This window comes from Bubalus kerabau, chromosome 2 (assembly GCF_029407905.1).
Source record: "Bubalus kerabau isolate K-KA32 ecotype Philippines breed swamp buffalo chromosome 2, PCC_UOA_SB_1v2, whole genome shotgun sequence".
Classification (NCBI taxonomy): domain Eukaryota; kingdom Metazoa; phylum Chordata; class Mammalia; order Artiodactyla; family Bovidae; genus Bubalus; species Bubalus kerabau.
The window spans coordinates 13,229,487-13,517,844 of record NC_073625.1 but is presented as its reverse complement, the minus strand read 5'-3'; the positions used below and the strand labels follow the sequence as shown (position 1 = coordinate 13,517,844).

General features: G+C 41.8%; 1 protein-coding gene, 1 long non-coding RNA gene and 2 pseudogenes across 3 annotated transcripts; 3 read left to right on the top strand and 1 right to left on the bottom strand.

The window, feature by feature from the left end:
- The first annotated feature begins 80,503 nt into the window (after window positions 1-80,503).
- Window positions 80,504-233,516, top strand: KCNU1 (potassium calcium-activated channel subfamily U member 1). Its single transcript, XM_055567104.1, has 27 exons — window positions 80,504-80,692; window positions 84,315-84,431; window positions 97,455-97,516; window positions 98,625-98,715; window positions 99,959-100,070; window positions 101,203-101,278; window positions 103,161-103,236; window positions 115,516-115,686; window positions 116,794-116,885; window positions 119,801-119,911; window positions 132,172-132,277; window positions 133,676-133,758; window positions 134,800-134,869; window positions 136,050-136,202; window positions 144,180-144,292; window positions 144,684-144,752; window positions 148,296-148,385; window positions 148,525-148,619; window positions 159,978-160,086; window positions 205,763-205,859; window positions 209,403-209,627; window positions 210,958-211,144; window positions 218,537-218,608; window positions 221,662-221,801; window positions 228,096-228,290; window positions 230,698-230,822; window positions 232,700-233,516. The coding sequence occupies exons 1-27, from the start codon at window positions 80,504-80,506 to the stop codon at window positions 233,109-233,111; spliced, it is 3,438 nt and encodes a 1,145-aa protein (XP_055423079.1). The 3' UTR covers window positions 233,112-233,516.
- Window positions 225,309-238,267, bottom strand: LOC129643026 (uncharacterized). Of its 2 annotated transcripts, XR_008709985.1 has the most exons (4): window positions 238,023-238,267; window positions 236,996-237,156; window positions 228,037-228,173; window positions 225,309-225,600 (listed from the first exon to the last, which is right to left on the bottom strand). It is a non-coding gene; the product is annotated as an uncharacterized LOC129643026 (long non-coding RNA). The 2 variants fall into 2 exon arrangements; XR_008709984.1 differs by lacking the exon at window positions 238,023-238,267 and having other exon boundaries at window positions 236,996-237,240.
- Window positions 238,268-239,339: 1,072 nt separating this feature from the next.
- On the top strand, window positions 239,340-242,690 carry LOC129644381 (exocyst complex component 3-like; annotated as a pseudogene).
- A 5,798-nt stretch (window positions 242,691-248,488) lies between these two features.
- On the top strand, window positions 248,489-262,556 carry LOC129644380 (40S ribosomal protein S25-like; annotated as a pseudogene).
- Window positions 262,557-288,358: the final 25,802 nt, after the last annotated feature.

Sequence of the window (288,358 nt, the reverse complement as noted above, 5' to 3'; positions counted from 1 at the left end):
TGCATTGTAGGCAGATTCGTTACCATTTGAGCCACGAGGGAAGCCCAGATTCAATGGTAGGCAATTGCAATAAAGCTTCAATGTGATAGAAAGCCTTGCTAGGAATTTAGCTGAGATAAACCTGTAATAGCTCTGATATGTAGTCACAGACACGTGGTCTTAGATCTTCTGTGAACTAACTATGGCTTCAAAAACAGCACACCTGCCTTTTCTTAGTTTCAGTTCATTTGCTTGTAAAATAAAAAGATTCAGATCAGATCAGATCAGTCACTCAGTCGTGTCCGACTCTTTGTGACCCCATGATTGAACTAGATTATTTCCAGGGTCTTTGCTGCTAACAAATCCCATGTATTTTTTATGCCTTATGAATATTTTACAGATCTTGATATGAAATAAGGATATGAATTGACTCTTGATATCATAACTATATCCAGTAAAAATCTGCTATGACATTAAGCATCCATAAGGTACATATGAGGAATGCCATTCCCCACTGAGTATTGGCATTTAATCCTTGTCACATTGTCACGCCTCTGTAAGAAAGGCATGGGTGCCTTTACTTCAAATGGTGTACTAAAAGGTGTCACACAATCTACTGAGCACTGGAGTTCCTTAGAATCCAGGTCTCACTCTAAATTTTGTACTTTATATATCACACCAGGATTAGTGTTAAGCAACAATTTAGAGTCTGGTCCTGTATTTCCAATTTCCACTTTTTCATTCCAGATAGGCACTGAGGCGTAGTAATGATACCTAATATGCGTGAGCCTTTCCACTGTACCAAATACTGTTCAAAGAAATTTTATCTGTTATGTCACTTAAATTTACAATAATCCCAAAGGGAAACAGAGGAGAACAAACAGATAGAGAGGTCAAAGTCCCAGAAGTAAGGAGAGTTAAGATTCGAATCCCTTTGTCTGATGTCAGAGCACACCACCTTATACTGTCTCTACACAAGACGCCTCTGGACTTGAAACTGAAGTTCTCTTTAAGGAAGTAGAGAAAATGCTTACAAAACTGGGTCACTGCATCGTTATCTGCAAGAAAACCGTTTCTGAGTTTAAGTCTCACTGGGTCTTACTTTCAGGTATCTCCAAAAACAAGACTGCTCTCATGCTTCAGGTGCTCAAAAGCATTTCCATCTGCCCGTCGCCGGGCTCCACTCTCTGTTTTGACTTCAGAACTTATGCCTAACCTGTCCCCATTCTGAATAGAACCCGCAAAGGGTCCCTGAAAATTCTAATAGGTTTGTGTGTACCATTTCAGTGGTGAAGACAGCTTCAGTATCTTCAACAGCTGAGTATTTAATAAGCAATGGGGAAACTGGATATATGTAAACTGAATCATACTTTAGTTCATTGTAACATACAGAAACCAAGGAGTGTCTATATATATATATATATATATATATACTGAATCATACTTTAGTTCATTGTAACATACAGAAACCAAGGGGTGTCTATATATATGTGTGTGTGTGTATATATATATATACAGAAGAGACTCTTTTTAAAAAGTCTTTATTTGGCTGCACGGGGTCTTAGTTGCGGCATGTGCTATCTTTAGTTCTAGCATGCAAACTCTAAGTTGTGGCATGTGGGATCTAGTTCCCTGAAGAGGGATCAAACCCAGGCCCCCTGCTTTGAGAATACAGAGTCTTAACCACTGGACCACCAGGGTGTCAAGAAGAGACTCTTTTTGTTTTCTTTTCATATGTATCTGCAGTGGGTTCTCAATTTTTTTTCACATATCAAGTCATTGTAAAGGTTAACAGCAGAAAAATTGAATGTTTAGGAAAGATCACTTCTTAGGTTTGCTTTCTAAGGAAAAGAATCATTTCAAACCCTGCTGACATGCCACTCTTTGGTAAGATTTGCATTTATACTAAAGAGGTCTGAAGTATCATCTTCAGAGGGTAGAATTCAGAGTCCTGTGACCTAGAAGTGCTCAACTGTTCATTTCTGCAGAAGGGTTATACTTCTGGCTAGGGCACAGTGAATAAATCCACCATACTTTTGTCAGAAAGTAGTATCCCAATTTATATTTCTTAACCCAAACAATTATACCACATCCAAAGATTAAAAGCTGACATGAAAGACAACTAGTCATTGACCGAATTCAGCAACGGCGCCCTTTCACCATCTTCAACCAGCCAATTCATGAAATGTATCCACTTGGCCAAGCCAGACTGTATATGTCAGGAGAATCTGAAAGACCATTTGGCCCCTGAGAGTATTTTCACCTTACACAGTGAAAAGGACAAGTGGCATTTACCCTTATTTCCTCCTTATTGTAATTAATACTAGCCACCTGTCTTGATCTTCCGAAATGATTAAAATCTGGGAAGACCTAACTCCATGGCTCCACAGAACTGCTCCCTTTAGTAGAAAGGCTCATACTTCGTCTTCTCTTTCAAACCTTTGCACACCATTACTTTCTCTGTGAGGCTTGCTCTGATTGGATCCTTTTAACCCACCCCTGAACTCTCTCTCTTCCCAATTCAGTCTTGTCAACAACAGTGCTGTTAACATCTGACGTTCTGTATATTGTCTTCTTTTTCTTGTCTCCCCAATGAACATATGAATTCCCTAAGGGCAGACGTTTGCTCACTGCTGTCCCTATAGTTTGTAGGACAGTGCTTTATCCATAGTATGTGTGTGCGTTAGTCATTCAGTCGTGTCTGAATCTTTGCGACCCCATGAACTGTAGCCTGCCAGGCTCCTCTGCCCATGGGATTCTCCAGTTAGGAATACTGGAGTGGGTTGCCTTTTCCTTCTCCAAGATTCATAATAGATGCTCAGTAAGGATTTGCTGAACAAGTGAGGAAATGATAGCCCCAAATAAAGACTTGTAACACTTTTGGTATATCCTGTAATGTCCCAGATTTATATCTAAACATATTTTCTTATCAGGGAAACAGTCTAAAAGAGATTATTTTCTTTTCAAAACAGTTACAAAAATGCTGATTGAAACATTTAGCTTCTTTTTGCTAAGATCTCAAACGTCCAGAAATCTGGGAGTTGCACAATTTGTCTCCTGGTTTTGATCCACCGTTGTCTCCAGCACTGACTTAGTTCAAACCACTAATATCTCAGAACTTCAGTTTCATGGGAATGCAAAGGAAAATGCCTAAACTACATGACACCTGATTTTGTTCCACACTCTGGTATTCTGTGATTCTTAGGATAATTTCTTCTGTCTACCCCATGTTCTCAGCATTTCATGTGTATAGAACATGTACCAGTTGATATAGATAAAATATAAAACCTAAGTGTTCACTCAGTAGATATAGAAAATAAGAAATCTGGCACATCTATTATCCAGGTTTTTATATGTAAATTTATGTGAAAGTTATTCAAAAAGTCAAATGCTTCCTCACCATTACCTCCACCATTGACAGTTCTGAACTTGTGAATTACACCCTACATAAGCACAGCTCCACGATTCTTTTTTTATCCAGATTACAAAGCCACTGAAGTGTCTTCTCATCTTGGATGCTCTAGTGAACATACTATACAATTTTTCAACACCATAATTTGATCTGAGAACATCTGCAAAAAATCTGTAACACATTTTTTCCCTTCTCAGCACTTGACTTATAAGCCTCTCCATATCAGGCATTATTCCATAGTTTCTGTGACATATTATTGGGCAAACCACTAGAAACACTTTTGAAGGACCAGAAAATAGACCAGAAAATGAGCCCAATTAATGACGTCATTAACACAAGTCTTAATTACCTGCTCAATTTTTGTATCAATCGGTTCTTTCAGAAATAAAGAGTCATGATAGTTCCCCTTTGTTATTTGAAATCCTTCTTATATGAGGACTTCCCAGGCAGCTCAGACAGTAAAGAATCTGCCTGCAATGTAGCAGACCCGGATTTGATCCTTGGGTCAGGAAGATCCCCTGGAGCTGAGAATGATTACCAACTCTGCCTGGAGAATTCCATGAACAGAGGAGCCTGGCAAGCTTCAGTCCATGGGGTCACAAAGAGTTGGACACAACTTAGCAACTCCACAACAGCAACAATATATAATCAAGATTATCTCATGAGTCTATTATTTCCTCAAGCAATCTAAGTTTCCTGGCAAGAACTAACAACAAGGCTTTCCTGGAGTTGGTGTTTCACAAAGTGAGGAAGTTCAGCTAAACGTTCAACGTTATTGCAATCATGCACTCATGAAGCCCTCTGTGTGCTTTCTCTGGCTGCATTCATTTATTCTGTGCCTGCTAGTCTTCCAGGTTTCCTTCCCTCCTTTCCCTAGAAATTCAGCAAAAAATGCCGCCGTACCCTTTCACTTGCCCTCCCCACTCTCTTCCCATCCTTATTACGTGCATCCTATTATTTGTTTATCTTATTTTCTTGAGGATTTCTAGCTATCTGCAACTTTTCTCTATTCTTTCTATTCATCCTTGGAGGATTTTATTTTCTGCGTCTGACAATCTGGGTGGCTTCAACAACAGAAATTTATTTTCTCTCAATCCTGGAGGCTAGAAATTTGAGACTAAGGTGTCAGCAAAAATGGTTGCTTCTGAGGCCTCTTTTTTTGGCTGTAGATGGCTGCCTTCTCCCTGTATCTTCAAAAGGTCTTCCCATTTTGTGAGTCTGTGTCTTAATCTAACATTCTTATAAAAATTTAAGGTATATTGGATTAGGGCCCATCCATACGACCTCATTTTACATTAATCATCACTCTAAGTACCCTATCTCCAAATACAGTTACATTCTGATGTATAAAGGATTAAGATTTCCACATATGAATTTTAGGGGAAAGAATTCAGCCAATAACTGGTTCTCTTCTTTTTCTTTCTCTTTTATTATTCTGCTACTATTTTTCTGTATTTTCATAGTTCATATTTTATCATTTGTATTTTTACTCTGCTCTCATCTTCACATCCTTTTCATGCCTCATGGGCAGTCTTATCCCCATTCATCTCCAGGGCCTCTAACCCCCTGGAATCCCAGCAAAAATGAACCATTGTAACTTTTGGTCTTGAGACTAAAGAAAGGAATTAGAAATGTATGCTGACTCTACCCTGAACCAGGTGCTGGGATGTCTTTTCCAGCCAAGCCTGCTGCCGCAGTCAGGAACACCAAGGGAGGCAAAAGACCAGGCGGCCAGATTTGATCTTGATATTTGTTTCCATGAAGGACTCGATGTATATTATCATTTGTGTTCATTTCAGACTTGCTGATTCTTCACACTTAATAGCTGAGCAGACATACATCTGTTCTTTCATTGCCAACATCTTTGCAGAAGGAAACGCTGCGGAGCTCACCAGTTACCTGTTGAGGCACACTGCTCAGTGATAGAGTAGCCACAGAACCCTGGAGAAGCTCTCCCTGGTTTTCTTACTCAGAGGTACAGGGAGACCAACACTCAGTCCCTGGTTAACCTTTTCCTCTCTGGGTGTCAAAATCCATGCTCTTGCCCCGCAGTGACTGTTGAATCTGAGCCTCCATTCTTTTCTCCCCCCATGAGTACAAGAGAGGAGACTTTTCTGGTGGTTCAGTGGTTAAGACTTCGCATTCCAGTGCGGGAATGAGGGTGAGTTTGATCCCTGGTCCGAGAGTTAAGATCCCACATGCCTTATGGCCAAGAACCAAGACATAAAAGAGAAGCAATACTGCAACAAATTCAATAAAAAATACTTTAAATTGGTCACCAAAAAATAATAAAGAGTACAAGAGGGATGCTACCACTCTTGGCAGGTATCCTGCTGTGTTCAGTCATAGCTTCCCGCCTGGCAGATGAAACACGTGTGTAGGGCCCTCTGCAAAGATGCTTGAAAAATGTTAAATTTAACAAGGTTATTTCCTAATCAAAGCATTAAATGAGAACTCTTTGGAGGGGAAAAGTGAGATTTTTTTAAAAATTAAACTTAGTTTTATTTTAAATCTTGGTATTGTTGTTTTGTAATTTTTAATCACATATCTGGAAAGAATAGGCACCACACAAGATGTGCAGTGCCGTTCTTTCTAACTGTCTTAGCCCAGCTTGTTTTCTATTTAAAGTACAATCGGAACTGATTGCTTCTTCCTTTTAAGAAGACAGGACATGGAAGCAACCTAAGTGTCCATCGACAGATGAATGGATAAAGAAGATGTGGTCCATATATACAATAGAATATTACTCATCCACAAGGAGGGATGCAGCTGGGTCATTTGTAGAGATGTGGATGGACCTAGAGTCAGTCATACAGAGTGGAGCAAATCAGATAGAGGAAAACGAATATTGTGTATTAACACACATATGTGGAATCTAGAAAAGTGGTACAAATGAACCTATTTTCAGGAAAGGAATAGAGACACAGATGTAAAGAACAGATGTGTAGACATGGGGCGATGGGGAGGGTAGGAAGAACTGCAAGATTGGGATTGATGTATGTACATTTTGTTGTTGTTTAGTTGCTAAGTCGTGTCCTACTCTTTTGTGACTCTGTGGACTTTAGCCTGCCAGACTTCTTTGTCCATGGATACTGGAGCACCCCAGGCTCCCTAGTGGAGAAGAGGAAGCTCGTCCTGGCTTCTACTTGTGACCTCTCACCCCACTCTCATCCTTATTACATCACTTACAAAAGCCCAGTGTAATGAGAGCCTAATGCTGATTCTGGCCCATGCAAACTGAAGGTGACTTTAGTTTAACTTCTCTTACTTAGCAATTTATACCTCGATTTTTGTGTTCGAGCTACAAAAATCGGAAAGTAAATACTAGAATAATTTAAGAATCAGTGTTGCATTTACCAGGATTCCACTTTAAGTTTATCTAAATATTTTCCACCCAAATGAACTTTAAATGACTTGTATACTGTGTGTGTCCCCATCTCTACAAGAACCACTTGAATAATGTTGTCATTAATATGCGCAGTCACAGAAACATGTCCCATGAATGTAAATACACTCTCCACATTGTGTACCTACATTTATACTTATTCTCTAAAATAAGCATCAATTGACTTAACTGAAGGGATGGGGACAATCTGTAGCAGAATACTGAGTGTGAAAAATGTGCCAAAAAGGATGCCTAGGTGATGGAGCCAGTGTTGAGTATGTAGCAACCTGAGTGATGGGCATTCTGTGGAGTAAAGCCCACAGGATGGAGAGCATCTTGCTGTCTGAAGAGCTTGCAATGTGTGAAAGTGAATGTGTAACAGATGTAGAAGCACATGATTTGAACGAGTCTCCATTAGAACCTCCCGAGGTCTATAACTGATTCTTAGTTTTAGTTTTAAATCAGAGCAAAGCATGAACAATTTAATTAACTGTTTAAGGCAGAGCTTCCTTTTTGCCACTGGACCTGTCACTTGCTGGAAAAAGGGCTGAGTGGCCAGAGCACCAGCTTGCTAACTTTCCTAGCAGAAAATGAGGAAGAAGGCAGATGTATGAGTGGCCTCGGGGTCCAGTCTGCTGTAGGATGATGCCTTTGGCAAGTGGTGGGGGGTTGGGGGGGCTGATGCCTGTCCTCACAATGTGGTAGGAAATAGGAACAGGGCACTGGGGTCATTTTTCTCAATTATGTTTATTTTGCATATGTATATTTTGAGATCCAAAAAAGCAGTGTATCTGACTTGCGTGTGTGTGTGTGTGCTAAGTCACTTTAGTTGTGTCTGACTCTTTGCGACCCTATGGACCATAGCCCACAAGGCTCTTCTGTCCATGGGATTCTCTAGACAAGAATACTGGAGTGGGTCGCCATGCCCTCCTCCAGGAGATTGCACAGTAAGTGAATGGCATATCTGGGACTTTAATCCGGATCTCTGAATTCTCTGCCTCTGTATGTTTGATATTAGGAGACAAAGTAGGGGATGAAGATAGTCAACTGAAAGCTGACAATATGAGGCTACAAAATAATTCAGATATGAAAAATCTCTCTCCTTTTATACTGATGTACTGACCTCCAAAAATGAGGTGGAAAGTAAGCCCTGATATCCAAGGGACCAATTACCATTAAGAAATCTGTTCTTCCCATCTGCTCCAAGCACTGTTCACACCCAGCTTCACATACTCACAGACCTTCAATCAATGGGAACAGGCTGCTCATCTGTTAACAGTTATAAGCACAGGCAGAATTTCTAGGTCAGGAGGATCTGAGAGACCATCTATACCATCACAAAACCTTCCCTGCTATGGTTACTAAGCGTTGATGATGATTTAAAGTCTGTTCTAGAACCTGCAGTGGCAGAGCTAGCTATATCCTGTAATAGCGTGATTTATCAAATTATGCTGTTTATATGGAAATTGGAGCTCAGGACCACAAAAATGCAATTACAGCCTCACCTTGAAATCTGGGGGGACTATGTCATGCCGAGCAAAGAGAGTTGTAATCCAATATGGTAGCCTTGTGCCCTGCAAGTGATGGCATCCACCTGGATGAAGGGGGATTCCTGGTACAATAGCACCATTGAATCCCAAACCAGGTATTAGTGGGGCTGTCAGTGGTAACAGGAGGGAAGCAGGGCAGGTGTGGGAGGGAGGAAGTTCAGTTTTTTCCAAAGTACACAGACACAGTGTAGACTACTGGTGGCCCTAGTGGCAATATATATATGCTCCTAGACATCAAGCGAGAACTGAGAAGATAAAGCTGTAAGAGGGAACACTAACCAGTGTCCTGAAGCCCAGAAGTGATTTCTCCAGTGTGGGAAGTAGGTCAACCCATCCTTCGGTCTTACACCATCAGTGAGCTTCTGTCCTCAACAGAAGCAAAGGTTTGTGGACCCACTTCAGAATGAAAGGAAGACTCTGGTTGGATAACCTCGGAGGTGAAAGGGAAGATTGCGTTGCTAAAGACGAACACACACACACACACACACACACACACATATATACTGCCATGTGTAAAACAGATAGCTAATGGAAAGCTTCTATATAGCACAGGGAGCTCAGCTCAGTGCTCCTTGATGACCAGGAGGGGTGGGATTGAGGGTGGGAGGGAAGGCTAAGAGGGAGGAGATATATGTGTATATATATAGCTGATTCACTCTGTTGTACAGCAGAAACTAACATAGCATTGTAAAGCAACTATACCCCAGTAAAAAATAATGTTAAAAAAAGAATAAATAAAGGCATGCTCTTCTAGGGGGATTGGGAGCAATGTAGCTGCATACTAGACTGCTTCAGTTCAGTTCAGTTATGAATCGCAGCATGCCAGGCCTCCCTGTCCATCACCAACACCCAGAGTTCACTCAGACTCACATCCATCGAGTCAGTGATGCCATCCAGCCATCTCATCCTCTGTCATCCCCTTCTCCTCCTGCTCCCAATCCCTCCCAGCATCAGAGTCTTTTCCAATGAGTCAACTCTTCGCATGAGGTGGCCAAAGTACTGGAGTTTCAGCTTTAGCATCATTCCTTCCAAAGAAATCCTAGGGCTGATCTCCTTCAGAATGGACTGGTTGGATCTCCTTGCAGTCCAAGGGACTCTCAAGAGTCTTCTCCAACACCACAGTTCAAAAGCATCAATTCTTCGGCGCTCAGCTTTCTTCACTAGACTGCTTAAGCATCTCTAACCTTACTTCTCAACCCCACTTCTTGCCATTTAGACCCCTATCTTGCCTTACTCAGCACTCCTCTTCATCAAATTGATGTCGTCTGTGTTCCAGCCACACTGTGCTTCTCACCATTGCACAAATATCAGGCTGTCTTCCTTCCCTCTGGGCTAAGCTCTTCCTTCCCATCAGTGTAGCTTCTCCCCTGGAATTGACGTGATGGCCTCCCATCCACAATCCTGACCTAGTGCTACACGACGGTTACCCAACTGGGGACAGACCCTCCCCCAAGCTGTTCCATTGTACTCAAGTCTTAATGATAGGGACCATTTCTTCTTTTTTTTTTCCTTTATCTTTCATTTTTATTTTTTTGATTATGAAAAAATGATAACATATTTACAGGAGACTTGGAAAGTATGAAACAAAGTTACATATAGTTCTACTATATATTATAGTTGTTTGTTTTAAGTAAATAAATTAAGAATTTTAGAGTTTCAATATCAGTTCAGTTCAGTTGCTCAGTCGTGTCTGACTCAGAGACCCCATGAACTGCAGCACACCAGGCATCCCTGTCTATCACCAACTGCCCGAGTCTACCCAAACCCATGTCCATTGAGTCGGTGATGCCATCCAACCATCTCGTCCCCTTCTCCTCCTGCCCTCAATCTTTCCCAGCATCAGGATCTTTTCAAATGAGTCAGCTCTTTGCATCAGGTGGCCAAATACTGGAGCTTCAGCATCAACATCAGTCCTTCCAATGAACACCCAGGACTGATCTCTTTTAGGATGGACTGATTGGATCTCCTTGTAGTCTAAGGGACTCTCAAGAGTCTTCTCCAACACCACAGTTCAAAAGCATCAATTCTTTGGCACTCAGCTTTCTTTATAGTCCAACTCTCACATCCATACATGACTACTGCAAAAACCATAGCCTTGACTAGATGGACATTTGTTGGCAAAGTAATATCTCTGCTTTTTAATATGCTATATAGGTTGGTCATAACTTTCCTTCCAAGGAGTAAGTGTCTTTTAATTTCATGGCTTCAATTATCAAACTCTCAGAAATTAATAGAAGGCATGTACATTCTAAAGGAGATCAGTCCTGGGTGTTCATTGGAAGGACTGATGCTGAAGCTGAAACTCCAGTACTCTGGCCACCTCATGCAAAGAGTTGACTCATTGGAAAAGACTCTGATGCTGGGAGGGATTGGGGGCAGGAGGAGAAGGGGACAACAGAGGATGAGCTGGCTAGATGGCATCACCGACTCGATGGACATGGGTTTGGGTGAACTCCGGGAGTTGGTGACAGACAGGGAGGCCTGGTGTGCTGCAATTCATGGGGTCGCAAAGAGTCGGACACAACTGAGCGACTGAACTGAACTGAACAGAGAAGTAGAAGAATATAGTAGACCTGAAAAGCATTATGAGCCAATTTGACATAATTAAGATTTATGCAATTTTCACACAACAGTAGGATACAAACTCTATTCAAGTTCCCATAGACTATAAACTAGGAGACACTGGAACATATCCAGAGATATAAGACCAGGTGGGGAAATTTCATGGTCTAAAGGTATTGAAACCATACAGAGTCTGTTCTCTTATTACTGTGAAGTTATGTTAGAGATCAATATTGAAAGATATTTGAAAGCAACCCACATATTTTCAAGTGCAGTGTGACATTTGCCAAGAGAGATCTTTGACTTAGCCATTAAAAGTCTCAACAAAGTTAGAAGACTGAAAATACATAGAGGGTGGTTGCAGAAAAGAAAGCATTTAAATGAGAAATTAATATCAAAGATACTTTAAAAAGTGATGGGGACAATTTCTTATTTCTCTGGGTGTCCTTGATATTTAGAATGAACAATGAGTACCTTGTATCCATCTCCACATCAGGGCTGTCCCACATGATCTTTCACCAGACTCTACTTTTATGTGGCTACAATTTTCCTACATGATCTTCTACTTGTTTTATTATCAAGTTATTGAAATACCAAATCTAGAACTTCACTTTCCTTATCTAAAATTGAAGCAAAGATACAAATATCTCATGGGTTTAGAAGATCAAATGAAATCTGTATGCACAAGACTAATCATGGTACCTGGTAAATTAGCAGGGGGTAGATGATTATTGCCATATGTATTCCATTCCCATGGCGCACATGCTTTTGAAAGTCCACACTTCTAAAACTAAATGAAGAAACTACTGACATTAAATAAAAGAACAATAAGAATAAACCCACAGAACATGAATTTTGCTTTAAATGTGACCCACATCTATCACAGCAGATAGTTGTTTCTCTGACGTTTTGGGGAACTCACTTTCAGTTCTCAAAGGCCATGAATGGCTTTCAAAGACTCAGCACCATTCATTCTAACTAGAAGTGAGGCATGTAGTGGGGGGTAAACAGCTAGTTTACTCCTGATCCAGTTTCCACTGTAGCTTCCTTCTATAAGCTAAATATCCGCATCATAGAGGAAGCCTTCCCAATGTGGAGTCTAAATATTTCATGTCATACTTAAAATCCATAGCTCTGAATTTGGTTGGCATTGGGATCAGGTGATCATCATCCACATAAAATTCACTTTAATTTTAGATCATAGGTCATGATTAAGCTTTTCTTTCATGAGGCACACTCATCTCCATTCCTGAGAGATCCCATTTGCATCATTTCTTTCAAGATCTTTTTAAAATAATGTTATTGGTTTATTTTTGGCTTTGTTGGGTCTTGTTGCTGCTCAGGCTTTTCTCTGATTCTGGTAGCTTCTCTGATTGCAGTCTTCAGTCGTTGTGACACGTGGGCTCAGTAGGTGCAGCCCCCAGGCTCTAGAGCACAGGCTCAGTATTGTGCCTCATGGACTTAGCTGCTCTGCTGCATGTGGGATCTTCCCAGACCAGAGATCAAACCCACATCTCCTGCACTGGCAGGCAGAATCTTTACTACTGAGCCACCCAGGAAGCCCCTGCATCGTGTTTTTTAAACTCGACTTTACTTAATTTAAAATCACTCTAAAGTTTATTAAAAGGGACCCCAACTACGTTTTCTAATTCATGAAAACCAGTATGATTGCCACATCCACATGTTTAAACCTATCCAGATCTGCTGCAATTATTTGCACTATTGATTATCCACGGCAATTACTGGCTTAAGAACTCCCTCCCCAGGTTCCCAATTTGAAATCACAGCACCTCCAGCTGGCTGGCAGAGGCTGTTTCTGGAACCGAAGAAAGAAGGAGGGAGCAATAGCAGCCGGTCTTTCCTCTGGGAGGCCTCCGAGGAGATGGATGAAAGCACAGATAGTCTTTAACCAAATACCAGGCCTACCCGACAGACAACGCATAGCAACTCAGAGGGTCCAGGAGCAAGAGCGATGCATTTTAAACATACTCCCAGCCGACTTTGTGTCAGTAACAAATGAGACTTGTCACTTTCTCCAAGCAGATTTAGTGAGGACATTACCAATGTTAATGATCTACACTTGCCACAAGAGGAAAAAGCCGGAAGCGGAGTTTGGTAGCGCCCAGGGACTGCTCAGTTTCTTTTCATCTCTTCTCTTTTGGCTGCGTGGTAGCAAAGGAGTCACTTTTCCACAATCATTCGTCTCTCGAGTTTGGAAAATGTCAGATGGTATGAAAATCTGTTAATATATTCTGCTCCTCTGAAGACAGGCCAACACTTACCCATGGTTTACACCTATGCCTGAGTTTGATTTAGGAAGTTTAAGGGAAATAACCTCTAAGAAGAGTGCATGTAAACGAAGGGCCTACTTTACAGGGTGCTGGTTCTCCTACCTCCATGGACAGGTCATGTTTAAGAGGAGTGTGCTTTCAGCAAGATCCACATTCTCCTGGACTCTGCTTCCAGTAAATCCCATTTCTAAAGGAAGAAACTTGAAACTGAAGGACAAGCAGGATCCCAGGGTTACGGTGATGAACTGTCTACACATAGAGTCTCCACCTTTAAGAAGGAAAACTCCTTTCATTTATGCCGAATAATTAAAGACTTTTCTCTAATGCATAGATGCAATACCAATGATAAGAACTCTTAGCTCTCTTGAAGCATTTTTAAAAACGTGTTCAGAAAGACAAACGGCAGCAAAACAGGATGTCTCTCCACCCCAATCACAACTCTGTAACTTGTAGTAGATGCATAATAGATCATGAAAGTCAATCCATCTTAACCTGCTAAGTTTCAGCAATTATTTCAGTCACCCAACCAAAATTGGGGGAAAAAATTAATATTGACGGCTCAGGTTAAAACTGGTTGAAAATTTAAATTTGCCATATGCCCACAGAGACAACTAAGTATACAATAGGCTAAAATATTGCATTATATTAAAGGACATAATGAGTTTCAAAGAGAAGACTCTAAGGCTGAGTATATTGATATTGGGCTGTTTTGTCAACCAACATCTTCTGAGTTTATCAATAGCTTCACACTTAGTTTTGAAAGTAAGCAGCCTCTCCCACAACAGGAAGGTCTGGACCCATCGATCCACAAATGAGTTTGCAGAAACCAAAATCAAAAATGATTCAGAAGGGAAATTTATTCTGTATTCTTGATAGTATGGGCTGTTCATTAACGGTTATGAGTCTTCGGGTTGTAGGACAAAACAGATCCATGGTGAACAGAGTATGAATCAAAGGGGTAAATATTGCTGCATGCTTTTTCCTGTAGACTTACAGAGTCAGATTTGCTTTCAAGACCTGAGTTTGCAGCAGCCTGGTAACTGGAAAAACACCAAGAACACAGAGAAATCAAACTCACAAAAGCCCAAACAGGCAACACCAAGGAAGGCTTTCAGAAGGAGCTCTAGTTAATTCTCACTCCTTCTTTAGTCCAATGCAGTGCCTGCCTAGCACCAAGGCAGTGCGGGCTATGCGTTCCTCTCTCACTGTAGGCTAACACCTTCTCTGCTTTGATTCTTTAGGCTTTGAAGTGTTTTACAGCACACATGCACACAAAGTTGAGTTTCTACAGGGCAGATTTTAGTGTTTGTTTGTTTTTTTTTCAGGGTTTTTTTTTCTCTTTTTCCCCTCCTTTTTCTTCTTGCCTTTTTCTCATCTGTATTTGTTCAGCATGCATTTCAACCCCGAACACATTTTCCTTCTTAGAGCTGTCATTCCTAACTAGCCTTTCTTAGTCAAGAGATAACTCAGTTCTGCGAGGCATCTCCCACTGGGAACCTTGCCTCTGTGCGAGCAGGTTTGAATTGCAGACTGGCTGCATTTTTGATAAGTCCTGAACATAATGTACTATCAGCTGGGGATGGAAGAAGCCAGTGGCATTTGGACTGAGAGACTCAAGGAATATATTTTTCAGACACTGGAGTTTTCAACACTTGCATTGGATTTTGCCCCACAGGTAACCTATTTATTTATTCCGTTAATTTCCAGGTCTTTGTGGATTTAAGAAAGCCTGAATCCATAGGAGCAAGTGACAATGAAACCTTATAAAGTTCAGCTTAAATCCCAAAATGCAAAGAAAAATCTAAATGGATGGCAGTCCTGAATTCAATGAAACATGATTTATTTCAAACATGTACAACTGTGTTTAAAATCCAACAGTAAGTGAAGGATAAACACGAAGTAATGCATGTTGATGTATACATTTGTCAACTTTTGCTGTGGCAGCAAGCAAACTCCAGGTCTCAGCAGTTTATAACACAAACAAGTCTTTCTTACTCATGGCCTGGTAATTGAGTATTGTTCTGCTGGGTCTAACTGGACTTGGAGTGACTTGGCTCCACATTACAGTCTGGGTTCAGGTCCACTCTACTTGTCCTTTTTCTGGGAACCAGGCTCAAGGGGCACCATCTAGGGTGCACTGTTCTGTGACCGAGGGCAGAAATTCAAGAGGATGAGCAAAACCATGGAATTCCTCTTAAATCCTTCACTTGGAACTGGCACGCTGTCATAGCCGCCCACATTTCATTGTTCCAGGCAAGTCAGATAACACAACCCAAAGTCAATGGAGCCTGGAGAGTATGCCCACATATGTATATATGTGGTCCTTGTCCCTGGTTCCAGGCACACAACTCCCCAGGCTCTTGGATTTTATTGGGGTTTTCAGTTTTCATGTGCTAATGAAGTGAATCATAGGGAAGGAGGTCCTAGGTAGCTTTAGGAGGAGGATGGGTCACTGGGAAAACCAGCCATGTGAATGTAGCATAAGAACTTTCAGCCCACCCTGCCCCCAGGGAGGGAGAAGAAAGGGAGGGCAGTTGAGTTCAGTCAAAGATGTCAGAAGGTTTAATCTCTTGTAAAACCTCCATAAAAACCCCTCTGATGGATTCAAGGAGCTTCAGGTTTGATGTAATGTTGATATGCTGGGGTAGTGTGCCTGGAGAAGGCACAAAAGCCCTGCACTTAACCCTCCAGCCTTGCCCTACCCATCTCTGCCATTTGGCTGCTCTTGAATTGCATCCTTTATTTATTTATTTTTTACTTCGTAGGTCAATCTTTTAAAAAATATTTTATTGGAGTATAGTTGATTTACTGTGTTGTGTTTGTTTCAGATGGACAGCAAAATAAATCGAGGTACACAGATACATAGATCCACTCTTTTGTGTTTTTAAGATTCTTTTCCCATATAGGCCATTACAGGGTATTGAGTAGAGTTCCCTGTGCTATACAGCAGGTTCTTATTAGTTATCTCTTTTGCATATGGTAGTGTGTCTATGTCAATCCCAGTCTTGCAATTTATCCCTCCCCTGTCTTATCCCCTGGTAATCGTGTTTGTTTTCTATATCTTTGACTCTACTTTTTATTTTATAAATAAGTTCTTTTGTACCCTTTTTTCCCCCTTAGGTTCTACATATAAGGGATACAATGTGATATGTGTCTTTCTGTGTCTGACTTCACTCAGTATGACACTCTCTAGGTCCATCCATGTTGCTGTAAATGTCATTATGCTAAGTCACTTCAGTCGAGTCCGACTCTGTGCGACCCCATAAACGGCAGCCCACCAGGCTCCCCATCCCTGGGATTCTCCAGGCAAGAACACTGGAGTGGGTTGCCATTTCCTTCCCCAATGCATGAAAGTGAAAAGTGAAAGTGAAGGCGCTCAGTCATGTCTGACTTCTAGCGACCCCATGGACTGCAGCCTACCAGGCTCCTCCGTCCATGAGATTTTCCAGGCAAGAGTACTGGAGTAGGGTGCCATTGCCTTCTCCATAAATGTCATTAGTTTGTTCTTTTTATGGCTGAGTAATATTCCATTGTATATATGTACCATATCTTCTTTACCATCCATCTGTTGATGGACACTTAGATTGTTTGCATATCTTGGCTATTATAAATAGTCTTGCAATGAACATTGGGGTGCATGTGTCTTTTCAAATTATGGTTTTCTCTGGGGATATGCCCAGATTGCTGGGTAACATGGTAGTTCTATCTTTAGTTTTTTAAGGAATTTCTGTACTGTTTTCCATAGTGGCTGCACCAATTTACATTCCTGCCAACAGTGTAGGAGGGTTCCCTTTTCTCCACACCCCTACCAGCATTTACTGTTTATAGGTTTTTTTGATCATGGCTGTTCTGACTGGTACGAGGTCGGAATGCAGTTTTGATTTACATTTCTCTAATAATTAGTGATGTTGAGCATCTTTTCGTGTGCTTTTTGGCCAGCTGTATGTCTTCTTTGGAGAAATATATATTGATATCCACATAACATTGAGCAGAGTCCCCTGTCCTTGTTGGTTATCCATTTTAGATATAGCAGCATATACATGTCTATCCCAAACTCCCTAACTATCCCTTCCCCCATCCTTCCACCCAGCAACCATAAGTTTGTTCTCTAAGGCTGTGAGTCTGTTTCTGTTTTGTAAATAAGCTTATTTGTATAATGTCTTTTTAGATTCCACATACAAGGATATATGCTTTTTATCCTTCTCTGTCTAACTTACTTCACTCAGTATGACAGTCTCTAAGTCCATCCATGTTACTGCAAATGGCATTATTTCATTCTTTTAATGGTTGAGTAATATTCCATCCTATATATGTACCACATCTTCTTTATCCATTCCTCTATCAATGGACACTTAGGTTGCTTCCATGTCTTGGTTATTGTAAGCAATACTTCAATGAGCATTGGGGTGCATTTATCATTTCCAGTCACATGTTTTTTTCTGAATATATGCCCAAGAGGGGGATTGCAGGGTCATATAGTATCTTTTTTGATGGGGTTAGGACTCCGCACTGTGTATCCTTTCTAATAGGCCAGTAACATGAGTGAAGTGGTTTTCTGAGTTCTGTGAATCATTCTAATGAATTATTGAACCAGATCAAGGGGATTGTTGGAGCCCCTGCTGAATTGGTAGTCAGCAGGCAGAAGTGTGGGTCACCCAGGGGCCCCATTTACAGCTGACCCTGAAGTGGGGGCAGTTTTGTGGGACTGAGCCCTTAACCCATGGGACCTACACTAACTATTGGGTTATTAGTGTCAGAACTGAATTGAATTGTTGTTCACTCAGGCAGCATTGAAGTATTGGAGACTTAAAATGACATATTTACCATTAGAAACTACTATGCAGAAGGGTATTCTAATCAGGGGAAGCCAAGCTTAAGAAATGTATAATTACTTATGAACAAATAATACAATTGACCACAGGGACTTTGGATCAGGTTTAAATGTATTAAAAATACTTAGTACTATTGAAGATCCTCAAATCCCAATTTCCCAGTCTACCACCCACCTAGCTGTAGCAAGCAATATCATCTCTTTTTTTCATAAAAACGTCAACATCACTCAGCATTAGCCAGAGGAGGTCTTCTGTTTCCAAGTAAACATTTCATATAAGTTGAAATAATAAAAGAGAAGAATTATGGGGATATATTCTGTGTCCCTAGTGAGGCTTCAGACACTTGAAATAAAATTCTTCATCTTATGTATTCCCTGGGCTGATTTATACAGTCTGGTGCATAGTGCAACATACCTTTCGTTCACTGGCATCTATAGTTCTAGGTGACAGAAATTTTTTCACTCTTCTAATTATAAAGGCATCTACTTAAAAGTATTTAAAAGAATTCCCTGATGTATATCATGTATTTCTTTTCTCAGGCCCTGTACACATCTCTGCTTGTCTCCCACTGAAATTACGGGGCGGGGGGTGGGGAGGGCGGGGAAGACAAGGAAATTGAAAACAACACAAGTTTAATACAGTCCTGGATGCTTCTCTTTCCTTAGCTCCTTTTGATACTCATGGCAGCTCTGTAAAGGGAGAGCCATCACCCCACACCGACCCCCGAGTTGTCCAGATAGAAACAACTAAGACTCAGACATAAGGGATTTGTCCACAGTGACTCAACTAGCCTGGAATAGAACCAGCATTCAAACTTAAAAGTGAAAGTGAAAGTCACTCAGTCGTGTCCGACTCTTTGTGACCCCATGGACTATACAGTCTATGGAATTCTCCAGGCCAGAATACTGGAGTGGGTAGCCTTTCCCTTTTCCAGGGGATCTTCTCAACTGAGGGATCAAACCCAGGTGTCCAGCATTGCAGGTGGATTCTTTACCAGCTGAGCCACCATGAAAGTCCAAGAATACTGAAGTGGGTAGCCTATCCCTTCTCCAGAGGATCTTCCCAACCCAAGAATCAACCCGGGGTCTCCTGCATTGCAGGAGGATTCTTTACCAGTTGAACTATCAGGGAAGCCAGTCCTGTTCAACAGAAGGTTTTCTCTCTATTCAACTTTTTTCACAGTTAAGGTCCCAGACTTAAACTCATCTCAAGAAAAGACCAAATTAATACTGTGACATATACCATGAAGTCTATCAAATGCATCTGGAGAAGAAAGAGGTAAAGTAGCATTACGTTAACTGAATAAAGGAAGCTGGCACTCAATATCACTGATACTGTTCACAACTAAGTATGTTTGCTTCTTTTCCAGAACTTTCTTTGTATGTTACTATGCACTCTACAAATACACAAGTAACCACCAAAAGTGGGTCAAAGATCTGAGCAGACAGTTCACTGAAGGTAAACAGATGGCAAATAAGCACATAAAAAGACACCTGACATCACTAATCATTAGGGAAATGCAAATTAAACCAACAAGGAACTACTATAACACACATATCAGAGTGGTTGAAATGAAAAAAGAACAGACAGTAACAAGCATTGACAGATTTGTAGAGTAACTGGAACTCTTATGCATGGTTTCAAGGCAAAATTCTATCACTGAAATTGTACGACCACTTTGTAAAAGAGTTTAGCAGTTTTTTTAAATGGTAAGCAAGCCACAGGACTCATATATTTGACTACTAGCTATTACACCATAAAAATAAAAATAAATGTATAAAAATATTTGTATACAAATGTTTATAGCAGCTGCATTTGTAACAACCAATAATTGTACAGCTCAAATATCCATCAACAGTTGCATGTATAAAATTTGTTTATACATACAATGAAGTACTACTCAGTGATAAAAATGAATGGGCTCCACACAGACCACATGGATGAATCTCAGAATATTTATGCTGAGTGAAATAAGCCAGATTCCCCCAGACAACTATATGATTGAATGTATGTGAAATTCTGGAAACTTCAAGTTGACCTATGGGGATAGAAACAGGTAAGTGGTTGGAAAGAGATATGAATGTGGAAATATAGGAAGGAGGAATTGCCAAAGAGCATGAAAGAACTTTTGGAGTGATCCATGTTCTTTCATCTTGATCGTGATAATGGTTTCATCTTGATCATGATGATGGTTTCAGGGGTGTATACATATGTCAAAACTTATTAAATTGTATCCTTGAAGTATGTGAAGTGTATTATATATGTCAATTATACCATAAGAAAGCTTTTTTTTAAAAAAAAAAGATTTTTAGGGGGGAGCCTTTTTAAAAGTTGTTATTGAATTGGTTACAATATTGCTTCTGGTTTACGTTTTGGACTTTTGGCCGCAAGGCATGTGGAATCTTAGCCCAGGGATTGAAACCAAACCCCCTGCATTGGAAGGCAATGGACTACTGGACTACCAGGGTAGTTCCAAGCTTTTTTGGAAAGTATATAACATAGGCATATTGTGAAGAATAAGTGATTTCAGACTTGAAAACTTAGAACAGCATCTGACACATCATGGGCATTCAATGCATGCTAAAATCTTACTCTTATTACTTTCATTGTTTCAAGAAGGGTGTTGCACAGTCTTCACTGGCTTTAAGTAAAATCTGCAGTGATCTACTTTCCACTTTCTGTAGCAATTGCCTTTTTATGTTACTGCTCAACCACGGCAGCATCGACAAAGTCTAGGGTAAAGCCTTAACACTAACCCTGACCAAAAGACACTTTCTCATGTGTGCATTTAACCAATGTGAGAGTTGTTTTAGAAAAAAACAATCTCTTCAGTGTAAATTGTTTCTGCTGAGAAAGGCTTTTGATTATTCCTAATGAGCCACAATAATTTAGAACAATTGAGCTCAATGACTTATCTCTGCCAAACCCCTTCCCTTTCACCCACCCTGAATGCTGACTGGGACTCAGAAGTTTCTGAATATTTCACTGTTTCTTGGGGAACTGGAAGAGAAGCTAGCCCAACTCTCAGGATAAAGAGAATCCACATGCTTCGTCAGTGGTGTCAATTGTCCAGGTATTAAAGAAGCGATTATTTTCTTTTCACTTCTCTATGCATGCACCATGGGGCTCTAATAACATTGCTGGGCAGTTCACATCATAGAGATTCCTGTTGAGATCTTCCAAACCCTGTAAGAGATGGCCTTGGAAATTTAATAATTTACCAGTTTGTCTTCAGGTTCAAGCTAAAGGTTGAAGCGTTTTTAGGTTCAAGCCATGGTCAAGTAAAGGCATTTGTTGAAAATGCTGGGAACTGGCCAGGAAAGTCACAAGCCAGGTGGCTGTAAGCTTAAGTGAGTATGTGCAGGTGACTGCGTTTGAGAGTTAGATTCAAGCTGAACAGTGAACTAAAACACAGAGAGGAAACTAAAATTCTACACAGGTTTTGCTTGAAGAACACCAGGGCCATCAACATCATCAAGCTTTTTAAATACACTACCCTGATAACTTTCATCTTCATTATTTAACCACAAGATCTCTTGCTTTCAGCTTTTCCCCAGTTACCTTATGCATACTGTCTGTATCACAGCAAGGGGACAAAGCAGGGGAAAAGGTGAAATTTATATCATTTTTTTCTTTATCAAATATGAATTGTATTGCTTTTTGCCACTTTCTTAGCAATTCTTTGTGTGGAAGTTAAAAGAGAAGGTTGAGTTCAGGTTGGATCAAATGTGATCCTTGTCCTCATATCTACACATAATGAAGCAAAATGCAAGTTTATTGCAGGCGGGGGAACTGTCTGGTTCATCATTGCACCCACAGAACCTGAAACACGTTGACTAATCGGCCATGGTGTGCTTTAAAGAGAAAAAGAGACAGAATTCTATTTTACATGCTGTGAAATAGTTATTCATTCATGTCTATTTTAGAGATAGGAGAAATAAGATATAGACTATAACTGATCTTCCAAAGAACAAAAAGCTGGAAAGTCACAGAGCCAGTATTTTTATAAGTAAACCTTTTATTGAAATATTATAAGCATATGAAAATATCCACCCATCATAAGGATCCATCTGGGTGAATTTCACAAACGGAATATTTTATGTGACTGTCACACAGATCCAAAAATTAAAAAAATACCTTCACCCAAGAACCTTCCTCAGAAAATACTTTCCTACCAATTAACCATTATTCTGACAACTAGTATCATAGATTACTTTTACCTCCTTTTGAACTTCATATAAACAGAATGATATAGTATGTTTTTTTTGTTGTTGTAACTAGCTTCCTTCGCTCAACATCACATGTATGAGATTCATACATGTTGTATGTGTGACAGTTGTTCACTCTGCTTGTTGTCTCATAGTCAAAATACACCACCATTTATTTATCTGCTGATAGACATGTAGATTTTTTGCAGTTTGAGGCTATTTCAGATAGTGCTACTATGGCTACGTGTGGTGTGAATCTCCTGGGTATGGAACTAGAGGTGGAGATGTGGGGTCCTACAGTACACATATACTCGGCTTTAGTAGGCATTGCTAAACAGATGCCTAAAACAATTGTTCCAGTTTACAGTTCCCCCAGAAGTGAGAGTGTTAATTGTTCCACATTCTTGCCAACACTTACAATGTTAATTTTAGCAATTATGGTAAGTATGCTATGGTACTTCTCTAGTTTAATTTGCGTATACATAATGACTTATGAAGTTGAGTGTCCTTTGTTGTTGTCATTGAGTCCCTGAATTGTGTCTGACCCTTTGTGACCCCATGGACTGCAGCATGCCAGGCTTCCCTGTCCTTCACCATCTCCCAGAGTTTGCTCAGACTCATGTCCATTGAGTTGGTGATGCCATCCAATCATCTCATCCTCTGTCACCCCCTTCTCCTCTTGCCGTCAATCTTTCCCAGCATCTGGGTCTTTTCCAATGAGTTGGCTCTTGGCATCAGGTGGCCAAAGTATTGGAGATTCAGCTTCAGCTTCAGCATCAGTCCTTCCAATGAATATTCAGGATTGATTTCCTTTAGGATGGACTGGTTTGATCACTTTGCTATCCAAGGGACTCTCAAGAGTCTTCTTCAGCACCACAATTTGAAAGCATCAATTCTTCAATGCTCAGCCTGCTTTATGGTCCAACTCTCTCATCCTTAAATGACTACTGGAAAAACCGTAGGTTTGACTGTATGGGCCCTTTGTCAGCAAAGTGTTGTCTCTGCTTTTTATTATGCTACTATGCTGTCTGGGTTTGTCACAGCTTTCCTTCCAAGGAGCAAGGGTCTTTTAATTCTGTGGCTGCAGTCACAGTCCACAGTGATTTTGACACCCAAGAAAATACAATCTGTCACTATTTCCCCCTTTTCCCCATCTATTTGCCATGAAGTGATGGGACTGGATGCCGTGATTTTAGTTTTTTTGAATTTGAGTTTTCAGCTAGCTTTATCACTCTCCTCTTTTACTCTCATCAAAGGGCTCTTTATTTCCTCTTCTCTTTTTGCCATTCGAGTGGTATCATCTATTTATCTGAGGTTGTTGATATTTCTCCCAGCTTTATTCCAGCTTGTGATTCATCCAGCCTGGCATTTCACATGATGTACTCTGCGCATAAGTTAAATAAGCAGGGTGACAATATACAACCTTGATGCATTCCTTTCCCAATTTTGAACCAGTCCAAGTGTTTTTAGATACATTTGTTGTCCAAATGGATAACTCTTTTGTGAGTCATCTCTTCAAGACTATTGCCTGTTTTCTTCTATTGAACTTTCTTATTTATTTGTCTAGCATCTTTTACGACTGAAGCGACTTAGCAGCAGCAGCATCTTTATATATCCTGGATGTTTATCTTTTGATGAAATTATGTATTTCAAATGTCTTATTATTTTTAAATATATATTTGACAAATAAAGTCTTAATTTTAATAGGTTTTCTTTTATAAATCAATTATTTTATGAATAATACATTTTGGTCCTATTTAAGAAAACTTTGCCTACTCTATTATATATTTGTTTCCTCATTCATTAATTTCTACTCTTACATTGACTGTTTCATTTTTTCTACTTTCTTTAGGTTTATCAAACTATCTGTTTCTTAACATTTTTTATTTTAAGTTTCATGCAATTAATTTTAGCCTGTTTAAAAACATAATTATAATATATACTATGAATTACACTCTAAAGAACATCTTTTCCTTCCACAAGTTTTGGTATATTGTATTTTTTATTGTCATCCACACAGCAGGATTTAAGCCCAGAATTTATCATTTTAATCCCAGGATTCTTTTGTCATACATAAATGAATGGTTCTCAAATTTGTATGTGAAAAACAGATACCAAAAGCAATAAAATTGCCATTTTTAGTCTACATATTCTGTGCCAGTAAATGGTCAAGGCTTTTCCTTAGTTATGTTTTATATTCAATACTAACAATACCTTGGGGTATGCATTGTTATTTACTCTCTACAAATGAAAAAGTGTGTTCAGGGAGGTTAAGGTGTTGCATCCACCTCACTAACATGAAGTGCAACCAGGATTTGAAGGTGACTGAGGTAGGCTTCACTGCCTCTTAGGTCTGTGTTCCTATTCTTTAATGCTTTCCTATTCTGTGCTACTTCTGAAACAGGAGGGAAGGGCTGTCTTCAGCTCCTCAGTCGCGTCTGACTCTTTGCAACCCCATGACTGTAGCTGGCCAGGAACCTCCGTCCATGGGGATTCTCCAAGCGAGAATACTGGAGTGGGTTGCCTTTTCCTCCTCCAGGGGATCTTTCCAATGCCAGAGATCAAACCCAGGTCTCCTGCAGTGCAGGCGCAGGGAAGGGGGAAGGACACTAACTTGGAAAGAATGACAAATCCTGAGGACATGACTTAAACTAATTAGAACCAAACAGGTCAAGATGGTGGATAAGTTGATTTCTACTACACCATGAGCTCAATCTAAGCTCTTCATAACATCATAACACAGCAGAGATAAATGCCACACCCACCAGCACCATGACAGTTTCAGGCCAACCATCAAAGGCCAAAAAGTGAGTGGCGGCCCAATTCCTGGAAATCCCCACCCCTTCCCTGAAATGACTGGAATAATCTTCCCACTCATTAGCCTATGAAATTGTACCCAGCCCATAAATCCTAACCATGCCATATTGCAAGCCTGCTCTCTCCTAAGCTGGCTGGTCCACTGTCTGCGGAGTGTATCCACTTCTAACCTATCACTTTGTCTCTCACTGAATTTCTTCTGTGATGAGACATCAAGAATTTGAACCTCATTAAGTCCAGAGACCAAGTGTGATCTTGGTTGGAAGACTGAAGGTTTGGCCTGGCTTGAGTCCTGGCCATGTGGGTTTGAGTCACAGCCTGAGGTTCAGTTTCACTTCTACATATATCCCATGCATTTAAGTCACAGAATCTACAAATTATAGCTCAAATGAGCAAAGTATTCTAGACCCTTATATTTTGCAGGTAAGAAAACAAGATTCCAGAGAAGCTGTATGGCTTATCCAAGGCCATTTTGCCCAAGCTCCTCTATCCATGGAATTCTCCAGGTAAGAATACTGGAGTGGGTAGCCATTCCCTTCTCCAGGGAATCTTTCCAAGCAGGGATCAAACCTTGGTCTCCTGCATTGCAGACAGATTCTTTACCATCTGAGACACCAGGGAAACCCGTGAATGGTTGAGGCAGAACCAAATATAAGATTCCAGATTTCTAGCTCAATTATCTTTGTGTCCTTCCAAAGTGCTTGGCAGTTCACATTTCAGGAACAGGCACGAGTGCCACACCATCAGCGATACATACATAGCCAGACAGTTCACCTGACTGCAAGACTTGGGAGGTGAATTTGTCAATATTACTACAAAAATGAAGAACTCAGCAGTGGCCACAGGACAGGAAAAGGTCAGTTTTCATTCTAATCCCAAAGAAAGGCAATGACAGAGGATGTTCAAACGACCACACATTTGCACTCATCTCACTCACTAGCCAAGTAATGCTCAAATTCTCCAAGCCAGGCTTCAGCAGTACAGGAACCATGAACTTCCAGGTGTTCAAGCTAGATTTAGAAAAGACAGAGGAACAAGAGATCAAATTGCCAACATCTGCTGGATCATTGAAAAAGCAAGAGAATTCCAGAAAAACATCTACTTTTGCTTTATTGACTAAGCCAAAGCCTTTGACTGTGTAGATCACAACACAATTCTGAAAGAGATGGAAATACCAGACCACCTTACCTGCCTCCTGAGAAATCTGTTTGCAGGTCAAGAAGCAACAATTAGAACGGGACATGGAACAACAGACTGGTTCCATATACGGAAAGGGGTACATCAAGGCTGTATACTGTTACCCTGCTTATTTAACTTATATGCAGAATACATCATGCGAAATGCCAGGCTGGATGAAGCACAAGATGGAGTCAAGATTGCTGGGAGAAATATCAATAACCTCAGATACTCAGATGATACCGCCACCGTTATGGCAGAAAGCGAAGAAGAACTAAAGAACTTCTTGATGAAAATGAAAGAAAGTGAAAAAAGTTGGTTTAAAACTAAACATTCAGAAAACTAAGATCATGGCATCTGGTCCCATCACTTCATGGCCAATAGATGGGGAAACAGTGGAAACAGTGACAGACTTTATTTTGGGGGTCTTCAAAATCACTGCAGATGGTGACTGCAGCCACGAAATTAAAAGACACTTGCTCCTTGGAAGAAAAGCTATGACAAGCCTAGGCAGCATATTAAAAAGCAGAGACATTACTTTGCCCACAAAGGTCCATCTAGTCAAAGCTATATTTTTTCCAGTAGCTATGTATGGATGTGAGAGTTGGACTATAAAGAAAGCTGAGCACCGAAAAATTGATGCTTTTGAACTGTGGTGTTGGAGAAGACTCTTGAGAGTCCCTTGGACTGCAAGGAGATCCAACCGGTCCATCCTAATGGAAATCAGTCCTGAATATTCATTGGAATGACTGATGCTGAAGCTTAAACTTCAACACTCTGGCCACCTGATGTGAAGAACTGAATTATTGGAAAAGACCCTCTGATGCTGTGCAAAATTGATGATGGAAGAAGGGGATGACAGAGGATGAGATGGTTGGATGGCATCACTGACTCTATAGACACGAGTTTGAGCAATCTCCGAGAGTTAGTGATGGATAGGGAAGCTTGGCATGCTGCAGTCCATGGGGTGGCAAAGATTCGGACACAACTGAGAGACTTAACTGACTGACTGACTGAGACGTAAATTTGTCAATATTGCTACAAAAAAAATGCTGAACTGTGATACTTGTCCCCATTACCTTCTTAAAATATATTTTAGTAACTTCTTCAAAAGCTTTCTTGTCTCTCACTGGTAGTCACTGAGGTGAATTAACATGGAGAGTATAGAAGGAGAGCTCCCAGTTGTCAGCAGGAATACTTCCTGGATATGTTCAAAACTGTTATCTGGGTTTAAACGTGACTTTGAGAAACAGAATTCAAGTATGTGGATTTTACTAAGGTTGACTGATAAAATTCCATCTGCCAGTGTTGTGTGTGTGTGTGTGTGTGTGTGTTGTGTCTCTTGGCCTCTGGCAGGATTAGCAGCTTATTCCCCCTGCTCGCCAGGGAATTCTATTAAGGGTACCCAGCGTTTTGATATGGGGTCTCTGTGGTCTGTGACAGGAAAGAGGAGATTGTGGCTGCATGATCTAACCTCTCTTCACTGTCCAGACTCCTTTCCAGAGAGAATCTATGTCAAATATTCTAAAGGCAGAGAGAAAGTCAGTGAGAGAAGCTATAAGCTGTAAAACTCTATTCTGAGAAGAGACATCATTCCAGTGAATGCCTTGTAGTTTTTGCTGAGAGACAATAAATGTTACTGCTCTATGGTTAGGAGAAATGAGAAATCCTATTCCCATGGGAGAGAAAACTACATCTCCATGTATGACAAGTAGTTAACATTATGGATAGCATCTGCCTGAGCTCTTATCATCATGTAAATTTGTTTTCTATTCACTGGCTTGAATAGTAACAAAATAATACTGAAATGTGAATGAAACACCAGCTACAAATTTTATTACAACTTTCATAGTAATCTGACTATGGGGGAAAAGTTTAGGTGAGAAGAGAAGCAGGTAGCAGTTAATCAACTCTCATACTTGTACCCTATATTGGAAAGCCAATCTGTTTATTAGTAACAAGCCAAATGCTTCTTGGAATGAACACTTTTTTTTAAAGCTTTGCAATATTATATAATCAGAGTTTACATAAAGTTCCTAAGTGCTAACAAGTACTAACTTGTTGACAAGATTGTTTATCATCTCTTTTGGATGAAACATAAAATGAATTTTTGGCCACAAGGCTCATAAAAACTAACTTATGCCTGTTTGTTTTTTTTCCCCCTAGATGTAGACGTACTAGTGGTGAGGTTCTGGATAAATCTACTTCAGATTTATTCTTTATATTAAACTGCTCAAAGACAGGACTCATATTTCTTACAAACCTAGTATAGCACATAAGTTTAGGTGAGTTTGAAGGTATGCATTGGCAGTAATATATGTACTGGGAACTTTCAAGACTTATGGGATAATAACAGAACCCCTTGAGGTGAACTCTAGCATTTCAAGTAGACATGGGAGACTTTATTAATTATCTTTTAATACTTTATATACATGATTTCCTCACGGGTATGGCCTGACTTTTACAGAGTTGCTCATTTGTATCATTTGCAGCCCTATGAACTGTAGCCCACCAGGCTCCTGTTCATGGGATTCTCCAAGCAAGAGTACTGGAGTGGGTTGTCATTCACTTCTCCAGAGGATCTTCCCAACCCAAGGATTGAACCTGAGTCTCCTGCAGATCTTGCATTGCAGGTAGATTCATTACTACTGAGTCACCAGGAAAGCCCCAATTCCTTCATATACGTCCACATGTATAAATGAAAGGATTAAATAATACATGAGGAAATTGCATATATATTAGGGAATTATATCAAATATTGTGTTTTTTTTTTGTCTCTCTGGATGACAGTGTTATATGAGAGTTTCATTTCTATCTTCATCCATTATTTTCTTTTCCAAATTTTCTATAATAAATATTTATTATTATAAAATATGGGCTTCCCTGGTAGCTCAGCTGGTAAAGAATCCACCTACAATGCAGGAGACCACAGTTCGATTCCTGGGTCAGGAAGATACCCTGGAGAAGGGATAAGCTACCCACTCCAGTATTCTTGGGCTTCTGTGGTGACTCAGCTGGTAAAGAATCCACCTGCAATGCAGGAGACCTGGGTTTGATCCCTGGGTTGGGAAGATCCCCTGAAGGAGGGAATGGCAACCCACTCCAGTATTCCTCTTCAGAGAATCCCCATGGAAGAGGAGCCTGGTGGGCTATAGTCCATAGGGTCACAAAGAGACACGACTGAGCAATTAACTATATATTTCTTAACAAAGTCTTAAATTATTGATTACCTGTATCTAACTTCTGATGGAGAAGGAAATGGAAACCCACTCCAGTATTCTTGCCTGGAGAATCCCATGGACAGAGGAACCTGCCAGGCTATAGTCCATGGGGTAACAAAGCCTTGGACATGACTGAGTAACTAACAACAACTAACTTCTGAAAGGGAAGAACTTGAACACAGTCTAATTACATTTTAATCAAGTCTCTCTACATAATCTCCTTAGAACTACCTCTCAGTTAGCTTATTTTATGCCTGTGTTCAGTCTAGGGTTTAAACTTTTTTTTTTTTTTAAACTTTACAATATTGTGTTAGTTTTGCCAAATATCGAAATGAATCTGCCACAGGTATACATGTGTTCCCCATCCTGAACCCTCCTCCCTCCTCCCTCCCCATACCATCCCTCTGGGTCGTCCCAGTGCACCAGCCCCAAGCATCCAGTATCGTGCATCGAACCTGGACTGGCGACTCGTTTCATACATGATATTATACATGCTTCAATGCCATTCTCCCAAATCTTCCCACCCTCTCCCTCTTTCACAGAGTCCATAAGACTGTTCTATACATCAGTGTCTCTTTTGCTGTCTCGTACACAGGGTTATTGTTACCATCTTCCTAAATTCCATATATATGCGTTAGTATACTGTATTGGTGTTTTTCTTTCTGGCTTACTTCACTCTGTATAATAGGCTCCAGTTTCATCCACCTCATTAGAACTGATTCAAATGTGTTCTTTTTAATGGCTGAGTAGTACTCCATTGTGTATATGTACCACAGCTTTCTTATCCATTCATCTGCTGATGGGCATCTAGGTTGCTTCCATGTCCTGGCTATTATAAACAGTGCTGCGATGAACATTGGGGTACACGTGTCTCTTTCCCTTCTGGTTTCCTCAGTGTGTATGGCCAGCAGTGGGACTGGTGGATCATAAAGTAGTTTTATTTCCAGTTTGTTTTTTTTTTTACTTTTTTTTAAATTTAATTTTATTTTAAAACCTGAAACACTGTATTAGTTTTGCCAAACATCAAAATGAATCCGCCACAGGTATACATATGCTTCCCATCCTGAACCCTCCTCCCTCCTCCCTCCCCACACCATCCCTCTGGGTCGTCCCAGTGCACCAGCCCCAAGCATCCAGTATTGTGCATCGAACCTGAACTGGCAACTCGTTTCATACATGATATTACACATGTTTCAATGCCATTCTCCCAAATCTTCCCACCCTCTCCCTCTCCCACAGAGTCCATAAGACTGTTCTATACATCAGTGTCTCTTTTGCTGTCTCGTACACAGGGTTATTGTTACCATCTTTCTAAATTCCATATATATGTGTTAGTATACTGTATTGGTGTTTTTCTTTCTGGCTTACTTCACTCTGTATAATAGGCTCCAGTTTCATCCACCTCATTAGAACTGATTCAAATGTGTTCTTTTTAATGGCTGAGTAGTACTCCATTGTGTATATGTACCACAGCTTTCTTATCCATTCATCTGCTGATGGACATCTAGGTTGCTTCCATGTCCTGGCTATTATTAACAGTGCTGCGATGAACATTGGGGTACACGTGTCTCTTTCCCTTCTGGTTTCCTCAGTGTGTATGACCAGCAGTGGGATTGCTGGATCATAAGGCAGGTCTATTTCCAGTTTTTTAAGGAATCTCCACAATGTTCTCCATAGTGGCTGTACTAGTTTGCATTCCCACCAACAGTGTAAGAGGGTTCCTTTTTCTCCACACCCTCTCCAGCATTTATTGCTTGTAGACTTTTGGATCGCAGCCATTCTGACTGGTGTGAAATGGTACCTCATAGTGGTTTTGATTTGCATTTCTCTGATAATGAGTGATGTTGAGCATCTTTTCATGTGTTTGTTAGCCATCTGTATGTCTTCTTTGGAGAAATGTCTATTTAGTTCTTTGGCCCATTTTTGATTGGGTCATTTATTTTTCTGGAATGGAGCTGTAGGAGTTGCTTGTATATTTTTGAGATTAGTTGTTTGTCAGTTGCTTCATTTGCTATTATTTTCTCCCATTCTGAAGGCTGCCTTTTCACTTTGCTAATAGTTTCCTTTGATGTGCAGAAGCTTTTAAGGTTAATTAGGACCCATTTGTTTATTTTTGCTTTTATTTCCAGTATTCTGGGAGGTGGGTCATAGAGGATCCTGCTGTGATGTATGTCGGAGAGTGTTTTGCCTATGTTCTCCTCTAGGAGTTTTATAGTTTCTGGTCTTACGTTGAGATCTTTAATCCATTTTGAGTTTATTTTTGTGTATGGTGTTAGAAAGTGTTCTAGTTTCATTCTTTTACAAGTGGTTGACCAGATTTCCCAGCACCACTTGTTAAAGAGATTGTCTTTAATCCATTGTATATTCTTGCCTCCTTTGTCAAAGATAAGGTGTCCATATGTGCGTGGATTTATCTCTGGGCTTTCTATTTTGTTCCATTGATCTATATTTCTGTCTTTGTGCCAGTACCATACTGTCTTAATAACTGTGGCTTTGTAGTAGAGCCTGAAGTCAGGTAGGTTGATTCCTCCAGTTCCATTCTTCTTTCTCAAGATAGCTTTGGCTATTCGAGGTTTTTTGTATTTCCATACAAATTGGGAAATTATTTGTTCTAGCTCTGTGAAGAATACCGTTGGTAGCTTGATAGGGATTGAATTGAATCTATAAATTGCTTTGGGTAGTATACTCATTTTCACTATATTGATTCTTCCAATCCATGAACATGGTCTATTTCTCCATCTATTAGTGTCCTCTTGATTTCTTTCACCAGTGTTTTATAGTTTTCTATATATAGGTCTTTAGTTTCTTTAGGTAGATATATTCCTAAGTATTTTATTCTTTCTGTTGCAATGGTGAATGGAATTGTTTCCTTAATTTCTCTTTCTGTTTTCTCATTATTAGTGTATAGGAATGCAAGGGATTTCTGTGTGTTGATTTATCTCCACACTGTTCTCCATAGTGGCTGTATTAGTTTGCATTCCCACCAACAGTGTAAGCTTACATTTCTAATTTTCTACTTTTTCTTGTTTTATGCCTGTTTTTTTCCCTCCCATTAATAGTTGCTATGCATTTAACTCTTAGATTATATGATTATTTTATAGCAGTTTTTCAGAATGTTTTATTTATTTAATATTATCTAAAGAACATTTATGTTCTGGTTATTGTAATTTTGCATTTTTTCCTAGTGTGAGTTGTGTGTTTGGAATTGTGGTTTGTGGCTTTCTGCCTTTTACTTTTCACCTATGCCCACTCCCTAGCTGACAGTATCTATCTTTGCTCAGTTTCTTCCAAGCTTCCAGCTCAGAACTTAGTCTTTCACTGGTGATCTCAAGACATCATAGGTCTCGTACTGAACCCATGGGTGACTGTCTTCAGATTTGGTCTTAAATCTATATCCATGTCCTTTCATCCTCTCTCTAGAGATGTCACCTCATGGAACTGTCAGCAGCAGCATTTTCCAGTTTCCTTTCGCAAATGAGTTTGGGGAAAGGAACTTTACTTCCCTTGTTCCCAGTTTCAATTGGTAATTTTGTGTTTTAACTGTTACTTTTAAGTGTTTGGCTTCAGAGAGAGGCTTACTCCTGAAAATCATGTATTACTTTTATAAAATAATAATAATAATATGATTTTGTTTCAAATACCATTGAATATGGTATGCATTGGCCAACAGGAGTGAAAATTGATTTTCAGGTAGTCTCAGTACAGAAAGATGATCTCAGGACCTCAGAAACAATTTCAGAGATGGAAGTGTACACAATTATCATGGGTTCAACTTCCTCATTTAAAAATAGTGAAACTGAGACCTAGGGGAAATGAGTTGCTTCTCCAACATTTAAATCCCAAGCATGTGGGGAAAATGGGCAAAGTAAAACTTTATTCTTTATTCACCAAGGCAAAGTCTATCATAAGATTTAAGATGAGCTGTTCTCCCTCTTAGAAATGTCCCCCAAGGGCCAAAGGAAATTGTCTGCACTACAGAAGGCAGAAACAAAGAAATCAAATTGTTCTCATCTACAAACTGCAAGGCTAGAGGAGCAAGGTCAATCAATATGTGTATTATTGCATTTAGTCCTGGCTGGAACACTATCACAGACAAGCCTTAATTTAGGTTTCTGCTTCTTCTACCTACAAAAGTCGGCCAGGTCCTCTGTGTGGAATTCTCGTTGGTAATAGTCTTCTCCCCTGCTGGAAAGTGTCAGCATTCCGTGTATGGACAAGGCTACTCACATCCATATATTGATTCCGATCCAAGTGAGAACCCTCTTCAAGTGACAGGGTCAAATTAACTTAAAATACACACACTGAGAGTGTAAAGCAACTGGAAACAATATGAAGAAGGTCTTGCTAAACACTCTGCATTTCTGATCCATTTCACTAAGGAAAAATTACTGATAGAAACAACAGAACTTTCCAAAAAATCAGTTTTACTTCATAGATTTAGATTTCTTCTCCAATCCAGCAACTAAATGTAATATTAAAATCTTAATAGTGCTTTCTGGGTTTTACATAACTTACATAAGTTATTCTCCCTTAGACTGTGGGGATTAGTTACTGTTATAGCTACAGTGGGCTTCCCTGGTAGCTCAGCAGGTAAAGAATCACCTGTAATGCAAGAGACCCTGATTTGATTCCTGGGTCAGGAAGGTCCCCTGGAGAAGGGATAGGCTACCCACTCCAGTATTCTTGGGCTTCCATGGTGGCTCAGTCAGTAAAGAATCCACCTGCAATGCAGGCGACCTTGATTCGATCCCTGGGTTGGGAAGATTCCCTGGAGGAGGGCATGGCAACCCACCCCAGTATCCTTGCCTGGAGAATCCGCATGGACAGAGGAGCCTGGCGGGCTACAGCCCAAGGAGTCGCAAAGAGTCGGACACGACTGAGTGACTAAGTACACACAGCATAGCTACAGTGTCCCCACTCGGATCTCCTCGTCAGGACCATCACCCAATCAGCAGCTGCGGGAGAGCACTAGCCCTGGTTGCTCACAGATGCCCACCTCTTGGGGCATTGCCCTTGACCTCAGGTCACTTCCACTCCTAAGAATTTGCTTCCTTCCCAGATATGGCCAGTGGTCACCTCCAGAGAGCATCCATGCTATTAATCTGGAAAATGCATTATTTTTCCTATTAGAAAGGAGGTTCAGAAGTAGGCCTGGCTCAACTGGTGCTGACTGGCCACAGAATACACTTACATTGTCACATGTCATCCCTTCCACCCTCATTCCAAAAGGCCCTGGACTATCCAGGCTTTTCACAGAATATTATATTGGTCCATCTTATTGACACAATGTTAATTGACCAAAGTGAGCCAAAACATGGCAATGACATTAAAAGTCTTGGTAGAACGTGCTTCAGAAGATGGAAGATAAACCCTATGAACACTACTGCTGCTGCTGCTAAGTCGCTTCAGTCGTGTCCGACTCTGTACGACCCCATAGACGGCAGCCCACTAGGCTCCTCTGTCCCTGGGATTCTCCAGGCAAGAATACTGAAGTGGTTTGCCATTTCCTTCTCCAATGCATGAAAGTGAAAAGTGAGGTCGCTCAGTTGTTCCCGACTCTTAGTGACCCCATGGACTGCAGCATACCAGGCTCCTCCATCCAAGGGATTTTCCAGGCAAGAGTACTGGAGTGGGGTGCCATTGCCTTCTCCATATGAACACTAAGGCCTCCTCTATTAGTCATGTTATTAGGGATCTAGTGGTCTGGGTTATGGTAGGAAATTCTCTCCAAAATAGAAAACAGTTTGCCTCTAGGACCTCTGTCACTAAAAGGGAAGCTCGGTGCCTATTCAAGCTCTTCAGGATCTGAAGCCAGCATATCCCCGCTTGGGAATACTGCTCTTAACCACGATGAGAACCTTGTGGATCCACTATGAGGCAGGCCTGGATCAAGATTCCCTGTATTATGAGAACCCCATATATCCCACTTTAATGGGGGACAGGATAACTTTGTATCTCAGAATATCACTGTCAGAATGAACCTGGTATCTAACAGTTCTTGAAAGGCCTATGTACTATCTGTCCTTAGCATACATTTACCCAAGAAAATGATGGTAGATCCTTCTAGGGAGGTTTGGAAAATTTCTACATATGTTCTTGCCCGAGTGTTGCAGAATCCTTCTTCATTTTGACTGACCTCTTCTTTGTTAAATGAATTCTGGGCCCAAGAACTGGCTCATGTCTGGAAACTAAGCAAGAATGCTGAACATTTGGTATCATATGGGGTAGCTTTCCTCAGCCTCCTGGTCCTTTATTCTTGACTTATTGTTGTATGAAGTAAGTCTTTTTCTTGGTGGCTGCCTGTCTCTCTTGCCCCCAAGAATACTGTATCCTGGTAACCGTTTCATAGCTGCCTGCAGACCAGACTCTCAGCTACTGCTCATATCTTGACACTCGTTACAATAACTGTGCCCACTTGACTTTACTCTGTTAAGTGCAGCCACCTTATGTATCAGATCTTATATATAAGATCAGATCTTAACCCACTGATATCAAGGGGCCCAATTGTGTAACTTTCCCTGGCCTTCAGAAGGCAGGTACCACTCAGCATCCCCATGATACGTTTGCTCAGTTCTCCAGTGGATTCCTCATCTCATTGGCAACTGTAGTGTCCTTCAGACCCTCTAGAATGCAACTGGGCTTTCTCTAGCTTGCTCATCTCCCTGGGTGTTTTGATCATGCCCTCCACTGTGTGCCGTGGAAGTTCTGGCATTTCATCTTCACCTAGTGTGGCCTTAGCTTTCTCCAAGCTTTTGGAAGCATCCCATCGGGACATCCCCTGTCAGGCACTGGCTTGGCCTGGTGTGTGTGCTGTGCGTCTCCACTGTGCCAGGTTGCACACGGGTGTGGGAGTAATCCTGCCGGCTGGTGACTCAAAGGGGGCGTCCTGTCTCAGACGAGCCTCCCCCCAGAGTGGGGCAGGAGGATTTGAGCACACTCGGCCCCTGTGCTCACCGTTCCCTCCTCCTCTCCAGCCCAGCCCAGAACTACTTCGGACAGTATGTATTTTTTTAATACCACATATTCTGAGAACTATTGGGAACATGAATACAATGTGAACCTAATGTTAGATGATATGAAGGAGCTGTTTCAATATTTTGGTGCTGTAGTGGTATTGTGAATGATTGTTTCAGCAACGATGCTTATTTTCTTGAGAGGATACTAAAGAATTTAAGGTAAACTGTCAGAATATCTCTAGTTTTAAAAACCTGGAACAAAACAGATAAAGGAAAAACATTGACAAAGTATTAAATCTAGGTGATAGGTACATGGATGTTCGCTACACTAAACTGTTATTTTACATATTGAAATTTTTTTCATTATAAAATTTTTAAATGAATTTAAAACACAATAAAATTTATAAAATTAAAAAAAATCTACCTTGCCATGTTAATGAGTATAAAATTATACATATGAGAGAACAAGCAAAGTAGAATGTAAGGTACATAGAAGGTGCTCAGTAAATGCTACATAGTATTATTCTCCTACTGGGAATTCTTTGTTCTTGAGTAAGGACTCTTGTGTTCTCTTAGAATAAATAGTGTGATCCTCTGAAACTAGCTTCACTTAACATTCATCTTTTTAGGGTAATGAAGGATAAATCCATGTTGCTTGCCCAACAAATACTATTAGCATAAATATAGAATATGTTAATACTATTTTAGTTTGAAGACAAACGATCAATAAGTAAAACAGACACCTACAGTACTATCCCAGCTGTAATTTCCTGATGTTTGTTAAGCATCCATTAAGTGATGGTTAGTAAAGGCTGACAGAGCAGCACATTTCTTGATTTTCTGTGCTTCAAAGAGTGTTCCAGTCCATGAAGATATGATTTCAGGAGGTGAATGTGCGTTTAGCATATAAATAGCTTACAAGCAGAATGTTGCGTGTTTTCTTACCACCCCATTAGGCTATTTTATAATTTTATATTCTGTGAGCTATGAATTGATTTAAAAATTAATGAGAATATAGAATTTATTTGAAACCATTCTCTCACTTCAAAGGTGAGAAACTAAAATTCAGGGAAACCTAAGGACTGTCCAGACCAGAAAATAGGACCCTCAGTTGTCAGTTCTGTGTCCTGATACACAAAATACACACAAAGCATGCTTTAAAAAAAAGAAAGAAAGAAAGAAAGAAACTTTGGATGGGACTTTAACATAATCTGGACATTACTGTCTATTATATTTTTAAATAATTTTGGTTCCATCAAATACATATTTATTAATTATTTGCCAAGTAGCAAGTGATCAGGATACTGCCAGAAATGAACCATGTTTCTTGCCCTCAGTGAGTTCCTAACCCAGGGGGTGAAATTAAATGGACAACTGTATATAAGTCAGCTGAGAGCTGTGGCAACATCGGATAGAGAGGCATGGATGATGCCAGAGCTGGCCATGAGAGCAGAGTAGATGTCATGGAGCAAATGGATCTAATCTGAGTCACAAAGACAATAAACAGTATTCCTCGGATGAAGTAAGAATGACAAGGGGCCGTGTGAGTAATGGCACAGAAACGTGAAAGGGCTTGGTGACTTTAGAGGGAAATGAAGCATGGGGTGCAGTTGGTGGGAGAGATAAAGTTAGCAGGGGGTGGTCCTCTATAATGTCTGCATAGCAGGATCACTAATAACTTTCAAAAAATACTAATGTCCAAGCCCCTGCTTCCAGACCAAGTGATACCTGGATATCCGAGGGCAGCTGCAGAGAAGTTCCCAGATGGTGCTGCGTGCAAGGCTGAATACAGTGAACTTGGGTGAGCGTTCTATGAAAGGAAAAGGTTTTAGGTCAGTAGTTATCTGGATCTTGCTGGTCTGATCTTGGGGTCAGATCCTGACTATTAAATGACTTTTATTTCTGAGCAAGTTCTCTCAGTTTGAAAACAATAACTTTATCTGATGACTCACAAACCTAGCTTTTGCTGAAAGTATTCGTTTTAGTTGCTGAAACACTTCCAAACTCTCTGTAATGAAATAAAACCTCAGAATCAGGGTAAGAAACTCAACTTAAAAATTAAAAGACTCTATTTTCTCAAATTTAGGTCCCCACTCGAATATCTGCGGACACAAGTATCAAAGAAAACCCAGTACAGGATAATGTAAACGTCCTTGATTTGCCAAATTCTCATATTACAAGCCCAACCCAGAAGTTCTCTAGTGTTGTTTTAATTCAATTATTTAACTTTCATTTGTTTTAAAACTATTTATTGCATATTTATGGTGTGCCAGGCGCTGACCCAGGCTCTGTCTGCAGAATAACTCACCCAGCTCTGTATCACAGAGTTCACATTCCATCAGAGGACTTCTTTCAGTTCGCTTTAGCAGTTCTAATTCCATCCTCTAATTCTTTGACAGATATAAGCAACTCAGAACAAATTTTGGATTTGATTAAAATATGCAATCAGTTTTTGTCATCCCTCTTTCTTTTGCCCTCTGCTCCTTTTCTTACTAATCTCATAAAACACCACTGCCGTTATGTGTCATTCCAGGTTCAAAGGTATCCAGCAGATCCTCATGGCTTATAGCAGTGAGTCTGTGGTCAATTTTTAACCTCCTCTCCCATTTCATAGGACTTCCTTTCATAGGACTTCCCTGGTGGCTCAGATGGTAAAGCATCTGCCTACAATGCGGGAGACCCAGGTTTGATCCCTGGGTTGGGAAGATCCCCTGGAGAAGGAAATGGCAACCCACTCCAGTACTCTTGCCTGGAGAATCCCATGGATGGAGGAGCCTGGTGGGCTATATAGTCCATGGGATCGCAAAGAGATGGACATGGCTAAGCAACTTCAATTTCTTCCCATTTCATCCCTTTTTGAAGGACCACTGTTGTGTCATCTTGTATTATTGAGATAAATAGGGCACATTCCCCTGGTGGATCAGATTGGAGAATGAAATACAAATTCCTAGTGCTAACTTCAGCCACACCTGACCCTACAACTTCCTGTTCAGCTTGATTAGCTTCTGATACAGGAGCATTAGTGATCTCGGTGTTACTTTCGTATTTTCTACATTCCTGCCTAGAGTCTTTCTTCATTCTGCTTCTCCTCCCTTCAAGTCCCCAGTGCTTTTGGTATCTTCCACGCTTTAGCAATTGCATTTTTTTGCTTTCTTGAAATATTTTTCATGTTATTATTTTCACCTCTATTTACTTCAACAGATCAAGGGCCTCTTGTGGGGTCAGGGCTGGATTTCTTAAATGTGTGCCTTATGCATATTCCATGGAAGTGGTGGGCACTCAGGCAGTACAGGATGAATATAAGAGCTTTGGGCTCAGAATCTGCAGACCTTGGTTTATCCAGTTACCAAAGAAGGGAAGGAAAATAAATTTATCTTTTTTCTAAGTTGCAAATCAGAGTTTATTAACTTGCCAACAAGGGAACATACAGCAATGAAGAAATTCATTTATTTGTTGGTTAGAAAAAGAAATCAAGGGATTTTAAGTGTTGGAAAGTCAGAGTTAATGGTGGTTCTGCTAGTTAATTGTTAACTGAAGACTAGCTTTATAGATAGAATAGAATGAGTCCATGGATCCAGCATGATTAGTTGAAATAAGCCTCATTGTTCACTTTTTTGGACAATGTCTTCAGTTAGGTCCGGTAATGTTAGTTGCTCAGTCGTGTCCAACTTTTTGTGACCCCATAGACTGTAGCCTGCCAGGCTCCTCTGTCCATGGAATTCTCCAGGCAAGAATACTGAAATGGGTAGACATTCCCTTCTCCAGGGGATCTTTCCGACCCAGAGATCAAACCCAGGTCCCCTGGATTGCACCCAGATTCTTTGCCATCTGAGCCACCAGGGAAGCCCAGTAAGGTCCAGTAAGGGTCTAGGATATTGAGATCATTCAAAGGTCACATCTTCTATCTGCGTCAGCTGTTTAGAGTCAGTTATTGTGACACACAATAGTGAATGTACTAACTAGGAACATAATACCTTAAGTGGAAATTTTCCTCTGTGATGATTTGTTTAATTAAATTAATTAAAAAATGTTTAATGTTTAACATGTATACATTGCCTAGCACATCGTGCACACAATAAAATTAATGCAACATTTTTCTTAAATAATATTTGCTAACTGATTAATTTTTGCATTGGTCCTAAATGACATGTCCCAGAGAAGGCACTGGCAACCCACTCCAGCACTCTTGCCTGGAAAATCCCATGGACGGAGGAGCCTGGTGGGCTGCAGTCCAGGGGTTGCTAAGAGTCAGGCACGACTGAGCGACTTCACTTTCACTTTTCACTTTCATGCATTGGAGAAGGAAATGGCAACCCACTCCAGTGTTCTTGCCTGGAGAATCCCAGGGACGGGAGCCTGGTGGGCTGCCATCTATGGGGTCTCACAGAGTCGGACACAACTGAAGCGACTTAGCAGCAGCAGCAGCAGCAGCAGCAGCAAAAGACATGTCCTTGATTTTTTTTTATCTTTGGAAAGAATTTGGAGAGTGAGGAGAACTAAATATACTGATTTTAATAAATATTACTAAGAGGTAATATATAAGTCATTTGTAGTCAGTCAACACACTCAATCTGAATTAAATTTTCTTTAAATTTATTGAGGTTGGATGTATGGCCCCAATGTGGTTTCTTTTCTATGAAAATGGATTATATCCTGATCATTGATCATATTGAGTTTTTCTGTACTCATGCTAATTTTCTGTCCAATCATTTTATTAGGACAAGGGTCTTGATTTTTCCACATACAATTTGGTCTTTTGCCTATTTCTCCTTTCACTTCTATTAAATTCTTTTAAAATTGACTATTTTTTTAGGGCAGTTTTCAGTTCACAGCAAAATTAAATAGAAAATACAGAGATTTCCCATGTATTCCTTGTCCTGACACACGTATGGCTTCCCTCCTCATCCGTATCCCCCACCAGAGTGGTACATTTTTTACAGTTGATGAACTTGCATTAAACCATCAGTATAATCCAAAGTCCATGGTTTACATATATATAATGCAAAAGTTTTAGTTGTACTTAGGAGGAATAGGGGAAAATGTCTAATTTATCTTCCAAGAAGCAGCAATCCCAATGAAGTATTTAAACAAATCAAAGTGTATGCCAACAAATCCATGTAAACAAAAGGTCAGAACTTTTAAATTAAAGACAGGATCAGTTTTACTGAATTTCCTCTTCTTTCAGGCTCCAACATGACCCTCCACAGCATTGTTATTGATATACTTTATATTTAAAATTTAAGATTTACCTTCATAGAGCAGACAAAGCAACCCGTGGCTTCCATAAGAGAAACGTCTGACTTGAATAGAGAAGGTCCTGAGTCAGCTGCTTAGGGCTGGGGAAGAGCTCCATACGTAAGCAGGACTTGGGGCTCCTGACTTTTTATCTTACCATCTTTAGTCTGTATTTCCCCCCTCCCCCAGGGTCACCTTGTGATGAGCATGACTGTGTCAAGTGAGGAGGAGAAATGACAGAGGAGCATAAAGGGGTCCTCTCTCCACTGAGACAGCTCTTTTCAAACAGCCTTTCCACAATTCTACACATTTCCACATCCATCTTCCTGGCAAAGATTCATCCCTTTGCCATGGCTAGCTGGTAAAGAAGGTTGGGAAGAGAGTCTTTTAGTCTGGGCTGTAATGTGCTCAACTAAAAGTCAGAGGTCCCCATTTAAAGAAGAGGAGACCAGATATTGGGGGGAACGGAATTAGCCATGTCTAACAAGCATTACTACCATGTTAGATCCCAAAGTGTGAAGGAGGCTGACCTAATTCTTATTTTATAACGCCATACATATTGATAAATAGTGATAATTTTCTTAGGAGGAAAATGCAAAGTCAAATGCATTAAGTGTACTTCAAGAATTATAAGATACATGCATGCTGAGAATTATTGGAAATTATCAACACTGATAGTTTTGCTCAGCATCTCCCTAGGGCTGGTTGGGAAGTTCTGCTTTATCACTCTGGTTCATATGAATGGGTGTTATTTTAGATCCAAGGGGTAATTTGTTCCATTCCCTGAGAAAATATCTGTGTTTATTTTTTTTTTTTATTCCCTTTACATCCAGCCCATTGCTCTGAATATTTAAGAGACAAATTCTCATCAGCTTCAGGATACTGTGGTTGATGTCAATATGGTCTCATTCCCTGAGCCGAAATCTCATAACTTCTCACTGCTGAGAGCTCTAGGGCAGTGGCTAGAAAGTTTTCTTGGACAACTGATCAACCAGCAGTGTATCTATTTGAAGAAGAAACTTATATTGTAACAATCTTGAAGAAGGTTAATAGGTTTTGTTTTGCTTTCTTTGCATCACCCACACCAGTGCAATATCAGGATGGAAGCTCTAAAACAAATGCTGAAAGGCACGATTTTATTAAATCTTCGAGGCAAAGCACAATAAAGCCAGGGGTCTGCAATAGGAAAAGTTGTGTTTATTTGAAAGCAAAAATGAATCAATCAATCCATCAATCACAAAAAAAATATAAAGCACCAGTGGAGTAAAATATACAATTTTAGTTCCATTGCTTGCATTTACCTGACTCATAGATTTTAATGTTACAGAGCTTTTGTGAAAGATAAATTCAGAGAACATTTCATTATACCTCAATTTGGGGGAACAAGGGAAGAAAGGGAAGAAATAACCTTTGAAAAGACTTTGTCAATGAGAAAACCCTATTCAGGTGATAGGATCCTAATGTCTCCAACAATGAGTGGTAATCATGTGGTGTCACCTCTCAAGAGAGAAAGATATTCCCTTAAGGTTACACATGAGGAATCCATCACAGTCAGGGCTTGAAGAGACCTACACCTTCTAACTACAGAAAATCGTGCTACTATCCAGGTCAGGGATGCAGCAGGCACAAAATGAAGTGAGTGTCATACAGAGAGAAGTCAGTCAGAAAGAGAAAAACAAATATCGTGTATTGACACTTATACATGGAATCTAGAAAAAGGGTCTAGACGATCATGTTTGCAAAGCAGAAATAGAGACACAGACATAGGAAACTTGTGTATAGACACCAGTGGGGAGAAAGCAGGTGTGATGAATTGAGAGATTGCGCTTGACACATATACAATATTGATACTATGTATACAACAGACTGGTTCCAAATAGGAAAAGGAGTACGTCAAGGCTGTATATTGTCACCCTGCTTATTTAACTTATGTGCAGAGTACCTCATGAGAAACGCTGGACTGGAAGAAACAGAAGCTGGAATCAAGATTGCCAGGAGAAATACCAATAGCCTCAGATATGCAGATGACACCACCCTTATGGCAGAAAGTGAAGAGGAACTAAAAAGCCTCTTGATGAAGGTGAAAGTGGAGAGTGAAAAAGTTGGCTTAAAGCTCAACTTTCAGAAAACGAAGATCATGGCATCTGGTCCCATCACTTCATGGGAAATAGATGGGGAAACAGTGGAAACAGTGTCAGACTTTATTTTTGGGGGCTCCAAAATCACTGCAGATTGTGACTGAAGCCATGAAATTAAAAGACGCTTACTCCTTGGAAGGAAAGTTATGACCAACCTAGATAGCATATTCAAAAGCAGAGACATTACTTTGCCAACAAAGGTCTGTCTAGTTAAGGCTATGGTTTTTCCTGTGGTCATGTATGGATGTGAGAGTTGGACTGTGAAGAAGGCTGAGTGCTGAAGAATTGATGCTTTTGAACTGTGGTGTTGGAGAAGACTCTTGAGAGTCCCTTGGACTGCAAGGAGATCCAACCAGTCCATTCTGAAGGAGATCAGCCCTGGGATTTCTTTAGAAGGAATGATGCTAAAGCTGAAAATCCAGTACTTTGGCCACCTCATGTGAAGAGTTGACTTATTGGAAAAGACTCTGATGCTGGGAGGGATTGGGGGCAGGAGGAGAAGGGGATGAGAGAGGATGAGATGGCTGGATGGCATCACTGACACGATGGACATGGGTCTGAGTGAACTCTGGGAGTTGGTGATGGACAGGGAGGCCTGGCGTGCTGTGATTCATGGGGTCACAAAGAGTCGGACACGACTGAGCGACTGATCTGATCTGATCTGATCTGATTAAGTAGATAACTAATGAGAACACACTTTATAGCCCAGGGAACTCTACTTCATGCACTGTTGTGACCTGAATGGGAAGGAAACCCAAAAGAGAGGGGGGATATTTTTATGTGTAGCTGATTCACGTTGCTGAACGGTAGAAACTAACAGAGCACTGTAAAGCAACTATGCTCCAATAAAAAATAATTTTTAAAAAAGTGAGGCAAAGGTGCAGCCAGCCCAGTGCTCAAGCAGAGCAGAGACACAGGAGGGGCAGCTCCAGGGTCCCCCGGTGTCATCATACCACTGACACACACCCTGTTGTCCACCTGAGTGGCCAGTCCCCGTGTTTCTTTCATCTCTTACCACGATTTTCTGAAATGTGATGTTCCTCTCATCACTGTTCATGGCTTTTCAATTCAAGCCACCGAAAATGCCCACAGTGGTGAAATAGGAGAAATTTATCCGTGGGATTTTTTAAACAAAAATGGCAATATTCTCTTAACCTCGGAGGAAAACTAAGTTAAAGGGCCCTTCTTCTCCTAGGCTGATGGCTTCTCACCCTGATTTTTGGGGTGATAGGAAAAAGCCATCCTGCACCCTGCTCTATGTGTACATCCCATGACTGCTGTGCACAATCCCATGGAGGGTGAAGCAACTGCCCTATTTGTCTTTGGAAAATTTCCATTTCTCCCTCTTCTGATTGCCTCATCTCTGATTGCTGATACTCTCAGCAAGGTGAGTGGGTCACCTGTGCCAAGGCACTTCCGACATGGTAAAGCAGATTCCTCCAATCAGAGTCCATCACTCTAATTTTCCCTTTTTCTCTGTTCTATAATTTCCCAGAAAATAGTTTTATAAGTCATTAGCTCAGTTCAGCTCAGTCATGTCCAAATTTGCGAGCCCATGGACTGCAGCATGCCAGGCCTCCCTGTCCATCATCAACTCCCAGAGCATGTCAAAACTCAGGTCCATTGAGTTGGTGATGCCATCCAACCACCTCATCCTCTGTCGTCTCCTTTTCCTCCTGCCTTCAATCTTTCCCACCATCAGGGTCTTTTCCAGTGACTCACTTCTTTGTGTCAGGTGGCCAAAGTAATTCATTAGTCACTTGCTAGTATTGAGTCGCTATAATTAATTCTTATGAGAGATGTTAAATTTATCAAGAGAAACCAAGAAAGGAGTCTCTTCATCCAAAAGCACTTGCTGGTGAATCAAATGTCTTGGAGAAAAGAGATAGGGCTGTTAGCACTTTGTCACTCTCCAGAGACTTCTGCCCGGATGAAGCTGCTTCCCCAGGGGGAAGGAGTTAGGAGTTCCCTGGCTGCCAACAGTTCCCCAGTTGTCCTTCTGACTTGAAGGAAAGCATGGACCGTGGTCATATTTTTCCCTTGGAAGCTCTGCTAGATTCTCTAGGCACATGAAAGGTCAGGGGCTGAAGATGGGAAGAGGATGCTTTTATAATTAGGAGAAATATCTTTAGCTGAGATGCTTCCCTGGTGGCTCAGTGGTAAAGAAACTTGCTGCCAGTGCGGGAGATGCAGGTTTGATCCCTGGGTCAGGAAGATCCCCTGGAGAAGAAGAGGCAACCTGCTCTAGTATTCTTGCCTGGAAAATCCCATGGACAGAGGACTCTGGCGGGCTACAGTCCCTGGGGTCACAAAAGAGTCAGACACAGCTTAGGGACTAAATAAGAACAGCAACAATCTATAGATGTAACTTCAGCCTCCTGGATTCCAGGAGATGTGTTCTGTGTTCCACGTTGTAATTCAAGACTGTGTGAGTGGGAAGAAAATTTATGTGGTACAGAAGATGCATGAAGTAAATTTTGAAATAGTAAAATAATATATATTCAATCACAACACTATAGATAATCCTGTTTAAGAAGTGGTTCTTTCCTTTGTTTAATTTGGTCTAAGATTTCATCAGATATCTGTGACCTCATCATAAGATTTTAAACCAAAGAGACGAGTTCTCTATGTTAAAAGGGAAAAATTCTTTCTCTTCAGATATGTTAGCAAAAATGGGTTGGAATGTTGAATATCATTCTCTCAAATAAAGCTTGACAGAATATAAATCTCTCTTAATAGGTCTTATCCTCTTTTGAAAAATGCAGCAGGGGAAAATGAAAATAGTCTCTGCACAAGCTTTGAATGGATTTAATCCTCCACATTGGTCTCCTGACTCAGCTGTGAAACAAAGGACCTGGAAGACCAAGGTAGGAGCTTAGATTCTTGCATAAAATGGGATTTGGGGTTTATCCAGAATATTGCCCAGTCCGGAAGAAATCATAATCCAGAACATATGCCAAACTAGAAGCCAGTTCTGAGTTTTCCTGTCACCTGACATTTAAAATAAAATTTTTAAAAAATGTATTTGGCTGCACCAGGTCTTAGTTGCAGGATCTTTCATCTTTGTTGCGGCATGTGGAAGCTTTTAGCTGTGGCATGCCTTTTGTCCAGACTCAGAATTCATTTGGATTTTGATCAGATGTGTAGGGTAACCGAGCAGGCAGGACCAACACATCCAGTGTGTACAGATTTTCTGTTCTTCAGAGCATGGGCAGCTCCTGTGCATGTGTGCTAAGTTGCTTCAGATGGGTCTGACCCTTTGTGATCCCCTGGACTGTAGCCCACAGGCTCCTCTGCCAGTGGGATTCTCCAGGCAAGAATACTGGAGTGGGTTGCCATGCCCTCCTCCAGGGGGTCTTCCTGACCCAGGGTTCGAACCTGGGTCTCTTATGTCTCTTGCATTGGCAGGTAGGTTCTTTACCACTAGCACCTCCTGGGAAGTCCAAAGTGTTAATTGCTCAGTCTTGTCTAACTCTTTGTGACCCCATGGACTGTAGCGCATCAGGCTCCTCTGTTCTTGGAATTCTCCAGGCAAGAATACTGGAGTGGGTTGCCATTCTCTTCTCTAGGGGATTTTTTCCTACCCTACCCCGAGTGAATTCTTCTATTTTCTTGGTAGTGGGTTGAGTTCAGGGACTGAACTGAATGATTGTTTTTTTTTTTAATTGAAGAAATTATACTCAGAACTTGGAGATCACACTGTCTTTACGTTATAAGCATTTATCATACAGTGTCCCTTAATAATGACCAAATTAATTATTGTGTTTACATCTTCCTGAAGTTTCCTTAATTCGTTTTTCTAGCTTTACTGAGATATACTTGACATAATGACATTGTGTGCATTTAAGTTATACAAGGTGATGATTTGATACATGTATATATTGCCAAATGCTTACAACAATGAAGTTAGTTAACAAGGTTAGTTCATGTAATTACCATTTTCTTCTTGTTTCCGTTATGTTGCAGTGAGAACATTGAAGCTCTACTCTCATAGCAACAGTCTGTGAAGCAGTATTGTTATTGTATCGGTAGACAGAGCACTGTTGCTAGCGGTGGTCACCACACTGCACCGTAGATCCCTGGGTATTTTCATCTTGTATCTGAAAGTTTGCACCCTTTGACCCATATCTCCCCATTCCTCCAACACCTCAAGCTGTGGGGGTCACTATTCTACTCTGTTTTTGTAAGTTCAATGTTTTTAAGTTCCACATATAATTGAGATTGCAACTTGATAGAAGAGTTAGGGGCCTCCATTCATGGCAGAAAAATGAACTCTTAGTTTAAAATATCAATACATACCACCTTTTCCCAGAAAAAAAAAGAAGAATTTGCTTTAGGATATTCTTCACTTAAAGTTTAAAGTGAAGTAAATATTAAAAAGAACAAAATTCGTGTATCCTAAAATACAGAGTTTAACAAGTCAAGGATTCCATGGTATTGAATCATAGAAGTCATTGGAATAATCCAAACGCAATTCCTTTTTCAAATTTGAAACACTATTTCAGCAAATTAGGCAATGTTTGAATCATTGTTTGGTTGAGACCTGTGCCTGTGTGCTCGAGTGTTACTGAACCAGTATGATCCAATCACTTTAAATATTTCTTCTCTTCCCAGAACTAGGCAGTTTGGGCTCAGTGAGGATTCACGAGAATTGCTCTGCCCATTAACCGTAGAAAAACAGATGAGAGTTTGATAACCTGAAGCTCAGAAAATCTTTAGGATTCACAACGGTGAGATATTTTAAGGTAGAAATCAATCATGTAGATTCCAGTTCCAGATTCCTAAGAACAGAAGCAACAGAGGATGTCAGGTGTGAACCGATGAGCACTTCCTCCCATGGGTTACCCAGCAGATCAGGTTGTTGAAAAGCAAGGGCTGCCCTGAGTCAGAGAGGAATGATGTCCTACAGTTCATAAGTATGTGTTTAACGACCAGCACTCTAAGTAACATAAGAAAGGCTGGAGATTTCTGGAGAAGACTTGGAATACTTTAGGGCTAAACTGAGTCTGTGTGAGGTTACTAACAGGTGTCACAGCAGATCATTATAACATCGTGTCTATAATGAACAATACTACATTACACACTTAAAAATTTGCCAAGAGGATAGAGCTCATATTAAATGTTCTTACAATTTAAAAGACATTGATAAATTTATTTTAAAAAGAAGTACAAGGAAATCTTAAAGTTTATTCAGTAGTTTTATTTCAGTAGTAATATTTATTTTATTTTGAAACTTTCTTGTGGATATTGTATTATGCTACAAATAAATAGTCATTTCCATATCATGTTTTATGTATCATGATTTCACTGTATGGGAAAAGAGACACATATCTAAAGTTCAGGAAATTAAGTAATTCTTTTTTTATGTTATCCTTGAAATGAAAATTGTTTAGATAGATGCAAGATTTTTTTTAAAAATTATGGCATTCATGAAAGGGCTGATGATCAGTGATATCCAAGTAAAATTGAGTACCACTTGTATCCAAAGTTTGTTTTCTCAATACCATTCTCCACTAAAGGGGACGGTGTTCTTTTCTAAAAATGACTGTCTCCAGATCTGCTAGGGCAATGAAAAGGTATTGGGACATCTTTTTTGTACCAGAAAACAAAAAGGCATTCAAAGACTACTGGTATTCTGTCAAAAGGACCTAGGACCTAGTTGAAAGAGATTCTACTGCTCAAACTTGAAACAATATGAGCAAAATAATAATAATAATAAATGTATTTCATTATAGCATGCTGTGAACATACAATTTCAGCCCACTGAAATACAGGTGTGTGTGCTTAGTCGCTCAGTTGTGTCCGACTCTGCGACCCAATGGACTGCAGCCCTCCAGGCTCCTCTGTCCATGGGGATTCTCCAGCTGAGAATACTGGAGTGGGTTGCCATGCCCTTCTCCAGGGGATCTTCCCAAACCAGGGATCAAACCCAGATCACCCGCATTGCAGGCGGATTCTATACCATCTGAGCCATCAGGAAAGGCCATATATGTGTATGTGTATGTATGAAAAAGTGAAAGTTAGTCATTTAGTTGTGTCTGACTCTTTGTGACCCCATGGACTGTAGCCCACCAGGCTCGTCCATGGAATTCTCTAGGCAAGAATACTGGAGTGGGTTGCCATTTCTTTCTCCAGGGGATCTTCCCAACACAGAGATCAAACCCAGGTCTCCTGCACTGCAGGTGGACTCTTTACCAGCTGAGCCACCAGGGAAGTGTGTATATGTATATACATATATATATGCTGCTACTGCTGCTGCTAAGTCGCTTCAGTCGTGTCCGACTCTGTGCGACCGCATAGACAGCAGCCCACCAGGCTCCCCCGTCCCTGGGATTCTCCAGGCAAGAACACTGGAGTGGGTTGCCATTTCCTTCTCCAATGCATGAAAGTGAAAAGTGAAAGTGAAGTTGCTCAGTCGTATCCGACTCTTAGCGACCCCATGGACTGCAGCCCACCAGGCTCCTCCGTCCATGGGATTTTCCAGGCAAGAGTGCTGGAGTGGGGTGCCATCGCCTTCTCCAACATATGTATATATGTATATATAAAACACTGTGGATTGAAATTTAAAATTGAAATTACATACATGAAAAAGGCTTTCATTAGAAATGACAGTTATACTAATTTATTACTTTAAAAGTGAATTAATAAGAAATAATTAGGCATTTATACTTTTGTTTTTCTGACTGTGACATGTCACCAAATGGCCCTAGTTGATGAGAAAACTATATCTCATTATAAAAGAGAATCAGCTAATGATTGTAGATGAAACGACAGGGAGAAAAAACCGCCACTGACTAGCTCGAGTCAGGCAAGGATCATTGATGAACACTAAAATCACTAAGTGAAAAGTGACTGTGCTGAGAATGCTGCCACTCAGGTTAAGTCCCACTTGTACAGGGGAAAATATCCCCTCACAATGGAGGAATGGTTTGTCTCCACCATGAATAATGGGTCAGCTAGTCATTTTGTGCTGCTTGATGTGATGCAACATAAAATACTCAACATCAGCAACAACTTATTTTGTTAAAATTGTTATAAAATATACAAAACATAAAACTGTTTTAACCGTTTCTAAGCACACAATTCAGCAGCCTTAAGCATAGTCAATATTATTCTACAAGCTTTACCACTATCCATCTCTAGAACTTGTTTTCATTGTCCCACACCGAAATTTGGTACTCACCAAACACGGACTTCCCAGTCCTCTCCTCTGCAAGACCATGGGAACAACCATACCGCCCACTGTCTTTAGTGAAGTTAAGTCAGACAGAGAAAGAAAAATATCATATGATGTCACTAATATATGGAATCTAAAAAAGTTGATACAAAATAGCATATTTGTATAATAGAAACAGATTCACAGACTTCAAAAACAAACCTGTGATTACCAAAGGGGAAACATGGAGGTTGGTATGGAAAAATTAGGAGTTTGGGATTAACATATTCTGCAGCTGCTGCTAAGTCGCTTCAGTCGTATCTGACTCTGTGCGACCCCATAGACGGCAGCCCACCAGGCTCCACCATCCCTGGGATTCTCCAGGCAAGAACTACTATATATAAACTAATCAACAAAGCCTACCATATAGCTGGAGAAGGAAATGGCAGCCCACTCTAGTATTCTTGCCTGGAGAATCCCAGGGACAGAGGAGCCTGGTGGGCTACAGTCCATGGGGCTGCAAGAGTCGGACACGACTGAGCGACTAAACCACCACCACCACCACCACTTAGCACAGGAAACTCTACTCAGTATTCTGTAATAACCTATATGGGAGAAGAATCCGAAAAAGAATGTAGTGTTTTATATCAGTCAATTTTTGTATATTGAACCAATCATGCCTTCCAGGTATAAGTGTTTGTTAATCATGGGTTTTTGTGTTTTTTTTTTTTTAACATGGATTCAGTTTGCTTGTATTTTAGGGGGAATATTTCCACCAGTATTCATTAGCAATATTGGTATGTATTACAGTTTTCTTTGCTTTGGATTCAGGATAATTCTGGCTTCATAGAATGAATTAGGAAGTGTCCCTTCCCCTTCAACTTTTTGGAAGAATCTGAGATTCTGTTGTTTTAAACGTTTGATAAAATTCACTAATGAAGTCATCTGACCCAGAACTATTTTTGTTGTTGTAGGGTTTTTTTTTTTAATTACCAATAAAATCTCCATATTCCTTATTGATCTGTTGAGATTTTCTAATTCTTGATGATTTAGACTTAGTAGGTTGCATGCATCTAGGAACTTGTGCTTTTCTTGCAAGTTATCAAATTTGTTGGCATGCAGTTCTTCATAGTAGTCCCTTATGATTATTTTTATATCTGTAAAGTCAGTAGTAATGTTCCCACTTTTGTTTCTGATTTTACTTCTTGGAGGCGTTTCTCTATTTTTGCTAAGTTAATCTAGCTAAAGATGATCAATTCTGTGATCTTTTTGAAGGAGAAACAAGGATCTTAGTTTCATTGATTTTCTCTATTGCCTTGCTGTTCTCTATTTTATTTGCCTCTGCTCTAATCTTTATTATGTTCTTCCCTCTAGCTTTTAGTTTTTTTTTTTCCTCCCTCTTTAAGATATAAAGTTAGGCTGTTCATTTGTGACACTTGTTCTTTTTTAATATTAGCACTTAGAACTATAAATTTCTCTCAGCTGAAAATGATTTTTAAAATGTATATATGAATTTTGTTTTTAAATATTATACATATATCTGTGTATGTATGGTTGTGCGGCATGTGTATATGATAGAATATGGCAAAATATTGACAGCTGTTTGATTTATGTGGTGAGTATGTGGAGGGTGGTTCTACTGTTCTCCTTGCTTTTAAATATGTTTAAAATTTGAGAAGAACAGGATTAAAGAGGGTTTTGGCCTGGAGAATCCCAGGGACGGGGGAGCCTGGTGGGCTGCCGTCTATGGGGTCGCACAGAGTCGGACACGACTGAAGTGACTTAGCAGCCGCAGAAGAGCTTACACTATGGTGGAGATAGACAGGGAGCTGAAGTAGCTAAACAAATTTGACTGTGGTTCAAATATTCCCTACTTCCAATAGCCTCTCATTCATGTCTCCCTAGCACACATGTGTTTGGTGGTTATAAGCTAGGGATGCATGAATCTGTAGACCTTAGATGAGGCAGATGTTTATCTCCCCAGTAGATTATTAGGAACTTGAATACAGCAACAATAGTTTTTCTTCCTTTTGTCACTCCTTATAACACCTACACAGACTTCCCAGGTGGCTCAGTGGTAAAGAATCTGCCTAGGCTACAGTAAATGGGATCACAAAGACTTGGACATGACTGAGTGCACACATGCACACACACACACACACACACACACACACACACAACACCTATACACACAGATACTGCAGTAATTGTAAGTCACCAAGAGACTCATGAGACCTGCAACAGGGAGATGATAGATTACAAAAAGTGCTGTAATCCTTCACTCTGACTTTTATCCATGCCTCTTTGCAATGTGACTTTACAGGACTTCCTGCAAGAGGCAGAACCTCTTCCTCAGTCTTTGCATCTGGGTTGTTCTTGCTTTGATTCGAGGACGTGGCAGGAATGTTGCTGTATTGGGTCTGAGCCTCCTTCTCCACATGCCCTGCATGCCTCTTTTCCCTCTCAAGATCCTCACAACCCCTGTTGTGCCTCTCACGGGCTAGCCTGCTGTGTGTTAACAGGTACTTGCTGTTGTCCCCAAAACCTCAGATCTGAGCTCCTCATTGATTGGAAGCTGACCACAGATGCATTACCTAAACAAGCTGAAAACAGAAGTGCTGATGCACAGAACTATTAGCTAAATAAATGTTCATTGTTTTAAATTACTCTATTTGGGGAAAAAAAAGAAAAAAAATAAATTACTCTATTTGGGGTGGTGTTTGGCAGAGAGAAAGATAAGTGATGCAAGGAACAAGGGGGAGGAATAAGAAAAAGAAGAGGGAGAACTAGGCAGGAAGGAAGAAGAGAGGACCTGAACATACGGACACTTTTTTCATGGCAGTCCTGCATCCTGTATTATATTTAACTAGGGTTGCTGCTGCATTGATAGCATTCAGCACAGCCCCAAAAGTTATGTTGCATTCCTTCTGTTTTATCAAGCTCTAGATTTGAAATGAGATGTGTGTATGTGTGTGTGTTAATCACTCAGTCGTGTGTGTTAGTTGCTCAGTTGTGTCCAACTCTTTGCCACCCCATGGACTGTAGCCCTCCAGGCTCCTCTGCCCATAGAATTATCCAGGCAAGAATACTGGAGTGGGTAGCCATTCCCTTCTCCAGGGGATCTTCTTGACCCAGGGATCGAACCCAGGTCTCCCACATTGCAGGTAGATTCTTTACCATCTGAGCCCCATTCATACAGATAAAAGAACACATTACAATTCAGGAGAAAGTCCTTCATTTGCCATTAGCTCATATGCACAGAAGCAGCATCTGGCTTCTATCAAAGGGTAGGTACTCAGTCTCACTGATCAACTTTTCATTTGACTAAGCCCTCATATCCAAACACTATTGCTCCCCTGTGTCTGTTAGGACACTGATGCTTTACTTTTTAAGACTGTTGGAGGTGTGAGTGAGGTGATTTTTTTTTTTTTTTTGGTAAAGACTTTGATCAGGTTTCTGAAACCATGGAAATCCTGGACTCTAATTGGAAGCTTCTAATTTCTTTTTCTCCATTCTCCTTACGTCTTTCCTCTGAGTATAAAAAATATGTATATCAGGAATACATGTGGAATATTATCCAGTGAAAAAATACTTAGAAAAACCTGAAAAAAAATGACTAATATCAAAATTTAGGCTACCCTGATAGCTCAGTTGTTAAAGAATCTGCCTGCAATGCAGAAGACCCCGGTTCGATTCCTGAGTTGGGAAGATCCGCTGGAGAAGGGATAGGCTACCCATTCCAGCATTCTTAGACTTCCCTTGTGGCTCAGCTGGTAATATTTAGAAAAAATACTTAGAAAAACCTGAAAAAAAATAGATCAATATCAACATTTAGATATGAAATGTTTACTTGACCTACCATCAGAATGTCAGTGTTCCATCTTGATACTGTGCAAAGACCTCAAAAAATACTCAAAAAATGTCCTATGGACAGAGGAGCTTAAAGGAAAAATAGAAGAGGTAAAATTAGAGAAATTTTAAACCCAGTAATCACTCAATTGCTTATCACCCTGCTGAGGGTTTTGAAATGTACAATTTTTGTACATTTTGTACATTTTGAAAATGTACAAGAAGTCTGGGGAAACCAAGAGGCCAAAGTACTCTTGAAAACAGAGAGATCTAGAACACAGACCTCTGAGCTGCTACTGCTTCTGTAATTTTGACTTCAGCCATGTTTCTTTTAGATCTTGATCTTTTCATTCAATGGACTCATCTAACAGATCAAAATAAAATTACTAATAAAGGAAATCAGTCCTGAATATTCATTGGAAGGACTGATGTGGAAGTTGAAACTCCAACACTTTGGCCACCTGATGTGAAGAGCTGACTCGTTTGAAAAGACCCTGATGCTGAGAAAGATTGAAGGCAGGAGGAGAAGGGACGACAGAGGATTAGATGGTTGGATGGCATCACCCACTCAATGGACATGAGTTTGAATAAACTCTGGGAGTTGGTGATGGACAGGGAGGCCTGGCGTACTGCAGTCCATTGGGTGGCAAAGAGTCGGACACGACTGAGCTACTGAACTGAACTGAATTGAATGCCAGTAAATTTAATTCAATGTATGAGTATTCCTGGACCTGCCAGGCAATCAAGCTGCAATAATCAATGGGCTCCCATGCCCCTCCCATCTCACCCTCCCTCCCTCCAGGGTCAGAACCACTGGAGGAAACCAATTGTTCCCAACACATGTGTGCAACAGAATTACTCTAGATGTTTTAAACAAGATGGACATCTCTGATGGCAGGAGCCTGATCATCTAAATTCAGAAAACTCCTCCAGTTTGTTTCCCTGCAGCCATCAAGGTGCTGCTCCATGACCAGATTTTTGGAACCCACTGGACAATATGAAATTATAGTCAAGAGTCATAGGGTATTTGTAGAGCTTTTGGTAAATTGATTTCTATAAAATTTGTCTGGGTTCTTCCACATAAATGCACCACATGAATGAGATTCTGAAGAACAGAATACAAACAAAAACCTACAGAATTAAGTGGGAAGGTATACCTGGCGGATTCATTTTGATATTTGGCAAAACTAATACATACAATATTGTAAAGTTTAAAAATAAAATAAAAAGAAAAGAAAAATAAGTGGGAAGGTGGAAAGTATTAAAAAAAACTGGAGACCAATGCCCTTTCTAAAAGTCATAGCCTATTCCTGCCATCTGGGAATGAGGGTGCAGGATTTGTTTTTCAAGTATATCTAGAAATCCAGATATTTTAAAGTGAAATTTAACTATTTAAAACGGTTAACAACTTATTTTTTAAAGCTTAAAAACACTGACCTTGGACCCTTCTGGATATTTTTCTGGGCTTGAACAAGACAACCCTATGAGCTACCTTAGGGTATCTGCAGATGCGATGTTGCCTCTGCAGGAGTTGACTTTGCAATAAGTGTTCTGGGATCTCCCAGCCAGCACAATGGTCAGGACACCCCCTTTCACTGCCAAGTACCTGGCTTTAATCCCTGGTCAGGGAACTAAGATCCTGCAAGCTGTTTAGCGTGGCAAAAAAATAAAATAAAAAATAAGGTATGATAAATGTCCTGAAGTATTGCAAGTATCAAAAGACTTAGACACAACAAGGAAATCACACTAGATTGAATAATGACTAATCTTCACAAAATATAATTTTTCACCTTGGTATGCATTACTGTAATATGACCTCATCCTAAAGACAGGCTGATATGGGATTCCACAACACTGCTCTCCCCACATATAACCTCAAGCATGAGCACTTATTTCCTTTCAGTATCTATTTGCATGAGTTTATATACACAGAATGTTTGTTTGCCTTGAGGAAGTCATGTTATGCAGAGACATTGGGTATAAAACGGTCTTGGAACAATGGCTCCCACGCTGTGTTTCCTGAGCTGCGGGTTTTCAGTTCCATGGAGAAGGATGTTAAAAACCACAGGATAAAAGAGTTCTTTCCTTGAGAGATCTTGTGAGACTCTCAGCCCAAAGAGTGCTCAGATGAGAACGTTAACACAGAGTCAGGAAGATTGTCATTCTTTCTGTTGCTCCTCAAGTTATGCCATGGTTCCAGCCCTTGAAGGACTCAAAGACAATGCAGTTTCATTTGGCATCTCAAGGATGTGGTGGCTCTTAGTAGATTGGGTCAAGCATTCAGCATCTTTCGGAGGATGGCACTGGGTGACAAATGACCTATTTTGAGACACTTGGCAGCAGCCACTATCCACAAGGAGGCCAGGGTTGACCTAAGCCAACTCATTCCTGTGTATCAGTGAGACGACCCAGGGAATAGCCAGAAAATGTTGATCCATGGCCACCATATTCCTACCACTATCAGCACTAAGGCCCTACTCACCCTAATGGTACCTTTATTAAGGCTGACCTAGGTTAATCAGCTCTTCAGAGTTGTTAGGTTCTTTGGGGTGGATATTGGTTGCCTCCAGTGATCACTGATGGTTGGAGCCATTTTCTTTCTCTGCAATATCATTGTCAGCTATTGTGCTTTAAAGAAAGCAAAAACCGTACCTAAGTGCCAATGTTGATGCTACCAAAAGTACCATTGATATTGCTGCAAATATTGCCACAAGTACCAATATTGATTGGCAAGCAGGTTTTAAGATATCTGAATAATGTGGTCTTGCAACTCAAGTGAAGCCCCACTCTCCACCCTTTCCACACTCTCCTCTCTACGTACTCTGCAAGTCACTTGCACTAAAGGCTCATCCAGCCCCAACAAGTATTCTGATGGCAGAAACAGCTATGTTCCTAGTTTTATTAGAGCAAAGAATTCTCTATAAAGTGGGGAACTTGGGAATGCATAGAGTTCAAAATCTAGGGTACTGCTCAAAAACTATTAGCCTGCTGGGATTGTCAGAGTGTTAATCAAACTAACATAGATTTTTTTTCTGTTCAAATCTTTCTGCCTGACATATATTGACACTATTCATTTTTCCAATGACATAATTTAATATTCTTTATGTTAATTAATAAACCCTCTGGTGCCAAATCAGACTGATATGTGAGGTACTTACTGTAGTGGAGTGTGAACTATACAGTAAGGTTTTCAGATTCTAACCAACCCGTTCTGATATATTCTGAAATGTAAGTTAGCAACTAACATACTTCACATGCTATGCGACCATTCCTGCACTCTAGATCAATGTTAATTTAGATATGTACACACGCCCCATACTGTGAAGTTGAAGCACTTCAAATAAATTTTAGAAAAGAGAGTAATATTCCAAGAAACTCAGAAATTTCAGTGAATTCAGTTTACAGCGAAAGAATCCCTTAGGATTTACTGATCTTATCCTCCAATCCATCATCTAGGAACAGCTAACTCCATTAAAGTCAGTTGAGTGCTTCGTGAAGACTCGGTGTTAACTAAGGGAAAACACCCAACAAAACAGAGGTGTTGTGCATAGAATTGGAATTCACTCCACACCAACAACCAGAAATGGAGCTCTTCCTTCCTGATGCCACAGGTGCAGGCTGCAAGAGATCAGAGTGAAAGGATCCCCTCTTAGTTTTACACACATAATAACCATCTCACAAATTTCATCTTATGCAGTAGCACAATGAATTAATCAACAACCATGTTCTTGATCAGTATTCCTATATCACAGACATTTCTTTTGGTTTAGTCAGTTGCTAGAAAAGCTCAGGGTAGCCAGGTGTGTTACAGCTTCAGATTCAATGGGACCATTCCTGAGTCTCTTCATGGAAGCACTATTCTGAAATAGTGAAATCTGGAAACCGTAGGAGCCTGCGATCTCGGTATTGGACAACAAAAAAGTGATAATTAACAGTAACAACACTTTCTTCCTGATGATAATTTGAATCTCATTTCACTATTGGGGGATTTCTTACATTATGAGTGGAAGAGAAGCAGAGCCTAATTCCACCCCAAAAGCTCAGGCACTCCCTTCCAAACCCTCCCTGTAGTCAGCACATGGGCACATGATTGCACACCCAATACTGAGCAACCACTGGACCTTGAAGAAGGAACTGGTAAAGCAAAAAATCGAGGCAGGAGGAACTTCTCTGAAAGTAGATGTGGGGTGCATCCATTTTCCAAGAACACCAACACCCGAAATGCCAGCAACAGCGTTCAGTTCAGTCCCTGACTGTCCTGGTGAATAGAGCTCATATGTGTTCTGAGAGAGTGAAAGTCGCTCAGTTGTGTCCAACTCTTTGTGTCCTCATGAACTATATGGTCCATGGAATTCTCCAGGCCAGAATACTGGAGTGGGTAGCCTTTCCCTTCTCCAGGGGATCTTCCCAACCCAGGGATGGAAACCAGGTCTCCCACATTGCAGGCAGATTCTTTACCAGCTGAGCCACAAGGGAAGCCCGTATGTGTTCCAATGCTGTGTAACAGATGACAGCCGTCTTAGCACCTTGGAACCTTCTCTGGTGGTTCAGCTGGTAAAGAAACTGCCTGAAATACAGGAGACCCAAGTTTGATCCCTGGGTAGGGAAGATCCCCTGGAAAAGGAAATGGCAACCCACTCCAGTATTCTTGCCTGGAGAATTCCATGGACAGAGGAGCCTGGCGGGCTATAGTCCATGGGATCGCAAAGAGTCAGACGTGACTGAGAGACTAACATTTAGCACCTTAAAACAATGCAAATGTATTCTCTTTGCAGTTCTGTAGGTCAGAAGTTTGGGATGACATGACTGATTTCCCCACTCTGGGTCTCATAAGAAAAAAACAATCAAGGTGGTGACCTGCCTGAGTTCTTATCTGGAGACTCTGAGAGAGAATCCATGTACAGGAATGGCTCTGCCATGCACTCTGCTGACCCGGCAGGTTTCCGCATAGACCAAGCAGATGAAGGTCTGAAGCTCAGCTCTTCTGAGCCTGGGCAGGGTGCCTGTGATCTTCTCAGAGCAAGAGAGCATGGGGGCATCATGGGAAACTTCTGTGAGATCATCTTCCCCTGCACTTAATCTTCCTGTAAGACATTTCCGAGGTGATGATGAGGTATGGGACTTTCTTCCCTGCTCCTTCCCCCCATCAGAATAGAGTTAGAGGATATCAAACTGCTAAGCTGTAGTCTTGAACTGGCGCCTTAGCGATGAGGTAGTCCACAGTTTGCATTATAGTCACCTGGATGCTTTTGCTTAGTGTCATCCTTTCTGGAATGGAGAGATGTCACCCTTTCTGGGAATCTGAGAGGTTCCCACTCTGGTGTGTGGGACCAGAACCTCTGACTGCTCTTCCATCTTGCTGTTTGTGTAAGTAATAAACTGAGGCCCAGTGTTTGCTGAAATTCAAGTTGAAGCAGTTCAGTCTTGGTCTTGCCCTTGCCTTGTCTTGGGTGTCATTGTTGATCCACTTCTAAGGCTCATTCGAAGTGCTGGCAGAATTCAGTTCTTTGCAGTAGCAGGTTGAGCTCCCCGCATTCTGGCTAGCTCTCATACAGGACCCTCTCTCAGCTCCTTAAGGCCACCTACACTTCTCATCATGTTTCTGGCTCCATCGTCAAACCATCAGTGATGCAGAGTCTTAACTCATGCTTGAAATTTGACTTCTCCCCTGCCACACCTCTCACGCCTTGGGTCAGAAAAGTTCTCTATTTTAAGGCTTACATGATGAGACTGGATGAACATGTATAAAACAGGGTAGCCTCTTTATTTTAGGGCCCATTATCTGAACTGCATCTGCAAAGCCCCTTTTGCCACACAAAGTATTCTATTTATAGTTTCTGGGTATTGGGACATGGACTTCGTTGGGGCTCCATTTTGCCAATTACAATTGGCCATGATGTTGGTTTCCCAACAGACCAGATTTGTGTGTTGTTTTTGTTTTCTATTGCTTTGGCTCCATGGTCCACACGTTTACTGGTCCAGCATTCTCAGATATTCAAGCTACTGTGAGTAGCTAATAGTCTAATATAAATTCATTTTCTTTTTGTAAGGGTCATTTTCTGTTTCTTGCAACTAAAGCTGACTGATACACATGATTTTCAGCAGTATTGACAAATACCCAATGACATTTCCTAGGGTATAAAATTCTTTTCCAAATTATTATAGCTCATAGTCTGGCACTGTTTAGTAGAATTAACAACTTATGCATTTTTTTTCTTTGTTGGACAGTTTCACCTCTGACTTCTTGTATCAGTGAGTATAACTCTAGCTTATGAAATAATCTCTATATTCATGACTGACCATTATAAAAGAAAATGATTGAGGAAATAAGCACCCAAAGACTGACACCTTGCTTCTCACTCTCAGTGAGACCCTTCCAACCTGCTCCTCATGCCTCAGTCTGAGCCCCAGTCAAGATTGTTACACAAATTATACAAACATCATCTGGAGTTACAGAGAACCGTCACTCCACTTCATTCAGTTAATTTCTTGGGACTATAAGTAGAAATAAGCATTCCCCTATCTCTCCCTGGTGGATCAGATGGTGAAGACTCTGCTGCAATGTAGAGACCTGGCTTCAATCCCTGGGTTGGGAAGAGTCCCTGGAGAAGGGAATGGCTACCCACTCCAGTATTCTTGTCTAGAGAATTCCATGGACAGAGGAGCCTGGCAGGCTACAGACCATGGAGTCTCAAAGACATGACTGAGTTACTATCACTTTCACTTTTCTTCTAGGAGAGGATAAGAGATAATCCCACAATGCCCTGCTTCCCTACTTACTTAAGTACCATCTGTGCTCTCATCTCTTTACTGCTATCTCCACTGTCATCCTCTTCCTGTTTGGAACATCCCATCATCCAGTATGTTCCCCACACCTTCCCGCTCCTACAAAGCTTCTACTGTGCACCTTGGATTTCCTTTTCTGGAAAAAGTAAATCTTCTAACTGTTCATGGATTTCAGTTCAGTTCAGCTCAGTTCAGTCACTCAGTCATGTCTGACTCTTTGCGACCCCATGGACCGCAGCAAGCAAGGCTTCCCTGACCATCACCAACTCCCGGAGTTTACCCAAACCCATGTCCATTGAGTCTGTGATGCCATCCAACCATCTCATCCTCTGTCGTCCCCTTCTCCTCCTGCCTTCAATCTTTCCCAGCTTCATGGCTTTACCTTTATTGAAAACCATTTTTCTCCACACAACTCCATTTCTGCCAAGGTTTTCTTCAAGGGGAGGCCTTTTATCTCCCTCTCCTCCCCAACACTGCTCTGAGGTGGTGTGTTCTCCTTCTCACTGCCGCTTCCACATCTCTCCTTGCTTTTCTCACACCATCCCCACCCCTCTGATACTCAGACCATCAGCGCAGACTAGAGGGGCCACCCCTCCAGTTGCCATGACCTGCAGACTTCTTGCTGTTTCTTATTGCTTCACTGAAGATGTGCTTCCCGTGGCCTCTGCTCAGACTCCATCTTTAGAGATGCTTTCCAGGACCACCTCATCACAAGTCATTCTGCCTCCTCCCCACTTCTCTAACTCGTCACCACATTCATTTCCTTTGTAGCATTTATATTGTAAAACAGTTTATTAACTTATTTTTTCATTCACTTGAAGTATATTTCTCTGGCTAGAATAAATCAGAGTTTTTGTCTATTTATTTCACAATTGTGTCCTCAATACCCAAAGCAGTATCTGACACCTTAAGTAAAACTGCCTACCTGAAATTGAGTTAAAATAGCTATACATGTACTTCATAGTTCTACCTTGGTGTTTTATCTAAGTAGCCAATTTTCCATACTATTCACAGAATAATAGGATTCCTTCTCACTCACCTGCAGTGTTTCCTCTATTACTCATTACATCCTTACATATGGTCTATTTTATGATTTTTTTCCTCTGTCACTTGGATGCATATGCCTGATAGTTCTGGCAAATTGATCAATTTTAATCACTATGAATTGATAAATTTTGCAATAAATGATGTGCTACATGCCTAGTCACTTCAGTCATGCCCAATTCTTTGCTACCCCATAGACTGTATCTTGCAAGGCTCCTCTATCCATGGGATTCTTCAGGCAAGGATAATGGAGTGGGTTGCCATGCCCTCATCCAGGGGATTTTCCTGACCCAGGAATCAAACCAGCCCCCACTGCCTTGCAGGCTGATTCTTTACCACTGAACCCCCAAAGAAGCCTGCAGTAAACGATGGGGGCAAGTTATTGCTTTTCCTTTTTTAAGCTTTTCATTGAAAATCTTTTCCAGATGAACAACAGAGTTCAGACTTGCGGGCATTTTCAATGTAGAATAAAAGTGGAACAGATCATGAAGGGAGAAAGATCCTAAATTTGTTTATATAAAAATATGAACTTCTGTACTTGGAAAGCATCAGTATTGGGACTTGACTGGTGGTCCAGTGGTTAAGACTTCCTCTTCCAGTGCAGGGGGTGCCTGGTGGGAAAGCTAAGATCTCACATACCTTGAGGCCCAAAATGCAAAATGGAAAACAGAAACAACATTGTAACACATTCAATAAAGATTTTAAAAATGGTCCACATCACACACAAAAAAATTTTTTTAAATCAGTAACAAACTTGGGAGAAGCGTTGGCATGCCACATAGCAGTATTTGGGGAGGGAGCGTCTAACGGACACTATGAGTCCTCCTGACATCAGGACGTAGCACTTCCTTCACTGCTCTGGGAGGGAACAGCCCTACCTGCGGACAAGCTACCCAACTGCCGGGGGATGCTTTGAGAGGAAAGGGATGCTGCAACCTGCCTTGCATTGGAGGGCTCTGGGAGCCAGTCTGCAAGAGAGAACATGACTATTGGACACATTCCAATGTGTCTGCAGATCTGACAGGTAGACTGGACAGAAAGGGGGAAATTGTGTGAGTATGTCTGCTGAAAGAAAGTGTCAGAACCTCGAGATCAGTAGGAAGATGGCTTCTAAGAAAAATCTGAATTTGGCCTGGCCCCCACAGCACCACCTCCACCCTTGGCACACTTGTGCTGTCTGAGAAGGGGGACACCAGCCTGCTGGATAGCTGGGGAATCTCACTACCCTGGGGTGGGAAACCTCTTCCAAGGAGCAGGGTAAAAATATAGAGGAACCTATCAGACTGACCAGAGAGAAGAGTCCCCAGGTTGCTTCAGGAATATGGTGAAAAGCATTGGGCTGATTGTCTGGGACTTAGAGATAGAAGGAGCGGCCATCAAGAAAAGGTATGGATATCTGATCCCTATGTGAGTTCCTCCCCTTCCCTAACCAGGTTCCTAAAGAATAATGTGGCAAGGGGGACCCCAGAACTGCTTGAGACTCTGAACATTAAGATTGGCAGAAAATTTGTCATCAGTGATAGGTGAGACCAAGACACCTATGGATTACCAACATAAGAGACAAAGACAATGATTATCACTAACAAAAGTATTCTTAACACTGAAACAAAGGACTGTCTTTCCAATGGGAAAAAAAAGGTCAATGAATATCAACAGATAATTTACTAGTGAATATAGGAAACCAGACATGTCACCCCCAAAATATGCCTCTTTCACATAAAAATTATTTTGAACTGAAGGCAATTAAGAAACAGTAAACACAAAAAAAGCTCTCCTTTTTTTACCTGAAGCAAGAATACAAACTCTCCTTTCTGGAAATAGATTTTTATTAGCACAGATATGACACCAGTGGACTCTGAAAACAAACCATTGTTAAGTCCTTATTTTCCTAGTTACTTCTTCACTGTTTACTATCTCTAGTCCAAACCCTTTGTCTTGTCAATTCTTTGCAAATGTATTGATTCTTTGTCTAAAAGTCATAAAAGCTCCCTGCTCTGGTCCCTTCTTTTGGTCTTCATTCTCTTGTGAAGACTCCCTTGTGCATGTAAAAAATTCAGTAAAAAGTGTCTGTTTTTCTCTGACTGTCTTTGTCAGTTTAATTTTCAGATCCAGCCAGTGACCCTAAGAAGGTTGAAGAAAAATATTTTTCTGCCCTGCATGAAGGACCATGACTTATAAATGCATGTGTATAAACATTCCATTTAAAAATGAAAGAAGAACTAGAAATTGAAATGGTAAGATACATGAAATTATCACCCGAACTCACACACAGAAAACATGAAACACAACAATGTGGGTGGAAAAGAGAAGACCCAGGAGCTCAAGAGGGAATAAAAATGATAAGAGCTTTCCAAGAAGAGATCTGGCAATACATATTAAACGTCTAAAAAAAGGCTTATATTCTCTGACATAGTAATTTCACTTTTAAGACTCTATTCAAGGAAGTCACTAAAGCAGGGGACAAATATTTACAAAGATACTTATGGTAGCATTTTTATAATTAAAAACATTGAAAACTCGAATACCTAGAAAATGGCTAATTGATAGATTACATGTTACACAGTCTTTGCAACAATGTTTTAGAGTAATTTCAGTGACATGGAAAATATTCACTATCTAACGTAGAGTAGAAGGAGAAAAATAGATGCATACCTGTATATAGTATGATTATATACAAGCCATAAAATCACTGAACTATATCTCAGCTATCACCCAGGCCCCTGCAGTCATCTTACGGATAAACAAATATAGGTTCAAACTGAGAAATTAAGGGACTTTCCTAGTGTTCCAGTGGTTAAGGCTCTGGCTTCTACAGCAGTGGGCAAGGGTTCGATCCCTGGTCAGGGAACTAGATTCCACATGCTGTGGGTCACAACCAATTGAAAAAGAAGTTATGGTTCAAAGAGAATAAAGGACTTTTTCAAAGTCACGGAGTTAGGAATGGACTGGACTGGAATTCTAGCCCTGGTCTTGGAAACTCCCCATTTATAGTTCCTGGAGTTTGCTCACATAAATTTCCTAACTCATGTCATGCATTTTTAGGAGTGTCCAGCCTCTTACCTGCATCAGCACATTTCTGTCTTTTCATCTGCATTACCCTTATCAACCTATTAGGACTCTAGTCCTTCAGACTGTTATCTCCAGATCCATATCTGACAGGGTTCAGGGAATTCTTTTTTAACTGCTTTGCATCCTCTCTTCTCTAGATTCTTTTGTTCTTCTTATCTGGACCCTATCATCAATACTTTAAGAAATACACATTCCAATGGGAAATGTCCCAAGACTTTCTTAAATCCACAAATTTCAAAATACCACCATTATCTATCATTCTCCCCATAAAATGTTATGAGATATAACGTAAAAATTTAAGTAACCCCCTTAGACAATGACTGATTTTGTAAATTCAGTACTAATGCCTTTTATACAGATATTAAAATTAATCCTGGTGGAAGCAATTGCTGAGATATCACTGATTGCTTACCCTTGTCTCTCTGTAGAGTACATTATAGTTCTGAATTGAACTCACTATTTGAGTCCTTAATATTATTTTCTGGCTGAGAAACATAACGTTTGAGCACCTTAACTTTTATCCCAAACTTAGTTGTTGACTGTCTCTCAAGGTCATTTTTCAAAAGATCTAAACGGGTAGCTTTTTTGGTGCTGCTTTATTTTTAACTTTAATCATGAACTGTAGTGAATACACAGGGCCAGACAGACAACAGAGTTGAGTCAAGATTTAGCTACAAAGAATCTGTTAAGCTCACCTACCAAGACACTCAGTATCCTAGCCAATTCTAGAACATTAAGTTCAAATTCATAAGGTCTGCAAAATTACTAATGAAGCTATATATTCCTAGTCAAAATCTTAAATGTTATCCACAAAAGTCAAGAAGCCGTTGTTTTATTGTCTTGTGGTTCTTGAGTCCCAGAAAGATACTTTATAGTCTTTCTTATTATACATTTTATTCCATTTCTGTAGGTGGCACTTGTGGTAAAGAATCCACCCGCCAGTGCAGGAGATACAGGAGATGTAGGTTCAATCCCTGGATTGGGAAGACCCCCCCCCATTGGAGAAAGAAATGGTAGCCCACTCCAGTATTCTTGCCTGGAGAATCTCATGGACAGAGGAGCCTGATGGGCTACAGTCCATAGGGTCGCAAAGAGTCTGATGCTAATAAGCATGCACGTGCACACACACACACACACACACACACACACACAGCTTATTCCATTTCCAAACAGCTTAAATAGAGGCCAGTGTCTTTGAGATCTAGCCATTTTCCAATATCTCCTATATAATAGCCCTAGATGACACCCACTTTACTCAAGGATGCTCTTTACCTTGTCGTTAAGATCATAGACCTGGTCAGGGATAGAAGCACTGACCTTTAGATCTCAAAGCATGTTTGTTTGTTTGTTTTTTTCCTTTAAACTATGTCTCCTCTTAATTGCAGTGCTGCTGCTGCTGCTACTGCTGCCAAGTTGCTTCAGTCGTGTCCGACTCTGTGCGACCCCATAGACGGAAGCCCACCAGGCTCCCCGTCCCTGGGATTCTCCAGGCAAGAACACTGGAGTGGGTTGCCATTTCCTTCTCTAATGCATGAAAGTGAAAAGTGAAAGGGAAGTCGCTCAGTCATGTCTGACTCTTATCTACCCCATGGACTGCAGCCCACCAGGCTCCTCCGCCCATGGGCTTTTCCAGGCAAGAATACTGGAGTGGGGTGCCATTGCCTTCTCCGAACTTGGGAAGCTTGGTCCTCGGGTCTGTCTGCACATGAGAATCACCCGGGATGCTTCAGAGTCGACACATGTGCCCTCCCCACCGATCTTTTTGTTTTAGAAATTTACCTGCAAATCTCATTTCTCTTATATTTGCAGGTAAATTTCTAAAACAAAAAGAACGTTGGGGAGGGCACATGTGTCGACTCTGAAGCATCCCGGGTGATTCTCATGTGCAGACAGACCCGAGGACCAAGCTTCCCAAGTGATCTGAGTCCGCTCACAATGTTTCTCCCCCCACCTCCCCTCTGCATGTATGTTCATTCCTGAATTTCATGATCTTTTCTCAGCTGGAATGATTTTCTCTATTTCCTTCATCCTCTGAACTCTGCCTGCTCCTTATTACTGTCTCCTCCATGAAAAATCATCTGGTCTCATGTCCCTCTTTAGGGCTGCACACCTGAGGTTCTAATTAAGCACTAAAAGCTTCCTCATAGTTTCCCTCTGCTTTTTGTGTGTCTCCCTTCTCTGCACAGCCATCTCCTCCACCAAACCCATCTTTTTTAAAGTGTGAACAGATTCTGCAAAATGCAGTGGAGGAGCCAAAGAAGATCTATAAATCTCAGCTTACTGATTTTTTTTTCCAAAATGAAACAAATATGCAAGAAGTAAATGCCTACTGCCAACCCTACCCTAAACAAGGATCATGTACCTTAAAAGTAATGCTATATAATTCCAACTACACACTTCAAATACTCAATGTCAGATGATGTTTGATAGGTTATCTGCCTTTCTGCCCAGTGCATTTCAGTGTATCAGAGCTCTTCCCCTGTTATGAACAGTTTCCAGGGATGAGACCTCAAATCAAAGTAGTTCTAGAGGACCTGGGCCAGTCACCCAGAGTCCTCTCTTTCCTGTCTCCCAGGAGATGGTCATGCCATTAAAGCATCACAGCATCTTACTGTGACTTCTCCTTAGAAGAGCTCTCCTCCGTGGCAGCTGCAAAATGCTGCTAATTAGGTGTAGGGACTGGCCTCATCCCTCAGCACCCTCCCCTCTTTGCCTCCAAGTCATGCCCACTTCTCTCCTTAGTCTGAAGAGCTCCCCTAAGAAACAACAAGATCTCCAAATCAGAGCACTGGAGGCAATCAGGATAGCTCTATAAAGGCCATTAAAGAGCCTTCATTAGTATCGAGTGCCCCTTTGTAATGAATCACGAGGGCTAAGAGGAGGAAGGAGGTTTAACCTCTCTGCAGGGAAGCAGCCTCAGAAGCCAAGGGTTTTATCTGCCCCCCCCCCACCGCCCCAAGATAAAGGCAGCAGTCTGTATGTAACAGGCCAACTGTCAGGCAGCATTGCTGAACAGTGATTCAGAAGAGGACAAAGTTCCCTCAATCCTCTTGAGGCAGAGGAGGAAACAGTGATGTCGAGGAAGAAAAAAAATTTCCTTCCATCTTTATAGGGTCCCTGGCTTGGTCTGGAAACCAATCTGACCAAGACAGTCAGAGAAAAGCATACAAAGAGAACTGAATTTTTACATGGGGATGAAGGCGAACACTGAAGAATGAAAACAGAGGAAGTGACCAGATCCAAAAGCTATTTTGTCCAAGAAATAGTAAATTTGTGAAGAATGGAAAAGACACAAAGGGCTTGGGCCAGGGGTGATTCATGGAGAAGAAATAACTAGAAAGATAAGGGTGACTTTAGCAAGGTTCACTTATACAGCCTTTTTGACCCTAAATTTCCTGTCTCTGGTGATAAGAGTGTTTTTGTCCTGCCCTGCATAGGGAGAGTTACTTTTCACAGGGGAGCTTTATGACCTGTTTCAGGGAAGAAGGATGACAAGGCAGTTAAAAAAAAAAAAAAAAAAACCTGCTTCTGCCCATTTAAAAAAAAAAATTCATTTAGTATATTTAATATGTTGAGTTGCCATATTTTGGGGTGACCTGTCCCAAACCCCATCAATGAGAATACTGATTCTGGAGTCAGCTGGACCATGGACTAGGCTTTGAATCATCTTCACCACTTGTTAGCTCAGAGACCTGGGCGAAATGTTGAATTTCTCTGGACTTAAAATCTTCCATCTCTAAAGTAGGGGAATTGATATCTACCAGGCACTGTGTGATGATTTGGTGAGACCATCTGCATAAAGTGTTTAATATGGAGCCCTGACAGCTGTGATTATTGAGTGTCCAAACTGCCGTCGCACTGAGAGCTTAAATCTTTAAATTCACAAGGTGCTTTTTCTCATAGCAGCTACTTGACTCTCATGCAATCCATGAGATAGACATTTTCGAGGTAGGTATTGTATCTCCCAGGAGACTTTTCTCGCCCTAGCACTGGTAGGTGGCAAAGTCAAGACTCAAAGCCATCACTTGGGGTCCAGGGCACTGGCCCCTGGCCACAAAGGACCCCTGGACTCTCCAGGGGAAGAGTCAGCAGAGCCTGTGATCCTCCTGTGACTGATGAGCTTCTAAAGGATGTGCAGTGATGTGTCGTGCTTGTTTTCATTCCACGTGCTTGATTCAGGCAGGCAGCACTGAAGCTGGGAAGTCCAGCTCTCGCATGCTGTCAGTTTGTTTAATGATTATTCTAGGAGCAGCTGATTTCTATTAGAAGGCAAGTGACAGATTGCCCATTAGATAGAAATGCATGTTTTTCAAAGTAGGGAGTCTCAGCCCTCAGGGAAGCTGACCTGGCTCGTCCCCAACCCCACATCCGATCACAAGGTTAATGATATGATTATCGGAGTGTGGTTTGGCTGGGCTGGGGTACTAGATTCTGAGCATCCCTACTGCCAGCTGCTGCCTCACTCCAGAAGCAGGTGGGGGACGTAGGACGAGAAAGAATGGCAACCAATGTGTGGCACGTTTGGAAAAAAAGTCTGGAAACCAAAAGGGTCCCCAGAAACTTATTCTTCAGCTGCAGAAAGGATTAGGAAAAATCCTTCCTCTCAAAGCCAAGGAAGAGTCCTGGGCCATCTTTCTTACAGCACTCCTGTCTTTCTAGGGGAGACTTGTTGAATTTCTTCTACCTTTCTCTGCTTTGGTTTGTTTTTGTTGTTGTTTATTCTAGTATCCCCAATATTAGTGTAACATCAGGAGGAGGAAAAGCATAGAGAACACAGAAATATCTATTTGATGAAATGATGTTTGGGTGGATGGATGAAACCAGTTCAAATGAAGAAGCTGAAAGAAAGCAAATTCGCTCAGTCGTGACCAACTCTTTGCGACCCCATGGACTGTAGTCTGCCAGACTCCTCTGGGGATTTCCCAGACAAGAATACTGGAGTGGGTTGCCATTTCCTTCTCCAGGGGATCTTCCAAGATCCATGGGTCGAACCCTGGTCTCGTGCATTGCGGGCAGACTCTTTACCAGCTGAGCCACCAGGGAGGCTCACTCACGTTTTTTCTCTTTATGTACTTTGAATGTTTGGATTTTAATGGGATGAGAAGACATTGAACTCATTCCTTTTTAACCTTGAAAATACTGGTATCAGTAGTTTACAATGGATCATACAGCACACAGTGTGGTAGCCAAATATGCGTTCTAAAATAGGAAACAATTAGCAAATGTATTAAAGGCGCGATTACTTTGAATAATTAACAAAATCATTGTCAATCCCAAACTCCCAATCTAGTCCTCCTTCCCATCCTTCCCCTCTGGCAACCCCTGGTGCTTTGTTTTGTATCATCTCATTAATGAATCTTATAAAGAAGTATTAGTCGCTCAGTCGTGTCCAACTCTTTGTAACCCCATGGACCGTAGCCACTAGCCTCCTCTGTCCATGTGATTCTCAGGCAAGAATCCTGGAGTGGGCTGCCATTTCCTTCTCCAGGGTATCTTCCTGACCCAGGGATGGAACCCATGTTTCCTGCACTGCAGGCAGACTCTTTGGCAACTATGCCACCAGGGAAGCCCAGAAATAAAGATTCCCCTATTTCTTAATTTCTGGGGGAAATCTGGATTATCTATGGTTGAGATCACTCATAAAATAGTGTTTGCAGCAAGAAAGGTCCAAGCAGAAGAAAACATTTTGAGTGGAAATGCAATAAAATGATTTACTATTTTGGTTCTTTCATTAGATTTATTAATCCAAGGATGGTGCCTCAGGGCAAGGATTAACTTTGCAAACCTAAGTTCAGTTTGTCTGACTCCTGAAAATCCAGAGGGGAAAGGTCTCCAGAGCAACCCATTCCCAAACTCATGAGATTCCTGTGCAGGGCCCCAAACAACCCCTCTCTCCAGCTTCCTCGAGCTGAGCCAAGGCAGCATTGACAAACAAAGGGAGAAACACAGGCTTTGTTTTATCCACCATTTCTCAGGACTCCATTTCTTCCCCAGCTCTAAGTAGGAAGCTGCAAAGGTGTGCTTTTAGAAGGGCTCATTCACCTGTGCCCCAAGGTGGAAAAAACAAACAAAAAACACACAAAAAACACCCTAACCCTTTTTTTTAAAGGGGTGGGGGGAGGGAAGTAGGGTTGGGGAGGGCCTTGAAGGCAAAAATTAGTCGCTGTTGCTCCCTAATGGCGAGATTTCCAAAGAGCTACCTTTGCTTTGGTGTTTTTCCCTGGTGGCTCAGATGGTAAAAATCTGCCTGCAATGCAGGAGACAAGGGTTTGATCTCTGGGTCAGGAAGATCCCCTGGAGAAGGGAATGGCAAACACTCCACTCCAGTATTCTTGCCTGGAGAATTCCATGGACAGAAGAGCCTGGCAGGCTATAGCCCATAAGGTCACAAAGAGTCAGGCATGACTGAGTGACTAACACACACACACACACACACACACACACACACACATCTTTGCTTTGGTGAGTACTGTGGTCCCTGGTGTCCCCAGAAAGTTGGTTCTAGGACCACTCACACCAAAACCCCGGATGCTCAAGTCTCAAATAAAATGACATGGGACGGTTGGCCCTTCGAATCTGCCAGGTTTCACATCCACAGATACAGAGGGCTGACTGTGAAGCGCAGTGGCATCCGGCCCCAGCTCTCAGCTCTAGTGGTTATAGACAGTGTAAATGAGGAGGGGCCAGGGAGCTTGCTCTGCGATGGCTGCTCCATGGAGTTTGACTTTCTCAACCAGCAAATAATATGTTGCCAGCAAATTGCTTTCTCCTTTCCCTGTCTCTCCTGTCCAGAAAGGCTGCGATCCATCGTTCTTCTATAGCATTCTCCTGCTCCACCCCCCAAATAAGTTCATTGCTTCTTAGAAGTGAGATCAAAAGATGTTTTAAAATACTCAGGAGGCCTAAAGATCTTACCAAAGAAACTGACTATTGGAGCTTGACAATGACTAACCCTTGTAGGTTTATCTTTTTTCCTTCCAAAATGCCATGCATTTGGATTGGGCGGGGGTCGGGGGTGGGGATGGTAACTTTGCTTTCATAAATTGAAGAATATATTCCTCTGCCTTGATTGCAATCTTCTCATTTAAAAAAAAGAACTTGGGGATAAATAGATTTAATGCTCAATAATTCTTATACCTCAATGCTTATCTACATAGTTTTTGCATATTATATTTTAAAAAGCCCTTAATTCAAGGACATACTACAAGAGGAAAATAAGTGTATTAATGCAGCAGTTACATTGAAACTCTATATCAAGGGCATTGCTTATAGAGGCAGTTTTTAGACAAATGCAATTAAAATCACAATGCTGATGAAAAAAGTCAGAAATACTAATAAAGAGGGCAACATTACCCTTTGATGAGGGAAATAATAGAGCTGGGTGAATAAGCTGAGCTCTGTTTTAGAAGATGTTAACCAGTCTCAGAGCATTTCATTTGCCTCATGCATGCTTGTTATTTGTTGGGATTTTCTTTAAAAATATGTAGATGAAAAGAAATTTGGTTTCTAGAAATTATTTTTTATCTATAGAGTTTTCATTTCTCTCCTGACATACTTGGAAAACTGTTGGATTGTTTCCCCAAAACAAACACAGAGCTAAAAATCCAGTCCTTTCATCTCCTGCTGAAACTCACAAGGAGACTGGGGCATTTGGAGAGGGGTATGTGGATGAGTGCACCAATTCAGTGGGAGCTGATACAGAAATGATGGCTTTCATCTCCTCTGCTGTTGGCGACAATTCCGTTTTTCAATCTAATTTCCACGTTGGATATGATTTTGCCTAGAAACTCGAACATACAGTTCACTGAAATTGAGATATTGGAAATACACTCACACAGTACCCAGAGGACTCACGCAACCAGCTGCTGGTACAATGCTTGGTTATCCACCTTAGCTTGTCCATGGTAGACCAGTAGTTCTAAACAGGAGCAGGCAAGAGGAAGGACACAGCAATGGTTTTGTGATTCTTGCACTGGAACCCCAGCCCGAATCGTTGGTTGGAGCTGCCAACACAGGCCTCGCTGTGGTTCCTCTCACACCACTCTTGCTGATGGGCATTAAGCATTCCAGTGAGGTCACCAGCTTCATGTTCAGCTGGCATGATTGCTGGAGAGGCTGATTGCATTATTCACTCTCCTGAAAAGATTTTTTTCAGACTCTCAAGAATCCATAGAGATTGTATTGAAAAAAAAAAAAACAACTCCAGAGTTATGAACTGTTTAATTTATCCTTCTATTCTTTCAAAAGGGACAGAGTCACAGAGGATAGAGAAAACCTCAACAGAAAATGGATTTTTAGTCAGTTTAGAAGCTCTGTGTTTTATAGAACTTGTCTCTGAGCTTCTGTTTTTCATTTCTCCTTTCTACTTCTTTTCTGGGATGAGTCTTCCATCTTCTTCAGTTCAGCTACTCAGTCGTGTCTGACTCTTTGTGACCCTATGGACTACAGCACGCCGGGCTTCCCTGTCCATCACCAACTCCCAGAGTTTACCCAAACTCATGTCCATTGAGTTGGTGATGCCATCCAACCATCTCATCCTCTGTCATCCCCTTCTTCTCCTGCCCCCAATCCCTCCCAGCATCACAGTCTTTTCCAATGAGTCAACACTTCACATGAGGTGGCCAAAGTATTGGAGTTTCAGCTTCAGCATCATTCCTTCCAATGAACACCCAGGACTGGTCTCCTTTAGGATGGACTGGTTGGATCTCCTTGCAGTCCAAGGGACTCTCAAGAGTCTTCTCCAACACCACAGTTCAAAAGCATCAATTCTTTGGCACTCAGCTTTCTTTATGGTCCAACTCTCACATCCATATATGACCACTGGAAAAACCATAGCCTTGACTAGATGGGCCTTTGTCCGCATCTTTGTCCATCCTCTTAAAAACAACAAAACCAGAACCAACCAACCAAAACCCTGCTTTTGCCTATTTCCTTATGAAATACTTCCATCTACTGGCCAAACAGGGAAGGCTCCTGTCTCAACACTTTTGTTCTACTTGTACTGGAATTTGTGAGGACCACTCTCCAAATGTCTAGTACAATAGTCAGAAATAAAAAATCAGAAATTTAAAGATATTGTGGAAATTCTTTACTTTGAACCTAGCAGTTCACCCAAGTAAACCTACCTACCCCATGTATTTGACCCATGTATACAGTTTGTAAATACCCAAAATGAAGTATAAGTCTGCAGAGAAAGCAAATTAGTGAGAAGGGATGCGAGACCAAACAGAGAGATAGGAACACATGGCCTCTCTCCCAAAACAGCATCTTTCTAATCAAATAGCCCAGGGAACGAGGTTCTGGATTTAGAGATGGAATCAGAGATTACGGCTTCAGTCAGTTCAGTTCAGCTCAGTCGCTCAGTCATGTCCGACTCTTTGTGACCCCATGAATCCCAGCACGCCAGGCCTCCCTGTCCATCACCAACTCCCAGAGTTCACTCAGACTCACGTCCATCACGTCAATGATGCCATCCAGCCATCTCATGCTCTGTCATCCCCTTCTCCTCCTGCCCCCAATCCCTCCCAGCATCACAGTCTTTTCCAATGAGTCAACTCTTCGCATGAGGTGGCCAAAGTACTGGAGTTTCAGCTTTAGCATCATTCCTTCCAAAGAAATCCCAGGGCTGATCTCCTTCAGAATGGACTGGTTGGATCTCCTTGCAGTCCAAGGGACGCTCAAGAGTCTTCTCCAACACCACAGTTCAAAAGCATCAATTCTTCGGAGCTCAGCTTTCTTCATAGTCCAACTCTCACATCCATACATGACTACTGGAAAAACCATAGCCTTGACTAGATGGACCTTTGTTGACAAAGTAATGTCTCTGCTTTTGAATATGCTATCTAGGTTGGTCATAACTTTCCTTCCAAGGAGTAAACGTCTTTTAATTTCATGGCTGCAGTCACCATCTGCAGTGATTTGGGAGCCCAGAAAAATAAAGTCTGACACTGTTTCCACTGTTTCCCCATCTATTTCCCATGAAGTGATGGGACCCGATGCCATAATCTTCGTTTTCTGAATGTTGAGCTTTAAGCCAACTTTTTCACTCTCCACTTTCACTTTCCTCAAGAGGCTTTTTAGTTCCTCTTCACTTTCTGCCATAAGGGTGGTGTCATCTGCATATCTGAGGTTATTGATATTTCTCCCAATAGGTAAGTGTATTTCTTCTATGAAGAAAAGTAATTCCTTGGGACCTGAAAAGAAATACAATTGTGTTCCAAATTAACTTATCAAAGGAGATACCCTTTCAATAAAAAAAAATCACTCAGAAATGGTGCTTCTTACATCTTATTCATTTTTTTTTAATTTTGTACATTTTGTACCTGTGGCTCATTTATTGTTTTCTGCATCTGGAAGTTTGTACCTCTTAATGTTCCTCGCCTATTTCTCATCTCCTTCACCGCTTCCTCTTTATCCATTCATCTGCTGATGGGCACTTAGGTTGCTTCCATATTGTGGCTACCGTAAATAATACTGCAATGAATGTAGCTTGTATGTACCTTTTTGATATAGTGTGTTTTCTTTGGATCAATACTGAGAAGTGGAATCGCTGGACCATATGATAGTTCTATTTTCAATTTTTTGAGAAATCTCCATACAGTTTTCCATAATGACTGAACCAATCTGCATCCCCACCAACAGTGCATGAGGGTTTTGTTTTATCCTTGCTATTTCTCTTTTTTTTTTTTTTTTTTTTGAAGATATTTTTATGTGTACCATCCTCTGTTTAGGTTTTTTGGCTGTAAGGCATGTTGGATCTTAGCTCCCCAACCAGGAATCGAACCTGTACCCCCTGCATTGGAACGTGAAGTCTTAACCACTGAACTGCCTGGGAAGTCCCTTGCAATTTCTTTTTGATGATAGCCATTCTGAAAGGTGTGAGGTGGTATCTCATTGTGGTTTTGACTTGCGTTTTCCTGGTGATTAGTGATGTTGAGCGTCTTTTCATGTGTCTGTTGGCCATCTGTAAGGTTTTTTTTGGAAAAAAAATATCTATTCAGATTCTCTGCTCATTTTTAATTGGGTTGTTTGGGTTCCTTTGATATTGCATTGTATGAGTTTCTTGTTCGTTTTGAAAAAGAATCCATATGGGAAATGAGGTCAGAGAGTGGAATATGGAAAGATGTTTACAATCTATTAGAGAACTAATCTGGGTTTACAGAATTAAAGATTCATAATGTGTCAAAGCTGGTAGAATCTCAAACACCAGAATAGCCTCCTCACTTTACTGAGGCGATGGTTAGGATCGGAAATGCATTAGAAGCCCATGGCAAGACTTCCACTTCAGAAGTAAACCAACTAATTCAACAAAAAACAAAACTGGAAGTTTCTGTCTGGATTTTAAATACAAGTACATTGTTTATAAAATATATAATAAAAAAGCCAATAATTCCTAAAAACATATGCTCACCAAAAACAGAATGGGCATTCTGTTGGGCTAAAATCCCTACCACAGTGGACCATCTTCTGTGCTCTGTCCACTCAGAATAAATGGGGAACACCAGAGTGAAGGGAAAAAGTGCAAGGTCTTTTTTAAAGGATGGGTTTCAATAGCTCAGAGATGTAAATAGAATATGGATTAAATCGTATTTCCTCAAAAGAAAGCTTTCCTTAAGATTGATTCATCTACTATCTCGCCTATTCCATGCAAATTTACGGAGAGGAATTAAACCATGAAGAAGTTGAAAGGTAAAGATGTGGTGACTCAAACAGCTTCTTGGAAACATCTTGAGAGACGGTGTAGCATTTCCAAAGTGATGGATGTATTAAGTCAGCAAGAAGATGCTTATCTCAGAAACAGCTTCTTCTGTGGAGTGAGTGTCCTGTGGAGGTGACACCATCTTCATCTTTGACTTTAGACCTGGTTTTGTCATTGACTAGCTGCCTGAACTGAGGCCTAATACGTCTTGACCAGTGTGTTTGACCGTTGCTGTGGGTGTAGCTGGGGGTATGAAATAAACCCCTGCTTGTCAAAGTGGAAGGGAGGGTTGAATCATTAACTGGGTTGGATGCTTTTAGGCCCTTAAAAGATAACATGGCAATATGATTTGTTATTTTCAGAAGCATTAAAAGCACAGGCACACACACGCACACATGCGTTCGTGAGTGTTGCTCTGTACACTTAAAAAATGAAGTTCTTACTTTCTCAGATGCATGTTTCTTGAAGAGAGCAAATTTTTTAAATGAAACATTTATTCAGTCTCATTATAAAGTATAATTTTTCCAGAATATTTGAGTGCCCAGAGGTAAATTACAGAGATGTGTACAAAGTGAAGCTATTTTTCTAATGAAATCACTGGCATGTTAAAAAATTCATCTGAACTTAAAAAAAAAAAAAAGTTCATCAGTAGCAGAGTCTTCATTTCTTAAGTGCAATCTTAAAGGCATAGCAATGAAAGGCCCCCCCAGGACCACCCGGAAGTACCAGGCAGAGGGAGGGGTCAGCCTGGACGCGGCCACGCCCTCATCCCCGCCTGCAGACCTGACTCCCTGGACTGCCTTGACTCACCCCTGCCCACTTGTCTCCACCCAGCATCTTGCCTGGACTGACCTCTTCTCTGGACCAGTGCTTTCTCTGCGTGGAAGCCAGGACCGTCCTTTTATGACCGGCATTCGCTCACTTAACTCTCTTCTTTAAAATCCTTCAGCCGTTTCCCCGTGGGCTAGTAGCTGCGGTGCACCAGCTGAGTTGCTCCGCAGCAGGGGTGCTCTTCCCAGGCCAGGCACTCAGCTCCTGTGCCCTGGGGTGGATTCTTAACCACTGGACCTCCATGGAAGTCCCAAGATGGAGTTTTTTGTGTATATATATATATATATATATATATATATATATATATTTTTTTTTTTTTTTTTTTAATCGAAAACTGGAACACGAAGTTTCCCTCCTGACATCCCCAGCCTTCTCTTGGGCCACTGCTTTCCAACCAACCAGCCTGTGCATAAGTGCCAATTCCCTTCCACCTTCACCCACGAGAGACCCCCAGCCTCACAGCGTTTGTCCAGCTCCCCCAAGCCCACAGGGGCTCTGGGCCTAGGTAGCTTCCCCCGTTTCAGACCCCAGCTTCGAACACAATCGGCATACTCAAGACAGCCTCCTGAGCACATCTGGGGAGCCTCAGCTGGGTGAGGGTCCTCCTTCTACTTACTTGACTTCTTCCCCGGACATGTGGCCAGTTTCTAATTGTAACTGTTTTCCTTTGACAACTGGATCCCCTGGGAGGGGATGAACTAGTCTTTTTTATTCTCTATCATGCTTACAGTTCTTGGAATATAGTATCTGCTTGCATGCTAGGAGGCACATACCCACAGACACACACACCATGCCACTGTGTATACACACACACATCCCACCACCATGTCCTGTGCATATACACACTCGGCTGATAGCACTTCTTTCAGAGGACAGTAATACTTTGACTATATTTAACGACAAATGTCAGGAAGTGGAAAAATATCATTGGTGTTGACAGCTTAATCAGACTAAGTCAACAATGTGAATGAACTTCGACTTGGAAACTGTGATCTTATTTTCCACGTATCTATGGGCATATAGTGTGAGTGTGTGATATGAACAAAATCCTTCCTTCTTTGTTCCTTCCTTCCTCCTCCTCTCCCTCCCTCTTTTCCTTCCCCCTTCCCTTCCTTCCTTTATCTGCCTGTTTCCTCCTTTTCTTTAGAATCAATGCCATTCATAAAAAGAACTCTACTAGCTAAGCAATACTTTTCACAATACGATCCCACTACCTTATTGAGTTCTTAAAGATGGCATCAAGTCTGTATTATCTTAAAATAAGACTATAAAAAACTAAGTGACTTGGAAGATCCCACATAGTAACTTAACAGAAGGACTGTGTTTGGAGCTCAGAGCTTCGGACTCCTAGAACAGAGTTCTTTATCATGCTGCCCTCTGCTAGCCAGCGAGTTTAATGACAGCCTTTTGTGAAAATTATAGGTAAACTGAAGAGAAGGAAATCTGCCCATGGCAGCCTTTCCAGGAAAAGCTATCGCTGTCATTTGCCACAGGTAGCTGAGTCAAGGCGGGCCCCAAAGGATAACAGCATGAAGATGACTCATCTTCACAATAATTGGGGGGAACTAGCCCCTCTGCCGGGCACTGACATTTTGCCCACTACTCGTGCACACTGAAAGGCATGACATTTCTTACACCTTTGAAAACACCAGAGGAAATAAAAGCTATTGCTCTCATTTTGAACTTTACCTCTACTGGACCGAAGGGTTTGCTGACAGGGCAGGGATAAAAGCAAGAAAGGAGAGGGTCCCATAAAAGAAGGGATGGGGAGAATGGGTTCCTGAGCTCAAAAGCAACCAACCAGTGTTCCCCCTCACAAAGTTGCCTCCTGCAACTCCTGTACTCTGCCTTTCTGATTGAGAGGATACACAAAAATCCTGAAGTCCTCCTCTCATCTGTCCCTCTGAGGATACTGAGACTGTGGTATCACTCAGGAGAAGAGTCAGCCTGTGGATTCACGTGTGGCTCAAGGTCATCTCACTCAAAAAAAAAGCTCTCCTAAAGTTGCTTGCACAAACCAGATAGATGGCCGGTTGACCGTGGCCATGAAGGATGCAGTTTTCTCAAGGTCATGGAGAAAGTCAGTAAGAGCATCCCATCTAGAATCCCGGTCTTCCAAAGACCCATGTCCTGGACCTTCTGCTCATTCAGTTGCATCCTGTGAGTCGGCACCTCATTGGTTACCAGACCCCTTCACTGTTGCTGCACGAGGAGGTTAAGACCCTGACGCACTGAACTCTAATTCTTGGAATCGTTACCGTGTGATCATGACATCACAGAGGAGGCCGCTGGACAGTTCTGTCTCAAGATGTTTGTAACCAAGCCAAAGGATGAACTTGAGGAAAGCATGGAGAAATTATCTTGTACAACTGAGATCCAGGCAGTGTTTATTCTTTCCTCCATTGCAATCTTCTTCTGTGGATTCCTCATCTTATTCATATCCAGGTTCATCAGGAGGAATTTTAAAAAATGGAAAAAGAGCAAGGGAATTTTCCTGGTCAGTTCCCCTGTTACAAAGATCAGAGACAGGTTTGGCTTGAGTTTGTGTTTAGAAGACCACAAAGGCATCACCCAGTTTTCCTGGGCCAAGACCTGTGGTAGAGTGACTTAGAAAGGTGTCTACCCCGCTCAGGGGGCAGGACCCCAGGCCATCATTCCAAAGGGCACAGCTACAAGGCCAGGCCTCCTCTCCCACCTCTGGGAGAAGCAATGCCTCATGTGGATGATGCAGAATGTTAGCTCTGGAAACAGAGGTCACTAATTTGAAAAAAACATCTACTAACACTGAGTCCCTGGTAGCTCAGAAGGTAAAGAATCTGACTGCAATGTGGGAGAACTGGGTTTGATCCCTGGGTTGGGAAGATTCCCCTGGAGGAAGGAATGGCTACTCACTCCAGTATTCTGGCCTGGAGAATTTCATGGACAGAGGAGCCTGGGGGGCTGCAGGCCATGGGGTCGCAAAGAGTCAGACATGGCCAGGTAACTGAGCACACACAGCACTATGTCTGTGCCTCTGTTTCGAATTTTAAAATGACAGTCATGTTAGGTACAACGAGGGAGGCAGAAGAGACACCAGGGTCAGCCTCACTTTCCTGGATCGTTTGTGCAAGAGGTTCAGGTACTCAGAAGTATACACTGCCTTTCATACATGTTAAAACAACACAAGGAACTATACACACGCACCCACAGAAACCCATGCACACATGGCATGGGTCATCCAGCCACAAATGCAGAGACACTTTTTTATGCCCAAACGAGCTTTGCAAGGGTGGGTGCTGCTGAATAACAGCTGGAAAATGATGATGGTAAAGAGGTATCTTATACAGGGAAAGCTCTGCTTAAGAGACTGTTGTTCTTCTTCTTCAGCCACTAAGCCATGTCCAACTCCTTGCAACCCCATGGACTATAGCCCACTAGGCTCCTCTGTCCATAGGGATTTTTCAAGCAAGTATTCCAGGTTAGGTTGCCACTTCCTTCTCCAGTGATCTTCCCAACCCAGGGATCAAACCCTTGTCTCCTGCATTGACAGGCAGATTCTTTACCATGGCCCCATCAGGGAAGCTGGCTTAAAGGAATAGAAACACTCAAATGCTACATAATGGCTATTCTAGTACCAGTGGTTGAATGCTCTCAGTTATTTTCCCCCAGCTTCATTTCTCTGATTTCCAGAACAGAACACATTTCACTTGTGTTTTGCAATTAATCCTGAACAGTTCCTTGAAGCACTGACTTTTGATGCTAAACACTGACATAAAAGAATTTATAACTTGGTAATTTTTTCAGGGCATTGGCAATGTTATTACATGAAATTCAGGTGTCTGCATTTGAGAAGTGTCCAATATGGAAGTTTATAGATTTTTTTTTTTTGCTAAATGAGTTTGCTGTGTGCTCAGTCGTGTTCAACTCTTGGTGACCTTATGGACTTGCAGTCTACCCAGACTCCTCTGTCCATGGGATTTTCCTGGCAAGAACACTGGAGTGGGTTGCCATTTCCTCCTCAAGGGGATCTTCCCCATCCAGAGAGCGAACCTGAGTTTTGCCCGTCTCCTGCATTGCAGGCAGATTCTTTACCACTGAGTTCCCAGGGAAGCCCCACTGCTATTACTAATTATTTCTAGATTAAAGACAACAAGCAGTGGCATTACAACTGGGAAAAGAATCCTGGAGTTCTGACTGCTTAATGACACTAATGGGAAGCACAAATGGGTAGGAATATAGTGAACCTGCCTTCTATCTTTATTTTATTTTTTTTAGTGCACAACTGAATTGGTAGAATTATTTAGTCTCCTTCGATTTCTGCTTCCAGAAGTGTATCTTCTCCCCCATTATATTCATTTTTCTGTGGTTTACAAAATTGTGAGAACCCATTTGTCTATAAACATTTGCTGTATTTTTTATGTCTTTCTTTTGATATAATTTATGTCTGCCTTCCGGTCCAGAGGTTCCTTTCATTTCAGATAGAAAGAACATGTTGCAAAATGTTCATCAGTGGGGTCTTAGCAACCAACAGACTGTGCTATTCTTTTAAATCCTGAGGAGAGAGTTTGATAACAATTGAATGACTTCTTAATAATTTGTTAGATCTAATTGAATTGAGAGTGTTGTATTTTTCTCTAAGCCTTTGGGAATGTTGGCCTAATGTAAAAATGCCACAAAGCTAGGTACTGTGGAAAGTTGTTTTAAAAAAATTATTTGGAGAGTCATAATTTTCTCCTTAAATGTGCATTTTAAAAGATTTACTACATTCATAAGTACAATTTTATTATATCTTAGGGCCAATTTGTTTTCCCACAGAAGGCACCTCAATTTTATAATGGAATTCAAATGAGTGTTCCATATTCATGCCATTGAATATCTTAAAAAAAAAAAAATCGATGTCCAGACAACTTCCCAGGAAGGCACAGGATGAGTCATAGACATTAGAGGCAATCGTTGATGGAGATAGGAACTCTATCAAATAGTCATTTAATGAAACTTCTTACCATTCAGAAAATATAGATAGAGAAATTATATCATTTCAAAAGCCTGGCTCCACATGAAATGAGCTTTTCTAAAAGTCAGAGGTCTTAGTCTACATGGTGAGGTCAATGCCATTCATGTGTGTCTTTTTGGGGACTAGCTCAAGACTAACAGACCCAGAGGCTAATTCAGCCTCCAGCCTGTTTTCATTGCCTGCCCACGAGTATGTCATTTAATTTTGCTATACCTCAGTTTCCTTATTTAATTTTGCTATACCTTAGTTTCCTTCCTTTGTCTACCTCATAAGATTATTATAAATTTCAAATAGAGTCATCCCTTGGTATCAGCAACGGGTTGGTTGCAGGACGTCCCCCCATACCAAAATCTGAGGGTGCTCAAGTCCCTTATATAAAAGGGCATAGTACTTGCACATTCCTTGTGCATGTGTCCAGCACACTTCAGATCACTTCTAGATGAGTTATAATACCAAATACAATGTAAATGCTGTGTAACTAGAGGCCAAAACCCCGCAAATCCAAGCTTTGTCTTCTGGAACTTTCTAGAATTGTTTTTCCAACTATTTTCCATCTGATGTTGGTTGAATCCGCAGATGCGGAACCCAAAGATTGTATAATAAGTAAAGACATTTTATAAATGTGAGGAAGGATCATAGTTTCAACAGGATAGGATACCAGATAAGGAATTAAAATCAATATAAAATGCCTAAACATTTCCCTCTTCTTTCTTGCTCAAAAAAAAAAAAAGCAGATACTTAAGTAACCACCTAGAAATCCCCTTGTAATCTTTGTTCTTCGTCCATGTATTTTGATGGAAAAGGATAAGACACTTATTCCCAGAGCAGAAAGAAGCTCGTTTCTCCCAACCCTGATCATTACGACAGAGTCGGTGTCAAGGGTGTGAGACAAACATGGCAAAGACTGCAGGGTTTGGGATGAAACCACTACAGAAGAGCAGTAAAATGCAAACCGAGTCAGATTCATCCTGCGAAACATGGAAGAGGGGACTTCAAGGTTCCCGGGGTGGGACAAGGTGGAGAGGTTCTGGCTGATGTCACAGCAGGAGACGCCATCAACCACGCATGAAATCCATGACCTCTTCTGAGGCCCAGCTTATTCTCCATTTCTTTCTCTTGCTTCTAGGAATTTAATTCAGGTAACATGAGACATAAACATTCAAGAAGTCTCACCTTCCAGAGCCACTTTCGTGATCGTATAGAAATGCTGCTCTCGGCGCAGACCTTGGTGGGACAGGTATTGGTGAGTACGTTTCCAGTGACCACTTGCTAAAAGACTTTAGCCACGACTGTGATGCATGGTCCACGTAAAGGCATCTGCTGTTCCCTGGCGGCCTTTCCCAAAACATCACTACCTCCCAACGGCTGTCTCCCTGCGTCTGTGGTCTCCAACTTACGCTTCTGCTTGCTTTTTCCTTTGGAGTGAAGAGACTCACTTGGCATTGTGTTTTCTATTTGTTGTGGGTCTATCCCCCAGAAGAAAAACTTTATTAGGGCAAAGGTTGTGTGCATTCTGTTCTCCTTGTATGTAGATTGTTTGTTCTCTTTGTAATGTAGATGGATGCCAGGCATATAGCTGATGCTCAAATAATGTTGGTTTGTAGTGGATTCTCTGCTCTGTAAGGGACAGGTATTTCCCCCTCCTTTGATGCTAACAGCTTCCTTTCTTCAACGTTGACATATATACACTACCATATGTAAAACAGACAGCTAGTGGGAGGCTGCTGTATAGCACAAGGGGTTCAGCTCGGTGCTTTGTGATGACCAGGAGGGGTGGGATGGAGGGGTGGCTGGGAGGGAGGCTGAAGAGGGAGGGATGTATGTATGCTAATAGCTGATTAATGTTGTTGTACAGCAGAAACCAACACAACATTGTATAGCTATTGTCCTCCGATTAAAAGTAAATTTTCAAAAGCTAGTCTTTTTTGCCTCTGAATATTTATCATTTACTTCCTATTTTCACCCAGGTAAACTCTGATGCATTAAAATTCAATCCAGGCATCATCCCATCAGGGAAATTTTACCTTATCTCCCTAGCTCTCTTGGTAAAGACTCTGCCTGCAGTGCAGGAGACCTGGGTTCAATCCCTGGGTCAGGAAGATCCCCTGGAGAAGGAAATGGCAACCCACTCCAGTATTCTTGCCTGGAAAATCCTATGGACAGAGGAGCCTGGTGGCTGTAGTCCAGGGGTCACAAAGAGTCAGACACGACTTAGCGACTAAACAGCAACCACCGTATTAAGCTACGAGTCCCCACCTCTAGGTTTCTATCATTTCCACTGTTCTTAAAATTATCTGTGCATAAGCTTGTCTCCTCCCACTGCTCCATGGGCTCCTTGAGAGAAAAAGACCATGTCGGGGGGAAAAGTTTATACCCCATTGTCTGGAAATAGCAGACGCCCTGTAAATGAATACCACCCTGATCATCATTTCAGTAGTCTTGTTTGATCTGAAACATTGAAAATCAGAATCCGTAACGTGAGGGTGTGCTGCCATCGCGTGGTAACACGGTGGAAGGACATGTATGCGAACCAACAACGATCGTCTTTTGTGATTCATACATCGTTCTTTTCTAGAATACTCAATGTTACTTAATTCAGATCTAACTAGCTTTTAAAACTTAAAGTACATAAGTAAAATTGCGTTGATGAACTCTGCAGTGAATACAGAGTTATCTGAGAATGTGCTTCTCCTTTTTTTTTTTTTGGTCTCTTTTTTGAAATCCTTAACCCCAAGACCTGTTAAAGAAGGATTTTCTGGTTCTTTTTTTAAAATTTTATCACGGATTTGTTGGTTAGGATCTCTTCAAGTGTTCAAATCGTGTTAGATTATATGTGGACAATGGTGGGACTAAAGTAGTCAAGGTGACTGGGGTGAGGCAAAAGAGAACTCTACACCGTCTACCATATAAGCACTCCGTATAGAGAGTGGGCAGCAAGGAATAAGTGTTGAGTACATGCCAATATATATTACTTCTTTAATGATGGAAAAATTGTTCTTTTGATCTGACACGGGTCATGATTAAATAGTTGGGACAACAGGAAGCAGAATAGTCTGGCACTGAAAGACAGAATTGAGACTCTCTGTGAGGGTTCCGAGCAAGTGTGTATGAAAAGATGGGGGGCGGGGAATGGCGCCTTCCTTCCACCCACACTTCCTTTGTAATTTCCTTTCTTCCTTCTTTCCACAAATATTTATTGTTTGCAACTACATGCGAAGCATATATTCTAGACATGGTGAAAAATGCAGGCCAGAGTAGTACACTTATGGGACTGAAATTCTCGTGGAGGTAGAAATGATAAATATGTACATAAACAGAAAGGATAAATTCAGATGGTTACCAGTGAGAGAATGATGACAGGTATGTTTGAGAATTTTGGTGGTTTTGGAGTTAGACCACATTAGATGCAGTGATCTGAGAGGAAATCTCTGAAAAGGTAAGATTTGAGCTGAGACCTGAAGAATCAGAAGAATAAAGAGATTAAAGAGCAGAAGGAACAAGTTTCCTGTTTGAGAGAAGAGACTTGTGGAAGTAAGGGCTCAAATTATGGTAAACGCCAAATGAGGTTCCTGTGTCAGAGGCCAGGAGGTAGGAGAACAGTGAGGTCTGAGTAGAGATGGGAGGGTCCTGCAATGCGTAGGTTGCTCAAATGGAAGGATTTATTCTTATGCAACAGGGAGTCATTGAGGAGTTTTTAAGAAGCACGGGTTGACACAGTCTAATTATGTTTTAGAAATTCAAGAGGCACTAAAGTTTGAAAATAAAGGGACTGTCAAAGGCAAACTAGTTTGTTTCATGATATACGTATGTGTGTGTGTGTGTGTGTGTGTGTGTGTGTGTCAATCGCTCAGTTGTGTCCAACTCTTTGTAACCCCATGGACTGTAGCTGGCTAGGCTTCTCTGTCATATGTGAGTGTGTGTGTGTCAGTTCATTTCAATGGCTCACTCATGTCCGACTCTTTGTGACCCCATGGACTGCAGCATGCCAGGTCTCCCTGGCCATCACCAACTCCCAGAGCTTACCCAAACTTATGTCCATTGAGTTGGTGATGCCATCCAACCATCTCATCCTCTGTCGTCCCCTTCTCCTCCTGCTCTCAATCTTTCCTAGCATCAGGGTCTTTTCAAATGAGTCAGCTCTTTGCATCAGGTGGCCAATCCTTACCTATTGGTTAAGGTGATAGAAGCTGCATTTTGTCCAGGGGCAGAAGAGGCTCTGCCCTCCCCCCACTACCTGTGGTACCCAGCCCGGGTAGAGGTGGCCTTGGCCATCTTGTATTCATCATGCTTCCTTTAGATCATCACTGCGGTTCCCAGAAGCCTCCAGCAGCAACCATGACACTCCTCAGACAACACCATCCACAGGTACTTTTTCCTCTCGAGGCCAGGAAGCCACTGCACTGGTCAGCTCGCATCACAGGGGCCTGATAGGAATGGGCACCTTTGAGGACGGGTCCCCGCCCATCCCAGGCTCAGTTTCTCAGTGCCCCATGCAAGAGAGTGCAGGAATGGAGTTTGATGTCTCTCTGCTCCTCTGCAGAAGCAGCGTGGTACTTCTCAGACTGCTTCCTTTCCCCACCTTCCTCATTCTGTCCCGGGGTCCTGGCCAATAACTTCAGTTCAGTTCAGTCACTCAGTCATGTCCAACTCTTTGTGACCCCATGGACTGCAGCACGCCAGGCTTCCCTGTCCATCACCAACTCCCAGAGCCTACTCAAACTCATAGCCATCAAGTTGGTGATGCCATCCAACCATCTCATCCTCTGTCATCCCCTTCTCTTCCCACCTTCAATCTTTGCCAGCATCAGGGTCTTTTCCAATGAGTTGGTTCTTTGCATCAGGTGGCCAAAGTATTGGCGTTTCAGCTTCAGTATCTGTCCTTCCAATGAATATTCAGGACTGATTTCCTTTAGGATTGACTGGGTGGATCTCCTTGCAGTCCAACGGACTCTCAAGAGTCTTCTCCAACACCACAGTTTAAAAGCATCAATTCTTCAGTGCTCAGCCATACATGACTACTGGAAAAACCATAGCTTTGACTAGATGGACCTTTGTTGGCAAAGTAATGTCTCTGCTTTTTAATATGCTGTCTAGGTTGGTCATAGTTTTTCTTCCAAGGAGCAAGTGTCTTTTAATTTCATGGCTGCAGTCACCATCTGCAGTGATTTTTTAAGCCAAAAAATGTCTCTCACTGTTTTCATTGTTTTCCCATCTATTTGCCATGAAATGATGGGACCAGATGCCATGATCTTAGTTTTCTGAACGCTGAATTTTAAGCCAACTTTTTCACTCTCCTCTTTCACTTTCATCAAAATGCTCTTTAGTTTTTCTTCACTTTCTGCCATAAGGGTGGTGTCATCTGCACATCTGAGGTTATTGATATTTCTCTCGGCAATCTAGATTCCAGCTTGTGCTTCTTCCAGCCCAGCGTTTCTCATTATGTACTCTGCATATAGGTTAAATAAGCAGGGTGACAATATACAGTCTTGACGTACTCCTTTTCCTATTTGGAACCAGTCTGTTGTTCTATGTCCAGTTCTAACTGCTGCTTCCTACCTGCATACACGTTTCTCAAGAGGCAGGTCAGGTGGTCTGGTGTTCCCATCTCTTTCAGAATTTTCCACAGTTTATTGTGATCCACACAGTCAAAGGCTTTGGCATAGTCAAGAAAGCAGAAATAGATGTTTTTCTGGAATTCTCTGCTTTTTCGATGATCCAGAAGATGTTGGCAATTTGATCTCTGGTTCCTCTGCCTTTTCTAAAACCAGCTTGAACATCTGGAAGTTCACGGTTCACATATTCCACAGTTCGTTTCCTCCTAAATGATCATGTTGGTCAATTTCCTGATCACTGGGCTTATTTTCGTCGCTGGAGCAGCTTGGATGAACTTGGTTTTCCCGAACTCGCACTCACACTTCCTCCCCAGTCAGCTCTGCCGAAGGCCACCAGTCGTCTTTCTTGTCAACCTGGAGATCCCTGAACCGTGAACCTTGGTGGCCTCATCTGGCCTGGCGCAGCCTAGAAGCCACAGCACGGCACTGAACATGCCCAGCGCGGTCCCACTGCGCCTGCGCAGCCTGTACCTGGCCAGTCATCTGGGCTGAGAGCTTTTCAACAGGTTATTCAGTTGAATTTCATTTATAAAAACTTCTTCCTCTGAACACGTCTTTGGTCACATCTCATAGGCCTTGGCAAGTGATATTCTGGTTTTTAGAAATTCCTGATTCATCTTTAAGTTGTTTTAAGTTTTAATTTTGATTTCCTGTTGGATTTGTATTCTATTGAGAAGAGGTGTGCGTGTTTTTGTTTCCTTAGGAATGGAAGACTCTCTTTTCTATTTTGGTGAAATTGATGGACCAAGAATATCACTGCCTTTATGATCTCTAGTTGATGAAATTTATGGGGAAATTCTTTGTTACCTAGTACATGGTCAATTTTTATTACTGTGTAATGGACTTTTGAGAGAATGTTTATGGTTTGACATATAGGCACTATAATTATATGTATTTTCCCTATCCTTAATTAATTGCTGACTGCTTGAAAAGGGCATGTCAAAATTTTTCATTCATGATTTTATAGTTTTATCAAATATCTTGCATTTCTATCAGATTTAGATATTTTATATAGCATCAATTGATGCATAGTTACCTATTGTATCTCTGTGGTCAATAGTGCATTTTACTAATATGAAATATCCATTTTTGTCGCATTGAGTAGGTGTTTTTTGTCACATTGAGTGGGGATTTTTTGTAGGTTTTTTTTTTTTTAACCCCTGGCATGTTTTGGGATATAATATTAGCATGTAACATTGCTTTCTTTTTATTCATACTTGATTGGGATGTCTTTGCCCAGCTTCTTTCAGTCTTTATGTCTTATGTCCTCTTATGTGTCTCTTTAAATATCATGTAGCTGGATTTTTGTGTTTATTGATTTAAGAATACATTTATTTGTTAATTTACCAGGAGAATTTAATTATTTTCCTTTATGGTGATCTGTTTCATTGGTCTTTATAATATTTAGAGATTGAATTTACTGCATAATAGGCTATCTAAATATCTGTGGCTTAAGCAAACAAACGGGAGTTCTGTTAGTAAGGAAAGGGAGAGTGGGTGTTGGATAAACAACTAAAACCTTTGTAACATATTTGTTCCTTACTGGAGAGGCAAAATAACATGGTGATTGAGAATTTTGAAAGACGTGAACTTAAAACATTGGCTTCTGCACTTCATCTTGAGCAGATTAATTTTTCCCAAACTGCACTCCTTTCAGATCAGATCAGATCAGATCAGTTGCTCAGTCGAGTCCGACTCTTTGCGACCCCATGAATCGCAGCACGCCAGGCCTCCCTGTCCATCACCAACTCCCGGAGTTTACCCAGACTCACGTCCATCGAGTCAGTGATGCCATCCAGCCATCTCATCCTCTGTCGTCCCCTTCTCCTCCTGCCCCCAATCCCTCCCAGCATCAGAGTCTTTTCCAATGAGTCAACTCTTCACATGAGGTGGCCAGAGTACTGGAGTTTCAGCTTTAGCATCATTCCTTCCAAAGAAATCCCAGGGCTGATCTCCTTCAGAATGGACTGGTTGGATCTCCTTGCAGTCCAAGGGACTCTCAAGAGTCTTCTCCAACACCACAGTTCAAAAGCATCAATTCTTCGGCACTCAGCCTTCTTCACAGTCCAACTCTCACATCCATACATGACCACAGGAAAAACCATAGCCTTGACTATAACCTTCCTTAAAATGCTGCAGGGAGTATTGTAAACCCTTCATTCAGTTCAGTTCAGTTGCTCAGTCATGTCTGACTCTGCGACCCCGTGGACTGCAGCACACCAGGCTTCCCTGTCCATCACCAACTCCTGGAGTTTACCCAAACTCATGTCCATTGAGTTGGGGATGCCATCCAACCATTTCATCCTCTGTTGTCCCCTTCTCCTCCTGCCTTTGATCTTTCCCAGCATCAAGGTCATGGGTGTACTAAATACTGACAATTGGCTGATATCTACATTCCTTATTTGTTGAGGTGAGTGAAAGTTGCTCAGTCGTATCCAATTCTGCGACCCCATGGACTATACAGTCCATGGAATTCCCTAGGCCAGAATGCTGGAGTAGGTAGCCTATCCCTTCTCCAGTGGATGTTAGTGACCCAGGAATCAAACCGGGGTCTCCTGCATTGCAGGTGGATTCTTTACCAACTGGTCCTTATTTGTGGGTTTTTATTAATTTTATTTCTTTTGCATTTTTGGGGTACTATGAATGGCATTTATTTTAAAAGTCAAACTTTTCGAAAACTTAATTAGAAGAGTAGTACTGTTTTTCAGAGAAGGCAGTGGCACCCCACTCCAGTACTCTTGCCTGGCAAATCCCATGGATGGAAGAGCCTGGTAGGCTGCAGTCCATGGGGTCGCGAAGAGTCAGACACTACTGAGCGACTTTACTTTCACTTTTCACTTTCATGCACTGGAGAAGGAAATGGCAAGCCACTCCAGTGTTCTTGCCTGGAGAATCCCAGGGATGGAGGAGCCTGGTGGGCTTCCGTCTATTGGGTCACACAGAGTCGGACACGACTGAAGTGACTTAGCAGCAGCAGTACTGTTTTTATAATTTTGCAAATGTCTTTACTGTCTGGTCTAGTTCAAGACAGCTAGAATCTTAAATTTGTTTCTACAGGCAGTATGTTGTTTTGAAACATGCCAAGAAAACCCAGCTTCATGTAGGTCTGTAGTTAGAAAATAAATGCTGCTGCTCCTGCTAAGTCACTTCAGTCGTGTCCGACTCTGTGCGACCCCATGGACCACAGCCCACCAGGCTCCCCCGTCCCTGGGATTCTCCAGGCAAGAACACTGGAGTGGGTTGCCATTTCCTTCTCCAATGCATGAAAATGAAAAGTGAAAGTGAAGTTGCTCAGTCGTGTCCGACTTAGCAACCCCATGGACTGCAGCCCACCAGGCTTCTCCATCCATGGGGCTCTCCAGGCAAGAGTACTGGAGTAGGGTGCCATTAAATGACCTCACAGATTTCCCTTGAGAAGCCTTTGGGATTCCTGGAGCTGAGTCCTCAGATCACACTTTGATAGTATGTGGAAGGGATGTGCAGTTTTGGACCAGAGAGGGCAGAGGGCTTTACCTAGCTCTGGGCTCATCCCCTGCCTCCTTCCCCCAGAGGCCTGTGTTTGCCTGGCAGCATTAGCTTCTGGCCTGTGAGCTCTGAATCCATCAGCCTATGGCATCAAGGGGAGCCACCGGTGCCTCTCCACCCTCCCAGGTGAAGTGGCTTAGACTACAGTGTTGCAACTGGCCTGACCATGTTGTAAGTGGCCAAGGAACAGCAAACAAACCCACTATTAGTATTCCCGTGACAGATTTCTGGATTTCAGCTACCTTTTCTGCCTATCTGTTTTGGATATGGTTGTTGGTTTAAACCCCTCTCAGTGTTAGTGACAAGCCTCTAGCAGTTGGGCTGAATTAATTGTGGTTCAGTCAATACACAAGTGGCCTCGTGAGTGTTGAAATTGTTGTTGTTGTTGTTGCTTTGTCACTAAGTCGTGTCTAACTCTTTTGCAACTCCATGGACTGTAGCCCACCAGGCTCTTCTGTCCATGGGATTTCCCCAGCAAGACTATTGGAGTGGGTTGCCATTTCCTTCTTCGTCTTTTGCATCTTTTGACTTGGGTGTTTCCATTTTTAATAGAATATCATAAGCATTTCAGTAAATGAAGTTCAGAACAAACTCCCCACCTATATTTCTCTCCAATCATACCTCTGCGTGTTTTATATCTGTATACTGCTCTCCCATGAGACTATTGGCACATTTTTCCTCCACACCACCCCTCTTTCCTTCCTGAAATTGTTGAATTAATCTGAACATTCAGTTCCAGATTGCCACTGTTTTTTAGGGGCTTTGTTTTGTTTTGTTTTTGGCTTTTAGCGTTGTACAACTGGTTAGATTTCCTTCTTAATACTTTCTTTAGAGTTAAAAATTCTATTAATTTTACCTGTTTTATTAGGCATCACTTTTCTTATGTAACTTATTTTAACTTTGTATTTTTTTTTCTTGAATACTTGCCATATTCATTTGCAAGAGAAATTGTAGGTGTGTACTTTCTGAATTCTTGGATGTCCAAGAATTCTTTTCTGTTGCTCTCAGAAGTAAACTATAATTTGGTTGGGTTTAGAATTCTTGGCTTATAATCCTTTTCCCTAAAATCTCTGAAAGTGCTGTTCCAAAGTGTCCTGGCTCCTTGAGGATACTTGCTAGATGCATGTGCTTGCTTCTGGTCTCTGAATCCCCCCTCTCTCCTCTGCTTTGGCATGTGAGGCTAGTGCTCAGCAGCCACAGGTCCCTTGTCAGCTCCCTTGTGCTCTAGAGTGAGGGGAGGAACTGCTCCTTCTGTGTTTTGCGTCTGTTTTTTTTTCAGCCTCACTTCATCAATGTTTTTTCACTCCAGCAGCCATGTCTGGTTTCCATTTCCAGTTTTTGCCAACAGTGCTGGAACCAAAGCTCACTAGCCAATCCAGGACGCCTCCGCCCAAGTCTGAAGCCCACCTCCAAAGGGCACCTCTTTTAAGATGCTAAATATTGAGAATCCTGACCTTTCTTTGTTGATCTCCCAGCACCTGGGGGTACAGCTTCTTGCAATACTGCCTGTGTTACCCCATGTTCCTCTGCCTTTCCAATCCTCCAGTACTATTTCACAGATTTTTAGAATTTCACTGGAACACTAATGGGAATTCTGAAATGTTTGATTATATATTCTGTGTTCACTCTTGCACTGGAAGTTATGTAGTCTGTTTTGTCTGCCCGATCCTCCTGTTTTCTTATCCTTTCTATGTAATTGTCAATTTTCTGTTGTCTGCTCACTTTCGCAAAGGAAGATCTAGGGTTTTCATAGCGCCCGTTGTCAACTGCATTGGCAGCTGTTTGTATTCTGAAGACACCCATAACCATCCACCAGCTGAACAGGGGTTTTAAGTCCCACTGGGGCTTCCCAGGTGGTAAAGAATCTGCCTGCCAGTGCAGAAGATACAGGAGACATGGGTTTGATCCCTGGGTCGGGAAGATCCCTTGGAGAAGGAAATGGCAACCCACTCCGGTATTCTTGCCTGAAAAACCCCATGGACAGAGGAGCCTGGTGGGCTACAGTCCTTGGGGTCTCAGAGAGTTGGACTGAGCATGCACACATGTAGGTAGAAATCAAAGCCCAGATGGAGGGCTTCCTACCTCTCCCAGCCAGCCAGCACTTCCAGACTCTGCTCCTTCAACCCAAGGGAAATTCCTAAGTCTTCTCAGAATATCTCCCATTTTCACCTGAACAGCCTTCACAAGCTGTTAGCTCCCAGAGCCTTACTCTGGTTTGGTACCCATTTTGTTGTTTGTTACACATAATTTCTGGATTATCCGTTTTACATTTTTACATTTACATCCTTTTTACGTTTTACATCCTTTTTACATGAAGTTGATGTTCTTCTTGAATAAAGCTAAAATTTCCCTCTTTTATTTATTTTTTTGTTAATTTCTATGTTGTGGATTGCTGTAAATATATGGCCTTGCCACCATATTTCTGGAGATTTGTCAATACATGATTTACACATGAATAATCACTTATGGAATTTAGCCTTGGAGAAAAATATGTAATTATAAGTAAGGAGAAGAAAAAATATTTCATGAAAACTATTAATAATGATTAATCTACTGATAGATATATATATATATTATATATATTCACCCCCATTTTTTCCTGAGCTTCAGACTACCTTTGTAACCAAATATCTCCACGAGACCCACTAACTTAGTGATGTCTCCATCGATTCATGATTCAGATGTTAAAACAGAACTGACAGTAAGAGTTGAGACCCCAAGAAAAATAGATGTCAGCAACTCCCAGTAAGCTACAGCTTCTGCCACTTACAAAGCAGTTGAAAGAAAACCATTTGAAAGTCTTAGCATCTTGACCAATCCCATGTAAATTAGGGTAAACTGGAAATTGGAAGGAGCTCTTATTGTGGTGGTTGGGGGCGGAGGGCATGAGGCTTTCCTCTCCTGGCAAGTGAGAGACCACTTAGAAAGATCAGATTGCATCTTTTAGAACTTTGGGGACGCAGAAGCTGATGTCTGGTTCCTTGGTGAAGAGAGATGGCCACCCTGAAGATAATCGGTCCTTCTAGTGTTTCTTGGGGCAAAGGGTGCTCGAGCTGGTCCCTGGGCTAGACATGGGTCACGGGGGGGAGTCTTCTGGAACCTCTCCAAGTAGGCATCTGGAGGGAGGAGTCCCAGCAGAATCAGGAGTGGGTGGTGCACTGAGAAGTGAGTTGTGAGCAACCAGCGAGAGAAGATGCTTCCATTCAGTGCAGGAGAACCGCAGTGGGGACACTTAGCTTTAAATATTATCTAGACAGCAGCCAGTCTGCCCCCTCGCCTTGCACTTCTGATCTTTTCAGTTGCTCTCCTTTCTTTTCCTAGCACTCATCTTCTCACATATCACCTAAGGTACGTGTTAATTACTTCATTGTCCAGACCCTGAGCTCCATAGGGCAGGGATCTTTGTGTATATTTGTGACGGATATATCCCAATCCCCAGAATGATTCTTGGGGCATGAGAGGTACGAAACAAATAGCTGTTGAATAGGAATAGAAATTAAATTGGGATCTCTACAGAGCAATGAATCAGCCCAGGAAAGCAAACTAACACCTCCCTTACATGGAGAGCTCAAGGGTGAGAGCCTAGTGATCTAACACCAGCCAGGTCCAACATTTCTGGCTGTTACCTATCCTACCTCCCCTTTCGAGTCACTCCTTGACACTGACCTATGAATCTCAAGTCTCTAGAGGCCTAGTCACTAGGCTGCTGCTGCTACTGCTGCTAAGTCACTTCAGTCGTGTCCGACTCTGTGTGACCCCATAGACGGCAGCCCACCAGGCTCCCCCGTCCCTGGGATTCTCCAGGCAAGAACACTGGAGTGGGTTGCTATTTCCTTCTCCAATGCATGAAAGTGAAAAGTGAAAGTGAAGTCGCTCAGTCATGTCCAACTCTTTGTGACCCCACAGACTGTAGCCTACCAGGCTCCTCCATCCATGGGATTTTCTAGGCAAGAGTACTGGAGTGGGGTGCCATTGCCTTCTCTGACTGAAAAACAAAAATGGTTAACAGAGAAAAGACATTGACCACTTTTCAAATACAGGTAGCCTGTCCAAGGGGCACCTGAGTCGGAGGGGAGTGAAGCTTTAATTGTAAATAAAATTCTGAGTTTTACACTGGACTGAACATATTTTTTTTAATGTTTGGAAACTAGAACTAACTGATTACGTACAGTTGACCTGAAAAATCACAGAGGCTGCAAAAGAGTGCATCCAAATGCACTGAAGATTCTAAATGGGTAGATTTCTCATTGCATTCCACAAATTCTTATTTTACAGACCAGATACATTGGCAAGTTCAAGCACTCGTTTTTCTCTTCTCACTTTATAGCACATTCTCTCCTGTCAAGAGTCTGATTGTCCTTTAGAGGGGAAGGTTTGGGACTGTTTCTTCTCCACCATCACCGGCAATTCAAATTCAGAGTCCGTATCCCATGGCCCTCATTTTCTAGGGTGTAATAAAGTGAATAACACATATTAAGCACTTAATAAATGTTTGGTGAATGCGTGAGTAAACGATAGGACTTCCAGAGCTCAGAAAACCTTAGAAGCAGCAGAAAGGACCAATTGTTTATTCTGAAGTGTGAAAGTTAAAATTAAGGAAGTTATGGGAGGATACAGGTTCATTTATTGATTATAGTAAAGGTCCAGTCAGTTTTTATTTAAATTTTTCATTTATTTAATTTTTTTATTGTGGTAAAACTCACATAACATAAAACATATGCTCCTAACCATACTCGGCTGGAAAGCTCAGTGGCACTAAGTACATTCACATTGTTGTGTAACTCTCACCATCATCTGCCTCCCAGATTTCACCTTCCTAAACTGAAACTCTGTCCCCATCAAACACTAACTCCCCATCCCCCCCGCCCACCCCTCTCCCAGCACCTACCAATGTACTTTCTGACTCTATGAATTCAACTTCTCCAGGCATGTCATACAGGTGGACTCAAACAGCATTTGTCTGAGCCAGTTCATTTTTCTTGAATGAATGAATGTTTGAAAAAACAGCCACAGATATATAGGGAAGGGAAAAAGGGAAAACATAATTTTGTTGGTATGTTTATTCATCTATGTTCATGTTAACAAAATGGATCTGTACATCTCTCTCTCTCTTTTTTTTTTTTTTCCAGGTTATCCTTGTCTTTGTCCTAAGCATTGGGTCTCTTATAATCTATTTCATCAACTCTACTGAGTGAGTACATTTCCCCAGTCAGTCTTGTCTGCTTATATCAGTAGGCTGCCAGCTAATTTGGAATTTTCTCTCAGGAATAATGTTTAATATACTTTCACAGATACTCACACACAGAAGCTCATAAAAAAGGATAAGTGTTTCGTTTCCCCCAGAAAGTCCTAAACCCAGCTACACACACACACACACACACACACACAAATGCATGTGTTTCCTCTGTATCCTGTCGTTCTGCACTGCTAGGAGCTGGGGTGCTGTGCATAAGACTGTTTTAGTTTCTGGGACTACAAGCCTCTAGCTGTTACCCCTCCTTTGGACCCTCTAGGTGGGCCATACAGACTTTGGGCTCCTTAGGTGTTGACGCAGAAATTCGGTAGGCATTTCAGCATTTCTCATAGATTTCAGACAAGTTTGGATGGTCTTGAGAAAGGAAAATGCTAGCCCTCGTCATGAACATAGGAGCACATTATCCTGTGTTCTTCCCTGAAGGCACTCCCCTCACTTCTGCCACAGTCAGGACAGCTTCTGGGACACAGCCCAACAGAGTCTGAACTCCATGCTGATCCTCTGGGAACTGTACTGGGCTCCAGCTAAAGTAAAATGAGATTACAGGGCCACACAAGTCAGGCAACTTCAGAGATCTTACAGAAACTAGTCATCTTTGCTTCGTGAATTCCTTACTGATCTATTAGGAACATTTTCTTGGAATTTGGTTCAGATCAGTTCATTTGACCTGGAGTAGCTCTCTCTCAGAAGTATACTGAAGCCAAAATGTCCTGGCTGGGTAGATGGTCTTGCAAACCATAAAAAGCCGCATAACCCGTGAGCCGCTCAATCCCATTGATAAAATGGAAATGCAACCAACAAACCCTATGAAAAGAAGAGCAGGTAATTCTGTTTTTCTCAGCTCCATTCACAGTGCAGTGGTTTTGTTCATGCAGACCTCTACTCCCAAGAGAAAAGTAATTTCCTCGAGATGTGCACCTAAGAGTCTGGGTTGACCATTCATGGTAAATAAATAGAAAATTGCCCACCTATTCTCTATTGTGTCCTCTGTAGTCACAGCTTTTAAAATGTCCATCTTTATAAACTGTCCTTGTTTCTTTTCTAGCCCAGTAAGAAGCTGTTCTTCATACAAAGACAGAACCATCCCGATTGATTTGACCTTCAACGCTTTCTTTAGTTTCTATTTTGGGCTGAGAGTAAGTACCTATACCTATCGAATGTTGGAGTGAACAGAGGCGCTCACTGGCATGTCCATAAGAGATCTGTGTAATACAAGGAGATGCCTTCCTCAGACAATCTGCCTTGGCTCTCAGGCTGTACAGCCAGAGGGTCTGGGTCCTGAATTGTCAAAAGTTATAATGAGACCCCAAAACTCTCTCCTGCACTTGAGCCTGTAAACCAGGCCAACAATGTCAGCATGAGTGGAAAGGATTCCTTTAGAAAATATCATTGCCCTGTCATCCTGAATTTTTCTTATTGGCTTCCCACCTGCCACCGAGTAAGAGCAACTAGTAATCACAAAATAGCAGAACCTGGGTAACAAGCCTCTGAAATTGTCATCCACTCCACTGATGGCTTATGTGCCATATAACTCCATAAAATACTCTGTGCTTTTAACTTTGTTGCATTCATATATTCAGTAGTTCTCTCATTCCACAAGCAATTTTTGAGGGCCCACCCTAGATCTAGATTTTAGATTTATCTATTCCATGTTTTAGAGAGATGTATATATATATATATATATATATATATACACACATATATATGTACACACACTCTCACATATGTGCATATATACATGCAAACATGTGTACACATATATGTGTATAAATATGCATGTATTTTTAAGGATATATATGTATTTCTATGACCTTGCTTCAAAACTCATTCAACTGCAATAGCCATCACAATCTTATTTTTATAGCAGATCCTCCCTTCTGGAAGTGCTTCCTTTCTTAATCTAAATAGGGAAATTCATAAACACAGCCTTGGCCAACCAAACTTGTAGACCTTTTCTATTGAAGACCATACATAAATATACATTATCTGTTGTGTGTCTGTGCTCAGTCAGTCATGTCCGACTCTTTGAGACCCCATCAATTGTAGCTCACCAGGCTCCGCTGTCAGAATTTTCCAGGCAAGAATACCGGAGTGGGTTGCCATTTCCTCCTCCAGGGGAATCTTCCTAACCTCGGGATCGAACTTGCATCTCTTGCCTCTTCTGCCCCGACAGGCAGATTCTTCACCACTATGTCACCTATATAGTTATATAAATACATATGAGTGTACATGCATATATATATAAAATGTATGTATGTGATACAATGAGGTCAGAGCTTCAGTTAATGAATGAAAAGTACCTGAAAAAAGCCACTCTAGTGTTCACTGTAAAATTCTTGAAGGTAACAGAATTTAGGGTCTTGTGCTTTTATTTCATAGTTTCTGGCAGCAGATGACAAGATCAAGTTCTGGTTGGAGATGAATTCGATTGTAGACATCTTTACCATCCCACCCACCTTTATTTCTTATTACTTGAAGAGTAACTGGCTAGGTAAGTGAACTGTGGGAGTTAGAAGCAATTTCCAAAAAAAATTTTTAAAAAACCCTCAGCATTCATTCCTAAGTATTCTTTACTTACTTTCAAAGCCTGTGTGTACTCAGTTGCTCAGTTATGTCTGACTCTGCGACCATATGGACTGTAGCCCGCCAGGCTCCTCTGTCAATGGGATTCTCCAGGCAAGAGTACTGGAGTGGTTGCCATGCCCTCCTCCATGCCCCAGGGATCGAACCCTCATCTCTTGCATCTTCTACATTGGCAGGTGGATTCTTTACTACTGCGCCACCTAGGAAGCCCCCATTTAAAGCCTAATTTCCATTAAAAAAATTCCTCACCATGTTTGTATGGTTTTGTAATGTATTTTCAGAACTCATTTTTTTTTCATCCCAGCCCCTAGTGATGGGCCTGATGTCATCTGATATCTAAGGTTTTTATTGTTTAGGGATTATCTGCTCCTGGAGGGAAAGGACCCCAGCATCCCCACCCACCTCGGCACCTTTGTACTAGGATCCCACGTGACTGGGAGAGGAGAAAAGCCTCCCAGATCTAAAACCTATAAATCCTCATATCCAGACATGCGGTGACCTGTTAGAGATTTTTTAAATTAGTTACTTTGTCTTTAAGGTAGATGTATTGACAGCCTGCCGTGGCCTTTGTCAGTTTTTATGTAATCATATTATTTATTATCTACAAAAATATTCCTTACTGATGCTATTATCAAACCACATAAATGCAAATAGCATGCAAACCCTGGGGAGCGTATCACAGAGATTCTGCAGTCAGGAGTTTAAGTGGTTTACGGATCATTTGCTCTCCATTCTAAGAAAGAGTTAAACAGAGTAAAATGTGAGTTGTGCTTATTACATGCTTTGTAGTAATGATAATTCTCAGCAGCACTTTGAGGTGGGTATCATTATAATTCCCATTTTACAGATGAGGAACCAGAGGAACTAAGGGTGTTGCTTTAGATGACAATAGCCATTAAGTGAATCAGGATTTAAACTAGTCCTCATGGTCTTAAACTGATGACATTGTAATATATTTGAGCATTTCAGGGAGAGAGAACATGAACAGTCCTAGGTGCGGGGTAGTTCAGACTGCAGCTTTCTTTTTTGATTGCTTTTAGGTTTAAGGTTCTTACGAGCATTGCGGCTGCTGGAACTCCCTCAAATCTTGCAAATTCTGCGAGCCATCAGCACCAGGTAAATGCCAGCCCTGCCCCAAGTATGCCTTACTCGTTTGGATTAGGAAATTCAAATGTTAACTGAACCTTCAACTCAGCTCATTTCCCATCAGAAACTTCAGCAGAAACGTCATGAAATCCCTCACTTCCCAAGGTAGCATTCGCTTACTTTTCTCCCATTGCATTAACCTCACACACTGGCTGGAAGTTTGCAATCATCTTAAAGAGTTTGTTTCTTCTTTGTCTCTTGGACCTGCAGTGTGTCCGTTCATTTAGGCTTTAACTCTTCCCCCTCCCCCCAAGTTTTTTTTCTTAAATCAAAGCAATTCAGACAAAATAGACTTTAAAATAATGACTGTTATAAGATACAAAGATCACATAATGATCAAAGAGACACAGACTAGATAACGATCAAAGGTTCAATCCAAGAAGATAAGAGTTGTACACAGGTATATACTCAACATAGGAGCACATCAATACTTAAGGCAAATGCTAACAGCCATAAAAGGGGAAATCAACAGTAACACAATAATAGTGGGGAATTTTAACCCCCCATTTATGCCAATGGATGGATCATCTAGATGGAAAGTTAATAAGAACACACAAGCCTTAAATGATGCATTAGACCAGATAGACCTAATACTTATAGGGCATTCCATCCCAAAGCAGCAGAATACACTTTCTTCTCAAGTGCACACAGAACATTCTCCAGGTTAGATCACATCTTGGGCTACAAATCAAGCCTCAGTAAATTTAAGAAAATTGAAATCATATCCAGCATCTTTTCTGACCACAACGCTATGAGATTAGAAGTCAATTACAGGAAAAAAAAAAAACAAAAACAAAAAAACAAAAACTATAAAAAATACAAACACACGGAGGCTAAACAATATTTTACTAAATAATCAGTGGATCACCAAAGAACTCAGATACTTTAATTCTACACATTCATTGTCATGAAATACACCACAGCTGTCTAGGAATGTAAGACAGTTTCTCCAAGCCCAAGAGCTGCCCAGTAGCAGCAATGAACTCATTCTTACAGAAATAGAACCATTTAAATGTCTCCACAAAATTAAAATTACAGTTCCAAAAAAAAAATCCAAATATTGGGTTGGCCAAAAAGTTCATTTGGGTCTTTCTGTAATATCTTATGGAAAATTCCAAACTAATCTTTTGGCCAACCCAGCACCTTTAAGCTCCAGTCCTGTTAAAGCTGTAAGAATTTTGGTCTAACATTACATACACACCATCTCCATGACCTTACATTCTCACTAGAAGCATCATCAAATAGTTCTGGCCAGCTGGGTCTCACTGCTATAAGTTGATGCTTTGTGGAGAAAGGGCTGTTTTTGTGGGACAGGCAGCCTTGCTGAGAACCCCAGAGATTTCAGCTAAACTCGGAAGCTTTCCTTAGGAGACAGGAGCTTGTTTGATCTTCTTCCTCCAAGGATCCTCTTGTGAGTTTAGCAATATGGAGCTTCATTTCTGTAATCCACTTCCATTTCTTCATTTAATCCATTTCTTCATTTCTGTGATCTGCTCAAAATTTCATTTTGCAGATCCACTCTCTGGCTCCTTGAGATTCTGCCTTTGGTCAATATAATATCAGGCTAGGGATCATCCCCCAGAATCTACCAAGGGTTTTGAACAAGAGTGTGTCACGGGGCTGTGCTTCTCCACCTGTAAGGTGTATATGCATAAGGAGAGGGGATCCGGAAATATTGCAGATCAGAGATAAAGGCAGGGCCTGGGACTCTGCATTTCCAGGATGCTCCCAGGGAAGGTGTATCATTGCTCCTCATCTAGAACCAAGCTCTGAGGAGCAGGAGGTTAGAGGATGAGGTATTTGTATTGTTCTGGAACCTGCCAGAACCCAGCAACACTCCTTCTTCCCCTAGCAATTCAGTGAAGTTTTGCAAGCTGTTATCCATCGTTCTGAGCACCTGGTTCACGGCTGCAGGATTCATTCACCTGGTGAGCATCTCATCCAACCCCGTGATGTTACTGGTGAGCATGCATGTCTTTTCTGTGAAAAATGGAAGCAAATCTCCCGAGCTCCTGTCTCCATCATTGTGATCAGCGTGAAGTCTGTCTTTTTATCTCCTTTGGGTGGGTTTTCTCCACTCCGTATTTCTCACAAGCATGTATCTCCTGCACTCACAGTATCGATGTGTCTTCTCCAAACTCTCAAAACCTGCTCTTAGAGAAGGACTTAATAAGTGCATTCATCTAAAGTATAAGCAACAGGTAAAATGTATCACTGTATCATAGGGTTTCCAACAATTTGAAAAAGAATAAAGGATCAGAGAAATAAAGAGACAAAGAAATAAAGAATAAAGACATAATAAATAATGTTATAAATTATAATGAGTATATTGTATACTTACATATAATATAATAATATAAATATTAATGTGTGTTTAGTCCCTCAGTCATGTCTGACTCTTTGTGACCCCATGGACTTAACTTTCCCCTATGGAGCCCGCCAGGCTCCTCTGTCCATGGGATTCTCCAGGCAGAAATACTGGAGTGGGTTGCCATTTACTTCTCCAATAAATAGTAATAAATTATATAAATATCATTATAAAAAATAAATAGAGAAATAAAGAAATACAGGGTCAGAGAGAATTTCGTACTTAGAAAAGCTGGAGAGTTGCAGGGGGAGCAGTTGCTGAGTTGCAAAGGGGAGTTTGGGGACTTTCTTGGTCCTCCTGGAATCAATCTGTGTATGCAGCTGCCTCCTTTGTCTACAAGAAAGATTAGCTCTCATCTCACATAATCAGCAACATAATAAATGGATTTCAGCAATAGGAAAGAAACTCCTGGACTTAACTGCTCCAGGAAAGTTGAGGAGAGGTCATTAGAAAATGCAGAAGTTAAAGTGGGCTGCTAAAAGCTTGCAAAGGCCTTTGAGAAAAGCAAAACAAAACAGAAAACAGACCAGAAGTCTTTTCCACTTGAGCTCTTCTCTCAAAAATCCATTTCAAAATAACAAGAAAAAGGAAAAAATAAGTAAAAAAAAAAAAAAAAAAACTTACCAATGTTCAGTTCATCAAGGAAAATGTCAAACACCAAATGTGTTTGGTGTTTCAAGAAACAAACTACAATGCACAAAATAGGTAAGCAAGAAGTATTTACTTTATAGGGCTCCCCAGGAGGCGCTAGTGGTAAAGAACCCACCTACCAATGCAGGGGATGAAGGAGATGTGGGTTCGATCCTTGGCTCAGGAAGGTCCCCTGGAGAAGGAAATGGCAACCCATTCCAGTATGCTTGTCTGAGAAATCCCATGGACAGAGGAGCCTGGTGGGCTACCGTCCAAGGGGTCACAAAGAGTTGGGCACAACTGAGCAGATTTATATATTCATATATATCTATATATTTACTTTATAGCACAAGGAGTTATATCCAATATCTTGTAATAACCTATAATGAAAAATTATCAGAAGATCACTGAATCACTACGATGTATACCTGAAATGAACACAATATTATAAATCAACTGTACATCAATTAAAGAAGAAAGGAATTATGAAGGCTGCCACATCCTTCCTCCTCGTGCAGGCAGGAGACAGCTTTCCCTGAGAAATGTCACAGTAGTAAAGGTAGATTCCTACATCTAGAAGGTCAGCCCAAGGGCGTGGGTCCACCCCGGGAGAAGCAGTCACCAGTCTCCCTGTAGAGACCTGTTGGCCCTCACAGAACAGAGGGCAAGAGGATGCTAAAGGAGAAATCATGGTAACAGGTGTTTGTTTTTGTTTTTTTTTTTTTTGCTTTCAGTAGCGATTACCAGGCTGAATGGGGCCTGCAGCCCTATTTGTTGGCCCTAACATGCTTTGCATTTTGTGTTTGCTATTTTTGTATTGGTCGCTAACCTTTTTATTTTTATTTTTTAATGTATTGATTTAATTGGAGGCTAATTACTTTACACTATTGTAGTGATTTTTGCCATACACTGACATGAATCAGCCATGGGTGTACATGTGTTCCCCATCCTGAACCCCGCTCCCACCTCCCTCCCCATCCCATCCCTCAGGGTCACCCCAGTGTACCAGCCCCGAGCACCCTGTCTCATGCATCAAACCTGGACTGGAGATCTGTTTCACATATGATAATATACATGTTGCCAACCTTTTTAAAAGGAAGTCACATTAAAAACCCAGACTTTGGGGTTCTTTGCAAAAACACACGTTTCTGGCAACCTGCTCTCAGAAGGCCACCTGCAGTCCTAGTGGATTAGCTGCACCCTGGACATACAACACGGAGAAGGCAATGGCAGCCCACTCCAGTATTCTTGCCTGGAAAATCTCATGGATGGAGGAGCCTGGTGGGCTGCAGTCCATGGGGTCGCGAAGAGTTGGACACGACTGAGCGACTTCACTTTCACTTTTCACTTTCATGCATTGGAGAAGGAAATGGCAACCCACTCCAGTATTCTTGCCTGGAGAATCCCAGGGACGGGGGAGCCTGGTGGGCTGCTGTCTATGGGGTCGCACAGAGTCGGACACGACTGAAGCGACTAGCACATACCACAAAGCTTCCCAGGTGACGCTAGTGGTAAAGAACCCACCTGCCAATATAGGAGACCTAAAAGATGAGGGTTTGATCCCTGGGAAGGTCTCCTGGAGAAGGAAACGGCAATCCACTCCTTGCTAGAATCCACATTCTTGCTAGGAGAATCCCATGGACAGAGGAGCCTGGGGTCTCAAAGAGTTGGACATGACTGAAAAGACAGCGCAAATGCCATTGCCTCAGTTACTCATTTTGTTTAATGAAAAAAAAAATCTGATAAACCTAGTTTCCTTAAAACATGAAGACAGGTGGAACTAAGATCCTGCATGTGTGTGGCCAAAAAAAAATTAAAAAAGTGAAGACTAATCAGGAAAATCAGAGGAAACATTTATCAGAGTTTCTTTTATTTGATTTTATTTTATTTTTAAACTTTACAATATTGTATTAGTTTTGCCAAACATCGAAATGAATCCACCACAGGTATACCCATGCTCCCCATCCTGAACCCTCCTCCCTCCTCCCTCCCCATACCCTCCCTCTGGGTCGTCCCAGTGCACCAGCCCCAAGCATCCAGTATCGTGCATCGAACCTGGACTGGCGACTCGTTTCATACATGATATTATACATGTTTCATTGCCATTCTCCCAAATCTCCCCACCCTCTCCCTCTCCCACAGAGTCCATAAGACTATACATCAGTGTCTCTTTTGCTGTCTCGTACACAGGGTTATTGTTACCATCTTTCTAAATTCCATATATATGCGTTAGTATACTGTATTGGTGTTTTTCTTTCTGGCTTACTTCACTCTGTATAATAGGTTCCAGTTTCATCCACCTCATTAGAACTGATTCAAATGTATTCTTTTTAATGGCTGAGTAATACTCCATTGTGTATATGTACCACAGCTTTCTTATCCATTCATCTGCTGATGGGCATCTAGGTTGCTTCCATGTCCTGGCTATTATAAACAGTGCTGCGATGAACATTGGGGTACATGTGTCTCTTTCCCTTCTGGTTTCCTCAGTGTGTATGCCCAGCAGTGGGATTGCTGGATCATAAGGCAGTTCTATTTCCAGTTTTTTAAGGAATCTCCACACTGTTCTCCATAGTGGCTGTACTAGTTTGCATTCCCACCAACAGTGTAAGAGGGTTCCCTTTTCTCCACACCCTCTCCAGCATTTATTGCTTGTAGACTTTTGGATCGCAGCCATTCTGACTGGCGTGAAATGGTACCTCATAGTGGTTTTGATTTGCATTTCTCTGATAATGAGTAATGTTGAGCATCTTTTCATGTGTTTGTTAGCCATCTGTATGTCTTCTTTGGAGAAATGTCTATTTAGTTCTTTGGCCCATTTTTTGATTGGGTCATTTATTTTTCTGGAGTTGAGCCGTAGGAGTTGCTTGTATATTTTTGAGATTAGTTGTTTGTCAGTTGCTTCATTTGCTATTATTTTCTCCCATTCTGAAGGCTGCCTTTTCACCTTGTTAATAGTTTCCTTTGTTGTGCAGAAGCTTTTAAGTTTAATTAGGTCCCATTTGTTTATTTTTGCTTTTATTTCCAATATTCTGGGAGGTGGGTCATAGAGGATCCTGCTGTGATGTATGTCGGAGAGTGTTTTGCCTATGTTCTCCTCTAGGAGTTTTATAGTTTCTGGTCTTACGTTGAGATCTGTAATCCATTTTGAGTTTATTTTTGTGTATGGTGTTAAAAAGTGTTCTAGTTTCATTCTTTTACAAGTGGTTGACCAGATTTCCCAGCACCACTTGTTAAAGAGATTGTCTTTAATCCATTGTATATTCTTGCCTCCTTTGTCAAAGATAAGGTGTCCATATGTGCGTGGATTTATCTCTGGGCTTTCTATTTTGTTCCATTGATCAATATTTCTGTCTTTGTGCCAGTACCATACTGTCTTGATAACTGTGGCTTTGTAGTAGAGCCTGAAGTCAGGTAGGTTGATTCCTCCAGTTCCATTCTTCTTTCTCAAGATAGCTTTGGCTATTCGAGGTTTTTTGTATTTCCATACAAATTGGGAAATTATTTGTTCTAGCTCTGTGAAGAATACCGTTGGTAGCTTGATGGGGATTGCATTGAATCTATAAATTGCTTTGGGTAGTATACTCATTTTCACTATATTGATTCTTCCAATCCATGAACATGGTATATTTCTCCATCTGTTAGTGTCCTCTTTGATTTCTTTCACCAGTGTTTTATAGTTTTCTATATATAGGTCTTTAGTTTCTTTAGGTAGATATATTCCTAAGTATTTTATTCTTTCCGTTGCAATGGTGAATGGAATTGTTTCCTTAATTTCTCTTTCTGTTTTCTCATTATTAGTGTATAGGAATGCAAGGGATTTCTGTGTGTTGATTTTATATCCTGCAACTTTACTATAATCATTGATTAGTTCTAGTAATTTTCTGGTGGAATCTTTAGGGTTTTCTATGTAGAGGATCATGTCATCTGCAAACAGTGAGAGCTTTACTTCTTCTTTTCCAATTTGGATTCCTTTTATGTCTTTTTCTGCTCTGATTGCTGTGGCCAAAACTTCCAAAACTATGTTGAATAGTAATGGTGCAAGTGGGCACCCTTTTCTTGTTCCTGACTTTAGAGGAAATGCTTTCAATTTTTCACCATTGAGGATAATGTTTGCTGTGGGTTTGTCATATATAGCTTTCATTATGTTGAGGTGTGTTCCTTCTATTCCTGCTTTCTGGAGAGTTTTTATCATAAATGGATGTTGAATTTTGTCAAAGGCTTTCTCTGCATCTATTGAGATAATCATATGGCTTTTATGTTTCAATTTGTTAATGTGGTGTATTACATTGATTGATTTGTGGATATTGAAGAATCCTTGCATCCCTGGGATAAAGCCCACTTGGTCATGGTGTATGATCTTTTTAATGTGTTGTTGGATTCTGATTGCTAGAATTTTGTTAAGGATTTTTGCATCTATGTTCATCAGTGATATTGGCCTGTAGTTTTCTTTTTTTGTGGGATCTTTGTCAGGTTTTGGTATTAGGGTGACGGTGGCCTCATAGAATGAGTTTGGAAGTTTACCTTCCTCTGCAATTTTCTGGAAGAGTTTGAGCAGGATAGGTGTTAGCTCTTCTCTAAATTTTTGGTAGAATTCAGCTGTGAAGCCGTCTGGACCTGGGCTTTTGTTTGCTGGAAGATTTTTTATTACAGTTTCAATTTCTGTGCTTGTGATGGGTCTGTTAAGATTTTCTATTTCTTCCTGGTCCAGTTTTGGAAAGTTGTACTTTTCTAAGAATTTGTCCATCTCTTCCACGTTGTCCATTTTATTGGCATATAATTGTTGATAGTAGTCTCTTATGATCCTTTGTATTTCTGTGTTGTCTGTTGTGATCTCTCCATTTTCATTTCTAATTTAATTGATTTGATTTTTCTCCCTTTGTTTCTTGATGAGTCTGGCTAATGGTTTGTCAATTTTATTTATCCTTTCACAGAACCAGCTTTTGGCTTTGTTGATTTTTGCTATGGTCTCTTTTGTTTCTTTTGCATTTATTTCTGCCCAAATTTTTAAGATTTCTTTCCTTCTACTAACCCTGGGGTTCTTCATTTCTTCCTTTTCTAGTTGCTTTAGGTGTAGGGTTAGGTTATTTATTTGACTTTTTTCTTGTTTCTTGAGGTATGCCTGTATTGCTATGAACTTTCCCCTTAGGACTGCTTTTAAAGTGTCCCATAGGTTTTGGGTTGTTGTGTTTTCATTTTCATTAGTTTCTATGCAAATTTTGATTTCTTTTTTGATTTCTTCTTTGATTTGTTGGTTATTCAGCAGCATGTTGTTCAGCCTCCATATGTTGGAATTTTTAATAGTTTTTCTCCTGTAATTGAGATCTAATCTTACTGCATTGTGGTCAGAAAAGATGCTTGGAATGATTTCTATTTTTTTGAATTTACCAAGGCTAGATTTATGGCCTAGGATGTGATCTATCCTGGAGAAGGTTCCATGTGCGCTTGAGAAAAAGGTGAAATTCATTGTTTTGGGATGAAATGTCCTATAGATATCAATTAGGTCTAACTGGTCTATTGTATCGTTTAAAGTTTGTGTTTCCTTGTTAATTTTCTGTTTAGTTGATCTATCCATAGGTGTGAGTGGGGTATTAAAGTCTCCCACTATCATTGTGTTATTGTTAATTTCTCCTTTCATACTCTGTTAGCATTTGTCTTACATATTGTGGCGCTCCCGTGTTGGGTGCATATATATTTATAATTGTTATATCTTCTTCTTGGATTGATCCTTTGATCATTATGTAGTGACCATCTTTGTCTCTTTTCACAGCCTTTGTTTTAAAGTCTATTTTATCTGATATGAGTATTGCTACTCCTGCTTTCTTTTGGTCCCTATTTGCATGGAAAATCTTTTTCCAGCCCTTCACTTTCAGTCTGTATGTGTCCCCTGTTTTTAGGTGGGTCTCTTGTAGACAACATATGTAGGGGTCTTGTTTGTGTATCCATTCAGCCAGTCTTTGTCTTTTGGTTGGGGCATTCAACCCATTTACATTTAAGGTAATTACTGATAAGTATGATCCCGTTGCCATTTACTTTATTGTTTTGGGTTCAAATTTATACACCGTTTTTGTGTTTCCTGTCTAGAGAATATCCTTTAGTATTTGTTGGAGAGCTGGTTTGGTGGTGCTGAATTCTCTCAGCTTTTGCTTGTCTGAAAAGCTTTTGATTTCTCCTTCATATTTGAATGAGATCCTTGCTGGGTACAATAATCTGGGCTGTAGGTTATTTTCTTTCATCATTTTAAGTATGTCTTGCCATTCCCTCCTGGCTTGAAGAGTTTCTATTGAAAGATCAGCTGTTATCCTTATGGGAATTCCCTTGTGTGTTATTTGTTGTTTTTCCCTTGCTGCTTTTAATATTTGTTCTTTGTGTTTGATCTTTGTTAATTTGATTAATATGTGTCTTGGAGTGTTTCGCCTTGGGTTTATCCTGTTTGGGACTCTCTGGGTTTCTTGGACTTGGGTGATTATTTCTTTCCCCATTTTAGGGAAGTTTTCAACAATTATCTCTTCAAGTATTTTCTCATGGTCTTTCTTTTTGTCTTCTTCTTCTGGGACCCCTATGAGTCGAATGTTGTAGCGTTTAATATTGTCCTGGAGGTCTCTAAGATTGTCCTCATTTTTTTTAATTCGTTTTTCTTTTATCCTCTCTGATTCATTTATTTCTACCATTCTATCTTCTAATTCACTAATCCTATCTTCTGCCTCTGTTATTCTACTATTTGTTGCCTCCAGAGTGTTTTTAATTTCATTTATTGCATTATTCATTATATATTGACTCTCTTTTATTTCTTCTAGGTCCTTGTTAAACCTTTCTTGCATCTTCTCAATCTTTGTCTCCAGGCTATTTATCTGTGATTCCATTTTGATTTCAAGATTGTGGATCAATTTCACTATCATTATTCGGAATTCTTTATCAGGTAGATTCCCTATCTCTTCCTCTTTTGTTTGGTTTGGTGGGCATTTATCCTGTTCCTTTATCTGCTGGGTATTCCTCTGTCTCCTCATCTTGTTTAAATTGCTGAGTTTGGGGTGTCCTTTCTGTATTCTGGCAGTTTGTGGGGTTCTCTTTATTGTGGTGTTTCCTCGCTGTGTGTGGGTTTGTACAGGTGGCTTGTCAAGGTTTCTTGGTTAGGGAAGCTTGTGTCAGTGTTCTGGTGGGTGGAGCTGTATTTCTTCTCTCTGGAGTGCAATGAAATGTCCAGTAATGAGTTATGGGATGTCTATGGTTTTGGGGTGACTTTGGGCTGCCTGTATCTTGGAGCTCAGGGCTGTGTTCCTTGTTGCTGGAGAATTTGCTTGGTATGTCTTGCCCTGAAACTTGTTGGCCCTTGTGTGGTGCTTGGTTTCAGTGCAGGTATGGAGGCATTTGATGAGCTCCTGTCAATTAATGTTCCTTGGACTCAGGAGCTCCCTGCAGTCAGGGTTTGGACTTAAGCCTCCTGCTTCCAGTTATCAGTCTTATTTTTACAGTAGCTTCATAGCTTCTCCTTCTATACAGCACCATTGATAAAACATCTACATTAAAGATGAAAAGTTTCTCTACCGTGAGGGTCACCCAGAGAGGTTCACAGCATTATATGGAGAAGAGAAGAGGGAGGAAGGAGTTAGAGGTGACCCGAATGAGATGAGGTGGAATCAATAGAGGAGAGAGTGGGCTATCCAGTAATCTCTTCCTTATGTGCACTCCACAACTGGACTGCTCAGAGTTGTTCATGGAGTTATACAGAGAAGAGAAGAAGGAGGAAGGTGACAGAGGTGGCCAGGAGGATAAAAGGGGGGAATGAAAAGGAGGGAGACAGATCCAGCCAGTAATCAGTTCCCTAAGTGTTCTCCACCATCTGGAATACACAGAAATTCACAGAGTTGGGTAGAGTAGAGAGGGGTTAGGGAGGAGACACAGGCGACCTGGTGGAGAAAAAGGAGAGTCCAAAGGGAGAGAGAGCAGTTAAGCCAGTAATCTCGCTCCCTAGTGATAAATGAGTACTGAAGATTGGGTTCTTAAAGGTACAAAATTGGTAACAAATACATAATAGCAAAAATTAAAAATCTAGAGTAGAGTTTGGAATTTCAAAAATACTATGTTAAAGAAAAGAAGAAGGAAAAGAAAGAGAGAAAAAACGAACAAACAAAAACAAACAAGGTCGTGAAAATTATAAAGAAAATATATGTACAAAATTGATAACTAATACCAAAAAGCAAAAGTTAAAAATCTAGAGTAGAATTTGGAATTTCAAAAATGCAATGTTAAAAAAAGAAGAAGAAAAAGAAAGAGAGAGAGAAAAAAAACAAACAAGAACAAACAAAGTCGCATAAATTATAAAGAAAATACAGGTACAAAATTGATAACAAATACCAAAAAGCATAAATTAAAAATCTAAAGTAGAGTTTGGAATTTCAGATATACAATGTTATTTAAAAGAAGAAGAGAAAGAAACAGAGAAAAAGAAAAAGAGAAAATAAAAAAGGGTCACAGAAATTATAAAAAAAAAAAAAAAAACTATAGGTACAAAATTGATAACAAACAAATACCAAAAAGCTAAAATTAAAAATCTAGAGTAGAGTTTGGAATTTCAAAAATACAATGTTAAAGAAAAGAAGGAAAAAAACAAACAAACAAGGTCAAAAAAATTATAAAAAATATATATATATGAAGTTTGCTTTAAAAAAAGAATAGGGTCTTCTTCTCTTCTTCTTTTTTTTTTTTTTGCAAAGTAATCGGTTATAAAAGTGAAAATTAAAGGAATAATAGAGGACTTAAAAAAATTTTTTTTTAAATAAAAAAATAAGAAAGAAAGAATGATCATAAAAATAGTAAAAATATATCTAGGACTTTCTCTGGTTTTGTTGTGAGTATTGCAGATTCAGTTCATTTTTGGCTAGTTCCTTGGTCCGACTTATATTTCTCCAGATCTATAGGCCCCTTCCTATGTAGTTGGTACTAACCACAGGGTTTTAATCTATTGCCTGTAGCTTCCAAGGTGGTTCCCTCTGTTATAGCTTCTTCTGTTTGCTGGTCTTTCAGTGTCTGGTTTCCACCCTGACACAAAGGGGACGGTGGAGGACACTTTTTTGTTTGTTTTTTTTTTAGGCTCACTTGTTCAGTCGCGCTGAGGGGAGGTAGGGAGGGATGCTGCAAACAAAACACTGGGGTGTGCTCGCAGCGCCTCAGCCACACTGGGTCTGCCCCCTCCCCGTTCACGGTGTGTGTAGCCTCCCTGCCCACACTCTCGGGCTCTAGGTTGCTCCTCTGGGAACCATCCGTGGCTGGCCCTGGGCTGCCTGCACTTCCAGGTCCAAGCCGCTCAGGTTCAGGCACTCAGGTAGTCCTCAGAGGCGCAGACTCTCGGTTGGGCCTGCGTTTTGTGCCCTTCCCAGATCCGAGCAGCTCAGGTGATGAGGTGTTTGGCGCGCGCGATTGCTGCGACTTATCACCTCCCCGCCACTCGGTTATCTAGGTATGCAACCGGCGCACCTTCTCAGGCAGATGTTGACTGTCCAGACCCCCAAGAAGTTTTAGTTAGCAAAGAAGCCTGCTTACAGTTTTATAGATAATGTCTCTCTGGGGCTGCGATTGTCCCCTTCCAGCTCTGGCTGCCTGTCACCAGAGGGGGACGGTCTGCAGCCGGCTATCTCTGTTCAGTCCTTTGTTCCGTGCGCGGGCCTGGCGGTGTCTTAGGTTAGGGCTGGCTTTTCGCGTGGTAGATATCCCACAGTCTGGTTTGCTAGCCCAAATTATTTCGCTCAGATAGCGCTCAGGGTATTCAGGCCAGATCCTTGCAATGCAGCCCGTGCCCGCCTCCCTGCCCAGCCCCAGCTTGCTAATGGCAGATGCAGGCGTCTGCGCTGCTTCTCCACTGGGGGAGTTACCGTAGGGCTCGCAATGTGCGGGTTTTAATTGTTTATTTATTTTTCCTCCCTGTTATGTTGCCCTCTGTGCTTCCAAGGCTCGGCACAGATTCGGCAGTGAGAAGGTTTCCTGGTGTTTGGAAACTTCTCTCTTTTTAAGACTCCCTTCCCTGGACTGAACTCCGTCCCTCCCTCTTTTGTATCTTTTTTTGTCTTTTATATTTTTTCCTACCTCCTTTCGAAGACTTGGGTTGCTTTTCTGGGTGCCTGATGTCCTCTGCCGACATTCAGAAGTTGTTTTGTGGAATTTACTCAGCGTTTAAATGTTCTTTTGATGAATTTGTGGGGGAGAAAGTGTTCTCCCTGTCCTACTCTTCCGCCATCTTAGCTCCTCCTCAGAGTTTCTTTTTTTAATTGAAGTATAGTTTCCATACAATATGATATAATTTACAGGTGTACAATATAACGATTCACAATTTTTAAAGATCATGCACCATTTATAGTCATATCCAAGTCTTTGCGACCCCAGGCTCCTCTGTCCATAGGTTTTTACAGGCAAAAATACTGGAGTGGGTTACCATTTCCTTCTCCTGAAGATCTTCCCAGGGATCAAACCCATGTCTCTTATGTCTCCTGCATTGGCAGGTGGGTTCTTTACTGCTAGTGCCACCTGGGAAGCCTTCAGTATAGTAATTCACAATTTTTAAAGATTATGCTCCATTTATAGTTACCGTCAAACATTGGCTACATCCCCCATTTTATACAGTGTATCCTTGCAGCTTATTTCAGAGTTACTTTTTAATCACTGAAAATATTTTTCCAGAGAGAGAGGAAAAATAATCTGGAAAGTTTCTTTGCTCTTCCTTATACATCAGCATCCGTGTGCATAAGCTCCCTGAAATGAAGCGACCATGTAACTGTGTATTTCCTCATGATGATCCTGATCTGTTGTAAAATGAGAATGAATAATAAGTGCTCAGCCTGACAGCCTCCGAGTCCCAAGACTCCACGGTTGGATAAGGTACCCACAGGAAAGGAAAAGAGAGGTTGTCAGCCATTTTCTCCAGAGAGCATCCCATCGTGGGCTCAAGTTACACACCCCCTCAGATCTGAGCAATAAACACAAGGAAGGGAAACATGACTTCACAATCATTGCCCACAATCTGCAAAACTTTGGATGGGACACACAACTTCATAATCACTACCCACGATCTGCACACCCTTCACAGCAACCTGGGAATCATGTACTATTTCATTTGGATTGAATTAAGTGAAACAAATCCAGTGTTTTGCTTTTTCTTTATAAACGTTCCCTTGGAGTCCATTTACAGACCTTGCCTGAGTCTTCTTTCTTTGGACAGGTGGAAAACTCTGGTGATCCATGGCTCAAAGGGAGAAATTCACAGAACATTTCATTCTTTGAGTCCATTTACCTGATCATGGCAACAATGTCGACTGTCGGTTTTGGAGATGTGGTAGCCAAGACATACCTAGGACGGATTTTCATCATAGTCTTCACCCTCGGGAGTTTGGTGAAGAATATTTCCTATATCTTTTGAATATCACTTACGTACACCCAAAACATTTGGTTAATGGGGAGAAATAAAGTGATGTAGGTTTAAGAGCAAGTGTTGCGTTGTTCAGAGCAGGTGTCAAATGAAAATGAAGGGATAAATGAATCCCATGTTTTTCAGACTGCATCCTCTGGAGCCCATGACATAATTGCTTGATTGCCAGGGATGAAGGTAGTAGATGAAGGAGAGCAGACCTTCCTAATTAGCCTCTACACGGATCTGAGCAACCTCATCTTCCTTCATCTTTTGCCCATCAGGTTAAAGTCTTTCTTCCAAGGAGGAAGGGGACTTGAGGTTTGATCTGCTGGATATAGTGTTCTTTCCAGCTCAGATGAATAAGCTCTCTCCACACCAACATTTTACTACAGATAAGGGAACATCTGTGCTTGGTTCAGGAGTGTGTCCAGGACAAAGGAAGCCTCCTTTTTCAGTGACTTTAATTTCAATTCTTTAAAGACCATCCCAGAGTTCTCCATTCTACCTTTCGTTTTTTAACTTTTTATTTTGTATTGGAGTATGACTGATTAACAATGTTGTGATAGTTTTAGGTGGACCACAAAGGGACTCAGCCATACATATACATGTACCCTTTCTCCCCCAAACTCCCCTCCCATCCAGTCCAGTCTACTTTTCTGACATCCTTCTGTCCACATAATTGCTACATCCCCTCATTTCTATCATTTTCCCTTAGTGGGGTTCCACTCTGTCCCATTGCTTCCCCACCCCCACAAACCCCCAAATAGGATCAAATGGAAGAGTCAGAAGGGCCGTTAGAAGTGATGGCAGGACCAAATGGATGGGGAGGTTGTCTTACTGCTTGTCTTTGCTTTCATCTTTTTGAAGGCTGAAATGCATTCTGTTGAATTTTAACCAAGTCCAAAGCCTGAAGTAAAGGAAGAAATTCCTTTAAATTTTAAACTGTGCTTTTAAAAGCACGGTTCATAGTCATGTCTTTGTTATAAGGAAGAATATTTTATGGACCTTCTTTCTCCTTTGTCATCTTGGAATTTTGGAGTATCCTTGGACATAGTGAGACCTAAGGTTTTATTTGCTAATCATTTGTAGGTACTGTTCGCCAACTACTTGCCCGAAATGGTGGAACTTCTTGCCAACAAGAGGAAATATACCAGTTCCTATGAAGTGGTCAAAGGGAAGAAGTAAGTAGCTTTAGAGTATAATTTCTGCAGTTTGAGATACTCTGCTGGTCACTGTCTCTTTCTGAACACTATTGCCTGGCCTAGGTGGATATATGGGCAAGGTCCACACTCCCTAAAAGAGGGCTGTGCTAGAGTAGATACCACGAGAAGATGATATTTGCCACTTGATTCACATATCTAGAGACATGTAAGAATTAAATCAGTTAAAATTATCACAGATATGTTGTCATTCAGTGTCAAATGTTGATTGTGCCAGTATTTGCACATTCCTTATCATGACTGTTCTCTTAGATCCATTACTAATGGTTTTATTCATTCTAATCATGTGGTTGACTCATGACTAATTTTACATAGTGGATCAAGTTAAAGTCATGGTTTGAATTGAAAATAATTCAATTCAATCGTCTCAGCCCAAACTCCCCTAAAGCTTGTGGGGCTCATGACAGAAAGAGGTTTGCTCAAGTGAGGAGGAATTTCTCTTCTCCAGTCCTTCACAGATTACCTGTTCTGTCCACACCACAGCCATTTGTTCCCACGAGCAAAGTGGAGTCAGAGTTACTTTTACACGATTTCTCTGTGGATGTATGTTACCTCCATTGCCATCATGGTTTTTCACACCTAAGAGGAAGGTCAAACCAGTCAATCCTAAAGGAAATCAACCCTGAATATTCATTGAAAGGACTGATGCTGAAGCTGAAACTCCAGTACTTTGGCCACCTGATGCAAAGTGCCGACTCATTGGAAAAGACCCTGATACTGGGAAAGATTGAAGGCAGGAGGAGAAGGGGGTGGCAGAGGATGAGATTGTTAGATTGCATCACTGACTGTATGGACATGAGTTTGAGCAAACTCTGGGAGACAGTGAAGGACAGGGAAGCCTGACGTGCTGCAGTCCATGAGGTCATGGAGAGTCGAACATGACTTAGTGACTGAACAAGAAGAAGATAATGAATTGGAGATCTTAAATTTGGAACAATTCCCTGGTGGTTCAGAGGTTTAAGTGCCTGCCTGCAATGCGGGAGACCGGGGTTTGATCCCTGGGTTGGGAAGATCCCCTGGAGAAGGAAATGGCAACCCACTCCAGTAAATTTGCCTGGAGAATCCCATGGATGGAGGAGTCTGGTGGCCTACAGTCCACGGGGTGGCAAAGAGTTGGACACGACTGAGCGAGTTAACTTTCACTTTCAGACATGAAAGTGGCCATGCTGTGTTCCAGTGTGCTTACCTGCTGTTGAGGAAAGAGGCACAGTGGAGATGAGCTCCTATGGAATGATGTCTTAACACAGTTGGATAAAAACCAAGATTGACTCAGGAGTAGGGAGAGAAAATAAAAAACCAAGATGAATGAAAAACAAATATTGAAAACAATGAAATGAACTAAATAAGCCAAAATCTGACCTGGCCCATCTGAAGAAAGGGATAAAACATGCCAAGTCAGTCAGTGAGGTCTGAAAAATTTAAGTTTGAGGCTAAAATTAGACTTTCAGATTTCTTACATAACTAATAGAGGTGGAGTGGAATAGCTTCCTTATGTATACTAAGCCTAAGGAAACTGACAGCTCTTTTTCACTGTAAAGGTTACATGCATAGATTTGTGGACCTCTCCGAGATGTCTCTCCACTAGACTCACTCTTTTGGTGACTACTGAGTACTTTTAGATACAGAAGATAAACCAAAATAACCTGGATTCTGGTGCTGCTCAACCATAGCATGTGACTGTGGGAAAATCAGTGAGTCTTTCCAATGATCAGTTGTTCATCAGTGAAAAAAGACTACACCAGCCAATCAGGAGTCAAGTGGAAAATCAAGTGTAATGAACACACGTGCAAGTCCATCATAGGTTGTAAATAAGCAAGAAAAATCTAGCGGTTGCAATAGTTGTCCTCATATGCCTAAAAAGTTAGGTGCAATTCAAAGTGCAGAATCATTCCCTACAGAATCTGAGGCTTCTTTTGTATATTAGAGATGCAGTCTTTCGGAGAAGGCAATGGCACCCCACTCCAGTACTCTTGCCTGGAAAATCCCATGGGTGGAGGAGCCTGGTGGGCTGCAGTCCATGGAGTCGCTAAGAGTCGGACACAACTGAGCGACTTCATTTTCACTTTTCACTTTCATGCATTGGAGAAGGAAATGGCAACCCACTCCAGTATTCTTGCCTGGAGAATCCCAGGGACAGGGTAGCCTGGTGGGCTGCCGTCTATGGGGTCGCACAGAGTTGGACACGACTGAAGTGACTTAGCAGCAGCAGCATGCAGTCTTCGGTGTTTTTAAATTTAAAATCTTGGTGGAACATATACCAGCTTTATTTAAAACTAAGTTTAAGCTAAGTTCAGTTCAGTTCAGTTGCTCAGTCATGTCAGACTCTCTGCAACCCCACGGAGCGCAGCACGCCAGGCCTCCCTGTCTATCACCAACTCCTGGAGTTTACTCAAATTCATGTCCATTGAGTCGGTGATGCCATCCAACCATCTCATCCTCTATCTTCCCCTTCTCCTCCCGCCTTCAATCTTTCCCAGCATTAGGGTCTTTTCAAATGAGTCGGTCTTCGAATCAAGTGGCCAAAGTACTGGAGTTTCAGCTTCAGCATCAGTCCTTCCAATGAATATTCAGGACTGATCTCCTTTAGGATGGACTGGTTGGATCTCCTTGCAGTCCAAGGGACTCTCAAGAGTCTTCTCCAACACCACAGTTCAAAAGCATCAATTCTTCGGTGCTCAGCTTTCTTTATAGCCCAACTCTCACACCCATACATGACCACTGGAAAAACCATAACTTTGACTAGACAGACCTTTGTTGGCAAAGCAATGTCTCTTCTTTTTAACATGCTGTCTAAGCTAAGAGTCCATCTCTAAATCTAGACTGGAAGATGCTACTGTTCCTGGGATGACCCGCCGCACCTTGCTCTCACTCTCTAGGTTCATCGTGGTGTGTGGAAACATCACTGTGGACAGTGTGATGGCTTTCCTGAGGAACTTTCTCCGCCACAAAGCAGGGGAGATCAACACTGAGATTGTTTTCCTGGGAGAGTAAGTATATCTGTATGGCCCATGAGCGGGGGACACTTAAAATATGTGCAAATATTTTTAATGGAAGAAAATTGCCCTTCTGCCATTGATCTTTAAAAGTAGGAAGTAATTAATCAACAAAAAGTAAAGAAAAAGCAGTTCATGACCAGAGTTAACCTATGAAAATATTATTCTGGACTATAAATTGCCAGATTTTTTTTCTGTACAGGTTTTAATATTATTTAAGTGATTGAAAAAGACTGATGCTGCGAAAAGCTGAAGGCAAAAGAATAAGGGAGTGCCAGAGGATGAGGTGGTTAGATAGCATCACCAACTCAATGGACATGAATTTGAGCAAACTCCAGGAGAGAGTGGAGGACAGGGGAGCCTGGAGTGCTGCAGTCTGTGGGGTCACACAGAGTCAGAAGCAACTTAGTGACTAAGTAACAACAACAATAACATGTATTATTATGTATAACCATAATTTTGTGCCCTAGTCTGGTGCAATTCATGATTATTATTCTGTCAGTTCTCAGAATTGCAAATGCAAAGTTCAGCTGGATGCAGAAGGCATGTGTTTGTTCTTTGTGGTTTATCTTTTTATGACCAGAGTCCAAGTCAAATATTTTGTGAAACACTGGTAAGTGCTTTTTTAACACAAAAAGAGTTTTAAGGAGGCAAAATGGTTTCTAATTGTTCTGTATTTACAATTTTGGTTCCTAATGAGGTTGAGCAATTTTTGTGTTTTGAAGATTTGCTGATTTTTTTGGAATTCTCTTCATTTCTTTTATGTAAGGAGGGTTATCTGTTACTTTACTGACTTTTAAGCACTTAGTATACTTTTATAGTAGCTTCTTTGTGTCATATGTTGTAAATTTCCCTCCCCTTTGTCTTTTAATTTTTGTGTGTGCTTTTATTTTAATGAAGAAGCATTCAATTTACACAGATTCCAATCTATCAACTCTTTCCCTTTTGACTTCTTGCCTTTCTGATGTTCTTCGATCTGTCTGTTCTAAAATTAAGTAACTATTTCTTAACATTTTTAGGTTTTTATATTGAAATATTTTGTATTTAAGCTTTCTGGAATTGACTTTGTGTAATGTGTAGGGAGGCCTCAGTGATTAAAAAAAAAATCCAGCTGCCAATAACAGGAGATGCAAGAGACATGATTCAATCCCGGGGTTGGAAAGACCCCATGGAGAAGGAAATGGCAACCTGCTCCAGTATTATTGCCTGGTAAATCCCAGAGACAGAAGAATCTTGTCTGCTACAGTCCAAGGGGTTGCAAAGAGTCAGGCACAACTGAGCATGCACACATGTGAATGTGTAGAGAACTAACTTCTTTATTTTTCTAAATTGTCAATCCATATCCAGAGATCACTCACTAAAGTCAAGCAGCTATGAGATGACATTTTGGTCTTACCCATGATTGCATGTGGGGTCACCTCAGTCTTCTTCATGCCTTTCGTAGTTGAACACTGTACTCTTTACATTATGACACCTTCAACCAACCGTTACCTTAGGCTCTCGGTTATGAGATGACCAGTAAGCCTTCTGAATTCCTTTATGGTGCTGCGGATAGACAGCCAAGTGTTCTGCTTCAGAATCATTGTCATGCCTGTCTTTTCAGCAATTTTGCATTGCTAGGCCCCTAATTTAAAACATAGTAAACAAACAAAAGACCCAAAGTGTTAAAACCAGTGATAAAATGCTAATAATTGTAATCCAGTTGAGACAGAGAGGAAATCATTAAATGTATGGAAAGTTACATCTTCTACCCACTGCTGTATTTTCATAGAATAATGTAGGTTATTGTAGGTACTTGTCAAGATAATGATTGAAATGTCTTAAATGGCCCAAACATTGGGAGTGGCTTGTCCAGACTCTGTCAATTACATCTATATTCTGAAGACTCCCCTTCATAGCTCAGTTAGTAAAGAATCTGCTTGCAATGCAGGAGACCCTGGTTCAGTTCCTGAGTTGGGAAGATCTGCTGGAGAAGGGATAGGCTACCCACTCCAGTATTCTGGCCTGGAGAGTTCCATGGACTATATAGTCCATGGGGTCGCAAAGAGTCGGACATAACTGAGCGACTTTCACTTCACTTTCTGAAGACTCCAAAATTGATATCCCCATTGGACATTCTTTGTGGCTTCATAGTCACACAACTAGTAGATTACTGGATATTTCCATCCCAGTGTTTCAAAGACCCCTCAGACTCAGCATTTTCAAAAGTAAATTCATGATCTCAAGTCCAGCTTTTCCATCTCACAAGGCAAATTAAAAATAAAACAAGAAAGAAAGCAAATAGCATTACTTATCTCAGCAAGTGGCATCTCATCAATGCCAGTCCTTAAAACAGAAAACTAAGCGTAGTCTTGGACATTCTTTTCTTCCCTCAGACCCCGTGCACATGTCCTAATTCTGTTGCTATCATTTCGTCTGCCCTGAAGGTGAAAGTGCTAGCTACTCAGTCATGTCCGACTCTTCGACCCCATGGACTATATATAGCTCTCCAGGCTCCACTATTACAACCCTATTCAAAGTTCCTATCTTGTCTCTCTTGAACTTCTATAAAGGCTACTTTATTGATCTGTTCTTTTTGCTCAGAAGCTCTCCTACTGGATGTGAATGATTTATTTTCATCCCCCAGCACTCAGAGTCCTTCTCTGGCCAAACTGTCTAAGTTAGCCTGTTGGAATCCTCCTATCTCATCACTCCATTTGTTGACTTTAAAGTGATTATCACAGTCTGTGATTCTGGTGGACTTTCCTTTGATGCCAAAGTTCACGTTGCCTTTCCTCACTGTACATTCATACTGTTTCTCTCAGTGAGTCAGGGCTGGCCCTTGACTTAACTTGATAAAGAGAATGTAGCAGAGGGAAAACAGTGGTAGTTTTTTTTTTTTTCTTCTTTTTTTTTAATAACTACCAGAAATACCTCCCAGCTGTTTACACACATTCTCTTCCTCCCATCAAGAATGGAGTCTTCTTTTCTTCTTTCTTTGATCTGAGCTGGCCTTTTGACTCATTTTACCTGTGAAATATATGTAAATGACCAAGCCAGTTAAAGAACCAAGCCATAAGAAGCCTGGGCGCTTCTGCACTCAGTATTTTGATGCCATGGAACACTATGCAAGAAGTTCAGCTGCTCTGAAGGGAATGAGGGCCATCCAGCTGCCAGCTCCTCCAGAAGTCCAGCTGAGGGAATGGACGTGTGTGTGTGTTGTGTGTCTGTGTGTGTATGTATGTTTATTAGTTGCTCAGTTGTGTCCAATTCTTTGTGACCCCATGGGAATTCTCTGGGCAAGAATCCTGGAGTGGGTTGCCATTCCCTTCTCCAGAGGATCTTCCTGACCCAAGGATCAAACCCAGGTCTTCTGTATTACAGGCAGATTCTCTATCATCTGAGCCACAAATTTCAGCTCTAATGGACATGTAAGTGATACTTTTTCAGAAATTCTTCCCACTAGGGTTCTCAGCTAAACACAGTCACATACTTGACTCCAATGAAACCACATGGAGCAGAAGACTTACCCAGCTGAGCTCAGTCAAACATAAATATTGATTTGTTATTCTTTGTATTGAATGTATACATCCTATGTACTTTGTATACGTGCAATTTTTCACAATTAAATGAAAAAGTAAAAACTTCCTAGAACCAAAAAATAATATCAGTTGTCAGATTGGAAAGGTACCGTAATGCTGATCTGGATAAAGGAAAACCGTGTACACACAGGCGCATTGTCATTACATGTAAGAGACACCTAATTCAACAATCACTGGGGGGTGGAGCAGATCCATGTGGGAATCCAGAAGATAGTACTGCTCCAGAAGGCAACATATGAATATGCACATCAATAGCAAAATGTTGTTGTTCAGTTGTTAAGTCGTGTTCCACTCTGCATCCCCACGAACTGCAGCACACCAGGCTTCCTGTCCTTCACTGTCTCCCTGAGTTTGCTCAAACTCATGTCCATTGCGCTGGTGATGCTGTCTAACTATCTCATCCTCTGTTGCCCCCATTTCCTTTTGCCTTCAGTCTTCCCCAGCATCAAAGCCTTTTCCAACGAGTCAGCTCTTTGCACCAGCTGACCATTATACTGAAACTTCAATGCTTACTACCAAATATTTAAGCCCTTACAATTTTTTCCAGCCTTACTACTCAGAGATAATTAACCTCTTTCAGATTTAATATTTCTTTTAAGTTTAAATTTATGTTTTATCACTCTTTGGACTCCTCAGTTGTACACGTTATTTACTCATCACCTGATATTTTTCAGATGAATATTATTCAGCCTTCTGCACCACTTTGTCTCCTTCACTTGTTCTAACAGAGTTATCTTCTAATTTGTAATTACAGCAGCAATGAGTCTTTATATCATTATGGCTAATAAATGTTGGTTTTATGATAATAGTACATTTCCTCAAATTTGTTTTTTGTTTTTTTTAGTATGTAGTGGTCACCTTGTTTTCATATGTGTATCATTAAATATTTTCCAATATCCACATCACATGCGTAGCAATAAATATTTTCTAATTTCTTCAACATTAAATAATTTCATAAGAGTAAAAGTTAAGTGAAAAATTCCCAAGAGTTGTGCATGGGTCATTGGAGCATAGATAATAATTAAGTACCATGTTTAAAACTCTTTATCCTAAATTATAACTCAGAAAATTACACAGAATTACAGTGTACATTAAAATGAATTATTGTGATGCAAACATCCATGTAACCATCACCAAAATCAAGATATATTCTATTGCCAGCTTTGCAGCAAAACCCTCCCCAACTCTTGCCCCATCTTTAGCTCCTAGAGGTAATTATGATTTTGACTTGATACCTTACATTTATTAATTCATATCTCCTGACATTTTTCCTGTTTTTAAACTCACAAAAATGGGATACAGATTGATTTACCTCAATATTGCGGTTGTGAGATCCATCCTTGTTGCAGCTGGGTATAGCGGTACCTATTCATTTTCATTGCTGTGTGGTAAAGCATTCCATTACGTGATTACACCACAATTTTTCTTAATCAGTTCTACTGTTGGTTGACATTTCTCCTCAATTTCGGCTATTATGAAGAATGTTGCTTTGAAAGTTCTTGTATATGTGCCCTGGTCCCCAGGAGTAAAGCTGCAGGGTACTAAATCTTCCTGTAATAGAACTGTCAGTCGTCCAGAATGCTTTTTCTGTCTTGTCTGCACTTCCCCAGCAGCCCTGAGAGTGCCTGCTGCCCTGTAGCCTTACTACCAGTTAAAATTTAACTTCCCACCCTACCTGATGCTTGGATACATCAGTCTTCTTCATTTGAGCCATTCATTCTTCAGAATAGCATTTGTAAGACATTGTCTCATATTGTGGTTTTTCATCTCGTTTTTCTGGTTGGTAATGAGGTCAAGAATATATTCAAATGTATAAGCCATTTGGATTCCTTCTTATGAAATTACTGTTATCCTGCCCCTTTTTAAAAAAATTGGAGTGTAGTTGATTGATAGCATTGTATTAGTTTCTGGTGTACAGCAAGGTGATTAAGTTATACATATATATACATATTCTTCTTCATATTGGTTTCCATTATGCTCCACCCCCCCCCATTTTTATCCTGAATTAAATATAGATCTGCCAGTAACAAATTCTTTTATTTAAATGTAAAGACATCTTGATTTTGTTCTCATTCTTGAAAGATGATTTTATGAATATAGGGCTTTAAGCCTCTACCTTTCATCCTGGAGAACCATGAAGTATTATTCTGTTGATTTCCTGGTTTTGTTATTGCTATTAAGAAGTCTGTTCAATGATCTTTAATGAATTATCTTCTTAAAAGATCATAGTGAAAGTGAAAGTCGCTCAGTTGTGACCAACTCTTTGCAACCCCATGGACTGTAGCCTGTCAGGCTCCTCTGTCTGTGGAATTCTCCAGGCGAGAATACTGGAGTGGGCAGCCTTTCCTTCTCCAGGGGATCTTCCCGACCCAGGGATCAAACCCAGGTCTTGCACATCACAGGTGCATTCTTTATGATCTGAGCTACCAGGGAAGCCCAAGAATATTGGAGTGGGTAGCCTATTCCTTCTCCAGAGGGTCTTCCTGACCCAGGGATCAAACCAGGGTCTCCAGCATTGCAGGTAGATTCATAAAAGATTATATGTAGTACTTAATATGAAAGTATGTTATATTTTGACTATGATGTGTGTAGATTTGAATTTCTGATAATTTATTGTGCTTGGACACGAGTTTGAGTAAACTCTGGGAGTTGGTGATGGACAGGGAGGCCTGGCGTGCTGCAGTCCATGGGGTTGCAAAGAGTCAGACACGACTGAGTGACTGAACTGAACTGATTGTGCTTGGTATTCGTGAATCTTTCTGAGTCTCCGGATCAGTGTTTTGCACCATTTTTGGCAGATTCTCAATTATTTCTTCAAATATTGCCCTTGTCACTATGTTCTTCATCCTCCTTTCCTGGGGATTCAATTATAAGTGTATTAGTTCTTTTTCTTCACTGTACCAAATATATTTCTTATCTTCTTTTTTATATTTCCCTTCTTTTTTGCATCTCGGTATTACATTCTGGATAATTTATTCTGACCTACCTTCCAGTTTACTACTTCTCTCTTTGTGTTTAATCTGTTTACAAACCCACTCATTGAGTTTTTCATTTCAGTTATTGTATTTTTTAGTTTTCTAGAGTTTCTATCTGGTTCTGTTTCAGATATTCTGTTTTTAGATTCTTGTGTTCCAGGATTATCATTTATTTCAATAAAATAAATATAATTATGTTGTAATTTGTGACTAGTAATTTGATGCCTAGAGTTTTTATTTTTTTTTCCAGCTGACCTTTAGCACGGTGATAGCATGTTTCACACGTTTATTTTATTTATTATTTTTCAATCTTATAGGAATTTTTAAAATTAATTTTATTGGCATATAGTTACTTTCCAATGCTGCGTTAGTTTCTACTTTACAGCAAAATGAAGCAGCTATATATGTACATGTATCCACTTCCCTTTGGACTTCCTTCCAGTTCAGATCACCACAGTGTAGTGTTCCCTGTGCTCTAGAGTATGTTCTTATTCGTTACCTATTTTATACATAGTATCAACAGTGTGTATTTGTCAGTAAGTCTTTGGTTTTTATTGTCAGTTATTTGTACTGGATGTTACACATAGTATCTTGTTTTCTTTGCGTGCTTTCTTATCATAGACTATGTGCTGACTCTTATGTTAAAAAATATATGTAGATACCTTGTGGCCTAGAAAAATATTACATTCTTACAGAAAGGATATTTCTTTACTTCTTCCAAGTACAATGGGGCACGTCTGCCTCCAGACCACATAAATCCAAATTCAAGGCTTGAGGCTCTCTGTACGTGCAGGCGACAAACTAAGAATGGAAGTCCATCTGAAAACTGCTCATTCAGTTTTACACTTCTATGTGTCCATACTTCAGTTATGCCAGGTTAAAATTTGGAGGCGTTACCAAAGGCTTCATTTTGTGCATCAGCAGAGCTGGGGTTTTTTGGACACTTTGCCCTGTGATATCACCAGCTGACCTTTAGCATGGTAATAGCATGGTTCCCATGTTTATTTTACTTATTTATTCTTTTTCAACCTTATAGGAATTTTTAAAATTAATTTTATTGGCATATAGTTGCTTTACAATGTTGTGTTAGTTTCTACTTTACAGCAAAATGAATCAGCTATATGTTAGCTCATTTTGGTTGGTGCTTCTTCTGAATTACTCAGTGCTTTCAGTGGTGGGGGGGAAGAAAAACAAAACCAGACTTAACCTCTAAGACCTTGATTTGTTCTCAATTTTGGCCTGGTAATTATTCATGGTCTGGTTTTATCTCTTATGATTTATTAGGAGATGTTTTCATATTTCATTTAGTATTTTTATATATCCTTAGTAGAAGACTGGCTGAAGTTACCTAATTTACTGTTCCTGGAAACAGAAGTTCCAGCTCTAGTGATATTTAATATATGGGAATATGCAAAGCTCTCACTTGTCCACATATGTTTTAAGGGAACAAAGGAAGTTTTAGTCAAGAGGATTGATAATTCTCTTTTACTCAGAGAATTTCAAAATACTGCAGTTGGTAGTGGGCCAGATGATAAAAGTGTTATATAGTCTATCGTAAGGATTTGGCTTTAAGGAAGTTGTCTTTTCTCCAAGTCAGTTCTGAATTCTTGGTGATTTTGAGCAGAGGGATGACATGATCAGATTTAGTTTTCTTTCTCAGTGTCGAGAAATTGGAATTGGATTTATCATAATTCTTACAACAACCTTAGTAACTGACTTATACATAAGCACATTTTGGTTATTTATTTTTCTGATTAGTTCGTTTTAATAATGTTCTAAGCCCCAGTACATGAGCTCACCAGGCTTCCTAGGTGCTGCTAGTGGTAAAGAACCCCCTACCAATGCAGGAGACATAAGAGATGTGGGTTCAATCCTGGGTCAGGAAGATCCCATGGAGGAGGGCATGCAACCCACTCCAGTATTCTTGCCTGGAGAATCCCCATGAATAGAGGAGCCTGGCAGGCTGCAGTCCATAGGGTTGCAAAGAGTTGCCACAACTGAAATGACTTAGCCCAGCACAGCATGTATGAAGTCACCATCAAGACAAAATTTAGGACACAATCTATATCTAACTATATGGTCTTTCCCACATTTCATCCTGCTCTCAGTTTTTTGTCCATCATTATTATCATTCTTTATCTCTCCTGTAGTTTTATTACATCAATGGCACCCCACTCCAGTACTTTTGCCTAGAAAATCCCATGGACAGAGGAGCCTGGTAGGCTGCAGTTCATGGGGTCGCTAGAGTCAGACATGACTGAGCGACTTCCCTTTCACTTTTCACTTTCATGCATTGGAGAAGGAAATGGCAACCCACTCCAGTGTTCTTGCCTGGAGAATCCCAGGGAGAGCGGGGCCTGGTGGGCTGCCGTCTATGAGGTCGCACAGAGTCAGACATGACTGAAGTGACTTAGCAGCAGCAGCAGCAGCAGCAGACTCTCCTTATTTTATATTTCTAAGATACAACCATATTTCTGAGTGTTGCTATAGTTAACTGGTGTTTGGAGAAGGGAATGGCTACCCACTCCAGTATTCTTGCCTGGAGAATTCCATGGACAGAGGAGCCTGGAGGGCTATAGTCCATAGGGTTGCAAAATGTCGAACACGACTGAGCAGCTAACACTTTTACTTTTTTTTTCTTTGTTATATGATTTCATTGACAGAGTAAACTTGATTTATCCACTCTTGGTGTGATTTGAGTTGTTTCTAGATTTTTCTGGTGGAAGTAGTTTTGTTATTAACATGGCCTGTGTATGGCTCTTGGTGGACCTGTGCAAGAGTGTCTAAGTGTGTGGGGGGAGGAGCGGTGGAGGTTTAATGGTATAAAAAAACGTGAATGTTCATTTTAGGAGATAACAGCGTGTTTTGCCAAGTGTTTACACCATGTTTGAAGCTTATTGGCAATGTGTAAGGGACTTTGTGTATCTAAACATGTGTGCTCTTTTCTAACAGTTGACATGGTCATACTTTTTCATCTTTGCAATGCAATCAATGTAAAGTGGAATATCATTGTGGTTTTGATTTACATGCCCCTTATCATGAAGAGTGCAGTTTCTCTTCATGTTCATTACCCACACGTGTTTCATCTTTCTGTAAAATGCCTATCCATGCATTTTGCCCATTTTCTTACTGGATTGTTGGTGGGGGTTTTTCTTACTTAATTTCTGCTACTGCTGCTAAGTCGCTTCAGTCGTGTCCAACTCTGTGCGACCCCATAGAGAGCAACCCATCAGGCTCCTCTATCCCTGGGATTCTCCAGGAAAGAACACTGGAGTGGGTTGCCATTTCCTTCTCCAATGCATGAAAGTGAAAAATGAAAGGGAAGTCGCTCAGTCGTGTCCGACTCCTCGCAACTCCATGGACTGCAGCCTACCAGGCTCCTGCGTCCATGGGATCCTCCAGGCAAGAGTACTGGAGTGGGGTGCCATTGCCTTCTCCACATAATTTCTAGGAGAGCTTAAAATATTCTGACACTAATTCTTCATCAATGACGTGAACTGTAGCCATATTCTTCCAGTTTGTAACTTGTCTTTTCTCAGAGTATTAGATGTATTTTGATATTCAAAAGGTTTTAATATTATAGTTCATATTTTCAATATTTTCAACTATATTTAAAAACTTTTTAGTTTTTGCTTAGAATTTTTCCCTATCCCAGTATTTAAAAGATTTTTAAAGTATTTATTTTTATTTATTTATTTGGCTGTACCAGATCTTAGTCGCAGCATTGGGGGTCTTTTTAGTTGCAGCGTGTGAGCTCTTAGTTGCCGCATGTAGGATCTAGTTCCCTGACCAGGGATCAAACCCAGGCCTCCTGTGTCAGGAGCTCAGAGTTTTAGCCATTGGACCACCAGGGAAGTCCCTTTAAATAAGATAATTAACTGCATTTCCTATAAAGAATTTTTTTTTTTTGTTTTAAATTCCTAATTCTACTGGAATTTGGTTTTTGTGTGACATGACACATGAATAAAATTTCATCTTTTTTCATAGACACTGATTTTATCAATGCTAGTTTTTGAATGGATCCTTTTCCCCTCACTGATCTGACATGCTGCCAGTATGAATAGATCTCTTCTGTTTTTGTTTTTTTTTTATCAGTTTATCTGTCACTGCATTAATTCTATACTTTTTTAATTACTAAGGTTCATAATTAATCCTTATATATCCTAGGGCAAGTTTTTCCTCCTTGCTTATCTTTATTCAATAATTGACAAGCTCTTCTTGGCCCTTTATCTTCCATATAATTTTTATAATCATTTTATCATGAACTATGAAAAACTGCAGAAATTGATGAGAATCTCATTGAATTTTTAACTCAAAATTTACTTCTTTGTGTTTCAATTTCTAACTCTGACTTCTATTTCTAACTCTAAGATAACTTATGGTTATCTATTTATGTAGTTCTCAATTAGTGTTTCTTAATAATATTGCAAAATTTCCTAGCTTGCTGATGTTTATTATATATTATATAATTTATATATTTATATTGTAATAAATGCATATGACATATTTTATAGGTAATTAATATTTTCTGATACTATTGGAAACAGTGTCTTATTAACTGTATTTTCTAGTTTTTGCTTTTGGTATAAAAAAGCAAATTGACTTTTGTATATTAATCTTCCTTTCATCCATATTGTTAAATTAGAACATGTTATCACTTATATCTGAAATCTAAAAAAAAGTCACCCTTACATAAACAAAGTGGAGAGATGGTTTGCCAAGGGTTGGGAATTGGGAGAAATAGGGAGAGATTTGGTAAAAGGGTACAGATGAATAAAGTCTGAGGATCTAACATAAAACATGGTGCTCATAGTTGATAACACTATTGTATAATTGAAATTTGCTAAGACAGTAGAATTTAAATGTCATCACCCCCACAAAAGGTGAATGCGTGAGGTGTGATGAATGTGTTAATTAACTCAGTGGGAGGAGTCTTTCACAGTATATACATCTATCAAATCATGTCATACACTAAAGTGAAAAAGTGAAAGTTGCTCAATTGTATCTGACTCTTTGCGACCCCACAGACTGTACAGTCCATGGAATTCTCCAGGCCAGAGTACTGGAGTGGGTACCCTTTCCCATCTTCAGGGGATCTTCCCAACCCAGGGATCAAACTCAGGTCTCCCACACTGCAGGCAGATTCACTAAATATTTTACAATTTTAATTGTCAATTTTGCCTCAACAAAAATGAAAAATATTCTAAAGTTGTTTGCAGAATTTATAAATATCAAACGATTATCATTTTCCCCTTTGATCCATCAATAATTGAGAAGATGCATTGAGATATTTTATTACAGTGGCAGATTCATCTATTTGTGTCTCCAATTTTGTTAAAATATTTACATATTTAGAAACTATTTTATTTAGTTGTTTTAAAATGCTGTGTCTTTTTGAATAATTGAAATATTCTCATTTAATCCTGAACTTCCTTGTTCTTAGTAATTCTTTTTTTTTTTTTTGTATTAATCCAATTTGTATCTTTTCACATCACTATGATTGATGTACCTGAGCTCAAGACCCATTCCTAGAATTAGGCTAATGGTATCAACATCACCTGAGCATGGGGATTAGTAATGGAAGATGTATATTTTCCAAGAATATTAGGGTTTTTATTAAATGCACTAAATAATACAATGGTCTCTAAACCGAAGCCACTCTTCTTTTTCCGTCTTTGGCCCGGCATCCTCTGTCCAGGGTCCCTCCTTCGTTGGAATTGGAAACCATATTTAAGCGCCACATGGCCTATACAACCTTCATTTCTGGGTCTGCACTCAAGTGGGAGGATCTGAGGCGAGTTGCGGTAAGATCTAGTTCTTTTCCTCCTTGTCATTTTCCCGCTGCTGCTGCTGCTGCTGCTGCTAAGTCGCTTCAGTCGTGTCCAACTCTGTGCGACCCCATAGACGGCAGCCCACCAGGCTCCCCCGTCCCTGGGGTTCTCCAGGCAAGAGTACTGGAGTGGGGTGCCTAAGCTACAACAATTAAGATGATAGTGTGTTGGTCTTCCCAAAGGTATTACTCCAGACTCTTAACTGGAGTAAATACAACTTCTTCAACTTAAGAAACTGATCGTAGAGGAAATGTTAGCAATTGGCCTTCAAATCCCTCTTGACAAATACCAAGTTGACCTCACTGTTTACATACACTTACATTTTAAATTTTTATTTCACTGAAATCTCTGTCTACAACAGTCTTATTTTATTGTTCTAATAGATCTGGAAAAGTTGTGGATAGCAGAAGTATGTTAGATCTTTCTATCCAAGTAGGATTCTTACCAGATGACACATTTCTAGGAGTCTGTCAGCTTTCACCAACTTCTCTTAAACACACTGATATGTCCTCTCATAGAAAGGGCATGAATGAAGATAGCAGAGATCCCATTTAGGCTGAGATTAAGACAGATACAAACCCTCCAGATATCTTTCATTTAAGGCCAAGGCCAGCATCCTTTCATGTTTTAGGTTTCACAGAATCATATATACCAAAAGCTTCAGTTTTTAAAGCAGAGATTTACAGAGTCAACACAAAGAAGTGAAGCAAAAACTGACACAGGCGAAATAATCTTTCTCCTTCCTGCAACTTGGGATAAGAACCTCTTCAGTATTTATTTATTTATTTTTTTGCTAAACTGAAAGGCAATTGCTTAAAAGGTCTTATTGCTCATGCAATTGCTTAAAAGGTCTTATTGCTCATCACTGCTCATAAATTGATGTTTTTGGATGATAGGAGAAATATCACTATGCACTATTCCCATTTTAAAGCAATCTGCATCTGTGTCAGGGACCCTGATCCATCTAAGGTGCCTCTCTCAGGTATCCTTATCACCAGTCCTTCTCAAGTGCACTCTCTCTCTCATTGGAATTCTATGACAAAACCATGGGCTGTCAAGGTGGCTCAGTGATAAAGAATCTACCTGCTATGCAGGAGATGTGCGATATCCAGGTTCAGTTCCAGGTTCAGGAAGATCCCTGGAGTAGGGATCTTCTACTCCAGGGCCACCTACTCCACTATTCTGGCCTGGGAAGTTCCATGGACAGAGGAGCCTTGAGGGCTACCATCCACGGGGTTGCAAAGAGTCAAGACATGACTGCGTGACTGAGCATGCACCAGGTAACAGAACCCTAAGAAAAGCCCAAATGGGAACAGGCAAGCATGGCCCGTGCAATTAACAAGGTGACTGCCGTTTCATCTTGAAGAATAGGTGGACTCTGCAGAAGCGTGCCTGATCATAGCCAACCCCCTATGCAGTGATTCACATGCTGAAGACTCTTCAAACATTATGAGGTAAGAAGCCGGTGCTGTGTCTTATATGCTCAGATTCTGGCCTTCATTTTCTCTCCTTTAAAATAAAGCCCAGTACATAGGACTAAACAGGTGTCATCTATCATAGCACAGAGGATTCATCATATTCCAGGTTTCTGCCTTATTTTTTGCCCCCAGAGACAGCAGATGTATGAAAAAGGAAGTCAAAATAGAGTTTCCTGTATGTTGATGTGCTTTTCCACTTACTTTCCTATAGTTTTATATGAATAACAGCTATGTAAATTTAAAAAGCAAACATACAGATAACTGATAAACTGTTCAGATAGCGCCTTTCTCACTAACGTCATCTCAAAAATAAAGATAGCATGTGTGATTTGTGAACCTTATTCAGAGACTTTATTTACTGGGGTTTTTTTCTAGGAGTCTTAGTGAAAGGTTCTGTGTGGTTCAATATGGTGCACTTTTGACTTTTGGCCGTATTTTCAAGATGGCTATGGATAGTGTTACCATCCTGAACTGAACTATCCATGAGCAGGAGCTTAATTTGTGGTAACAGATTTAAATGCAATGCCATTGAACCTAATCCAGACAACCTGTTGGCGCTCAGAGCAAAATAAATGTATATAGCTGAAGGTGACTCTACAAAAAGCAAGGAACAGCTATGCAGTAAATATGAGAAGGATCTTAGTTTCTTATTTTGTAAAAGTTATTTTGAGAAAATTGTGTTAGACAGTCTATGAGCTACTTCAATGATAGCAATTTGGTCCCTTTTTTTTTTTTAATTAATGTGTTTGAGTTTGAAAGCTACTCCTCCTCAAGAATTGGTCCCAGATGACCACAGCTATTAATACCAAGAGCTGGCCTTACCATAGATATAATTTGCTAAGTCACTAAAATCATAGTATTCTTCCACATGTATGCAATTAAAGATCATAACAAAGAACTTTGTAATATGTGCTTTTCCTGTACTTATGCACACATCAGTTTAACTTTGAATTGAATTATATTACAAAGATGTTAGACATGGCACATCACTAATGAGAATATTTGTTGTTTATGTAGGGTGCTCTCTATCAAGAACTATTACCCTAACACCAGGGTCATCATACAGATACTTCAGTCCCATAACAAGGTATTGCAACATTATAGCCTGTTCAGTCTCCTCCTATTTTGGTCTACAGACCTAGATGAACCTTAGTTCCTCCAAGTAATATATGAACTTACTATTTTCTAGTGGGTCTACACACAAAAGGTTTTTGCCAGTTGTAGGTGAAATTGGGAATCTTATTAAGATTATTAATCACATAAAAATGTCAATTTGGCAAGAGTTATGTTTATATACTTTAAAAGCTGCCTGATGGTCTGGAATCCGGTCATCGTGAATTTAGATGCTGACTCAGATCCTTCCGTTCGGGTCACCAACAGGTCTTGACACAGTCTTAAATATTGAGAGCCACTAAAATAAGTAGTCAGGTTGGACAGTGACAAAGGTTTAAGAGACAGCCAAGGGCTAGGGCAGGGTTGAACAATGAGATTCATCTACTGCACAAGTCCACTCATTCAGGACTAGGAGAGATGGCTATTTTATCTGATGCATAGAAACCGACACAGAGAGTCAAATAAAAGGAAGAAACAGAGGACTATGTTTCAAAGAAAAGAATAAGATTAAACCTCAGAAAAAAAAAAAACTAATGAAAAGGAGAAATAAGGACACACACAAGACTGAAAATGAGGGGATGGAAAAATACATTACATGCTGGTGGAGAACAAAATAAATCTGAAGAAGCTGTACCTGTATCAGACAAGATAGACTTTAAAACAAAGACTTTAATCAGATTAAAAGAAGAGCATTACATATGATAAAGGAGTCAATCCAGCAAGAAGATATAACTTTTGTAATTATTTATGACACCAACATAGGAGGACCTAAATTTATAAAGCAAAAGTGAAGAAATCTAAAGGGAGAAATAGACAGCAATACTTTGTTTTGTTGAAGAACAGTTGATGTAAAATGTCATTTTGGTTTCTGGTGTACAGTATTCAATATTTGTATATGTTGTGAAATGATGTAGTAAGTCAATATTTTTATAGATTATACTCTATTTAAAGTTATTTCAGAATAATGGCTATATTTCACTCTGCCATACAGCATATCCTTGCTTATCTACTTTATACATAGCAGTTGGTGTTAAGAGAATTCCCTGCCCCTGTCTTGTCATTCCCTCCCTTTACCCACTGATAGCCACTAGCTTGTTACTGGCTTGTTTTCTGTGTCCATGAGACTGTTTCTCTTACTTTCTACCTGGAAACAGGCCTTTCTGCCAAAGATCCCCAGCTGGAACTGGAACGCTGGGGACAACATCATCTGCTTTGCTGAACTAAAGCTTGGATTCATCGCCCAGGGCTGCTTGGTGCCAGGCTTGTGTACCTTCCTGACGTCTCTATTTGTTGAGCAAAACAAGAAGGTAACCTTGTAAACTGATGTTGAATCTTGGCTCTGTCCCCATGTCCTCCTAAATGTAAGATCAGATATAGAAAATAAAAATTGAGGAAAGCAAGAAGGCCCTGAGAAATGAGATTTGGCTTCTACTTAAGCTGAGAAGGGATTGAGAGATGTGGATTGAAGTCCCAGGCACCACACTGACCTTAAAGAAGTTGTTTACCTGAGTCTTTCCCAAGAATTATTATTGTTGTTTAGTCACTATGTCATGTCTGACTCTTTTTTTGCCACCCCATGGACTGTAGCCACCAGGCTCCTCTGTCCATGGGACTCTCCAGACAAGAATCCTGGAGTGGGTTGCCATTTCCTTACCCAGGGGATCTTCCTGACCCAGGTATCAAACCTGCGTCTCCTGCATCGACAGATGGATTCTTTGCTGCTGAGCCACTGGGGAAGCCCTCACCTAAAAATATTTATTGCGAAATAAAAACCATAACTCTGCTTCCTCCTTGCACTCCATGATGTTATGAAACTAAATGTACTCATAAATGTATAAGCACTTTGAGTTACTGAAGGTAGAAATATAAAATAAAACTTATTAGTGGAGATTTCATATATTAACATATAAGTTAAATACAAAGCAATGGACACTAATAAATAATTATTTTCATCAGAGAAATAATTATACAAATAATCATTAAAATTTAATTTTGCAGATTACTTTGGGGCATTCTATGCAGTAATAATAAGAGTAGCCACATGTTGAATGTCTACTGTATGTCATACATTTTAAATACATGATGTTTTAGTCACAGAAAACTAAACAAACTGATCACACAGACCACAGCCTTGTCTAACTCAGTGAAACTATGAGCCATGCCATGTAGGGCCACCCAAGATGGACAGGTCATGGTGGAGAGTTCTGACTAAACATGGTCCACTGGAGAAGGGAATGGCAAACCACTTCAGTATTCTTGCCTTGAGAACCAACCCCATGAACAGTATGAAAAGGCAAAAAGACTGACACTGAAAGATAAACTTCCCAGGTAGATTGGTGCCCAATACGCTACTGGAAGAGAGTGGAGAAATAACTCCAGAAAGAATGAAGAGATGGAGCCAAAGTGAAAACAATGCCTAGTTGTGGATGAGACTGGTGATGGAAGTAAAGTCCGATGCTGTAAAGAACAATATTGCATAGGAACCTGAGATAAATTGGAAGTGGTCAAACAGGAGATGGCAAGTGTGAACATCAACATTTTAGGAATCAGTGAACTAAAATGGACTGGAATGGGCAAATTTAATTTAGATTACCATAACATGTACTACCATGGGCAAGAATTCCTTAGAAGAAATAGAGTAGACCTCATAGTCAACAAAAGACTCCAAAATGCAGTACTTAGGTGCAGTCTCAAAAATGACAGAATTATCTCTGTTCATTTCCAAAGCAAACCATTCAGTATCACAGTAATCCAACTCTATGCCCCAACCATTAGTGCCGAAGAAGCTGAAGTTGAACAGTTCTATGAAGACCTACAAGACCTTCTAGAACTAAAGCCCAAAAAAGATGCCCTGTTCATCATAGGGGACTGGAATACAAAAGTAGGAAGTCAAGAGACACCTGGAGTAATAGGCAAGTTTGGCCTTGGAGTACAAAATGAAGCAAAAGCTAACAGAGTTTTGTCAAGAGATGGCACTGGTCATAGCAAACACCCTCTTCCAACAACACAAGAGAAGACTCTACACATGGACATCTCCAGATGGTCAATACTGAAATCAGATTGATAATATTCTTTGTAGCCAAAGATGGAGAAGCCCTATACAGTCAGCAAAAACAAGACTAGGAGCTGACTGTGGCTCAGATCATGAACTCCTTATTGCAAAATTCAGACATAAATTGAAGAAACTATGGAAAACCACTAGACCATTTAGGTATGACCTAAATCAAATCCCTTATGATTATACAATGGAAGTGACAAATAGACTCAATGGATTAGATCTGATAGACAGAGTTCCTGAAGAACTATGGATGGAGGTTCATGACACTGTACAGGAGGCAGTGATCAAGACCACCCCCATTAAAAACAAATGCAAAAAGGCAAAATGCTTGTCTGAGGAGACCTTACAAACACCTGGGCAAAGAAGAGAAGTGAAAGGCAAAGGAGAAAAGGAAAGATAAACCCATCTGAATGCAGAGTTCCAAAGAATAGAAAGCAGAGATAAGAAAGCCGTCCTCAGTGATCAGTGGAAAGAAATAGAGGAAAACAATAGAATGAACAAGACTAGAGATCTCTTAAAAAAAATTAGAGATACTAAGGGAATATTTTATGCAAAGATGGGCACAATAAAGGACAGAAAAAGTATGAACCTCACAGAAGCAAAAGATATTAAGAAGAGGGGGCAAGAATACATGGAGAACTATACAAAAAAGATCCTCATGACCCAGATAACCATCATGGTGTGATCACTCACCTAGAGCCAGACATCCTAGAATGTGAAGTCAGGTGAACCTTAGGCAGCATCACAATGAACAAAGCTAGTGAAAGTGATGGAATTCCAGCTGAGCTATTTCAAATCCTAAAAGATAATGTTGTGAAAGTGCTGCACTCAATATACCAGCAAATTTGGAAAACTCAGCCGTGGCCACAGGACTGGAAAATGTCAGTTTTCATTCCAATCCCAAAGAAAGGCAGTGCCAAAGAATGTTCAAACTACCACACAATTGCACTCATCTCACATGCTAGCAAAGTAATGCTCAAAATTCTCCAAGCTAGGCTTCAACAGTACATGAACCAAGAACTTCCAGATGTTCAAGCTGGATTTAGAAAAGGCAGAGGAACCAGAGATTAAATTGCCAACATCCGTTGGATCATCAAAAAAGCAAGAGATTTCCAGAAAAACATCAACTTGTTTTATTGACTACACCAAAGACTTTTACTGTGTGGATCACAAGAAATTGTGGAAAATTCTGAAAGAGATGGGAATACCAGACCACCTGACCTGCCTCTTGAGAAATCTGTATGCAGGTCAGGAAGCAACAGTTAGAACTGGACATGGAACAACAGACTTGTTTCAAATTGGGAAAGGAGTACATCAAGGCTCTATGTTGTCCCCCTGCTTATTTAACTTATATGCAGAGTACATCATGAAAAATGTCAGGCTGGATGAAGCACAATCTGGAATCAAGATTGCCAGGAGAAATATCAATAACCTCAGATAGGCAGATGATACCACCCTTATGGCATAAAGTGAAGAGGAACTAAAGAGCCTCTTGATGAGGTGAAAGAGAAGACTGAAAAAGCTTCCTTAAAACTCTACATTCAGAAAATGAAGATCATAGTATCTGATCCCATCACTTCATATCCAACAGATGGGGAAACAGTGGAAACAGTGACAGACTTTCTTTTCTTGGGCTCCAAAATGACTGCAGATGGTGACTGCAGCCATGAAATTAAAAGACACTTGCTCCTTGGAAGAAAGATATGACCAACCTAGACAACATATTAAAAGGCAGAGACATTACTTCGCCCATCAGAGGTCCATCTAGTCAAAGCTATAGTTTTTCCAGTGGTCATGTATGGATGTGAGAGTTGGAGCCTAAAGAAAAGTGAGTGCCAAATAATTGATGCTTTTGAGCTGTGGTGCTGGAGAATACTCTTGAGAGCCCCTTGAACTGCAAGGAGATCCAACCAATCAATCCTAAAGGAAAGCAATCCTGAATGTTCATTGGAAAGACTGATGATGAAGCTGGAGCCTCAATACTTTGGCCACCTGATGCAAAGAACTGACTCATTGGAAAAGACATGATTCTGGGAAAGATTGAAGGCAGGAGGAGAAGGGTACGACAGAGGATGAGATGGTTGGATGGCATCACTGACTCAATGGACATGAGTTCGAGTTCTGGGAGTTGGTGATGGACAGCGAGGCCTGGCGTGCTGCAGTCCAAAGGGTCGCAAAGAGTTGGACAGGACTAAGTGACTGAACTGAACTGAGCTGATGTGTCTCTCAATATTTCAAGGGAGTATCCTAGTTGTGGAAGCTAACTAGTTGACTGTATAATACGTTAGTGAGTAACAGACAGAAAATTGTCTGACTTACAGTCTTACTACTGTGCCCTGTGCCTCTGGATGTTGGATATCTACTCCCAATCTCCTACATCAGGTCTTTTGATACCTTTGCTTGAGACAAATTAAGTGGCTCAGTGGACTACCAGGATGAAATATGATAGCACATAGCATGGCTTTCCAAATGACATCCCCATAAAACGCTTCCAGGAAAGATATTCTTAACGCTCAGCTGGGTCTGAAAAACTCAAAGTTTCTCCAGAGACTGACCTTTCTCTCCATCTAATTATACATCCACATTTGACTCTTCTTATGCTCAATTTTCTTTATGACTTCTCTTTGCATTTTATTTCCTTTTTTCAAATAAATGTTTAAAAAATTGGCATCCCTTTTCTGGTCCCTTCTCCAGTACTGTAAAGAAAAAGCAAAAGAAGTGAAAGATTCAAAAGATACTCTGGCCAGCAAAATGCTCACTGGAAACCACAGAATTCCTTCTGTGAATATAAGGAGATGAGGCTTCCCAGATGGCGCTAGTGGTAAAGAACCCACCTGCCAATGCAAGAGACATAAGAGATGTGGGTTTGATCCTCGCATGGGAAGATCCCCTGGAGGAGGGCATGGTACCCATCCCAGTGTTCTTGCCTGGAGAATCCCATTGACAGAGGAGCCTGGCGGGCTACAGTCCATAAGGTCGCAAAGAGTCCGACATGACTGAAGTGACTTAACATGTAACACACGCATATACAGAGAAGTAGAACCGGCCATCAGGCAGTCAGAATGAGCCTTGGTGATGCTACAGCGAACAAACTTTAACCTTCACTTAGTGCTCACTGTGTGTGACCCAGAAAGTGGCTGCTGAGGACATTGTCTCTGCCTGTGCGTTATAAGCTCAGAAAAGCGAGAGTTAACTCAGTATCTGTTGTGCTTACTGTGATTTTACTCTCCGTGTCTGGAGAAACGAGAGTGAGAACTCGACATGAAGACTTTGTCTCCTTCGTGGAAATACAGACGGTACAGATGCACAACCTGCCCTGTTGTGGCTTTGTTTTCTGTCCTTGTTTGTTGTTGGTTTTTCCTACTGTTTGTTTGTCTAAGTTGGAACCTCCTCAGTGATGATGGTCACCTGTCAGTATTCATACAGTGGCTTCTGGAAGCTAGGAGTTAAGAGAGACTTGGGGTCATGATCATCTGTTGATCAGGGAGTTGAAATCTGAAACCCCCTTTCAGGAATTCTAAACTGGTCAGAGTCAGGGCAAAATTTTCTCATGTTGTACTCTGCTCTGGTGCTTTAGATTCTGTAATTAATTAACTTAATTAACTAAAATTAATTCAATTAATTATTAACTTAAATTAATTAAACCTATTAACTTAGATTTAATGGTCAGGATGCCACTGTCTTAGGGCCTACTTTGCTCGAATAAGGCATTTAAACTTTCTCTGACAGTTTCTGCATCTGTAAAATAAGACTTGCTAATCCCTGGTGGCTCAGAGGTTAAAGCATCTGCCTGCAATGCGGGAGATCTGGGTTCGATCCCTGGGTTGAGAAGATCTCCTGGAGAAGGAAATGGCAACCCACTCCAGTATTCTTGCCTGGAGAATCCCATGGATGGAAGAGCTTGGTGGGCTACAGTCCACAGGGTCGCAAAGAGTCGGACATGACTGAGCGACTTCACTTCACTTCAATCTACTCGTAGGCTTCCCAGGTGGCGCTAGTGGTGAAGAATCCATCTGCAATGCAGGAGACATAAAAGACGTGGGTTCGATCCCTGGGTTGGGAAGATCACGGCAAGAAGGGAATGGCAACCCACTCCAGTGTTTTTGCCTGGAGAATCCCATGGACAGAAGAGCCTGGAGGGCTGCAGTCCATGGGGTTGCAAAGACTTGAGCATGACTGAAGCAACTTAGCACGCATTCTACTTGTGACCTGATTTTTCCCAGGTATTGAGTTAATATTTGTAAAACTTCTGAGCAGTCAGATTAGAAAGCCTTGGGTCAGTGCCACGTATTCTGACTCTACTGATCTATATTGATATATGGTGAGAAATTAAAGTCCGAGTAGCATTTCTGGTTGGTTCTAAGCACAGAGCATTGCCTTAAACTTAAACTTGGATTAGATTTAATCCAACTGATTTACTTGAACTCCCTGAGTCTACTATCCAAATCCCAAATCTGTCTTGTCTTACTGTTTATTTTTCTGATTAAAAAAAAAAAATGACTCAAGAAATCTTCATGTCTATGGTTATTTTTGAGGCCATGTGCTCAGTTGTGTCCAACTCTTTGTGACCCCATGGACCGTAGCCCACCAGCCTCCTCTGTCCATGGGATTTTCCAGGCAAGAATACTGGAGTGGGTTGCCCTTTCTTCCTCCAGGAGATATTCCTGACCCAGGGATCAAACCCGCATCTCATGTCTCCTGCACTGCAGGCAGATTCTGTACCTGCCAAGCCATCAGAGTTTTACTTTATTGCATAAGCTGGAACCTTTGGGTTGGCAGCACTAAGCCAGGTTCTGTAGTCAATGAAGACTTAAATCACAGCCTGAACTGCCCAAGGAGGTGAGCCTTCCTCAATTAAGGATTTTAAGAAAGTGGGAGGGGACTTCCTGGTGGTCCTGTGGTTAAGAATCCATCTTCCAATGCAGGGGATGCGGGTTCAGTCCCTGATCAGGGAACTAAGACCCCCCCACACACACACTGTGCCTGTGCACTAAAAGTAGAGACCCTCATGCACCCACTAGAGAGAGCTCGGGCACCGCAGTGAAGACCCAGTGAAGCCAGTCATAATAGTAATTTTAAAAAAAGAAAATGGGAAAATGCAGGAGAGCCTGCAGCTTGGGACTCGGATGAGGTATGCTAGAAAGAAGTGGCCCTTTTTAGCAGGGCAGTATTTTTTTGTTCATCTGTTTCTTTTTGTTTTTTTCTTCCTGAACCACAAGATGGCCATCTGAGGCATGTTTCTGGGCTGGCCTTAACTCTCCAGCGCCAAGGTGTTTCACAGTTCCTAGAAATTCCAGGCTTCATGGGAGATTCTGGGCTTTAAGGGGCCTGTCCTGCTCAGAGCAGCGTAATGGTGATTCTCATGGCTGCAGGGGGAGGAAGAAGAGGATGATGCAAATAGAGAAAAACAGAATCCCGTGGGTCTTGCACAGAAGAGAGCAGCATTTAGCTTTTTCTGAGAGAGAAATCCTTCCATCACATTGCCCTTTGTCTAGATACCTGATTTTACATTGTCATGTCCAAGCATTGGGACGGCTTTTTGAGTTTATTTGAACCAAGAAGTGTTCTGTTCCTGAGCAGAAGTCATCGATATTTTCATCCTTGTGGTATATGATTAGTCAGTGACTAGGAAACTAATATTTTTTTTTTTTAATAATCTTAAACAGCCATATCTAGGAGGAGATAAGTTAGATTCCACATTCCCCTTCCCATCTTGTTGTTCCTGACTCAAAAACGAGTCTACCTGCTGAAATAACTGGAAGAAGAATTCATTTCTAGCAGGAAGCATAAGTAAATCATGATGCTTCCTCTTCGTTATGGGAATCATTGAGATGTACGATGGAGTTTTAGTTCTTCCTTTGACATTTGTCCAGTTAATCATGAGGACAAAGCTCCTTTCTTTTCATTAAAAAAAATGTTTTATATGGACTACTTTAAAATCTTTACTGAGTTTGTTACACTGTTGCTTCTGTTGTTTATGTGTTGGTTTTTTTGGCTACAAGTCATGTGGGATCCTAGCTCCCTGACCAGGGATCAAATCTGCACCCCCTGCTTTGGAAGGAGAAGTTTGAATTCCTGGACCACCTGGGAAGTCCTGACAAATATCCTTCCGGGGACCTGAATGCCAGTGGGTACTGGTTTGGTACTGGGCAGAACACGCAGCTTGAACTAGTAGACCCTGAACTCCATGTCACCCTGCCTCCCGTGGCCTGGCTGTGTGTTCCAGATCTGTCCTCACGAGCCCTGGCAGCAGCTTTTCTGCAACGGCCTGAAGAACAAAATCCTGACGCAACGTCTCTCCAATGACTTTGCTGGGATGAGCTTTCCTGATGCTTGCCAGTAAGTGAAGGGAAAACCTCTCCTCGGTTTCGTGCCACGCGCTCTTTCCCCAGAGCTCATGGAGGGCTCGCTCTAGGGTTTGTGGCAGGCCCCGAAGGCCTAAGGATGAGTAAGTCGGAGCATCTGCCGCCTGGGCTGGGGGTTACAGTCCATACGGGACAGGTTCATGGCTGTCCCATTTGGCTCCCTGGCTGTGAGTTACTGCAGGGTGGACTCACTCTCCGCCAATGTCCAAATGTTCAGAGAATGTTTCCTGTCTGAGAGGCCCTCCCCCTGCCGAGGGGGTGGTGTCCCCCAGGCGCAGAGCCCAGCACAGCACCTGGCCCCCCATCACTGTGAGCGGGTGCTCTGCTCTGCTGTCTCACCTCTCCCTTCCTCGTCTTCTCTCCAGGCTCTGCTTCACAAAGATGCACCTCATGCTGATCGCCATCGAGTACAAGTCCGCCTGCCACGGTTACTGGTATCAGTGAGGCTTTGAACCTCTTCAGATTCTTTGAGGACACTCTTTAAAGATTATGATTTCAGCAGAGACACAGCCGTAACTAAGCTTGTGGCCCTGTGGTGAGAGCCGGCCTCTCAGGCACCCAGGCAGCTGTGGTGCCTTTGATACTGTCTGTGAACACTGGGGTTCGAAAGGTTACCCTAGTGGGTGGGCAAAGGCTTTGCCTCTATTGTGGTGGTCTTGCCCCAGTGTCTTTCATGATCAGGAGAGAGAGATGACAAGATCACCTTCTCAGATCTGTTCCTCTTAATATATTCCCAGATCTTGTAAGGCTTGACCGTAGATCATACCATGAAATAGAATTATTTGTGATCAAAGTGTTCCCACAAACCTTAGAAAGCCTTAGAAACTAATCTGAAAAATATGAAAAAAAAAAAAACATGGGGATTTGACTGACCTATGGGGCAAAGCTTGCTATTGATCGGGTAGATGAAAGAAAGAGGTACCCTTAGTAGACCATAAGCATTTCCTGAAAATGCATAGGATAATATAAGAAGTATGAGAAGTGATCATACAATAAAAAAAGAAAATCCAGAATTATCCACAATGATATAGAGATAAAAGATGCTGGAAAACAAGAAAAAGTGGGGCTTAAGTGGAATGGGAAACAGGAAACATGCGGCTTGTTTGTATTTTTTTTTTTTAGTGGAAAACTCCCTTTAATTCTGAATTAAATTGTAATCAATAGAGTAGGTTCAGAACCTGGCTCTGATTTGCCAGATCAGTGGCCTTGGAGAAGTGTCCATTACATGTAAAATGAGGATGTCATGCGAATGAATTCCTAGGATCACTTCCAGCTCTAAGACTGACATTACCAGGAACCTAGAATCATAGGAAACCCTCAAAAATTCAGTAATTTGAATGATATCAGTATAAGTATCTGAAAAGTTAGAAAGAAGGAATAATGTGTCATGTACAAAGAGTGTAGAAGGTATCTGAGGGAAAGGACTCAGCAGGGTATATCACAAAGCAAGTGCTTAAGGAGAGTGAAGACTGGTATCCTCTGGCTGCTACATTTTATTTAACAATTCCACCATACTCATGAAAATTTCAAAATCTAAACCCATGTCCAAGTTCCCTTTCTGCTGGAATAGATGCGAGTGAAGAAGTTGGTGTCTTACTTCACAGGGAAGGCAGTTTGAGTTTCAGAGCAGCCCGAAGCTTGATCAGGGTTTTAACATTTGATCGGGTTTTAACATCTTTGACCTTCAATGACTGGGATTATACATCAGAATTATTTGCAAAGTTTTAAAGACAGAGAATTCAAAACCCCACTTCTGAAAAATAGACATAGAATTCAAAAATACCACTTATAAAACCCAAATCTGTGATTTGGTTTTGAATCTCCATAATAGTCATTTTTGTTCACTGGCAGTCAGAAATGACTGGGCCAAATGCTTTTAATACCGTTTCCACATTTAACATCCCAGATTTCTATCAACTTTATTAGGGTGACTGTTAGGACACTGTGGACTGGAAACATGAGTGAGCAGCTAAGTTTCATGTATATTCAGGAAGCTCTGGTGCTATTTACTTCCTAGCAGACATCTACTCCCAAGGAGAGAGACACCTGTTCTGACATAGATTTAACTCTGGTTTCTCTTCAAAGAGTCAGAGTTGCATCAAAAGAATAAAATCCTGATTTGTCAAAGATATTGGTAATAGCAGTCTTACATGATTGCTGGTTCCTGAGCAACACTACTTTAAGTACTTCACTTACATGAACTCCTGAATCCTCACAACAACGCTGTAAGAAGGGTACAATTATTTGCTCCATTTTATGGAGGAGGAGCTAAGAAAAGGTAAATAGTTTTCCCAAGCTCGCACCACACCCAAGGGGCAAAGGAGAATCTGAACTCAGTCTGGGCACTTACGTGATCGGAGCTCTTCTGGTCACCTAGCTGTGCCAAATCCACCCAGTCATTACACAGAATAAAAGCAGGGCAACTCAGTGCTGCGCTTTAGGCAAGTATATTGAAAAACTAGGGGAAACCTATCTCTCCTCACTTTTTATTTTCTTTTCTAATTGATACACTTGAGTAGGCTCTAGGATGGGCAAAAGCCCTGGGTAATCCTCAGAGTCTGTCTTGGGGAATAATTTATCACCTGGTAAACGGTAAAGCTGGATCAGATCCCAGTTAGAGAATTTCCTGAGTCTGTTCCAGGAGCCAGCATTTTCTAACAGAGCAGCTTGTCATGATTCATGAAGACGGGGGCAAGTCTTTGGAAAAAGTTCACCTTTTCTTGCAAACGGAACCAGAGAAGTTATCACAACAGTATCTTCATAACTAAGTATTCAATTTGAGTTCAGAGGACCCTGCCTTTAAAAAAGGACATATTAAGATGCAACTTGAGCATATGCTTCTTGAGGGGTGGACATCAGCCCATGATATTGGAGCAGGGGAGGCACAATCCATGCTTTTCAGGCTTAAAAGCAATCATTCCGTGAATGTGTTAGTCAGTCAGTACTCAGAGAAAGCGCCACACAGGGTCTCATATAATAATCTACTTGAACACAGCTATTCAGCATCTTTTACTCTCGGCATAGATCTGAAGAGCTTTTGTTGCACAAGCTCTTTTATTTTTGTAAGGCTCTCATACTTGCACATTACTTTGGAATATCCTAACAACAGACTTAAGTTTTGCCCAAATGAAGACTTGACCTCTTTCCATTGTGAATATGATAGGAAGGGTGTGTTTTAAAGGAGGAAAGGAGAACTTTGATCATGTACAAACAAAGTGAGGGAAGGCACAGGGTTATAAGACCTAACCATATTGGAGGTCTAAATTAAAGGAAATAAAAATGGGAGAGCCTGACAAACAGGGAGAGTTTGAGGAATTCAGATAGTCACAATGGAGTAGCGCATCAAAAAATATTATGGTTGAAATTTATAAGACAGTGTTTGCAAACACCCAAACCATAAGAAAACAGAAAATCAAAATATTCAAGTGGTGCAGAAATAGAAACAGTTCATGTGGTTCCTGCTTTCAAAAATCTTACAATCAAGATAGATGAAAGTGAAGTCAAAGACAAAAGTGAAGTCAAAGACATGAGTTTAAAAATTGTACTAGCCAATAAAAGGAATTTTTTAATCCAGCTATTAATAGATAATCTAAAGGGCAAAAGGCCTAATGATGTATGTACACCACTAGAATGACCGTAAGACTAGCAACTGTGCGGCCTTGGCCTCTTTGGCTTTGGATATCTCTAATTAGCAAAGCTTCCTGCATCTGCATTGCTTTGACCGTTTATGATTCAGGGCATAGTCCAGGGAATGTATGCAGCTCAGGTACTGAGTTTTGACCTGGCTCCCTCTCAGGATATTTGTCAGCAATCGATCAATTAAATGCAATCAAATCCCCATTTTCTACTGTAAATTCCTGCAGTAAAAGGGGATTGAGTCCTATTAACTCTGCAACTTAGAGAATCCATTGGTAAAAACAGATATTGCCCCAGAATTTGGAGGGGGAAATTACTGTATTTTTATTTTCTGTTTCCAGCGGGCTGATATTAAATCCACCTGCTCAAGTTAAGCTCCGTAAGAACACACTAGGGTTCTTTATCGCTGAATCTGCAAAGGATGTCAAAAGGTAAAAAATTTTTTTATCACTTTACGGGGAGAAAGCCCTAAAGCAAATACAATTTAATGACAGACGGGCTGAGTCAGCCCCGTGCTGCTTCCGCGTGAAACCTCACGTAAGTCATTCTTAATTTGCTTTCGTTGTCCAGAGCCTTCTTTTACTGTGCCATCTGTCACAGCGATGTGCAGACTCCCGAGCTAATTGAAAAATGTGACTGCAAAAGCAAAACTCGACGCGCGACAGGCAAGTGCGCTTTCTGTGTCCTCAGCCCAGCTTCGGGGGGTGTGGCCAAAGAAAGGGGCGGGGCTTCATCTCTTAAAAGAAGGTATTCACTTGAACTTGGCCAAGAAGAGACAGACACTTCCCCACTGGGCATCCCAGACCTGAGAATGTGTCTTTTAGAGCTGGAAGAAACCTCACTAGTTCTAGTTCTCTAGTACAACCCCTTCACAGGCTAGACAAATGAGCTCTGGAAGAGATGCATTAATTTTATCCAAGGTCACACAGCCAGAGGCAGCCTCCTCCCAACTCGGTCCCAGGCACACGGGCGATGAGCCTGTTGACTTTTCTCTCTGTATTTCCCTACCGTTAGTCTGAAAGTTCAGCCTCTATTTGACTGCTTGGTGGGCCGTAAGTGCGGCCCCTCATGACCGTTTCTTTCTTTCTTTTTTTTTTTTTTTTAATTTTATTAAGATGTCTTTGACATGCAACAGTACTCTTGCCTGGAAAATCCCATGGATGGAGAAGCCTGGTAGGCTACAGTCCCTGGGGTTGCGAAGAGTCAGACACGACTGAGTGACTTCACTTTCACTTTTCACTTTCATGCACTGGAGAAGAAAATGGCAACCCACTCCAGTATTCTTGCCTGGAGAATCCCAGGGACGGAGGAGCCTGGTGGGCTGCCGTCTATGGGGTCGCACAGAGTCGGACATGACTGAAGCAATTTAGCAGCAGCAGCAGCAGCAAGGTGTACAACATGATCTGACTGAAACATTTATATCACAATATATGATCGCCATTGTAGCATTAGCTAGCAGCTCTGTCACAGGGCATAGTTATCATTTCTTCTAGTGCTGGGAACAAAACCGTTCCCTGAGGACTCTGTTCCTTTGCGGATTGTCAGGAGAGTAAAATTTTCTCATTCTAACACAGTAATGAGGAAATGAAACTTTCTCCCTTTACTCAAATTGAACGGGATAGCTCACCAGCAAACCCTTACCACTTAATGGAAGGAAGAGTTAACCTCGAGAACTCACAATAATTTAGTCCCTTCTGGTTGAAAATTTAGTCTCTTTCAGGTACATTAAAGATGGTTTAGGTTAATTCCCAGTGTTTCAGCATTTAATTCAGAATTTGAATCTCCTGTCAGGATTCTTCTTCTCTCTAAGGTTCTTCTCTTCTCCCGAGTGGTAGTCTCTCTGAATGCAGGCGTAAACTTGCTAAGCCCCGTGGACAGGAGCATCCTTACTGGCTCCTGAGCTCTGTAACTGTCCGCTTCCGTGGCCTCTGCATCAGCAATGAGCGACTGTTCCTCCTGGATTTAGGTCACCTTCTGTTGTTCCTTGCTGAGATCCATCATCCCTGCCATAGCTACTAGACTTTTTTTTTTTTCCCAGATAGAATTTTCTTTTAAAAAATTATCTTTTACTGAAGTATAATGGATTTACAGTGTTGTGTTAGTTTCAAGTGTATAGCGAAGTGATTCAAACACACACACACACACATTTTCAGATTCTTTTCCCATATAGGCTATTACAGAGTATTGAGTATAGTTTCCTGTGCTATGCAGTAGGTCCTCATTTTATCTATTTAAATACGGTAGTTTGTGTATGTTACTTTCAAATTCCTAATTTATCTCTCTTCCCCACCTTTCCCCTCTGTTAACCATTAGTTTGCTTTCTATGTCTGTGACTCTATTTCGGTTTTGCAAATAACTTCGTTTATATCACGTTCTCCCCCTCCAGATTCTACCTATAAGTGAGATCATGTAATATTTGTCTTTGTCTGACTTCCTTCACTTAGTGTGATAATCTCTAGGTCCACCCATGGCGGCTCAGATGGTAAAACCTCTGCCTGCAATGCGGGAGACCTGGGTTTGATTCCTGGGTCAGGAAGATCCCCTGGAGAAGGAAATAGCAATCCACTCCAGCACTCTTGCCTGGAAAAATCCCATGGACAGAGGAGCCTGATAGGCTACAGTCCATGGGGTCGCGAAGAGTCAGACATGACTGAGCGACTTCACTTTCTTTCTTTCTTTCTTTCCACCCATGTTGCTGCAAACAGCATTATTCTATTCTTTTTTATGGCTGAGTAATATTCTATGGTATATATTGGCCACATCTTCTTTATATGTCCTTCTGTCCACAGATATTTAGTTTGCTTCCATGCCTAGGCTCTTGTAAATAGTGCTGCTGTAAAGATTGGTGTGTGGGTATCTCTTTGAATTATGGCTTTCTTTGGATATATGACCAGGAGTGGGATTGATGGATCCTTAGTCTTTTAAGGAACCTCCATACTCTTCTTCATAGTGGCTGCACCGATTTACATTCCCACCAATAGTGTAGGAGAGTTTGCTTTTCTCCACACCCACTCCAGCATTTATTATTTGTAGACTTTTTGATACCTTACTGTAGTTTTTAGCCTCCGGTCTTGAGGTCTGCAAAGCCCCCTTTTCCTATTGTTCTTGTTCAGTCACTAAGTTGTGTCTGACTCTTTGTGACCCCATGGATGCCAGGCTTCCCTGTCCTTCACTATCTCCCAGAGTTTGCTCAAACTCATGTCCATTGAGTTGGTGATGCCATCCAGCCATCTCATCCTCTGCCACCCACTTCTCCTTCTGCCCTTAATCTTTCCCAGCATCAGGGTCTTTTCCAATGAGCTGGCTCTTCGCATCAGGTGGCCAAAGTGTTGAGCTTCAGCTTCAGCATGAGTCCTTCCAGTGAATCTTCAGGGTTGATTTCCTTTAGGATTGACTGGCTTGATTTCCTTTCAGTCCAAGGGACTCTCAAGAGTCTTCCTCAGCACCACAGTTCAAAAGGGTCAATTCTTCAGCACTCAGCCTTCTGTATGGACCAACTCTCACATCCGTACATGACACAACCTTTCCCTATACTCCTAGTCTTTTTATTCCTTATGTTCTTTTGGTCTCTTTACACTGTGGGATTTGTTATAATTTTTAAAAATAAATTGCCTTCATTTGCTGCATGCCTGCTAGACAATTTCCAGAGACTTTAAATGGGCTCGTGTGTGTGTGTTTGTTTTGATTTTCACTAGTTACTCCTGTTTCATGGAGGAGCAGTTTCATGGATCTTTTCTGATTCCATTCTAACCTAAAGGCTCTATCTTAATCCTGTTTATTTTCTCTGACTTTTTGGATTTTTTCTAGAAAACCTTAGACGGTATTGGGTATAGAGAGAAACTATTCCTGTGTCATTTCATGAAATCTCCATTACCTGTAGAATTTGCAACTGAACACTTAAGTCTAAAGAACACTGTTAATCAAAAGGACTTCAAGAGCCTGTTTGGGGTTCAAAGGTTGAACATTGACTCTTTTGCCTTCTGTAACAATATGAATCATTCTTAAGGCAATGCTTGAGTCTGACTGAGTACAGAAATATCTGATTAAAGAGGTGTAAGAAAAAAAATACATTGCGTATCATCTCATTATAGTATCTTTATCCCTTATGAAAATTCAGCATGGTTTCATGAGGTAGACGTATCCCTGTAAACACATTGTACGAATCAAACTTTTGCAAATCAATTATACACACTTATATGCATGCAGTGCTATCAGTCATTTTGAAAAACAAAAAGTGTTTAATAAATTGAATAACTTCCCCTTTATTTATCTGTCTTTTAAGTGTGTTTTATTGTATTCTAACAATGGCACCCCACTCCAGTACTCTTGCCTGGAAAATCCCATGGATGGAGGAGCCTGGCAGGCTGCAGTCCATGGGGTCGCTAAGAGTCGGACATGACTGAGCAACTTCACTTTCACTTTTCACTTTCATGCATTGAAGAAGGAAATGGCAACCCACCCCAGTGTTCTTGCCTGGAGAATCCCAGGGACGGCAGAGCCTGATGGGCTGCCGTCTATGTGGTCGCACAGAGTCGGACACGACTGAAGCGACTTGGCAGCAGCAGCAGTAGCAAAGCAGGAAGTTAAGTGCTCTAGTATGAATTGGAGAGATTTTGGTGTAAAGAAAAGGGCTATGCCTTCATATTTGTAGATATGCCAAATTTCATCCACTTCTATAACATGTAATTTATAGTATCTAGGGAATCAGTACACCTTTCAGTTAATAATCTAATGTTTGATCTTCCCCAGAACCTTTCATTCTTTTCACAATAGGATCATTTTTTTTCTTCGTGCTCCCTACTATTCCTCCATCACCACTTCTACTGAATCCAGGACAAGTCTCATAAATCTGGTACCAAGATTCTTAAATAACAGGCAATGAGTGAGCTAGCTGTTCTTACTTCAGTCTGCCAGACGGTGGCAGCAGAGTACAATTAAACACTCAGGGGCTGGCCAGTCAGGGGAGTGGACTTGAATTTGAACATGAATCTGGAGAGTTCCAACCAAAAATGTGCCAGAGAGGACATCACTGTAGAAGGCGATTACTAGGCCTTATATATTTAAAAATCATGATAATGTCTTGGAAATTCTCCCAGAGACTAAACTTTCTAAAAGGACTTAGGAATGTACCAATAGATGACAAAAGAGAAAATTTACTGACTTCAAGTTAGGACAGATTTCAGGTTGAATATTTTACATTTCAGAGTCAGATGAGGTGTATGCCCGGTCCACTCCCATTGCAGAATTCTCTCTTCATTGAGCTAATCAAGCTCACTCAGCCCTATCAACTCCTTCAACCTCCTACACGTGTGTGCGTGCAAAGTCACTTCAGTAGTGTCCGACTGACTCTTTGAAACCTTGACCCCTTGGACTGTAGCCCACCAGGCTCCTCTGTCCAGGGGATTCTCCAGGCAAGAATACTGGAATGGGTTGCTATGCCCTCATCCAGGGCATCTTCCCGACCCAGGGATCGAACCCACATCTCTTATGTTTCCTGCATGGGCGCCTCCTGGGAAGGAAGCCCTTCCACTTGCTGGACTCAATGAGAATTCAAAAGACTTGAATTCTGACCACAGCTGTGCCACGGATTGGCTATGCTTTAGAAGAGACACATCAGGTTTTGGGATGTCAGCATCTTCTGTTCCAAACTCAGCTGTCTTCATCACCACTCTGGCCGTTTCAGTTCTGATGTTCTGTGATTTATAATCCCTCCTCCATTTTTTTCTGAATAGAATCATACCAGAGGTCCTCCCCTTAAGTTCAAACTCCAACATTTGAGAGAGGCAGCAAGCATGTGGTGGTTAAGAACGCTCGGTTCTGCATTGATCACTTCTTAGCTGTGTGACTTGAGGCAAATTATTTAAGCTCTCAGCATGCTTTAGATTTCTGTAAATAATCTTTTGGTGACAATATTATATATTTCAGAGGGTTAAGTGAGAGTATTAGTACATAAAGAGTATACAAATTGAATATATTAATATTGAAAACACTAAGACCTGTTCCTGGCCAATAGGAAGTACTGCATGTAAGATAGGGGCTTCCCAGGTGGTGCTAGTGGTAAAGAACCCACCTTTCAATGCAGGAGACATGAGTTCAGTCTCTGGGTTGGGAAGATCCCCTCGAGAAGGGCATGGCCACCCACTCCAGTATTCTTGCCTGGAGAATCCCACGGGCAGAGGAGCCAGGTGGGCTACAGTCCAAACGGTCGCAAAGAGTCGGACAGACTGAAGTGACTTGGCACACACGTGCATGCACACACACACATAGAAATAATCACAGAACCCAGGGGAAGACAAACTCAGAAGGAATCTCCTTATTTTGCTCACCAGTGAAATTCAGATGAAATAAGAATTGGCAGAGACGTGTTGGTTCAGTTCAGTCACTCAGTCGTGTCTGACTCTTTGAGACCCCATGAATTGCAGCACGCCAGGCCTCCCTGTCCATCACCAATTCCCGGAGCTTACCCAAACTCATGTCCATTGAGTCGGTGATGCCATCCAACCATCTCATCCTCTGTCGTCCCCTTCTCCTCCTGCCCCCAATCCCTCCCAGCATCAGAGTCTATTCCAATGAGTCAACTCTTCACATCAGGTGGCCAAAGTATTGGAGTTTCAGCTTCAACATCAATCCTTCCAATAAACACCCAGGGCTGATCTCCTTTAGGGTGGACTGGTTGGATCTCCTTGCAGTCCAAGGGACTCTCAAGAGTCTTCTTCAACACCACAGTTCAAAAGCATCAATTCTTCGGCGCTCAGCCTTCTTCACAGTCCAACTCTCACATCCATACATGACCACTGGAAAAACCATAGCTTTGACTAGACAGACCTTTGTTGGCAAAGTAATGTCTCTGCTTTTCAATATGCTGTCTAGGTTGGTTATAACTTTCCTTCCAAGGAGTAAGCATCTTTTAATTTCATGGCTGCAATCACCATCTGCAGTGATTTTGGAGCCCCAAAAAATAAAGTCAGCCACTGTTTCCACTGTTTCCCCATCTATTTCCCATGAAGTGATGGGACCGGATGCCATGATCTTCGTTTTCTGAATGTTGAGCTTTAAGCCAACTTTTCACTCTCCACTTTTACTTTCATCAAGAGGCTCTTTAGTTCTTCACTTTCTGCCATAAGGGTGGTATCATCTGCATATCTGAAGTTATTGATATTTCTTCCGGCAATCTTGATTCCCACTTGTGCTTCCTCCAGCCCAGCATTTCTCATGATGTATTCTGCATATAAGTTAAATAAGGAGGGTGACAATATACAGCCTTGACGTACTCCTTTTCCTATTTGGAACCAGTCTGTTGTTCCATGTCCAGTTCTAACTGTTGCTTCCTAACCTGCATACAGGTTTCTCAAGAGGCAGGTCAGGTGGTCTGGTATGCCCATCTCTCAGAATTTTCCACAGTTTATTGTGATCCATACAGTCAAAGGCTTTGACATAGTCAATAAAGCAGAAATAGATGTTTTTCTGGAACTTTCTTGCTTTTTCTATGATACTTATTCAAACCCATTCCTCGATCTCTTTTGGATTCAGAGCATGAAGATTGTGGTAGGACCAGCCCTCAGAGCAGGAAGAATCCTATGTAATTAGATACATTACTGGGCAGAAACTTTCCCAACCCCAGCTATGCAGTTCACTGCCCGCCATTTCAGCACTGAATTCTCTTAATACCTAATTTTTTGAGCAGTGGTCCTCATCCAGGGTAGGGAGGGGCACACGGGATTCTCTGGACGAGATAGGCTGGAGAGACAGGGCTTAAGGAAAGTCGTGTCCGAACTCCCCTAATCGCCACCCTCTAGAGCTAATTTATATTCCTCCTTAAAATGTTAATGTTCATGATGGAGTCGCCAAAAAGGAGAGAGGAGTGATGAAGAGGAAATTGGAAAGAAGGTGTGAGCGGAGACAGGGACAGGCAGTGTGGAGTGTGAGTGTCTCTCAGTCATATCCAACTCTGTGTGACCCCATAGACTATAGCCCGCCAGGCTCCTCTGTCCATGGAATTCTCCAGAAAAGAATATGGGCGTGGGTTTCCATGCCCTTCTCCAGGGGTTCTTCCCAACCCAAGGATGGAACCCGGGTCTCCTGCATTGCAGGCGGATTCTTCACACTCGGAGCCACCAGGGAAGCCCCTGGGGAGAGGCAAAAATGATGTTTTGAACAGGAGGCCCTAATTTGAATTTATCCTACTTCACAGTTTTCTTTAGATCTGGCCTCGGGTCACTTTTTTCATCTTCATCCCATACTAATTGACCTCTTTAAGAAGGGAGTCAGCCCAGCCAGTGTTCCCCAGGGATGGGCATTCCAAACCCAGAAGCCTGAGTTCTTACCCCTGTAATGAGTCAAGCAGCTCATCTCTCTAGCTTGGCTAAAAGTTGTCCAAGATCTCCTGCAGTACCAATGGCTATGGGCAGGAGAGAGCACAGGTGTTCCTAAGTGGTTCTTCATCTCTAAAGCAGGGTCAGGGATCATATGTCCACCTAATCCCAGTAAAATGGAAAACAACCTGATAAAAGCCCACCAAGACCACACACCAATATCTTGTGTTCCTGTACTCATGACAGTCGCCACTGTTCTTGTGGCCAATCCTGCAGTTGGCTGTAGGGCTGCCTTTTCTGCAGTCTTCTGTGTCCATCTCCACCTGCTCTGTGGCCCTCTCCATATTTCTTATCCCAATGATTACGACAGCATCCTTGCTGTATCTAGTAAGGTATCTAGCAAGATACAGCATCATTGCTGTATCTTTCCCTGTATCTAGCCTCTCTTTAAACCAATCCATGCCATCTTTCATAGCTATAATAATCTTCTTGAAGTTTTGATCATAAACAGATATATAAATAAAAAATCAAAGATGGATGAATGTTATCCCTCCTTTTGCAAGAGGAAGGCATGGGCTTGATCGCTTGTCCTGCTGCTACTGCAGCTCCTAAGAACAGTTCTTCTTGTCTGGAAGACCTGGTATCACTTCTTAGGTGTGTCCCAATGACTGGTAGATTGCAGAATTTTCCAACAGTGTACCTACTGAGTAGACTGGAGCAGATTCAGAATCAGCCAAATAAGGCAGAAGTTATTTTCACTCATTGGGACTCTGGTAAGATTTGAGGGAGATAGAAAGGCATAAAATGATTGCTCTTGACATGGAAGTCATGTATGGGGCATGTTTTTAAAGGTAGTTCTATCGTGTGTGCCAGGAAAGGAGAACGGTCGGCTGTCATTCTCAAGGAATCATTTCTTGAAGAAGAGAGAAAAGTAATCAATATGCTGGCCTTACATAGGGCTTTTGTTTTTTGGTTCAGTCACCCACAGGTCTTAGATATCTTAGCTGCCGTGTCTTTTTTGATGTCTTTTTTTTTTTTTTTTTCATTTCATACATGATATTTTACATGTTTCAATGCTTATAAGGAAACCCTCTTTGGAATATCCATAGAGAAGAAGTCATAATAAGCCTTTAGCTTAGAGCGTTAGGCAAAATTTCATTTCATTTTCCCTTGCCTAAAATATGAAAGCATAATTTTTTTTCCACACTGTCAGCTGTAGATAGATTAAAATATAAACAAATCAAGTGGTCAAACTTTCTGAGAAAATGAAATCAGAGAAAACTCAGTTGCTTGTCTACTTCTTTGAGAGAAGGGGAGTTTGCTTCCTAGTTTTATTTTATTCTGAGCTCTCGCCCTCTGAATGTCTGAAGCAGTGAAGAAACTGGGGAGAAAGGCAGTAATAGACTGTTGCACATTCTTAACAGCCTCCTCTGGTAAGTGAGGACACTTTCTTCAGACTCCTTTTCTGAAATCCGTTATGATTATAGAATTTAGAGATGAAGGGACCAAAGAGATCGTGTGGAACAGTGGTTTTCCATTCGGAGCCAGCAGCACCCAGCCAGAGACTCCACCCATTCTCAGGCAGACTGTGCCTTCCAGCCCCTACATCCATGCAGGAAGCTGCCAGCATTATGCAAATCATTTATGTATTCTAAGGAGAGGTTTTATCCTGAAGGACACAAGGGAAGAGTCAAAGCTTTATTTAGCAGAAATTTCGAGAGGTCCATACCTAGTACTCACTGAACCCGCCCACCCTCCTCCCACCTTTTTTTTTAATACCTGGCACACGTCATCTGCTGAAGAATCAGGCTCTGAGAAAGCAGAGACTTCCCGAAAGTTCCATTGTTCTCCGGCCAGTTTCGGCTTGTTGCCTTCTACATTCCACAGCTCACTTTCTCTCAGGAGCCCTAAGCCGGCTAGCCTTGAAAGGCTGACGGTTGGTAAAACGCTAGTCCTCGCTCAGATATTTCTTAAGAAGTTCCCTTCCTAAGCCACTTTCCCGCCCAGGGCAAAAAAAGTTAACAGAGAATAAGGAAACATGAGTCAACTTCAAAACCCCATCAAAATTCCATATGTAAAGTGAAGGCTTTCTGAGGATTACAGTCAGGAGCGATCTTATTCCAAACCTGGCTGTTAGCACACCTGTATGATGCAATTACTGCCGATTTAAGCCGACAGATCACATCTGCAAAGGAGGTCCTTCTTCTTTCGAAAGTGTGTTTTGACTCGGTTGATATTTTCTGTAGATTAAAATGGCTCAGAAGGAATTATATCAAAAGAAAAAGGATAGTAGAATATTTCTGTGGCTCGTTCTGTCTGCCACTGTCCCAAACCTGGTGAGGTGCGGGCTTAAAGGATTGTCCCAGAGGAACTCTGCATTCTGAGTAGTCTCAGTACAGAGAGAGTCTTAGATTTCCAGGAGGAAATGTGTATCTTTTCTCCACTTAGGTGGGCGGCCGCTGAGGAGTAGCCATGATGGCTCTTCTTTGACTTTGTCCATCTCCTTGATAACTTCTTCCCAAGCAATGTCCCCCTCTCTGATCATCTGGCAGTCAGGTTCAGGAAAGCAAATCATGCAGGGTTTTTGAATCATGAAAGAAAAGCATTTAACTTCCAAAGCATCCTTTAGAATGTTACTTTTCATCACAGTACCAAGTGCCAATTCTTATTGAGCAAGCATGGCTTCCTAGCCCAGCGCTTTGAAAGGATTCCTAGGTTAAATCTCTGCTCTGGAATAAGAGGGGTACAATAGAGTATCAACATGTGGGTGCAGGAAGGAGTCATGGCTCACATGTCATGTTTTTGCTTTTTCCATCTCCAAGCAGCTTCCTGTGGCTCATCTAAAGACTACATGTCACCCGTCCGTGCGTTCATCCTCCTCAATCACCCTTTGTAGCCCCCTTCTCATCCCCATTTTGCAGATGAGAAGGTGATCTGCTTTTGTATTGTTTCCAGATGTCGAAATTCACACATGTTTTGCAACATATCCTGTGTAAGATCAAGATCCTTCAAAGTTAAAAATAAGAAAGGAAGCCTTGAAGGAAAAATGAAGTAAAAGGAGGCAAAATTGGAGGACAATGAATTTCAGCCTGACCAGTATCTGGGGAGTGAGAAGGGGACTTGGCTGAGATCTCTTCTTAGAGCCTGTAGAGACGCTAGTGGTAAAGAACCTGCCGGCCAATGCAGGAGATGTAAGAGACACAGGTTCAATCCCTGGGTGGGGAAGATCCCCTGGAGGAAGGCATGGCAACCTACTCCAATATTCTTGCCTGGAGAATCCTATGGACAGAGGAGCCTGGCAGCATACAGTCCATAGGGTTGCAAAAAGTTGGACATGACCGAAGCAACTTAGCATGCACCTCGTAACTGCAGACCGCGCTAGCAGCAGAAGGCTCCCCAACGCTACATTCTGGGGTGAGATGGGAGGAGTGACGGATTACAAAGGTGCAGAATGGATAAGAAAGTACACAACGTGTACTTATTTTAAACAGACCATATGGTAGTAACACCTTCACAATCATTTTCATCCACTCTTTAACTCTGCAGAGAAAAATTAAAGAGCTCTCTACCAACCATCCTCTTAGAATTAGACTATAGTTTGAAATTCTCAGCCTCTCCCTAGTCAAGGATGTAGAGCTGTCTCAGTCAATAGGAATAATCCAGAATGAAGGGGTATTATGACAACTCACCAAGATGGCTCTGCCATTGCAGGGACAACGGTCGTGGTGATGAGAGACAGCCAGGAGGAATACTGTGGACCCCAGGACCCCTACTCAGAAACACATATGAGCTTCTATAGCGGCTTGAGCGTTACTACCAAGTAAGCACCTCAGAGAACCCTGGTTCCCTATCAGTTTTTAGGAATCACTGGGCAACAAAAATTTGACTTAAACAAGATATTAGCTTTATCAGCTCCTATCCCGACTAATGCAATTGTTCCTCACCAACATGAATGCATCACAGCTTCTCCCAATATCACTTAGCTATTGGGAGTGATATTGGAACAATGTTCCAATCATTTTTACCAATGACAACCAAAGGTTATGCACCTGGTTTTCATTCAGATCACCCCTACGTACTCTGGAAATGTGTGTCGGGGCAAGATTTCAGCTCTTTCCCAGGTTTTTTTTTTTTCCTGTTATTATTCCAACCCTTTATTTTGAGCAAATTGATGTGAGACACAAATTGATGATGGTGTTCGGTTTTAGGTCTGCAAAATAGGGCCAATAAATTTTCCCTCCCCTACTCAAATTCCTACATCTCTTTAGTCCATGAAAACCCTGAATAAGCTGAATTCAGGGTTGTAGGTGAAGAGTGTGCGATCTGTTTAGTTAATTTTTAAATAGAGGGGTGATATAAAAGTTCTATCACCCCTGATTTTATTGTAAATAACTCTGTAGCATATTGGCAACGTTTCAACTTAGTAGCTGTAATATACCAGGAAAATCTTTCATGACTGAGAATTGTCATCAGCTGTGAGTAAATATTACATTTTCTTCAGAGCATAGAAATTGTGCTGTGGCATTACACAGTGTTAAGGCCAAACAGTGGTCCTGAGCTGTGTGATCTTGAGCAAGTCGCGTTACCTCTTGGTGTCTCAGTTCTGATTTAAGTGAGTATAGTAGTGATGAAGACCCTGAGCTTCTTTGTAATGACTGAATGAGATGAGGTATTTAAAACACTTTACTGGATTCCTGGCTGAGAGTAAGCATTCGTTAAATGTTCCATATTATTGCAACGATCAGTTCTTGTATCTGGGTATGAAATTGGACGGCATACATGGTAGGTGCAGAGCCTTCCAGGGATGTGGATTTTGAGATAAATCCTTGATCTTATTTTGCTATAATCCACGTCTTTCTTTTAATGCATGAGGCGTCTGGTTTCTGTTTACTGGAGGGTTCTGGATAGATGGGTCTGGTTAACAGGTTTTGCTGTACCTGTCCAGCAGGTGAGGCAGGTGTCAGATGTCTGAGCCCCAAAGGTGCCGTCTCTCGGTGGTGTGCTTATGGCATATAAAAGTCTAGAAATTACATTCTCTGTTCTTCTATTCTATGCTATTGCCTCTATTCCAGGATTTTCTGAAACCTAAGTGAGGTAATCTACATGAAAGGATTACAGACTTTTCACATTCGCAAGCTAGCGGTGGCATTTGTAGATAATTCTCTTTTTTGGTCTCACCACATGGCTTGCAGGGTCTTAGTTCCCTGACCAAGGTTGGAACTCAGGGCCATAGCAATGAAAGTGCAAAGTCCTAACCACTGGACTGCTGGGGAACGCCCCCCTTTTCCTTTTGAAATGGTTGGTAATGCACTATGCAGTGAGTAGCTCTGTGCGCTCAGTAGGCACTCTGCTGGGTGTGTTGTTAGATGCAGAAATCATGTTTTAGTCCCCAGGAAACCTAGTTGGGTATACCAGATGCATTCGGATAAATTAATTTGAGGCCAAATAAGGCAGCATCCCTTCCAGGGCTATACTGATGATTCTGGCAAGAGGTCAAGGAGGAAGAGGTCAATGGGGGCTGGGTGGATTGTTGCAGGGTGTTTCCTGTAGGAAGTGGGGTGGGATCAGGAGAAAGATAATAGCATGGGATCTCTAGTCCTGTGACAGACATGACACGGGCAAGTCAGGGGAACACATGGAGCCCTCCGTGTCTGAGTAGCTTGACTAGAGGTGGGAATGTATGACGGAGTGAGGAACAATGTCTCAGATTTCTCAAGAATGCACTCTTGGTTGTTGGTATTGCCCATGTGTGAATATATTCATGTATGTTACATTTGTGTTAACGCAAAGTTGTTACAAAAACATAATTCCAATCTGAAAAGTGTTTTGTGACTGTAAAGACAACATATGTGACAACACATAAAATGCTCCAACCATGTTTACACTTTCATTTATTCTTTCCTGTGTCTTCTCTGTGATACGAGAGGATTGGCAAGTCATGGATAATGAGAACCCACAGAAAATCCAATTTCAGCTATTGAGTTTCACTGACTTTTCTCACCATTCTTTAACGCAGCTCTAAGGACAGAATCATGGATGTCTTCCCCATTGTCTTTAATTTCTTTATTGTCTGTGATAAATAAGGAAATGGTGTAAAGCAGGCATCTAAAAGGAAAATTTTAACCAATCATTAGAGAAATGCAAATCAGAACTACAATGAGATATCAGCTCACACCAGTCAGAATGGCCATCACCAAAAAATGTATAAACAATTAATGCTAGAGAGTGTGTGGAGAAAATTGAACCCTCCTCCACTGTTGGTGGGAATTTAAATTGGTACAACCACTATGGAAAACAGTATGGCGAGTCCTTTAAAAACTAAAAATAGTACAACCATAAGACCTAGCAATCCCACTCCTGGGCAAAACCGTAATTCAAAAAGATAACATGTACCCCAGTGTTCATTGCAGCACTATTTATAATAATCAGGACATGGAAGCAACCTCAATGTGCATCAACAAAGGAATGGGTAAAAAAGATGCGGTACATATACACAATGGAATATTACTCAGCCATAAAAAGAATAAAACAATGCCATTTGCAGCAACATGGATGGACCTAGAGATTCCCATACTGAGTGACGTAAGTCAGGCACAGAAAGACAAGTATCATACGATGTCACTTATATGTGGACTCTAAAAAAAAGGCTACAAATGAACTTATTTACAAAACAGAAGTAGAGTCATGGATATAGAAAACAAACTTCTGGTTACCAGGGGATAAGGGAGGGGTATAAATTGGGACTGACATATACACACTATCTGTAAAGTATATGTAAAATAGATAAACTATAGGGAAAATTTTTTAAAAGGGAGTGGATATATATGTATATTTTACATATATATATAACTGCTTTACTTTGCTGTGTACCTGAAACTAACACATTATAAATCAACTATGCTCCAATAATGTTTTTTAATTTTTAATTGGAGGATAATTGCTTTACAATGTAGGGTTGGTTTCTGCCACACATCAATGTGAATCAGTCATAGGTATACATATGTCCCCAATTTTTAAAAAAGGAGAATTGGTCCACATGGCCTGGTCCATCTGCAGACTGGACCCATCAGCCCTCTGTATGACTGGGGGTTCCTGATTACATCTAAAGAAGGTCAAGGATAGTGATAGTGTCCCATCCAGATTATCTCTAAAGAGCTTAATCATCTTCCACCTCTTAATTAAAAAGCAAGACAAATTCTCATGAATTACAGAGCTTAAGAAACTGATCAAAGCCACACTGCTGAATAGATGGTTGTTTGCACGTCAATAGATAAATGCCATTTGTGGGTAAATTTTCTGTGATATTTCATCAAGGGAGTGGTCAATTCAGTTTTTTGAAATCCAGTGTTAATGGGATCAACAACATATCTTGCTCCCACTTAGGACTATAAAATAGAGTGGGTTTCATTTTCTGGTTTGGGTTCTGGTTTCTGTTGTGGTTCTTCTTTTTGTAGGGCAAAGATAATTCCAACCAGAAAACTAGCAAAAATATGTCCTGGGAAACAACCACGAGTGGTAAAATAGACTTGATGGCCTAATAGAGATGAGTAGGCATTATTGGGGAAATAATACAAAATGTGTGATGGGTGCAACTTGTGACCCATTTTTGATGTGTCAGTAGTATTAATGCACATTTCCAAAACAGCATACAGTTATTTATAAGTTTGCTGACAGTGGGCTTGGTGTTTTTAAAGATGGAATCTTCAGACCACCAGTGGGTTTTCTGGTAAGTTCAGAAAATACTATCTTCTATTCTTAGTCCTCGAGGCTGTTCAAACAGCCTTAACATACTCAAAAGTTATAGTTCAATATTTCATTGCATCCCTGGTGTCTTTCTTTCCCCACAGAAAAAGCAACAGTAAGCAAAGTCATAAGTAGCAGTTCAGATCTCAGACTAGCACGCTAAAGTCTGTTTAATAGATGGTAGTTAAATATGGTTTGTTGAGCAAATAGACAAACACTAGTTGTGTTCTGCGTCCTTGCGGCGGATTCTTTCCCAGCCAAGGTACCAGGGAAACTGGCCTTAAACCAAGGGGTCATGTGATTTGAGAAGGGGGAAGGTAAATATTTCCTCTTGTTTCTTTCAGGGTGAAAAGATGAGACCCATGCACAATGTGGTGATAAATAGAAATGCATACCAATCCCTCTTGGACGTCCTTTGCCTTCACTTCTGATTTCTTTCCCGTGGCCACACCACTGGGGTGAGCTTAGGAGAGTTCTGTCCACTTTACTGTTGCACAGGACAACTATGATGTCTGTGCGTGCTCACTTGTGCCCAACTCTTTGCAACCCAATGGACTATAGCCTGCCAGGCTCCTCTGTCCATGGCATTTTCCTGGCAAGAATACTGAAGTGGGTTGCCATTTCCTCCTCCAGGGGATCTTCCTGACCCAGGGATCAAATCCAATATTGACTATTGTCTGTCTCTATCAAAATCCACTTTTTCAGGAAAACTGGCTTTGACTAGGTATTAGAAAGAAAACATTGGGATACAACTAACTCCTATTATGTTGTGACTGACTAGTAGCAGAATAACCACACTAAGTCTTTCAATATCTTTAAAAGTTGGGTGTTTATAAACACAAGTGGACACAGATAGATAGCTAATCATTGAAACAAGAAGAGGTGGAAATTTTCAAGCAGTGTGTGATGGATCTGGGTCGGGAGAGGAGGCCAATTCTAATGAAAAGGTTCGTTTTCTTTGGGACTATCGGCCCTTCCGTAGAAGCCCTCCTTCTGGGTCTGCCACCTTCAAATCTCACAGATGCCGGTGAAATCCAAGTTTCCACACAACTTCCCTTTCCATTTTGTCTCTGAGAAACCTGTGGCTAAGGGCTTATGAATAGTGTCAGCTTTGTCTTCATGCTCTCCATATCTTTTTAGAGATATCAGAGGCCATGCATATTATTTTTTCTCTCTTTATCCAAATGTCCAGCCCAGCCTTAGCTCTTTAAGGCAAGTGATCATTGCCCCACGGCAGGCTTGAGCCCTCCATCAATTTCCTCATCTGTAAAGCAGAGATAACAACAGAACCGAAATGAAATGTTGTGAGGATTGTAGCAAAAATTGAGCAAGCGAAAAAGGGTTCCTTTGCTGTGATTCTTCCCCTCCCCCCTCCCACTTCCCTCTGCCTTCATTTCTCTGGCTGGTAGATTTTCATGCTTTTGCAACTAGTTTTTTTCTCCTTCAAGGGGAGAGGGCTTGAAGTTTAAGATCTTCCCAAATTTCATGCACTGTCTATGGCCCACCAGCCAAGACCATCAGCTCAGCGGAGCATGCCATCAGGGTTTCCAGCGAAGGTCTGTGATGTGGTGCTTCCCATGGGCATATTCACTTCGCTTTGCCCAAGTCTGTTCGTTGCTCACCATGTCCTCTCCAGAACACTCTTTCCATGGCGGTTCCAGCTCCTTCCTTTGCTCTTTCCCAGGGTCTTCCAGCTAATCCCATGGCAGCCTTCAGGTTCTGAGCAAATTATAGTCCATCAGGATGGCCAGTGCATACTCTGCCCGCCATGGCTCCTGGGATGTCTGTCCCTACAACTTTTCACTTTCAGGTACCATGCCCCTTACATACACACACACACACACACACACACACACTGATATTAGGAAAGGAAGCTGGGCCCTTCCTCTCTTTCTAGTCTCAGCTCTTCACATTTATTGAATTCTGTGCTTCAGATGATCCAGACAGGAGAAATGCCATCTTTTAACCTCAGTGGTGTCTGAATTCCTACTGAGGACCAGCTTTAAGGGTCTTTCCAAGGGAAGGAGCTTGGATACAAATCACTATATGTGATTCTTCTCTCTCCACACCTTTTCTGATCTTTCTGCAAAGCTAACCAAGTGAGATTATCTGAGTAGGTACTTTTTTCCCTTTTGTCCATATTAAGCTTTTAAAATAACTTTCCCTCTAGACAAGCACAGACTTCTCTGTTTACATAAAATATGGCCCATCACTGGTAAATCAGAAGCATTCTTTGCTTCTTTCCTTCGTACACGCTTATTGAGTATTCCCTTACTGTAGGATTTCACATCACCTTCTAGAAATCCACACCTGCTTAGTACTGACTAGCCAGCATTTTATCTCCCAGACTTACCTTTCTTCAGAGGCCAGGTAGCTCTTATGTTCCCAGTGCTCTTGTTTCCAGCCTTATGTTTTAGAACCTCTAAAGATGCCTTCCTAGTTTCAATTGATATTCAATTGATACATAGGAATCACTAGCAGGGGTGTATTTTGGCCAGGAAGTTTAATAAGCAGCTTCATCAAGTCTCAATAAAAGTTAAAAAAAAACCCAGTGATACAAATATATCTGTGTTCAATTATAGGTATAGATATTGGGGTAGGGATAAAGATAGACACAGACACATCTAGAAATGATATGCTGCTAAGTCGCTTCAGTCGTGTCCTACTCTGTGCGATCCCATAGACGGCAGCCCACCAGGCTCCACCAACCCTGGGATTCTCCCGGCAAGAGTACTGGAGTGGGTTGCCATTTCCTTCTCCAAGAAATGATATATTTAAGCAAATTAAAAGACGCTTGCTCCTTGGAAGAAAAGTTATGACCAATCTAGGCAGCATATTAAAAAGCAGAGACATTACTTTGCCAACAAAGTCTAGTCATAGCTATGGTTTTTCCAGTAGTAGGTATGGGTATCAGTTGGACTATAAAGAAAGCTGAGCATCGAAGAATTGATGCTTTTGAACTGTGGTGTTGGAGAAGACTCTTGAGAGTCCCTTGGACTGCAAGGAGATCCAACCAGTCCATCCTAAAGGAAATCAGTCCTGAATATTCGTTGGAAAGACTGATGCTGAAGCTGAAAGTCCAATACTTTGGCCACCTGATGTGAAGAACTGACTCATTTGAAAAGACCCCAATGCTGGGAAAGATTGAAGGCAGGAGAAGGGGACAACAGAGGATGAGATGGTTGAATGGCATCACCGACTCAATGGACATGAGTTTGAGTAAGCTTTAGGAGTTGGTGATGGACAGGGAGGCCTGGCATGCTGCAGTCCATGGGGTCACAAAGAGTTGGACACGACTGAGTGACTGAACTGAACTGAACTGAACTGAAGCATCATGAGCCTGAGTATCAAAGATAGATGAAAGAGCATTTCAGAGAATAAAAGAAAAAGAATTTGAGAAGAATGAGTAGATTCGTTCTTTTGGAATTTCCAAACAGTGCCTTTCTAGTTCTTGTCTCAGATTTGTTGGCGAAAATCTGACTTCTTGAGAAGCAGTGTGCCAGACTCCAGCAAAGTACCATACAGACAAGCATACTTTAACTGCGTTTGTATATACTGCTTTTTTTCTCTCTTTATTTTCATTTATTAATTTTTTTTTAACATATTGAAGGCCTGTGGCTACCTTGCACCAAAGTGGATTGGTGCTATTCTTCCAATAGCATTTGTTTACTTTGTATCTCATTTTGATAGTTTTTGTAATATTTCTAAGTTTTCTATTATTATTTTGTTGTGGTGACCTGTGATCAGTGATCTTTGATGCTGCTATTGTAATTGGGGCACCATGAACAGCACCCATATAAGACTGTGAACTTAACTAATAAATGTCTGTGTTCTGACTGCCCCACTGACCAGCTGTCCCCCCATCTCTCACCCTCTCCTCGGGCCTCCCTTTCCCTGAAACACAGCAATATTGAAATTAGGCCCATTAATAAACCTACAGTGGCCTCTAAATGTTCAAGTGAAAGGAAGAGCCATGCATCTCTCGCCTGAAATCAAAACCCAGAAATTATTAAGCTTAGTGAGGGAGACAGAGACAGGGCAAAAGCCAAGCCTCTTGCACCAAATGTCAAGTTGAGAATGCAAAGAGAAAGTTCTTGAAAAAAATTAAAAGCACTACCCCTGTGAACACACAGTTGATAAGAAAGTGAAACAGCCTTATTGCTGATATGGAGAAAGTTTTAGTGGTCTGGATAGAAAATCAAACCAGCTGCAGCATTCCTTTAAGCTAAAGCCTAATCCAGCATTCTCCTCCATTCTCTGAAGGCTGAGAGGTGAGGGACCTGCAGAAGAAGTTTGAAGCCAACAGAGGTCAGTTCATGAGGTTTAAGGAAAGAAGCATCTCCATCACATAAAGTGCGAGGTGAAGCAGCAAGTGATGATGCAGGAAGAGATGCAGGAAGCGATCCAGAAAATCTAGCCTAGATGATTCATGAAGGTGAATGCACTAAACGAGAGATTTTCAGTGTGGATGAAATAGTTTTATATATATAGGAAGAAGATACCCTAGCACTTTGATAGCTAGAGGGGAGAAGTCAAACTGGTTTCAAAACTTCAAAGGACAGGCTGATTCTTGTTAGAGGCTAAGGCAGCTGGTGACTCCAAGTTGAAGCCAAATCTCATTGACTGTTCTGAAAATCCTAGGGTCTTTTAGATGAAAATTAGGCTAAATCTACCCTCAGTGCTCTTTAAATGGAACAACAAAACCTGGATGACAGCACATCTCTTCACACATGGTTTACTGAGTATTTCCTCCATTGTGGAGACCTACTTCTGAGTAAACTATTTCTTTCAAAATATTTCTGCTCATTGACAACGCACCTGGGTCACCCAAGAGCTCTGATGGGGATGTACAATAAGATTCATGTTGTCTTCATGCCTGCTCACACAACATCCACTCTGCAGCCCATGGATCAAGGAGTAATTCTGACTTTCAAGTCTTGTTATTTAGGAAATACATTCTGTATGGCTATCGCTGCCATACACAGTGATTCCTTTGACGGATCTGGGGGAAGTAAATAGAAAGCCTTCTGGAAAGAATTCACCATTCTCAAAGCCATTCACAATTCATGGGACATTCACAATTCATGGGAAGAGGTCAAAATATCAACATGAACACAAGTTTGGAAGAAGTTGATTCCAGCCCTCATGGATGACTTTGAGGGGTTCAAGACTCTAGGGAAGGAACTAACTGCAGATGTGGTAGAAGGAGCAAGAGAACTGGAATGAGAAATGGATCCTGAAGATGTAACTGAATTGCTGCAGTCCCATGATAGACTAGTATGAATGAGGAGTTGCTTCTCGTGGGTGAGCTAAGAAAGTGGTTTCCTGAGATGGAATCTACTCCTGATGAAGATGGCTGAAAGGACCTTAGAATAGTAAGTAAACTTAGTTGAGGGTTTGGGGGGACTGACTCCAATTTTGAAAGAAGTTCTACCAGGAGTAAAATGCCATCAAACCGCATTGCCTGCTCCAGAGAAGTGCTTTGTTGTTGCTGCATTTTAAGAAATCACTATCATTCTAATCAATCTGCTGCGCTCAGCATTAAGGCAGGACCCTCTAGCAGCAAAAGATTACAGCTCATTGGAGTTCAGATGATGGTTAGAATTTTGTATCAATAAAATATTTTTTAATTAAGGGATGCACACCTTTTAGACATGATGCTATTATTGCACACTTAACAGATGACAGTAACATAACTTTTGTATCCCTGGGAAATCAAAAAATTAGTGTGACTTGCCTTCTTGTGATACTTACTTTATTGTGGTAGTCTGAAACTGAATGGGAAAATATCCCTGAGGTCTGCCTGTATAGGAATAATTCATCAGATATGTATTGAATAAATGAGTAGTTTACGTTAACAAACAATATTTTATTCTTATTACTTAAAATAGAAGACAAAATAGCTTTAGGGTTCATAAAAGTGTCAGAGTAATGCCATGGACAATTCAACATATTCGTTTCATTATTCTTGTCTTTCTCTCCCTGTCTGTTTGACTTAGAAGGCTGTAATCAAAGAGGGATAAAGGCCTTTTTTAAAACCTCTTTGTGAATATGTGGACAGGTTTTAAGAAAAATGAAGTCAAATTCTCCTAGGACTTATGGGTATGGAAATTTCCATTGATTTAGCTAGAGGATAAGATGAGGAAGCAGTCCAGGACCCAGTAATAAAAATACTAGGACAACTGATTAATTACCGAATGTATTTATTTATTTGAATTAAGTAATTGGTTTTTGCATGTTTTCATTCTTCATATTTGTAATCTCCTAAAAGGTGGGGATGAGACCTCATCGTGTAGGGTCGTATGTAAAAGACCAGCTAACTCAACCAGACAGGGTGAAGATTGCGAGAGCCTTAGTCAGCGTTTTGTACAGCAAACTAACACCCCATTGTAAAGCAATTATATCCAATTAAAAAAGAAATTATTTGAGATTAGAAAAACTATCCAGGGACTAAGAAGATGGCATCATTTCTAGGGAAAAAGAAATGCAACTTAGGCGATTGCCACAGACTTTTCATTCTGTGTTTTGGGCTCTCTGTTTCATGTCCACCATCACCTCTGCTCAGGGACTCAAAGTCTCCAGCTACTCCCTGTTTTCATCAATATCTACTATTTGAGCCATCCTTCAGAGTCTCTACTGTAGCCTTGGCCATGGGCAGCCTCTTTCTTTATCATTCTTGCCTCAACCTGAGAACTAAGTTGCCATCATACACAACAAGCTTCAAGATATGCTTTTTGCATCATTCACGAAAACAGAAGTTTACGATTATTACTCCTCCCAGGGGTACCTTTTCTTTCATCAAAGATAGGGATTTCCACTAAAGGGCAGAGACCTAGCTTGGGGATTTCAGATGGGGAGGTGTTATTCGAGGTAATGTTTGGTAAGGATCTCCTGGGTGCATCTAAAAGCACATCTTGAAGCCTGCTGTGTGTGATGGCATCTTAGTTTGCAGGTTGAGGCAAGAGTGATAAAGAAGGAGGCTCGCCACTGCCAAGGCTGTGGTGGGGACTCCAAAAGTGAATGCGTTAGGATCAGATCTCAGTGACTCTGTGACTTCCATGTGATGGTGACTCAGACTTTTCATCTGTAAAACAAATGGTGCCAATGTCCTCGCTGGTGGCTCAGAAATAAAGAGATGCAGGTTCAATCCCTGGGTCAAGAAGATCCTCTGGAGAAGGAAACAACAACCCACTCCAGTGTTCTTTTTTTTTTAACTTTAAACTTTTTATTTTGTATTGAACTATAGTCAGTTAACAATGTTGTGGTAGTTTCAGGTGAACAGTGAAGGGACTTAGCCATATATATACATGTATCCATTCTCCCCCAAACCCCCTCCCATCTAGGCTGGCGCATAACGTTGAGCAGAGTTCCATGTGCTATCCAATAGGTCTTTGTTGGTTATCCATTTTAGATATAGCAGCCCACTCCAGTATTCTTGCATGGGAACTCCCATGGACAGAGGAGCCTGGTGGGCTACAGTCCACGAGGTCACAAAAGAGTCGACATAACTGAGGGACTAAACAATGACAACTAATGTCCTAGGATTGATGAGAAGACTAAGCGTTAGACTCTTGGCCAAGTTCCTAGCAGAGAGTAAGCGCTCAGTAAGTGTTAGCCATCATCACAACCCAGAAAACAGCGCTTGGCCACAAAATAATTGAACCCATGGACTGGAGACTTGCCTGGAAGCAGCTCTCTGCTAACATTGTACTGGCATTGTGCATCTGTGTTCACATCAGTGGCATTAAAAGGAAAGATAGAGGACGTAAAAATAAGTGAGATTTTCATTTAAACCTGAGGGGTGACAAAGCTGTAGCAGAACTCACCTCAGGTAATGTGAGAGGTAGACCCAGTTTCTGTCTCCCCATGAAGCAGTATGGTCTTTAACTGGTAGGAGCGATTTCTTTCTTTCTTTTTTTCAGCCTGTTCTCTAATGACATAAGAATATAAGAATTTCCAACCTATGTTAGACCCATGCCTGGGTCCTAAAGACCAGTGGTCCCCAACCTTTTTTGCACCAGGGACCAGGTTTGTGGAAGACAATTTTTCCACAAATGGGGGTGGAGATGGTTTCAGGGTGATTCAACTGCATTGCATTTAGAGAGCTCATGATAATCTGTATTTGCAGCCACTCCCCAGGGTTAGCATCACCACCTCAGCTGCCCCTCAGATCATTAGGCGTTGGAGTCTCATAAGGAGCACACGACCTAGATCCCTTGCTTACACAGGTCACAGTAGGGTTCCTGCTCCTATGGGAATCAAATGCTACCGCCGAACTGACAGGAGGCGCTCAGGCAGTAACGCGAGTGAAGGGGAGTAAATACAGACGAAACTTTGCTTGCTCAACATGCTCACCTCCTGCTGTGCAGCCTGGTTTCCAACAGGCCATGGTACAGAACCAGTCCATGGCCTGGGGGCTGGGGACCCCTGCTAAAGACCACACGGGCTTTGACTGTGAAAGTCAAGAGCAGGGCCAAGGTTGGCCTCAACTTAGCTTCAAGATATTATTGACTTTCATGTATTTATACCTTTTCATGCAAACTTGCCAATAGCAAGTAAACTTTTGAGTCTGAGGCAGCCCCAAGTAACTGGAAAAATACTTTCTTGCCAAAAAAGGATTCAGAGAAGACATCTTTAATAAGCTCCTCTTCTCCCCACCCTAGAGCCCCTTTCTCTTTCCCTCCCACTTTCTTTCCCGTTCTGTAACTGGCTGGTGAAGGCAGACTCCAGGCAGGCAAAACTTCAGAGTCGCCAGGCAGCTTTATACCTTAGCAGCTGCCTTCAGCACATGTGCAGCTCCTGGGACGATAAAACATTTCACATTGCTTCTACCCCACAACCAATTAGGTCAGCTGTAAATATTGGAATTGCTTGGTAAATGTGTTAGAAGATTGTGCTGACTTGTTAATATAAGTGAAAATGTAATTAGATTTATAACACTTTTTTCCCCCAAAACCATAATTTACAACAACAACAACAGAAGAAGCAAAAAAAAAAAAAAAAACTTGCTTGCAACCTGCTGAAATATCATTATTAAAATGCACATGAAAAGTCAATTATGCCAGAGGGAGGTATTTAAGAGAAGTAAGTTTCCATACCCTAGGATTACACCATGGGGATTACATATTTCTTATTTATTTATTTTTTTTCCCTGAGATCTTTGCTGCTGCCAGATGAAAAGGAACAGATATTTTACTTATTTTGCTCTGAAATATTGCTGCAGATAGTGCTAAAAAGTGAACTAAATAACCTGGCTCCCTGGAAACCTACTCTATTCGCCTCAGAGCCCCAGGAAAAGCTAAGCAGTCACCATTCTTTTTTATTTACAAGCCCGTCTCTCTTTAAGCAATAGTCATGTTCCTTAAAGCATGTAGACATCACATATCTTTTCTAACTATTATTCTGTTTATTGTTCTAAATGAGTAGATTATTTTATATCATTTGATGGAAAATCCTTATGTCAAGATAAGAAATACCCCCTCCCTTTTATTCACTTTAAAACCTGGAGTTTCCTCTGCTCCTAGGGTTGATTTGAGAATGCAGTTCTTTCTCCAGATAAGATGTCACGGGGTTCACCACTGGCGTTGACTGGGTCAGAGGACTCTGGCATCTGTGCCCTGAGCTGGACTTTCTCTGCTGCAGGAGCCTCCGTGGGTCAGGAAGGCTCTGCCCCTCTTCCCAAGACTCTGATTCTAGCACCATCACCATAGGCAGTTGCTCCCTCTCTGCTTTCTAGTTTTCTCATCATGAAACAGAGGTATTATTACAGCTCATGCGTGTTTAAGGTGCCAGTGGGGAAAAGCTAGTTTAAAAAAAAATCATAAAGTAATTTGTAAGTGTGAGAGGAGGTGCCATTTCTAGACTCAAACTTCTCCTAAAATGTTCAGTTTAGATAATGGAAGAAATTTTTAATGCATATCTTTTAGAATCGCTAATACATATATTGCAGATAAATTAATCTTTGGGGGAAGATTCTGGTGTTACTGCACAGAAATCAGTGGGTAAAGTAAACCCCATATATCTATACATATATATGTATATGGTTCACTTTACACACTCATAGTTTATACTCACCTGTAGACATGTTTCAGATGTCCATGTTTACAGGAAGATCTAGGAAAGACTGCAGTGAAAAAGGACAAACCACAGACTTTCATTCGAAGTAATCCATTGGTGAGGCTCCGTAATCGAAAGCAGCGCCAACGGTCTTCCAACATTAAAATGCTCTCAATTCCTATTTATGTATTAGTGTGATCATCATCATTAATACCTGTATGTTTTCGTTTTTTTACGTGTAAAGAGCTTATTAATATTTCTAGTCCTTAAAATATTTCATAAAAACCATCTCTGAAATGATTAGCTAGATTTGCTTCTGAACTGAAATATTCTGTTAGATATTGCAATTAGCCAAGTCTGGTGCCTGGCTTTTACGCTGGGGGTAAATCTGAATATTCTAGGACCTTTCCAAATATCCCTGGTTACAGCTTTATCCCACAGCATAGGTATTCAACTTCCAGGACCATGGCTGGCGTTTCCTTTATTCTCACTTCTGTTTTACTCCTTTGAGAAATCCTCCTTGTGGATTAGTGTTAGTAACCAGTTTTAGGAGACTTAGAGATGGCTCAGAGGTAAAGATAACTGGAAAGGATTTGTGTGTGTATGCGCGTGCACACACTAGTTGCTCCGTCATGTCCAACTCTTTGCAACCCCATGGGCTGTAACCCTGTAGCCTGCCAGGCTCCTCTGTCCATGGGATTCTCCAGGCAAGAAAGCTGGAATGGGTAGCCATTGTCTTCTCCAAGGGATCTTCCCAACTGAGGGATCGAACCCAGGTCTCCTGCATTGCTGGCAGATTCTTTACCGCCTGAACCACCAGGGAATCCCAGAAAGGATGTGTAGGGCCAGATCAGTATCTGCTTGTCCTGTGAGCTCACTCCTCCAGGAACAGCTCTTGGCACTCTCCACTCAAAGTAGTTGATTTCCATCAGCATCCCTTAAGCTCATCCAGGAAGACATTCTGAGGGAAGCCAAAACAATAAAACAAAACAAAACGAAATCCGTGAAACTACTGGCAGAAGGTTCTGACCTCTCCATATGGATTCTGTGGGTTGTTTTGTTTTTGTTTTTAACAGTTAATTTGTAGGGGGAAATGGTGAACATATTACAGAGTAAAACAGGCAGAAACCATCCCGGGTGAGTTTGCATTCATCTGCTTTCAAAGTTAAAGTTCTAGGTCAGATGACTAAATCTTCAGTTCAGTTCAGTCGCTCAGTTGTGTCCATCTCTTTGTGACCCCAAGGACTGCAGCATGCCAGGCTGCCCTGTCCATCACCAACTACCAGAGTTCACTCAAACTCATGTCCATTGAGTCAGCGATGCCATCCAACCATCTCATCCTCTGTCGTCCCCTTCTCCTCCTGCCTTCAATCTTGCCCAGCATCAGGGTCTTTTCAAATGAGTCAGTTCTTCGCATGAGGTGGCCAAAGTATTGGACTTTCAGCTTCAGCATCAGTCCTATCAATGAACACTCAGGACTGACCTCCTTTAGGATGGATTGGTTGGATCTCCTTGCAGTCCAAGGGACTCTCAAAAGTCTTCAACAACACAGTTCAAAAGCATCAATTCTTCAATGCTCAGCTTTCTTTATAGTCCAACTCTTAAGAGCTATTTAAGGAATTTATTTATATGTAACCCACACAAGTAGAGTATCTCTACCAACTAGATGGTTTTTCAAGGTCCACTTTCCCGCCTAGTACCTTTTACTTTCCTGAGGGGAAGGAGTGTAAAGGAAGATTGTTATCAGCCACTGCCTCACCAGATGCTCTCATCTCCACCTCTAGGTCTGTGGGGCTACCTTACTCCTTCTTTACTCTTCTTCAGTTTATGATTTCAGCCATTGAGTCTTGTCGTAGTATTTTTCCAGGTGTATTATTTTCCAAAGCAAGAAATAACAGAAGATTAGAGAAGGAAGGAAACTAATTCCCAGGGGAACGATGCATGGATATATCACTTTCGGGGGCAAGAGACAGCTTCGAAATGTCTCCCAACCCAGACCCACGATTTCATAGCTCCCTTGGCTGACTTGTCTTCACTCTGAGCCCCATAGTATGTGAGGTTAGGTGACGGGAGTGCTAACGTTGAACGGAAGAGGAGGGAAGAGAACATATAGAGAAGTGGACAAAGTAGTTAGATTCTGGAACCAAGTCCCTATGCCAAATTAGGGAATAACATTACAAAATTACAGGGAATCGTCTCGACCCAGGGATCAAACCTGGGTCTCCTGCATTGCAGGCAGATTCTTTACCATCTGAGCCACCAGGGAAGCCCATAGATACATATGTATGGAGATACATAAAATACCCATATAATAATATAATATATATATAATATGTTATGATCCTATGGGGTACCCTATGGTATAGCAAACACTTGTGGTACCCATTAAACACACTAAATCTGTCTTCAAGGAGCATGTGTGTGAGAAGCAAGAAAAAAAAAAATAGGCATCAATTAATTGTAGAATGAACCAAATAAATCAATGCAATGCATATTTCCATCTAATATCTGGAGAGTGCCTTTAATGTGCATTGTGCCCTCAAGGATTCATTACTTAGGAAGTTGTGTTGCGGGGTGGGTCAAGCACCGTGCTGGAGATCAGAGAATTGGTGAGATTAATAAGGAAGGCTTCCTGCAGGAGGTGGATCTGGAGCTGGGTTTGAAATGCCAAATGCTTTAACAACTGGCACCCCTGCAACCCACGTGAGTGAGAAATAATTAATACAAAGCATGCTCGATGGAAGGAAAATGCAGCTTGGCTTTCCCTCCTGTGAAATTTACGTGACCGCTGGTAAACCATTAAGTCACTTTCTTAGGTGTGCTTGACGGGCCTCCTAGAGTGGGCATCGTAAAGATTGGTTTATAGCTCAGATAGCTGTTACATTTTAATAAGGCTCGGAAACTTAGATGTTATTCACTGCAGCTGCCAATCAAATACCTGTGTCGAAGCAAGACAAACATAACAATAAATGCTAAGCACTCTGGTGTTCAGCAGCCTGGCAGGATGCACTGCAGGCTTTATGAATGTGTGAGAGCGAATATACAGAAGCTTGGGAAAAGGTCATTGGTATTTTTGGAGCAATAAATCAAACATGGAAAGATTTGCATTTTGGCTGTATAACATACAGGACTGGATTAGAGAGAGAGAATACTTTGAAGTAATATTTCTCTGCTGACTTGTTTTATTAGCTTCCTTTAAACATGTTACATTATTGCTTATAGAATTTCATTTACTCGGATTGGCAGCTTGATAAATACGTCTATTGGCGATGATTTGGATTGCTCTGGGCATTAATATTATTAAAACCTGTCACAAGGAAATGTCTGAAAGATGACTTACTGTAAAGATTACAGCATGAAATAAATCATCCAGTGGTATTTGTTACCATTTATGGCCTCTTGGAGCTGAGTCAATCCCTTTTTATGTTGCATTATTTTTCAAGTTTTTATAGCCTTACATTATATATTGCTGTCAGGAATGAACAGATGGGGTGTCGAACACAAGCTCTCTGAATAATTCCCACCCTCCAGTTATTTGTATGAAGGGCAAATGCAAAACTGTGCATTCTCCAGCAAAAAAAAAGAAAAAAAAAAACAGGAAAGAGAGAGAAAAGAAGCTGCTGTTGAGGAAGAGGGATCCCTTTGTCAGATGGTTCAGGCCAATTCCACCAGCTGGTTGGAATCCCTGACTGGCAGTCACCCTGTTTGGGTTTCAAGCAAGAGATGAGGTGGCGGTATCTGGCTCCAGTGAAACAACAAATGCCGTCTTCAGAGGCATTTTATTTTCTCAGAGTGTCTCTTGCTGAGACAGCTCCCCATTTGGAGGTGAATGTATCATACTCTCTTCCTACAAAGCTGAGAAATTTGGGGGAGAAAAAGAACCTCAGAAAGAGCCAAGAGAACCAAAAGAAAGATGCATTGAAAGGATTTGATATGTTTTTGAGTGAGTGAGAGACAAGCAGGCATCCTGGGGGGTGGACATGGGGGTTCACAAAGGATTCTGTACCATCTGAATTGTTGGGTGGGGGGGGGGTCCTTGGAATCAATGTAGAGGAAGTCAAAGGAGCCCCATGGGAATTTCGAGGCCTCTTATGGACAAGGCTTCCCTGGTGGCTCAGTTGGTAAAGAATCAGTCTGTAATGCAGGAGACCTGGGTTCTATCCCTGGGTTGGGAAGATCCCCTGGAGAAGGGAACAGCTACCCACTCCAGTATTCTTGCCTGGAGAATTCCATGGATAGGGGAGCCTGGCAGGCTATACTCCACAGGGTCACAAAGAGTCGGACACGACTGAGCAATTAACATTTTCTTTCACTTTCATGGACAAAGCAGAACAGAGTCTCCAAGACCTAGAACACTTTGCAGTGTATATGCCCTGGGGAGCCCATAGGTCTTCTCCCCCTCCTCTGAGGGGTCGGGCAGCTGCTTAATGGTCATACAAGACCCCCTTCAGGGTCCTGAGCTTCCGCCACCACTGGAAGAGGCGAGAAAACTAACCCACTAAAAAGCCCACCAGCTTTTTAAGAGGAAGCGAATGTGAATTTTCTTCACTTACCTTCCTATGCTCCACTCCATACATTCTGAGAAGTTCTGTAAAGTGCTCCCATATTGTAGAGAAGCAGTCAGAGTCTGAATGACTGGAACCCAGACTCACTGCTTCTGATCTGGGGACTTCGAGACACTTAATTTTGCATCATCCCAAATTGTGGATAGGATGTTTTTCCTGCTGACCTCACGATGTTGTTGCAAAAAGTCAAATCATACAATACACCCATACATGCACACTTTAAAGGTTATTCACTCCTACATTTGTCAGAAGTGGGTTTTCATGGGTCAAAAGTTTTAACCACCATGTTGAAACCAGACTCTTGAGTTCCCTCCTATAAAGCTCTGCATTTTCTCAAGTTTATCCCCCTCTGGCTCATCTCCTCATCCCCATCATGTCAAACCCTCCCTCCACCACCTCTTTACATTGTCACCTTCCTGGGAGGGATTTGTAGACAAGCCATCAGAGCTTCCGCAGCTGCTTGAAGAGACCAGACCCGTTCTCTTGTGCTGCGCATCCGACTCCCTTGCCCCCCTTCTCTTCTTTTGTGTCATCTTCCCAAGGTCCTTCCATACAAGCTTCTGTCTGTTGATGTGTCTCGTTTGCACGAGGATGCCATCTGTACACTCAGGCACACCTGAGTGAGACATGCAGGACAGCGAGGACTGCTTCATTCTAGGCAGAGTTCACAGCTTGCGGTCTTTCATTTCAGTTCTCTCTGTCCGGCAGCATAGAAACTTTTTTGCCCTTAATTCCGGGAGAGAGTACAAAAGGGTAACTTTCAGGCAGTTCAGGAGTTGATAAGGGCAGTCAGTTAGTTATGCAGAGTTGAATTTCTATATTCCTGCACACATCTCTCTCGCCTGCCCTGTTGCCCTCATGGCTCCCCGCAGATGGACATCAACCCCATCCTCAACCTGACCACACTGGCGGTGTGGAACCTCCAGTGTCTGATACGTAAACATGTATCAGCTCTTGAATTTTACATCTGTCTTTAAAGTGGGCTTGTATTTTTTCTCTTTCTTCCTTTCTCCTTCCTTCTCCCTCTCTTTTTATATCCCTCTCTTCTTCCTTCCTTATCTTTGAATTGTTATTTACTTTTGCTTCCCCAGAGATGTACTCAAAGTTCTCAGCCTCTTTTGGATAGGCATTGCGGTATCTCTGTTTCCATAGAGCAGCTCATTTATCTCAGCTGAAGCCACGATTCTCCAAGCCAGACAGTGGCTTACCTTCCTTGTACTCTGCAAACTAAACGTGGACCTGCCTTCCCTGTTCTCTCATCCGGTCCCATGCTGAGAAAACCCTGAAGCTCTCCGACTTCCTCATCAGTCCAGGGCCTTCCGTACATTAAAACAGACAAGCTTGGAACCTGGCTCTCTTATTCACTGGCAGCCACATATGTTCTCTAGGCTAAGTCCTCTATCAGTAAAACTAGATAAGATGAAACACGATCATCTAAAGCTCTTCCAAGATTTAAGTTATCACTTGCTCCTGCTCCAGCTGCCGTAGCTTGAAACATCCCCACAGTAAATGATTTCTTCTTGTGGTGCTTTGCTCTTTCTGATCAGAGAAAGGATCTCTTTCTCTGATCAATTCCAAGACAATGCACATGCGGCATTTGCAAATCTTTCTCCTCCTGGTGTTAGCTCTCACTTAAAAAGTTATCATAAATCAGCTAAAACCATTATGCCATTCATTAAACCATCTTGCAGGTATGTGTGTGCATGCGTGCGTGTGTGCGTACATATATGTGCATATTGTGTTGAGTGTGGGATCAGGAAAAGGTGCGGTATGACCTAGAGTGACCTGATATAATAAAGTTTCATAGTAAGGTCTAATTACCACAACTCACCTCTTTATTATTAATTCTGCAGTCCCGGCGCGTGAAAGAGCTTAATCATTTTCAGAATTTGCATGACTAATGGAGTGAGTTCTGATAGAATAAGGATAAGTTTCATAATTAGGTTTTGCTGGAAACTTGTGCAAACCAGTCTATGTATAATTTGGTCAGCTCTTGATTTTTAATGAGGGCACCGAGAGTGACTGAAGCCTCTGGCAGCCTTCGCTTCATGTTTTAATTACCCACAGTAATCCTGACAATTACATATGTGTCATAAATCACATCATAATGACTCATAAAGAAAGTATATTTAATTATTGAAGGGGGAGTTCTCCGATTAGACAGGTAGAGAGGGGATGTGCTGAAATGTGAGCCGTATTTGAAAACTGAGCTGCCTGATTCTGTGACACGGAGGAATCAGCCTCTGAAACTGGCATTATGGAGAATACGGAAAGGCGTCACCAAATTTCCAGTTTCAGCTTCAACATGTGAAGAGCTCTGAAGTCATCACTCCTGTCCTTTCATTTAATAGGAAAAAAATTGAACAAACTGAAAATTAGAGACTTTTCTTCCCCTATCAGAACACTGAGGTTACAGAGCAGATTGTCGCCCTGGAACATAGAGAGTTACAGATGAGGTCTGCTTTCCTGGGGGAAGGGCCGCTGGAGCCATAAAGTGGCAGGAATATGTAAATAGTAATTTTTATTAATTGCTGGAGGTTGAGTGGTGGAGAAGACTCTTGAGAGTCCCTTGAACTACAAGGAAATCAAACCAGTCAACCCTAAAAGAAATCAGTTCTGAATATTCATTGGAAGGACTGAAGTTGAAACGCCAATACTTTGGCCACCTAATGCTAAGAACTGACTCCTTAGAAAAGACCCTGATGCTGGGAAGATTGAAGGCAGGAGAAGGGGGCTACAGAGGATGAGATGGTTGGATGACATCACCGACTCAATGGACATGAATTTGAGTAAGCGCCAGGAGTTGGTGATGGACAGGGAAGCCTGGTGTGCTGCAGTCCATGGGGTCACAAAAAGTCGGACACAACTGAGTGACTGAACTGAACTGAACTGAGTGTGGCCTAGGTGAAGAGTGAGAAGGTCTGGGGAGCTGGAGACTTAGAGGGACATCCACACTTTGAGGGACTTTCACCTATAGGAGCTCTATCAAATTCTCCCACCAAACAAACAAACAAAAATGCCCTCAGTAACTGGAAGAAGGAGGTGTAGGGTGACTATAGCAAAATACACCCAGAGGGTTCTCTGGAACAAAGTCCTACTCTCCCTGGGAAAAGAGTTTCTTAATGCTTTTTCTAAAACCTAAGGGAATGGTGAGGGAATGGCATTTCTCCCACTCAGCCTCCTCTAGCCCTCCTATCTCACCTGAGCGGGGGACAGGCAGAGATAAAATATACCCTTAACAATTACAGCCCCAAGATGCAGGGCCACTGAAAAACTGAGATTTAATCACAAAATTACACAATCTTCCTTTCTCCCATATATTACTACTGTGAGGCTCCAGTATAACAACAGTGAATTATAGACAAAAAAGCTTCAATGTAGACACTATTTAAGAAAGAGTTCTCTGAGAAATCCTAAGATGAGACAAAAGCACAGATGTTAAAGGAATTTGAATCCTTGGAAACTACAGCCACAGCAGACATTAAACAGAGTGTAATTGCTAGCCAGAATATCATAAAATCTCATGCTACAGATCTGTTTGCCTTAGTTCCTATTATCTAATATGCCATATCCCATTGCAAAAAAAAAAAATACAAAGCATGCTAAAAGGCAAGGGAAAGGTGCTATATGAAGAGCCAGAGCAAGTGTTAGACGAAGACTCATAGGTGTCATCAATTTGGAATTAGTAAGAGATATAAAATGAGTGTGATTACTATTTAAGAGCTCTGAATAAAAAAGGTAGGCAGTGCAGAAAAACAAGTGAGTAATGTTAGCAGAGGGTTGGCATCTCCAAGAAAGAATCAAAAGGAAAAACTAGAAAATAAAAATGCTGTAACAAAAATGTCTTTATAGACTCACTCGTGGACTGGACAAAGCACAAGAAAGAATGTGTGCTTGAAGATAAGTCATCAGAAACTCCCCAGACCAATATCAAAGAGAAGAAGGATTTACAGAAACTCAGAACTGTGCTGAAGAAACATGGGACGGTTTCTCACAATGTGTAAATTTATGCATTATTGGAATATAAAGAGAAGAGAGAAAGAATGAAGCAGAATAAATATTTGAAGTGAATATTGGCTGAAAATGTTCCAAAATTAATGACAACAAATCACAGATACAGAAAGGTCAGAGCACACCAAGAATAATAAATATAAAAATGTCTACAGCTATGCATATCATATTCAAACTGCTAAAAAAAAAATAAAAAAGACAAACCCCAAAAGAAAATTGTGAAAGAAGGAAGAGGAGGAGAAAAAAAAAAAACAAAACACTCTACCTCAAGAAAAACAAGGTTAAGAATTACAGTGGTCTTTGTGTCAGAAACTGTAAGGAAGAAGAGAGTGGAGTGAAATATTTAAAGTATTGAAAGAAAAAAATATCACCTCAACCTAAAATTTTATACGCAGTGAAGCTGTTCTTCAGAAGTGAAGGAAAACTAGACACTTTCTCAGACCGACAAAAACCTAGGGAGTTTACATCACCAGAAGACCTCTCCTTCAAGAAAAATCAAGAAGGGTAAGAAAGTAAGAAGGTCTTTCCAAGAAGAAGAAAATTGATCTAGGTCAGCATCTCAGGTCTACATAAAGAAAAGAAGAGCATTAGAGAAGGGATAAATGCAAGTTAAATACAATATTTTAATTTTTCTTATTCTTAATTAAACTAAAATATACAGGTTTAAATTAGTAAAATTGTATTGGATGATTATGGCACATAAGTACTTAAAAGGACGAACTATAGTGTCATAAGAGATGGGAGAACAGAAAGCAGCACAGTGTTACTGGAAGATGGACTTGGTTTAGTTAAAGATATATGTTGCACGTTTGAAGATAACTCCTATTCTTTTTTTGTATTCTCTTTTTCTAATTTTTTATTGTGGTAAACGTCACATAATAAAATACTGTCCTAGCCGTTTGACAGTGTGGTTCAGGGGCTCCAAGTACAATCACAGTGCACTGCAGCCCTCACCATCACCATCTCCTGAGTTCTTCACCTTCGTAAACTGAAACTCCACCCCCATTAAACTCTAACTTCCTGTTTCCCCTGTACCTCTCCTCCCCCGCCCCTGGCATCTACCAATGTACTTTCTGAGTCTATGAAATTGACTATTCTAGGTACCTAGTATAAGAGGAATCAAACAGTATTTGCACCTCATGTGTACTGGAATGCACTTTTAAGGTGTAGGAGAACTCAAAATTTTTTTTTTTTGGTAGAGTATGAGTGAGAGAAGAGATAAAATGGAATCTTATACAAATGTTCAAACTAGAGAAGACAGAAAAGGTAGGGGAAGGATAAATGCAGAAAATAGCAAACAATTATAAAACATAGTAGACAATCTAATAGATCAATAATCACTTTTAATAAGTGGCACAGCAATAAAGAATCCACCCGCCAATGCAGGAAATGCTGGAGACATGGGATCAATCCCTGGGTCCTGAAGATTGCCTGGAGGAGGAAATGGCAGCCCACTCCAGTATTCTTACCTGAAAAATCCCATAGACAAAAGAGCCTAGGGGGCTACAGACGACGGGGTTGCAAAGAGACAGACCTGACTGAGCAACTGAACATAGCACACAAATAAAATACCTGAAAGACCAATACTGTCAGAGTGGATAAAGAAACAGAACCCAATTACCTACTATCCATGAGAAACCCACTTTAAGCTTAAATATTTGCATAGGTTAAAAATGAAAAGATGGAGAAAGATAAACCATGCTAACACTAATCATAAAGAAAGCTTGAGTAGCTATATTCATTTTAATCAAAGATGGTTCAAAACAAGCAAAATTGTCACAGATAAAGAGAGACTTATATAATGATGAAGTCAATCCTTTAAGATAACAATCCTAAATGTTAACCTAAAAATACATAAAAAGCATTGAAATTCACAGAGCAAAAAATTGTTAAAGCTAATAAAAGGGGAAATAGATAAATCCACTCAAAATTGGAGACTTCATGACCCCCTTTTCAGTAATTGGTCAAATTAGCAGGAAGTCATACAGGATGTAGTTGATCTGAACAGCATTATCAATCAACTTGTTTTAACTGACATTTTTAGAATGCTCCAGCAGTAGTGACATGCACATTCTTAAGTGTGCAAAACAGGCTACACCCTGGCTACAGAAAATACACTAACAAAAAAATGGCACAAATGAACTTATTTATGAAACAGAAATAAGAGTCACGGATGTAAAACAAATTTATGATTAGCCGGGAGGTTGGGAGGGAGTAAACTGGGAGATTGGGATTGACATATATATGCTGCTATGTATAAAATGGGTTTCCCTGGTGGCTCAGTGGTAAAGAACCCACCGACAATGCGGGAGACGTGGCAGGAGCCGTGAGTGTGATTCCTGGGTCAGGAAGATCCCCTGGAGAAGGAAACGGCAACACACTCCAACACTCTTCCCTGGAAAGTCCCATGGACAGCCCGTGGGATCTCAAAAGAATTGGACATGACCTAGCAACTAGACAACAAGCAATACATAAAATAGATAACTGGTAAGGACCTACTACACAGCACAAGGAAACTCTATTCATTGGTCTGTAATGATCGATATAGCAAAAGAATCTAAAAACGAGTAGATGTATATGTACATGTATAACAGATTAACTTTGCTGTACAGTACTAACACAGAATTATAAACCAATATACTTCAATAAAAATTTAAAAATTAAAAGCATTGAAATCATAAAAAAATATTTCTCAGAACACAGTGAAATTAAACTAACAGAAAGAAATTAGTAACAGAGAGCTGAAAAATTTCCCAAATAGGTAGAAATAACTTCTAAATAACACATAAGTACAAGAAGATGATCTATTAAGAAAGGTTTATAAAGAAAATGTAGGTTATCAAAATAGGTGGGATATAGCCTAAAGGGAAACTTATGACATTAAATGTATATATTAGAAAAGAGGAAGTAACTAAAATTAATAACCTAAGATTCCACCATAAGAGAATAGAGAAAGAAAAAATTTAATCCTAAAGCAAGCAGAAGAAAAGTAATAATAAAATTATAGGATAAATCAGTAAAAATGAAAATAGGAAAACAAAAGAGAATCTGCCTTTCGAAAGACACCGTTAAGAAAATGAAAATATAAGCCACAGGTTGGGAGCAAATGTTTGCAAAATACATAACTGAACAAGGACTTGTATCCAAAATAAACAAAGAACTCATAAAACTCAATAAGAAACCAATTCAGGTAAAACATGGGTAGAATAACTGAAAAGACAGTCACCAAAGAAAATATGCAGGTTGAAAATAAGCGTATGGAATAGATGCTCAAGTCATTTGTCCTGACAGAGTTGCAAACTAAAATAATAATGAAGTACCACCACCTACCTATTCATTTAGCAAAAATTCAACAAAACTGACAATATCAAGGATGCATAGCAACAGGAGCTCTCATTCATTGATGGCGGGAATGAAAAAGGACAAAGTTCTCTGGAAGGTAGTTTGGAGGTTTCTTATAAAATTAAACATCATTTCAGTTCAGTTCAGTTCAGTCACTCAGTCGTGTCCAACTCTTTGCGACCCCATGAATCGCAACACGCCAGGCCTCCCTGTCCATCACCAACTCCCGGAGTTCACTCAGACTCATGTCCATCGAGTCAGTGATGCCATCCAGCCATCTCATCCTCTGTCGTCCCCTTTTCCTCCTGCCCCCAATCCCTCCCAGCATCAGAGTCTTTTCCAATGAGTCAACTCTTTGCATGAGGTGGCCAAAGTACTGGAGTTTCAGCTTTAGCATCATTCCTTCCAAAGAAATCCCAGGACTCATCTCCTTCAGAATGGACTGGTTGGATCTCCTTGCAGTCCAAGGGACTCTCAAGAGTCTTCTCCAACACCACAGTTCAAAAGCATCAATTCTTCAGTGCTCAGCCTTCTTCACAGTCCAACTCTCACATCCATACATGACCACAGGAAAAACCATAGCCTTGACTAGACGAACCTTAGTCTTACCATAAAATACAGTAATTGGGATCTGAGATGTTTGCTCAACTTCTTTGAAAACTTCAGTCATTTCAGTTCAGTTGCTCAATTGTGTCCAACTCTTTGCGACCCCATGGACTGCAGGACACCAGGCTTCCCTGTCCATCACCAACTCCCCGAGCTTGCTCAAACTCATGTCCATCGAGTTGGTGATGCCACCCAACCATCTCATCCTCTGTTGTCCCCTTCTCCTCCCGCCTTCAATCTTTCCCAGCATCAGGGTCTTTTCTAATGAGTCAGTTCTTTGCATCAGGTGGCCAAAGTATTGGAGTTTCAGCTTCAGCATCAGTCCTTCCAATGAATATTCAGGCCTGATCTCCTTTAGGATAGACTGGTTTGATCTCCTTGCAGTCCAAGGGATTCTCAATAGTCTTCTCCAACACCACAGTTCAAAGCATCAATTCTTTGGCACCAGCTTTCTTTATAGTCCAACTCTCACATCCATACATGACTACTTTCGGTAGGTGCCCAATATGCTCCTGGAGAAGAGTGGAGAAATAACTCCAGAAAGAATGAAGAGACAGAGCCAAAGCAGAAACAATGCCCAGTTGTGGATGTAATTGGTGATGGAAGTAAAGTCTGATGCTCTTAAGAACAATATTGCATAGGAACCTGAAATTTTAGGTCCATGAATCAAGGTAAATTGAAAGTGGTCAAAAAGGAGATGGCAAGACATTTTAGGAATCAGTGAACTAAAATGGACCAGAATGGGTGAATTTATTTCAGCTGACCATTACATCTACTACTGTGGGCAAGAAGCCCTTAGAAGAAATGGAGTAGCCCTCATAGTCAACAAAAGAGTCTGAAATGCAGTACTTGGGTGCAGTCTCAAAAATGACAGAATGATCTCTGTTCGTTTCCAAGGTAAACCGTTCAATATCACAGTAATCCAAGTCTATGCCCCAACCACTAATGCTGAAGAAGCTGATGTTAAACAGTTCTATGGTGACCTACAAGACCTTTGAAAACTTACCTCCCCACTAAAATGTGCATGTGAACGTTATAGCAGCTTATTCAGAATCACCAAAAAAAAAAAAAAAACTTACAAGCAACCAAGATGGCCTTTAATAGATGAATTGATAACAAACTGCTATATCCACAGAATTGAATTTTATTTAGCAATTTAAAAAACTGAACTATCAAGACACAAGAAAACATGAATAAATCTTAAATTTTGTGTGTTTCTAAGAAGTCAGCCTGAAAAAGCTACATATTGTATGATTCAAATTATATGACATTCTGGAAAAGGCCAGACTATAATGATAGTAAAAACAAAAGCCATTATCTACCCATCAAAACTCAGGCTAAATAGTTGCTTATAAACAAGATCAAATTTATGTCTCTTTTGAAACAGAGTTATATCCTGTTTGTTCGCTAACGAATTCATCTTACTGCAGAAATGTGTGTGTGTGTGTTTTTAAGGAATTTCTAATACTTTTGCCTTTCTCAATGTTGATATAAATGTTTGAATTGGAGAAGTTAACAATATTTGCTTGCTTTCAAGCCCTTTCATAGGATGGTATTCATACTGGTTTCTTGCCACACATCAGAATCTGGTTTTTAGCTTGATAGGCTTTGATTTGCCCTCTGGGAAAAGATGTGTCCCAACCAAGCAGTTGTATATTACTTTACAATAAAGCCACCTAAGAACCTAAATGCTCGGATTGGCATGGCCAGCACATCCCTCCTTATTCACAGAGCAATGACAGGATCTTAATGAAGTTACCTAGCTCCTCCTTATCTGAAAATGAGGCAACTGCAGAGTCGACGTGAGGATTAGCCTAATAAACATGAAGCACCTAGGGTAGGGCTTTCCAGGAGTGCTCATTCAATACATGCCTGCTATGATGAAAGAGACGCTCATCTGCATGTGCCTGACCAACATGAAATTAGAGCAGAAGGGGTTGGTTGAAGGACCCTTAGGCTGATAACAGCCTGTTGCATTTACACGTCAGGCTCAGAGCCATCTTCCCAACCTGTTGCCACAGGAGTTTGAGTCCAAGAAGAGAAACTTTTCTTATGGTAAGACAGAAGATGTCAGATAGGTGATGTTGGTTGCAGTTACTCATTTCCTAGATCAAAGGAAGATTTGTTTAGAGAAGATTTTGTAGAAAGTATTTATTAAGTTCACTACTAAATCACAATCATATTAAACCTGTTATCCTGAACCTTTATTTCCCAAGGAACAGGGGAGCTCTGGATAACCCCCTGCTTTGTTCTCATGTGTGTTGCATGGTATTCATCCTGTGGATTTTATACTTTAAGATTCACCCATTTTTTCCCAGCTTGTGGGTGACAGGAACACACCTTGCTGTAATTACCATATATCTACAAGTAGATGGTGAATTTCCCTAAACTCATGGAAGGTGTAAACTATAAAGCAGTTGAATTTTGTTTCTGAATTTCTTGATAGTAGGAGAGATGCCCTGGACTTACTGTAACTTTCTTAAACCAGTAACATGGCGACACAACTGGCCAAGTTTACAGACAATGGCTTTCACCAGCGACTCATTCTCCACTCAGTAAGTCAACATATATTTACTGGGAATTCAGTGGATGTCCTCTGAATCATAATGTGCCAAACACTGTATTATATGCTAGATCACACACATGATCTGTGTTCTCATGCAACTCCAGCATGCAGAAGTTCTCTGTAAGCCTTGGAGAGGAAATGCCAATACTCTTTGATTTTCTGTCAATCTCAGTGTCATATGAGATACTTATATAGTTGCAAGATATCTTCAACTTCAGTGAATCTAAAGTCTTGGAATGAATCATTCTGGATAACTTTTCCCAGAACTTATCTAAGCATCGTTACTGTTTACATAATTTTAGGTCAAAATGTTCCTAGGAGCATAGTAGGCACTTTTCCTGATTCTCTATGGAAGAATGTATTGACTATAATTTAACCTCTGGATTATTCAGTTATTGTTCTTAATGTCAGTGATTGGATGTATCATAGTACACAGTACAGTTATAGTTAATTGAATCGGAGGAGAATTTGACCCTGCAGGAAGGCAAATAGAATACCTCGCTTCATCCCTTCTGTTGACTACTTTGTTTTTTTAATGAATATTTATTGCGATGTAATTCACTTACTATACTGTTCACCCTTTGTAGCTCAGTACAGTGGTTTTTTTATAGTCACAGAATCATGCAGCTGGCACATCTAAGTTTAGAACAGGTTCATCCCTCTGAAAAAAAACCATTCAACCCTTCCCACCTCCTCTGAAATCACTAATATACTTTCTGTCTTTATGGATTTTCCCATTCTGAACATGTTGTAAAAATTGAATTAGGTAGTATAAGACCTTTTGTTATTTGACATCTTTTATTTAGCAGAATGTTTTTAGGTTTATCCATGTTGTAGTATGTCTAGTCTTCATTCCTTTTTAGGCCTGAATAATATTCCATTGTATATCCAATACTTTGGCCACCTGATGCGAAAAGCCGACTCGTTAGAAAAGACCCTGATGCTGGGAAAGACTGAAGGAAGGAGGAGAAGGGGAGGACAGAGAGCGAGGTGATTGGATGGCATCACCGACTCGGTGGATATGAGTTAGCCAGGAGTCCGACACAACTGAGTGACTGAACAGCAAGAGTATTCCATTGTATCAGCCCACTACGTTTTGTTTATCCATTCACTAGTTGGTAAACATTTGAGTTGTTTATTTCCTTGGCCATTATTAATAATGCTGCAGTGGACATTCATGTGAAAGTGTTTGTATAGATACATGTTTTCAGTTCTCTTTGATTTATATCCAGGAGTAGGATTGTTATGTTATGTGATAACTCTATTCATAGCGTTTTGAAGAGCTGCCAAATTATCTTGCAATGCTGATACACCATTGATGATTATGCCAGCAATGCATAAGGGCTCCAATGTCTTTACAATCTCTCTGATACTTGCTATTGTCTGTCTTTTCTATTATAGCCATCCTAGTGGGAGTGACGGAGAAGGCAATGGCAACCCACTCCAGTACTCTTGCCTGGAAAATCCCATGGATGGAGGAGCCTGATAGGCTGCAGTCCATGGAGTGGCTAAGAGTGGGACACAACAGAGCGACTTCACTTTCACTTTTCACTTTCATGCACTGGAGAAGGAAATGGCAACCCACTCCAGTGTTCTTGCCTGGAGAATCCCAGGGATGGCGGAGCCTGGTGGGCTGCCGTCTATGGGGTCGCACAGAGTCGGACACGACTGAAGCGACTTAGCAGCAGCAGCAGCAGCAGCAGCAGCAGCAGTGGGAGTGAAGTGGTACCTCACTGTCGTTTTTATTTGAATTTCTTGGGGCCTAATGATGAGAATCTTTTCATGTGCTTATTGGTCATTGATACAACTATCAAGCCTTTTACCCATTTTTAATTGGGTTGTCTTTGTTGTTGAATTCTAAGAGTTATTTATTTTTCCTGACCAAGTTCTTTATCAGATATATATTATTTGCAATATTTTACCATATGTACTCTGTATGCATGTTGGGGAATGCCTTCAACACCCTAGCAGTGCCCATCTCTGCCTTAGCCTGTACTTCCTGCCTGTGCAGTCTCAAAGTCACCCAGATTTGAAGGTTGAAAGACGTCTCAGGTGTTTCCTGGATATCATGTGCAGAGCTTTGCACATGCGTGTGGTTGATTTAGATTCCTAGAATGAATAAGTTCAAAGCCCCCACCCCCATGGACTTATTCTCCAGCTTTTCTGTTTAAGGATTTTGATTAGCCTCTTGTTTGCCACGCTGTTATCTTTGCCTCAAGTATCTACAGTTTTAAACAACTGCTGCTGATCATTTTTGGGAAATTTCCCAGGAGATCCAGTTATTCCCACTGAGGAAACTTGGAGTCAGGTCAAATAAAGGCAAGTCCTGTGATGGGGTGTCTCCAGGGAGCCACAATAAGCTAAATGGTGACATTTTCTGTAAATAGGGCTTTGGGGGAAAGTTCAAATCCATTCTTCTCCCTCCAGTGGATGCTGAAATGCTGGTTTTCCCGCCCACCGTGATTGTGAGGCTTTTGGACTTCAAGGCTACCACAGAGATGGGGAGAGGGGATGGGAATAAGGCAAGCTACAATGCAACAAAACTTACCATTCTTATCAAAATCCTGTCATTTTTCTTGAATTGTATACTTCTCAGATTGCTTCAGGCATCTGGCTAATTTCCAGAGTTCTGAAAAAGTTGATTTTGAGAATTTTTATCAGTATTCTCATTGCTTTTATGGAAGAGCGGAGTTTTGGAGGTCCTTACTGCCATCTGGAAGTGCTTTTCTCCAAGTCCACTTTTTCTAGTTTAGTTTTATTATCTTTCTATTAAAATTTCAGTGATCACTTAAGGTGATATAAAACTATCTCTTTGCAGCAACTTCTCTCTTCAACTATAATTTGACACTTTTAATTTGCAAATCAAAAAAACCCAAGCATATTAGAATTAAAGACAACACGTGCAAAAATTTACCATTAGATGCCACATGGACTTTGTGATATTTTTAGTCTGTGCAAATGTTGTTTTAAAAAATGGTGTCAGGGTGTGTTCTAGTCAGGGACTAGAAAATTATGGCCTGCAGGCTAAATCCCCAGCCTACCACTTGTTTTGTATAATGGCTTGCAACGGCAAAGCAGTTTGTTTAATTTGCAGTGACAGTATTTCGTGGTGCTGACCGAATGAAATATATATTGATGGTATCAGATTAGGCACTTATCACAATATTCCTATTCAAAAGCACTTGTTACAATTAGAAAAATTTAAAAGACTATCTCATCGCAACAGAATTTGCAAACAAAGTTTATTTATAAGTGGCTCATTTGGTAACCAAGCAAGGGAAGTCACTGATTGTGAGCCAATTATATTGTCTGATTGCAACAACCAGCAAGTGTGTCACAGAAAATGAAATCATTTAATACCATTAATTTTCCAGCAATAATGGTTGTTTGAATAGTTGACCTTGGAAACTATATCAATAGCCATTTAAAAAATAAGACAAATGATTTTGAGGGGTTTCCCTTAGCTCATTATGAGTCAATAAATGTTACTGTTTAATTGTGGTGTATTAAAGAAACAAATGCCGAATTTGAAGTAACTGAAAAAATTATCCTCTGTGAATAGTCTGCATGGCACAATGTCCATGTGAAAATATATTCAGAAAAGGTGAGAAAATACTGATTCAGTACAATCTGAAGTGGAATCTACTAAGATGTATTACAACTGATAGTGATATTGATAAAAATACATGTGGAGCAGAAATTCAGTTACACAAATTTTCAAAACTTGTAAAATGCAAGGCGTGTACTGTGTATGTTTATTATATTCATGAATATAATATATGTATTTTTTAGTCAGCCAGTAGCTTGTGGAAAATATTTTAATTTATCCTGAGTTATTAGGTCAGCAGCATCAGTAGTGAACTCCATTGGCTCTTCCAGACTTCACCATTGTTAGTCCTGTGAATTTTTGTCAGAAACAGAAGCTGAATATCCTGACTTACCCTATTGCACAGCCATCTAAGAGCTTAGTAGTGGTAAGGATTTATTGACAGTTTTTGAACTCTGGGTCAAGACTGAAATTTTTCTGAATAAGAATTGTCCTTGATCACTTTTATTGATCTCTTCAGAATCTATCATTCACTGTTTTTCTTAAACCATCAAACATAAAACTAAAAGACAAAACAGCTTATATATGAAACTCGTTTTATGATAAAAGTCACTAAAATGACAATTATTGTTCATTGAATCACAACTAAAGTCATGCTCCTTATTCCCCATGATGTCAGAAATTAGAACTAATGATGCAATCGCTATTTCCCCACATATTTGTAGTGAATATATTTTCTGATCTCGTAAAACTGCCAGTTCCAGTAGTTAGTTCATTTGGATCTTGATGTGAGGGCAAGGGAAACATCTGTATTTTAAGTTCATTTAGCAGTGCAAGTAAGGAATTTCCACCTATCTTTCGGTTGCAAGTGATTAATCTGCCATACGATGGCATGCTAAAGGCAGATATAGACAGAAGGGTCTAATAATGTCTCCTAAGTGATGAATATTCTCAATTAGAATCATATGTTCATGAGGAAGTATCAGTATTTGGCAGTACCTATCTGTGTGAAAACTTTTTTCAAGATGATAAATTTTTGAATTAAATCTTGTTAGCATTAGCATGTGAGCATTTGCAATTGATTTTGATGATAACACTAATTTTGTTTGCCAGTTAATCAAAGTACTTTTGAAAATCTATTTCTTTTCATTATTAGATCTATAATAGAAAATTATATTTATTATTATTATTATTGGGGCTTCCCTGGTGGCTCAGATGGTAGAGAATCCTCCTGCAATATGGGAGACCTAGGTTCAGTCCCTGGGTTGGGAAGATCCCCTGGAGAAGGGAACAGCTCCCCACTCCAGTATTCTGGCCTGTAGAGTCCCCATGTGCAGAAGAGCTGGTGGGCAACAGTCCATGGGGTCACAAAGAGTTGGACATGACCAAGTGACTTTCACTTTATGATTATTATCATGAATATCATCAATGAGAAATTGTGAAAAATTATTTTCTGTCTTGCTGTATACCTACATAATATCAGTTTTTTCTCTTGGCCTGCAAAGCTGGCCCTTTACAGGAAAAAAAAAAATTGTTTTGATCCTGTTCTAGATAGTTAGGCTGACCACTATTGCATCAGATGTCTGGAAATAATAGGCACAAATTAATTTCAGGATAATTTTGCAAAAACATTAATTCTCATTCCAAACTCTTACTAAAAGTTTTGTGTTTAGATTAATAGGGTGTTGAATAGCTTGGGAAAGTAGAAGTGAATAAAGAGTGTCATAACATGCAGTTAACTCCTCAATTCAGTTCAGTTCAGTTGCTCAGTCGTGTCCGACTCTCTGCGATCCCATGAACCGCAGCACGCCAGGCTTCCTTGTCCATCACCAACTCCAGGAGTTTACCCAAACCCATGTCCATTGAGTCGGTGATGCCATCCAACCATCTCATCCTATGTCATCCCCTTCTCCTCCCGCCTTCAATCTTTCCCAGCATCAGGGTCTTTTCAAATGAGTCAGCTCTTCACATCAGCTGGCAAAGAATTGGAATTTCAGCTTCAACATCAATGTGAGAGACCTGGGTTCAATCCCTGGGTTGGCAAGACCCCTGGAGAAGGGAAAGTTTACCCACTCCAGTATTCTGGCTTGGAGAATACAGTCCATGGTGTTGCAAAGAGTCAGACTCCTCAATTATATAGCCTCAATTTCCCACTAAAACTAATATATATATATATATATATAGAGAGAGAGAGAGAGAGAGAGAGAGAGAGAGAGAGAGAGAGAGACACACACACACACACACCCACATAAAATACAAGAATCAAAGAGTCAAAGTAATCATCAAGACATCTGAAATTTGGTGTGGTTTTGTTCCACTTTTTCTCTGGAATCCTGAGCAAAGGAGAACAGGCCCCTGGCAGATGACCAAATAGAAGAGGCTGAGAAAAGAAGTCACAGGACATGTAGTTTATTTTCTCTTCTTTCACAGGGTGATGAGAGCTCATGCATAATTTAGAATCTTTTTCCATGGACATTTTGATATGGAAGAGAAAGATGATAAGAAAGAATTTGCATTCTTGCAAAACAGTCCGGAAATGACTCACTGGCTAGTTAAATATTACTTGTGTTTGTGTTAAGTAGCCATATAATTCTAAACAGATGCCAGTTTACTCTAATTTGTAAAAGCCAAAACTTCTTAGATGAAACCCGTGACAGTGCATCCCTTGGGGTCTTCCCGGGGCCGTGAAGAGGGGCATGCGTGCACTTCTCCCTGCTGGAGGACTCGTGATGGACCACTGGGTGCTCTTGTCCCTGCTGTGAGACGTAGCAAGAAAAATGCAAGTTACAGCTCACTTACATGCATTCACCATGGTTCTATGGGACAGGAGGCATTTCAATGTGTGTGTATTTGGTGGTGATTTCGTTTTTTGATTTGTGTAATGAGGTATAGTTGATTTATGGGCTTCCCAGGTGGCACTAGTGGTAAGGAACCTGCCTGCCAATGCGGGAGACACAAGAGACACGGGTTCCATCCCTGGGTTGGGAAGATCCCCCAGGGAAAGTCATGCCAACCCACTCCAGATTCTTGCCTGGAAAATCCCATGGACAGAGGAGCCTGGCAGGCTACAGCCCATACGGTGACATAGAGTCGAACACGATGGAAGCGACTTAGCACGCACGCATAGTTGATTTACAGCACTGTGTTAGTTTCTGCTGTACAAGGAAGTGAATCCGCTTAATGTATACATATATCGCTCCCTCGTGAACCTCCCTCCCCCACCCCACCCCTCTAGATCCTCACAGAGCCCCGAGCTGAGCTCAGTATGCTTTTCAGAAGGTTCCTGCTAGCTATCTATTTCACAAATGGTAGTGTACGTATGTCAATCTAATCTCCCAATTTTTCCCACCCCTGCTCCCTCCACACCATGTCCACACATCTGTTCTCTGTTTCCAGAAAGTGTATATAATCCTTCCCCCTCTCTCTTTCCCTCCCTCTCTCCTTCCTATAAATGACTGCACCCAAGTAGACAATATTGGGAAGGCAAACATGACTCCCCAGATTTTCCATCTGGACCTTAGGCAGTAGGGGTAAGTGATGGGGTATCCAGCAGGCCTCAGCCTCCAGAAACCCAGTGATACGTGTCACCTCTATAGTCACGCAAGGAAAGTCAAGTGCTTGATGTGCTGCAGGAACTTAATTTCAAACTGTGTGTGCATTCTCAATTACTAAGTCATGTTCAACTCTTTGCAACCCCATGGACTGTAGCCCACCAGGTTCCTCTGTCCATGGGATTTCCCAGGCAAGAATACTGGAGTGGGTTGCTAATTCCTCCTCCTCCAGGGATCTCCCCACCCCAGTGATCAAACCTGCTTCTCCTGCATTGGCAGGCAGATTCTTTCCCACTGCACCACCTGAGAAGCCCCAATTTCAAGCCAGAGGTGAACAGAACAGAATCAACATTCTGCTCCTTTCCCCCAGTTCTCTCTCATCTTTAATGTAAAGACCTAACACCCAGGGGACATCTCAGTAACAATGCTCGAGACCTGTCTTCCCCCTCTCATCCTGGGACTCCTCTCTCCCACCAAAGAAACTGGACTCTTAGCTTTCATCACTAAAATCAGCCCAAGTTTAATCACTTTAATCACAGCCATTTCTCTCCCACCAGAGCCCACTAATCCTAACTTTTCATCTTTAATCAAGGCAGACCACTTTTTAAAAATAGCCATCCTATAAAACCCAATGCAGGAGGAGGGCTTCGCATCACGACAGACGCCGAGCGGCCTCCGCCTCCATGCCGTCCCTTGCTTCATAACAGGTCACAGGTGCTAAAGAAAAATGCTATTGCACCCAGAATGCCTTTACTCCACAGGCTTCCCTCCAGAGATGGCTTCCAGATGTGGGGAAGAGTCAAAAGTCCGTGGCCCTCGACACATCATTAAGTCCTTCCAGGGTTTCCAAAAGTCTGTAATCACCAGCACACTAATAATTTGTCTCCATCTTGAACTTCAGCCTCAGGGATTTCAGAGAAACTAAGGAATGTAGATAAGAAGTCTCCGCAAATAACACCCTATTTCCAGAAAATGAATCCAGTAATATCCATATACCCTGGAATTATTTTATCTCCTCTACACAATTTGTGTCCCTTTCAATTTAATACCCCTCCCTCTCTTTCTGTCTCTTTCTTACACACACAGACACACACACACACACTCAAGAATATGTGCACACTCACAACTGTAACCGTTTGGTGATGGATGCTGTTTTTCCTCGGTCCTAATTTCTTGAGGGGGGAATTATTAGTAGTAATTGTCAAGGCCAAGCCTCTCGCCCCACTGCATAAGGAAAGCATTTTGTCACCCTAATCTGACCCAGGCTCAACCCTTTAAAACCTCAGAAAGTACATCAATATAATGAAAAACAAACTACTTTTCAGATATTTCAGTTTCCTATTTCCCACTTGTATATCCTCCCCGCCAAAACTAAATCTTTTGCCTGAAATATGCATTTGTTTCTTTAACGTGTTTTTTCTTTTTTTCTGTAATGTGTTTTCCTTTTAAGATCAAAAGTATTCAAGTAACTGACTCCATCATTCAGTTCCTAGCCCACTGAACAGGGAAAATTGTATCCCAAACTGTCTAAGGGAGGAACGTATTTTTCATTCCAATCTACTCCTGTGTTTACGGGGTCATTTGATATTTAGAACATGCTGGAAAGAGCACTTGAAAACACAACCTCATGCCACAAAGATTAGCTAAGGAAATGGTTCCCGGGAGAGGTGAGGCTTGCCCCCACCCCACCCCACCCCAACCCCAGGCTTCTCACCCAGGGCACAGTCTCCAGCCTTTATTAAAGGCATCCACTGCTCCGGGTCATGCCTCATTTGTCCTCACGTTGTAGGAAATCCCAAATGCAATATCCATAAAATAAAAAGAGATTTAAATGAGGATCCATCTGGGGAATGGGTGAGGAAGAAAGGAATTGTCCTTTTTTATCTTTCTCCTCCATCTCCTGTCTGGTAACAATTTTCAGTTCTGAGATGCCTGCATGAATGCTTTCACAGAATATGCTCTGCAGAGAATCTGTCAGTTTACACTCATCAGAAATATAGTAAAACTTAGCAGAGAGATGCTCGCATGTGAGCTCGGATGTGGGTTAATCTCATGGAAACACCCTCCCCTTCTTGCCTTCACCTGGGCCGGGGCCCTTCTGACCTCAGGTCTAATTTCTAAGGCAAGAGGATGGAAAGAAATGTCTTCGTGGAGATTTCACGTGATAAACATGGAAAATAGAGGCTGCAGATTTGGTCAACTCCATCTAGAAAGCAGCATTTACAAGCAAACAAAACGCCCTCCTTACGGCTGGCTTGGTTTACATCGGAACACAGTTACATTCTCCTGAGTAGACTGAAATAAGACTATGCTGATGTCCTGATGTTATCACCTCTCTTTTTAAAAAATACCATTTTCAGACTTTTTTTAAAAAGTCATACCAACACTCTTTACCACCAAAGTTCATCATTCTTCAATGACTTTGTGAAGACTTTACATATGCCAGGAATTAGGAGACAGGAACCAGAGGGAAGTTGGAAGGTGTAATTCACCAGAACCTACTTGTCTTAAAACATTCAGGACTCCAGTCACCCCACTGTCCTTTCTTCAGTTGAACATCAGCCAGACTTATCTATATATAGGTAGAAGTGTGGAAAGTTTTCAGGGTTTCCCTGGTGGCTCAGTGGTAAAGAATCCGCCTGCCAGTGAAGGAGACTAGGGTTTGATCGCTGGGTGGGGAAGATCCCCTGGAGGAGGGCATGGCAACACACTCCAGTGTTCTTGCCTGGAAAATCCTATAGACAGAGGACCCTGGTGGACTACAGCCCACGAGGTCGCGAAAGAGTTGGACATGACTTAGCGACTAAACAACAACAGCAGCAATGTGGAAGCTTTTCTGGGCTTTCAAGCTTTCCAAGGCTTTATTCTTCCTTCCTCCTTCTTCCTTTCTGTCTACAAGCTTTTCAGATTAGCAAGGAAAGTATCCCCATTCTAGCTGTCAAGTGACCAGTATTAGTACTTAAGCCTCTTGTCTGGGACACTAGAGTCTTTAGCCAACACAGTCAGTCACCCTAGCTGCCCCACAGTGGATTTCTTTTCTTCTTATTATTAATTTTTATTGGAGTATAGTTGATTTATAATGTTTAGTTTCTGCTGTACAGCAAAGTGAATCAGTTATACATGTATTCACTCTTTTTAAGATTCTGTTCTCATATAGGGTGGCTTCCCACATGGCGCTAGTGGTAAAGAATCCACCTGCCAATGCAGGAGACACAAGAGATGTGGGTTCTATGCCTGGGTTGGGAAGATCCCCTGGAGCAGGAAATAGTGCAGAGAATCTGACACGACTGAGCACACACACTTGCACACACTCTTATATAGGGTATCACAGAATATTGAGTAGAGTTCCCTCTGCTAACAGTAGGTCCTTATTAGTTACCTGTTTTATATGTGAAAGTGTTAGTCACTCAGTCATGTCCGACTCTTTGCAACCTCATGAACTATATAGCCTGCCAGACTCCTCTGTCCACAGAATTCTGCAGGCATGAATACTGGAATGGGTAGCCATTCTCTTCTCCAGGGGATCTTCCCAACCCAGGAATCGAACCCAGATCTCCTGCATTGCAGGCAGATTCTTGACCTTCTGCATAGCAGCGTGTATATGTCAGTCCCAATCTCCCAAATCATCCCTCCCGCCTCTGTGTTTCTTATTCCTTCTCCTTCCCTAAGATTCCCACATGAGAACCAAGAGAGCTTTGTGCTTTCTAGATACCCAGCCTGCTGTCAAAGTATGTCACACCCCATGAGATTTTGTGGTGGGTTTTCTCACTTTTACCCAGTAAAGGTTTCTCAGCAAGGAGATCCGGTCAAACTGGAGGCTGGGGGCAGCACGGAGCCTGGTGCGTGCTCTCCCCTTCTTGCTGAAAAGGATGCGACCCCTGAGGCCTTTCTATGAGGGAAGGTGGGATAGACCCTTTGCCTTCCTGAGCTCCCACCACAGTTACTTGGTCCTGAAGGCTTCTCGGAGAAGGCAATGGCACCCCACTCTAGTACTCTTCCCTGGAAAATCCCATGGATGGAGGGGCCTGATAGGCTGCAGTCCATGGGGTCGCGAGGAGTCAGACACAACTGAGTGACTTCACTTACATTTTTCACTTTCATGCATTGGAGAAGGAAATGGCAACCCACTCCAGTATTCTTGCCTGGAGAATCCCAGGGATGGGGGAGCCTGGTGGGCTGCCGTCTATGGGGTCGCACAGAGTCGGACATGACTGAAGCAACTTAGCAGCAGCAGCAGCAGAAGGCTTCTCAGTGCTTCCAGGGGCCCTTTTCTGCTTGCCTATGCACAGGTTTATAGGTGAAAGGATTGCAAAATTTATCGATGTTTTTACACCTTAGGTTTCTCTCAAAGGTGAAAATAATGCTTTGAAATGAGTAAATGGAGACTGGGTGCAACCCAGAAAAATGAAATCATAATATGACCATAAAGGCTCATATTCTGAAGTTTGACTCTAGCATGCATGTGTGTGTGTGTGATGTATGTATATGTGCGTAAGTTTGAGAGAGAGGCGGGGGGAAGCAGAGAGTAGGCAAAATGCCCTCATGTTCCCCAATTTTAGGTGATTTCCTCTCTCCCAGAACATACCATACCATAAAAATATTTTTTTACCATAAAAATATTTTTATGTTAGTCCGAATTGATAATAAGTGACTATTTCCGGGTTAAATATGAACTGCAAAGCCCTGTCCCTACGTCTGTGCTGAGTCCTTGGGGAGAAAGCAGCCGTAGCCCGCAAGATTCAAAATCCTCCGCAGCTCCAGAGGCATCTGGGACTGAAGATTGCCCCCTCTATTTTCGGTGAGAACTTGAACACTGCTTTCAAGAAGCAGTAGCAGTGGGTTTTCCCAAAGATTGAGCCTAGAATGGCACTGGAACTCCCCGACACAGGGACCCATTCTTCCTCTCCTCCCCAACACTCGGCCAAGGGACTTGTCCTTCTCCCTGTGCTAAGACTTGACGAAGCATGTTATTTTTATTCAACTCAAGTCTTGAGCAAAAAAATATATGGTTCTGCATCCAGGCCAGCAACCTCTCTCCTCAGAATTTACAAGCCACCTGTGGAGTTTTAGAGAGGTTTTACATGGAAGGGTGGCAAGCCAGGGTTTCCTAACACATCCAAAAATGAACCCTGCAAAAACAAACCAAAAAAGGAACTGTGGGTGCCTTTTGAACTTTCTAATAGATGTTGTGATCAGTGGAGGATCTCCTCTATTGGATCATTTTCAAGAATAATCAGAGTCAAGAATGTTTGTTGGAGGAAATATGGAAGCCGACTTACATTCTGGGAAACCATGCTTCCCAACCTGGCCCTGAAACCTCGCCCACCTTGGACATAGAGGTTTCCCTGCACGGCTGGATCTCTGTCACCTCAGGCGCCACCGCTGGAAACCAAAGGCGCGTGGTCCCTTGTTTCTATTTTCCTTTAAGTCAGGGGTCTCCACTCCCAGAATCTAAAGCCTGATGATCTGAGGGGGAGCTGATGTAATAATGTTCAAAATAAAATGCATAATAAATTTAGTGCACTTGAATCATTCCCAAACCATCCCCCCACTCAGACTATGGAAAAAATCGTCTTCCACAAAACCAGTCCAGGGCACCAAAAAGACTGGGGACGGCTGCTAAGGGACAGGATTCATACAAGATAGGTTGCTGTGGCCCTGGGCAGAGTAGCAGTTTTCTTCAGAATGGTTCCAGAGAGCAGAGAGGAAAGAGCCTGCCTTCCTTAGCTGGGACAGGTCCAAGCTTGGGTTCACAAGATGTTTGCTTCATGAATATCAAAGCAGCCTGAAGCAAGGCAGTTGTCAGGAAAGAATGCTGATGACTTCCTCCCGGTACAGCTCCGCACGTCCCGGGTGGGCGGCTGCCATGCTGTTCCCACCCAGCACACTAAGCCCATCAGCTCCCCAAGGCGGAAGGCGAAACCTGACTCCAAGGACATGTCAAGGTTCAATGCCTCCTGGGGTCTCCCCGTTGGAAGTTGGTTCTCCCACTTGGCTCGGACAACAAGAAGCTGGTCTTATGACCAAACCCCCACTCTCATCCCAAAAAGGGCCCTCTCAGGGGACTCCCACCTGGCTTCTTGCCAGGCTCTCTTACACAGAAAGTGCCCTCACCCAAGAGGCTCCTCAGGTTGCTCTGATAACTTGGATGGTGCTGTGTGGCTACCTCTCCATCCAACAGACCCGGCCTTTATGTTCCAGTCCTGGTTTCTAAGTCCTCAGACTGCTGGTGCTCCACATTCTCATGGATGATTTATTCGTCTCTTTAGGGAAGTATATTTCTGCAAGGATCATGTCATTTGTGAGGCATATGGCAGGAGGGAGCTTTAGTTAAGGGGTGGTGAACTGAATCGCATCAGGTTTTGCTTTGGCGAAGACACCAGATGGATGCCTTTATGATGAAGTGGGTCTCCTTCTCAGCCTTCTCTTTAATGCCGGTCTCCAACAGGTGTTTCCTCTAAGGCCTATCTGTTTTCCATAACGTCGGAATGAAGAAAGACATTGTCTGTGACAGCTTGCGTACATAGATCATGCTTTTTATTATGATAGAAATGTGTACAGTGACTTATTTGCTACTCTGAGTCAAGTTAAAATGTGCTTGGAAGGAGATCATCTCCATTTGCCAAAAAGGCATTTCATTTCCAGACCAAGGACGCTTTATTCATTATGGGGGGTGCACTTGGGAGAGGAAGAACTAGAGGAAGTGGCAAAAAAAAAAAAAAAAAAGCTGAAGAAAGTGAGCAGAAGAGTAGGGGCAGTTGTTGCAGACTTGGGCACTGAGGGCCACCTCCAGACGGTAACTTAGCTACGTTATATTAGCACCTGAGGCATAGTGTCGAGAAAGCTACACATGATGGGAGAAAAAGATTCTATGAATGAGTAATACAGCCCGTTCTCCAAGTCCTGATAAAAATCAAAACCAGATATTGGTCTTTGGTGTGTTCCCCTTAACCATCACCATGGTCCTGTTTAGCCATCACCGTTAAGAGTGTGCCTGTTTGGCTCGTAGGGTTCTGGGTTGGGGCTCATGACTTATGGATATTGAAACCACAAAAAGCCACGTTAATTTGAATGAACAAGGTAGCTTATTTTAGTCAAGCTGACTTTGAGGCTTATATTACAACGTCTTCTGGCTAGGTAGATGACTGGAATCACTAAGCTTGTAGGGAGATTAAATGGAGAGGAAAATTAAGAATTGCACCTAGTCCTTGGCTGATCTCATCAGCAATTAGCCTCTCTGCTTTTCTAAACCCTTCCAAACCCTTCTGCCTCAAGCCTCCTACCTCAGCTTCTCTATCTGCGTCCTCTCTCTATCCCATTACTTTAGATCTGACATGTCAATCTAAGTTCCTTTGTCAGAAAAATTATGGTTTTACATAGCAATTTAGAAATTAACCTGGTCAAAGCGAGCAAAAATTGCTTGTTATATGTTGGAGTCTGAGTTTTTGACCAGGTATCGAATAACAAGCTGTATTAATTCACAGAGAATACCCCTAACCCATCAGCACAAAGAGAAATAGGTCATATTACTCTATGGATGAAGAGTAGAATCTCACAGGACAAAGCTGTCTTAAGCTACTGGTTACCAGGGCTGAACCCATAGTGTGCCATGGTACAGTATGTTGGAAAAGGCATCGTAACAGACGTGTTTAAATAAGTATAGGTAGTTAAGTAAATAGTAACATTTCTGTGGTCAAAGAAGTGCGTGAAACACTGAATTATACAAATTTCAAATGATATCTCTTTTGCAAGACTTTTCAGAACCTTTCATATGCTAAGGTGTGGGGTAAATTTCAAAGAGGAGTTACTGTTCTCAAAATTTGTTTGCCTCCAGAAAACATGTCTTAGGGACTTCTTCAGTTGCTCACATTATGGAATATTTTGGAAAAGGTAATTGTGTTAGAATAGGGCTGACTAATACTGTGGTAGCAACCAAGAAACCTTAGCGGCTTAGCACAACCCATATTTCTTGTTCATGTTACATGTCCAACACGGGCCAGGAAGGCAAGGAATCAGCTCCACATCGTCACTCGTATACTCAGGCTGGTCATCTCTGCAACGGGTTAGGAGGAGGTATGGAGGCTCACCTGAGGACTTCTCCCTATGTCAACCATCACTGCTCACATGTCATTGGCCAGAACGAATCACATGGCCTCAACTAACCTGTCCATCTGCTAAGGCAGGAAAGGAGAATGGGAAATTGTGAATACCAGTCATCTCAACCTCATCAGTATATTCAAGTGTCAGGTTTCAGTCTGTTAGCTCTTTGAATTTTATCCGTGAACTAAGGGGTAAAGTCTCTGAAAGAGACAAAAATGCTCAGCAGATATTTCAAATGCTTCCCGATTCCTCAGCCCCATAAAGCCTGCAGGAGCCCCGTGACTCGTTCTGGCCAGTGAAATGTGAGGTACAATGGCTGGTTGACTTGGGCCAAGGCAGTTAAATGCCTGAGCCTGACTCTCTCATCTCTTTCTCTTCTCTTACCTTGATGACAAAGGAGGACGTGAGTTCCAGGGGGGCATGCCAATCAATTTAATATGGTAGATCCTCTTTCCCTTTAGGACGCTGAGTGACTGTGTGGAGCAGAGACACCTGTTCACCTCAGTAAAATGAATAGTGTGTGTGAGAAATAACCCGTGTTGGATTAAGCCCTTGGGATTTTGAGGTTGCTTCTGCAGACTGTGCCTGGATTCTCTCAACTTGAATAGTCCTTTCTAACCCAAACCTCTCGGTGATCCTTTTAGGGTGTCCTTTCTTCTCTCACAGGCACATATTCCTCGGGATGGGAGTGGAATTTTTCTAAGCCTCCTCCAGCCTTTTTGGTGATTGACTCTATGGCATGACAAGTGTTGTGGCTGACTGCAGTGTGGGGTGATCATATGGAAGGGTTTGCCAAGACTTAGACCAAGGTTTGAGCAAGTTTTAGTCAAATGCAGGCCAGTGAGATGCAAGCTGTAAAGGATGAAAAATGCATTTAATGAGTAAGGATGTTTCAACCAGGACCCATAAGAAAAGATCTGGACAGGAGAGGAGAATAAAACAGGCTAAGGAGAGAGATATAGCACTCATGACTGGATCTCCTAACCCTTTAAGTTCTAGATTTGGGTACACAAAACATCTCTCATGATCTCTCCCAAACAGCAGTAGCATCAAAACAGTAACAAAACTAAGGGCAAAACTTAAGCAGACATAACTACCTTTAGAACACATCTAATCTAAGGTAAAAAGAGAGACTGGTATGTCACACACACACACACACACACACACACACGTACGTGCACACAATTCTTGTTGGCTTTTGCCCCAACGTGCTTAATGTGCCTTCAGCTTTGAAGACATGACCCCTTGCTGTCCTTCAGACATGAATCTTTATTCTGGAGTCTCACAGACCTAAGGTTGCTTTCCCTGTGTTATTCACTTTGGGCTCAGGGCTCAACGAGTTTGGTATCAGGCATTGTTAACCAGAGCCCCGAGTGTTCCCAGGCTAACTGTCCCTTCTCCACATTTAGGACTTTTTTCTGCGAAACGGAAGAGGAGTCTGACCGCCTTGATAGCAGCGGCATGTTTCACTGGTGCAGAGCCACTCCTTTGAACAAGATGATTCTGGTAGGTGACCTGGCGCCAAATCTCAGATAGAATCGAGCTCCTCTTAGGGTAGATGGTGTCCTCCTGCTAGTCATAAGCACCTGCCCTTTCTCTTTGTAAACTGTGCATTTTGAAGGAAAAATACAGCCTCACAAGCCATCTAAATGTATGCAGGGTAACAGATGGGGCATTTGACAACAACCTTGTGGGTAATATGCCAGGGTTTAAAACACGTTAGCTCAGATTCTTCAACCACTTTCTCCTTCCTTTAATAGTTCAGCTGAGTCAGTTATTCAGAAAAATGTTCTCCTGAAACTTTGCTGTTTTGCTAGTAAATCTGGTTAATTTACATGTACCAGGGGGAACATACTGTTTACAAGAACTCTGCAGTCTTTCTTTTTTTAAAAGTAGATAAATGTTTCCTTAATTTATTGTTTTAAAAGTTGGGATTTTTTTAAAGTATTTTTTCTTAAAGCTGGTTATACGTATACTGAATGTATTAGCCAAGGATGTAGCTCTGTAGTGCTTGGTCCTCCCACACCACACAGCATGGGTGAATCCATATAGATGTAGAATTCTGTCCTTGATTCTGTCCTCCCAAGGAGACACACTAACTCAGTTCAGTGAAATGCCAGCAACCAAGATGTAAACACCTCAGATCCTAATCCCAGGCTCTGACACCCACTTTCTCGATCTCCATCTATTCTCAGAGTTAGAAACTCAAGTACAATCGCAGTGGTTTACTTTCAAGCAGTAGCTGGTAAATTTAACTAACAAAAGGTTATTTTTTTTCATTTAAAATAAGCTAATAAAAGATTACTTACATGTTGTAAGAACCTTGTATAATTTGTTCAGCTATGACTAATTGATAACTATATATTTTTCTTGCTTTCCAAAAGTAGTTTAGTTCACTTTTTTCTGTTACACACACACACACACACACACGCAATCCTTGTGCTCAGTGCCAATGTCCTGACAAAATACGTTCCAGTTCTTGTAAAAAGCATAATCAATCATTTGATCAGAAGCACAAAGTTGTCAGACCTGTCATATCAACTGGAAAACTATTAGGACTGCCGAAGCTCGTCATTTTAGAAAGTATGTCTTATTTTAAATGAAACAAATATCCGTTGAGCAGGAAGGCAAACATGTTTTCAGTGGGAGGGACATCTTTAGAAAGGTTGGGAGGTGACTGCAGATGGAAGCATTCAAGAGACCAAGAGATGGAAATAGCAGATGTTTCTTTATCCCCTGTTTAGTAAGTCCCCAGATAGCTTGCTGAGAGATGTCCCCTTATGGCACTCGATGTGAAATATAACTGAGTCTTCTGCTGAATTTAGAAGGGCTTCTAGTTTAAGAGGTTCTAAGAGTTTTGAAACTGTGATCATAGAGGAGAAATGTATAGGTTGCAAATTTCCGGCCAACTTTGAACTTGGTTCGATTTGCAGAAAAGTAACAACGTGGAGCAAATAGTGCACTCCCCTCTTTCCTACCGAAGCCACCATCTTTCTCAGTGGGAAGACAGTTTTGTGCCACAGTTCCCTGGAGAAATTGCCTTGCTAGCTGTGCCCGTTAATGCCCTATGCCATGTATCTTGTTCCTAATTGTTTAGTTCTACTCAGAAGAGCAATTTCTGGACTTCAGAGCTGTTCCATTAAATACTGTTAGAGGCATCATTATTCAAGTTAAAACTAATCAGATTAGCCAGAGACAATTATTTAATGGATTTGGTTAAGATTCATATCACTCTCTAGAAAGGATCTCCAGACGAGTAGCTTCGTGTCCCCTCACGGGGCCATTCCCTTCAGAAAGAGTATTTCCCAGTCTATGCTAATAGAACAAACTCTAATTGTTGAGATGTCAGATGTGACTTATCTATCCTGTTAAATTTCAGCAGCCCCTGTTTCACAGAAGCTTGTGCTTTAACCAGCGATGGACTGGCATAAGGATGAATGATACATCCCTTTGAAATATTTTGAGTTTTCATCTACTCAGGAATGTAAAACACTCTCAAGCAGGAACGGCTTATCAATGCATTTAGCAAGTTCTCTACCAGTTTCCAAGAGTCCTTCTCTGAAAATCTAGGAATTCAGTGTGATTCAGATTGGATTAAATAGTTATTGAAAACAGTTAAAGACAGAAGTACTGAAATTTCAACCTATTATCCCATTTCCACAACAGAATTAACTTTTATTTTTAAATGATTTAACTGTAAAGAAATTGGGGGTTAGAAAGGCTAGCTAGCTAGTTTATGGTCATACATGAATGACAACCAGAATACAAAATCAGTGCTTTTTCTACCTGTCCCAGCACCATGAGAGACGACATTGACTCATTCCCTGAAATCAATCACAGAGACTTAAAATGTTTCTTACAGAAATATTCCTTTAAAAAATATTCCTTTCAATAAAAGCGACTTACTGTTTTTAAAAGTCTCTGTGAATGTGGGAGAAACCTGATCTAAATATCCATCACATACATTGTTTTGTCTTCAGCTTAAAAGTGTAGGAGAGATGCTAAAAATCGGCCATGCTGATAAGATTCTGAGGACATAGTCAGATGATTGAGATGAAATAGAATGTTTGTAACCTTTTATTTTGTGCATTTTTCATGATAACTTTCCTCAACTCGGGAGTTCTCTTGAATCCATTCAGTGTAGCAGGTGGAACCACATGAAGTTGCCAATAGTCAACCATTTTTGACCCAGAAGAAGGCAATTTCACATGGTTCAAACTAATATATGTGTTTTCATATGTATGAAAATCCACCAAAAACTGCATCATACTGTACAATGTGGTGTAATTTTCAAGATTCACTAGAAATCATAAGTTTAGCAACAGGATTTGGGATGTTTTAAGTTTTCAGGGAGTTGTACAATAGTGTGTGTGTGTGTGTGTGTGTGTTAGTTGCTCAGTCACGTCTGACTCTTTGCAACCCCATAGACGGTAGCCAGCTAGGTTCCCACGTCCATGGAATTCTCCAGATAAGACTACTGGAATGGGTTGCCATTCCCTTCTCTAGGGGATCTTCCCGACCCAGGGATCAAACTCAGATCTCCTGTATTGCAGGCAGATTCTTTACCATCTGAGCTACCAGGGAAGCCCACCATAGCATGCTGCTGCTGCTGCTGCTAAGTCGCTTCAGTCGTGTCTGACTCTGTGCGACCCCAAGCCCACCAGGCTCCCCCATGCCTGGGATTCCCCAGGCAAGAACACTGGAGTGCATATATGAGGCTAAAAACATGTAATGAAAATGAGAGCTATTTTCCCCATTTGGTTCAGTGGTTTCACAACTTGAGGAATGATACCAATCTGAGTTTTCACGGAGGCACTCCAAGCTAATATAAAACTGGAAAAAGTGAAATAAGCAGGAACACCAGGAAAAGATATAAAGTATAATTGTCCATGTTCCATGTTATTAGGAGAAGTTGCAGAATCTGATTACCGTTATGAAAGTGCTAGTGTTAATATACCTGGAAGAGTTGGAATGTGGGGAAGGAGCCTTCTTTAAGGGACTGTCATCTTGTTTCTAAAAATGACCAGAGTCTGGCCTGCTTGTGCTTAGAAACGAACTGACAAGGCAAAATACGAGTTTCGGGACCACATTGTAGCATGTATCTTTGGAGATGCCCACTCAACACTGATGGGACTTCGGAATTTCGTAATGCCATTGAGAGCTAGCAACTATACCCGTCAGGAGCTGAAGGACATTGTGTTCGTTGGGTCTCTGGATTACCTGCAGAGAGAATGGCGATTTATCCGGAATTTTCCCCAGATATACATTCTGCCTGTAAGTGTCACAGTAAGGAATAGTGAATGGTTATAGTGATTATAATAATAACAGTATATTATTATATATTATATATATATTACTATAATACTAGTTAAGATTAATCATGATACTAATAATACATCAATAATGTATTGTACAGTATTTTATACAATTATACAGTGCTTACTGGTACCAGAAATGGTTTGAAGCAGGTTGCACATACTAATTCACTTAACCCTCCAAATAACCCCATAGTATAAATTTTAAAGATGCTGAACTGTAGGCACAGAGAAAGGAAGTTACCTATCCAAGTTTACACAGTGGTAAGTAGCTGGACTAGGATTTAAATCGACATATTTTCATGTTTATATTAATGACCATGTGTGTGGCCTTTATGTAAAGAGTTTCTCTGCATTTCTGAATCTGTTTCTGACGTCGTGTCTACACCTGAGCTGATCCTAGCCAGCCTTCCTAGGCTGTGCTCTGCAAACTCGTCTTTTATGGAACACATAATGCCATGTGGTCCTTGATAGATGTATGAAAAGGAGGAATTCTGAGAAATGAGTCCATTAGGCCCCTGTGGCACTGTGGGTTGTATTTGTCTTTGCTCTGAACCAACATAGATCTGTATCTCATTATAGGCCACCATTTTCCTGGATTAAAATATACATAGGCAGTGTGAGATGCACCAAAGCGTTTGATTTTTCAAGAAATGCTATCAATATATCAGAAATATTCTTTAAAAGCAGTTGTCTCAGGAAGCAAGTTGTATTGCTTTTAAAAAAGTCACCCTAAAATTCCCTGCACCACCTCAGTCTGTAGAAAGGGAGGAAAGAAAATGACCAGAAGTCTCCAGATTCAGCTGGTGTCAGGAATCACCAGTAACTGCATCTCAGCCACCTAATGGTGGGACCAGATCTCTCCCTATTTCTCCACCAAAGGAGCAACTGCCACTTCACTAATTAATCCAGGTTCCAGGTGGGGCCACCTACAAGCAACATTGTGAGGATGCAGAGGTGACCTTTCGATCTTTAGATGTGATGTTTTCCTCACCACTGTTATCCTTAGTTGTTGTCGTTCAGTCGCTCAGTTGTGACTCACTCTTTGCGACGCCATGGACTGCAGCACACCAGGCTTCCCTGTCCTTCATTATCTCCGGGCATTTGCTCAAGTTCATGTCCATTGAATTGACAATGCCATCCAACCATCTCATCCTCTGTCGCCCCCTTCTCCTCCCACTCGAGTCATCTAGGTGACTCGATGCCAGCTTTGGTTCAGAAGCTTGCATCATCCCCAGTGCACCAGCGCCATCTGAGAAGTGTCCTCTCACCCAATTTTCTCTCCTTAGGGATCTGCGCTCTATTCCGTAGACCTCCACGCGGTCAACATAGAGGAGTGCTCCATGTGTGCTGTCTTATCCTCCTCCTGTAAGTCACCCAGTAGCCCGACTTTGGTGGACACAGAGCCCATCATGGCCACGCTCAACATCAGATACCTGCGAATTAGCTGCTCGGCCCGGACACCCTCAGGGCCACGTAAGGACCACACCCCAATAGAAAGGGGCTGGAGAGGATAGGATGAGGAAAGAGAGTCAGCTCCTCTCTAAAAAACGCTCATGATGGGGAGGAGGAGAAATGGAGCCAGATGGCTTGGAAAATCCCATCCAGCTCTGAATCCTGTACTAGGATTAGTGGTTAGTGGACAGTTCAATCCTGGGGAACCCTAGTCCAGTGAAAAGTGACGTTCATCTCCTAACTGGAATGCACCTAACACTGTTTTCTCATATTAAGGAAAATCATGGAGTCGTAAGTGCTGTTTATTGTTATGAATCAATTATCAGTGAACATGGCCATTGGTATTTCATTATTGTTAATAACAAGTATTATTATTGCCAGTTAGTTCTCGTTGGAGCTAGTAGATGTTCAAGTTACTATTCTTAGTTTTGTGCTTGGAGAGAATGAAGCCTAATTCTCTTTCAGTCTTCAAGATACGTTCACTACATGAATTTTTAGAAGATTAGCACTAAAGTCCTTTCCAATTTCTATAAACTAAAAGTGTCACATTTCAGCTTCAGGTTGGGAAGAGATGGTGAGAAGTGGGGAAATCGCCTCAGGATGGGGTTTGCGTCTCTTCCTCCTTTGTACTCCTCTCAGTACAATTATGGTCATTCTGTAGATGCCTGAAGTGAAAGTTGTTCAGTTGTGTCCAACTCTTTGTGACCCCTTGGACTGTACAGTCCATGGAATTCTCCAGGCCAGAATACTGGAGTGGGTAGCCTTTCCCTTCTTCAGGGGCTCTTCCCAACCCAGGGATCGAACCCAGGTCTCCCGCATTGCAGGCGGATTTTTACCAGCTGAGCCACCAGGGAAGCCCTTGTGAAGCATCTGTGGATGCGTAACATGCACTTATTAAATCAAAGTAAGTGGGCCAGTAGGTGGACTGTGAGGAGTTTTCATGCATCTCATTTACCCAAAATGTGCTTCAGGTATATTCCTGTGGCAGACTTGTGGCTTTCCTTCTCCCCGAATTGGGAAAAGGCTTAGCTATCAGTCCATTTCTAAAAATTGATGACTAGCCACTTAATATGAAAATATGGTGAATAATTTTCAGTATTTAGAACAGATTCTCAATTCATGAAGTGAACACAACCCTTGATTGGAGGTGCCTCCCCACCCCAGATTCAACTGTTTCCCTTGGGGATGTGGATGCTTCATATTAAGATAGGGCACTCCATCCTCCAACCATGTGGCTTGCTGACCACAGCTGTCCTACTTCACATGGATCTTGAAGAGGGCAGACAGTCCAGCCTTCACAAAGCTTTCATGGTCATGACAGTAGATGGACATGTTCACGAGTGAAATCAGGAAACCAAAAGACCACTCTCTGACTCCTAGTACTGTTGCTAGGAAGGAAAATGGAGGGCTCTTGGGACAAAGGAATAAATGAATAATCTCATCAAATCTTTGGTGGGTGAATTAAGTCAGCTACTGCATAGACCTGCACCACACAGCCAAACACCACTCAACCTAAACCGGAGTTTCAGGGATTTTTGTTAAGTGAAATAATAGCAAAGCAGTTCCTGAATATCAAACCACATTGAAAATCCTCACTAAGAAAATGTGAGCCATACCTTTGCTGAGCTAATCTGGAGATGCATACAAATGACATTGTGTTCTGTATGTGAGTCCTTAGCTTAGCAATTAGGGTACTCAGATTTACACAAAATTTGTATGGTGTGTGTGTGTGTGTGTATCGTGCTTTCAACTTTCTAAAATTGGACAGAGAAGTGTTCACTCTGAAGGCAATGTCATCAATATACAGATGAAAACGCTCACTCAGTAACAGCTGGGGGTGGACTGTCATAAGCCACCTAGCTAATCATCGGGTGACTTATCCTTCTATTATTTTTTAATCTTACATCCTATACAGGCTAACCCATATAGAAACCTATGATTTTACTTCTAGTTTCTTTATTATATATCTAGTGATTCTTATCGTCTCATTTACGCATTTATTCATTCAACAAGAATATATTCATTTTGTATGTGTCATATACTCTGCTGCAGGCTAAGTTACCCTTAAAAGAGCAAATGATGAGTTTAGTAGAAAGAGAGAGGGAAAAGAGGGGAAAGGGGTTGGGAGGGAGAAAGAGATGATGAAGGGATGTCAGAGTGTTTGAATCATCATGAGGTATGAGTAGGTGCTCTCCCTAATGACAAAAGGGACAGTTTAGAGAAAAGTATATTGTGTAGACCTTGCTTATTTCCTTGTGTGGTTGTCAATACACCCATTGTGTGATAAGGAAATAGAGGTCCGGACAGGCTCTCCTGTGCTACCTAAGAGAGGTAGCCAGCAGTAAACTCAGGTTGTGCACACATGGAGATAGCCAAAGACTGTCACTCAGAAACCTCATCAGTTGTTCTGGCATCACAGGAATCTCCCTGAAGTTTGCATAGAGAAATTCCCAACCCTCAGAGAAGCCTGATCAGTTCTCTTAACCATTCTTCCCATTTCATACTAATATTCCCCTTGCACCAGACCAAGCAGGTGGCGATGGGAATTATCACCTCCAAGAACTGAGAGTATAAGGGATTGTGAAATTTCACAATTTCACAGTTGTAGAAAGGAGGGAGACAAAGGAAGGGAGGGAGAAAAGCTCTTCCACGCTGAGCACCAACATGCATCTAGCATCCTGGCAATTTTCTTTTCCTTCCTCTAAGACAGTGGTTCCCAACCAGGGGCAGTTTTACCCCCATAGGTCAGCTGACAATGTCTGGAGACAGTTTTGGTTATCACAGCTTGGAGGGTGGTGCTGTTGGGTAGAGGTCAGAGATGCTGCTAAATATCCTGCAGTGTACAAGTGCGAAATGTCGATAAGATCAAGACTGAGAACTCTTGCTCTGGACATGTCTGCTGAGCCTTTTGTGGCATCAGCGGGCTTTTCCATGTCTTCACGATCATGCCAAAGTTACACATAAAACCTGTCTAGGACCAGCAAGGCTGTTGCATCCAGTGGTGCCCCAGGGGACGTTGGACATGGAAGGACAGAGAGACTGAAGACTCGCTAAAGGACGACATCATGGAAAACTTTAGATTTTTCAGCTGATGCTCTAATTACTGCCCTGTCATGTTACAAGAGCAGGTTGGCAAACCTAGGTACCGAACTAAATAATCTGTGGCATAATCTAAACATATAACGGTAATTAAGTCTGACAACTTAATATGCTACTGAAATTTAAATGTACAGCAGTAATCTACAATTAAGCAATCTTTTGTAATAGCACCCTGCCAGCCTGGAAGATTTCAGGTATAATACTGTGTACTACTAGGTGGCAAAAATATTGACATTAGTAGAATGTACCCAGGCTGTCATCAGATACATATTCAAATTGCCATTCACATTAACCATTACTTTACAAGGAAGGATGGGGTTCAGGCAGAAACTGTTTCTGTGCCCCAGCTGGTGTCAGAAAAGATACTTACACAGTTACGCCAGCTGATGTGGGCACATCTCTATCCAAGAAGAACATTTGCCTCTGAAAGTTGGGATTTTCCAAGCCCTTTTAGAGGGAATTGGAATCAGAAAGTGGAATGTAAAGGAGGATTTCCCCTTGGAGGGAAACTGATCTCAGTGTTTTATTGAAAATGCCAACCCAACCTAGTATATTTTAATAGGGCTACAAAGGAGCCCTTAAAAGAGCATGGGCTTTGAAATAAGTACTACTTGGTGTGTAAGAACCCATCCATCCTTTGCAAGCAATATAATCTAGGAAAAGGAGTATGTCAAGGCTGTATATTGTCACCCTGTTTATTTAACTTATATGCGGAGTACATCATGAGAAACGCTGGACTGGAAGAAACACAAACTGGAATCAAGATTGCCGGGAGAAATATCAATAACCTCAATCAATAACCTCAGATATGCAGATGACACCACCCTTATGGCAGAAAGTGAAGAGGAACTCAAAAGCCTCTTGATGAAAGTGAAAGTGGAGAGTGAAAAAGTTGGGTTAAAGTTCAACATTCAGAAAACGAAGATCATGGCATCTGGTCCCATCACTTCATGGGAAATAGATGGGGAAACAGTGGAAACAGTGTTAGACTTTATTTTTTGGGGCTCCAAAATCACTGCAGATGGTGACTGCAGCCATGAAATTAAAAGATGCTTACTCCTTGGAAGGAAAGTTACGACCAACCTAGATAGCATATTCAAAAGCAGAGACATTACTTTGCCAACAAAGGTCGTCTAGTCAAGGCTATGGTTTTTCCTGTGGTCATGTATGGATGTGAGAGTTGGACTGTGAAGATGGCTGAGCGCTGAAGAATTGATGCTTTTGAACTGTGGTGTTGGAGAAGACTTTTGAGAGTCCCTTGGACTGCAAGGAGATCCAACCAGTCCATTCTGAAGGAGATCAGCCCTGGGATTTCTTTGGAAGGAATGATACTAAAGCTGAAACTCCAGTACTTTGGGCACCTCATGCGAAGAGTTGACTCATTGGAAAAGACTCTGATGCTGGGAGGGATTGGGGGCAGGAGGAGAAGGGGATGACAGAGGATGAGATGGCTGGATGGCATCACTGACTCGATGGACGTGAGTCTCAATGAACTCCGGGAGTTGGTGATGGACAGGGAGGCCTGGCATGCTGCGATTCATGGGGTCGCAAAGAGTCGGACATGACTGAGCGACTGATCTGATCTAATCTGATCTGATAATCTTGGGCAAAGTATATAAACCTTGAGTCAGTTTCCTCGTCTTCAAAGGTGATCTTGCGTGACATAATTTATAGATTCCATGTCACCATTTGATGTCATCATTCTTACTTCCTTGCTGTTTCTACTGTTCACAGCAGCCAGAGGGATTTTTTGAAAGTATTTATTGGATAATAAATTTATCAGTTTCCTCCTTTCAGTCCTATAATGGCGACCCATAACAATTATAGGAAAACCATGTAGGGTCTTGCAGGCCAGTAAGGAGCTTGAACTTCCTCCTCGTTCAGCCTGTTTATACTGGCTCTTTCCTGCCTTTAGTCCCCTCTGGTTGGATGTCTTTTGCTTATCACTCAGGATGGCATTTCAATGTCAGAGAAACCTCTTCACACCCTACGTAAGACCACCTCCCTTGTCAGTCCCGAAAACTTAGGTTTTTTCATAGTGCTCTTCACTATCTGAAAATATTTTGTTTATTGCAAATAATTGCAAATTTATTTGCAAATTGCAAAAAATTTGCAAATATTGCAACACATAGTAATTGAGGAAAGGACTGTTCACAGTTCTAACCTGGAGCCGATACTCCTTAAAGAATCATAGACAGAGGACAGGTAGAAAGGAGATGAGGGTGGAAAGAAGGAAGGAAGAGAGGGAGGGAAGAAGGAAGGAAGGGACATAAAGCAGATGAAATGCCTTGTATGGCTCTGAAAATCAAATAGAATCTCATTTCCCCCAAGCCTCTCTGCATTATGACAATCCCAGAAATTTAAGAAAAAGAGTTGAATGTATTCAGATCCCATCAGCAATACGATTTCCCAGTGAGTTTGGATATCTGATCTCTAGCCATCAGGCAAACCCTCCTCTTTAATAGCTGTGTGGATGAGGTTTGCCCCAGGGCGTCTGTTTCCACCCAGAGAGCAAAAGGGTTTTGCTAATGTCCTAAGGCCATTTGCTTCTGGTTCTAACTGTTAACTGCAAGTGTTGCCCCCGCCCCGGCTTCTGTGTTCACCCTAAATCTACTCAGCATTTTGGTGGCAATCAGAAATGTACTCAGCTCTACTCTGCATTAACCAGGAGTGGCCCTTTACTGACTGTTTCTGGGGGAGATGGGAGAGGTGGTAAACACTGCAGAGCTTAGCATTCTATCTGGGAACAAAACCTCCTTCTGGATTTCCCCTTTTCCCGACCTGTCTCAGCGGCCAGCTTCCCTGTGACCATGCCTCAGTCTGTTTCTCAGACTCTCTTACCAAACCAAACTTGTTCATCTCACTCTCCCTCCCCACCACTTTCCTGGCTTGGGAAACAAAAGATTCTCCACATATTTCACCTTCTTCCAAGGCAACAGAGAATCTTGATGACAAGTAGACTGCTAAGTTTCACGATATTTTTTCCCTCTTACATGCATAATGTTCTCAGTACAGTTCAAGAAAGGTAACGAGCACTTTTTTTGGTTGTTTTGGCTGCACTGGGTCTTAGTTGGGGCACACGGCACTCGGGATCTTTAGTTTCGGAATGTGAGATCTAGTTCTCTGACCAGGGATTGAACCTGGGCCCCCTGCATTGGGAGCCCAGAGTCGCAGCCACTGGCCTGCCAGGGAAGTCCCTAACCAGCAGTTTTAAAGCAGAACTTCTGATGAGAGCATCGTGTATTTGTTTTGCTTGGTTGTGTTTCTTTGCTTTTAATCAGGATCCTAGATTCCTATTTCTCTCTTCCATTTTCTTTCTTTACCTTTTTTGAGGGTTTAACTTGGCGACCAAGACTCTGGTGTCATTCTTGTTTTCAAAACTCCTCATTTGTCAACACGAGCTGAGGCTGTGTTCCGGGCCGGGGCTGGGCACTGACTCTCTTTGGCATTCGAGGCTCGTGGACTGAGAGGAAGGGCCTCGTCTACTAAGGCAGGAACTAAAAGCAAAGGATGGAGGCCCCTGTGACCTCCAGTCCCAGTCTTTAAGGCATTCCTGAGACGTTACGAATTGGGAAGACCAACCAGACCTGGAAGGCAGGCAGTCTTGCTGAAGAAGAAAGAGGATGTGGGCAGAGCCTCAGGCCAGGAGGACCCCAAAGAGGCAGAAGCACCAGGAGTGGAAGCCCCCCTAGTGGCCGTGTATCCCCAAGTGCTCCTGGGGAGGCACTCCTGCTTATTCACAGTTTCCTGAAAGTTCTACAAGCAAAAGGATGTGGTTTGAAGCACTGCCTGCCTGAGCCATCACCCGGGACCCCACACGGTGCAGAACAATCGTATTTAAACTTTGTTTGCCAATAAACAACTATCGGGAGAGCGCCACCTGTTTTTGCAATTCACCTGAAAGGTCATTTAGGACAGGAGTCCCCAACCTCTGTGCCACGGACTGGTAACCCCCATCAGATCAGCCGTGGCTTTAGATTAGACATAAAGTGTGAGATAAATATAATGAACTTGAATCATCCTGAAACCATCCCATGGAAAAATTGTCTTCCGTGAAACCAATCCCTGGTGCCAAAAAAAGTTGAGGACTGCTGATTTAGGAAACACACACACACACCACTAAACTGGAAAGCAGAGGCTGAGACTTTTTTTTTTTTTTCTAATTATAGAAAAGGATTTGGGATTTGGGCGTGAGGGTTGGTTTGCTAAGATAAAGCACCAAGAGCCACGGTGCACTTCTGCATCCTTGTCTGTGTCACCAGCCACCGCGTTTACGTTTATCGACCCCTTTCCTCCCTGTTGTCTGTTCTGCAGAGTTCGCCCGGTCCTGCAGTAGCAATCCCAGGAAATCAAAGTACCGAAGGATCCCCATTCTCACCGAACTGAGTAAGTTGTGTTTCAAGGGCAGAATTCAAGGGAGAGGTCTTTGCCTGTGTACTCGATGACCCAGGGTTGCCTTTAGGATCCACCGTCAAAGGACTGAGGACCCAGAAGGAGACCGATAGACCAGTCTGTGCTTGTAGGACATTATGTTAGGCTTTTATTCAATTGGTGATGTTGATGTCATCCAGCAGAGCCTGTCGTGTGTGTGTGTGTGTGTGTGTGTGTGTGTTGTGGGGGGGTGGGGTTGGGGCAGAGGTGGCTCCTGCCTTCCCCACTCCTGCAGTTTCCAGGGGAAGGAGACCAGCACTTGTCTCAGCCTCATTCAGAGGGAACCCCCCGGGGGAGGGGACATTGATTTGAAAACTGTAAGAAAGGCTTTCCCTGAACCAGCTTCTCTGCCCATCAGGCTCCTTCCTCTCCTGTGGTGATCCCAGGGCAGGCGCTGGGTGAGGCCAGTGAGGCCCCGGGGTGCAGACTTTAGGAAGAGACTTGCTCCTGAGTCCCCTGTGTCTTCTTGATCCCAGCCCTGAGCAGTGCTCTTATAAAACAGAAATGCTCCATAGCAGAAATAACAGACCAGGCTGTTACCTCTCACCAACACCTTATGGAAAACGAATGTGTATGGAACCTCTCCAGATGTGAGCAGCCCTGGGGGCAGCAAGAAAGGCGGGTGGGAGGGGTGCTCGAGGACACTGGGGGGTGTTTGTGAGGCACTCAGGGAGACCCTGGGTTTAATACTGGTAATAGTTGGTGAGAAAAGGGGAGGTTACGGAAGAAGGGGCGGTACCTTTAACATAGGTTGGATCAGCTCAAAGTCAATCTCTAAAGTTGGCCCCGGGCATGAGATTTGACTTGATTCAAGGATGTAACAAAAGTTTTAGTGGGAATTTTATGATTCAGAGTATGTAAGCCAAATGAAACTTTAACCAAGCAGATGAGCAGACCTCAGAGTTCCAGAAATGAAGCAGGTGAACATAGAGAGGAACCAGTGGGTGACACCACTCTGTGGTTTGGGAGTGGCTGTGCATAGGAAGGCGGGCAACAGTCTAATCCCTGTGCCCTGGAGCCCTAGCCCTTCAAATCCAGGTTGGAAGATCTCAGAGCCCTTGAGTCTGACTCGTCCCTGCCAGTCTGTCTGTAACCACCCTAAGACTGTTGGCTACAGTTCTCAGTTTTTGTTTTATTTTTATTCCCTTTTGAGCCATCTGTCACCCTGATGTGTATATACCCTAAGTTTTGTATAAGTTAGAGTGGTTGGGAGGGGACCAGCGAGCTTCTCACTGGCCCCAGAAATGCATCTGGTCACTCTCCAGGGACATACAGCTTTGTTCAACTAACACCTTCTGGCACCTGGCAGCACCTGTCAAATTAGCCGAACAATTCTCCTGCCAGTTCACTCAGTTTCTGTTCTTTGGCTGCAAGGAAGGATCACAGTGACATAAGAGCTGTGGATTTGAGAGCCAGCATTTCAGTACAGAGTGTACAATGCAGGATAACAACTGGGAATACTGAAGCCACTGGTTTAGGATGACACAGCAAGAACTGGACAAGGGCTTCTGGGGGATGTGTGTGTGTGTGTGTGTGTGTGTGTGTGTGTGTGTGTGTGTGTTGAGGGTTGGCAGTACAAGAGGAAGAAAGTATGTGTGCATAGGAAATTTGGGTTGATATTCATCATACCTCCCTCATCTTTTATAAATATACATAGTTCTTGGAAGAAAATTATTCCCTAATACCATAAGTCTATTGCTTCCCCCAAACTTGACTAAGGAATAATTTTAAGAATGAGGGACCAATCCAAGCTCAGTAAAGAGTGTGCTCTGAGTTGCATGTCCAATAGATTTGTTTGGATCAGTAATAGGACAGTCAAGAACTTTGAAGGATCTAAGACATCATGCAACTTGCAAGCTATAATAACAGGTTAATCTGCCCAGTTTATGGAAGACACAAGACCACTGGGTCAGAGAGAGTGAATAGTTTAGCACCCACAGCAATAGCAGTAGCATCCTTATTTTTTTTGCTGGTTTCCCTAGCCTTAGTTCCCACAGAGGGGCATGAAGAGGACCAAGTAACACCTGGATCCACATTGAATTGCTTGTTGGAGAGGAACCCTGAGCTTCGGGAACCAGAATCTTTTATAATGGGCAGTAAGCGTGCCTTCCCTTTGCTCTGGGAGGAGACATTATCACGGTCTGCCAATGCTGTCCTCTATACAAAAACATTTTTGAAGCAATAGTCTTGGAACGAAGACAGTCAGTGCCTCTGCTGTCCTAGAAATGAATGATTGCATTGAGCGCAGAGGTTGCCTACAGGGGTCTGAGCTGTAGCTTGGGGCTGGCACAGATTTGCTAATGGATAATCCAGCCGCTGCCACCCTGGTTTGGTTAGGATGATTCTCGAAGCCCTTGCTCCTCAAAGTGTAGTCCACGCGTCCGCTGTAGCAGCAGCATCTGGAAGCTTGTTGGACACTCGGATGCTCGGGCCCACCTCAGACCCAGTGGATCAGATGTGTCATAACAGGATCCCAGTTAGTTCACTTTGCACACTAAGTTTTGGAAGCCCTGATTAACTCATTCTAGACCCACATGACTCTAAGAACGTAAGTAAATACCCAGCCATCTGTGAAACAGTATATGGAGAAAAAGACAATGACAGGGGTGAGCAGATGTTCTATTTATGTCTTTTATACCTGTGTGATCATTGAAAGTGTTCCCCACCTTCCCCCGCAAAGTGTCCTGGCTTGAAAGACAAATTATACAGAGTGATTTTCAGGATACTTGCTTGGAGAAACTGAGCCTAAGATCCAAGAATAACTCCTTGATGATGAAGGTACTCAAAAGGATATCCCATCTTCAGGGGATGAAGATACTCGGAAAGAAAAAAAAAAAAAAAAGTACTAAAATTGAGCCAGGTCCCACATTGACCCCATAGTGGCATCTGTCCCTTTGAGCAATGGTTCCCCCCTCCCCTCACCCCCCTGCGCTTGGTCAGTCTGCTCTGAAAGTCCTGTGTTCCTAAACTTGTGTGCCTGCCTTTCCCTTTTGCCTCTTTTCTTGCAGAAAATCCTTCCAACATCCACTTTATTGAACAGCTCAGTGGGATGGAATGGAACTTCTCCGGAACGAACCTGCATCTGAGCACTTCCTTCGCCACTGGCACCGTCTTTTCTGGCAGCTTCTTGGATTCTCTCCTGGCCACGGTGAGTGCCACGAAGCCCAGGAGCCCACACGACCAGCCCCTTGCCTAGGGCAGTGCACATGGGGGTCCAGGGATGATGCTAACTGATGCCTCGCAATTCTGCATTCTCTGATTTTCCAGAAACACTTGACGTTATTTTGCCTTTTCTCATAACTGTGTGGCAAGGGAAGCTTGCATTTTTAAGATTAGAAACGTAAAGCCCTTGGAGCCAGAACAGTCAATACCAGGGGGAATAAGCACATCAACAGCATAGAACCCACCTTGTAGTGTGTGTTAGTCCCTCAGTCATGTCCGACTCTTTGCGACCCAATGGACTGTAGCCCCCAGACTCCTCTGTCCATGGGATTCTCCAGGCAAGAATTCTGGAGTGGGTTGCCATTCCCTTTTCCAAGGGATCTTCCTAACCCAGGGATCAAACCCTGGTCTCCCGCTTTGCAGGCAGACTCTTTACCATCTCAGCCACCAGGGAACCCACCTTAGGAACAGTCATAACGTCATCCCTCAGGCTTTTCCTTGGGCCCAAGATCTCTGCTAAATGCCTTCCCCACATTATCTGTTTAATTCTCCCATCCACCCAATTAGGAGGATATAATTCCTAGCCTTCTTTTTATTTATTTATCTAGTTTTGGCTGTGCTGGGACTTCATTGCTGGGCATGGGCTTTCTTGAGTTGTGGTGAGCAGGGGCCTCTCTTCATTGTGGTGCCTGCATAGACTCTGGGGTGTGCAGGCTCAGGAGTTGTGGCTCGCCGGCTTAGTTGCCCCGTGGCATGCAGGTTCTCAGTTCCCTGACCAGGAATCAAACCTGTGTCCCCTGCATTGTCAGGCAAGTTCTTAACCACTGGACCACCAGGAAAGTCCCACTAGCCTTGTTTCCTAGATCAGGAATCTGAAGCCTAAAGGGGTAAATAAGGTGCCAAAGGGTACTGCACTCACACGTGACAAATGCCTAAGGTCCCAGAGTTAGATCTTAACCTGATCCACTGCTGCTCTAGAAGTCTCTTTCTGTGATGATGAGTGTGTTTTCAGTACACTGAGGTTGTACTTGGAGGAATCTGCCTCCCAGGGTGCTCCAGAGCTGCCGTGGGATGGACAGGGAGAAGGGAACCAGGGTGCTCCAGCTCCCAATGTCTCCCCACCACTTTCCCCCAATCAGAACAGCTCTACTCTCAGCTGGATCCCGCATGAGGTTTCTGCATACGGCTTGATTAGAAGAAGGATTTCAGTTGTAAAGAAGACTTTAGAAACTACTACTTAGAAGTTAGAGAATCTGACCAACAGGCCGAAAATAAGAGAACCAGATTCCTGTTCCCCTCTGTTCCGAGTCATGTCTCCAGGTCCCAGTCAGGAGTCTTGTCTGCCACTCAGCCACAGGTCCATTTCGTCCCATCATTTCCCTCCCCAAGGAGCATCTTCTAGACTGGGCTCTTCCTGCCTGGTGTCCAGCTTGATGCACCAAGAGCTCGGTTTCCCGTGGCTGCAGAGTCAGAGGTTATAATTAGAAACAAAATGTGTGTTTCCCTGGTGCCCTCCTCTGCAGAGGGCGGGGCTACCGACAGGTGTGTTCAGGACAGGCTGCCTCGGATGAAGGGGGCTGACGCCTCTGCAGCTTCTGGAACAGGGTGAGGTCCCTCCTCGACCCCAGTCTAGATTGCCTCTATTTCCTCCCCCTCCTCACAAGTCCTCTGAAAACTGCTCTGTGCTAAATTGCCAGTGAGAAACACAAGGAGAAGAAACTCACATGTCCTGGGAGAGAGCTGAGCCCGAATAAAGTGGTGTGAACTCGTCCCTACTTGGAAGCACTGACGTTATGTTTGAGATTTTCCCCCTTCTATCCCCTGATACACCTGTCATTTTTTAAAATAAAAAATAGTGGATTTTTCCTCCAAATATTCTGATTCAGCCAACACAGTACCTTCAGGTATCCCCTGGAATATTACTGTAAACATCTGGCCCAGCTGGAGAAACACACCTATAACATGTAATTTTAATCTCTATAGTTTATAAAGGATTTTGCCAACAAAGGACCATCTAGTCAAGGCTATGGTTTTTCCAGTGGTCATGTATAGATGTGAGAGTTGGACTGTGAAGAAAGCTGAACGCCAAAGAATTGATGCCTTTGAACTATGGTGTTGGAGAAGACTCTTGAGAGTCCCTTGGACTGCAAGGAGATCCAACCAGTCCATCCTAAAGGAGATCAGTCCTGGGTGTTCATTGGAAGGACTGATGCTAAAGCTGAAACTCCAATACTTTGGCCACCTGATGCGAAGAGTTGACTCATTGGAAAAGACCCTGATGCTGGGAGGGATTGGGGTCAGGAGGAGAAGGGGACGACAGAGGATGAGATGGCTGGATGGCATCACCGACTTGATGCACATGAGTTTGAGTGAACTCCGGGAGTTGGTGATGGACAGGGAGGCCTGGCGTGCTGCAGTTCATGGGGTTGCAAAAAGTTGGACATGACTGAGCAACTGAACTGAACTGAACTGATAAATCCTTTATAGTTCGATGCTATAAAGATTAAAATCTGGAGGGGGCCCTGGTGGCTAATGCAGGGGACACGGATTTAATCCTTGATCCGGGAAGATCCCACATGTCATGGACAAACTAAGCCCGTGTGCCACAACTACTGAGCCTGAGCACGAGAGCCCATGCTCCGCAAAAAGAATCCATCACAGTGAGAAGCCCACGCACCACCACCAGAGTAGCCCGCATGCTGCAGTGAGGATGCAGTACAGCCAAAAATAAATACAAATTAAAAAAAATAAAGTATAAAAAACTCTAGGGGTGGGGCACCCAGACCACCCCCCACGCACACATCCATGGGAGCAAAACTTTATAATAATAGAATTTCAGAACTAGACATAAAAAAGAAGGCATTTTCCTTTGCTTATAAGAAGGTAAGGACAGTAACAGAAGTTATCTGGTTTCTCAAGTTCACTCAGTTTTTCCTCCCATATAGCCTCATTCTCAGAAGTATTACTCAAAAAATCTTGGTCTTCAGGCCTTTTGAGAAACTCTCAGAAGAAAAAGCAGCAAGTAGCTAGGCTGCTAGCATCTGTGTTGTTAAGGAGTGATATCCTGGGTTAAGAGAGAGACCTCAAGCTTCATTGTAGTTCAAAGTTAAAACCCTTTTCTACAATATTTTCCAGCATTGGAAGTCCAAATGCTAGTAAATCTGATTATATTAGAAACATTCTCCAAGTTTAGAAGCCCTAGACTATTTCAAGCACTTTTCAACTTGCATATTTTCTTGACAAAGTAAAAAAAAAAAAAAAAGAAACAATGAAGAAAGAGAGGGAGGGAGGAAAGAAAAAAAGAAAGAGACCCATAGGGTAGTGCTATGAAATCTTGAATAATAAGGATGTTAGATGAGCTCGCAGGGTAAGGGTGACATGTAAATCCCATTATTTCCCCCAATATAGAATTGCAAGCCTTTTGATGTCAACACTGAAGAAATGATATATTCAAAAGCTAAGCCTCTCTCCATTAAATATGTAAAGTATGTTTCCCCAGAGCCATGGACACCAGGATAACCCTAGAAGTTACACCTTTTTCTTTAATCAGTGGAGAATTATCCTAACAGCATTATGTTTGATCATTCTGCACTGCGGCCACTTGTTCTTAAACGGATTGTGGCCCAGCCTGGATTTACAGCCTCTGCACCCTCCGGGATTTCAGGGAGCCGGATCCTTAAGCATCCTTCTGGGAGGTCACAGGACACAACAGAAAGAAATGTCACTTAGGGAATCTTTGCAGTCTGGACGTGAGGATGGAGAAAGCATTTGAAGTCATCTTTAATCTGAAAAATATTACAGAAATTCTTTTTATTTTCTCTTAATTGACTTAGATTATATTCTTTCCCAGCTTACCTTCGCCAGTGGTCTCTATATGTTCCAAGAAATACGCATTTACTTGTTAAAAATCAGCTGCCAGTTGCACTCAATATTCTTACAGCTGTTTTTGCACTCAATTTTTAAAATTATTTACAATAATTAATTATTTGAAACCATCTTTACACTTAGTATTTTTACACCTGCTTGGTCCAATGCACTCCTGAGAACATGAATATTGAGTAGATAATGTCTGTCTGAAAGACCACTTCATTTAAGGCAGTGTTGCTCCCTCCCAGTGTGGTTTGAGGACCACCGGTGTCCAAACCACCAAAGGTGCCCTTTTAATTTTGACTCCAACTCCTCTTTGGTAATTCTGATCCAGTAGATCAGGGGTCTTGGAAATCTGCTCTCACAAATATCACTCCAGGTGATCTAGGTACCTGAGAACCAATGTCAGAGATAACAGAATTCAGTGTGCACACTGCGTATCTCATTTAATCCCACAAATAGTGCTCAAAAATGGGTATTATCATGTCAGCTTTAAGATCATAAAACTGTGGCTAAGAGAATGCATGACTTGTCCAAAGGTATTCTGCTAGAACACGCCAGCCCAAGATTCAAACCTGGATGTGTTCCCTACAAACAGTTAGCTCTCAAATGCAGAATAAAAGCCAGTGACCATGGGATCGCAAAGCAAGGAAAATTTCACTCTGATAAGGAGGCCCGTGAAGAGTCTGCCAGTTTCATAAAGGAAAGATGAAGCCGATGTTCCAAAACAAGGGCATGAAGGAGTAAGTGTGTAGCTTGAGCGGCTGCAGAGAGACCAGTGTGCCCTGGAGGGAATGTCAGGTCTTGTGCATCTTTGAATGCCACAGAAATGAGTCTGAGCTCGGTTTTCCAGCAGAGGTCTGACAGTGAAAGTCCAAATTTGTGTTTCTAGACAATCTTTCTGCAAGCATTTTGAGTGATGGATCACAAATGAGGAGAAGACTTGTAAAGAGGCCCCTCTCACAACCCAGGCTTCAGGAGGCAAATCCCTGAATTTGGACAGAGAAAGTCAATGGTAAAATTTCTCAATAGCGATTAAGTCATTCCTATTGTTTATAATGAAAACAAAAGTACTGATTTTTACATAAGTGCTATATAGCCACGTAAATTATTTCTACTGGAGTGAAAGCCCAATTTAACTAAGACAAAGGTAGGAAATTAAAAACTTTACATAGATAACAATAGATTTGAGAAAACCTCATGGGCAGTTATTACAGTGATGTTTCCATGTATGTCACTGCCTAGTCAACACACTATGTAGGAATCCTTTGGAAAAGAAGCTTAAGAAAATGGCTATGCTTATTCCGACTCAAGCTAGTTTCAAACTAAGTTGACCCACACATCAATCTCAGGCTTCATTTTGATGTCAAATATTCTAAAATTCCATTCATTTACTCAACACATACAGTTTTTGAAGTGTTCTATAATAGCTATGAGAGATAATACCTGTCTTCACATAGGTCAGAATCAAAAGGAATGTAAGTAGATCCACATCCAGAAGATTCAAGAATAGACAATAATAATATGTATAGTCCCCTAAGGAAATGCTGAAGCTGAAGCTCCAGTACTTTGGCCACCTGATGAAAAGAGCCGACTTATTGGAAAAGACCCTGATGCTTGGAAAGACTGAGGGCAAGAGGAGAAGGGGCCATTAGGAGATGAGATGCTTAGATAGCATCACTGACTCAATGGACATGAATTTGAGCAAACTCCAGAAGATAGTAAAGGACAAAGGAGCTTGGCATGCTGTAGTCCATGGTGTCAAAAAGAGTCAGACATGACTTAGCAACTAAACAACCACCACCTAAGGAAAATGTATTGATGTCTCATTAAATGCATATTTTTAAATACATGTTGATATTATTAGGGTATCTATGGCCTGCTATTCTCCTCTGATCATTTTTGGAAGTGGGGACTACCATGGTGTCAGTATCATTTACCCATTAATTTCTTCTGCTATAGCCCTCCCTCAGGAGCAGGAATATGGTATGGGTTATTTTCTCTGCACTTTGCTTAACCCAGCACCATACTCAAACCACCAGCTTTTGGTTGATTTTAATAAGGATAATGATGGGACTTCCCTAGTGGTCCAGTAGGTAAGACTTCACCTTCCAATGCGGTGGTCCAGGTTCAATCCCTGGTTGGAGAGTGAATAAGATCCTACATGCCTCAAGGCCAAAAAACAACACATAAAATAGAAGCAATATTGAAACAAATTCAATAAAGACTTGGAAAGTGATCCATGTCCAAAAAAACAAAAAATCTTTAAAAAAATTAATGATCATGAGAGACAGAGCTTTGAACCATCGGATCCATTTCAGACAGCCATACCCAGTAATTCCCACCTCTCTCACCTCCACGGTCTACAGAGCAGCTCTTCTGATTTTGTACGTGCCTTCTCCTTGCTCTCCAGGCTTTCTACAACTACCATGTTGTAGAGTTACTTCAGATGCTAGTGACAGGAGGGATGAATTTTCAGCTGGAACAACATCTGGATAAAGAAAAGTTACTTGGGCTGAATACCGGCTACTCTACGATTTTACCTGGAAAGATGCGGTGTAAGCTGGGGCTGCTCTCCTTAAACCAGACCGTCCTGTCAGACATTGAAGTGAGTCAGCTCTTCTTTTAAAAAAAAAAAAATAATTTATTTAAATTGGAGAATAATGACTTTACAATATTGTGATGGTTTTTGCCCTACTTTGACATGAATCGGCCACAGGTATACATGTGTTCCCCCCATTCTGAACCCTCCTCCCACCTCCCACCCATCCTATCCTTCTGGGTTGTCCCAGAGCACTGGCTTTGGGTGCCCTGCTTCATGCAGCGGACTCGCACTGGTCATGTACTTTACATATGGTAATGAACATGTTTCAACGCTATTGTTTCAAATCATCCCCCCGCACCTCTCCCGTTGAGTCCAAAATTCAGTTATTTACATCTATATCTCCTTTGCTGCCCTGCATGTGGGATCGTTGGTACCGTCTTTCCAAATTCCATATATATGTGTTAATTTACAGTGTTGGTCTTTCTCTTTCTGATTTTCTTCACTCTGTATAATAGGTTCCAGGTTCATCCACCTTATTAGAACTGACTCAAATGCATTCATTTTTTAGCTCAGTAATATTCCATTGTGCATGTGTACCACAACCTCCTTATCCATTCATCTGCCGATGGACATCTAGGTTGCTTCCATGCCCTGACTATTGTAAACAGTGCTGCAGTGATCATTGGGGCACATCTGTCTCTTTCAGTTCTGGTCTCCTCAGAATGTGTGCCCAGCAGCGGGATTGCTGGGTCATGTGGCCATTCTATTCCCAGTTTTTAAGGCATCTCCACACTGTTCTCCAAAGTGGCTGTACAGCTCTTCTTTCTCACAATAGTTTCCCATGTCCTTACCTCCCTGAGTTTTGGAAAGGATCCAACCTGTCTGCGTTCCTAGACAGCTTATACTGTATAAATAATAACAATGATAACAAAAATTAATATAACATAGTCATAGTTATTTCCAGTTTACAGTGCATTTTCACATGTTATATTTATCTTGAGCTATATCAAGCAGTTGATATGATCCTCATCTTCCAGGTAAAAAATAAAGTGCCCTGGAAGCATCAGAGGGGTTCAACAACTTTGTCCTTTGACAAGGATACTAATGATAAGTGTAATGATTAATATTCACTGAGCATTTGCTTAGGCCTGTCTGCTTTTTTTTTTTTTAATTCACTTAATCTATCCAAGGATTTACAAGGTAGGTATCATTATTTAATTCCATTGAACAGATCAAGAAGCTGAGGTACTTACCTGAGACCATATTGTCTCCCAGTGGCCAAGCAGGGTCCCTCTAAGGCACTCTGACCAAGGGCCTGCCCACTCTCCCTACACTTTAGCTATTAAAGAAATTGGATCATGTCATCTGAAATCAGGCAGAAGGACTCCGTGTTCGGGTCTAAGAATCTTATTGGGCCAGCCAGTGAAAAATGCCTGAGTTTTCTCGGTCCTCAGAACTAGCAAACAGTGGATTACAGCAAGGAAAAGATAATTCTGGAAAATTCCAGTGAGACGTCTGGCATTTGGGGATCTGAGTCAAGTCCAGCCCTGCAAAGAGGAGTCCACTTGTCAGTGTGATGCCCCCGGGTTTGGGGTTGAGTGGCGTGGCCTTCGGCTCCCCGGTGTTGCTGTCAGAGTCCGGCCTTTATAGGGACATGAGCAGAACCCCTTCTTCACAAACATCCAGCCTCTGTGCCTGCCGTGTCTCGGCTGGTACCACCAAGAAGGGTGAACCCCACGCCTTGTGCATCTGATTGCCCAGTACACACAGCATTCCAAAGCTCCCTCCATGGTCTAGTCCTTCAAATCTCTGTGGTCCTGGGTTCCTCGTCTAAGGTTGACCTTGTGAGCAATTCTAAGCCCAGGACGGCTGCCGCTGGCCACGTCCTGTTGGTACCAGAGGTGGCAGTGGACTGGTAAGCCCTTTCTTCTCCACTGATGTGTGGGCCTCGCTCTGTTCTTTACCCTGAGGTATCACAGACCAAAACAGACTGTTCGTTTTCAAATTCCCAGGATCCATTTGCTGCTGCTTTGGATACCTGAGGTCCACTTGTAGTGCCTTGTTGGCAGTAACCTGAGAGCAGGGTCAAAAGAAGACTGCTCTCTGGAGGTCACTTAACATCCCAGCTCATGGCATGCCTTGAAAACAGCATTTCCAACCTGGCGCTCATTGTTCCTTGTTAGTCGTTACCAAAACATATCAGTATTGATAAAAGCGAGCATAATACCTCGCAACACCCCATGCATCAGAGGCTCTTCAAAGACCAGAGTGAAACAGTTGCTGGTATGAGATGCTCAAGACTAATGGTAAACCTGGTTTCCTGGCCACTTACCACCACAAAGGTACTAGGAGGTGGCTCTCGGGTCTTCCAGGCTTCTTCTGGGAGGAAAGGCAGATGACAACCCCAGTGCTTGCTGTGGCTTAATTTTAAGTGCCCCTGGGCATGTGTTTTTCTCTTTTCTCTCCCCAGCCAAGAAAGACTTTTGGACAAATATTCTGTGGCTCATTAAATAATCTTGGAATCCTGTGCCTCGGCCTATACCGCATGATAGATAAAGAAGAATGCAATCCAGAGCACAAAAGGGAAGTATGCTGGTGCGAAAGGTGCTGGGCCCCCATCCAAGCATAAAGGCCAAAGCTACTTCATTCAGGAATGAAAGGGGTGGCCAGAATTCAAGGCCTCTAGTTGCAATGAAGGGTGTGGGGAAGTAGATATGTAGGATCAGTATAAATAATAGGAATGAACCCTGATGATTGGGATCCAGTTAGTACTGGTCATGTGAAGAGAATGGGATCTTTATCCCCAGTGAAGTTTGAGATGTACACCCAGATTTTAAGTCTGAGTTATTTTGCAAGTTACCCCTGACCCCTGGCTGTGCAACTTTTTAAAGCTGAAAGCCACTGTCCACTTTGGAAAGATCCACTTGTTCACTGCTGGGCTCACTGGGTAAGTATTTATTGAGTGCCTCTTCTAGCCACTGTGCTTGGTCCATCTAAGTCTTGGGAGTGATATGTAGAGATTTCAGTTTAAAGAAAGATCAGTGTGACAGCAGGAGGGAAGACAGAGAAAATGTGTGTGGAGGGAGGAGGAAAAAAAAAAGATGGTGCCGTTTGTAGACAGCACAGCAATGGACTTCCAGGCTGAGAGTCTCATGGTGGGAGTGCGCGGGATTTGGTAGAGAAGGAGAAATTAAAAATACCAGAGTGGAAATGGACTGTTTCAGGAGAAAGGGGAAAGAAGTCAAATCACTCCAAGTGGAGTTGTGGTGAATACAAAGAAAGACAATTTCTCGGCTCAAAGGAGAAGAGAAGGGAAAGAAGGATGCCAAGGTCAACCTGGCTGCAGATGAGGGCTGAGCTTCCGGGAATGTTTACATAACATAACACTAGGATTTCTCAGCAACAGATGGCTAAGCCCCTGCTGAGAGAAGAGAGAGGGGAAAGTTCACAGGGAGTGGAAAAAGAGGTAAAAGTTACAGTAATTGCTGCAAAGGATGGAAGAAGGAGTTTATGGTGGATTCGTAGAAGCAAAACTACAAAAGGACAGGGGGATGGGAAATCCTGATGAAATTCAAGATCAGTGGTCCTCAGAGTAAGGAAACAAGAGAGAGAAAGAGTGATGGGAAGTTGCGGGCAGAGAGTGATTGATTGAAGTGTAAGATTGTAGCCGGCAGGATATGTCAGGAAGTCATAACATCAGTATGTGGCCGGGAAAGTGGTTAGGAGATAAAGATCGCTGGGGAGTGGAAGTCAAAGAAATTGGTCTGCCTGTTGGAGTCATAAATCACGCAGGCACTGCAGGCACATCAGGTGACGGCGGCCCTGGAGTTGGAGAGAAAACGCATCCCACGTGCCAAAGGCTTAAATAAACATGGAGCTCTGTGGATGACACTGATGAGTCAAGAGGGAGGGTGGTATGGCTGTAGAGCGTTGACCACAAAGATGGCAGAGGAGAATGATGCTCAGGAAATGGCACTGGAAAGCATGAATGATACTGACATCTCCTCCCTCCATCTCTGTCTGTCTGTCTATGTCTGGGCTCCATCCGCTTCCCCCCAACAGCTCTGGAAATGCTGTGGACTGTGGTGATTGGGAGAATAGGCAAGCCCAGAGCCTAGAGTTAGAAAAGCCATCAGAAAATGACTAGCCCAAACTGTGGTCCTACCCCACTCCCATTAAAACGATGGGAAGAGCAGGACCCAGAAGGGAGACAGCATGTCCAAGATCAAAGATGGTTGGTTTCAGAGGCAAGGATGAAAATACCAGTCTCCCAGTTACTAGTCCAGGGCCTCTCCTATTGCACCACACCAAAGATTTTTTTTTTTTTTTAATCAGAAACCAAATAAAGCAAGGCAAAACAAATCTTTCCTTTTCTGTCCCCCAGCCAATTGACTTTCTTATTTTGGTCACTGCCTGCACCCACACTGTCCCAGCTGCAGGGGTACAGAATTCATGTTTGGCTTTTCTTACAGGTTTGTGATTACCCGGCCAGAAAATGAGTTCAGCCTGCTGCCCTCGGATCTTGTGTTCTGCGCCATCCCTTTCAGCACCTCTTGTTACAAAAAGGATAGTAAAGCTTCAGCTTCATATGAGATTATAAATATAATGCCACTGAAAAAAGAGACGGTCCCAGACGTAAGTCCTGACCAAACACCTCTAGTTGACCAGGCCAAGGAGAGTGTATCACAACTGCCCTGTAGGCCAGTCCCTTTGTTGGAGCCCAAACCAATCCCTGCTACTGATTCTAAGCAAGCAATATTGACTCTGGGCAGTAAACATTCATCTCATCACCATTGCACATACCCAGGTGAAACTGTGGAAGAAAATGGAAAAGAAAGCATGGAGGAAACCACAGTGGAAGATGCCTATGCCTTTCACCATTAGACTAGACTTGTCGCTATTCCCCAGGGGCCCCTGGCTCACTCTTTACACAGCATCTCCAGAGATGGTGACTTTGAACACGGAAGATAACCATGGAAGTCTGCCATCGTGCGCCAATTGTGCAGTGGCAGGTAGACCAGCAAGCCCACACTGTTTAGGAAGAGACAGAAGTTTGATTTAATCCCACTGGACCTGGTGTGATAAATAAAGAAATAGATGATAAATGCCTCTGTAAGGGAAGTGCATCGCTCTGTGTCTCTTAGGCAGGAAACATGATGGTTGGAGCTATATCAAAGACGTTCTTCAGTACTTGACTGGGTTTCCTCCAGATGGGATATGAGTCATCAAGATAAAAGTGAGAAGGACTTAGACATAAGAGACAAGACATAAAGAGCCCCAAATCAAGCATCTTACATTCTTTATCTTCAAACAAGCAACTAGTGAACTAGTATATTATCATCTTCTCTTTTTCCCTCTTGCTTTTTATTTACTCATCTCTTTCTATAGGAGATGAGAGTGGCCACTTGGAGAGATACTTGTTTGAACTGGAAAGCAATTTGTGTATAATGAAAGCCTAGGCATGGCCTGGCACAAAAATGAATATTAGAGTGTCCTCAAATGGGGTACCTGGGTAAAGTCAGGTAGGTTGAAATATATAACCCTCCAGATCCTCTTATTGAAGAACAAAGACAGCTCACGAGAGGTAATAAAACATTTCCCCTTGTTCCAAAAGGAACCAGTCCACTTCCTGGTAAACTGCATCATTAGGTCATTTTGCCTGGGTGTTACTCTGTTAACAGAGTAAAAGTTCAGCACATCCAGGAAGTATTTTCTCCCAATTGGTGAACCTCATGAGCTTCCCAGGAGGCACTGGTGGTAAAGAACCCACCTGCCAATGCAGGAGACATAAGAGATGTGTGTTCAGTCCCTGGGTTGGGAAGACCCCCGGAGGAGGGCATAGCAACCCACTCCAGTATCCTTGCCTGGAGAATCCCATAGACAGAGGAGCCTGCCACCCAACTATAGTCTGTAGGGTCACAAAGAGTCAGACACGACTGAAGCAACTTAGCACACATGCACGGTGAGCCTTGTAAGAAGTGCCTTCTTGTGTTATAAATACAATACAGGGAAAAAGGAGGAGGAAAGAGAATAATAAACTATATTTCTCTTAAATGGTTTTACATAAAGTTTATGATATCCTTGACGTTTTTCACAACATCCTTGTCAATTTGGTATCACTACCTCCATTTGACAAAGGAAGAAACTATGTCACAAATAGAGTTCCCAGAAAGGATACCCAGTTAAATTTTAATTTCAGATAAACAACAAACTTTAGCATGAGTGCATCCAAATTACTGAATTTAGCTAGTAAGTGATCGAATCCATATTTAAACCTAGTTAATTCAACCCCAGCACCTATAAACATGTGCCTCAAAGAACACAAGTAGAGGAAATGAAACAAAATATTCATCTATGAGAAAAAACTTTGTATTGGGAAAGCTTTCATTGTAATGAAATTAATATATGTAGGGAAAAAAGAGTGATTGTAAGAAAAGTTGTCAGAGACCAAGGATCCTTTTTTAAATTTTCCAAGTTTAGCTAAGTCATCTTCATCTTTCTCTTTTTACAGAGTGACTTTCTTTGTTTTTCTGTATACATGGCAAAATATATTTCCTTGCAATTCCAAAGTTACAGCTAGAGTTGAAGGCATGTCAGAGATTTAACTGTCCTGTTTCTGTGTATCAGATCTTGATTTCTGAAAGAAAGTACGAAGAGGACCCAGCTTTGGCTTCTCCATCCCAGCTATCAATGGATGAGGAACAGGGTACCTCTGAGTGCAGGACTTGTCTTCAGGGAAGGGAGGCTAGTTCATGACCTAGGAAGAGGTACCACCAAATATCTACTGCAAAGACAGTACTATTTCTTTGCCACATTTCCCTGAGCCATTTTATCCATATAGCAGTTCCAGTAGAAACAAAATATTCCTAGGAAGGGATGGACAAGCCCTGTGCATATTCATATGCACAGACTAATAGTTTTTATACATATTTTCTAATCTAAACTTAGCCTCTGGACCTTCAGAGTAAAAACTTAGCCCTCAAATGGTCTCACTTTCAATGTAGCAGAGAAATTTGAATGAAAAGTTCTTTACTTGCCAGCATTTTAGAGGAATGGGTACCAAAAATATGGCTAAAGAAATACTGAGGTATATGCAACCATTGCCAGTATGTGAGTGCTTCTGTTGCCAGTCTTGAAAAATAAAGTTGGCAGAGGGCCTCCTAGACTTATGTGCCAAGTGACACCATAACTCTAGAACCAAACCCTTTACCTAGAGATATAATGTACCGTTTACATTTTAATACAAGTCATAACACTAGATCCTTTGGTAATATGGCAGATACTTAATTCATAATGATTATTCAATTCTTATCAATTGAAGAACTGACATGAAGACAAGATAAAATGTACAATGAATTTAACAGTATGTGACTTAGTGGTTTTTATGATTTTTTTTAAAAGACATTGACCTTTCTGAAATTGTATGAAAGCTACAGTCTTCCTCCCCAGAGAAAATTAAGAGATGTATGTATTACATAAAAGACATCATATAAATGAGAGGGAGGTCATGGGTCACCCTACAGTTTCTCCATCATCTTCCCAGACCCCTGATATAGACCTTCAATAACCAGTGCAGTGATCACCAGAAAGGACATGGGAGTCAGGAGACCAGAGTACTTGTTTTAGATATTTTGAGAAATAGCAAAAATGCCGCCTATCCAATGGATGGTTCACGTAAGCCTAGAGAAACACTGGAGCAACATTTAAAGGACTAAGAAGGAAGACAACCAGGTTACCCTGAAGAAGCTGGAAGGCAATGTGTGATGATCTCTTTAGGATTTGGTGTTCAAAATGTGGTCCCCAAACCAGCAACATCTACAGTACCTGAAGGTGGGCTCCATCCCAGACCTGTTGAATCTGATTCTGATTTTAACAAGATGTGTAAGTGATCCATACATTTAACTTTGAGAAGCAGGGCTTTCAAGGAGTATATATGTGTTTATGTATATATGCGCAACATAGATATATGTGATATATATCTGTAATATAAATTGCACATCCACATAAACACCTACATATACACATATGCATACACACATACGCACATACACGCATGGTGACTCCTGGCAAATGAAAAGATCTGGAGGTTTGGATTTTAATAAAAACTATGCCCTGCAACATTTAGCTCTTTGGCGTGTTCACTCCTATTTAAGACCTACAATACATTCCAAACATCTCTAATTAGTTATAAAATCCTTAAGCTGAGTACCTTTCAAACCATAAAGGAGTTAAGGGAGGTTAAAGTTCAGTCAAGTTGGTGAATATTTTCCTGGAGGAATAATAAACAACCTTCAGCTCCAAGGCATGGGTTATTCCTTCCAGGTCAATGAAACAAAGAGCTGAACCTCTCAAAGCCGGCTGTGTGGGTTCCTAGATTGGCATGCTTAAGGATCACAGGCAGGAGAGGAGAGGAGGCGAGAGAGAGGGAGGAAAAGCCCTCACACTAATGAGGTTTGAAAGGATACAGGATGAGTCCAGCCCTGCCTGCTGAGAAGAAAGGAACCTAGCAGCTGATGCTAAGTTCAGACTAAACTAACCGCAAGTCCCCTGGGGATGTCACAAGGTAAACCTGATCGTCTCTGTCATTTACAATCATTATCAGGCAGACTGCTCCTGTAATTTTACTGGGGCGCCAATTAACAGACCCCTGAAGCTCGAGGTGGCGGGGCGGGGGGTGGGGAGCGGGGGAGGGAAATGTCCCAGGCCTCCTCTGGTTTTTGAAAAGGCAAAACCAGGCAGCCTTTTCGATGCTGTCTTCTGATCATTACCTCTGTCAGGGCGGGGGCGGGGGATGACTTCATACAGGGCAGGGCGGCTCAGCTCAGGTGAGTGGCTGGAGTCAGGCTTTTCTCTCTGCCTTCACTTCCTCTGTTCTCCAGCAACCTCAGGGAGCCTCCGGAGAGCCCAGCAAGCCTTGTTACTTTCTTGCCTGAGATATGAAAGTGTTGATCAGCTTTCCCTCTTTCTCATCTTCAAGAAAATATCTTTGCCGCATTTCATCTTGCAGGAAACCTGGGAAGGCCAGCAGATGCATCAAGAAGGCAGCCAAGAAGGACCACTGAAATGTATTCCTTGGCCACCATCCTTCCTGACACCAGTCTTTCTCTTGCCTTCCTGACACGGCCAGGCTTTTTCACTAGTCATTTACGTCACCTCTTGATTCCCACTGCTCTGGTTCACTCCTTAAGCCACCCTAGGCTCTGGTTGCAACCCCCATGATTCTGCTAAAAAGACTGTAAGATCATCAGTTCCTTTGAAGTCACTGAGTTGAGAAGAGTATTAAGTACTGTCCAACTTGCAGCCTGGGTGGGATTCAGCACAGCTGATCCTCCCAACTCCTGTCCCATTCGGAAACATTCTCTTCTCTCGAGTTGCATGATACAACCATCTTTTAATCGTCCATTCACTTTCCTGACTACGCATCCTCAACACTCCCTTCAACTTGCCTTTTATACAACGTGATTAGATATTAGCATCACTCAAATCTTGACTGTGGACTTCTTTTTTCACTCTCAGGGCTCAGTGAGTGATCCACATAATTAAACTGGAGAGCATCTTACCTAAAATTTTAGGACAGAAACTACTTACCTGTAGCCATTATTTCTATGCAAGAATGTGGGCCCAGATGTCCAGAATTTTTTTTTTAATTTTAAGAGAAATTGAGAATTCTGATTTTTAATAAAATATGATGCTGTTAAATATGTTTCTCATAGTCATGAGAGAGTAACTATAGCAGATGAACCCCTACTCCAAGAAAAAAATGTTTAAAATTGGTTTAAAAATATTTTAAAATACCTGTTTGAAGTAATCATAGAGCCACACAGTCAGTAAGAACTTCAAAGGCTAAGATCCAAGAGAAAAGAAAAGCACTGAGGTGAGTTCACCATTCTCTGATGTTTTTCCCTCAGGGCATTTGCCAAGTGAGACTAAGCAAGAGATCAGGTTGGAACTCAAGGTTAAGGGCATTCAGCAGTCACAGGGGGGTGGACGGGAAAAAAAATGGAGGTGAGGTTTATCCAGGTAGGTGGGAATTGAAGGGACTAAGTTTTAGAGAAAAGAGAATGGAAACAATGAGTGTGTGCTTGAGAATATTATTTATTACTAATATTTCCAACATAAGAGGCTCAGCAAACAAAAGGAAAGGCCAATGAAGAATCTAAAAAGCCAAGCAGAGCTTCAGCCAGTTTCAAAGTGCTGGTGGGGTGAAGTTGGCATCCAAGGCTGGGTGAGGGCGATGGGCCCAGTGTTCTCAGTTGACATTCTTGAACACTTTTCCTTTGGGATTCGACTTCAGACTAGAAGTAGACCAGTCCTCACAAAGCCTGGAATCAGCTTTAATGCCTCCCATTCCTAGACTGTATCAAGGGGACCAACCCCTACTCTAAGTAACTCATTGAGTAAAAAAGTCAATAGATTCTCTCTGCTGGAAGTTAGCATGATTCAGAGTGTCTACACTTTTTTATGTACAGAATCCAACATTCAATAAAAATAACTGGAGTCAGTCTCATATCTGCCTTGTTTGATGCTTTTCTTGAGCAAGATAAATGAGCCTCCAGACAGACCAACAAGCCTTGCTGCCTTCAGGTTTCTGAGACGCAGCATTGTCCACAGTATCTTTTATTTCTTGTTTGCCTTCAATAAATAAGTAAATAATTACCATTTACTGAAGCTAAGATGCTTCAGTCACGTCTGACTCTTTTGCAACCCTATAGACTGTAGCCCGCCAGGCTCCTCTGTCCATGGGATCCTCCAGCCAAGATTACTGGAGTGGGTCACCATGCCCTCCTTCAGAGGATCTTCCCAACCTGGGGATCGAACCAGAGTCTTCTGTGCAGGCAGATTGCAGGCGGATTCTTTATTGCTGAGCCACCAGGGAAGCCCAGGAATGATAGTAGAGAGATTCAAATGGCCTCAAATCAAGAGGAAAGAAACAGATAATGGAGACGACTCACAGATGATCTAGATATACTATGCAAGACACAGACTTTAAAGTAACTGTAACAGACATGTTCAAGAAACTGGATGCCACTTCCCATAGGACACCAGTGGCAGAGCTGAGGGATAATGTTGTTCTGACACAGGGAAGGAGGGGTTTCCGCCTGCTTGCTAACCATGAAGGAGACAGTCTGGGAGGCTGGTGCAACAGTGATCCCAAAGGAGGGAGGGGATAATATATACACAGTCATGACTGAGTCTGTACGACAGAAACCGTCACAACATTGTAAAACAATTATTCTATAATTTAAAAAAAATTTTTTTAAAGGTTGCTGGGGTGCTTTGGGGCCTGGAGCAGCAGGACAAAGTGGAGCAGTACCACAGAAGACAGGTCCGGAGAAAGGCTTGTGTGAACTGAGGACACTATCCAGTCGTAGTTGGACAGCGAGCCATGCGGGGAACCACATGGGATGGAACCAGCTCCAAAATGCACTGAATGAAGTCACAGACATCGCGAGGGCCCTGGCCAAGATCAGCAAGGACTGGAGAGGGAGGGATCATCCACACCATCAGTCGACAGCATCAAGGAAGTGAAGGATGGGGACTTCCCTAGTGGTCCATCAGTTAAAGAACCCTCCTTCCAGGGCAGGGGACACGGCTTTGAGCCTTGATTGGGAAATTAAGATCCCATGTGCTGTGAAGCAACTACTGAGCCCCCATGCTCTAGAGCCCATGCTCCAACACAAGAGAAGCCATGGCAATGCAGAAGCGCTTGTGCCATACTAGAGAAGCCCTGCATGCTGCAGTGAGATGCAGCACAGCCAAACAAAAAAGTATGGATGGAGGATGCAATCGTGCAGCACAGACAGCTCACTACAGCTGTGGAGAACCTCAAGAATATCTTCTTGGGGCCCCAGATTGTGAGGGGGTCCCTGGACTTCATTAAGCAAGGGGTGCTCCTGCAGGCCCCCTGGAACCTGAGGGACCTGAAACAGGGGTGCCCCTGGGATGAGCTAATGCATAAGCACCACCACGTGGACATGACCCTCATCCATAGCTCCTTCAGGAGAAAACAGGGGATCTCAGTTGAGCTGGCCAAGCAGCTGTGGATGATGCTACAGAAGTCCCTGGCCACCGTCCCTGTGACCCCATTTTGCTGGTCTCTGTTGTCTGGATCTGGCAAGGGAAGAAAAATTGGTGCCTATTTGACCAAAAAAAAAGCAAACTAGCTTTGTTCTTCCTAGAAGGTCCAAGAATTAGAAGGAGGAAATGTCTGCAAAGAGCCGACTCATTGGCAAAGACCCTGATGCTGGGAAAGATTGAAGGCAGGAGGAGAAGGGGGTGACAGAGGAGATGGTTGGATGGCATCACCAGCTCAATGAACACAAATTTAAGCAAACTCTGGGAGATAGTGAAGGACAGGGGAGCCTGGTGTGCTGCAGTCCATGGGGTCACAAAGAGTCAGACATAACTGAACAACAACGTTTGTGCTCTTGGACAGAATCAAGGCTGCTAGAATTGAGGGCACAGAGGCAGACCGCAGGTTATCCAACAAGGAGTGGTCCATCTCCCACCTGGAAGTCATATGGAAGCATGTCCTGGATGACCTCATTGCTACCAAAAACCCCATGATTGAGTGCTTTCCTCCCCATTATGAGATTTTCAGAAACCTCCTCAACCACCAAGCTCTGAGAACCTGGATACAAATCTCGTGGGAAGATCTAGAAGCAAAAGAAATGATGAGCCTGTTTGACGTGGGTCTTGAACACCAACACAAGCACAGAGATGGTGGGGAACATGGAGCTGGTCCCAGAAATGGACGTCAGTGCCTTAGAGGTTATACTTCCTTCAGATGTGGTGTCTGAACTGCTCCATATGTACATGTCAGCTCCCACTTCAAACACCGTTGTCTGGCTTCAGAAATCACTAGATGCAGACACTAAAGATGGCATGAAAGAGACTGAGCCCAGAGCTGACCCACGTGGGAACGCTCCCTGCCATCATCTTCTAGATTTTCCAACAGATTCTCTAAGTTGTTATTCAGATAAGTGAAGATTTTAAAATAAAGGTACTAGTTAGTGTTTTCAGTAAATGAATTCTTTCTTTTTAAAAAATGTTTCATTGTGGTAAAAGTCACACAATATAAAATGTACTATTTTAACCATATTTAACTGTACAGTTCAGGAGACTAAAGTACATTCACATTGTTGTGCAGCTCTCACCGTCATCCATTTCCTGAATCTTCCACCTTCCTAAACTGAGACTCTGTCCCTGTTAAACACTAACTCCCCACCCCACCGCCCCAGCCCCTGGCATCTACCAATGTACTTTCTGACTCTATGAATTTGACTCTTATAGAGATGAAACTCAGTTGTAGATAGAGCATCTGAAATACTGGCAATGCCCACGCTGTTACAGGTTATGTTATGTTCAGGATATGACAGCAATCATCACAACTGCCAGACCTTTACGGAACCCCTGGTCAGTTTAAAGAGAAAGTATTTTAAAAATGAAATGGAGGCTATTCTCTCAAATCATCCCACCCTCACCTTGTCCCACAGAGTCCAAAAGTCTGTTCTTTACATCTGTGTCTCTTTTGCTGCCATGAATATATTCCCGTCTTTCTAGCATTGAAACATGCATATTACCATGTGTAAAATAGATGACCCGTCCAAGTTTGATGCATGAAGCAGGGCACTCAAAGCCGGTGCACTGGGACAACCCAGAGGGATGGGATGGGGATGGAGGTGGGAGGGGGGTTCAGGATGGGGGGCCCCATGTGCATCCGTGGCTGATTGATGTCGATGTATGGCAAAAACCACAGTGTTGTAAAGTAATCATCCTCTAATTAAAATAAATTAACTTAAAAAAATGAAATGGAAGAGTGAACCAAATATGGATGGGGTTTTAAATACCGTTGTTGCAAGGAGGCTGCAGCAGTTACCTGGAGGAGGTCTTCTGGGATCTGGAGCAACATCTAGATGAGCCAATGGCAAAGAAGTGGCTGTTAGGTTCAAATACCATAGCCATTGTCTGTGTTACCATGGAAGCATATTTCAATGATGTTGCCAAAATTCAAAATCATATAGAAAGAGGGTGACAGCAAGTCCCTATTGGCCACCACACAGAAGCACGTCTCACCCTGGAGCACCAAGGAGCACAAGCAGGGTGCCGAGAAGACCATCAGGGAGGCTGAACAGCTCCACGTCCTGTTCCGGAAGTCTCCAGATTTGGTAAAGATGCAGGTGGGCACAGTATCACTACTGCCAGCCTTGCAGAAGTTGTTAAATTAGCAAACCCTCTGTGCTCTGCCTGGAAGTTTCAACTTTGATCAGCAAATACCCAGACATGAAGGATGACTGCCCTGGCCCACTGCTGGCCACCCAAGGGGGCACCTACCAGGACATGAAGTCAACCATCACTGAGGCTCTGGAGCAGGGCCTGATGGCAGGAAATCCAAGCTATGCGCCCATCTTCAAGGGAATCATAGCTCAGTCTGAACGTGGTGTGACCTCTCAAGTAGCCTGATGGTTTCCAGCTTTGTGCACCTCATTCTGCATGCACCACCCCCACCCTCAGAAGTGTGCTAAAGCGAAAGAGACTAGTGGTTCGCAGTGGATGTTTCAGGCCCTCGTGCTTGTTTGCTGTGGGGTCTAGCTGATGTCTGCAAGGTGTCCGAACACGTGGCTTTTTGAAGAACAAGTACCCTACTGCCTGTGGCTCCTCTAGCTCTCTCATTTCTGTGCAAATATCCTTTGAGAGGCAGGACTCTGCTGGAAAATGCCTTATGGTTGAACGTTTATCACGGTGGAAAAGACATGTGGGAAGGAAGGGGCCCTGTCTTCCTTCCCTGGGGGGGTCTCCACCCTGCTGCTTAATAAAAGAGTTGAAACTTCTCCACAGACCTGAAAACAAACTGGATAAATTTACCAGAGAATGATAATCTATCAAAAAAGTATTTTAAAAGTACAAGAAATAAAATTATAAATGTCAGAGTTGGGTTAACAGCTGTTTGAGTGGAGAGGAAGGTAAAATTAGTGAATTGGAAAACAGGTTAGTAGGGGGAAAAAAAGTACAGAGTAAATCCTGGAAAAGAAAAACATGAAAAAAAAAAAAAAAAGAAAAACATGCAGAAATGTGTTTAGGAGACATATGAGACATGGAAATAAGGTGCAAAAATGTACTTAAAGTCCAAGAAAAATAGGAGAGAGAGAAAGCGTGAGCATGTGGGACAGAGAAAAATGTTTGAGGAAATACTGAAAATTATCCTAAACTAAAGACATCAACACATGCATTTAAGTCTCTGTAACCCCAACCATGACTAATGAAAAAAATTCCTAAACACATCACAGTAAAAAATCTTCAAATTAAACCTGGAAAATCCTATGGATGGAGGAGCCTGGAAGGCTGCAGTCCATGGGGTCGCTGAGGGTAGAGCACAACAGAGCAACTTCACTTTCACTTTTCACTTTCATGCACTGGAGAAGGAAATGGCAATCCACTCCAATGTTCTTGCCTGGAGAATCCCAGGGATGGGGGAGCCTGGTGGGCTGCCATCTATGGGGTTGCACAGAGTCGGACACGACTGAAGTGACTTAGCAGCAGCAGCAGAAGATTTTAAAGGCGTCTGGAGTTGTTTTTTTTTTAAAGACACATTATACCCAAAAAAGTTACAACAGGATTGAAGATTGACTTTTCTACAGAAACAATGAAGCAGGGAAATAGCACATTTAAAGTTCTAAAAATAAGAAAGCTGACCTATCATTTTGTGCCCAGAATGATAATTTATAGATAAATGCAAAATATAAAAATTACCAGACAGACAGAAAGTAAAAGATTTTATCACCTTCAAACTAATATTTTAAAAGAAATGCTAAAAGGAATTATTTAGACAAAAAGAAAAGATTCATAAATGGAAATGCAGTAAAGGAATGAAGAGCAGAAAAAGGTAAATATATAGATAAATACAAGTTAACATTCTTTTTTTTAAACAATCAGTTCAGTTCCGTTCAGTCGCTCAGTCGTGTCCGACTCTTTGGGACCCCATGAACCACAGCACGACAGGCCTCCCTGTCCATCACCAACTCCCGGAGTCCACCCAAACTCATGTCCATTGAGTCGGTGATGCCATCCAACCATCTCATCCTCTATTGTCCCCTTCTCCTCCGGCCCTCAATCTTTCCCAGCATCAGGGTCTTTTCCAATGAGTCAGCTCTTCACATCAGGTGGCCAAAGTACTGGAGTTTCAGCTTCAACATCAGTACTTCCAATGAACACCCAGGATTGACCTCCTTTAGGATGGACTGGTTGGATCTCCTTGCATAGTAATATCATTTTGTGGAATTTAAAATAAACATGGGAGAGAGATAAATGGAATTTAAGATAACTAACATTTGTGTCTTGCTGGAAACTGATAGAAGACAGTGGTGAAAATACTACTTTTTAGTAACTTTATTAAGTGAGAGACACACATCATAATCTCTTGGATAAATACTACGAGAATTATACAAGGATTGCATAATGAACGAGAAAAGAGCAAAATGAAAAAAAAAAGTTTGATTAATCAAAAAGAGGAGAAGCAAGTAAAGAAAATTTTTAAGGCCAATAACAATCAACTAATAAAATAGAGGCTGCACCAATTTACATTCTTTTGTGGTTTCAAACAAATTTCAGAATTGTTTGCTCAATTTCTGTGGGAAATGCCCTTTGAATTCTAACAGGGAACAAATAGAGTCCAACAAAGAGAAGTCCAGGATAAGATGGCTTCACTATTGAATTCTACCAAACATTTAAAATGTACGTAAGGCCACCCCTTCTCAGTCACTTCCAAAGAGAGGCAGCTAGCGATGCCTCAAAGCACGTTTCCTCTGCAGGGTGTATTTATTCTGCAGTGAGAGGGCCTCCCCAGAATACCCATCGACCCTAATGACAGAAGCAAAAGTCCTAGCTGATTTTGGCTGGAAAGCAAACGAACTCTGGCCAAAAGCAGTGCTATGCAGGGCCCGAGTGAAAGTGTGACATGGGGGCAGGGTCGATGGATGCCAATCAACTGTTCTTGAATTCCCAAACTATCTGACATTTGAGGAGTTACATTTTGAAGGAGTTACGTAGGAAAAGGCCCTCTTGGTATGTACACTGGCATCCTTATGAAGGGCTTCCCTGGCAGGGATCATGGCCCAGTGGCTTCTGTTATCAGACTGGATGCTGTCTGTAGGGAGGGAACATATACAGTTTATACCAAAACATTGTTTATTTGCTTCTGAAGTTCTTATATAATTCCTCTTTCTATGCCCTTTCTTTTACCTTTCTTAAAATGTGACTTAAGGTAATCTATTACAGAAGCGAGGAAATTATATTTCCTGTTTCTACTCCCTGCATCTCCTCTGGGACCTGCCAGGTTGTCGGTCTCTCCATGGTGACTGCGTAGGGCTGGTATTAGACCAGACTAGTGCCTTTGCATCCAGGAGAGGACCTGGATCTCCTGAGTCTCCCTGTATCTGGCTGTCTTCTACCCTAGCAGGGACTGCTCCATTATTTTGAACAGGAAAGGTCACCTTAACAGTTGAACAATTCTTCTGAATGGTCAGTTGATTTTACACAGGGATTTTTTCCTGTGTTTGGTGTTTGGATTGCTGTCACTAGAGAGGCTACACATGAGGACATCAGCTGACTCAGTTGATTTTTCCAAAATTTTGACAGGGACAGAGGGTGGTGGGGGTTGGGCGTAGGGGAGGAAGGCTCAGGAGGTGAAGCAAGAGATGGGGAGGGACAGGGAGAGGCAGATGAGGCTTCACTCACTTGCCTGCTGCTCACCTCCTGCTGTGTGGCTGGGCTCCCAACAGGCCATGGACCCAGTCTCCAGGGGTTGGGGACCCCTGACTTAAGGCAATGACTATTTACCCACCATCATGGAGGTTTGGGGGGGTTGATTTTTAGATCACACTATGTGCATGCAGGATCTTAGTTCCCCGACCAGAGATCAAACTTGTGGTCCCTTACACAGGAAGCTCAAAATCTTAACTACTGGACCATCAGGGAAGCCCCTTAAGGGAACTATTTTAATGATATATCAACCAGCATTGCCATACAAATGCTCATACGGCTGTTACCCTTCCTATTACTAGAGCCCAGGGACAGGGCCTCCCTCTGCCCAGAATCCAGACAATTTGAGGATAATGACAAACAGGGGAATTCTGAAATAGCTGGAAAAAGCCTCACTCCTTAAATGAAATCTAGTCACCTGAGCAGTCACACCAGAGGCAATCAATAAACTTTTCAGAATGAATTAATAGCCAGAGATGGATGTTTCTGCTTCATCATTTACCTACTAGAGGCATCCGGCCACATTGTCATCAGTTTGTGCTGCTTCATAGGTCAGAAACCCTTAGATTCGCGGGCTGGCACATAAAGGACTGCAGTGCCTAGGGAGTGGCTGGAGAACAAGAAAGGAGGGGGCTGGGAGGGTTGTGAGTTGAGGGGGGAAGTGGAGATTTGATTCTGAAGAGAAAAATCCTTACTGGGTCAAGGCCGCTTTTGCATAATTCTATTATCACCAGGAAGAAGAGAAATAATCATATTAGGTGAGTGCTGCACCGCTCGACGTGGCTTGTCTTACCTTACTTTTGAAGTCAGACAGGTTTAATTGCTTTGTGTGAGTGAGTTGTTCAGAAGGCACCCAATCAATAAGGCAGGTGCTGCCAGAGCAAAGCGGGGGAAGTTTTTGATGTTGACAATGACATACAATCTTGTGCAGAAAGGAGTAATCCATTCGGTCACAGCTATGGGGGAAAAAAAGTTATCTGTGTGTTGTTCTGGGGAGCAGAGGCAATGTCACCCCGGAGGGTGGGCTCCAGGCAGGCTGGCCACAGGGCAGCAGTGTGAGGGCAGCTCAGCCCAAGAGCAAGGGCTGTGCTTTCTGGAGCCTCCTGGTCTTCTGTGCATAGTGGGCCTCCACAGCTGCACAGGAGGTTGTCAGCATCCACTCCACTGCATCTTCTGCTTACAGAGCCCAAGCATCTCATCAATTTGTGTTTCAGTTTCTGCCCATCATTGCCTCTCTATGAAGTCCAGTGCAGTCCCCAGCAAGGCTCTGCTCATCCACTCTCAGCTGACTCCAGCTGAAGCTTGCCAGAAAGTTCCCCTACAATGGACCAGAGGTGGTCAGGGAATTCGTTTTTTGTTTTTGTTTTTGTTTTTGTTTTTGTTTTTGTTTAGCCTAGATCCCACTGTAGAAATACTCAGTATGAGGAAAGAGAACAAAAGTTGAGATAGTCAATTGCAAATGTCTTCCAAACTCAGGGGACGGTTGCTTGAGACTGGCCCTAGTGGTAGTTTTTGTACCACAGAACCCAGTATACTCTACAAATGAGGGGTTTGTTTATTTTGTGAGAGTTGGTTGTTAAGCACCTACCAGCACAATACTGGGAGAGGGCAGAAGGCAGAAATAGGAGCCTAGAATTGGACATCCTTAATTAACCCTCTATTCTCCCCTTCCTAGCAGCTGCTCAGATGGCTCAGTTGAATCTCTCCTCTAAACCTCGACGAGCACCACAGGTCATAGCTCACTGCAGAATATTTCACGTGTGCTTTTGTCTTCAATCAGATTTTTATTTTGGAAAGGTGACCCTGACCACAGTGTGTTGGACAGACTGAAAGGGTATAAAATCAGAGATCCTATCAAAGGCAAAGACATCAGATAGTAATATAATTGCTTTTATCCAAATAGAAGATGAGACCTGAATTAAGGCAAGATAAGTGGGAAGAGAGGACAGACCTAATGGATGCTTGAGAGAAAGAATTGGCAGGATCTATTGATTGATGGGGTGTCAGGGTGAGAAAAGATAAGAGTAGATGATAACATCCAAGTTTTTTATAATTCTGCCATTCCTCAACACAGAAGGAATAGCAGATTTTGGTGGGAAATTAATGACTTTGGAGCAAGCTGAGAAGACTAAGAAGCAGGTAGATGGAACTAGCTCTCAGAGGAGAAGAGTTAGCTTGAATACATTTTGAAAGGAAGAACATGGTGGTAAGTGACAGCAGGTGATAAGGTATCACCCGGAGATGCTGTGAAATGAGAAGAGTCCAAGGAAAAAGCAGTCATAGAAAACAACATGAAAAGGCACTTGAAGAGAATTAAAACTCCACAGATGACAGGAGAAGGCTGGTCAGTGAAGCAGTAGAGATCTAGGAAGAAGCAAAGTGAGACAAGTCATAGAATTGAACAGCCATTTAGATAAAATACCAGGCCATCACAATATTGTAAAGTAATAATTCTCCAATTTAATTAATTAAAAAGTAAAATATCAGGCCCATGATCAGAAAAGATGAACTCAAACATAGACTGCAGACGTCTGAAGAACAAGTAAGCAGAAAGTAGAAATAACAGAAAAAAAAGCAAAGAAGGAATTCTAGGCTTGGAAGTTAAGGAGAGTCATTCCCAATTAGACTGTAGACAACAGACATGGTAAAAAACTACTTGCTCTTCCAAATCTAAGCACTAAGTAGCTAGTACAATGCAGGGTGAAGGGAGGACTTTATTTCTAAGATGGACCACAGGCTTGGTCATAACTGAATGCTATGCAGAAGGGACCAATGGGGACAAAGTTGGCAACTTGGGAGGGAGAAAGAGAACAGAGATGCAGTAAGGTCAGATCAGTAAGGTCTGATCTGATGTAATAATAATAGTAATAGAAATAAAAGTAATGCACTTGAATCATCTCCAAACCACCCCCCACCCTCAGACAATGGAAAATTGTCTTCCACAAAATGGGTCCCTGGTGCAAAAAAAGCTGGGGACTGCTGGCAGAGTCAGTCAAGAGCCTAGATCTTAAAGAGGGAATGGCCTTAATGCAAGAAATGACATCTCTTTCTGCAAGGCCAGAAATATGGATATGAGAATACATGCAAAAATAAATAGCTTCTGGATGCTGGAAACTAAGGGAGCTTATGCCTCATTTTCTCTTAAAGTTCCAAAAAGTTAAGGAGAGTGGCAGGTTTTTGAAATAAGCATAACGAGGAAGGGGGCATAACACTCTACTCTAAGGATACATTATAGTTTAATGCCCTAATGCACAGACATAATTTTATTGTTCTGTGTTTTTTATATGTATCAGGCCCCTTTTAGTATCAGTATTGTCATAGATATAATAGCACATCTTACCCAGAATTACTATTATTCATTTGTCTACCTGCCTTTCTATCTAGAAATAAACTTCAGTTCAGTTCAGTCGCTCAGTCATGTCCGACTCTTTGCAATACCATGAATCGCAGCACACCAGGCCTCCCTGTCCATCACCAACTCCCAGAGTTCATTCAAACTCATGTGCATCAGGTCATTGATGCCATCCAGCCATCTCATCCTTTGTCGTCCCCTTCTCCTCCTGCCCCCAATCACTCCCAGCATCTGGGTCTTTTCCAATGAGTCAACTCTTCACATCAGGTGGCCAAAGTATTGGAGTTTCAGCTTTAGCATCAGTCCTTCCAATGAACACCCAGGACTGGTCTCCTTTAGGATGGACTGGTTGGATCTCCTTGCAGTCCAAGGGACTCTCAAGAGTCTTCTCCAACACCACAGTTCAAAAGCATCAATTCTTTGGCGCTCAGCTTTCTTCACAGTCCAACTCTCACATCCATACATGACCACTGGAAAAACCGTAGCCTGACTAGACGGACCTTTGTTGGCAAAGTCATGTCTCTGCTTTTCAATATGCTATCTAGGTTGGTCATAACTTTCCTTCCAAGGAGTAAGCATCTTTTAACTTCATGGCTGCAATCACCATCTGCAGTGATTTTGGAACCCAAAAAAATAAAGTCTGACACTGTTTCCACTGTTTCCCCATCTATTTGCCATGAAGTGATGGGACCAGATGCCATGATCTTCGTTTTCTGAACGTTGAGCTTTAAGCCAACTTTTTCACTCTCCTCTTTCACTTTCATCAAGAGGCTTTTTAGTTCCTTTTCACTTTCTGCCATAAGGGTGGTGTCATCTGCATATCTGAGGTTATTGATATTTCTCCTGGCAATCTTGATTCCAGCTTGTGCTTCTTCCAGCCCAGCATTTCTCATGATGTACTCTGCATATAAGTTAAATAAGAAGGGTGACAATATACAGCCTTGATGTACTCCTTTTCTTATTTGGAACTAGTCTGTTGTTCCATGTTCAGTTCTAACTGTTGCTTCCTGACCTGCATACATGTTTCTCTAGAGGCAGGTCAGGTGGTCTGGTATTCCCATCTCTTTCAGAATTTTCCACAGTTTATTGTGAACCACACAGTCAAAGGCTTTGGCACAGTCAATAAAGCAGAAATAGATGTTTTTCTGGAACTCTCTTGCTTTTTCCATGATCCAAAAGATGTTGGCAACTTGATCTCTGGTTCCTCTGCCTTTCCTAAAACCAGCTTGAACATCTGGAAGTTCATAGTTCACATATTGCTGAAACCTGGCTTGAAGAATTTTGAGCTTCACTTTACTAGCATGTGAGATGAGTGCAACTGTGTGATAGTTTGAGCATTCTTTGTCATGGCCTTTCTTTGGGATTGGAATGAAAACTGACCTTTTCCACTGCTGAGTTTTCCAATTTGCTGGCATATTGAGTGAAGCACTTTCACAGCATCATCTTTCAGGATTTGAAATAGCTCAACTGGAATTCCATCACTTCCACTAGCTTTGTTCATAGTGATGCTTTCTAAGGCCCACTTGACTTCACATTCCAGGATGTCTGGCTCTAGGTCAGTGATCACACCATCATGATTATCTTGGTCGTGAAGCTCTTTTTTGTACAATTCTTCTATGTATTCTTGCCACCTCTTCTTAATATCTTCTGCTTCTGTTAGGTCCATACCATTTTTGTCCTTTATCGAGCCCATCTTTGCATGAAATGTTCCCTTGGTATCTCTAATTTTCTCAAAGAGATCTCTAGTCTTTCCCATTCTGTTGTGAAATAAACTTAGAGTTTAAAAAAAGGCTTCTAGCACAGCAGATTGCCTGAAGTATACTGGGTGATTAACAAATATTTGATGAATGATTGAGTAAATGAGTCGATGTTGAACTAGTCCAGCCTTCCCAACTCAACTGTAGACTGCATCGTGTCTTAAAGTTGGTAAGCTTCCTCAAAATGAACTGGGCATTTCTAAACCAAAGTGTTGTTGTAAAAGATCAAGAAATGCATTCTCAGAGAGAAGCTTCAAAGGAGGGAGGAATGGAATACAAAAGCTGCCCCAGCTAGGGACCTCCCTGGTGGTCCAGTGGCTAAGATTCCACACTCCACACTCATAGTGCAAGGGAACTGGGTTCAATTCCTGGTTGGGGAACTAGATCCTACGTGCTGCAGCTAAGACCTGGTGCGGTTAAATAAAAAATATGCTTTTAAAAGAAACAGCTTTTTTCTGTCTGACATCTTAGTGAGGCGACAGCGGTACCAGCTGGTCTCCCAACTTCACTCTGCCGCCCGCGGAGGACAAGAAGAAAGACGCCAGAAAGTCAGCCAAGCAAGACAAAGATCCAGTGAACAAATTTCAGGGCAAGCCTAAAAAGAAGTGTTCCAGAAGCAAAGTTGGAAACGAGCTCAATAACCTAGTCTTCTTTGACAAAGCAACATAGGACACCCTGGAAAGTAGCTCCCAACTATAAGCTTGTAACTCCAGCTGTCGTCTCTGAGAGACTGAGAAACCCTAGTTCCCTGGCCAGGGCAGCCCTTCAGGAACTCCTTAGTAAAGGACTTAGTACACTGCTTTCAAAGCACAGAGCTCAAGTAATTTATTCCAGAAACTCCAAGGGTGGAGATGCCCCAGCTGTCGGTGAAGATACAGGAACCCAGTCCACCAACTGCATTTGGCAAAATAAAACTATATGAAATCAGAACAAACAAACGGCTCAACCTGTAGCAGAAAATACAACGATGTTCCCCCTCCCAACTGTGCAGTTACGGATTTTTTTTTCAAGTTTTAGGGAACATATCCTTTGAGCATCCAGAAGCCTTGGGGTTTCTGTTTCTTAGTGGAATCAGCAGGTGACATGCCAGGATTATCAGCATCCCTCACCCAACCTGTTGGCTGGCTTCTTGAACCGTCTTCCCCACAATCTATAGAGACTGAGGCCCAGAGGAGGTAACCAGTTAGTGTCAGATGTGTCCCTGCATTGTGGGTTTCCCAGTTCGAGGCCTGGGCTCCCTATTGCCAGCTGTCTGTGCTGACAGAGAGAAAAATCCCTCAGGCAGGTTGTGAGAGGCAGTCTCTCTCTGCCCTGATCTGAGTGTCCCGCAGCAAATGCTAGTGACAGGGAAACGTCTTAATACAGCATGTTGTTTAGCATAATTGATGTGCAGATGCGGCGGCGGGAGAAACAAGCCCAGTTAATTGGTCTCTCAACCTACATTAGCTTTTGCATCTCAGCCAATTAGGCAGGGGCCAGAGGGCCCTGTGCGTGGCCATTAGATCCTGCCATTCGGGGGCTGGAAAGGTGCTGGCAGTCAGGTTCAGATGACTCTGATGTGCGCTGTGTGCAGATGCACTGAGGCCAAGCCATCTGTCCATTTAAGAGCAGGAGACCTTAAACAACCAGCCCGGAGGTGAAAAACAAGGAAGGGGATATTCAGGAGAGGAAAATCTGGGCTCTCGCACAGGCTGGAGGCACCTTCGAAGCGTCTGGATTTGAAGGGTATAAGCCTAATACTACTCCTACAGCCGTCTTCCTAACGAACCCAGAGCCCGGCTCTGTTCTCTGAGCCTCAGGGTATTTGGAAATGCCCAGGACACAAAGGAAGGGCATGTTCCAAGGAGACACTATAAGATCGCTGCTCAAAGTGAGGTCCTCAGATCAGCATCAAGACCACCGTCTGGTTGGAGGGTCAGGAAGGCAGATCCCAGGCGCACTCCTGACCAGCTGAATCAGAATCTGCATTTTAATTTTTTATTTATTTATTTGGCTGCATTGGGTCTTAGTTGTGGCACTCCGGGTCTTTGTTAGATCACATGGGATCTTCATCGCAGTGCACGGACTTTCTAATGGTGTGTGGGCTTATCAGTTGCTCCATGGCAAGTGGAATCCCCAACTGGGGATCAAACTCACATCCCCTGCATTACAAGGTGGATTCTTAACCACTGGGTCACCAGGGAAGTCCCAGAACCTGCAGTTTACCAAGATTCCTAGGCGTTCCATGTGCCTGTGAAAGTCTGAGAAGCAGCACTCCAGGCCAAAGGGCAGCAAATAAATACATTTTATTGGAACTCAGCATGTCCATTTGCTGATCTCTTAATTCGGTGGCCTTCTTGCTATAGTCATGGGGCTGAGAAGTTGTGATGGAGATCTTGTGTCCTGCATGCCTGAAATAAAGAGTTGGCTCTTTACAAAGAGTTTGGCTACCCCTGTTCTGGGCAGAAAATCTACCACCAATTCATGTGGCCAACATTCCTGTTAGTCCTCAGAGGGCAGGGGAGTGGCAGATGTTAAATTTACTGTATAAACATTGTCACGGGCATTAGGGACAGTGGAGAAAATGTCAGATGATCTTCAATTCAGGTGCTGAGGCATTTGTAAGATTACATAGACACCAGCAAAAGTTGGCCAACACTGAACTTTCCGCTACTTTGAGTCAGATGGTTTGAAGGATCCTTTCTCTCCCTCATATACAGAGTATAAAGAAAAAATGACAATCTTGTACTCTCAATCAAGCAGTCATTGAATTTATATTTCTCTGTTGCATCCTTGAAAGCATGTTCATGGTGACTGAGAAAGATTCCCTTTTTTCTAAATATACTAAGAGGTTATATTGATTTTATGTCAATTTGGGGAGGTAATTTTATACAGGATGAATTTTGAAAAGAGACTACATTCTCCTCCAGTTGAATTTCACCAGGGTGAAATATGAAAACAGGTGTGACTGTTCTGCTTTATATATGGCAAAAGGCTTGTTGAAAATATGCATTCCTTGGTGCACAGCATAAAGAGCTTATGCAAAGTCTCCACGAAGACTACAGTGGCTCGTGGTAAGGAAGAGGCCTGCTCAAGCAACATTTCTGAAATTGCTGAGACAGTTTGATAAAAAGATCCTGTCCTGGAGCTTTTAGACTTGTGCTTGCAAGCATATTTTTTAAAAAAGCACCTCCCTGGTTTTGGAAACCTTTGGAGTTTTCCAAGCTAGTGCTTCCCAAGTCAGTCTCTGTCCTTCTATCTCTCTGTCTCTGTCTCTGCCTCTCTCTCTCTCTCTCTCTCTCTCTCTCTCTCACACACACACACACACACACACACACACACACGTACCATCAACAAAAGCCGGGCTGCAAAGACTCCAGACGCACGCATCAATCATAATTGTACTAGTGCCAGCAGTCATGTAACTGCTTAAAGACCTCAACAGCCTTCTGGCACTTAAAGGGGGGAAAAAAATCATCTAATTAATCACAGGTGAAACAGCTTGGACTGTCTCCAAAAGACCCTGAATTTACTGCCAAGCTTTGATGCTAATTTTCTTTCTAAGTAACCCCCTGAAGAAATTTACGATTAGGTAATTAAAGTAATGAATAAAGAGATACTTAGGTAGAGGGGAAAGAGGAGAGGGAAAAGTCCATATTTCCATCCTGTAATAAACACATCTGGGCATGCACCATTTGAAGACCCCAACTTAAAGGTCCCCAAGTGGCTTTCTCTTGAAGAATATTTTAAAAATCAATATTTGAAAGACTAAAATGAAGCATACAAGTGAAGTTGGAGCAGGTCACTTGGTAGAGTCTGTAAGACAAAAAAGGAAATCTGCCTCCTACCAGATATTCGCTCTTGACTTTTTTTTTAGGGCCATAGCTCGTGTCCTACTGGGAGGTCATTGCTGGTTTCTCCCTGTGAGCTGATTGGCTAGCATCACAGATTGGAGGTTAGCCAATTCCCCCATCTCCCTGCTGTGATAGATCCTAGTCTTCTGAGTTTAATTGGCTGGAAGGAAATTGCTCCCATCTCTGGTCAGGAAGCATTCAGGGGAAGGCCTTGAATTTTCTCATCCCGGCCCTGATCCTTCCCTCTGTCTCTGACGCTCAATACTGGAACATTCCAGGAATGGGAGCTTTAGTTAATTGGCTGCTTTGGGTTTCAGAGTTAAACAGTAATACCCCTCGTTTAAAGGAATCAGAGTTTCTGCTAGCCTCCAAAGTGCCTAGAGCTTCAATCCTCCCTGGAAGTTCTTGTTAGCAAGTCTTGTTCATCTTAGAAAATATACTGTGATAAGCATAATGTTTTTTAAAAAATAATTCAGAATCGTGACTTTTTGAATGGAAAGCTCTTTGCTCTGATTCATATCTTATACCTTCAAGATAGTTTATATGGTTTTTTTTGCAGGTCAGATCAGAACAGGTCTTTTTCATTTCCTTACTGAGTCCAGCAGAGGGTGGTTACTATTTTCGGACTGTTACTTGCATCTCAGTGTTATATTAACAAGGTATTCAGAAACAGAAAAACAAATACTATATGTGAACGCATATATGTGGGCTTCCCTGGCGGCTCAGTCAGTAAAGAATCTGCTTGTAATGCTGGAGATGTGGATTCGATCCCTGGGTCAGGAAGATCCCCTGGAGAAGGAAATAGCAACCCACTCTAGTTCTTGCCTGAAGAATCACATGGACAGAGCTGCCGGGTGGGCTACAGTCCATGGGGTCACAGAGATTTGGACATGACTTAGCGACTAACCCACCACGTATGGAATCTGGAAAACTTGGTATAGACGATCTTTGTTACAAAGCATAAATAGAGACACAGACACACAGAACGAAGGTATGGGTAGCAAGGGAGGAAGGAGTAGATGGAATAAATTGGGAGACTGGGATTGACATATATACACTGTTGACACTGTATATAAAATAGATAACTAATGGGAACTTACAATATAGCATGGGAAACTCGGTGCTCTGTGGTGACCTAAATGGGAACGAAATCCGAAAGAGGGTGTATATGTATGGCTGATTTATTTTGCTGTACAGTAAAAACTAACACAACATTGTAAAGCAACTATACTCCAGTAAAAAATTTTTTAAAAGAGAAGATATGTATAATGGCTACCCACTCCAGTATTCCTGCCTGGGAAATCCCATGGACCAGAGGAGCCAGACAGACTACAGTCCATGGGGTCGTAAGAGTGGGACATGACTTAGTGACTAAAGCATAGTAGTCTGTGGGCTTCTCTGGTGGCTCAATTGGTAAAGAATCCGCTTACAGTGTGGGAGACTGGGGTTTGATCCCTGGGTTGGAAAGATACCCACTCCAGTATTCTTTCTTGCCTGGAGAATCCCCGTGGACAGAGGAGCCTCGCAGGCTGCAGTCCATGGGGTCATAAGAGTAGGACACAACTGAGCGACTAAGCACAGCACACAGATCGTACTGACTCAAAGATATACCCTGGAAATTTACTTTTAATTTTTCACTAAGTTAGTGTTTGACTTCATGTGTCTACTTTTGTTCCCTCCTGCAGGCGGAGGGGTGAAAATAATAGTCAGAATTTGGATGTAGGAGGTTAGAGATTTCATCCTCTTGAGTTCATTTCAGAGCTGAGGGGAGTGAGGCTCAGAGAGGTGAAATGATTTAGCAAAGATGCACAGGTACCAAGAAGGTAATTAAGATTATAGACTCTGAAGCAAGATACATCTGCACTGGTAAACTGCTCTGCTACTTACCAGCTGCGGACCTTAAGACACAACTTGCCTTCTGACAGTTTTCCCCTGATTTACAAAATGAACACAGTGATGTTCTTGAGTCGGAGTAAAGGTTAAATACGCTAATATAGGTAAGATAATTAGCACCACGCAAACACTAGAAAATAGCTTTTATGAGTTTTATTTATTGATTTTTAATTATCACGCAGTTCATTGTAGTTTTATTTTTATGGAATGGATTCTTTTCCATTATTCACAATTCCTTACTGCCTTCCAAGGGAAGTAAGCTCACCCCAAGGGTGGCCTTTGGTTGCCTGGGCCAGATGGGGGGAGTCAGTGTTTCTATGTAGAAGAGCTGAACCACAGCTAAACTGCTCTGTGTAATGAAATGTCAGCCATTTAAGAGGCCTCTAAGTCAGACCTTCATCTTCTTCCTAGCCAACCCAGAATGATACGAGACTTGAATCTTATTCCTCATTGAGGAGTGAAAGATATTTTTCCCCAGAGAAAGCAGTGTCAGGATGTGTGAATCCCAGAAGAGAGGTGAGGGTGGAATGGGGGTCATTTAGCAATTTTGGTTCCTTCCTGGGTCCTCCTGAATCAGCCAGGGTTGAAGGTCCTTATTTACTCAGCCTTCCATCACCCCCACCTACTCCCTGCTCCTAGAGGCCTGCAGGTTTAGTTCTCCTCTGAGCCTGTACCGAGGGAGTAGGAGAATCCTGCCAAACAGGAATTAAAAATGACAAAACAGCTGATTAGATCTGAGGTGACAAGAATGAGAAATAAAAGCCATTAGAGCCCATTTGCAACGTGCCCTCGGCAAGTCAAGTTTCAAGGTGTTCCTCCGAAGGTTATTAATGGCATGACAGTGTTTTTCGTGCAGGCATCTGATACGTGAAATCACACCAGTGTACCCGCGCTGCATTCTAGATGCTAAGAGGGGCCTGCCCTCATTTATTTAGCCTCACAGATTTGAAGAGACACCCTACCTTGGCTGTCAGGGCGAGAGCTGGTGTCAATACCTACTCAGTGCTAGAAAGAACAGATGCCCACAGTAAATAGCTTTCTTCTACAGCCAGCATCGGTCCGCCCATTGGCTAAGCCTGCTCTGCTGCCTGATTCTTGTATGGCCGGTGAGCAAGAATGACTCTTTTGTTTTTATTTTTAATTAATTAATTTTTGGCTCTTCATGGCTGCGTGTGGGCTTTCTCTAGTCACGGCGCTCAGCCTTCTCATTGCAGCAGCTTCTCTTGTTGCAGAGCTCGGGCTCTGGAGCGTGGGCTCAGTAGTTGCCATGCACACAGGCTTAGTTGCCTGCTGCAGGTGGGATCTTCCCGGACCAGGGACCAACCAGTGTTCCTTGCATTAGCAGGTGGATTCTAGACCACTAGACCACCAGGGAAGTTCCTTATATTTTAAAAAAAAATTTTTTTTAATCAAAACATATTAGAACATATGGAAAGTTTATGACCTTCAACTACCAATGTCCATAAATAAAGTTTTATGGGCATATGGTAAGGCTCATTTGTTGCCACATAATCTATGGTTGCTTTTGTGCTATAACAGAGTCTGGGTGGCCCGAACACCTAAATTATTTAATATCTAGACCTTTACAGGAGAAGTTTGCTAATACCTATTCTCTAGGATTTCTTCAAGCAAACAGCCTTCCTTTGTAAAAAGTAGGCACAACTTAGCAGAATAGTGTAAGGGTTTTCTGCAGAAGAATATAGCCTGGTTTTAGAGTCATAGCATGAAAATCAATGATTCCATGTTTCCCAAGGACAACCACTGAACCCCAAGAGCAGCAAGTTCCAGGCTTCATGAAAGGTCACTGGAGTTGAGGTCCAGAAGGCCCCCTGTGGCCATCCAAACACACAGGGAAGCAGCAGTTCTAAAAGGCAATGGCAGCATCCTATTCTTTCAGAAATCATCGCAGGGTACTGATCAGAAATCTCTCTGCACTTTGGCGCCCTCATATTTTACCTTCATCCATAAGAGATGAGTGAAAGCCCAGGAAAGACTTAATGCTCAATATTTTCATATCCTCCACTGCGCCATCTGGCGTCCCTATCTCATTCCTAGATCTAGACATTTTGCCAAGGTTTCTCCATGATTTCCTTCCCTTCTTGAAAATGGTTTTGTTTCTCAACCTTCATTGATAGTTGTGTCCAAGAGATATGTTGTCCTAGGGTCTCAGATTGCTTCCATAGTCCTTTTCCAATCAGTATTTTTTTTTATGCACCATTTATTTTTTATGTGGACCATTTTTAAAGTTTTTATTTAATTTGTTACATTATCGCTTCTATTTTATGTTTTGTTTTTCTTTTTGCATCGAGGCATGTGGGATCTTAGCTCTCCGACCAGGGATCGAAGCCACACTCCTGGCATTGGAAGGCGAAGTCTTAACCACTGGACCACCAGGGGAGTCCTTCCAGTCAGTTTTTATAAGTGAGGGCAGTTGCAGTGATCCTGAGATGGAAAACAGAGTGGCTGTGGTTTGGAGGCCAGGACAGAGGGTGCTGGTCCAGGAGACTTGGACACCATGTCCTCCGAGGATCAATCATGAAAGCCTTCACTCAAAGACATGTTCAGAAAAGCTATTAAGTGACAATGACCATCAGGCTTATCATCTAATAGAACAGATGCAAGGCAGGACCCATGGAAAAAGGACAAACCAAGGGCCCCTGAGGAGGGCACAGCCCCTGGGCAACTTAATGGAAAAGGGGCAAATGGAATTGAGTGGAAAAGTGGGGCTGGAGGGTGCTAGTCAGAGAAGGGAATTCATGGTGTTTTTACAGTGAAAAAAAAATCCTTTAAAACCGAGTTATTTAATACCTTCCTGAAATGAATTGGTGGCAGAACAAGTCTTTTGACTTCCTAATTGAATGCTCTTTCATTAAAGCGAAGAGTAGACAAAGGACCTTTAGCCAGTGTCTCAAGAGCTTGAGGGAGGGGATTTTGTCATTCACTTCGGTTCAATTCAGTCGCTCATTCGTGTCCCACTCTTTGCGACCCCATGAATCACAGCACGCCAGGCCTCCCAGTCCATCACCAACTCCCGGAGTTCACCCAAACTCATGTCCATTGAGTCGGTGATGCCATCCAGCCATCTCACCCTCTGTCGTCCCCTACTCCTCCTGCCCCCAATCCCTCCCAGCATCAGGGTCTTTTCCAATGAGTCAACTCTTCACATCAGGTGGCCAAAGTATTGGAGTTTCAGCTTTAGCATCAGTCCTTCCAATGAACACCCAGGACTGGTCTTCTTTAGGATGGACTGGTTGGATCTCCTTGCAGTCCAAGGCACTCTCAAGAGTCTTCTCCAACACCACAGTTCAAAAGCATCAATTCTTCGGTGCTCAGCTTTCTTCACAGTCCAACTCTCACATCCATACATGACCACTGGAGAAACCGTAGCCTTGACTAGACGGACCTTTGTTGGCAAAGTCATGTCTCTGCTTTTGAATATGCTATCTAGGTTGGTCATAACTTTCCTTCCAAGGAGTAAGCGTCTTTTAATTTCCTGGCTGCAATCACCATCTGCAGTGATTTTGGAGCCCCCCAAAATTAAGTCTAACACTGTTTCCACTGTTTCCCCATCTATTTCCCATGAAGTGATGGGACCAAATGCCATGATCTTAGTTTTCTGAATGTCACTATGTTCTTTATCTTTAGCTGTGTTGGGTTTCCATTCCTATTTGAACTTTTCTCTAGTTGTCAAGAGCAGGGGCTATTCTCTAGTTGCGGTGTGGGGGCTTCTCATTGCAGTGGCTTCTCTCGTTGCAGAGCACGGGCTCTAGGGCACGCAGACCAGTAAAGCAGCACGTGGGCTCAGTAGTTGTGGCTCCCAGGCTCTAGAGCACAGGTAAATAGCTGTGGTGGCACTGGATTAGTTGCTCTGTGGCACGTGGGATCTTCCGGATCAGAGATCAAGCCCGAGTCACCTGCATTGGCAGGCAGATTCTTTATACCACTGGGCCACCAGGGAAGCTGGCCATTAGGGTTTTAGAACACAGAATGCTTCTCCAGGACTAGCCATGTTTTTGGTGAGGTGGAAGCAAGACCAGAAGAAGGATTTTGCACCCTGCTCTTTTTTTTTTCTTTTTTTTTGCTGGGATTTTATTTTTTTTTCCTAAATTTTATTTTATTTTTAAACTGTACATAATTGTATTAGTTTTGCCAAATATCAAAATGAATCCGCCACAGGTATACATGTGTTCCCCATCCTGAACCCTCCTCCCTCCTCCCTCCCCATACCATCCCTCTGGGTCGTCCCAGTGCACCAGCCCCAAGCATCCAGTATCTGCACCCTGCTCTTTTATCGAAGAGATACAATAGGCACACTCTCACTCCTGGACTAATGGACTCACAGCAGCTTCAATGTTTAGAGCCACTCTGCAGGATAAAGTATCTCTGGTTTACACTGTTGGATATGGGCCAAGAGCCACCCAAGGGAGTCCCGAGCCAGAGGCAGGGGATGGATCCTGGAATGGCTTTTTCATCCCTTTCATTTCCAGAAGTTCTTTCTCCTAGGTCGTCGTGGTGTTTTTTCTCCTTTCCATGGTGCAGAATCTCTTACTGATGGCTTTTAAGGTTTCTTTCTATCTCACTTTTATTATTTTAAAAATGCATTGTATGGATACAATGGTACCTGAGTTATAAGCAGGTACCGTCACATCCAACAGGATGGAAATTGTGAAATGCTCAAGTTATGGTCTTGCCAAAGAGCAGATTGTAGAGGAAGCTGGCAGAAATGGTGCCTGAAAGCGGGGACCATGACCTAGTACCCAACTCGCAAACAGTGTCATCACCTCTGAGCATCACAGGGAAACAGGACCTCTAAGAAAGAGGCTCCACTTCAAGAAGGGCCCCCTGGACCCCACCTCTGGGGGGTTGCCAGCAGGTAAACCTTTGGAGGCAGAAATTTTACAGGGATGGGTCCCTGCCTTGCGATTTCTGCACAGTCCTGCATGTTCCATTAATTTCCGTCCTCTGAAAAATGCAAGGACTCTGCATGTCAGTGGGTTATGGCCTGTGCTTCAGGGTAAATCTCCCAGTAATTGAGACCCCTGCCAGCCCTCTCACCTGGTCATCCCACTAATAGAAGGGCAGCTTCACCAGAGACTCAGCAGTAAGCATGTATTTCTGCTCACTGGCTCCCAAATAGCCCAAATGAATCTTCCGAAAGGCTCGAGACTACCTCGAGCAGAGAAAATACCCGCAGAGAAATGAAGGCAGGAATGACTGCTCTATGTAGGCATCAATGCCTACTGCTATATAGAGAAGGCAGCTACCCTTTCTCCATCACGTGGCCTGGAATATAGAGGTGTTCTATAGGGTGACTACCCTCCAGGAAGAAGAGAAAACACTAATTGGCAGTATGCAATTGTTGCCGTTGAAAATCTCTTGAACTCGCACCAAACATGTTTCTGTTGATACTCAGAGGAGGCCGAGGAAGCTGAGAGTTTCACTCGAGAAGTGTCAGCGGGTTTGAACTCACCCCTCTCGCCCGCTCTCTCCTGCCATTCACAGGGAGCCTGAGACCCCTCTGACACTCACCGCGAAGACGATGACAGACGCTCCCCCGAAGACTCGCCAGCCGCCAGCAAGTGCATCGTTCTCCCTGTCAACCTGCTCTCGAAAGGTGATCCACAGCCAGCTGCAATTGGCTTCATTTGTTAGTGTTCGCAAGCATGAGGCAGAAGCTTTTAACCCCAAGAAAAGCGAGAATCGGTTCCTGAAATCAGGGACCTCTCATCAAGCCTGAGATCTGAAAGCACCACCTCCGGCTGGTGACAGAGACCGGCTTGTCCCTCCCTGAGCACCTGCTTCTTCCCACCTCAAATATCCCATCTCTGAGAAGTGCAGTCACAGAGGTGTGTTTGGGATCCAGAACACAGATGCATTGTTTTCTGGTCCGGTTTTCTTTCCATCACTACATGCTGCTTCTCTGTGGAGCGAGGGAACCCAGGGGCTGTGCCTTTAGAAGCACTTGGACACGTGGCCTCAGGCAGAAGTGGCCTCTCTGTCATCCTTGTCGCCACGCACCTTTGTAACAAGCTGGTAACCTAGTGAGCGAACGGGTTCCTGAGTTCTGTGAGCTGCTCTAACAAATTGTTGAACCCAAGGAGTGGGCATTCTCTGATTTATAGCCAGTCAGTCAGAAGCCCTGGCTTCCAACTTGTGGCTCAGCTGGTAAAGAATCCGCCTGCAATGTGGGAGACCTGGGTTCGATCCCTGGGTTGAGAAGATCCCCTGGAGAAGGGAAAGGCTGCCCACTCCAGTATTCTGGCCTGGAGAATTCCATGGACTGTATAGTCCATGGGGTCACAAAGAGTCAGACAAGACTGAGCTACTTTCACATTCACTTTTCAGTTGGAAGCCCAGGTACAACCTGGGTTTGCAATTGGCATCAGAAGAAGTGGAGGGTGGTCTTGTGGGACTGAGCTCTTTACCCATGGAATCTCCAGGTAGACGCGGTTAGAACTGAGATGAATTTTAGGATGTCCAGTTGGTGTCTCCAGAATTGCTTGGTAGTATGTGGAGGGGAGACTTGCTCCCACACATTGGAATTGGATCCAGAACCCAAAATAGCAGCCCTAGCAAACTAATACAGGGAAGTTGAGCCCAAGCTCTTTCAGTCCTAACAATCTAGGTTCATGGTTTATAACTTTGAGGATCACACACCCCTCTGAGAAAATGCTGAAAGCTAGGGACTCTGAAAAAATATGCAAGCACACAAAACTTTGCAAACCATTCATGGCCTCAAGGATCTACCTATGGGTTCTTAGCATCCTATGGCCCCTGGAAGATTGAACTCGATCTTTCAATAGGCAGGAAGACAAGCAGAATGAAATCCTTGGGTGGGAATGAGACATTTCTGTAGAAGTCAGCCCTTAGCAAGAGTTAACATCTGGAAAGGATGCCATTCTCACTTTAACTCACATTCCCTGAAATTGACTTCAGTCCCTTGTTGCAAGAAAAACAAATTGATCCTAGGATTTTTTTTTTTAATTTCCTAATTGGATTTAAAAAAATTATTGGCATATAATTGCTTTATAGAGTGAAGTAAGTCAGAAAGAGAAAAACAGGTATCATATATTAACACATATATGTGGTCTAGAAAATGGTACAGATGATCCTTGGATTTTTACAAAGTAACAGGTATCATATATTAACACATATATGTGGTCTAGAAAAATGGTACAGATGATCCTTGGATTTTTACAAAGTATCTTTGCACAGCAGAAGACCGCCCCGCCCCCCAGAGCATTTTCACTACTTTTCTGGCTTTGCTTGAAAATATGAATAAATGAGCTGAAGCTTAATATGCTATGATTTGCAGGGAAATGTCCCTTTTCTGCCCAGATCTAAAGGATGAAAGCATTTGGCCATGTCACATAAGTGAAGACACATGGTATGTGATTGGCTGAGGGAGAGAGTGACCGAGGTTCTAGTTCTAAGGACTCAGGGGTGGACTAGAAAACTCTAAGATTTACCATGTTTACCCTCAGTCTTCCCACCCGGCTTGCCCACTTCCTGGTCTAGCACTTAGCATCACCCCCCCACCAGGGCTTCCGGTTCTCAGCTCTCCTCCACATTCTCCTTCTTGAATCCCCGCCTCCACTTCCCCATCCTGTAAAATCAGCAGGTTGAAAAGATCTCAACGGTCCCTTCCGACTAAAAAAAAAAAAAAAATTCTATGATTTTATGATTCTCTGAATCCCAGAGCTGCAGTAGCTCTAATTTCAGGCTTGTCTTGAATTCTTGGCTTTGCTTCACAGAGCAGGAGAATAGCTTATGCTGCAAAATGCATCCCAGAGAGGAGCGCCCCAGAGACCAGAGCAGGGAGAATGCAGGCACAGCCCATGCAGAGCGCAGCAGCCTGACCAGGTGGAGGAGGAGGGCGCGGGCCGTGTGTGTGGATTGTGAAAAGCTTTGCTCGGCAATTTGGTTATGCTGATAATTGCAGGGCAGGGAAGCTGAGAGGGAGATGGTGGCGCAGTTGCGGTTAAGAGCACTGTTCTAGGGGTGTCTCCCTGTCTTGATTCTCTTGGACAATCGGGGGAGCTGGCAGAGAACCAAGGATAATCCTTCAAGGGAGCAAGTCGGCTTCCTTACCTACCTCATTTTAGGAGATGATCCATGTGTCCTGTGCTCAGTGATGTTTTTTGTTTTGATTGTGTGTGTGTGTGTGTGTGTGTTTACAGCTCTGGCAAGTAGTTGCCCTTGACATGAGATGAAAAGTCATTGATTGACTTACCCTTCCACTTAAGGGAGCATGTGTTCTCAGACAGTTCTATCAGACAGAAGGATAAGTAATGCACAATTTAAAGAACTTCTGTAAGAACTGCATGACATAAAATGGAAGTGGTCGTATGCTAATCCAGTGAAATAAGGCACAGCAGAAGAACTAGCTCTATAGACAAAAGAACTGTTTTATTAATAAGATCTAGGGACTTCCCTGGGGGTCCAGTAGTTGAGAATCTGAGCTTCCTCTCAGGGAGAGCATGTTAGATCCTTGTTTGGGAGACTAAGATCCTGATGCTGTGCTGTTCAGCAAAACAAGACAAACCAACCAACCAACCCCTCCAAAAAATGATCTAGCTTTGCACTTGGCACTTAATGAGACCTCAGAGCCAACTCTCTTTAACTCATGCCTTCCCTAACTTTAAAGCAGTGTAAAATTGCCGTTGTAATAACAATTACAGGGTGAATTGGGATGGTAATAATAATAATAGTAATAGTTTTCTTTCAAAAGCAAAAGGAACCACATTCTCCAAAAACCCGTTTATTCTTAATTCTGAAGACTTTTCTCCTTGATGGTCTTTCCCATGGAGTTTGCTGGGTAAACAAGTTCTGGTCACAATAGTTGCTAATGATATTTTCAAATGTTAATGTTCTGAACCAGACCCCATAGCAGCTTTTTAAATCACTTAGTGAAGAATCACTCACCCTGGGCCACCAAGGAGTGATTTGCCTTCTTTTAATGTTTCCAGTGGACATCAAACCAATGGTGAAGCTAACTGGTGGTCTTTCAGGAGGTTGCCACAGAAACAATCCCAAGTGTAGCAGAGGTGAAAATATTACGTGTCATAGCCATATATAAATACATGTTGCAGAGGTACAATGGATGGCTTCAGGTGATGGAATTATGAATGATTTCTGGCCTCTTTTCTTTATGGTTTTTCCCCTAGGTTTTCTTCAATGAGTATATCTTTTTCTTTTGAATGCTAAAATACAGAATAAAATTGTCCCTAACAATCATTGAGTTAGTGCAGCATTTTCGCTCAACCATAATCTTTTCTCTCAATTACAATTATGGCTCTTTTTACTAAAAGGCTCCAGTGGCCCTTTAATCCAAAGGAGGGTCTTTCCCTGAGATGTCCATTTCCTTAAATACACCTGGGAGAAGCCAGCCTGAAGTGTGTTAAAAGATAACTGAGGCAAATCAAAAGATGTTAAGAGTTTATTTGCGCAAAAGTCAATTTGAGTCAGGCAGCACCAAACCAGAAGTCGTTAGGAGTGCTCCAGGAACAGGGGCTTAAGGGGAAGATTTTATAAGAAAGTCGCAGAAGCAAAACAAGGAAATTGTTGGATTGGCTATAGCTTAAGCATTTGCCTTATTTGGAAGAAACACATTGGCTGTTTGTGATTGTCTGTCCTTCGGCTTTTTTTTCTTAACCTTGAGGCATTTCAGGCTAAGTTTTGATTAGCTTACTGGGTTTCTAAAGACATGAAAGGCATCTCAGGTTAATGGCCTCTTTGTTTAATTAAACAGGTGGATTAGTTAATGTCCAGAGCCTTGTGGGATGACAATGTGAGTGTCAAGAAATGCCCAGGAGCTTTAGAAGTGTCTTGAAGAATGAGGTGCCAAGGAACATTGAACATAAGCGATGGTCGTTTGTGGTAAGCTTCAAAAATCTTTCTTGGGGTTGATCTCTCCAGAATACTGGAGCAAAGAGATGCAACTGTCTTCAAGGAGTGAGAGGGTGAGTAGGGTTAAAAAAAAAAAAAAAAAAAAAAGCATGTGGTGCTCTCACTGCTACAGACAATTCCAAGGTCTGGGTGAAGGTCAAGAGGAAGCCTGATGTTCTTTGGAAAGAACCCGCAATAATGTAAGTGCAAAGCATGTTCACCTTCCCCATTAAGATAAAAGTTGAGACCCCAGAACAAGAAACATGCAAACAAACTGAGAAACACACATCTGATCCAAGACCTTGGCTTCCAATGCCTAATTTCTTAACTTGCCCCTAACAGGCAGGGAGAAACTAAACACCTCACCTCCTGGGTGGCTAAGGGCTTTTTCTTTTATTCTACACTTTCAACTGATTTTCTTTATTCTTTGGGTTAAGAAAAGAGAGAGAAATAGAAAAAGGAAAAGGTCTGTGACCATGTGCAGATCTGCTCTAAGGGGAACAGGGCCCCTGACCGTTAGCAGAGGAGTTGTGTGTATGTCCAATTCTACCTGAAAGCCAGACCTGTTTTCTGCTCCCTTGTGGCAGACACATGAGTGATTTATTGCTTCTAATGTCTCTTAGCTTGTAATAAAGTTTTCAGCAGCTCTTTGTAGCTGCTGCAACCTCTGCCCCTACAAACATTCACATACACACACACACAGACACACACACACACTGACTTCACTTTGTTCTTTTTTCCCATAATGTCAACTCATAAAGCTTTCATCAAGTCAACCAGCTGGAAAAATCCCATTGCTGAAAGAAGCATTCATTCAGGGTGGTAGAGGCGAGCCGTTGGGCAGGAGAAAGGCGTGGTAGACAAGGTGTAGAAGGGAAGAAAGTGGGCGGATGGGAGAAGTGTGTTCTGTGCGGGGAAGTTAGTGTAGGCCTCCCAGGGGTGTGCCCTCCTGATGAAAGATCTCCTCTCCTTCTTATACGTGCCTGCCAACACCCACAGAAGCTGACAGGTCTGTCATTATAGGAATCGAGGATAGAGTTCATAATACTCAAATTCGAGGATTCTAATACCCCATGATGATGAGAAAGCTTAAGCAAAGCTGATTTTCCCTCCCTGTGTTCCTTCCCACAGTCCGGCATCTCTGTGAGGTGCTTGGTTTCTCCTTCCTTCCTCCCATGTCCCTGCTCTTGCTGGGTTTCTACCTCCAGCTCTGATACAACCTGCCATGGTCATCCCAACCACTGGACTGCCCCCCCTCCCCCGCCACCCAGCCCCTTAGAGCCTTCTCAGCCTCCTCATTTAAGGCTAGCCATTATATGGCCTTTGTCAATTGCCTTCTCTTTTGAGTATAGCTCATATTTCCTTATTGAATATGTTTAGTAATTCTAGATTGCATCCTGCACATTTTAGAAGATAATTGTAGGGACTGAAGGTGCTTTTGTATTCCTATTCCTCCAAAGAATGTTGATATTTTGCATGTGTGCTAACAGTCTGAATTTTCAGGCCTCAATCACCCAACCTCTGCTTCTCTGTAATGGACACCAGCTAATATCTCCATTTAGCTCTTTAGACCTACTTGACGCTTGGAATCTGTCCTGTACGTGTGTGGTGCAGACACAAACCAGATATTTGGGATGTTTTTGTACAGAATCTGTAATTCTTGCTCTCTGTATATCTGTTTTCTAAGGCACGCCCTCTCACTTTCTGGCTTCTGTGGTCATTCCTGTGGTTCTTCAGTCTGCAAAACTGCACGGGTCTATCAGAATTTCAGTTACTTTACATGAGGCCAAACTAAGGTCTACTCTCAGCCAACAAACCTTAAAAAAAAAAAAAAATTCATCCAATTCACCTTCTGTCAAGTGTAGACCTCCATGCTAGTTCCTGGCTTGGGTAGGAAAAACATAAATGTCTTTGAGCAGCCATTTTTTATATTCTGTCCAGAATTAGTAATTCTTACCCATGAAATAGTTGGCCCAATAGGAGTTACTCATCCTTCCTGGAAAGAGAATCTTGCTACTCCTTTTTTTTTTTTTCAGCTAAAGATTTTTAAGTTTATATAGTAGATTTACAACTCCTACTCTTTAACAGTAGAAAAAAATGTCCACTGACCCTAATATTGCCACATTTTGAGTTGTTTAGAAAATAATTTTAAAAACTTAAAAAACAAAATTCCATACACTATACTTTTAATAGAGTGTGAGATTTCATTAAAAATTTGTTTTCAACATTTATGGATTTTACTGGGAATACATTATACTTATGACCCTATAATCTCCATCTGCCTTCAGAGAGAATACAATCAAATCAGAAAAATAAGACTTGGCCATAAGCAGCAGCAGATAAGCAGCAGCATGCCACGGCACAAATAAATACTGACCAGGTGATGTGATAATAAATACTGAGGAGGAGGAGGCCTTAATGCACTGAGGCCGTTCAGGAAGTCTTCCTGGAGGGAGTAGAAACTGAGCTAATCTTGAAGGAAAAGGAAAGACTTAAATAAATGAACAAAAAATGAAATAAATTTTCAAGAGGGAAATAAAATCACAGTTTGATTTATGGATAATAAGTAGACCAGTTAGGCTAAAATAGAGAATTCAAGTAGAGAAATAATGACATGTAATGCTAGAGAGTAGAAAACCAGGGCTCCAAAGAAAAGTTCTTTGCTTTCCATGTTCTTACGAGCAACATAACTGAAGTCCATGATACAGGTTACATGGTAAGCTCAGGACATGATTTAATAAGCGTGCCCTGTGGTTCTCTTTTTGACTGTGTTCTGAAAGGACAACTGTAAAATATGGGAAGGACCCGTAACCTTTTGACTGAGGGCAAGCGAGGTCTCTACCTGAAGTGAGTAGACGACTTCCTGAGTGGCAAGTACCTGTAAAAGAGGTGGGTTTAGAAAGGAAACTGGAACTAGTCTTGAACTACCCAGAAAGGAAAATTACCTTACCCTGACTCACTCTCTCAAGTCTCCACTTTTACTGTGTTTCTAGAAGATCAGAGAAAGATGATCCCTCCCACAAAGGATAGGCTGGAAATGAGGTAAGGAGATGCTCGGACTGCAAGTTCTGTAAGATCAAAGACACACACATCCACGTGGTTCAACAGCCATGAGCTATATAGTGCCTGGCATCTAGTGGACTCAGAACAAGCATGGGCATGTGTTACAGATGAATGAGCTGCACCCATATAAGCTAACTGCATCTTACTCTTCATGCTTATTTTCCTCATTAAAAAAAAAAAATTCCCCTTACCTTCTCTCTCCCCCTCTCTCTTTGGTTTGTTAAAAATAACTCAACCTATCAGTTTAGGGTTAAACGTTGATTAACAGTGAGCAGTGGTGATGCGAGTAGAAATTAGGGTGAAATCCTCAAGGACAAGGGAACTCCAAGGTCACAAATTTTGTCAAACTTGGAATCTCTGGGTTTACTGGCATTAAGGAAAATGAAAACTTCCTCAAGGAGTAATTCAAAATGCTCTTCATTTTAAATTTATTTCAACCATGTGAATGTGGTGTCATCATTCATACATTAAATAGGGGGAGAATGAGATCCGGGGAGAATGAGATCCAGGGAGATTAAGGACCTCACCCAACACACAGCTAGAGGGTAACAAAGCTAGCATTTACAACCAGATACCACTCAACTAGATCATTAATTAGAACCAAAGACTCGAACTCACAGGCTTGGTGAGGTGTCATGTCAATGACAGAGTCTAGAAATGAAGGGGTGCTGAGTTGAACAGGCTAGTGATGGAGTCCACAGTGGGGAAGACTGGGGGTTAATGATGAGATTAGTAACATCAAAATGCTTCCTCTTCTTGACATAGTCCACAATAAATAGTCAAAGAGTAGAATCTGGTTGACTAGATAAAATTTAGACCAAATTTTCTTGAATCGTCTGTTATTAGAGCTTACTATAGGAAAAACAAAGGCTGTAAAGAGACCTTCAGCTGTCATAATAAGAAAATTGCCATGCTTTCCCTCTTGGAAATTCAGCCTTTCCTATTATGACTTTTTCCCCTTCTCCAGTATTCCAAATTAAAATTAAATTCAGGCTAAAACACATTTCAGGTCACTGAAAACCCAGAATTCATCTCCACTGGATTTATCTCCATAAACAGGACAATGGGCAAGGAGGCTGAATTTGGTCCCTATTTTTTCTAATTTAATTAACTCACTCAACAAAATTTATCGAAGACTTACTCTATCCCAAGCATTTTTTCCAGGCATGCAGGTCATAAGACTCAATCTTTACCCTCAAGGAGCTCATAGTACAATTACATGATCTAAATTGTGACTTCCTTTCCTTAGACTTGATTAATCTGCAAAGCAGAGAGAACAATCCTCATCCTTTGGTGAGAGGCTAAATATTCCCTTAGTTGTCAAAGCAGCCTGTACTGCATTGCAGAATGAAAAGTAACCCATGAGAAAATTATTTTTACCTTTTACACACTGCTTCATTTAACAGTCAATAAGCTAAACCTAAACTCTATGGATAAATTAAGCAATTTTCTGCCAAATGCTCTGAATTCCTGTGAGGCAACTAGCAGCATAATATGAAATCACCTCCTTTTCTTAAGGATTAGGGAAGTGGAAGTACAAGCAAGGGCCTTGTTTCACAGACTCGGTAAGTATGACATTACTTAGGATTAAGCTCGTTCATAAGTAACAGGGACCCAGAAAAGAGTAATTTAAGTAAGGTTTATTTCCCTCTCACATAAGAATAGTTGAAAGAAGATAAGTCCAAGACTCAAACAGTAGTTCTAAATTGTCTGGATGAAATTAAGCTCTTTCTACAAAACCCAGGATGTAGTCTTTGTCCACTTGGCTCAAGAGAGTTGTCATCATTCCAGGCATCACATTTATTTCAAAGTAGCAAGATGGACAAAGAGAATCAGGAAAGCAAACCCTCTTCCACATGACCTCTCTACTTGCAGTCGCTTGGTCTAAACTTACATAGTCATGCTTAGCTGCAAGGGAGGCCAGGAAACATTTGTTAGTCAAGGCACAACGTGTCTGGCTAAAAATCAATTTTGCTTTGAGAGGGAAAATTAGGACAAGTATTTATAAGGCAACTAGCAGCATCTCCCACAGGAAGCATCAGACAGACTACTGATGCATACTCATCGTCATTTCCTTTCCTGAGTGCTACCATCTGCTACTGACTAGAACACCAATGCCTAGCCAGTGGCTGTCAAACTTTAGCAGACATCAGAGTCACTTGTTGAAACACAGATTGCTGAGACCCAGCCCTGGAATTTCTTGTTCAGGAGGTTTAAAGTGGGACTGGATAATTTGCATTTCAAGAAGGTCCCAGGTGATAGTGATGCTGCTGGCCTGAAATCATACCTGGGAATTCTTGCTCTAAGCAAATGGAGAAGGGGATAACAGAGGATGAGATGGTTGGAAGGCATCACTGACTCAATGGACATGAGTTTGAGCAGGCTCCAGGAGATAGTGAAGGACAGGGTAGCCTGGCATGCTGCAGTCCATGAGGTTGCAAATAGTCAGATACAACTTGGAGACTCAACAACAACAACAAGCAAACAGAAAAATGAGGAGCAAAAGGAAAAAAAGGGAAAGCAATAGATTGTGAGTATTAATGAGGAGGTGGGCAACAGAGAGTAGAACTGATAAGTAAGAATAGCATTAAACCATTGAGATGGGAATGCTATATGTCAGCACCTCCAACTCTTGTCCCAAGCCTTGGAAGAGTTCTAGTGCTCTAGTACATTTGGGCACATCAAGTAACCTAGATACCGTTGTTCAAGAGATCCTGCTTGTGCCCTGGCCTGCTCAATCTGCCTTTGTGGAATTAGCAGAGGTCACACTTTATAGCTCTAAGTTGCTGAAATCTGACCTCTTCCTTACTTCTAACATATTACCAATGGCCCTATTGGAATTGCTGACCTATGACCTGCTGGGATATTTGACTCAAGTTTCTCCTTGGAAGGTAGAAGGATGACAGCAAAATAGCCATAATCAGCTTCCCCTCCCTTATTGTCTCATAAAATCAGTGACCTAGAAGATCCTTCTTTCCTCATCATCTCACCAGAGTCCCCTAATCATGAGCTCCTCCATGTGTGGGGCTGCCAAGGATGCTAAGTCAGAAACTTAGCCCCTGATCAAGAAGGACAGTGACATTCTCCAGCTGGATGGGGCATCTTACTTTATCACTGGGGGTTTGTTATTTTTTTTTCTATTTGTTTTGTGAATTTTCTCACCCTAAACATAATTTTACACATGTAAACATAATTTCAATGAGCCCTTACTTTGTATCGATCCATGCTACCTGCATGCTTTTGAACTGTGGTGTTGGAGAAGACTCTTGAGAGTCCCTTGGACTGCAAGGAGATCAAATCAGTCAATCCTGAGGGAAATCAGTCCTGGGTGTTCATTGGAAGGACTGGTATGGAAGCTGCAGCTCCAATATTTTGGCCACCTGATGTGAAGAACTGACTCATTGGAAAAGACCCAGATGCCGGGAAAGATTGAAGGAGGAGAAGGGGGTGACAAAGGATGAGATGGTTGGATCTCATCACCAACTTGATGGACATGAGGTTGAGCAAGCTCCAGGAGTTGGTGATGGACAGAGAAGACTGGTCCATGGGGTTGCAGAGTTGGACACAACTGAACTGAACTGAACTGACCTGCATATTTTAGTTATCTACGTATATCCTCTCTCCTCCATCCTATGTGAGTGCCTGAAGGATCCAGCGTGTTGTTGCTGTTTAGTTGCCCAGTCGTGTCCAACTGTTTGGACACCATGGACTGTAGCCCACCAGGCTCCTTTGTCCATGGGATCCTCCAGGCAAGAACACAGGAGTGAGTTGCCATTTCCTTCTCCAGAGGGATCCAGCATAGTGCCTGACATCTAGGCAATATGAAAGTGTTGAAGTGTTGATACCGAGCTGGAGGTTTTTCATACACAGTTTGTCAATAAGGCTTTGAGAGTCTCTGCTGGTTTCTCTGTCAACAGCTCCAGGCCTTACCAGCATCTGTGACCGCTGGCAGATCCTGGTCTCATTCGCTTTACCCCTCCCTCATCTGAAAAAAGACAGCGTGAAAACAGTGGGCACACTGCTTTGGGAAGAGTGGTGGGCCCTAATGCAAGTCTTTGGCAGGGACAGAGGTAAAAGGGACAGAATCCAAATTCCTAAAGATTTTCTGAGCAGGTGGAATGGCATGTGCCTGAATGCCACCAAGGGGAGCCCAAAGGCAGCCACAATCTCATGGACTGATCCTGACCTATCGGTCTAGTGAATGGTCAATGAGAAGTTGCATTATAGTGTGGTGTGAGTTTGCACGTGTGTGTGTAGCACATAAAACACAGGATTAGATCTACCAGCTTCATTCCCTCTCTATTTCTGTTCTAAATCATCACCTCCCTTTACAAGGCTGCCATGTCCAAGACCTCTTGGAAATGACTTACTGAAAGATCTTCGAAGGAGGCGTAGGAAATCAAGAAAATATTAATCCTCTAACAACTTGCTTCTTCCTCCTTCTTCTCTGTTCCTGTGTTGGCATTAGAAAGCTAAAGCTCAGCCAGAAAGCCCAAACAAATTAGTTTTTAAAATCACCCATATCTCAGGTGCCGGGCTGTCTGTGGGAAACAAAATTGATCTGTTTTAAAGACTTGATTGGGCTTAGGAAGACAGTTCCCTGAGCTCAGTTTATCTGCCCTAATCAGCTGCAATTTTTTTTCAGTCTCATTTAACTTTTCTTGCCACAGGGATAAAATAGTGAGAACAATAAAAAGGGAGGGGGATAGGTAGGAGGAATTAAAGCGCTCCTGTGTGAATAGGTAATTTGATTCACTATTTACATTGCTGGTAGAGATATTTAAACAGCTGACCTACTGATGACCCTTCAAATTGAGATTTCAGAGGAAAATTTTAAACCAAATAAACTTTAAAGTAATGAAAACTATTTTGTGGACTCTAAACTAAGCCAGGTGGTCAGACTAGGAAGGGGTTGGGCAGGGGTCATTATTGGGGAGGGATCTATGAAGATCTAGTTTTTCTTTTTGCTGCTTAAAAGTTATTTTTTATAAGCATCAAAAATGTATGGCAACCTATTGTGTGTAATGCCTCACATTGGGCAACTAAAATATAGCTGGAGAGAAGACAAAGTGTAACACACACAGAAAAATAGTATATCTTTTTATGTTCCAAGTACCAAATGTTATACTCAGTAATAATGTAAAATGTTGAGGATTATGTAAACTGGGAAAGATTACCGCAGGGTGTGATGTTCAAGAAAGATTTCACATAGTGAGAGAGACTCTTTTAGGTTTTTGCTTGATATATAAAACTCAGACAAAACAGAGGTGGTTGTTATTCTAGGAAAAGGAAAAAGCATAAGATTAGCTAAGGAAAGAGAAGGCACTAGAGATTACTGTGTTACTAGCTGCTTAGCAAAGTAACAGCAGAGTGCCATGGAGAAATTTGGGGAAGGATGGTAATGTAAATGAAACTTTACAAAACTCCCATCCTAAACACTACTGAAAAGAACCCAAAAGAAGCAGAAGAGAAAACTACTTTATTATTCTGAATGGAGGGAATGATCTACTTTATATCATTAAGCCCTGAGAAATATGTGTCAGAGACAATCGGATCCAAGTTGAAATGAGTCATCAAAGGTGGACGACCCATCTTCAGTTCCTAAGAGATCTATGAAGTGTCATGGGAAGATTAAGAAATTCTGATGTGGGGCCTAGAACCTTCACAACAGTGTGAGAACCTCTTTGGTATTATTATTGTTCTACAGTTTGTGAGTCGCCCACCCGGCAGGCACGGGATTTTATTTTAGCATAATTTTCCCCCTCCTGCCATTTCGTTGTGGCGTCTCCTTGGTCTTTGGATGGGGAGTATCTTTCTTTGGTGGGTTCCAGTGTCTTCCTGTCCATGGTCAACAGCTAGTTGTGGTTTTTTTGTCAAGAAATTCTGTATAATAATTTTCTAAAGACTCTGATCCTCAATTTATGAAAATGAAGATTGAGTGTGTGAATTCAGTTCAGTTCAGTTCAGTCGCTCAGTCAAGCCATAAGCAAAAAAGCGGACAACCTACTTTGGTTGTTCCTTTCCTGACTGAGGTCAGACACACCCTGTAAGCCCAACAGTGGGGATAGAAGTTTGCATAGTCGTGCCCCAATTTTTTCTCTCTAACATGACTTCCTAATGGTGACAGAGGCTGACTGCAGCAAAGACAAACTCTTCCTAATGTGAAGAACATGGTTTGAAGCAGAAACAGCCCTGGTAGTGTTGTGTCCATTACTGCAGAGAGACTGAATTTGCACCAAATTCTTTAGCTGCCGATGGCTGTAGGTCCACCACCACTGACTACAGAACAACTGAACTAATCATTTCAATCCATCATCCAGGCTCCAGATCAAATTTAAAGGGGAGATTAAACTGGCATACAAGTAAACTGAAAATAGAAACAAGAACTCACTTCAGTTGGGTAAGTTGCAAGCCCAGAAAAGGTTGATGGGTGGCAGCCATCACAATATTGTAATTATCCTCCAATTAATATAAATAAATAAATTTTTAAAAAGTAATGAATCATAAAACAAACAATACAAGCAAGCAAACACAAATCTCCCAAAGAAGAATATTTGGCATAAGCTAATTGAATGTGTATGAACACAAAGTTGGGCTCAGGTAATTTTGCTAATTATGTTGAAGGAAAAGGTTGTAGATAGATATCTAATTCTTCAAGGTCAAGGTATGTAATATAGAAAATGACAAATGAGACATAATTTAATAATTTAGAGTAGTAATAATAATTTCACTAAAAGAGCCATACAAAGATAGAACAAAATCCAGACAGCAAAGTGTAAATGATCTAATTTCTGTATCTTTAGTAGAAAATAATCTGTCAATATTATTTGCTTTCTCAATTTCACTAAGTGATAATTATAAACACATCAAATATTCACAATCGGGAGACACAAAGTGCAGTTCACAAAAAAGCTGACACGCAAGAAACATAAGCATATAGCAAAAGATACACAAGCAAGCACAGACCACAGGCAATAAGAAAATTATCTCAAAACAAAAGTAAATGATGTATACTATATAATTTTAAACTCTGTATATCAAGCTTCAAATCTCATAAATAAAATATACTTATTAATACCTTTTACATGTAAATGCTACATTACTTTAAAAAGTTGATCATATAAAACATGAAAAAATTTAAGTAAATTTCAAAGATAACTAGACACTTTTTTTTACCACATGCAACAAAACGAGAGATATCAATGAATAACAGAAGCACAAATAATTCACAAACAGAAATATTTTAAACACTAATAAAAACCTCAGGTCAAAGAGAATGTCAAAATCTTACGCATTAAATAACAATAAAAGAAACTTCACATTTGAAATTAGTGAATGTGAACAAAATTGTACTCAGAGGAACATTCATAGCCTTAAATGGCATCATTTCTAAACAAAATGGATATAAATAATTAATATTTAGCTCCAAAAGTTGGAGGTATAAGTAAGAAAATCTAAGCAAACATAGGAACACATGTATACCTGTGGCGGATTCATTTTGATATTTGGCAAAACTAATACAGTTATGTAAAGTTTAAAAATAAAATAAAATTAAAAATAAATAAATAAATAAATAAAATAAAAAGCCTTCATTTAATACTATACTAGTAAAATTGAAAAATGGATAAAATACAGCTATAAAATAAATAAATAATGGTATGTAATATACAGCAAAGACAATATAGTCAGTAATGTTATGACTTTGTATGGAAACAGATAGTAATTAGACTTGACATAGTAATCATTTTGTAATGTATAAAAACATTGAGTTACTATGTGATACACCTGAAATGAGCATTATAAGTCAGTTATATCTCAATAAATTTTTTAAAAGAAATATAAAAATGGATAAAAATTTAAAATTTTATAGAAAAATGTAAATTATGCAAATTATAAGTAAGAACATTCAAAAAAGTAAGAACATTTAAGTGATGAATAACCACTGGAGGAAAAAAATCAAAATATTGCAAAAACAAAAATAGCACTCCCTCCAAAAAACAGACAGAGTTCAGACACTTCCCAATGTGATTCATAGGAGCTCAGTAGTTTTTTGAATGAAATACCTAATTCTGAAAAAACTAGTGTTCTTTCTAATGTTTTCCCGAGGCTGTAGCCCTGGGAAAAGCCTGGACTCATGGCCAACTAACTCAGAAATAAATTTTAAAACCTTTATTTTTCTAGGCAGCATCAGGAGCCTGGAGAAGGTGGACAGTTAAATAAAACATCAGTTCACACCTATTAAAAGCAGTCAAGGCAAAGTTCTGTGCCAAATTGGCTTGGAGAAATAGTGTGGCAGGTATGCTCTTAATGAAGATCATTTCTCCACCTTCCTTGTTTTAATTTGATTTCCCTGGCAGACTTGTGCTTCCTTGGCTTGGAGGAAATCTACTTAACTACCACCATCTCAACCAGGAGCCAGACAGAGCTGGATTCCCTCACCATTTCTGCAGTTTGCCTTTTGAGGTCCACAGGGATCATTGCATTGCCTCCACCGGAGGCCTGGAGAGAGTCCAGCAGGAAAGGAGAGGCTGGTCCCTCTGCCTGGGACAAGCTCCATGATGTCAGTGGCAGCGGCTTTGCCCACTCTCAGCTAAATTACAAACTCTCTCCTCTTCCCAGATTACTGGCAGCTACACAGAGTCTCTTTGTCAACTGCTCCAAACCACCCAGAAAATTGTCTCTCAGGCTAAGAGCACAGCTAAGACCCAACAACTGTTAGTTTCAGAGCAGGCTGGGGTGGCATTCTTAGCCAGCCTCTTAGGCTCTCTGCAATACAACCACACTTTCCTAACAGATTACATAAAAATTTCATGGCCATTTCATTGTTTTCCAAATAGGTTCAAACTTCTATCAGCCTGCAGAATGTCCTACAAGGCCTTAATCAGGACAGACAAGTGTTTGCTGAGCCAGTCTGTATTTGTTTCCTTGTGCTGCCTGAGCAAATCGCCACCAATGTCAAGGCTTAACCCAACACACATTTTTTTTTTTTTTTGGTCTCACATTTCAGGAGGTTCCAAGTCCAAAAGAGATCTTATGTGCTAAAATTAAGGTGCCAGCAGAGCTGCGTTCCTTCTGAAGTTTCTGGAATATCCGTTTTCTTACCCTGTCCAGCGCCTAGAGGCCACCTGTGTCCTTTGGCTCGTGGCCTTCCCTCCATCTTTGATGCTCATCATGCCAAGCTCTGTTTCTCTTGTTACATTTTCTCTCCCGAATTTACCCTCTGACCCCACGTCTTAGAAAGACTCTAGTGATTACACTGGGCCCACGCAGATAATCCAGGGTAATCTCACCATCTCAAAATCCTGAACACACCTGCAAAGTCCTTTTAGCCATGTAAGTTGACACATTCACACATTCCGAGGAATAGGATGGGGATGTCTTCCGGGAACACTTTTCGGTCTACTGTGGCATCCTCAAGGGATAGTATACTTCAACCAGGTAAGAGCTGCAACATGGTTATATTTGATTAAGATTCAGTGAAAGGTACTTCCCTACGGGTTCCATCCCTGGTCCAAGAAGATCCCACATGCTGCAGATCAACTAAGCCCGTGTGCCACAACTACTGAGCCTGTGCTCTGGAATCTGAGCTCTGCAACAAGAGCAGCCACCTCAATGAGAAGCCCATGTACCGCAGCTACAGAGTACCCCCTCTCGCTGCAACTAGGGAAAGCCCACACGCATCAATGAAGACCCAGTGCAGCCAAAAATAAACATTTTTTTAAAAGATCCTGTGAAAGAACAAGAGGTATAACAAATGCTAAGATATCAGAGGAAAGAGAAGATATCTGATTTGAGAGTTGTTAGGTGAGCCATCATGGAGGGAAGGGCAGAGAATTGAACTGGATCATGACGGATGAGAGGAAACTTTGCTTCCTCGGGCCCCTTGGGAGGGAGCCTTGATAGACAGCAGACAGTGAAGAATATAAAAGTGCCAACACGTTCATCACTCTGCTTGTAGAGGCACTTCCAGACACACAAACTTCAAATTAATGGCTCTTGAGAGAGAGAAATCAGTTTATCTTAGGAGCCACCCCATCACTTCCACCTACACCCTTCCTCAACTCCCAGAGGAATCAGTCTTCATCCTTCAGAACACCCTGGGAGTAATGGATTCAGGGTTATGACCAAATGGAGCATAACCCTCCTCTTGGAAGAAAGCTCATCAGTTCCTCTGTTTAACAGAAAGGGCATGTGTCCTGACTTCCTCAGTTGGAACTCAGCATCCCTTTCTCACTGAAGCAGTTTTCATAATGAAGGTAAAATGTTGCTGAAAGAGCCATGGATTCTTGATTGGAAATGACTTCAGAGAGCCTCTAATCCAGCCTTCCTCAAAAAGCCAGCTGGTAGCACAAGGCTATACCAAATCATGTAAAATAGAACACACTTACTATCCTGTGCTTTTTTAATAGTTATTTTTACTTTAATTCAAAGCTATCTGAACTCTACCATTTATTCAGCAAATATTTATTGAGCCAGACACAGGCTTATTCACAAGTCCAAGAGGACATGGCCAGGGAAATGTGTTTCCTCACTAATAAATGCAGGCAAACTTAACAGGTCCCTTAGCAAGCCAGTCCTAACACCATCGCCCTGATGCATAATTATACTGCTCCTCCTAATTTCTAATGGAGATTGTCAATGCCCTCTTAGTTCATTAATTTTACACATTAATTTTATATTCCATACAATCTTTCTCCAGATTTGCCTACCAAAGCCTCAATTCAGTTCAGTCACTCAGTCATTTCTGACTCTTTGCAACCCCATGGACTGTAGCATTCCAGGCTTCCTTGTCCATCACCAACTCTCAGAGCTTTCTCAAACTCATGTCCATCAAGTCTATGATGCCATCCAACCATCTCATCCTCTGTCGTCCCCTTCTCCTCCTGCCTTCAATCTTTCCCAGCATCAGGGTCTTTTTCAATGAGTCAGTTCTTCGCATCAGGTGGCCAAAGCATTGGAGCTGCAGCTTCAGCATCAGTCCTTCCAATGAATATTCAGGACTGATTTCCTTTAGGATTGACTGGTTTGATCTCCTAGATGTCCAAGGGATTCTCAAGAGTCTTCTCCAACACCACAGTTCAAAACCATCCGTTCTTTGGCACTCAGCTTTCTTTATGGTCCAACTCTCACATCCCATCCATACATGACTACTGGAAAAACCATAGCTTTGACTAGATGGACCTTTGTCAGCAAAGAAATGTCCCTGTTTTTAGTGTGCTGTCTAGGTTTGTCATAGCTTTTCTTCCAAAGAACAAGTGTCTTTTAATTTCATGGCTGCAGTCACCATCTGCAGTGATTTTGGAGCCCAAGAAAAGAAAGTCTGTCACTGTTTCCATTATTTCCCCATCTATTTGCCATGAAGTGATGGGACCGGATGACATAATCTTAGTTTTTTGAATGTTGAGTTTTAAGCCAGCTTTTTCACTCTCCTCTTTCACTTTTATCAAGAGGCTCTTTAGTTCCTCTTCACTTTCTGCCATAAGGGAGGTGTTACCTGCATATCTGAGGTTATTGATATTTCTCCCAGCAATCTTGATTCCAGCTTGTGCTTTATCCAGCCTGGCATCTCACATGATGTACTCTGCATATAAGTTAAATAACCAAGGTTACCTCCATTAATTCTCCAACCCCAGCTCAGATCTTCTCAGTGTTTTGTATCTATTCTCAGAGTTCATCATGTAAATGAACCAGGGACAGTGTATACCCTGACCACAACCTTCTTCTATCATCAACTAGCACACTTCAAGAACAGGGATGATGCTATGAGGCTAGACACTGTACATGCAAGAGAGACAAAGTCAGGCACAGGCTTATGCTTGAATCTTGGGTTCATGGTCTTATGGAGATTCTAGTCCAGTTCAAGAGATAAATAACCATGCAAATGAACACATACAGTGATTCCACATTTTCACAAGCATTATGAATAGACCATGCACTCTTAGGGAGGAGAATAGCCAGGTGGCAAGGATTTTTTTTTTTTGGAGGATATAAAGGATGGCTCTACAGACAGCTGAGAAATGAGTGTTCAATGGGGAGGCTCAGCCAAAAACTAACTAGAAGGGAGAAAAGCCTTCCTGGTAGAGGAGCATGTATATGAGGGTCATAGAGCAGAAAAGAGCTGAACAGACCAGTGTGACCTCAGAAATGAACCCATCAACCCTGTCATGTTTCCACTTGGGGGAAGTTCAATTATTTTTAATTAATTTATAACTTTTATTTTATATTGGAATACAGTTAGTTAACAATAGTGTGTTAGTTTCATGCATACAGCCAAGTGATTCAGTTTTACACATACATTCTTTCTCAAATTCTTTTCCCATTTCAGTTGTTACATGATATTGACCAGAGTTCCCTGTGCTGTACAATAGGTCCTTGTTGGTTATCCATTATATTACTAAATGTAGCAGTGTGTACATGTTGATATCAAACTCCCTAACTATCCCTTTACCCTTCCCTTCCCTCCTGGTAACCATGAGTTTGTTCTCTAAGTCTGTTTCTGTTTTGCAAGTAAGTTCACTTGTATCATGTTTTAGATTATGCATATTAATAATCTCATAGGATATTTGTCTTTCTCTTTTTGACTTACCACTCAGTGTGACAGTGTCCCATATATGTTCCTCATCCCCATGTGAAGGATCTGCTCATTGCAGAGTTGCAAATAAACCAACTGACTCTATAAACATATTTCTCACAATTGGCCGGTCCCCAGGTCATCAGTTCCTTGGTGCCAGGGAACTTGCCTTCAGAGGTGAGCAGCTCTTACACTTACGTGCCATCAAGCCTTACCCAGCTCAAGGCTTCACTTTCATTAACGTCATTAAATCCTAGACAACATGTGTGTCTACTTGCATATCTTGTTTTACAGAACAAATGTCCTAATGATGGGAACGAATGGGTAACTTTTCAGGATCTCAGTTAGTAAATGACTGTGATTTTGAACCCAGGACTGTTTCCAAAGGTCTCGCTCTTTCCATTACATTGAATACAGTGGATCCCATCCACACCAAGTTGTCAAGTCCAGATCAGACTCGTTTCTGATCTCTGGCAATTCTTGTAATTGCTGGTTGTCTCTTAATATGTGAGCAGTATGTCAGAGAAATGCTTCTAGGCTTCGGTAGACATATGCTGCAAAGGCCTGTCAGGACCACCTGTCCAGGGGAAATTGTTCAAGTTAAGGTGGTGTCTGGCCAGGAAACATCCAAAACAAATCTAACCTCAAAAGTAGAGCTGGAAGTTGTCAGGCAGAAGGTCAAGGCCACCAGATGAACAGGCAGGCTCTATTACCGTCAAGAAACAGGATCCAGTCAGACTGTCAACACACAGTGATGGATGGGGACCATAGTCCCATGCTCAGTTGGCCCTTGGGGCTAGACACTCCCCAGACCTTCAGTCCAGTAAACAAGATGCTCCCCAAAAGGTCTGCCTTTCAGTGGATCCAGAGAGAGGGATTTATTATATCCAGCAGCTGGGCAGAGGTGGAGAGGCAATGAATCCAGCTCAGACTAATGTCTGTGTTTGGAATCAAGCATGTTCATCTTGCTTCCTCGTGAATGGGATTCTATTTTCCAATCCAAGTATAGCTGCAGAGATGCAGCAGCAAGGGGCACCTGCCCAGGTATGTGAGACCAGGGCAAACTGAAAGCAGGTTTCAACTGTATCAGCGGGTGGCATTCTGAAATGTTTGAGAAATTCTAAGTTCCCTTGAAAGATAAAGACCATTTCACATGAGTTTTTTTCCTCTTCATCCTCTAAATCTGAGGAGTAGCTATCTATCCTGCCAAGGCTCTTTGCTGATGCTTTAGAACTTTCTGTGATGATGGATAGTTTCCATATTAGTGCTGATGAATATAGTCGCCACTAATCACCTGTGGCTGTTGAATACTTGAAATGTGACTAGTGCGACTAAGGAAATGAATTTTTAATTTTATTACATTTTAATTGATTTAAATGTAGATGCAAATAGCCACACATGGTGAGTGGCCACTATTGCACACTACAGTTCTAGATCTTCCAGCTGTGTAAGAACAGCACTCATGATTTATTCATCCTCTATTCCCAGGGTTACCACAGCGCTTGTGACATATTTCACACTAGATATTTCTTACTGGACTGAATGAAGAGAGGAAAGAAGAAAGAATCAAATGATCCTACTGGGCTAACATGGAAAGGAGACAACAATTTTTTGCTTGAATTTTGTCTCTACCGCTTACCAGTGGTATAAATTTTGGTGAGCTATTATTTACAAATGACATAATATAATTGCTAATGTATCCAATGCTTAATGTGTGAAGTCTCTTATGAGCATGAGTTTGCTTGGTGTCTTCAACAAGCCCCTTTCTCAGTTCAGGAAACTGGGACTAATGCAAGGTTAAATCAGGGATTTGGGATTGAAGGTCATAACCCACTGTTTTTGTTGGTTAGTTGCTAAGTTGTGTCCGACTTTTGTGACCCCCTGGACTGTAGCTCACCAGGCTCCTCTCTCTATGGGATTTCCCAGGCAAGAATACTGGAGTGGGTTGCTATTCCCTTCTCCAGGGGATATTCCTGACCTAGGGATCTAATTCATGTCTCCTATATTGCAGGCAGATTCTTTACCACTGAGCCACCGGGAAGCCCTCATGACCCATTGCTGCTGCTGCTGCTGCTAAGTCGCTTCAATCATGTCCGACTCTGTGCAATCCCATAGACGGCAGCCCACCAGGCTCCCCCATCCATGGGATTCTCCAGGCAAGAACACTGGAGTGGGTTGCCATTTCCTCCTCCAATGCATGAAAGTGGAAAGTGAAAGTGAAGTCGCTCCATCGTGTCCGACTCCAGCGACCCCATGGACTGCAGCCTACCAGGCTCCTCCGTCCATGGGATTTTCCAGGCAAGAGTACTGGAGTGGGGTGCCATTGCCTTCTCCCATGGCCCATTACTTGCTATAAAATCAATTAAGTTGATTCCAAATGTGTACAACAAAAATTACATTTGATAAATATATGTATAGATGCATATATTTGTATGTATTACATATATTAATATATGTATATATGTATCTATATATACATACATATATATAGAGAGAGAGTACGTATGTATGTATGTATGTATAATCGAAAGTGTCTGAAAGCCACTAGACTAGGTAACTTTGTCAAGCCAGGTAAATAAATAAATGTTTTTAAAATGTCTGAGAGTGAAAGTGTTAGTTGCTCAGTTGTGTCTGACTCTTTGTGACCCCATGGACTGTAGCCTGCCAGACTCCTCTGTCCATAGAATTCTCCAGCCAAGAATACTGAAATGGATTGTTATGCTCTTCTCCAGGGGATCTTCTTGACCCAGGGATCCTCCCACATTGCAGGCAGATTCCTTACCATCTGAGCCACCAGGGATGTAATTTAAAAAATGCTTTCTCAATACACAATTTCACATGATTACATTAAATAGGAAGAAGAATCCTTTTGCTAAAGCTGAGGTTCAAACCGAGTAGTACTTACCTGGGATCTCACACGTGTTAAGAACAAGGCGATGTCTGCAGACTCTAAACCCAATGACTTACTGAGCAGAAGGTGGATTCAGAGGCAAAAGCCCTCCCAAAGCCAAGGTTGAGATCAGTCTACATAAAACAAGCCCAAGCTCCTGTCTGCTTCCTAGAAAAAAGGTACACAGTAGCTGAGATGTTTCAAGCTTCCCCAAGTATTCTCTCAACTGTTATCTCATTTGGGCCTTGCAATGACCCTGGGAGGTAACTGATGCTGTTAACCCCATTTTACAGACATGTCACCTGAAGTCCAGACATAAAGTAACTTTCCTGGGTATGTAACTTGCTAGTGAGAGAGTTAAGATTAGCATCCAGGCCTCCTTATTCTAGGTCTAAATGATTGCTGCTGGATTGTGCTTCTCAATTCCTGATCTTAGGGAATTTCTTGCATTAATTAAACCCAGGCAGGGTTTAATTTTTCTAGGACTCAATAGTTCTGCATGAACTAGACATCTTCCTCATGTTTCTTCTAATGCCTTCATGTTCAGGGGAAATCAATGGTTTTAAGGTAAATGGAAATGATCCATGATAAACAAATTGCTTCTTTTCTTAATCTTTTTTGATGTTCCTCTGCTGCTGCTGCTGCTAAGTCACTTCAGTCTTGTCCGACTCTGTGTGACCCCATAGACGGCAGTCCACCAGGCTCTGCTGTCCCTGGGATTCTCCAGGCAAGAACACTAGAGTGGGTTGCCATTGCCTTCTCCAATGCATGAAAGTGAAAAGTGAAAGTGAAGTTGCTCAGTAGTGTCCGACTCTCATGACCCCATGGACTGCAGCCTATCAGGCTCCTCTGCCCATGGGATTTGCCAGGCAAGAGTACTGGAGTGGGTTGCCATTGCCTCCTCCATGATGTTCCTCATCCATGTCCAATGAACATCTCAGTTTAGTGCTGCGGGGTTTGATGTTGCATGGATGGTGTTGCTATGGGAAGTTGTCCATGTTTAGGTGGGGGCAAGGATAGGATGAGTCAAGAAGGAGAGATACAGTATATCACAGACCCTTGGCTAAGAGACCAGACCACAGGCTTATTTTCCATCCTGGAATCCTACAGCTGATTGACAAGAAAGAAAGGAAAAAACTAAGAGTGTGAGAGTGGCCACCACTCTCAGGCCCACGTGTGCTCCATTGCCCTTGGGATTTGACAAAATGGAAGATCATTCTTGGGACAGAAGATCATACATCACTTTAGTGATGCAGCTCAAGAAGGAATAGACATGAGACTTCCCTGGCAGTCCAGTGGTTAAGACTCTACCTTCCACTGCAGGGGGCATGGGTTCAATCAATCCCTGGTCAGGGAAGTAAGCTTCCACATGCCACTCAATGTGCCCAAGAATAAAAAAATACAGATTCTCACTCAGACCTATGCAATCAGAATCACTTGGACCTAAATTCTCTGTAAACAGAAAAAAATAAATAGAACATCCTTTAAAAAAAGGAAAGAATACACATTTCATGATACATCAAAGTAACCATAAGGTTGATCCTTCTAACTTCTCTCCCCAGAGAAACACCACAGAAAAGGTGGTTATGCATCTTACCTAAACACCAAAGTATTTATTAAAACCCATCACTTTTCCCCACACTTTTCGGGATGGCTAGTAGAAAGGGAACCAGTACTGTATTTAGACAGATTAAGTCCCGGTTCTAATACTTAGCTGCATGTCTTTAAACAAGTTACTTTATCTCTCTGAGCTCCACTTTTCTCTCTATAAGTAGGACCAGTGTCTACCCTATGTAGTTTCAGAACAAAATAAGTGATGTATATAATTCATGTAATATATACTCAATCCACATTAGATCCCCTTTTGAAAGCAATATTGGCTTCAGTATCTCCTGGGACCTGGTATCTGAGATGACCAACTTTCAAGTAGGAATACAGAACTTGGCCTGCACTTCTTTTTTAATTAAGTTTTGCCATACTGGGTCTTCCTTACTGCGCAAGTGCTTTCTCTAGTTGCCGCGAGTGAGGGCTGCTCTTAAGTTGCAGCCTGCAGGCTTCTCACTGCAGCGGCTTCTCTTGTTGCAGAGAGTGCTCGGCCTTCAGTAGTTGCAGCACATGGGTTCTAGAGCACAGGCTCAGTAGTTGTGACAGGTAGGCTTGGTTGCCCCGCGGCACGTGGGATCTTACTTCCTGGACCGGGGATCAAACCTGCGTCCCCTGCATTAGCAAGTGAATACTTAATCACCGGACCACCAGGGAAGTCCCCTACCCTGCTCTTCTTAATCAGCAGCAATGACTGATTAACTTTCCAACCTCCCTCTCTCCAGGGAAATCTACATGGAAATCTGATCTATTTCCCTCCTGAATCAGATCTCATGTAACGTATTTTCTTAGAGCCAAAAAACCCTCAAAGGTTTAAAACTGGACTCTCTGTCCTTTCATGTGATGCCTTCATTAAGTTTTACATTTACGAAGACCCTGCTAACCACTGAGAGCTGTTTTCTTTCATTACTAGGGGTGGCCGCCGGACACTGAAAACCTCCCGTGAACAGGCACTATCAGCAAATCGAAGGCAGACCAGGCGAGAGAACTCAGAGCCCAGAATTAACGATGCGGCTGCCCCTGGCCTCTCTCTCCAAGCTTCCTTGCTGCCCAGGGAACAGGCAAAGGCCTCATGACCTCAGCTTTTCTGGCACAGAGAGAAACAACAAAATCCACCAGCTTTTGCCTCCTGTCTCTTTGCATTTTGTTAGGCCAGTGGAAAGCAGAACCAGCAAAAAACCATTTTTTCTAATTTTAATGTTGTCCATTGTAATAAACTCAATTAAGTTTCACTAGCAAACCGTTTTCTGTTTGTTCATTGGAGAATTAAGCTGTAGTCTTCAAAGCCTGCCTTAAGGAGATGCGTGGTTTTAGAATAAAATTACAGCCTTTCACTACGAGGATGAGACCTGCTGCCTCCTGAGGACCGGAAGTGACACACACGTGACTCGCTGAATACAATATGGACTTAATACAAGGGGATGTGCCTTCTGAGGCATCCGGAGCATGGATACCATCTCTTAAACAGGGGCCCCATTACCTTTGCAAAAACATGCAGTTGAGACTGAAGTGTTAGTTCAACAAT

Bases quoted from the DNA above. Each gene is read 5' to 3' on its own strand.
- KCNU1 (XM_055567104.1), top strand. From the start codon at position 80,504: ATGTTTGTAACCAAGCCAAAGGATGAACTTGAGGAAAGCATGGAGAAA. The intron at 132,278-133,675 runs GTAAGATCTAGT...CTTGAAGAATAG, and splicing joins AGGATCTGAGGCGAGTTGCG to GTGGACTCTGCAGAAGCGTG. The intron at 218,609-221,661 runs GTAAGTTGTGTT...CTTTTCTTGCAG, and splicing joins CCCCATTCTCACCGAACTGA to AAAATCCTTCCAACATCCAC.